At 36.6% G+C, this 272113-nt stretch overlaps 2 protein-coding genes and 1 long non-coding RNA gene across 9 annotated transcripts; 1 reads left to right on the top strand and 2 right to left on the bottom strand.

Moving 5' to 3' along the window:
• Window positions 1-3110: 3110 nt before the first annotated feature.
• Fabp2 (fatty acid binding protein 2) lies at window positions 3111-6232 on the bottom strand. Its single transcript, XM_074041069.1, has 4 exons — window positions 6166-6232; window positions 4533-4705; window positions 3559-3666; window positions 3111-3161 (listed from the first exon to the last, which is right to left on the bottom strand). Exons 1-4 carry the CDS (start codon window positions 6230-6232, stop codon window positions 3111-3113), a joined length of 399 nt encoding a protein of 132 aa, XP_073897170.1.
• A 31553-nt stretch (window positions 6233-37785) lies between these two features.
• Pde5a (phosphodiesterase 5A) lies at window positions 37786-161372 on the bottom strand. Of its 4 annotated transcripts, XM_074041618.1 has the most exons (22): window positions 161093-161223; window positions 151803-151912; window positions 147105-147693; window positions 137671-137760; window positions 120845-120916; window positions 118495-118584; window positions 116049-116186; window positions 113833-113900; window positions 105770-105878; window positions 104785-104872; window positions 93902-94077; window positions 92512-92571; window positions 79447-79593; window positions 74220-74345; window positions 72679-72773; window positions 58666-58753; window positions 54559-54659; window positions 52528-52605; window positions 50761-50824; window positions 44700-44774; window positions 43714-43797; window positions 37786-41903 (listed from the first exon to the last, which is right to left on the bottom strand). In XM_074041618.1, the coding sequence occupies exons 2-22, from the start codon at window positions 151835-151837 to the stop codon at window positions 41766-41768; spliced, it is 2511 nt and encodes an 836-aa protein (XP_073897719.1). In that variant the 5' UTR covers window positions 151838-151912; window positions 161093-161223; the 3' UTR covers window positions 37786-41765. The 4 variants fall into 4 exon arrangements, with proteins under 4 accessions (XP_073897719.1, XP_073897718.1, XP_073897721.1 ...); XM_074041617.1 differs by lacking the exon at window positions 151803-151912 and having other exon boundaries at window positions 161093-161372; XM_074041620.1 differs by lacking the exons at window positions 151803-151912; window positions 161093-161223 and adding an exon at window positions 160572-160708.
• Window positions 143964-204566, top strand: LOC141410882 (uncharacterized). Of its 4 annotated transcripts, XR_012435688.1 has the most exons (5): window positions 143981-144217; window positions 149546-149729; window positions 168231-168420; window positions 169195-169271; window positions 204336-204560. It is a non-coding gene; the product is annotated as an uncharacterized lncRNA (long non-coding RNA). The 4 variants fall into 4 exon arrangements; XR_012435686.1 differs by having other exon boundaries at window positions 143964-144217; window positions 168231-169271; window positions 204336-204566; XR_012435685.1 differs by lacking the exon at window positions 204336-204560 and having other exon boundaries at window positions 144028-144217; window positions 169195-169537.
• Window positions 204567-272113: the final 67547 nt, after the last annotated feature.

Genomic DNA, 272113 nt, shown 5'->3' with positions numbered 1-272113 from the left:
AAAAAAGAAAGCCTGCAGTGAGTTTAGACATAGAAAATTGTCTCACCACTGAATTGCCATTATTTTACAGTTTGACCTGACTCACTTGGAGTGCTATTCTTGGGTGCCACTAAGGAATTAAAGGAATTTTTTCTTAAGATATTTTTGTTTATAATAGGCTGAGTAATAGCATAGATCATAATGAACAACACTAAAAGTTAAGACCTACATTTAATTCTTGCATTCATCATGGACCCTGGACAACATTAGACAAGCTAATAGACAGCTTTGTGGAGTCTCTTCACTTACAAATGAGAATAAAACCTATACTTTTCCTATGTCACATAAGTAGACAAGTGAGATTAGAGAAGTAAAAGTACATTGAACCTTCGTGGAAAAAAAACGTGAAAACCTAGTAATTCATATTTGCTATCTGAAGATTTTTATGAAGTTATAAAATGAACAATGGATTTAAGTTTTTGTAAAAGATCACATACTTTGTCAAATTTACTCATTTCCACCACATGCTCAAACATTTTTCAGTGTATGGCACATAGTGGGAAGTATATAAATGTTATCTGTTGTTTACATCAGTATGAAAAACAATTTGTCATAATAAACATCCATAGATTTGCAAATGCTTAAAAAAATTGACCTCCCTCCACATCCAATATACACCATGCTAAAATATAGCTGCTTGATGCAAATAAAATAGTACATTATGTAGGAATATGAGTAAAAAGAATCTTTTGAGGCCATGGCAAATTGGCAGTGTAATGTGTTTATGAACAACATTACCAAAAAGTGGATGGGTAGCTCTTAAAAGTCTTTGGTTTCCAAAGACTGGCTAGTGGGCAGCTTGCATCAGAATCATCAGGAAGTTTTCTAAAATTCCTGATTTTATTTTCTGAGATTCTGACCTAATGGATTGACAGGGGAGATTAAAAATGCAAACTCTTTTGTTTTTCATTTGATTATGATTTCCAGCCAGATTTGAGAATCACTAACAGTGTAGAAAAATACAACACAAATTTTTTTTTTTAATTATCCTGACATTTTTAGATTCTTTGTGTTTCTGTATACATATTGGAATCAAATTTTCATTCATCTAAAATATTCCTACTAGGGGACAAATTCAGAAATTTTTGAATGTAGAGTTCAATTTCATGAAAATGAGCACTTGGCAAAATTCAGGTTCTCTAACATCTGAACAAAATATACATCTTTGATTATTTAAGAATTTACCACTTTCTATTAACGACATTATATGGTTTTCAGGATTGAGGAATTGCATATATTTTTATTAAATTTATCTCTAAATATTGTAAGATTTTATGCTATGATACGTATAATTCCTTTCGAACTATTTTCTAGTATTCGTAATTATATACTTATACTACTTTGTATGCTGAGAACATAGTGAACACATATGTCACTTAAAATCACTTTCCCAGATTCCTTAGGATCTTCTATTTTTTATTTTTTTTTTCATTTTTCTTTTATTATTCATATGTGCATACAAGGCTTGGTTTATTTCTCCCCCCTGCCACCACCCCCTCCCTTACCACCCACTCCACCCCCTCCCGCTCCCCCCCCCCAATACCCAGCAGAAACTATTTTGCCCTTATCTCTAATTTTGTTGTAGAGAGAGTATAAGCAATAATAGGAAGGAACAAGGGGTTTTGCTGGTTGAGATAAGGATAGCTATACAGGGCATTGACTCACACAAATGTTTGACTTAGTCCATCCTTTGATTCCCATCCTATTATTCAAAGTAGTATATACTGGTAAATAAACACATCCAGAAAAGCATCTCTTCTTTCCTACTCTAGGAACAGAATGTCAGTGTTTGACATCTCATATGTTACCTCATAATAAATCCATACATCACTGTCTTCTAGGGTACAGGGTTCTGAGTTTACCCAGTGTAATATTTTGACTCCTTGCCTACTTTGTTGCTTAACTGAGGCGCCCTCATTTGCAGGTGCACCAAAAGAAAGTTAACTGCAGGTAACTGACTCCAAAACTATCTAGTTGGCAAGATACTACAAGAGACTTGGTTCTTTGATGAAATGAAGCAAATTTCCATCTTAGAATGAAATATAGATGTTGCCAAAGTGCTGCTTTCTAGGGATGGCAGAAGCAATTTCATGGAAACCAAAACATATTACTAGTTTTAGAGAAAGCACCAACTGGTTTTGCTGTATGCTTTATATTCTTGCCACAGGGAATCATACTTAGCAGAGTCTCCACCATGAATACACATATTCAGTATAGAAAAAAAACTTTGAAAAGATAGCTGAAGCACAAAGAAAATGAAAATCATTTAAGACTTCACTATCCAAAGTAGCCTGTGTTAACATTTATGTATATGTGTGTGTACTCACAATATCTATGTATAAATGCATCACATATGCGTTTATGTACCTCCCAGCATATATGTACAAATACATGGTACATACACACAAATAAATGCTATCATGTGCGTATATTATTTTGTAAACACTTTAAAAATCGACAACTGTATCAACATTTTCTCATTCATTAGATATTTCTCTATGTTTTAAGAAACAAGGAAATTATAAGTTAGTGAGAAGTCAATACATGTAACCTAGAGAATATAAGAAGTCATAAAGAAAAAAATTTAACCGAGTAACTTTTAACCCCACCAACTTGACATATTTACTATGATTTTTATGCATGATTATTTCATTTTTAAGATATGTTTATATTTTCATATATACTCATGTGTATTTACATATGTATATTTACATAAACATATAAAATATGTGTGTATGTATAGATATCCTCACACATATATTCATTTGATCAGATTTGTGTTTTAGAAGGCTTCATTACAAAGCAATGTGAAAACAACATTTATTTTTTAGCTTTAAAAATTTTGCCAATTCTTTTAAAACACACATATATGTGTATCTTAAGAGCAGAAAACAAATTAAGTCCTAATTAACTTTTATACTTTTGCTTTGACAAGACTGGAAATATACCAATGTTTCTAAAAGGACTAGTCAGTCAATAACCTTATACTCGATGGGGAGAGAAAAGCAGTTTTGGTGCAGTACAGATCTTCCATTCAGTTTGTATTCTGGGCTGTGCTCCAAGAACCAGGCTTATTCCTTTTTCAAGATCCTCTTGGCTTCTACTCCTTCATACTTGTAAGTCTGAAAGGTGTTAATAAGCATAAAAGAATTTACTGTTAAAATAAAATCCTAAATTAAGAAAAATATTAAAATTAGAGCTTAGAATGAGCTTATGGTATGTTTTTCTTATACCTATCAAGAACATTTTATGCAGCTATGGGTACTCCCATTAAAAACACATTTGGGTTGTTATCATTTACATTTGCAGTTAGATTAAAATAGGTATTGATGTATATAACATATAAATAATTTTTTTAATTAATACACATCAAAAGTTTATATTTTTTAAATAAGTGAGCTTTATAAGAAAAGAAGTATGTCTATTTAATAAAACCATAACTCAATAATAACAGAAAATTCTTGTTATGCAATCATTTTTATCTTTGGAAAATAGGTATAAATCTTTTTTACAACTCACCTGGATTAGTTCACCACCCACAACTTCTCGGATAGCAATCAGTTCCTTTCCATTGTCTACGCGTTTGAAATTTCCAATAAGTTTACTTCCCTCAAGGTGCCAGTTCCCCTAGACAATAACAATGACAAGGTGGCCTTTGTTAGGGTCTTACATGTGTCAGGCACTGTTCTGATTTCTATACATTCACTTTTTCATTTGATTTTCACACCCACCCTAGGAACTAATACTATTACCTCCATTTACAACTAAAGAAACTAAGATGGCGTAGTAATCCCCTCAGAGTAACAGAGCCAGGCTTGGACACAGGCTACTGGGCTCTACACTTTATGTTGGTAACGATCATGCACACCTTCTTTAATAATTATCATGTGCTGAATTTTAAGGCAGATGAGTGGCATCACTGATAAAATATTGAACAGTTAAAATTGTTTTGCAAGCATATATAGTTTAACCAGAAAAACTCTGAGACCAAAAATGTTTTTAAAAACTGGTTGAAAATAATTACTTCCTAAAATTTTTATCTTAAACATGAAAAGATACATTCCCAATAATCTAAAATGTAGCATTAGACCTTTGCATTTGATTACTCACTCACCCATTTATTATTTTATTAACGAATTATTACTTCAATACATTTATTACGTGGTTATTATGTTTAAGTTACATAACTCTAAAAGCTTTTGTTGCTGCTAGTGTATAAACTTGAAAAAACTGACTTCTATATTAAATCACTCAAAGGATACATTTCTGATTCTTATTGTTCGGTCCAGATCCTTCACAGATGTGTATGAAAATAAAAACACTATATACTTAAAAATCCTGCCAAGTTATACAATATAAAATGTAAACAGACTGTTGACTTCTTCAGTAAACAAAGAGGAATTGTATTAATTAGACCATCCAATGAGATAAAAGCAGATTGCTCAGTATTGGGTAGAAAAATCAAGAATGCATTGCTTAAAAAAATTTCTTACATTGACTTCAGTTCCATCTGCTAGGCTGTAATTAAAGGTGACACCAAGTTCGAAAACAATTTCAATGTTTCGAAAAGTACTTGCTTCTTTGACAGTGAATTTATTTCCTTCTTGTGTAATTGTCAGTTTCAAATTATCTTGAGCTGCAATCTTCCTTTTCACCACATTAACACCTTCAAAAGAAAAGAGATCAGAAAAATCAAAATCAAAATACCAGAAAGTGTTTATTTTTCTAAGTTCCATTTTTTTATTGTTAATTTTTATTTTGAGGATAGAAAGAAAACCCAGTAGTATTGCCTTTGCACATCAGTATTCAGATTTCTTCTAGAGAAAAAGTTCAGGCTCAGTCAGACCAAGACAACTGACAAGTTGTTTTTCCAAACTTAAGAAAAATTAAGTAGTAGAATAATTAATAATCATAATGTTAAAAATTTAATACGGGGGATAAGGGATAAGAAAGAATAATGGGGTGAATTTGATCAAAGTATGTTATATGCATGTATGGAAATATCGCCGCAATGAACCCTTTTGTGTAATTAGTATACGTTAATAGAGAAAAAGAGAGCAAAATGAAAAAGAAAAATTAACTGAAGTACAGAATTATAGCCTCTTAGAGCTGACTGATTTTAGTAAGACTGACAAACTTTTTGTCTCAGTGTGAAGTAAATCAAATTCCTGAAATTTCAAATGAATTATTAAAAGGTATATTTAAAAAGAAACAGATACAATTATTCATATTCACTATTTTTAACACCACTTTGCTTTCTATAATTGCATTTATTTATTTATTTACTTATTTATTTTGACCTAGGGTCTGGCTATGTAATCCAGGCTGGCCTCCAACTCATAATTGTCTTGTCTCAGCCCTTTATGTTCTGGGATTACAGACATGAACCACCACACCTAGTTTACTTTTAAAATTTGAATTTCATAATTACTGCTTTTTGTGGAATTTCTGACTGATCCAAGACAGAAAAATTATCAAAGTGTATGGCCAAATTCATTATTATACAATGTCCAAATTCCATAAACGTGGCCTCTTTAAACTGTAGGATATAATAGATGCAGCTTTTTATTTTGGGGAATGACACAAATTTGTTTGCCTAACTTGCACGGTGGCTAGTCTTCCAGAATATTAGACAGTATTATAAAACAAATTAAACCTCCTCAAAAAAAATACAGTTTCTTGAAGCTGTTCCTAAAGTTGTAAGTCAGAGAAGAGAATTAAATCTAATTTATTCAAAGTGGGTTTCGATAAAGCTGTTTTCTACCTTATATGATCTTTGCTTTTCCATTCATGTTCTGTAATTCAATGTTTTAAAATGTGGAAATTATTACTATCATTGTCTTTCCCTAAACAAAAGGTGTCAAGTTTTAGTTATGTAGGTAAGCCAAGAGTTAAAGAGTGAAGGAAACATATTTGGATCTTTCCCTGTGTGTTTTAGAGGTGCTCAGAATCTTTCCTTTCCCTAGTAAGACAGTGTATTCTTTCTAAAGCAGGAAGTGACAATACGGTTTTCCCTACTCCGAACCATTACAGGCCTGGATCCTCACCACACTAGGAGCCACTCTGAAGCTGGAGAAGTATCTGTGAGAAAAGAAAGAAACAGCCAGCAAGAAATGAAGTTCTTACCCATTTTTTCCATGAACTTGTCATAGTTTTCACTTCGGTCTACTTTCCAGGTTCCATCAAATGCCATGATCTCAGTTGAGTTGGCCTCTCAGCAAACAGAGATTCAGTCCTATCATTAGGAGAGCATTTATTCTATTTCTTATCATAGAACCAACTTCATGCTGTGATGTGGAGTTTAAAGTTCAAGAGATCACCTTACTAATTCAATGCCAAGCCAATTTGTTTCTCTTTGCATATTTTTTTATCTTCTTCTGAGATTCAACTGAATTAAAACTTGATAAGAATACTTTATACTTATCAAGTATACTGAATACTTTATATTAAGTATATACTAAATATAAAACTACAATTTGTAGGCATATACATTTCAAGATTAAGAATGCATAGTGTCTGAAGATAGTTTTCTACTTACAACTTCAAAGTACACGCTATATTGGAGCTAACGTAATTTTCAGGATACATAAGCTAACACCTGGAAAGTGAAAATATTAATGGCCTATCTCTTTTTTACAGTAGCAATTGCCTAGTAAAATCAGACGTCATGCAAAAAGCAGTTGAAAAAAAGTTAGTATGACTCTTGGTACTGAAAATTTATTTTTTTTGATTTCTTTTTTAAATTATTTTTATTGAAATAAAATTAACACAAAATTCAATTGATTAACTATTTAAAAGTGTAAAGCTAATTTCAGCTATGTCCACAATATTATCGAGTCATCACCATTATCGTATTCCAGAACAGTTTTATCGTCCCTAAGAAACCCCACACATATTAAGCAGGACTTCTCATTTCCTCACTTTCAGCTCCCATCAATTTCTTATCCACTTTCTGTCTCTATGGATTTGTTATTTCTGGACATTTCATACAAATAGAATTGTACCATAGGTACCCTTATATGTTTGAATTTTTGTCATTAAACACAATGATTTTAATGTTTGCATATCAATACTACATTCTTTTTTACTACTTTATTTTTGATTAACATGTTTAAATTGTACATATTAATGGAGTGCAGTGTGATATTACAACACATGCATACAAATGTGCATAATCAAATCCCAGACTCTCTTTATCCAGCCCCCACCCCTCACACTTCCCAATCTCTAGCATCCACTATTCTACATTCAGGTCAACATTTTTTAGCTTAAATTTGTGAGAGAGAACATATGGTACTTTTCTGAAATATTATTTTCTACTATGTCTTTTTGCATTGTGTTTAACATTGCCAGAAGTTTGTATAAATACTATGATAACTGGTACAGTGTGTGACACACAGTAGGTACTCATTAGGTCTTTGTTTTGGTCTTGAAGGACAATAGACAGCTGAACAAAATTCTAAGAGGTAGAAATGTGGATGAATAATACAAAAGCTCTTGTAAAAGAAAGAATACTCATTGAACATTTGTCATGTGAACAGAGAACAAAAACCAGATGTTAGCTGTACCATTAATTAAAACCAGTCCTTCATTTTACTCTCCCCCAACCTAGGAGAACAGAAACCAGGGCTCAGTGTTTGCGAGGTGGAGATGTAGAGGGTAACTGGAAAACTCTCCTCCCTCTAGTCTTGTTGCCTGGAGCGGCCTCAGCTGGGAGAAGAAATATTTTAATTGAGGGTGAAGTACAGATTATTAACTAGTCTTAAGATGTTAATTACTTAAAAGAGACTTATTATTGTGAACGAATATGTCCAGAGAATATCTTTTGAATTAAGGGTCAGGAAAGAGGCTATATATTCTGACCGGGATTTCACTCAGGGCTAGAGGAAGATGTATTTAACAATTTTGAGCGGGACATTGGGGAATAGAATCACATATTAAAATTTTGATTGTGTCCATTGGGCACCACTCTTTCAGTGGAGTTGTGCCCTTTCTATCTTATCTAGTAAGCACATTAAAAAGGAAAATGCATTCTACTACCTCATTAAAATTGGCTGCCTTGTTTTTACTTTTCTCCCTTTTTCACGAGATAATGAAACCTCATCCTTGGGGGAGTCATCAACCTAGCATACTTTCAATTTGGAGGGAAGTGGAAAGTTTATGATTGCTCTAATATCTATGACTAAATAGTCTCAGGTAATCCACTAATTATAATGATTCATGAGTTTAGAAACCGGTGGGTGCTGGGGCCAGTGTTTCTGTTTTTGTTGTTTTGGTGGGGGCGGGGCCTGGGGTTTGAATTCAAGGCTTCTGGAACCTGCAGGCATTCTACCATTTGAGCCGCACCTCCAATCCACTCTCTTCTGGTTATTTTGGAGATGGGGGTCTCGCAACCTATTTGCCCAAACTGTGATCGTCCTGATCTCAGTCCCCAAGTAACCAGGATTACAAGCATGAGCCCCTGAAGATGGCTTCCAGTCTTTCTTTTTACTTAGAAAAAATAGGGGTATTTGGTCACTGAAATAGAAATGCGGTGTAGTGAAAGGAACGTGTGTTTTAGATATAAACTGACTTCAGTTTCACTACTGTAGCTGTAACACCCATTGCTATGCACAAACTTGGTCATGTTACTCAACCTCTCTGCGCCTCAGTTTCCTCACCTATACAATGAAGATAGTAATAATAATATCTGATATATTGAAGTTTTTTCAGTCAGTATAAACGACCTACTTGAGCAACTGGTAAACATCAGATACTCCATAAACCTTAGTTTCTCTTCTCATTGAGAAGGGAAATTCAACACCACCACCAATTATTAGAAGCATCCTAGGTCTCAAACCACTTTGCTATTTTGTGATTAAAATTCGTATCTTTTTTTTGCTGTGTGCCAGTGGCTCCAGCCTGTAATCCCAGCTACTCAGGAGGCAGAGATCAGCAGGATCACGGGTCAAAGCCAGCTAGGGCAAATAGTTTGCAAGACCCTATCTTGAAAATATCTAACACAGAAAGGGCTGGTGGAGTGGCTCAAGGTGTAGGCCCTGAGTGCAAGCCCTGGTAACACAAAAAAAAGAAAAAGTAAAATTCATATGTTTCTGATGTTTTTAGAAAGTCACCTATAAATTACTTAGGTATTTTATGTCTGGCACTAAGTGGTCACTTTGGACCTGGGAATGCTTTGTATTTGCCTGTGAAGGACAGTGTTCTGCTATAGTGCCCACTGGGAATATTTCTTTCCACTCTTATCTCACAACCATTGAAAGAAAAGTGACTACCTCAAGGAGGATGATGGGCGTTAAGAAACTAGAATGAATTGTTACCATTGTTTACCAAATAGTGCATTGGAAGTACCCCTTTATCCTTTGCTAATGCCCATTTGCAATTTCTCAGAAGGAGGGCTGGAGGTATGGCTCAAGCTTTAGAGCCCTTGCCTAGCAAGTACAAACCCCAGCACCACCAAAAAGTTTAAAGGAAAGGATGGCTGGGGGGCTGGTGGGTTGGGGAGTGGGGGATGTAGCTCATTAGTAGAATACTTGCCCATGTGTCAGGCCCCAGGTTTGATACCCAGCACGATTAAAAATTTGTTTCACAGAATAGTTGGGATCAACTAGCTCTTGGATTCACACAAACCTGTTAACAGAATGGGAATGTCAAGCTTTTGGTCTTCTGTTTGTCAGTGGCCATTACCTAACTGAAAGTTAATCAGGGAACCCTATTATCTCTGTAGAGTGGCATTATTAAATTTTTTAAACGTCTAGATTAGGGTTAGTAGAATGACTCAAGTGGTAGAATGCATGCCTAACAAGCACAGGGCCCTGAATCCATATCCCAGTACCACCAAAAAAAATGTCCAGATTCCATTTTTAACATTCTTTTTCCTTCTTCAGCTCCCCAATTCTTATCACTTATCTTTACTCTATCTAGAAAAGATTGTACAAAACCTGTGTGCCAGTATAACCTTTTCTCTACAGATCTTTTCTACTAATGATAAATTGAGACAATCAGCTCACACACATAACACCAAGAGACATAGTGTTCCTACAGTTTGGGGAAGTTGGAAAGTGTATGTGCATGTCACTGAAAATGCTATGGAAATACAGCTATGCTCTCTCTGGGCTCTGCAGTCCACATTGCCACTGAGTGGTCTGGAAGAAGAGAAAATGAACAGAAACTGCTGGATGCTATCCCATTTCTCTAAGGGAAAGTACAAAGCACATTTCTTAACATGGGTTACCAAATCACTACTTCAATCACCAGTCTCTTTCCATTCCTTAAAGGTATACTCCAATGTCTAGACTTATTAAACTGCTTGCATTCCCAGTTCCTGAATGTCCACTCTTCTTGGGACTTGTTGTTTCGAGTCCCACTATGGTCACTGATAACTCTTATAAGCCTGCATTGAACTGCCAAGAATAAGTCAGAGAACCTCCTCCTCCTGGGTGTAAAGGTCTCAGTGTAGCTCAAAAGACAAAGTTGATTCATGACAGCCAGGGGAATGTTATCATCATGAAGTTCAGATACAAGGGCAAAAGGATGTTTGAATTTTATCTCAAAGGAATAGCTTTCTAGAGATCACAGAAATTCTTTTGCCCCATTGTATGGCCAGGAAGGAATGTTTTTCTACAGTAATTTTTTAATGTAGCATATAAATGATATATCATATTAAATGATCAAATAAATGGGAAGTAACATTTCATGCATTTTGTAAGCCCTTTAGAAATTATGGATCCTGTTTTTTGACCCCAAGTGTTTAGCTTTTATATGTCAAAAAAAGCAAACATCTCTACTAGAAGGATTGTAGTGACCGATAGAAGAGTAACAGGAGAGTCTCAAGGTTACCTGGCCATGAGTAGGGAGTGAAGAGCATTCTAAAGTTTGCCAACAAAGTTTATTTTGTGTTTTTAATGGTCAGCCTTTAAGTTTTAGGAATGTTAACACTCTCATGTTTCAAGCTCTGCACCTGAGCTGACTGGTTGGTTTTCTCTCAAAAGGACTGTAGAGGTTCAGAGGTGTACAGAAGAGGTATCTACCATATAATGGTAAGTATGACTTGATGATTCACATTAATAACAGAGTAGCCATTTTAGAGGATTGAGATGTGTCAGTTGAATGATTTTTTAAAAATTTTTGAGATAGAGTCTCACTGTGTAGCCTAGGGTGGCCCCAAAATCATGATCCTTCTGCCCCAGCCTCCAAAATGCTGAGATTATAGGTGTGCACCAGTTTCCTGACTAAGTTCAATGATCTTGCATGCAGGATTTATATCACCTTCTGTATAATCTCCAGATCCATGGGTCCTGTATAAGCAATGTAGTTAGGAGTTAACTCAGCTCCTAAGTGCCTCATTCCACAAGTAGAAAAACATAGGTTTGCATTACCTCAGCTCCCCTTTACATCTAAATCACTATGTTTCTGTCTGTCTTTTATTTATTTATTTATTTGTGTTTATTCATATGTGCATAGATAGTTTGGGCCATTTCTCCCCCTCTGTCTTTCTTTTAAAGAAAAGAAAAGAAAGAAAACCTTTTCCTTTGAGTCCATTTCCACTAGGCTGTATCACTTGCCAGTCTATCTCATCAATTGCATCTAGCCCCATCTAGCAATACCTACCATCTATCACTGAAAACCATGGTTCACTATCATCCTTTGTATTGAGCCATCATCCTGGGTGACCTCAAAGTCCATGTAGATATGCCACCTGTCACTCTGGCCTCACAGATCTTTAACTCCCCATATGTCTAGTTACCTTCACTTCTGTGCTTTACCTAATCACACTCAGTCCATGTCCTGTGATTTGTCATCATTTGAGCACTCCTTCTTTATAGGCTCTTTCATTTTCTCCCACAGCATCAGTCTTGGTCTGGAGAGAACTGCAGTCTGTTGATGCCTCCATTTTTCATCAAATTGGAGCCTCTTTTGGTTTATGTATGTTTTCTATCCAATCAATATCCTCTTGAATAAACACCTCCTTTAGTCTTTTTCCTGCTGACTGAGGGGCTATTCATGCTTTCTTGGCCCAGCCTAATCATCTGCCCTGCCTGGGAAGACTTCCTTTTATTTTTATTTATTTATTTATTTAAATTATTGTTTTTTTTTAATTCATTTGTGCATACAATATTTGGGTCATTTCTCCCCCCTGACCCCATCCCTTCCCTTACCACCCACTCTACCCCCACTCTTTCCCCCCCAACCCTTCGCTATCCTGCAGAAACTATTTTGCCCTTATCTCTAATTTTTTTGAAGAGAGAGTATAAGCAATAACAGGAAGGAACAAGGGTCTTTGCTGGTTGGGATAAGGATAGCTATACAGGGAGTTGACTCACATTGATTTCCTGTGCATGTGTGTTACCTTCTAGGTTAATTCTTCTTGATCTAACCTTTTCTCTAGTTCCTGATCCCCTTCTCCTCTTGGCCTCAGTTGCTTTAAGGTATCTTCTTTAGATTCTCTGCATTGAGGGCAACAAAGGCTATCTAGTGTTTTAGGTATCTTACCTATCCTCATACCTCCCTTGTGTGCTCTTGCTTTATCTTGTGATCAAAGTCCAATCCCCTTGTTGTGTTTGCCCTTGATCTAATGTCCACATATGAGAGAGAGCATACGATTTTTGGTCTTTTGGGCCAGGCTAACCTCACTCAGAATGATGTTCTCCAATTCCATCCATTTACCAGCGAATGATAACATTTTGTTCTTCTTCATGGCTGCATAAAATTCCATTGTGTACAAATACCACATTTTCTTGATCCATTTGTCAGTAGTGGGGCATCTTGGCTGTTTCCATAACTTGGCTATTGTGAATAGTGCTGCAATAAACATGGGTGTGCAGGTGCCTCTGGAGTAACCTGAGTCACATTCTTTTGGGTATATCCCCAAGAGTGGTATTGCTGGATCATATGGTAGATCAATGTTTTGCTTTTTAAGTAGCCTCCAAATTTTTTTCCAGAGTGGTTCTCTAGTTTACATTCCCACCAGCAGTGTAACAGGGTTCCTTTTTCCCCACATCCTCGCCAACACCTGTTGTTAGTGGTGTTGCTAATGATGGCTATTCTAAAAGGGGTGAGGTGGAATCTTAGTGTGGTTTTAATTTGCATTTCCTTTATTGCTAGAGATGGTGAGCAGTTTTTCATGTGCTTTTTGGCCATTTGAATTTCCTCTTTTGAAAAATTTCTGTTTAGTTCACTTGCCCATTTCTTTATTGGTTCATTAATTTTGGGAGAATTTAATTTTTTAAGTTCCCTATATATTCTGGTTCTCAGTCCTTTGTTTGATGTGTAGCTGGCAAATATTTTCTCCCACTCTGTAGGTGTTCTCTTCAGTTTACAGACCATTTCTTTTGTTGAGCAGAAGCTTTTTAGTTTTATGAATTCCCATTTATCTATGCTATCTCTTAGTTGCTGTGCTGCTGGGGTTCCATTGAGAAAGTTCTTGCCTATACCTATTAATTCCAGAGTGTTCCCTACTCATTCCTGTATCAACTTTAGGGTTTGGGGTCTGATATTAAGATCCTTGATCCATTTTGACTTAATATTGGTATAGGGTGATATACATGGATTTAATTTAAGTTTTTTTGCAGACTGCTAACCAGTTTTCCTAGCAGTTTTTATTGAACAGGCTGTCTTTTCTATATCATGTATTTTCAGCACCTTTGTCAAAGACAAGTTGCCTAGAGTTGTATGGCTTCATCTGGGTCCTCTATTCTTTTCCACTGGTCATCATGTCTGTTTTTGTGACAGTACCATGCTGTTTTTATTGTTATTCTTTTGTAATATAGTTTGAAGTCGGGTATTGTGATACCTCCAGCATTGTTCTTTTGACTGAGTATTGCCTTGGCTCTTTGTGGCCTCTTGTGTTTCCATATAAATTTAATGGTAGATTTTTCAATCTTTTTAATGAATGTCATTGGAATTTTGATGGGAATTGCATTAAACATGTAGATTACTTTTGGGAGTATAGACACTTTTACTATGTTGATTCTACCAATCCATGAGCATGGGAGATCTCTCCACTTTCTATAGTCTTCCTCAATCTCTTTCTTCAGAAGTTTATAGTTTTCCTTGTAGAGGTCATTCACATCTTTTGTTAGGTTTACACCTAGGTATTTGATTTTTTTTGAGGCTATTGTAAATGGAATTATTTTCATATATTCTTTCTCAGTTTGTTCATTATTAGTGTGTAGAAATGCTAATGATTTTTCTACGTTCATTTTGTATCCTGCTACCTTGCTATAGCTATTGATGGTGTCTAGGAGCTTTTGAGTAGAGTTTTTTGGGTCTTTAAGATATAGGATTATGTCATCTGCAAATAGGGATATTTTGACAGTTTCTTTACCTATTTGTATTCCTTTTATTCCTTCTTCTTGCCTAATTGCTCTGGCTAGGAATTCCAGTACTATGTTGAATAAGAGTGGAGATAGTGAGCATCCTTGTCTAGTTCCTGATTTTAGAGGGAATGGTTTCAGTTTTTCTCAGTTAAGTATAATGCTGCCTGTAGCTTTGTCATATATAGCTTTTATAATATTGAGGTACATTCCTCTAATCCCAGTTTTTTTAGAGTTTTTATCATGAAATTGTGTTGGATCTTATCAAAGGCTTTTTCTGCATCTATTGAGATGATCAAGTGGTTTTTGTCTTTGCTTCTGTTAATGTGGTTTATTACATTTATTGATTTTCATATGTTGAACCACCCCTGCATCCCTGGGATGAAGCCTACTTGGTCGTGGTGAATGATCTTTTTGATGTGTTGTTGAATTCGGTTTGCCATTATTTTATTGAGGATTTTTGCATCAATGTTCATTAAGGAGATTGGCCTCTAGTTCTCCTTTTTGGAGGTGTCTTTGCCTGGTTTTGGTATATGTGTAATATTGGCTTCATAAAATGTGTTAGGCAGTTTTCCTTCCCTCTCTATTTCGTGGAACAGTTTTAGGAGGTTAGGTGTCAGTTCTTCCTTAAAGGCCTGATAGAATTCAGCAGAGAATCCATCAGGTCTTGGACTTTTCTTTTTGGGGAGACTCTTGATTGCTGCTTCAATTTCATTTTGTGTTATAGATCTATTTAGTTTATTAATAACCTCTTGGTTCAGTTTTGGATGATCATATGTATCTAGAAATCTGTCCATTTCTTTAAGACTTTTGAATTTATTTGAATATAGTTTCTCAAAGTAGTCTCTGATGATTTCCTGGACTTTGATGGTGTTTGTTGTTATCTCCCCTTTTGCATTCCTGATTCTACTAATTTGGGTTTTTTTTCTGTCCTCATTTTAGTCAGGTTTGCCAGGGGTCTGTTGATTTTGTTTATTTTTTCAAAGAACCAACTTTTTGTTTCATTATTTCTTTGTATGGTTTTTTTGTTTCTATTTCATTGATTTCAGCTCTTATTTTTATTATTTCTCTTCTTCTCTTTGTTTTGGGTTTTGCTTGTTCTTGTTTTTCTAGGAGTTTGAGATGTATCATTAGGTCATTGATTTGGGATCTTTCAGTCTTTTTAATATATGCACTCATGGCTATAAACTTTCCTCTCAGGACTGCCTTTGCTGTGTCCCATAGGTAGGTTGTGTTTTCATTTTCATTGACTTCCAGGAACTTTTAAATTTCCTCTTTTATTTCATCAATGACCCATTGTTCATTAAGCAATGAGTTATTCAGTTTCCAGCTGTTTGCATGTTTTTTTCTTTGCTTTTGTTTTTGAGTTCTAGTTTTATTGCATTGTGATCAGATAGAAGGCATGGTATAATATCTTTTTTCTTATATTTGCTGAGGCTTGCTTTGTGCCCTAGGATATGATCTATCTTGGAGAAGGTCCATGGGCTGCTGAGAAGAATGTATGTTGTGTAGAAATTGGATGAAATATTCTGTAGACATCAAGTAGTTCCATTTGATCTATTGTATGTTTTAGAACTAGGATTTCTTCATTGATTTTTTTATTTGGATGACCTATCTATTGACAATAATGGGGTGTTTAAGTCTCCCACAACCACTGCGTTGGAGTTAATATATGGTTTTATGTCCTTCATGGTATGTTTGATGAAATTGGGTCCATTGACATTGGATGCATATAGGTTGATAATTGTTATTTCCTTGGTCTATTTCCCCTTTGGTGTTTATACAGTGCTTCTATGGTTTCTTTTATTTTTTCTTGTGCTTTTTCAAATTCTCTATTTTTGTTATCTTGGAATTTCTTGAGTGTCTCCTGTACATTTTGGTTGACCATATCCAGTATCATCTCTATAAAATTGTCATTGATTACCTGTAGTATTTCTTCTTTTAGATTGTTCTTGTGGGCTACATTGGGTTCTTTGGCATAGTTTATCTTCATTTTGTTGCAGTCCGGATCTGAGTATCTGTTTTCTTCATTTCCCTCTGGTTCCAGTACTATGTTTTTGCTGTGGGAAAACTGGTTTCCCTGTTTTTTCTGTCTTCCCGTCATTGCCACTGGTGTTGTTATTGTCCCTGTACTGTGTGCAATTAAGTATTTTCTAGTTTGTAATAATAACAATGGTGATATTTAGAATGGAAGGGTGAGAGGAGATGGAAAGCAAAGAAGTTAAAGAAAAAGAGAAAAACAAATAAACAAACAAGTAGAAAAAAACAAAACAAACAAACAAAAGTTTCAAAGATATAAACAGGGAGAGATAGTACACTAATCAACAGTAAACTGAACAGGCATTACAGAGACAGAGAGAGGATTGAAAATAAGAAATGAAAATAAAATAAAAATAAAAATAAAAAATAAATAAAAATTAAAAATCTCCAAGTTCAAATGCTATAAAGTTTCAGTCTTAATAATTTTGGTGTTAGTTTTTCAGCCTCCAATCCTGGAGATGGTGTCTTAGAAGTAGTTCTGTCATTGTCTCATCAAAAGGGAGAAAAACTAAAGCCAAACAAAACAAGACAACACAAAACAAAAAAAAAAACCCACAAATTGTCCCAAGTTCAAATGCAATACAGTTTCAGTAAGTTTTTCAGCATGCAGATGTAGTTCAGTTGTTGTCTCATCAAAAGTAGGGAGAGAAAAAAAAGTCTGGAGACAGTTCTGTGAATGGCTATCTGAGGCTGTGACTCACCTGCCTGCTGCTGTCAGCCTGCTGTTGCTGGAGGCTTTATTTATGCAGATCTCAGGAGTGAGCTTAACACTCACCTAGTCCCTCAGGCTTTGTTTACTTAGAGTTCTCCTGTGCATGACGGCCACTGCTATAAGCTTTCCCCTTTCCAAGCACACTGCGGGAGGTGACACTGCACCAGCTTTCTCAGGCCTTCATGTTTATTCACAGTTCATGTGGGAAATGGGTCTTCCCCACTCTCCTGTGGAGTTTTCCTCCCACCGCCACTTTTACAAGCTTTCCTGCTCCTGATTGCTGGGTGTGTGCTGCCACTCCTGCCTTCTCCAGCCAGCTTGTTGTGAGGAATTTCCCCTCCCCACCTCTTTGGTGCTCAGGGTGCCCTGCCCTCTTTGCTATGTGTCTTTTTTGTTGTTATTGCTTATTATTCAGTTTTTTTCCCCTTTTTTCCCTAGGTGGGGGTCGATCTGTCCAGGGGGCTTTGCTGATCTGGCCCAGGATTGTCTGTGGGAGTTGTTGAAGTGGAGATGCTATGCGCAGGTTGGAGGTGTGGAGGAGTCAAAGTTTTGCCTCTTCTCTGTGGTTTTTCCTGTAAGGTGTATCTCCAGCATCTCTCTACGATTTTACTTTAGGAGGCACACTTTCTGCTTCCTCCCTCTAGCCACCATCTTGGAATCCTCAAGACTTCCTTTTAGATCAGTTATTTCCTTCTGTATTCATGACAAGGAGTATACATTCATGAAGGCTATCATTTTGTAGCCTCCTACTGCTGTGTTCAGCAAATGGTCTGCATTGTTACTTCATGGGAGAAATAAACCATCAAGCTACAATGTACCCAATTTATGACTTCTCAGTCTCAAAGTTACTTGTTATTATTTTCTTTACTCCTATGAATTCTTTCACACACTTATTTGTTTAGCATCTCTTCTTTCCTACTCTAGGAACAGAATGTCAGTGTTTGACATCTCATATGTTACCTAATAATAAACCCAGACATCACTGTCTTCTAGGGTACAGGGTCCAGAGTTTACCCAGTGTAATATTTTGACTCCTTGCCCACTTTGTTGCTTAACTGAGGCGCCCTCATTTGCAGGTGCACCAAAAGAAAGTTAACTGCAGGTAACTGACTCCAAAACTATCTAGTTGGCAAGATACTACAAGAGACTTGGTTCTTTGATGAAATGAAGCAAATTTCCATCTTAGAATGAAATATTGATGTTGCCAAAGTGCTGTTTTCTAGGGATGGCAGAAGCAATTTCATGGAAACCAAAACATATTACTAGTTTTAGAGAAAGCACCAACTGGTTTTGCTGTATGCTTTATATTCTTGCCACAGGGAATCATACTTAGCAGAGTCTCCACCATGAATACACATATTCAGTATAGAAAAAAAACTTTGAAAAGATAGCTGAAGCACAAAGAAAATGAAAATCATTCAAGACTTCACTATCCAAAGTAGCCTGTGTTAACATTTATGTATATGTGTGTGTACACACATATGTGTACCTCACAATATCTATGTATAAATGCATCACATATACATTTATGTACCTCCCAGCATATATGTACAAATACATGGTACATACACACAAATAAATGCTATCATGTGTATATGTTATTTTGTAAACACTTTAAAAATTGACAACTGTATCAACATTTTCTCATTCATTAGATATTTCCCTATGTTTTTAAGTAACAAGGAAATTATAAGTTAGTAAGAAGTCAATACAGGTAACCTAGAAAATATAAAAAGTCATAAAGAAAAGAATTTAACTGAGTAACTTTTAACCCCACCAACTTGACATAGTTACTATGATGTTTATGCATGATTATTTCATTTTTAAGGTATGTTTATATTTTCATATATACTCGTGTGTATTTACTTATATTTATTTACATAAACATATAAAATATGTGTGTATGTATAGATATCCTCACACATATATTCATTTGATCAGATTTGTGTTTTAGAAGGCTTCATTTGTCACCCAATGTAGGCAAGACATTGAAAGAGATGTCTAATAAGGTATTACTTTAATCTTACTGAGAAATGAGCGCTAGAACTAAGACAATTTAAATGAGATTGCAGAAAAGAGAACTACAGAGGACAAGGCCAAAGGTGATTGTTATAGATGACATAAATGTTATCTGTGCAGATGAGTATGTAATCTCCAGGACATCAGGGCATAGTATTCACTTTGCAGTCAGCTCATCTATATGGGAGAGCAACCTTTGAAATACAGATTAAGTGTCTACCCAGCATTAGTCAATCAAACACTGGAATCTGCTTTCATTGACCGTTTCTACCATTTTCAGTAGGAATTTGCCTCTTAAGTCATTGTTCTGTTAAGGAAACAGATTAAAAGAAACACTATCTTTAATGATGTAAATTGAACATTCACTGTCTGTTTATTCATTGATCAATTTCTTCCTTAATCCTTTCCTAACCATAAGTTAAACAAACACAATTTATAGAGTTTAATTGAAATGAAAATTTATTTTTGTCTTTTATCATTTGCTAGCAGAAAATTTTTCAGTCAAACTTTCCAATTTAAATTACAGTTGTCCATCCATCCATCATCTCTCCATCCATTGGGTTTGTTTATGAAGGAGAAAAAAGACAATCTTCAAGTGGTAATGATTAGTCTACTTTAACAATTAAACTAATTACTGTGAAATAGAAATGTTTACATTTATAAAGGTAATATTAAGTAGGTCTACATCATGAATTAGACCCTAGACACAAATTGCTATGTAAAATTAAAGGGAGTCATGGTACATTTTAATTTTTTTTAATCACTGTTGGAAATGTCCCTCTAAACATGTTATGTTACCGACTCCTTTATTCTCACATCTCTACCTCTATGTATTTAACCCTTGTGAGATATCCTGAAACAGCTTATTCCACAGTTTCCAGTGAATTCGTTGTTAGTATAAATGGAGACCTACCTTCAGATGTAAGCTAGCGAGACTGGTTTTGTTCAAAGAAAAAAAAATAACAATCTTAGAGCTAATGAACTGTTAGTTTCTTTGCAAAGACTCTTTTAATAACCTTTCAGCTATCTGGCAGGTAGTTGTTAACAGAAGATTAAATTAGATTTTATATGAAAGAATTTATGTACATTATTGTAAGCTTTGGGTTTTTCCAAAGAGTTTAAAAAACTTTTTTTCCCAGTGCTGAGGGTTGAATACAGGACCTAGGTAGGCAAAGTGCTCTACCATTAAGGTATACCCCTAGCTCTGAAAAAACATTAAAAAAAATTTAAAGGCATTATACTAATGGTATAGTATAGTTAGTAAATATTTGATATCTATTTAGCTAACTTTATGTAGAGCTATTCATTGATGTTGAATGGTCAAGAATAATTCTCTCTAAAGTAAATTTTAGGTACCTTTGTCCTATTTGTGTAACCAGGTATAAATTGGCAAGTTTCTCCTTTAAGTCTTACTGCAGTGTATTATTCTGTATAGTCCAGATGTCAACTGTGGTTGTCTCAGTCAACTGAATGACCCTGCTCCCTAAGCATGGCCTAGAATGCATTTGGCTTAATTACTAACTATAACATTATAGTCACATGTTGGATGGCTTTACAGAACTGTTCCTTCTTGGAATAGCATAATTGGAATTTGAATTAATTATAATCCAAGAAGTTGTCTTAGTCCATTGCATATGAACTCTTGAGTTCTCAAATACCAAAATCTTACTATGTAAAAATGATCCACATACTACAAAAACAGACATATGAATTGATTTTCATACCATGCTGTTTTCTTAATTATACTGTTTAAAGAGTTCTTATAAATTAGTTCCTGATGCTGTATAAAAGATCACATTTAAACTGAAGTACAATAGCCCTCTAGCAGTGGAAGACCAACTTGTTCAAAGAATGACTTAGGGTCCAGTGACACCATCTGAACTTTTGCTGCAAGTGAGTAGAAAGTCAATGGAGGAGACAAGACCAGAATATACTCTTCAAAGGCATGCTATACTTCCTCCAACTAGGCCCCACCTCTAAAGTTTCTGCCACCTTCCAATGCCACCATGGCCTTTGCACATGGCCTTTGGGGGAACATTTGAGATCCAAATCATAGCAGTCTCCTTTGGATATTTCAAAGAGGGGAGTCACTAGAGAAGCTTGAAGAGTGGGAGTCCATGCTGTTGGACCCATGCATGGCCCCCATTTCTGCCATTGTGGTGATTTATTCATGTGTCTATTCTACTTACATTGGGATATTCCCAGTGACAAAGCTATGTTAACTGGCCAAGTCCTTCTATGTACTTGGTTGTTTACTACCTTTTCCATGGTTGATGGACTTTCAAAATATTAAGATAAGAGTTAAAGATCTAATATGTTACACCCACAAACATAGGTCCATTCCTATGTTCCTTTATCAAGACCTGCTTATTCTCAATCTTCCAATATTTTCTCCTTCCAGATTAAACAATTAAGCCCTTTATCACTTCATATGAGTCTATGCGTATTTTCACATTGTGTCACTTCTTTTCTGAAACCAAGGGGATGTCCAGGTATATTAGCTGAAGTTCTTTCCATTGGGATTTTCCCTCACTATTGTCTTTTAAGTCCGTCCCTATACTCTTGGCTTATATATACTCTTTTGTTAAGCTTACCTCTCCATTAGGGAAGCATGAACTTTTTCCTCCCCCTTCATAAACACACCCTCTCCCCCCAATACAGCTATAGGTGTGAACTGGGAGAGGTGCCATTGTAACAAAGTGGATGATGTGGGGTTCTGAGTCACTTGTTTGAGAGGTTTGCTTGTGCTTTCCAGCCCTATTACATCTAATCATGGAGTACAACTTTCAACTTACAATGGATTCCTTCTGGACTTATCCAAATTTATGACTTATTGCTTTTACATAGGACTTTTCAACTTGATACTTCAACATTTTGGAGCAGATAATTCTTTGTTGTAGGGGGCTGTCCCATACATTGTAAGATATTTACACTAGATATGAAATGGCAGTCCCCTCTTTTAGACATTACCAGATGTCCCCAATGGGGTAAAAATTTCCTCTGGTTAAGAGTCTGGTCTAACAGAACCCAGCTCATGATGAGTAACTTTGGCTGCATTGCCCCATGATGTCCCATGATCAGGCTTTCTATTTGTTGGACCCAGAAGCATGCCAAGAGCTGTTTTTAAAATGGCATATAACTACCCATTGTAAATTAAGGGACTTTATTTCAGAATGCTATGGATATACATTGTGATTCTTACCTTGGAGTTTTAATCTACTTTAGCAAAGACAGAATACATGTTTTGTTGAGTTTGCATTAGTCCACCGTCATCCTCCAGGTCTGTCTATTTTTATAAGGGCCAGACTAATGAATTAAATGGGGATATAATAGGGACCACCACTTCTATATCTTAAGATCGATAAATGTGGCATTAATGCCTATCATTTTCCACAAGATGTGATATTATTTTTAATTTACTTTTTTTTACGTTCTTGGGATTGAACTCAGGGCTTTGATCTACCACTTGAGTTATGCCCCAGTCATTTTGTTTTTATTTTGTATTCTGTCTTTGCTAAAGTAGAGTAATGTTGCCTTAATGCATAACATGCAGCCATTGATCTAGCAAATCCATTCTTCTCCATTATTATCAGGAAAGAGTACCAAAACAATTGATACCCACAAAATACATGAAATAATAAACATAAATAGCATATATTTACAGTCTTTCTTGAGGGCTTTGTTAACTCTCGCAGCCAAAGGATCTAGACATTATATGATCTAGATATTATGCAGAACATCACATTGGTCAGCTAGATTGATAATATCATATCAATGGACCAGATGAACAAGAAGTATCAATGTGTTGGAGGTTTTGTTAAGACACATGTGCTCCCTCACCCCTGTTAGAATAGCCATCATCAGCAACACCACCAACAACAGGTGTTGGCGAGGATGCGGGGAAAAAGGAACCCTCTTACACTGTTGGTGGGAATGTAAACTAGTACAACCACTCTGGAAAAAAATTTGGAGGCTACTTAAAAAGCTGGACATCGATCTACCATTTGATCCAGCAATACCACTCTTGGGGATATACCCAAAAGACTGTTACTCCAGAGGCACCTGCACATCCATGTTTATTGCGGCACTATTCACAATAGCCAAGTTATGGAAACAGCCAAGATGCCCCAGCACAGACGAATGGATTAAGAAAATGTGGTATCTATACACAATGGAATTCTATGCAGCCATGAAGAAGAACGAAATGTTATCATTCGCTGGTAAATGGATGGAACTGGAGAACATCATTCTGAGTGAGGTTAGCCTGGCCCAAAAGACCAAAAATCGTATGTTCTCCCTCATATGTGGACATTAGATCAAGGGCAAACACAACAAGGGGATTGGACTATGAGCACATGATAAACGCGAGAGCACACAAGGGAGGGGTGAGGATAGGTAAGACACCTAAAAAACTAGCTAGCATTTGTTGCCCTTAATGCAGAGAAACTAAAGCAGATACCTTAAAAGCAACTGAGGCCAATAGGAAAAGGGGAACAGGTACTAGAGAAAAGGTTAGATCAAAAAGAATTAACCTAGAAGGTAACACCCATGCACAGGAAATCAATGTGAGTCAATGCCCTGTATAGCTATCCTTATCTCAACCAGCAAAACCCCTTGTTCCTTCCTATTAATGCTTATACTGTCTCTACAACAAAATTAGAGATAAGGGGAAAATAGTTTCTGCTGGGTATTGAGGGGGGGGAGCGGGAGGAGGTGGAGTGGGTGGTAAGGGAGGGGGTGGGGGCAGGGGGGAGAAATGAACCAAGCCTTGTATGCACATATGAATAATAAAAGAAAAAAAAAAAAGACACGTGCTCTAGAGGATAGGTGCAAACTGTACAATCCACAATATCAGTAAACTTTTAAGGGGCTAGTGTTATGAGGCATGTTGGGACACCCTTTCAAAATAAAAGGGCATTTCAACTCATACTTACCACCCTTAACAAGGAGCCACAACTCCTCACCAATTTCTTTTGGTTTTAGAAACAATGTCATCTATACTTGGGGTCTCCATCTAATTTTACTTCGACTGGCCTTGAGCAGTGATGTTTCTACTTCTGCCTCCTGAGTATCTGGGAACACAGGTGTGCACCACCATTGCATGGCTTGTTTTTGAGACAGAGTCTTGTTAGTTTTTTCCCTGACTGGACTTGAGTCATGATCCTTCTGCCTCTCCTGAGTACCTGGGATTAAATGTGTGTACCACCACACCTGACACTATTTAAAATTTATCTTTAATGGGAATGGTGTTTAATCTTAGGGACTTCTCTGCTATAGCAGTTCTTATTCCATTGAACATTTTTTATTGTTTATTCACTTATTCATATGTGTATACATTGTTTGGGTCATTTTCCCCCTGCCCCCTGTCCCCCCTCCTTCCCCAACCCCCTTGCTTCCAGGCAGATCCTGTTCTGCCTTCTTCTTCAATTTTGTTGAAGAGAAGCATTTTTTTATGCCACTTTCTAAGTAGATCCATTCCAGTTACACATCAGGGGACTAGGGACAACTGGCTGTGTACATGGAACTAGTAGACATTTTGTGAGCTTGACCTGGGCTCAAAGTCCATTTACAATCTGACTATCACAAGCACCACTCTAACACTGTCCTTGAGTATGAATGTTGTCTGAGCACTGTTTCTAGCATCTCTTGGAAAGTCTGGTTATTTTCCTTTTCTCTCTGTATGGTTACTCAAGTTAATACTTGTAGGGGCTTTTGAAGAAAGAACTGGTGAAATAATTATTGCATATAATTGTCATGATGTTGCAGGATACTTTCTCTTTAGACACTGACCTCTCTTTTAGGCAGTGGGTTCCGGGCATGGAAACTACCTCAAGTCTGGAAACTGCACATAGGATTGTGAATTTTCATAAGGTTTTTGACTCTAGCTTGATCGCTCATTCTTAATTTATTTTGGAGATTGGGCAAGCCATTGTTAGCTTCCTATATATCTTATCTCTGGGAATATCATATTTTATTAAATATTTTCATGACCTATTGTTGATTAGGCTGTCCTGGCTGCCACTTCAACCTTGTTGCTCATTATGGTAATTATACACACCTTGCTTGTAAATGTTAAGCATTGCCACCAGGCTTCTAAATTACTTCAGGGTCATCCCTCATATCCATTTATATTAAGGAGATCAATAATCTTGTACTGTCTCCAGAACCTTGGCTTTTAGATCATCTCAACAACACTAGTACCTTTCTTCCCAGTGCTTTCCTCATCATGTTGGTAAACATAATGTCCCAAGGACCATAGTATCTTGGTGGATTTCAAAGTTTTTGACTGAATAGATCCAGCTGTCCCCAACCCAAGCTTCAGGTACCCATGATGCTAGTATCCTTCCCAACCAGGGTTCTGGCCATGGATGACATAGTAAACTTGTCAAGATAGGGGATTCAACATTCTCTGGAGCTCTGCTATTCTTATAATTAAATTGCAGGCCCCATCTTTGGGATTCTCTGTCCTTGGCTACAAGGAAATGAAAGTTTCTTTATATGCTGCCAAGGAACCCTCTGATAGCTACGTTTTGTCTTATACTGGTGATCAATTACCTTCAACCTTTCATTGTCTTCTTTTAACATATTGATAACATACAGCAACAGATTATGGATTTTGTTGTCCTTTTAGTTAATCAGACTTCATAAATGATTGAGATATAGCACCCATGAGTTCATTTCCATCTACTGGTATTCTATCTCAGTCTACCACAAGTGATAACTTTAACATTTGCACTTCTGTTTAATGCTAGCAGTTTACCTATCATAATAATGAGCTTTTTATTGTCAGCAAGCTAGCTAGTGCTACATATTCCAATTCCTAGTTTTGAGTCTGTATTCTCAGACTACTTCTAATTCTATTTGCAATTGGATTCTCTGGATAGAGAACTATGTGCAGGAGTGTATTTGGGAGTTGCTATTTGTCTTCTCCAAAACTTCCTTGAAATTTAATTGCCAATATAATGTTATTGGAAGGTGGGGGCTTTAAGAGGTGATGAGGTCATGAGGGCTCCACCCTCAGGAATGGACTTAATGACTTTGAAATAGTCTTGTGGGAGTGGGCTTTCTCTCTCTTGGCCTTTCTACCTTCTGCCATGTAAAGATTGAGGCAGTATGCAAGGTACCATCTTGAAAGAAGAGAATGGCCTCCCCAGATAGCAGACCTGCTGGTGCCTTGACCTTTGATTTATTAGCCTCCAGAGTTGTGAGATAATACATTTCTGCTTATAAATTATCCAGTCTCAGGAATTCTGTTGTAGAAGCCCCAAAAGGACTAAGACAAGAGAAGAGTGTTGTAGACTTGGAGGAAAATAAGAGTGAGTGAACGAAAAAAGGTTGAGCAGAAATGCACAATAATGCAGCAATAACAATGTGGCCATTAACAAAGGATAAAATGGTACTTGGCTTGCACTATTTAGTAAACAATGGTAAGAAGCCATCCTAGTTTCTTACACCCCATGCTCCTCCTTGAAGTAGGCACTTTTCTTTCAATGGTTGTGAGATAAGAGTGGAAAGAAATATTCCCAATGGGCGCTATAGCAGAACACTGTCCTTCACAGGCAAATACAAAGCATTCCTAGATCCAAAGTGACCACTTAGTGCCAGACGTCCTCTTGTTAGAGTTTCCCTCAGTTGGAAGAAGGGTGTCTATACAATCCTCAAAACCCATCCATCCTGGATGTGGGCTGCCCCTGGTGAGGAAACAGAGCCTGGAGCAAAGCAGTTCTCTTAGGCTTTCCTACCATATTCCTCTATTTGATGCATGTTTTTCTTTTCCCATAAAAATAGGACAATACTCTAGATATGTTTAACTTTCCCTTCTCTTTCCCACACTTAATACATTGTGAACATTTTCCTGTGTAGTAAATACAATTGAATTGTGGCTTCTTGTACCAAAGTAGTAAGACTTAGTTTTCAAGCAACCTATCCTGGCTGTTGTAAATCATTTCCTTTTTGATACAAAACAAATCTATCATCTTTATTTGTTGAAGAACATGAACAGTTCCCCCTCTATAAGTATATCCTCCTATATTTGTATAATTGAGTCTCTTCTCTTCCTCAAGACCCCTCAGATCACTTGAAATAAATTGTGGATTTAGGTTTGGGTTTTTGTACGTTAAGGATTATATTTATCTATAACCACAAAAAGGTTGATTGTGTAAAAGGACATTCAGGGATATTAAGGAGAGACCATGGAGGGTGTTATATACTCTAAGCTTTGCTCCAGACTGAAATCCCAACAGTCTAGAAAAGGCCTATCTTCCTGATACCACTGGTTGTATCCCTGCTTCACACTATATCAGTCTTGTCACGATACATGTCCATTCCAAAAATTTATTTACTGTTTCTTTAAATTTTATCAGTGTCTACAGTTGTAAAATACATATGCATCCTTGACAAAATTATATTAACCTTCTTTGAATATTTCTTCTTCCTTCCCTAACAAGATGAACAATACAATAAGTACTAATTTGTAGCTTTTCCTACAAATTTTATTCTTCCTATTCTTTGCAATAAGTCTACCATGATTAATCTTTGCTTTTGATGTGAAAAGATTTTTCCCCTTTTTATATTTGTTATTGTAATTAAATTGTATCTTGTTATAATATGTAGTGGTTAAATGGCTCAAATTCTTGTACATTTTTTTGACTAAGTGCCTTAGCTTCTTTAGGCTCCAGTTTTATCCTGTTTAAAGAAACTATGATAATGTGCAATATATTAGAGGGTTATTATGAAAATTGAAAGATGTATAAAACCCCTGACTTACTAGTATACACTTGATTATTTCTGGTTTTAAAACCAAGCCTCATGGTATGGAATCAAATAAGAATTGTATTCTCAGAACACACCACTCTAAGAGCCTTGGTAAGGTTGGGGGGAGACAGGAAAGTCTAATTCTGAGGTTTTCTTTCACCAAGGACTCCCATAGGCATGGTTACATGTCATAGAAATACATGTTTCCAAACTAAAGGTGGGGAGACAAGTTATTTAAAATGAATATTTCTTTATCTGTGTTGAATTAATGCTTTAGAAGGTCATGGACAAGTGAATCTCTTTTAGGAAGGAGGAAGAAGGAGGAGGTAGTGACCAAAATATACACGAAGTAAGACATTCTCTGTTGGATAGTACAACTCAAGGACCAACTGACAATCCTCTCCTAGGAACTCATCCAGAGGGACACAGACCATAAAGTAGGGGGCACAGAAATTGAGGTGCAAGACTACTTTGGCAGTTTATAGTCAAGCGCTGCCTTGCATCTTGGTTCAGATAGGAAGCATGGGAATGGAAAGCTTCTAGTGTTCTGTGGAATCTTTTCAGAATACTTTTCTTGTGTTCTCTGCATCTTCTCATTACAAATCCAACATGGGCCTTTATCAGAAAAATTATATATAAGAGTAAAAACAAAATTACAAAAACTTTCTTCATTAGAGATAGTCATTATTAGTAGCTTAATGTTTATTTGATCACATCCTTTCAAAAACTTTTAAACCTATATGTGTATAAGATCTTAAGATCTATTTTTCCCTTAGCAGTACATGCATTTAAAAAAAACTATTTCTAAATGATTTTTAATGTGCATATGGTATTATTTTATAGGATAGAAATGTATCATAATTTAGTCCTCCAAAGAATGGATATTTATATTGCTTGAAATGTCCATTATTATGACATACAGAGTTTTATTTTTGTGAGAAATTCTTAAAATATATTTGTAAGAGAAATAGCACTAGTAAATCAGTTTTCAAACAGAGTGTGAGTATTTCTACCTCTAGGTCATGTCAGAACACCCTGGACTGCCTGCAAATGCTTTCCTTCTACTTTATTCCAACTCTTTGCTCTGCCTTGCAAGCAGTGTCCTGGGTTAGTGCTTCCCAGGAGCTGTGCCCTTAGGACTGGACTCTGTCATGAAATTGTCCTGACCAACAGCTTATATAAAGGATGGAATCATAGTTGACAAATACAAAGTCAAGTAAATCCCTAGTGAGGAATACTATACATCTATATATTTCTGTATGTGTATTTGTGTATCTATGTATGTATGAATATATGCAAGAAGTTTGTTTCTATAAGGATTAGTTAGGACAACTTGAGAATGATAAAACAAACCTCAAAGAAAACTTCTGTTGACTTAGGCCATCACAAATGAATCATTAACTGTCTGAAGTGTCACAGATGGTTGTAAGTATGTTACATATCAAGCTTGTTCAGGGCACATAAAAGAACACTTACAGGACTATGCTGAAATAAGCAGACTGAAGCAAGTTCTCTTTGATTATCTTATCAATAAAAGGCTTCCTCAGCTGCTTTTTCCCCTCATGGAAGCAATAACAAAAAACATTGATGGTGAATTTCTGTTTAGCTGACACGTATGAGAGTATTATGGAGGAAAGAGATTTGAATGGAGAAAGATGAATAGACAGCATAAATAAGGCTCATTCATTAGAAAAACAACACATGTGGCTGGGTTTGATTTCTAACCCCTTCTGTAGTAGGTAGATGTGTATAACAATTCTCTCTTGGGATAGCAGAATTAGGGTGTATGTTTGCAGGCCAAGAAAGCTGGTACAGGTAGTGTCTAAACTATAATCTCCATTGTCCTGTGGATGGCAACTCACAGAAGAGGGCTTACAGGGACTTTTCTCTCAGAGGCATGTAATCAACTTTTCTGCTGTGACAGCACAGAGGTAAGGAGAACATTGACTTTGCAGCCAGACTTCAGTTCATGTCCTTCCCTACTACTTACAAGTGATATGACTTAGTGTAAGTTACCTAACCTTCTCTGCCTTGCTGTTTTTATTTGAAACATGGAATAACACCATCTACCTAATGAAGCTGTTGTAAGGATAAAATGAGTTCAGGTATGGAAAGGGCTTGGGCAATAGTTAATGTTCAATAAAGTTTTCTCCCTTACCCTGTTCTATTGGAATGCCTTTTTGTAAGGCAGAATGTTACTCTCTGGTAGGACTATGGAAAATACCTCACTAGGCATGAAGTCGCCTGTCAATTGTGTCAAGTGCCAAGTGCAGCTGTGGAGACTAAAGTGCAGCCTGCTCAGGTCAGAAAGATGCTTCACTGCTCTGTTTGTGCAGCAGGAGGCCACTAGGGCCACCCTCGTTTGGAATTTCCCTAGCTGTTTTGCTCTTTTAGTTTGAACTCAGGTCTTTGTGGCTTTGTGTGCTTGCTTTGCTTTGCTTTGCTTTGCTAGGCAGGCACTGTGCCACTTGAGCCATACCTTCAGCCACTTTTGCTCTGGTTATTTTTGAGATAAAGTCTTGATTTTTGCCTAGGCTGGCCTGGACCCTGAGCCTCCTATTTATGTTTCCCACAATAGCTGGGATGTTAGGTGCATGTTATCATACCCTGCCTGTTCTGTTGAAATGGGGTCTCATGAACTTTTTTTTCCCAAGCTGGTCTGGACCTCTGGTTCTCCTGATTTGAACCTCCCCAAGTAGCTGGGATGTCGGGCCATGCCAGCATGCCCAGTCATTGGTTGAGATGGGGCCTCTCAGTCCTCACTATCTCAACCTTTCAAGTTGCTGGGGTTACAGGTTTGAACCACCTTGCCTGGTTTATCCCACATTTTGAGGAAGCTCCAAACCTGAGCAACCATGAAAGCCTAGGACCAAGTGGAGAAGCAGCCCTACTCAGTTTTGCCTCTGATGAAAGCATGATTGATCTCCTTTTCACTTTTAAGTCTCTTTGGAAATACTTACTCTCCGACAGACTTGGAATAGACTACTTTTTCTCAAGTTTTTCCTCCGTAATCTTCCTTGGGACTACTTTCAATGCTGAACTAACCATTTGGTTCTGGTAAGGAGTGGCGAATATCAGATGGTAACTGGTAGGCATTCTTGCCCTCCCAAATTGCTTCTAGATGTTGTTCCAGCACATCAGGACATATTTAGACAATAAATCAGAAAGGGCACCTTAGATCTACCCTCAGATCCTCAGAAGAATTTAGTGAATTACCAGTAAACAATATCAATAGTAGATAAAATATCAGCTCTCCCTTTGCCCTTCTGAGCCCATGACATGCCACATCTCATTTGTCATTTTCTGACTGTAAAGGGCTTAATCTTATCATTCTGGTACTCAGGGATATGGCCTGTGAGGAGGAGGACAGATAACAGAACTAATCTATCAAGGTCCTGCTTAAGTGATTGCAGATAACACAGAAGAACAACCTCTTAAAGGGGTCATAGTTATTCTAGTTCTTTTCCTGCTGAAACTCAGTCCAGAACACCTTATGTTTTTAATTCTCTTTTCCCTATGTAAATGGACGTTATATTACTTTTATTGTGATAATCCAAATAATTAGCAAGCAAAGTTTTCAATGAGTTTGCTCTTTGAAACTTCTAGGAGTCTTTCTAATTAAAGTTTTATTTTAGTCATTGAATCATATCTACCTGCTTTGTGGACTATGTCTTCTCTGACTGTAGTCTGGTGGTTGTAAGTAATTAGAAGAAAAATATCATGTCTTAAATCAGTGGTTCTCAATTTTGGAGTGCATCAGAAGAACCTGAAGGGTTTATCAAAACACAGATTGCTCAGCCTCACCATCAATAGATTGGCATGGGGCGCAGAACTTGAATTACAAGGGATAATGCTGATGTTCCCCACCAGAACTACACTTTGGAAATTACTGATCTATATAGTATAAGCCTGACCATTTGGAATCCCTAGAGAGGGAAACTATTTTGTAATGCAAAGTGTACCAGATTTAATGCAGGAAGACATGGGTTCAAATGGCAACTCTGCCAGGAATTAATATGATAAATCTAATGCCTGTATCTCAGAATTGCTGTAAGATCAAATAAGGTCTCCTATGGAAAAGAGTTTGACAGATGGCAAAGGACAATCTAGTCTTAACTTATTCTAGATGTTCTTTCAACAGCCAAGTTTTAACTACCTAGAATAAGTTTTCACTTGAATCCCTAGGATTGAAATCTTTCATCATCATCATTATCACCATCACAGTAATAATAATAACATCACCATCATTGTAATAATAATAATGATAATGATAATAGTAGATGTCTACTAACCTAACATGAATTGTACTTTCTGCACTGATCATATAACATATTTTATTTATGTTCTTCAAAACCCTCATAAAATCTATTGTATCATATATATTCTTTGTTTATTTAAAAAGGAGGATACAAGACAGAATTTAAATTTTTCTTTCTAAGTCCCAGTGCAGGGGAGTCCCTAGAGTATGAAAGGACTCTGTCTTTACACACAATTTGCTATAAAAATATATCACATATGGTACATCTATGCCATGGAATATTATTCGGTGCTAGAAAGAAATGAGCTACCAGGCCATAAAAAGACATGGGGGAAAACAGATGCACAGCTATTTAGATTTTGCTAAGTGAAAGATGCCCATCTGAAAAGGGTGTAATACTATATTATCCGACTATCTGATATTCTGGAAAGGCAAAGGTGTGGAAACAATAAAGGATCAGTAGTTACCAGAGCTTACAGGGAAGAGAGGAAGAATAGGTAGAGCATAGAAGATTTTTAGGGCAATGAACTTGCTAGATACATATCATTGTACATTCGTCAAAACCCACAGAAGGTACAACACCAAGAGTGAACCCTAATGTAAACACTGGGCTCTGGGTGACCCTGATGTGTCAGTGTAGGTTTACCAGCTATAGTGAATGTACCACTGTGGCACACATTGTTGATAGTAGGGGGAGACAGTGTACATAGAGGGGTTAAAAGGTATATGGGAACTTTATGAACTTTCCACTCAGTTTTGCTGTGAACCCAAAATTGCTCCAAAAGATAAAGGCTATTAAAAAAAAAGAACACAAAAATGTTTATTACAAAATTCATGAGGGATGACATACATAGTAATGAGCTCCAATAATCCCTGGAACCTGTGAATATGTTCCCTGAGATGGCAAGAGGTAGATGTGACTAAGGTGATAATTTCAAGGTGAGAAGATCAGGTGGGGTGTCTGGATGTGTGCAATGTGATCACAAGGGTCTTGTGAAGGAGACAGGAATGTCAGTCTGAGAAGAAATGCTAAAAGCAGAAGTACGAAATAACCCAGAGAGAGAAAGAAAGAGAGGGAAAGATGACTGCTAACATTGAAAATAGCCATCTTAGACTTCATCTCCTGAACTGTAAGATAATAAAGGTGTTGATTTTTTTTGAATAATTTTAAGACAATAAATTTGTGGTTGTTTTTTATACTCTGTGTGTGTATTTAATCAGAATCCAAATTAAGACACATGTGCTTCCTTCATGTTTCTATGTGAATCTGAGTGGATTTTCTTCCCATCCCATACATTGATTACCTTTTCAGAGTGTTTAGCTTGACTTAGGGCTCATTCCCCAAAGGTATCACAGGGTCTCAAAACTATGTTTCCTGATGGGGTGGGCATGAAACTTATCTATCATCTATCTATCTATCTATCTATCTATCTATCTATCTATCTATCTATCTATCTATCTATCATCTATCATCATCATCTATCTATCTATTTATCTATTAATTACTGGCACTGGGGATTGAGTCCAGAGCTTCATGCGTGCTAGGCAAGAGCTCTACCACTGAGCTATACCTCCAGCCCTAAAAACTTCTTTTTGATAAAAATCTGCAAATATTTCCTAGTCTGACATAGCATCATCTTAGTACTTACTGCTTAGATTTTTAATTACCTTTATTTTGGGCTCTGGGGATTTCTCTTACTGTTTTAGGAACTCAAACATGCCTAAAAAGGAAATTTGTTTTATTTTATATGTTTATAAAATGTAAGTTTAACTTTTATGACTTATAGACATTTTCAGTACTTATTCATAATGATAATTCAGAAGTATTTAAATAAGTAGCAGGAAGGCCTTTCAAGTTTTCTCTCTCTCTTTTTGAGAAAGGGTATTGCTATTGTAGCCCAATCTGGCCTCAAACTTGACATCTTCCCACCTCAGCCTCCCAAGAGTAGGGATTCCAGATTTGTACCACACATCACACCTGGCTTTTCAAGTTTTTTTTTTTTTTTCAGTTTTGGGGTTTGAACTCAGGGAGGGTCTTATGCCTGCTAGGTAGGCACTCTACCACTTGCCCTTTTTTGTGTTGGTTATTTTTGAGGTAAGATTCTGCCTTTATGTCTATTTCTTTTGATCCAAATACTTTTAATTCCATTTATAAGTCTTGTGGATTTTTTATTCTGAACAAATTCTTCCCTGAGCTTTAGGCTGAATATAGCCTAAAATCATAGAGCATATTCTCTGTACATTCAAAGTATTTCTGTCAATTTAATATTAAGTGCTTTACGAAAATCAAATCCAGGTATTTTCATGTATCAAATACATGAAATTGGAATCCTTGTTTCTGATAAGGCGGCACAGCTAATCACAGCAAGATTGAGGGCTCAAAAAGAAATCAGGGAAACAATCCTATTTACAACAGCCTCAAAAACAATAAAGTAGCTAGGAACAAATTTAACAAAAAAACCCCAAAGACCTTTTTAATGAAAACTATAAACCACTGAGGAGAGAAATCGAAGAAAACATCAAAAGATGGAAAGACCTTCCGTGCACGTGAATTGGTAAATCAACATTGTAAAAATAGCCATACTACCAAAAGCAATCTACATGTTCAATGCAATCCCTATCAAAGTTCCAATGACATTTTGCACAGAAATAAAAAAAAAACAGTCATGTAATACATATGGAAATACAAAAGACCTCAAATAGCCAAAGCAATTTTGAGCAAAAAGTCCAATGCAGGAGGCATCACAATACCCCACTTCAAACTATACTACTGAGCCATGACAATAAAAACAGCATGGTATTGACACAAAAACAGACAGGAAGACCAATGAATCAGAATAGAAGATCCAGAAATAAACCCACACATCTATAGACAACTGATCTCCAACAAACACATGTTGGAGAAAAGACAGCCTTTTCAACAAATGCTGCTGGGAAAACTGGATATCCACATGCTGGAGACTGAAACTAGATCTCTGTCTTTCACCCTGTACCCAAATCAACTCAAAGTGGATCAAAGACAACTTTGAGTCTTTGATCAAGGTCTTTGAAACAACTCCAAGAAGCAGTAGGAAATACACTGAAACAGATAGTTATAGGGAATGACTTCCTAAACAGAACTCAAAAGGCTCAGCATTTAAGAGAAACAATGAACAAATGGGACTACATCAAACTAAAGAGCTTCTGCACAGCAAAGGAAACAGTCACCAGACCAAGACACAGTCCACAGAATGGGAGAACAATCTTTGCCACCTACTCATCTGATAAAGGACTTACATCCATAATCAACAGGGAACTCAAAAAACTCAACCCCCAAAGAATCAACATCCCAGTGAAGAAATGGGCACATGAATTAAGCAAGAAATTCTTAAAGCAAGATTTACAAATGATCAGTAAAGATATAAAGAAGTGTTCATCTCCCCTACTTATTAAAGAGATGCAAATCAAAACAACACTGAGATTTCATCTGACACCAGTTAGAATGGCCATAATCAAGGGTAATAACAACAAATGCTGGCAAGGATGTGAAACAGGAACCCTAATACACTGCTGTTGGGAATGCAAATTAGTACAACCATTGTGGAAAGCAGTATGGAGATTCCTCAAAAACAAAACAAAAACAAAACAAAACAAAAACTAGAGAAAGAACTGCCATATGATCTAGTGATACCACTCCTGGGCATCTACCCAAAAGAACGTAAAACAGAATACAGTAGAGACACTTGTACAACAATGTTCGTTGCAGCACTATTCACAATAGCTAAACTCTGGAAACAACCCAGATGCCCTACAACTGAAGAATGGATCATGAAATTGCAGTATATATACACAGTAGAGTATTACTCAGCTACAAGGGACAATGACCTGGAGTTTGAAGGTAAATGGATGCAATTGGAGAACATCATGTTAAGTGAAGTTAGCTAGGATCAGAAACACAAAAGACGTATGTTTTCTCTCACACATGGGAGACAGATCCAAAGATAAACATGTACACAAAAACAAGCATGATCATATACAAACTCAGTTGTAGAACATGTTTGTAACAATGGAACTACTCTATGGAACTTGGGGAAAGAAAGGAAGAGAGAATGATAGAGCATCAGTAATATCACATACCATAAGATGTGAAGGTAGAGGATATAAGGATGTGCAGTGAAAGCTGTTGAAAATGGGGGAGGGGAGAGTAAAAGGGATAAGGGAGCATATTGGAAGGGATTGAACAGACTATAGTAAAGCACACCCACAGTGGGCATATATTGAGACACCTATTTGAATATCAACTCAAATATTAATTATGAAAACCAGGGCTGTAAAATAGACACAGTGTATGCACGCCGGGGGGTAACTAATGGAAGGGGGAGGGTGAAGGAAGGAGATTAAGGTGATGGCATATGGTTGATTGACTTCACGCACCTATATGAAATTAAGAAACCTATTGCAATTGCTTTAAGTGGGGTGGAGAGGGGGCTGAGAGGGAGAGACGATGGGGGCCATGTAAATAATGTACAATATAAGACTAATCAGAATCATCACTATGAACCCCACCTCCCACAATGAATATATCCTAATAAGAAAAATTTACATAAAAAAATGAGGGCTCAAGGTGTTTGTCAAATGCTTTGCATTTCTATAGGAAGGGTTGTTTCCATGAATGGAGTATTTGTACGAGACTTCAAAGGATTACTTTATTTGCTGGAGAAAATCTTGACAGCATGATCACTGGACAAAGGGCAATACAAGTAAGTCTTAAAAATTTTGTTGAGAAGTTCATTTTTCCTACTTTTAATTCAACTCTAAATTTCGTTGATTGCTTTCTCTTCTTCATTCTTTATGGTCAGTATAGTACTTCTTTAAATATAATGAAACTCACACGCCCTCTAGTGACAAAAAAATTTAAAACAGTCTGCTCCCTGGCTACATTGTACTTTGCCTTGTGAACCAGGCATAACCTACATGCTATTCTACCCCACACGAAGGGGGCTTGTCTTGAGGCAAGATAAGAGGATCAGAAATTATGCCTTTAGTCATGCCTCCATGCGTCTATATCAGCAACACTGGCACTCAGTAGTGTCTGGGATCCCTCGAAGGCACTACCATAAATATTGCCAGGTGAACTAAATTAAAGGAATGTTACCTGTAAAACCCAAACAAAACCAAACCTTCTGGATAAGGGAAATATTGTCTCTAATGCTCCCGGGAAGCCCATTTGAGCCAGTTAAAAATGAATGTGGGACCTTTAACTATTAAACTTCAAAAAGAGAAGTGAAATAAACACCTGTTTGAAACTAGACAGATCTGGGCTTGACTCCAGCTCATGTCATTTGGCAAATATTAAACTACTAAGCCTTAGCTCCTCATGTAGCACAGAGCTGGTAATAATCACCCTCCACAGAGTTGTTACGGACTTGAATCATGAAGGCAGATGAAAAACATTGTCCTCAAATTGGTAGCAAAATGTATTAATAAAAGGAATACAATTGTTGAGGAATTTAGGGAACAATTTTATCCTTCCCTATGTTTTTCTTCATTAGTAGCACCACAGGATAGCTGATTAAAGTCTCTGAAACTATTTGTCCCAACCTCCCCACCTAAAATCCAAAGTCTCCTGTCAATTCCTCACCCTTAAAATTCAATTGTCCCTTAATAAAAACACAATGCACAGACTTTGTTCATTCTTTTTTTTTTATTTTTACAAAGCATGTCAAAATAAAGAAACTGACAAGTGAGGAGTTTGCACAATGGAAAACCACCCTGTGGTCTTGTGAATTTACAAGGACCAGAGGTGGAAAGTATTCCTGTAAAGTGATTTTGTCATATAAGTCATATAAAATAATTCTCAGGGTAGACAGAGGAAAGAAAAGAAGCCAACATCACAATTATTTAAAATTAGTCCAAAGCGAAACATAATATACACAGTAACTCCTTTATCCTAGTATAAAAATAGTGCCAGAAACTATATATTTGTTCAAATATATTGAAAAGGTATAAGAATACAAATAGATATTAACAGTGGCCAGTGATGATTCATAAGTATCCTTAAACTGTAATAGAAATTTATATTTTCAACTATTTACAGTGGTTTCAACAACATTCAAGACATGTTTACACAGGCTTTTGATAGGTATATAGAAGGGCAAAATGAACTTTAATACTTTTTTCTTCACTCGCTGTGGTAGAGCAGAAGGGGTCTAAAATCACACAATTTAACAGTCCTTGAGATCTCTAAGTAATCTCTACCTGGACAGCAAATGGAAAAATAATAATCTATGTAGTAGAATCTGTGACTCCTTACATAAGGTGCTTGTAAAACTGTCAATAGGTTAAGTTACTCATATTGATGAGAGACAGGATGTTCACTATAGAGTCTTAATGAATTTCAGACAAAGAAGGTGCATAGTGCACATGTTACAAATGAAAATCAAAGTGATGTAATGTACCTTATGTTTTCACGTTAAGTTGGATCAGGAAATGCTGTCTCTTATCCAGCATCTCCTGCACAGACCACGAGCTGTCTCCATAGCTAAGCCCAGTACCAGTCATGTAGCAGGAACTCAATAAAAGTGGACTGATGCTTGATACTCAGTAAAGAAATTGTGCCCCCTTATTTTAACTACTGTTGTTTATAGGAGAGGATGGCAATTTATATTTCCCTTCGATCTTAAATCAGTCTTTTAAAAAAATTTTTAATGCCACATTACTTGTGATAAGTTTTAGGGATACAATCTGGTGAAAAACACAGGAAAACTGAAAATCAAATTGGAGCAGGCCTATTATTTGTGTATATGCTGAAAATAAAGGCACTTCATTGCTAGGCAAGAAGTATCTGTGACTAAAGAGTTTTCTCCAAGAAACCAATATTCCCAGTATATTTTCATCAAAGGAAAACTATTCTTCATTGTTAAGAGGTCAGTGGTGAACATCACCCAACTGGATTTGGACTTTGAAGCAAGATACTCAAAGAGCTGGACATACCACGCGTCACAATCTGCATGTAGAGCGGAATAAATGTTTTTGTTTTTCAGTCGTAGAAACTCAACAGAAGACATGACCACCTCTTTCTAGCCCAATATCCCATTTCTGACAGTAGTCTCCAAGGCTCATAGGGCTCACAAAGTAGCTGCCTTCTGTGATGTTCCCCATGGAGGCAGAGGCTTTGGCCAAACCTATCTGCTTCAGAAAAAACTTCCTCAGGCACACAGGTAAAGTGATTTACATAAATTCACAGGATCGTGACTAGCAAAGTCCAAGCCACTGAAAAATATAAGGCCAGGCAATTTTATACACATATTTTAACAAGTCAGTAAAATAGCGGGGACTTTTCGGGCTGAAAATTGAAATTTAATGATATCATATTACTCTGTTGTAACCAACCAACCAAACACATAATCTCGAACAAGAACAACTTCTTGCTAATTATGAAGATATTGGAAAGGAAATACATAAGAACAAAAACTTTGATTTAGCTAGGTACAATGGCTCACACCTGTAATCTCAACTACTCGGGAAGAAGAGATCTGGAGGATCACAGTTTGAGGACAGCCTGGGCAAATGTTAGCAAGACCCGATCTGAAGCAATAAGCTGGGTGTGGTGCTGTGACCCCATGATCCCAGCTATGAAGGAGGTTGTAGGTAGAAGGATCACAGTCTGAAGTTGGCCCCAGACAAACATGTGAGACCCTATCCGAAAAATAATGAAAGCAAGTGGTAGAGTGCCTGCCTAGCAAGCATGAGGCCCTGAGTTCAAACCCCAATACTGCCCAGAAAAAGAAATAAACAACACTTTGATTTGTGCCCATGTACCACAGATAGTAATCAATGTATGGAATGATTTTCCTACAAATTATTTGAACCAATTAGCCAGTCCTAAAAAAGTACTCTCTTCTATATCAACTAAAATATCCAACAATAAAATAATATAGGCCTAGCTCTGTCTAACTTCTTTTAATATCTAAACTAATGATGTGAACGATTATCTAAAGGCAAACCAAACAATTTCTAATCTAAATAAAACTTTTTGTTAAAATGACACACATACAAATCCTCCACAAACAATCTACCAGGTCTTTAAAAAAAAATTCTCAGTGATGTACAGCAGAGGGGCCTCAATAAGCTACTAAGTATAATCTACTTCTATGTAGTTTAGCATAATTGCTAAATCACAATGTGCGTGATAAAAAGATAGGTTTATTAAAGATTGCTATTCTTTAAACAATTGGTCTATACTAAGGAATTATGTATGCATGCATAGGTGTATACTAATATATAGATAGAACTACTATTTTAGTGACAATCTGTGTAATTTACATACAAGTACCACCTTACAGATTTCATCTGTATGACATGAAATAAAAATAAAATAACATTCTGAAAATACAAGTAATACAATGAAAATACATATAGAATTAGAGGATAGCTTCCTAGATATGTCTTTACCAATACAAAGTAATGGGAATACAAATTGTTTTTGCTTTTCCTGAATGGTAAGAATAAAGCCATATTACTTCAAAAACAGATATACACAAAATTGTAACATTGAATTTTAGCCAAGATTAAAGGAAAAAGGACATAAATGGAAACCATGTTTATCATACTGCTCCTTTGAATTCATTTTTGACTCCAGTATTGGAAATAGCCCTCTTCTGTTCATGTAATTAAAAATTTTCTTTAACCTTTGTTTGACAGAAGAAAAAACAAGTTAATTTTATGCTCTTGCATCTATAGTCGTGTCTCATTTCAGGTCAATGCTCTAATAATCACTTTTTTATTGAAATTTAAGTTGTTGACTTACAAACTTTGGTTTGTAAGGAGATGAAAGATGAGAAAATTATTTTTAAAACATTTAATCTTCAAAATATAGATTCTCAGAAGGCCCTTCTAAAATAATTTTCTCTTGGCTGATACCAGGGCCACTTCACTTCTGGATAACATCCTTCCTTCATTGTCCTCAGTGGCTGGATCTTATCCTCATCCTTTGTTTTACACAGGGAGGTGAGGCTGGAGGGCTTTTATGGATTCCTCTGGTGGATAGACTGCACTGAGACAAGAAAGTTCTCTCCTGCTTCCACCAGTCAATAAAATAATATGCTTTCTTTATAATACTGTTGCATAGTGCTTTCCGCTTCTCAGTACCTTAACTTTGTCAAGACATTTTTCACAAATATACTCTTTTCTCCTTAAAATCCACTCAGCCAATGTTTACTCTATCCTATAATGTCTTTAAATGTCCCAGAATGTATTCAATTTTCTCCTAACCTACTTTTGAGAAAGATTCCAAACATTCTTGAAAGACTGGTGATTGAGGAAACCAAAAACCATTTCTTTATAATCTCCAAGAAAAAAAAACAATCTCAGTGCAAGAATGCCATTCATACTTTGCAGTACACAAAATATCACAGATATCACATAACACAATGTGGGTGTTATTAATCATTTCAGTTCAGTGACATAAAACAAATGTACAGAAAATATGTAATAGTCCCCTAAAAACATTTCATGCTATGCTCTCAAATGTGCGAAAATAAAAATACAGCAGTGGCAAAGTATATACCAAACTGTACAGCATGTAGTGTAACTAGCCATACTGTAGAAGCCACCATTTCTGGAAACTTCAGTTCTGCATGAAATCAGCCACTCAGTTCCGCTTCGTCTGGCTGCTCTCCCCGTTAATTAGTGTCTTCTCTTGCTGTTCTGCAAGGGCCTGCCATTTCTGCCTGTTCTTTCTGCAGCCATCCAGTAAAGGAAAACAGTCCTCTGATACGTGGGTCAGAGCCTAAAGGCAGAAAAGGAAAGGAAAAAACTAGAAGGAAGCCCGGAATTAAGCCTTCACCCACAAGCCTGAGACTAAGGGTCACATTCCACACTCACTTCACTCACAACCCCAACACTCACTGTTGGGGTTCTCACGGATCATTTACATTTACAGGCCCTCCAAAGCGACAAGCTCTGGAGGCAGGGCTGTGTGGAATCTGCTTTTCTAGAAACAATACATTTTGTTTCTATGTAGGATAGGTGGCTATCCCTAGTATGAATACTTGGGTTTTATACAATGTACTTTTTAATCCAAGATTATAATAAAGGCTAATTCATAATTCTATATGGCATTATTATTTACCAACTATAGTGTCATGAATATTTAGCTATAAGAATATTCATTGTAGATTTCTTTGTAACAGAGAACATTGAAAGTGACAAATACCTGATGATAGGGTTAGGTCTAGTTTGTAACTATTTTATACTCATTAAAAATGTTATAGAAACACATTTGGCATAGAAATAGGTATATTATGCTATATTATGGATTGCAAAAAGCAATTTTTATTAAATAAAAAGAATATGAAAATATCATAAAGTATATGCACTAATATGTTATCAGTAGTTACCTCTGAATAGTGGGATTATAAGTGATTTCATCTTTCATTTTGCTTTTCAGTACTCTAGGTTTTATACAATGAAAACATACTACTTCTGCAATAATGGTAAGAGTATTTATCAGTATGACAGAATTTTCAACAGCAGATTCAATCAGAATGAATCCTTATGCATATACAGAACAGGTAGAGGATAGAATCTCAAGGGGTATATGGTTGTTATTTTGACTGCATTTACAGGGGTGAGAAAAATCAAAGGAGCCATTGGTATTTCCAACTGAGAAACTCTTTATTCAAACAACAGGGATAACACCTGTCATATAAAAAATGAGATTTTCAAGGGGGCTTGAAACACTGCTCGGAACAACTTCTGAGGAAGAACATGTAAAAAAAGGAGTATACAAGTTGAACAAATCCTAGAAAAACATGTGGACTTGGTGCAGAGGAGTGATTCCTTTTTTTCTGTTTCCTTTATCTCTGTCTCCTCCTCTTCTTTTCCCTCACCACAGCTTCGTTATGAATTCTTTTGATGGCTAGAACCCTGGACTAGAAGTGAGAACTGGACTTTAGTGCAGTTCTCCCACTACCCACCTACCTGTTCAGAACAGACATTCTATATCTCTGGAAGATGAACTTCACACATTCAGTTACTGAACTGTATATTAGAATATGCAATGTGCATATTAGAAAATTTCTAGGTTTGTTCTGGTCTTGATAGTCTATGAAAACTCCATGACAAATGTTCTTTCTCCAAATAAAAAGAACTTAAAACCACTTCCTAATTGAACTTTTAAAGACAAAGATGGTATTCCTTTCTGTACTGCAGTCATAAATATCTAAACCAGTTAACTGGATATTTTAGGAGAATCATTTTACCTGGAAAATAAAACAACGAAGCCAAGCCAGCAGAACTATGGAAATGGGAGCCTGCAATATCTTCTAGCCACCTTCTTTTAGTACTCAGAAAATTTTTCTTAACAATAATATTTATGCATTAAATGAATTAGTCTATGTAAAACAGGAAACATAAAAAGTGTTCCTGTCCAATGCAAACATATGTTCATTAGTTAAAAAACTACTAATGATTTTATTTCTTGTTTCTTGACTTGGAAGCAAAAAAATATATGCCTAGAATTAATCTCTTAAATTTACTGCAGGTTTTAACTCATAACAGTCTAAATTTAGCAAGTCTAATAGCTTTCACATAAATACCTCATACAGTTGCAAGCAGATGGCATCTATGAAACCAACTTGCATGCTTGGGATTTTGTTTTTCTTCTCCCTGTTCATTAGATCCTGAAAATACACACAAAGACAGATCTACATTTATTTCAAGAACACAGTGAAGGTTGACCATAAAAAGATGAAATCAGTGGATTGACTTAGGAAGGTCAGATAGTAATTATATGGACACCCACCCTAAAAAGAAAGAAACTGATGTTTCATTTTCTAAAAGACAGAGGTTTGAGAGAAACCTTTTCATTTAAGATCCATATTTCTATGTAAAAAGGCAGTATATATCAAATACCTTTAAATTCTATGTTCTCTTCTTGGAATTATCCTAAGGATAATGAAAAATGGCATACAGAAGTTTAGCAACATAGAGGTTTATCACTGTGCTCTTTATAACAGTGAACACTGCAAACATTATAATAAAGGAGGTAGATAAATTATGACTACATTTATGTCATGTAATTATGACAAATAATACATAGGAGAGCATCTTTCAGAATAAAAGTGGCTTATCAGATTTAAACGGAAAAAGCAAATTACAAAAAAAAAGTGGAACAATATGATGGCCGCAAGAATTTGGGTTTTTTTTTTTTTTTTTTTTTTTTTTGCTAGGCAGGTGCTCTACCACTTGAATCAATCTGTAGCTTCCTGCAAGAGCTTTTTTGTCCTCTTACTTGGTTTTGTTTTCTGTAATGAAAAATGTATAAGTCTTCTAATAAGAAACACTTTTAAAAATAAAGTGAGAAATTGCATTCCTAAGAAAAGATTCCATAGAAGCAAAAGAGGTGCACAAATTTAGCCTGGCATGGTACAGGCCTGTAATCCCAGTGCTTGGATGGGGGTAAGGCAGGCGGATCTATAGTTCAAGTCCAGCCTGGGCAACATGCCAAGATCCTACCTCAAAGAAAGCATACAATTTAAAAAGTACATTCAAGTAATGCCTACCAAGAAGACGTCATACTTACAGTGGGCTCTATGTTGAGTTCTTTTCTCTCTCTGTCTCCTTGGTCAAAAAATTCAGTTGCTATAAGTTCTGCTATCTGAAATAAACACCAGACTGAGTTTTGGTAAGAAAAAGTGTGTCATTCTTTAAAACAGAGACTGAATGAAGATAAAAAAACAAATAAAATCTGTAGTTTTCAACCACATCAGTAAAAATAGAGTTAAGTAGTAATGAGTAGTAGAAATTATATTTCATTTGTTTTAAATGTAAAAGGAATCACAAAACAAGCATTTGTAATCTTCTGTAATTAAGCATGAAAAAGCAACATGTTATTTCAGCTTCACCAATTAGTAGGAAAACTGTGCCCAGCTATATGCATAACCAGTGAGATATTTATTAAGAGTCTGTTTATAAAAGGTGGTGTGAAAAACACAGTATCAAACAGGTCCTATAGTATAACTCTTGATATGCCTTTAAGTTTCTTTTAATCTACAGATTCCTCTGTTTTCTCTCTGTTAAATTTCTCTTACAATTTTTTTTGTTGATGAATAAACTAGGATTTTTATCTTGCAGCATTTCCCACAGTCTGGATTTTGCAGGGTGCCACTTACTATGCTTCTTGGTACCACATACTTCCATATGCTGGTAATGAGATCTAGAGGCTCGATTAGATTGAAATTTACTTTTTTTCAGTCACAGCTCCTTATAAGCAGTGCTGTACAATTCCTTCAGTGGCTGTGTAATGCCTGGCTGCATCCCTTTTTGTGATATTGGCAATCACTAATGATCTTTACCCAGATTTGTTAATTTAGGAGCTTAAAAGGGGTGATATTCAAAGTCAAATTTTTTTTTTTTGTGGTGCTGGGGATTGAACTCAGGGCCTACACCATAAGCCACTCCACCAGCCCTTTATTTGTGATAGTTTTTTTCGAGATAGAGTCTCGTGAACTATTTGCTGGCTTCGAACTGCAATCCTCCTGAGTAGCTAGGATTATAGGTGTAAGCCACCAGCACCCAGCCAAAGTCAACATTCTTTTTTCCTTGATTATCTGAAATATAGTAAAGAGAAACTTCTCCACATCAATTGTACTTTATCCTAAAGTACAATTCATATAAAAAAGTATAGGAGAAATGCTTGATTTTCCTCATTTTACCCTTTTAAAAAATAACTTGGCTCTTAAGCATCTACCAATCATGACCATGGAATGTTTTGTTTTTATTAGTTTCTTTTGTGTGTTTGTTTTACTATTTTAAATTCTTGGATTTAAAAATTTATGCATTTTAAGCCTTAAATTCTCAAATTTAAGGCTCAAATTCTTCCATTTTGGCTTATTAGGTTGGGTCCTCCTCCATCCCTCCCACCTCTTGCCTGGACTGGCTTCAAACCATGATCCTTCTGATCTCAGCCTCCCAAGCAGCTAGAATTACAGGAGTGAGCCACAAGTGCCTGGTATGTCCTCCTTTTTTTAGACACAGTCTTTGCTAGCTTCCTTTCTTTCTGGGATAACAAGATGTTTTAGTTCTGTCTTCCTGTTCAAAACTAGAACCAGACATTTCTTCATGAAGTCCTTGATCCTTTAGATGGGGGTATTTAAAACCTCAGGATGGTACTACTGGATTTTATTGCTGAGTTGATCATTTTTAAAAAAATGCTTTCAGGAGATGGAGCTAGGACACAACATAAACTCATGGAATATTTCCAATTCAGATTCAGGACAATACAATTTTGGCACAACCCATCTGTCTTAGATCTTTATCTTTCCACTCATCCTGAAAATTGTAGTTCTCAACAATACTGTTACAATTTTTATTTTCTTCTATCCCACATCATCCACAATACTGACTGAATATCAACATCAAATTACTACTAATAACATGGTTATTAAAAGTTTTTAAATAATTCTTTTTTATTTTAGGGTAGATCCCATGAGAGACACATGTTTGTTTCAAGGGCTAGGGCTCAGAGGTAGCAGGGTTGCCTAGCATGCTCAAGGCCTTGAACTGACCCAGCAGCACTGCAAATAAATAAGTAAAATTCTGCTTCCATGTCATTTGGAGAGAATTAGTCCTTCCAGAGTGGTTCTGCAGCCAATGTCAAGTTTATTTCATTTCTATTTCCAAAGTCTAGTGATTTAAAAAAATGTACTCAATTTTATTTTGTAATCGTGAAAACCATTTTGTTATTAGGAAAACTTATGTTTCCAAAGTTAAATCTTCAAAACAAGTATTTTCAAGGAACCTCAATCCTATTCTGTCCTTCCTCTATAGGAAATCATTAACATTTTTCGGTTAAGCTTTTTTTTTAATGTAAGCAAACATATACATATATTCATATTTTGCTCCCTTCTTAGATAAATGATAGCATACAATACATTTTTCTCTCCTTTTCTTTTTTTTTACTTAAAATATATTTTTGTACTCTCCATAGACATAATCCTCATTCTTATTTTCAGTTGCTCAGAACTCATTGTGTGAAATGTACTGTGATTTATTCAGTTATTACTCCGCTGTTGATGTTTGGATTATTTCTACTCTTGGGTACTACAAATAACACTAAAATGAATATCCTTAAATAATTATCTTTTTTATGTTCTTGCCAGCATATCTTTGGGATAAGATTTCTAGAAGCAATGGCAAATGAATATATATATGCATGCTTTCAAAGGATTTTGCATTCTGTATTTTTTCCACAGCTTCTTCAACTAAGTATGTTGTAAAACTTTTGGATTTTTGTCAATCTGACTTAAAAAATTATATCTCAGTGAATTTTTTAATGAAGGAGAATTTATATAGATTAAGTATATTGTTCAGTGTATCAGTAAATGCATAAACTATGTAATGAGCACTCTAAGATGCAGAATATTTCTGTTACCCCAGAAGGTGCCCTCATGCTCTTTCCTAGTCGTTCTTTATCCCTTTTTTTCTCCCTCCTTCTAAAACTACTATTATAATTTCTCTTATCATTGACTAGTTTTTGTGTATTCTAGAACTTCATATAAATAAAATCAGAGCACGTACTCTTTTGTGTCTGGCTTATTTTTTGGTGTTTATGAGAGTCAAAGATGATATTGCATCCACCAACCATTAGTTTATTTTTATTGCTGAGCAATATCCCATCCATTCTCCTGTTGGTAGATGTTTGAGCTGTTTCCAGTTACCAATTACTAGGAATAACACTATTAGGGGATTCTGTATAAGTCTTATGGTGTCCATGAAGTTTTGATTTACATTTTCTCTTATGATTATCAAATGGGTTAAAGGCCATTCACACTATTTTTTCAATCAATTTTTTCTGTTCAAATCTTTGGTCCAGCTTTTCAATAAAAAAGCTGGTCTTTTTTCTTCTCTACTCTTAGTTCTTTATAAATTGAGAATACTAACTATCAGAATAAGTTGCAAATACTTCCACAAATTCTTCATTGTCTTTTATTTTGCCTATGATGTCTACAGCTGTGCAAAATGTCCTTTTATACAATCAATTTTGTCAATCTTTCCTGTAGTCTTTCTGCATGTTGAGCTATAGTTAGGAAAATTTTCTAACTTCCAGTTTACAGAAGAATCCACTCACGTTTTCATTTCGAACTTGTATGACTGAATTTTCTACACTGAATTCTATACTTAATTTGGAATTTAACTATGTAGAGTAGATCCAATTCTGTCTTTTCTACCTGGTTATCACTCATACCAAAACTATTTAGTAAAAGTCTATCTTTTCCACAGTTATTTGAAATGCTATCTTTTATTATATACTGTTATATGCAATTCTAGATTTGCTATGTTCTACTGGCCCACTACCGAAACCAAACTTTTAATTAGAGATTTTGCAGTATTGTTTCCATGTTTGAACTCCAACCTTATTGTTCTACTTTTTCAGGATTTTCTTGGATAATTTCGCCTTTTTTTTTTTTGTCTTCCCAAATGAATTTTGAAATCAATTCACCTAGCTTCAGCACAAAAAGTAAGCAGTTTTTTCAATTGTAAATGCATTAAATCTATACATTAACCTAAAGAGAGAGAAGTAACACCTTTACACTGATGATTTTTCTGTATGTAAGAACATGGAATACTTTTTCATTTATCTCAGTCATTTTGTGCTTTAGTAACATAAAATGTTTTCTAATATTCTTCATATAATTTTTTCATCTGCTTCAGCTTATACTTAGGTTATTAATTTTACTTACTCTTCTCTATTATATGAAAGGTCTTTTCTTCCATTATATCTTTTTTTCTTTTTCTTTAGACAAAGAATTGATATACAGCCTAGGCTAGGCTGAAACTTGTGATCCTCTTGCCTCACCCTCCCGAGTGCTGGGATCATAGGTGTATGCTACCACCCCCAGCCTCTATTGTATCTTGTAATTAATTTATTTGTTTGGTTTTTTCCATTGCTTAGTTTAGGTTTTCCAGTTATATAACAATTTTATTTACCTCTTTATTTAAAATTCTTATGACTCTTAATTGCTTTCACCTATTTTATTCCATTGGCTAGTATTGTGAACACGAAATTTTAATTTTTAACCTACTTTTTAGAATTATTATTTTATTCTTTTAAGGGAGTATCTTTTTTTTTTATATATTTGTGGTACTGGAGATTGAATCCAGAGCCTTGTGCATGCTAAGCTATGTCCCTCGCCCAAGGGAGTATCATTTTTAAACACGAATGGATATTATATTTTGACAAATGTCATTGTTGTATTTGCTGATATGACTGTATGATTTTAATATTTTTTCTTTTTGCTTCTACTAACATAATGAAAATGACTGTTTATAATGTCACATCCTTCTGAAATCAGCTGTAGAAACCAATGTTTTAGAAATAATAAAAATACAAAGGGAGAATGGTGCTGCTGGCAAGGAGAGACATCAGTGCCCTTGAGATGTCACGGTCATCCCAGGGGTGGTGGGAGTAGTGGTGAGCATTTATGTACTATGTGCCAAGTTTTGCCATCTAATCCTCCAGTCTTATGAGGTACATATCTCATTTTACAGATGAAGAATTGAGGTCCAGGGATAAGGTAACTTTCACAAGGATAACAGCTAATAAGTAGCAGCACTATACTTGCACACAAGTTGTCCAAGTCTAGCAAGTACTTTCTCCATTATTAAATTTGCCCCTCTGTTTCTGTAACTCTGTCCTTGGTAGCTTCCAATATTTTTCCATTGGGTTTTATTTTTTAAAAACTTTCCTTTTATTTTCCTCCAATAAAACAACAGGTTTAAGGGCTTCAGTCGGAAGAAAGAATAAACAGAATGACAGATTCTCCCTTCTTCACGTTTTTCCCTATTTAGAAATGGGTATACAAGTCTATCTACATTTAATAGTGCCCAGGAAGCTATGTAACAATCACCTTTCCAGAGTGCTTATGGCATGTCAGTTTTAGCACAGAGGGTGAGTTTTTAACCCTGTTTTCTCAGTACATGTGTTTCATGAGATGAACCCATAGATGCTGTGCTCTAGGACTATGTAATCTGGAGCCTTGACCAACAGCAGACTGTCAGCAATCTTTAATAGTACATTAAGATTCAAAATACACTCTCAAAAACCAAAACTACAAATACACATCACTGCATACCCAACCACTTTTCTGAGCCTTTTTTGCCTCTGTAAATTGTGACTTCTCATTTAGAAAAAAGGATTTATTTCTAGCTTCCTGATCAGATTCTTCCCAACATCTTATATCAACATTTCCTACATCTACTTGTTAATGCCTTCTTGAAGCTGATAAATAGCCTAATTAGGCTAGCCATAAGAAAATTAAATGGAAATAAAAGAAAAATGAAAAAAAAAAAAGAAAATTAAATGGATATAACCAAAAAAAATACCAAAGTTAGCCAGAAGTAGTACTGAAATTAAAACATCACTAGCTAGGTTTTGTGTTCTTCTCTTTCCTAACACAATGTACAAATATCAGGTGCAAATGAATCTTCTAAAAACCAAGGAAAGCCTTTTATGTCGAATTATTTGCTTTCAATATGGTTTAAATAAATAAATGTTTACTTTAGGAGCTACATTTAAGTGTAGTTTTTTTTTTTTCTTATTTTGACTTTTTAGTTATGACTTGTATCATCACTAAGCAACATACCCGTTGTTGAACAGGCCAGGGTTTTGTAATTGCAGAAACATCACAAGCTGTCATCAGCATTGCCCTGTTAAGGGAAAAAGAAACCCAAAACTCCTGTTATTTTTATGTGAAGATACACCCTCAGTAAATCATAACTAATAAAAATGTTAGTTTAAATCCTTCTCAACAACAGGAATGACCGTTTAAGAAGACCACAAAACAGAATTTATACAGAAGCCTGACCAACGTGATGATGACAGAGCATCATTGTTTTGGTCACCCTCTGAGAGGGAGTTTGTCCTCAGTCTGACAACTCCAGCTTCAGATTGGCACAAGGAAATGATTAAACCTTTGGGTAAAAACTTGCCTGCTATTAGTATTTCTTTCACCTTGGTTGCCATTCTCAGTGGAAGGATGATGAAGACCCACCGATGACTAATACACAACCATTAAAGGATAACATCAGGTTATCCTTATGAAAGTCTCATGTCAGAAATTAAAGTCACCCTAATTCCCTCACTATCTGTAGTGCATTCTATGTGAAAAGCCTTGCAATGATTGAACAGCATCTGCTGACTCTCCTTTTCTCTAGCAGAGGAAGGGAGAAGTGAGAAGATGGCATTCTCAGTCCTTCCCTGATAATAGAGGTCCTTGGAGTTGTAACAGGATGCTCTGGAGCTGAATATTGTAGGTAGTGCCTAAAAATGGTTCTGTCTTTAGCACAGTGCTTTTCTACCTTAGATCTAAGTGTCTGCCATATAATCCTTTCAATTTGTCTGAATAGGCAAAAGCTGTTGAGTGTTGAGAAACACTTAAGGCAAAGCATCACTTGTCCCTGTGGTGAAACCCATCCTAAAGTATATTTAGGCCCTAACCACATAAGGTCACAAATAAAATGTTGTCCTACTGCTGCTACTATCTCTTATGATGACTCTCTCACAGGAAATAAGTGCATTGGATTGGAGATCTTTTAAATTACTGTATGAACCACTATCATGAAGGATTTCAAGAATACTTGCCAGAACAAATGCCTCTACCAATGATTATGCGAGGCACCTATATAAGCTTAACTACAGTCCAAACAATGAAGGGGACAGGCAGTGATGCTGAGGTGAAACTGCACGCTTCTCTGTGAGAGGTCATAGGCCAGTAGAGTGTGACAGCCAGAACTGGTTCATATTTGGAGTTCACCTTTTGTTACTGAGAAAAACTATTCACTAACTCCCGCAGCATGTCTGTACTTTGGTAAAGCACTGTTCTGAAAAACATGTTGAGGCTATTAAGTGAGGCATGAGTACACAGAACAGACAGCTGTGCATTGTTTCCTTGGAATTTGCATTTTTCTCTGCATGCCAAGTAATCTCAGATTATTAAAGAAATGTTGATTTTAGTGGGGATGGGTGGGGGAAAGGAGAAAGTACTTGGGAGTGAAGAGGATTGAACTATGTTACAAATATGTACACACACACACATATATATATATATATGAAGATAGCACAATGAAACCCATCAAATATTGTTTGAAAAGGGGGGGGGGTTGGAGGAGGGAATAAGGTTAAGGGAATATAATAGAGGTGGTGAACTTATTCAAAGTATACTGTACACATCTATGGAATTATCACAATGAAACCTGCTTGTACTACTAATGTATGGTAATAAAAATAGTTTTAAGAAAAAGAAGGAACAAGTGAAGCCTCAGAGATCATCATGCTGTAACTAGTAATTGCAATAAAGACTGATAGAGAATTAGATGGGCAGCAAACCTTTACACATAGTAAACTGACTTACAGAAATAGCTCCTTTTGATGAGGATCTTCTAAATTGAATTGATTTTTTCTTATAAGTTCAAAAAATTCTCCTCGCCTCCTTGAAAATAAAGAAAAACATTTGGTAATTATGTCAAGTCCTCAGGTTCATCCTTTTGGTCTATAGGGAATAAAAATTAATTTTTTTCCATGTTAGAAGCCAATATAAAAAAATTATCCTTAAAAATATTTAAATACCTCACTTCATTCTCCTCATTTGCTTTGGGTGGAATAGTAAACCTCACTTACTTTTTCTTTTGATTGTATTGGGCTTAACTCAGGAGACCTGCACTTGCCAGGCAGGTACTCTACCACTTCCGCTATGCCCCCAGACCTTTTGCTTTAGTTTATTTTTTTCAGGTAGGGTTTCCATTTTTGTGGGTGCTGGCCTTGGACTGAGATCCTCCTACTTAAGCCTCTCACATAGTTTGTATTACAGACACAAACCACCGTACCAGGCTTATTTGTTGAGATGGGGTCTTTGCCACCTCTTAAACTGTGATACTCCCAATCTCCACCTTTAAGTAGCTAGAATTACAGGGGTGAGCCACCATGCTGGCCCATAACTTTGCCTCATTTTTTAATGTATAGATCACAAATAAAGGTAATTTCAAATTTGGAAATTTTTAATTAAAAAATAAAATAGTATGTGCTACAAATGTGATGTCAAGAATGACTTAAGATGTTTGAAGAGCATGGCATAGAATCCATAGGTTTCATTGTAATGTCATATATGGTTTCCATCTATATCCTGGTGTAGGATAATTAAAGGGCAATAAGGTTGTGAAGCACTTAGGAAGCATAGAAACACTAAGTGAAGTCTAAAGCAGCATTTATTATTATTCAATGAATGCAGTATTTGGGTATAAGAAATAGCTCCTATGCCCAACATTAGTAAGCATCTTGAGAAATCACTAGACAAGAGTTGGTCTTTTCACAGTGTTAAAATCTAGCTAGAGACACAGACTCAAGGGAAGAAAAATATATATAATAAAATTGTCTATGACTGCATATCCAAAATGAAAAGTAGGTTTCATATGAGCTCAGAGTAGACATCCCAGTGGCATGGAAAGACTGGGAAGGCTTTATGCTTCAAGGTATTTTTCAAATTCTTGGTAATTTGATAATCTGCATTCTGTAATTATTTTGAATAAAATGAAGTTTACTGCATTTTCTTTTGTTCTGGTTGACCTTAAAGTGCTCAACAATTCAATGAAGCAGACATCTGCAGTTAGTTTTGGTATATAACAGTGGATATCTGGCATAAATTTGTGTTTGCCCTACATGTTATGCTTCTGCTAGAGTGCCTAACACCATGACTGTGGAGAAGACCTGTGTTACAGGGAAACTCTGTGAGTGTGATTTCTTGTCTCTTTGTGTTCCCACACACCCAAAGACCCCACTCTGTAACTTGGGAATTAATGACTGTCCAAATACAGGAAAGTTTTTTCTAGTTTATAGAGAAGCACATCAATCATACACATGCACAGTCACAAACAGCACTTTAATGCATAGTTTTAATTTAGAATCAGTAACTTTAAAGTTCTACATTAATACTCTTCTACAAAAATCAAGTAAGAAGAAAGGATAATTACTAGTTTGACTTTTGGCTTCTTTTCTTACCCACCTAAGCTTGGAGGACAGGATAAGCAATTGTGAAATGGACAGAAGTGGGGGAGAAAGGGAAAAAAAGAGAGTAAGGGAAAGGAAATGTCCTGTATAGTCCTCAGATTGGACAGACTGGCTTGGGATGACCTTGTGAGGGCTATCCAATATGAACAAAGCTTCAGAGACACAGCTGTAGAGGAACACAACAACGAATGTGCTCTACCATTTTTAACAGTAAGGAAGTGAAGGCAGACTTCTCTGGCTGCCTTTAAGAAACTGCTCTGCGGTCTAACCGATAACTTTGTCAGGACTTTGGCTTTATAAAGTTTCCCAATGTGGATATTAAACAGTTGAAATATTATAATACTTGTGAGACCTATTTCAGAAGATATTTCTTAAAACTTACTTAATGTATAGTGCTAGGTCTGTAGCTAAAATAGCTTGCTTGATTATTTTCAATGTGGTCTTGTATTCTTCAATGGAGAGGCCACTAAGAATCTGGTTGCCCTTTATAAAAAAGAAAACATTGTTAGCAGTATACCTGGGGAAAGAGTCATCAGGAACAAACTCTGAGTTAGTCATACATCTTAAATACATGCCTAGGATTCGGAACTCATTAACATGGAGGACAACTGCTTACTTCAGTACCATGAAAAATTTCCCCTCTACATTCTCACTTTCCCCACCCTGTCCTAAAAGAAAAAAGCAGCTATATAATGTTATACCTACCTATGTATCAACATGTGTTCCTAACTCTCACACTTCTTGGGTCTTAGTCTAGACCTAAAATCTAAATAGCTATATATCTTTTCCTTCAGGAAGATTAATTGCTATAATCCAACAAGTGAATATTTGAAAAACCAAAGGTATATTAATGGACGGAAAGAATGAAGTTGTGAAATTTTTATAGCCCAATCATGGAATCAGTCTAGATGTCCATCAACAAATGAATGGATAAAGGCAGTGTGTTACGTACACACAATGAAGTTTCACTCAGCCATTAAAAAGAATGAAATTATGTTGTTTGCTAGAAAAATGGATGGAACTGGAAATCATCATGGTAAGTGAACTAAGCCAATCCCACAAAGACAAGTTTCTCATGTTTTCCCTCATGAAACAAACAAAACAATCAACCAAGGTCATGAAAGTAAAAGAGGGACTACTAGTCAGGTGGAAAGGGAAGGGAAAGGTAGAGAGAGAAGGGGGGATAAGAAAGAGTACTACAGAGGGTGAATATGAGCAAAATACATTATATAGGTGTATGGAAATGTGATGAAACCCCTTACTATATATAATTTAATGTACACCAAGAAAAGAATGGAGTTGTAGAATTTAAAAACAACTGATTATTACAAAGTCATTTCTCTATGACTTTTGTAATAAACCCAGTACCATTTGCGGTGTAAATTTATATATCTTAATATCAAGAACTATGTGTTTCTGAGGACAATATAGGTGGGTAGCAGGCCTTGGCCAGAGGTGTGCTTACTATTGGTGGAATGAGAAACATGGGCTGTGACAGCTACAAGGAATAGTGAAAAGGGGGCTAATTCAGGTGCACATCATTGAAAGCTTTTGCTACATAATCATTTTTTATTTCTTGCCTGTAATTTAAAGCAGAGTGGTTCTCTAATCTTGAAATAAAACACACAACTCAGGCACTCAAGAGTATACTCAACACATCTGTAAATTGAATTATATGTGCTTCCTAAATCTTAGTGCCAAGACAATAATCCAGAGGCTTAAGAATGAGATGTGGAAGCAAAGGATTTGTTATGCTAGAACTGTGGGGTGTGCAAGGCTGGGTACAGGCCCATTGGTTAGATGGTAACTACATGCTGAAATTGTGGCATGGATCTAATTAATGACAAATATCTGTAATTACAACCATAAATATAATTTTTAAATACTAAATCATTTTAGCTCTTGGGCCAAATGAAGTCATTCAAAAGCTTCTATACTTTTATTTACTTTATGATAAAATTATTTCAAGCAGGAAATGAAATGTCTTTTGGTGTTATATTTTTATTTTTGTTTCCAAGAGCAGAGGCTATAATTTTTTGTGTGTAATTATGGTTATAAAGATAGCATATATAGACAGATCTTATGATTTGAGCCAGCCATATATACAACCAGATCCATGCATGTGAAGTAATAACATATTGCATAATAATTTACATTATCTAGTAAAAGAAGTAACTGTGACAGGAAAACTATTAAATATGCTTTCTAAAACTGTTTGCTTTTTGTTTTTTTGCTTTGGAACCAAATTGTAGTATGATAGTAAAGTGAAAGTTTCAGCTAAAGCACATTGACAACAAATTTCAAGGAAAGTACAGATGTTTTTACTATAACACATCATATACATTTCTGCAAAGTCTCAGTTCTGGAAAACTGCACACCAGAAATAACATGGTTTATAGAAAAAATAGTGTTGGGGGCAGACCACTGAAAATCAATACAACTTCAAAACCAGAGTCCAAACTGAACTGAGAACTGGTTCTTCCAGAGGAGACGTGGACTGCTCAGTCCTGCGGGTCTGGAGGCTACATCAAGGATGTGAGAGATGCAAAAATCACCCAGGTGGAAATGCTGCATTGTGAGGTCCTGAGGCAAGAGAACATGCCAAGAGCCTGAAGCAGTTCAAAGCAAGGGAGAGAGCCGAGGGTCCCAGGGCCCATTTTTAATATTTTTAAAATAGAATAAAAAGGGCTTCATGTGTAGGAGCTGAGTGAGCTTTCTTGCTGAAGGTCAAAATTCGACTCCCATAATTCTGGCACCTTTCACCCCAGACAACTTGTGTATGAAATGATACAACTGCTGCAGTACACTGACAACATTCCTCTACTTATCCGTCACACATAATCTAATTCATATAAGCAATTCCAGTTCATAGCAAAACAGTCTGTATTAGACCATATGCAAACTTCCTAAGGAGGTTATCAAAACAGAATATGCAACTTTTTTGGGCAGTGCTAGGAATCGAACTCAGGGCCTTACACATGTAAAACCTTTACTCTACAACTGAGCTATATCTCCAACCCAGGCTGCATGACTTTTAACCTTTCATCCACACTGAGGTGATTCTAGGAGGGTTAAGAGTGTGTTCCCTTTATCTCAAGTAAGAGAGAGGCATGGAAATTATTTCCTGCTGTCTGTTGGGTGGAGGTGGGATTGGAGTGGACTTGTGTACATTTCCTGTCTGGGATGTCTGAAAGGCAAGGTTCAGACTGGCTAGCCACTCTCTTACTCTGTGGCTATTCAGGGATATCCCCACAAGGGCACTCTGCAGGGATCATGAAATTTCCCATAAGAAAAAACTCAGTTTCAACATCTATCAGGCACAAAGAGTTAGCACTTGGAGCAGTACCAGTCTGTTTAGAATGTTCAGGACCCTCTTCTTGGCTATTATTTTTTTGCCATTCTCCAGCTGGAAGGGTAGGAAACTACATGGTGATCTAGGAGTGAGGAAGGAATTGGAAGAAACACAGGTAATGAATGGGAGAAGCCAACAAAGGCAGTAAGGAGTGAACCAGAAACTTTAAATCAAGTTCAAAATTTGGACTATTATCCAGACTGGACATGTTGGCTTGTGAACTGAGAACTGTATGTTATGTAGTAGGACCCAGAGTAAATAGAGGGCTTTTACTTATAAAACTGTGACCAGAGTGGGACTCCCTGAGTTTTCTTCCAGGGATCAGGGAAGAACTGGCCCCAGTGGGGAAACATACAGACATGGTGTTAAATCACTTCAAGATTATACACTAAGCCTGGTGCTCATTCAGGGTCATAGTTACAACTCTCATTTTTTTTCCTTATCATAAAGGTATCACATGCAGACAAGAGATAATGTGAATAATGAACAAACCAAAAAGAGAAATTATAAATTTCACTAGACAAACACTACTATTAATGTTCTGATATATATATTAATCTTTTCTTTAACATAAGTATGTTTATTTAGCACATTGTATGTTTTCTTACATTGATAAATATTTAACAAAATTGTTGAACAGCTTTATTCCTTAACAAAAAAGTTTGTTAGTGATTAGAAGTTTTGATAAAAACGGGGGGCTGGGGGTTTGGCTCAGTGGTAAAGCACTTAACTAGCAATGCATGAGGCCTTGAGTTAAATCCCCAGCACTGAAAAAAAAAAAAGTATAGTATTGCCTTTTGAAAACAAACCCCAAGCTGTATAAACCACTTCATTTGATTTAAAAAAATCAGAATTAACCAAGAGCCACAAAATACCTGTTCTCTTTCTAATTTGGAGTAACCAAACACAGCTGAGTAGCCAAATTTCCCTTATCAGGCAACATTAGACAGTTCTGGTTGTCTAGAGAAGCAAGGCTGTGGAGATCTCAAATGTTTCAGCTTTGCCTTTCTTACCCAAAAAGGAATAGAGTCTGTGTTCAAGAATTTATGATGCTGGGAATAAGTCCAAAACCTAAAAATAAGACTGAATTTATAATGCTCTCTTTTAAAATTCCACACTAATAAATTAGGTACTTACGGGACTATTGAGAATCATCAAGCATTGGTCAAAGTGATGATGCTCCATGATTGAGTGGCAGTAGAGCTGAGCAAGTGGGTGCTCGCTTCTGAAAAACACATTGTTAAGAAAGAAAGCAACTTCCCAAACACGTCAGTTTAGCTGTTCATTCTTGTTAATGTTACTTAACTAAAAGAGAAGCTACTTCACAAAATTAAACCAACAATTTTCTCTCCTGCTGAGAAAAAGGGTGAGGTTGACTCTGGGAAAGAAAAAGTCGAACTTTTCGAATATCAATGTAATTGCAGACAGTGTGAACAGTATCATTGGTTTTAATATTGAATGAAACAGTAGACGAAGGATAATGACAAAGGACTAATTCCCCCAACCATGAAACAAAGTATTTCTGTGTTGTATTTCAAATATTGTTATACCAACAATATTTTTCAATTTCAAAACTGCAGTTGACTTAAAATCTGAAACAAATTCATATGTTAGCTTTTCCTCTGAAATAAAGATCAAGCCAAAGGTCAATCTTAGCCACATATAAGGAGAAGAACTGATTGAGATGGAGTTAACTGGGTGAGTGACAGAATCCCAGAATCCGAAGGGGGACAGTCAGTGGAAGGAAGGGAGGGAAAGATGAAGAGAGAGAGGGAAGGAGGGAGGGATGAAAAAAAGGAACGAAATGAGGGAGAGGGAGATAGAAAGGTTATTTCAGTGTGGGATATCCTGTTAGCTCTTAATTGAATTTGGGGAAGCAGCAGACACTGGCTGAGAAAGGGGGGGGGATATTATACTATTTATTAGATGTGTGGAACAGTCACAAATAAAGTTCTGAAGCATGATAGGCACAGTTCTCTACCTCATTTTTCTCATGGCCCTTCACACTTGAAAATCGAGCACAGTTTTCACTATTTCTTCTTCAAAAGAAGTACTGAAAACATCTGCTACTAAAATTTACAGGAGAGGGGTTTATTAATTGCAAAGCTTCACACAAGCATTAGGTAATATCATTGGTTTGTTATTTCTCCATACTACTATTTGAACCATTATTTTGCTTTGCATGTGATTTGTTGGGGATAGAGAAGTTGTCCAAGGCTGAAGAAATGCAATGTAGGAAAAAAATGTAGGATAGTGAGAGAAGCTTCAGGGAAAACACAAATAATAAAATGAAAATAAAGAGAATGAATAATCTCAACCTATTCTTATTGCTTAAACTACCTGTCTGCTTGTCTTCTTTGCTCGCATATTTAATGAGTTGTAATATGGAGCAAGTACCATGCTCACCATTGGAAAATGGAAAGTAACATGAGCAGATTCGTGAAAAAGTATTTGCTGGAAACAAGACAAGGGAGAATTCCAAGATGGCGGCTAGAGGTAGGAAGCAGAAAGCGACCCTCCTATAGTGAAATCTTGGAGAGACGCTGGAGACACACTTTGCAGGCATAATCACCGAGAAAAGGCATAACTTTGACTCCTCCACATCTCCAGCCGGCGCAGAGAATCTCCACTTCACGTTAAACTGAGAACCGAGGAGGGCCCCCAGGGCCGCCAGTGGCCGGCGCCCATACGGCTTGGGAAGACGCGGACCAGGTGAGCTTCGCGGTACCGCGGTTCCCCCACAGACAAGCCTGGGCCAGAGCAGCATAGCCCCCTGGACAGACTGACCTCCACCCGGGAAAAAAAGAGAAACTGAGTACTAAGCAATAGGAACAGTTAAGACACGCTGCAAAGAGGGTGGGGCACCCTGAGCGCTGAAGATTGGGGGAAGGGAACCCTTCCCGGGACTGTAAATAAACGAGCCGAGCCGGGCAGGCCGGAGAGGCTCTGGCGGGAGCGGGGCATGCCCAGCAACCAGGAGCGAGAAGCTTGTGAGAGAAGGGAAGACCCACTTCCCACGTGAACTGCAAATAAACACGCAGGCCTGATAACGCGGGGCAGTGTCACCTTTCCCAGTGCTTGGAAAGGGGAAAGCCTGTAGCAGAGAACCCCCTCCCCCGCACAGGAGAACTCTGAGCAAACAAAGCCTGTGGGACCAGGTGAGTGCTAGCTCACCCCAGAGATCTGCATAAATAACGCCGCCAGCTACAGGCTGAGAGCAGCAGGCAGGCAAGCCACAGTTGCAGATACCACTCTCAGAACTGCCTCCAGATGCTTTTTCTTCTTTTTCTCCCTACCTTTGATGAGAGAATAACCGAATTACACCTGCAAGCCGAAAAACTTACTGAAACTGTATTGCATTTGAACTGGGGATACATGGTGGGGCTTTTTTTTTTTTTTTCCTTCTGTGTGTGTGTGAGTGTAGTTTTGTTCTACTTTATGCATCCCCTTTGATGAGACAACTACAGAACAACATCTGAGGCACCAACTCCAGGACTGGAGATTGAGACGGACATCCAAATTATTAAGACTGAAATTGCATTGCATATAAACTTGGAAGTTTTTTGGTTTTTTTTTTTTAATTTTCTATTTTCCATTTTATTTTAATTCATTTTTATAAATAGATATTACTTTCATATACTTATTTTTTATTTTTTTTATCTTTCATTTTCAATTCTCTCTGTCTCTATTGTCTGTTCAGCTTACTGTCAATTAGTACACTAACACTCCATGTTTATACCTTTGAAACTCTCTTGTCTGATACCTTGTTCTGCTTTCTCCCTCTTGTCTGTATATTTGTTTTCTCCTTTTCTATAACTTCTTGCTTTCCATCTCAGCTCACTCTTCCATTCTCAATATTACCATTGTTATTATTACAAGCTAGAAAATACTTAATTACACACAGTACAGGGACAGTAACAACACCAAGGACAATGACAGGAAGACAGAAAAAACAAGGAAACCAGTTTCCCCACAGCAAAAAATTAGTACAGGAACCAGAGGGGAATGAAGAGAACAGAAACTCAGATCCAGACTCCAACAAAATGAAGATAAACTATGCCAAAGGACCCAATGAAGCCCACAAGAATAATTTAAAAGAAGACATACTACAAGTACTCAATGAGAATTTTATAGAGATGATACTGGATAGGGTCAACCAAAATGTACAGGAGACACTCAAGAAATTCCAAGACAATAAAAATAGAGAATTTGAAAAAGCAAAAGAAGAAATAAAGGAAACCATAGAAGCACTGTATAAACACCAAAGTGAAAGAGAGAACACAATGAATAAATGGATAAATGAACTCAGGACAAAAATAGACAACAATAAAGAAGAAAACAGCCAGGATATGGAAAACCTTAGAAAAAAGAACGAAACAAACCTGCAAAACAAAACGGAAGGCCAATCCAGCAGAATAGAACAAACAGAAGACAGAATCTCAGAACTTGAAGATGAAATGGTAATTAAAGGAAAAACTGAAGAACTATTAATTAAACAACTCAAGACCTGTGAAAAGAAAATGCAAGAACTCACTGACTCCATCAAAAGACCAAACTTGAGAATCATGGGCATCGAAGAAGGAGAAGAGGTGCAAGCGAAGGGAATGCGTAATATATTCAACAAAATAATAACGGAAAATTTCCCAAATCTAGAGAAAGATATTCCCATACAAATGCAAGAGGCCTCCAGGACACCAAACAGACCAGATCAAAATAGAACTACTCCACGACATATCATCATTAAAACAACAAGTTCAGAAACTAAGGAAAGAATACTGAAGGCTGTAAGAGAGAAAAAACAAGTAACATACAAAGGTAAACCCATCAAAATCACAGCAGACTTCTCAACAGAAACATTAAAAGCAAGAAGAGCGTGGGGTGAGATCTTCTGGGCACTGAATGAAAATAACTTCAACCCCAGGATACTCTACCCAGCAAAGCTATCATTCAAAATAGATGGAGCAATAAAAGTCTTCCATGATAAGCAGAAACTAAAACAATATGTGACCACAAAGCCACCATTACAAAAGATTCTGCAAGGGATCCTGCACACAGAAAGTGACACCCAACTTAACCATGAAAAGGCAGGTAGCACCAAACCACAGGATAAGAAAAAGCAAGACAGTAGAGAGTAACATCAAGTTAGGTACACACAACCAAACCTTCAAACAACTAAGATAACTAAATGGCAGGAATCACCACATACCTATCAGTACTAACACTTAATGTTAATGGACTTAATTCACCCATCAAAAGACACCGTTTGACAAAATGGATTAAAAAAGAAGATCCAACAATTTGTTGCTTACAGGAGACTCATCTCACCGACAGAAATAAGCATATGCTTAGGATGAAAGGCTGGAAGAAGATTTACCAAGCCAATGGCCCCCGAAAACAAGCAGGAGTAGCAATACTTATCTCTGACAAAGTAGACTTCAAACCTACATTGATCAAATGAGATAAAGAAGGACATTCCATACTAATAAAAGGGGAAATAGACCAAAAGGAAATAATAATCATCAATCTGTACGCGCCCAATGTCAACGCACCCAATTTCATCAAACATACCCTGAAAGACCTAAAAGCATATATAAACGCCAACACAGTGGTTGTGGGAGACTTTAACACTCCATTATCATCAATAGATAGGTCATCCAAACAAAAACTCAATAAAGAAATCCAAGATCTAAAATATGCAATAGATCAAGTGGACCTAGTAGATGTCTACAGAACATTTCATCCAACCTCTACACAATATACATTCTTCTCAGCAGCCCATGGAACCTTCTCCAAAATAGATCATATCCTAGGGCACAAAGCAAGCCTCAGCAAATATAAGAAAATAGAAATAATACCATGCATACTATCTGATCACAATGCAGTAAAAGTAGAACTCAACAACAAAAGTAAAGACAAAAAACATGCAAACAGCTGGAAACTAAATAACTCATTACTTAATGAAGAATGGATCATCGATGCAATAAAAGAGGAAATTAAAAAGTTCCTAGAAGTCAATGAAAATGAAAACACAACCTACCGGAACCTATGGGACACAGCTAAGGCAGTCTTGAGAGGAAAGTTTATAGCCATGAGTGCATATATTAAAAAGATTGAAAGATCCCAAATCAATGACCTAATGATACATCTCAAACTCCTAGAAAAACAAGAACAAGCAAATCCCAAAACAAATAGAAGGAGAGAAATAATAAAAATAAGAGCTGAAATCAACGAAATAGAAACCAAAAAAACCATACAAAGAATTAATGAAACAAAAAGTTGGTTCTTTGAAAAAATAAACAAGATCGATAGACCCCTGGCAAACCTGACTAAAATGAGGAGAGAAAAAACCCAAATTAGTAGAATTAGGAATGCAAAAGGGGAGATAACAACAAACACCATGGAAGTCCAGGAAATCATCAGAGACTACTTTGAGAACCTATATTCAAATAAATTTGAAAATCTTAAAGAAATGGACAGATTTCTAGATACATATGATCATCCAAAACTGAACCAAGAGGAAATTAATCACCTGAATAGACCTATAACACAAAATGAAATTGAAGCAGCAATCAAGAGTCTCCCCAAAAAGAAAAGTCCAGGACCTGATGGATTCTCTGCTGAATTCTATCAGACCTTTAAAGAAGAACTGATACCAACCCTCCTTAAACTGTTCCATGAAATAGAAAGGGAAGGAAAACTGCCAAACACATTTTATGAAGCCAGTATTACACTTATCCCAAAACCAGGCAAAGACACCTCCAAAAAGGAGAACTATAGGCCAATCTCCTTAATGAACATTGATGCAAAAATCCTCAACAAAATAATGGCAAATCGAATTCAGCAACACATCAAAAAGATTATTCACCACGACCAGGTAGGCTTCATCCCAGGGATGCAGGGGTGGTTCAACATACGAAAATCAATAAACGTAATAAACCACATTAACAGAAGCAAAGACAAAAACCACTTGATCATCTCAATAGATGCAGAAAAAGCCTTTGATAAGATCCAACATCATTTCATGATAAAAGCTCTAAGAAAACTAGGAATAGAAGGAAAGTTCCTCAACATTATAAAAGCTATATATGACAAACCTACAGCCAGCATTATACTTAACAGAGAAAAACTAAAACCATTCCCTCTAAAATCAGGAACCAGACAAGGATGCCCACTATCTCCACTCCTATTCGACATAGTACTGGAATTCCTAGCCAGAGCAATTAGGCAAGAAGAAGGAATAAAAGGAATACAAATAGGTAAAGAAACTGTCAAAATAACCCTATTTGCAGACGACATGATCCTATACCTTAAAGACCCAAAAAACTCTACTCAGAAGCTTCTAGACATCATCAATAGCTATAGCAAGGTAGCAGGATATAAAATCAACATAGAAAAATCATTAGCATTTCTATACACTAACAATGAGCAAACGGAAAAAGAATGTATGAAAACAATTCCATTTACAATAGCCTCAAAAAAAAATCAAATACCTAGGTGTAAACCTAACAAAAGATGTGAAAGACCTCTACAAGGAAAACTATACACTTCTGAAGAAAGAGATTGAGGAAGACTATAGAAAGTGGAGAGATCTCCCATGCTCATGGATTGGTAGAATCAACATAGTAAAAATGTCGATACTCCCCAAAGTAATCTACATGTTTAATGCAATTCCCATCAAAATTCCAATGACATTCATTAAAGAGATTGAAAAATCTACTGTGAAATTTATATGGAAACACAAGAGGCCACGAATAGCCAAGGCAATACTCAGTCAAAAGAACAATGCAGGAGGTATCACAATACCTGACTTCAAACTATATTACAAAGCAATAACAATAAAAACAGCATGGTACTGGCACAAAAACAGACATGAAGACCAGTGGAACAGAATAGAGGATCCAGATATGAAGCCACACAACTATGAGCAACTTATCTTTGACAAAGGAGCTAAAAATATACGATGGAGAAATAGCAGCCTCTTCAACAAAAACTGCTGGGAAAACTGGTTAGCAGTCTGCAAAAAACTGAAACTAGATCCATGTATATCACCCTATACCAAGATTAACTCAAAATGGATCAAGGATCTTAATATCAGACCCCAAACTCTTAAGTTGATACAAGAAAGAATAGGAAATACTCTGGAGTTAGTAGGTATAGGTAAGAACTTTCTCAATGAAACCCCAGCAGCACAGCAACTAAGAGATAGCATAGATAAATGGGACCTCATAAAACTAAAAAGCTTCTGTTCATCAAAAGAAATGGTCTCTAAACTGAAGAGAACACCCACAGAGTGGGAGAAAATATTTGCCAATTATACCTCAGACAAAGGACTGATAACCAGAATATACAGGGAACTTAAAAAACTAAATTCTCCCAAAACTAATGAACCAATGAAGAAATGGGCATGTGAACTAAACAGAACTTTCTCAAAAGAAGAAATTCAAATGGCCAGAAAACACATGAAAAAATGCTCACCATCTCTAGCAATAAAGGAAATGCAAGTTAAAACCACACTAAGATTCCACCTCACCCCTGTTAGAATAGCCATCATCAGCAACACCACCAACAACAGGTGTTGGCGAGGATGCGGGGAAAAAGGAACCCTCTTACACTGTTGGTGGGAATGTAGACTAGTACAACCACTCTGGAAAAAAATTTGGAGGCTACTTAAAAAGCTGGACATCGATCTACCATTTGATCCAGCAATACCACTCTTGGGGATATACCCAAAAGACTGTTACTCCAGAGGCACCTGCACATCCATGTTTATTGCGGCACTATTCACAATAGCCAAGTTATGGAAACAGCCAAGATGCCCCAGCACTGATGAATGGATTAAGAAAATGTGGTATCTATACACAATGGAATTTTATGCAGCCATGAAGAAGAACGAAATGTTATCATTCGCTGGTAAATGGATGGAATTGGAGAACATCATTCTGAGTGAGGTTAGCCTGGCTCAAAAGACCAAAAATCGTATGTTCTCCCTCATATGTGGACATTAGATCAAGGGCAAACACAACAAGGGGATTGGACTATGAACACATGATAAAAGCGAGAGCACACAAGGGAGGGGTGAGGATAGGTAAGACACCTAAAAAACTAGCTAGCATTTGTTGCCCTTAATGCAGAGAAACTAAAGCAGATACCTTAAAGCAACTGAGGCCAATAGGAAAAGGGGACCAGGAACTAGAGAAAAGGTTAGATCAAAAAGAATTAACCTAGAAGGTAACACACACTCACAGGAAATCAATGTGAGTCAATGCCCTGTATAGCTATCCTTATCTCAACCAGCAAAACCCCTTGTTCCTTCCTATTATTGCTTATACTCTCTCTACAACAAAATTAGAGATAAGGGCAAAATAGTTTCTGCTGGGTATCGATGGGGGGGAGCGGGAGGGGGTGGAGTGGGTGGTAAGGGAGGGGGTGGGGGCAGGGGGGAGAAATGACCCAAGCCTTGTATGCACATATGAATAATAAAAGAAAAATCAAAAAAAAAAAAATAAAATTAGCAAAAAAAAAAAAAAAAAAAAACAAGACAAGGAATGTACATATTAGGGGAGCTGGGAGACAAAGCAAGAGAAAACCTGGATTAGAGTGGTGGCGGCTAGAGGAACAGAAGGGGAGTTATCCGAGAGCTGCTTGGGGGTAGGTTAGATAGGAGTTGGCAATGGATCCAGATTGGAAATGTGAGAGGGAAGATAGAGGGCAAAAAAGGAAAAATGCTAAATTTCCTTGCATAGCCACAAGGATGACGATCTAATCTACTGATGTAAGAAAAAAGGGAAAGATTAGAGGTAGGGGGTGAAGAAGGAAGATAGTGAGGGGAGTGTTGGATCTGTTGGTTTTAAGTTGCCTGAGGTATTATCTTATTGCCTACTAATGCAAAAACTTGGGTCTGGGTCGGAGATACAGATTTTGCATGCATCAACCTGCAGATGGCAATCCCAGCCAGAGGGACAGATGAGATGATCAGAGAGATATCCTGTAATGAGGATAAAGGCCTGCAACAACAAAAAAAGAGATCTCCCTTTTGAGTCTTTTCCTGCATTCCGTATTCTCCCTGATTTTCTATTCTGGCAACATAATTTTCTTATCATTTAGATTAGATGAGTTAAAGTCAACTTGAATACAGCAATTGTCACTTTCCTCATTCTCTTCTCTTAAAATGAAATGAAAAACCTTTGAGTATCTGTTTTTCTCATTTACATAAAAAAATCAAGATCTGGGTATGGCGGTGTATGTCTATAATCCCAGCACTCAGCTGTACTACACAGTGAGACTGTCTCAAACAGTCAACATAAAACAAAAAAAGAAATTCAAGGACACGGTATTAGTTTATGATCAACTTTACTCTGCTAAGTGTTAGCTGCTTACAAATCTATCACCCATTAGATTGTAAACTTGAATTTGGTGACATTTGTTTTGCATAACAGTAACAATTTCGATTTACTGAGAGCCTACTGCATGTCAGGAACTGTGCTACATAGTTACTGTAGTCCATGCTAAATAGCACTTCTATTCACACATCACAATCCTTACTCCCACCTCTTACTTCAGCCGCTGATGCAGTACCAGGTTTCACACATGCCGTAACAGACTTCATGCAGAGACCAGTTAGAAGGTACCATATACGTCTCGAATCTGCCCTGAAGCTCTCTGACCCCACAGCTGGTACCCACATGTATGAAGTCTACACTCACCTATCCAATCTGGAAGTGTGGAGGAGTTATGGCCTGCTCACTTCTTGTGGGTGAACACTTCTGAGTCTCATTTCAGTACGCATCAAAAGCACTTAGTAGAATTGAGTATTAGTTTCTTGTGTGGGCAGACATCTGGATAACTTATCCTTCTGTTGGCTTTTCCTCCTTCCCTGCTTCATTCCCAGTTCTCCATTCCTGCTCCTCTGATCATAGTCACTATCGGCACACCAATTTTTGTCTCAAGCTGTGCCTTCTGTGTCACCTAACCTGACACCTCTCTAAAATTGGCACTTTCGTATTTGCTTTTGAGATGACCAAAGGTTCAGAGAGATTATCTTCCTTCTCACAGTTGTATAAATGGTAAGAAGAGTGTTCAAATGTATCCTCTTCACTGTGTCACACTGTCTCACGATACCATGACCTAGTTAGGAGCTGGACTAGGAAATGCAATTATGTGGCTATGACACAAACAAGTCAGAACTTCAAATACACATTACATTTTTAGATGATGCAGAAAGGACTGTTTCGCATTAGAGAAAATTTTTAGCTGTGAGACAGACAAATGCAAATCTTGTTTGTCTTTACTTACATTCTAAAAATACAGATTTATGAACCAATAAAAGGGTGACAAATGCCTCAAATTTCCTGTTTACAGAAATATTTGTGGAAACCAATGTATCCTACATCCTGTTGCTTTTCACTGTTTAAAGACAAAGCTATGGTGCCTCTTTATTTGAGGCTCCGTCAGAGGATCTACTTAAACCACTACTGCTGCACAATTTTATTCTCACACTGATGTTTGTGTTAATGAATTGGCATGCTTTCCCTCTCTTTTCCTCTGTCCTGCACAGTTGTTGGTCACAGCTATGAACTGTTACTAGGCCTACTATTTTATCCACCATAACACAAAGCAAGGTCTTCAATGCCTATCATTAAGAACATCCCCTGCAAAAAGAGATAAAACCACACAGCATTTTCTCTGTGCTACTTCTAAGCACTTTATGCTTATTTATAGTCCTTTATCCTTATAAAACCCTATAAATAGGTACTGTCATCATTCCATTTTATAGAGAAACCGGGGTAGAGAGGCTAAATGACTTGTCCAAGGTCACGTGATGAGAGGAATCAGCACTTGAACTCAAGCGTCTGACTCGAATTGGCCTTTCATCACCATAGTCATCATGGCTACTGCATGGTCATGTAAGGACTAAATGAACAGTAAGAGAGAGAGAGAGAGAGAGAGAGAGAGAGAGAGTGTGTGTGTGTGTGAAGTACTAGACTTCCAAGTGCCACATGATAAAGGCTATCTTTAATGTTAGCTTCTATCGTTACTTGCTTCTGACATTAGGATTAATTGAACTTGCACTTTATTCTTATTCAGATCTCCAGTCTCGAGATCTCCATCATCAGCAGGTATTTCCTCATTCTGAGATAAAATGGATTCTATACAGTTAGAACTTTGCAAATTGTGAATTTAAGCTCTCTCAGATCCTGCCCACCCTCTACTATCACCATGGCATCCAGGACTTCAGCCCCTCCCTGTTCCTCTATTAAGAACAGAGCAAACTATGGCACAGATCACAGCCACCAGGAAAAATTTTTCTGCTTATTTTATTATATCCCAGAGCATACATGTTAACTTCCCAGCTCTTTTTGTTTTTATCAATGGCACCATCATTGCTCTAATTTCTTGGACTAGAAGTCACGATTTTTCTCCTTCCTTCCTGCATATAAGTAGCTGTCTGACATTAAATTAACATTTTTTCTCCTTTGCCTCTGCCTCTCTAGCCAATATGTGATTTGCAGTTTATATCTTGCTTGCTGCAACAGCTTTCAAATAGAACTTTGTCGTTTTAATTTCTACCCATTTTTCTTGTAGCTTACTTTCTGACTTTTTCTCTAAACAATGTCTTTATTGCATAAAGCAATAGCTTTTATGTTTTTTTTTTACTATATCAAGTCAGAACACACTAGTTTTATAGCCCTTAAAAGATCAGATGGATCTTGTAACTTCTACTTGTCCATCCTCTATAGTAATTCACTATCTACCTGAGACCACTCTTTTTTTCCCCCACATATGTGGGAAAAGTAGGCATGAGCAGTGAGTTCTTTCCCCAAATCTTTTTACTGGCACAATTGTAGTCCTCCACAGTGGAAGTATTCCTAATCAAGGAAGGAGTTGAAGAATGGAGCAATGGATCAAGGCACAGCTTCTATTCAGGGACTACCTTATTTTGAGTAATTTTCTAAAAAGTTGCTTAAGAATAAATGAGGAAAATTTCAATTGCTATCTTTGCTACATCACAATCACTTTTTTCTTGATGTACTGCTCTTATTTTTGAGGCTTCTTTTTATTGTTTTGATTTTTTTTCCATATCAGTTTGAGTATCTAAGGTCTAGACACAACATACCTTTTTAAAAGAGAGTACTTTATGTGGGAATGTTTATGGTACTTTTATTATCGTAAGTGTCCTTTCGCTAAGAAAATCCTACTTTAAGTCTTACTTGGTTACCAGTAAAGAAAGGAAGAAAAAAAAAAATCCCTGGAAGAAATAAAAGTTTCAGAAATGGCTTTAACGTTTTTAAAAGAGTTATTATTACTTGGTCAAAATCTGCTTTGTGTGAAAGAAAGATTCTGCAATCTATGATTTTTCCCAGAACTTTTTTTTTTTTAAAGAGAGAAGATGACATTTCTCCAGATGTTTCTTCTGGGTAATTATTTTTAAATAAACAAAGGAAAATCTAGCTGAGGTTTTTTTTTTTTTGTTTTTTCACTTAAGCAGAGTAACATAGCATATGAGAACAATCTATACAATAACAGTCCATATACTAATAATGTGACATTAAGTTGTGAGCTAGGGAGGGAGTGTAGCAAATGCTGACTATCCAATGCCATACTACACAGTTTGACTACATAGTATATATTAATTGTGTGAAGGGGTTTCATTGTGATATTTCCATACATGCATATTATGTACTTTGATCATACTTACCCCCTTATTACTCTTTCTTCTTTCTTATTCTTCTCCCTCTTTTTTTTTTTTTTACAATTTTAATGGGTTTCATTATGCTATTTTCATATATGTGCATATAATGTATTTTGGTTATATTCAGTCCCCATCACACTCTTATTCCACTTCCTCACCCAACAGTTTCCCTTTTACATTCATGTCCTCTATTTTTTTTAGGTCAATGTGCCCTTTCATAATTACTCTCCATGTCTGTGTGAGGCTCAGGATTGTAATTACTTGATAAAGCTCAGGGGACAAAGGACATGTCACCCAGTCAGTTCTGCAAAACATGTAGGTTTCTAAGAAGAAACACCCAAACTATGATAGGCAAGAACTTTCTATCTTTTTCCCAAAGGCTAGCACAAGACATGGTTGCCACATCATTACAGTTCTTTTTATATGAAGTTCTCTGCTTATTTAGATAAAGGGACTGTGATTAGAGAGCATTCTCAAACACCCTCAAGATATCAGACATCTGGAATTTCCTTAAGTGATATCTCGATTAGTTGAATCACTTGCATACTTAATGCTCATTAGTAAGAAATTATGCCAGTAAAATGTTGACTTTTCAGTCAAATTGCTGAGAGAAAAATGTCACAATAGTTCAAAAATCTGATGAAAAATGGTAACACTTTTATCATCTCATTTGTCATCACAAATGACACTTAAAGTATGGCCCTAGAAAGAGTCTGAAGTTCGTGTTGCGAGGGTTAGCGTCTAACTCTCAAAATGTGCCAATGAGTAGACTTCAGATCATGCATGGTACAACCATCTCTAGCTGTAACACAATACATACACACTGGCCTTTTACTTGGTATGTGTGTGGTCCCTGAAAATTTATAAAAATCACTAAGGTGGGTGGACTACTATCTGTATTTTATACATCAGGAAATTAAGGTATAGAGACATTAGTTCCATGCCCAAGGTCACACAGGGACTCTGTGTCAGAGCTATGATTTGAATCCAAGCCTGACCACAAAGCTTAAGTGCCCCAACATTGCAGTACATCCACTAGGGACTAATTCTCTCCCTACTCAGCACTCGCTAAGTGAGCAGGGCCAAGCTAAGCCCTGCTATTATCTTTTCTATTTCAGGGTGAAATTCTATACTTTCTGAACTAGTCTTCATAGTTTTCTAAAGAAGCTCTTCAGCTGAGTGTACATAATTGGAGGCAAAACTGCTGGTAATTATCTAATGAAATAAGATTCTCAACATCAATTTTTTTTTTGAACTTCAGGCTTGGAAATGTGAGTAACACAGAATTGGTCTTGTATTTTTTCTCCAACTTCGCTTAAGTATAACCTGAGTACATTATGAGTTTGGCCAACTGAAATTGTTTACCATTCATTTTTTTCCTCCCATGGCTCTATTTTAAAAGCTACAGGCATAAAGTTTAAAGGCAACATTTTCTTGTTTTCCTGGGAAAACCATCTTACCTCTGTATGTATGAGTTGTTCACACCACGGTGATCCAAATCATGGCTGAGTGCAGCGATTAGCAATGCAAGTATCTCTAGGTCGGACAGCTTGTTCTACGTGACCAATGGCATTGGAGGAAAAGAAAAGGAAGGTACAACTTGGTCAAAGACATTCTGCTACCTTTCTTCAGCACTCTTGCTTTCGTCTTCCTTGGTGCTTTATATACGCACTTGTGTATAGTCAGAGAGGATTCACCTCAGCCTTCTGTTTTGCAGGGAATAGGTTGTACTTTGTTGTTCACAATGGATTATTACAAATGTCACTTATCAACAGAAAAAGTTGAAATGCCTCAAAAATTAATAATCTGCCCACCTAGAATAAATACCACTGAAGTTTAATTACTTACGTGTATGTGGAATGATCACAATAAACTTTAAAGGATTATTTTTTTCTTAATACCTGCAGATTCTGCTTTATTCTCTGCTATCGACCTCTATATCCTTAAGGAGTGTAGACAGTGGGAATATTAAGCAAAACAACAGAAATAATATTGTCAGGAATAAACATTTGCACAGTATGTCCCCAATGCAAATATAGGTTATTGTTGAGTATCACAACAGTATTATTTATACTCCTGTTTCTCTTTATTACTGAGAAAACCCAAGTTAAATTATCATGTCAGTTCTATTCTGTGAGAACTCTCAGCACTATAAATAGGTTTAAAAGCATATATGAAAATCATCATTTTATTATTCATCATAAGAAGCCAGAATAGCTTTCAGTGATGATAATCCTGATGACACTTGCATACCCTCAAATAAGTTTATCCTACTTCTTATAAATGTTTGTTAAGCAGGAAAATATAGCTTTTAGTATAATAGTCATTTCTTCTATTTATTTTTTTTACCTTACTTAAATTTTTCTTTTTTTTATTTTTGCTGTGCTAGGGATCAAACCCAGGGCCTTGTACATTCCAGGCAAGAGCTTTACCACTGAGCTACATTTCCCACTCAGTTGTTTTTTTAGATCTAACTAATTAAAATGTGCACCCTATGAAAACAGAGACAAGATAACATTTTTAGGATTTTTTTTTTTTAAAAGCAGGGAAGTTCTGAATTAAAACAGCTATATAATGGTTGCTTGGGATGACTTACTTAGAATAACTAGATGATTCCCATTTAAGTTAAAATCTAAGGACAGAGAAATGGATAACATTTGGTCTGGAAAGGAATGAATTACTTGAACATTTTCTGCGTTGATCTTCCTTTTACATAGTTTCAGGTCAATGTATACAAAACCAAAACCCTTTTGATTAAGTAGTACTTAGAAATATTAACTGAGTGTTCCAGAGAAAATAAAAGAGAGAACCCTGACCTTATCTAGGAAGCTAAGTTTAGGACATGGGTGGTTTTTGAGGAATCCTACTAGGAAATACAAGAAATGTGATACTTCTTCTGAATCCTGTAGCATCATTCTCTGAAGAAGGTGTTTATTTGCTACTACTAAGCAATAAAATATGTTAAAAGTGTGTTAAATATACAAATGATTTTAATACCTACCTGAATTTTGCCTGCTTTTAGAGCAGCAAACATGCACTGAGCTGTGTTAAAGGCATGTCTCCAATTATGATAGGCAACGTTCTTCCGATAATTCTTCTTAACACTCAAAATCCATCTGCAAAGAACCTTTAGGAAATAAAGAAGTAAAAATAGTAAAAAGTAATTGGCAACATTTATCACACATTAACTATGTTCCAAGCACTGTATAAAGCATTTCCATTCTATCCTTACAACTGTGGGAGGCACTACTGTTTTTATCATTTTGCAATGAGGAAACAGGCAACTTGCCAGTTGCTAATAAAGGGAGGACCAGAATTCAAACTTTAGCAGTTTGACTATAGAACCACCGTGTTAACTACTACCTAGCTAAATTAGATGAAAAATGTACAACATCTCCAAGAAAGGTCAAGTAAATCTGCCTTATTCACAGATTTGTTTCATGTGGTTTTGACCAAGCAGTCAAAAACATAAATAAAATCAAAAGAAATTTAAGCCAGGTGCCGGTGGTTCACGCCTGGAATCCTAACTACTCAAAAGGTAGAGATCAGGAGGATCGTGGTTCAAAGCCAGACCAGGTAAATAGTTCATGAGACCCTATCTCGAAAACATCTGTCACAAAAAAGGGCTGCTGGAGTGGCTCAAGATGTAGGCCCTGAGTTCATGCCCCAGTACCACCAAAAAAAAAAGAGAGAGAAAAGAAATTTAAAAAGTAAAAATTTTAAATTCCTGCTTGTGCCTTACATAGCTCAGTTGACGTGGAGTTCTGTCTGTCCCACGTTATGGTTGGTAGTATTTAAATCCTGTGATCTGTTAAGTATTTTTCTTTCCCTTAATTTTGTGAAAATTTGCTTTCCCAAAAGCAAATGTGCCCCCAAAGCAAGGTAAAAGTGAATGTGCTTAACTGTAGTGATAAAGTGAAAATACAAGATTTATTGAAAAGCTATGTCTTTGGTGGAAGTTGGGTGGTGTTATGGGAAAAATGAATCAAGTATTGCAGCTCAGCACTGAACTCTATGCATCTGGAGCATGAACAAGTTTTCCTCAATGGTAGTGTCCTCAGACACATATACCCTTAGATATCAAAGGTCTCCTGTATTTTGGCATGGGTAGAGTACTGACTAACTTTTTAAGAGGTTACGTCTCTGTGGCATCAATTAGGAGAGTCCAAGGAGCCAAATGTGCATGAATTCACCTTAAGAGAGCAAATTCTTCCCATGCTCCCAAGCTATATATCTGTGAAAGTATTTAGTGGAAAGCTCTGCAAGTGGACTGAGGGCAAGTTATCTAGCACATGTCCAAGGGAAAACTGGAACTGCAAATTCTAATACCATCATTAATTAGATCTTTGTCCTTTTAAGTTATGTTTAAACATCAGGCAGAGTTACTGTTTAGCTATAAAAGAAACAAAATTTTGAAGATAATATATGCTAAGCTCATGTTTCCATATGGAGAAAAAAAGTACTTTATAAGACTGGAGGTGAAAAGGCTAGACTGTTCAAGGAAGTCTCACAAGTTGGGTTTAATTCAACTTCTAAGTGGTGTATTAAATAAAATCCCCAGGGACTCATGGGCCCTAAGCAAGGTTGTTCTGTTTGTCTTAGCCTCAGAGTCTGCCTCTCTTCAAATCTGAATGATTTACTACACTTTGGGGGATTTGTGAAAATAAATACATGCTTCTCCTTGCATATTACTGGTGATGCTGCAAACACAAAGAGCATTGCCTTGAGGAATGGAAAAAATACCAGGGAAAAGAATTTTGCTTTGACAATGTTCAACACAGCATGCTTGGTTACAGAGGGAGGCCAAAAACAACGAGGTTTCTTCACTGTTGATAGACACTGGTTATACGTGACTCGGTGGGAAATCAGTGCTTTCAGTCTTCCCTTTTCAGTTCTGTTCTAAGGCTAGTTCACAGGGGATTCTAGCAACAAAGAACCTCGATGTCTCCAACCTTTGGCCCTTGGAATTACTGTTTTGTTTTTTTTTTCCAAGCAGAGGATTTCTGTGTGCCTAAGATCGACGTGTTCTCTGGGAATACAATTTCTGAATAAAGTCTGTTAGGAAGATGATGAATTGATCTTACTAGGAGAATTTTATGTAAAAAGTTGTAAGTTATCTTTGATATGTTCAGAAACTATACAATAGTATATTGTAGAAAATTACCAGGGATTAATTAAAGCAGCAAGGAAGACAAGCAGGAAAATCAGAAGCTCAATACATGTTATTTATCTTTTTATCAATCCTAAGTTTATAGATACAATTAAATATGCACATATTCCCTATAATCTGAAACAATAATTAAAATGATTGTGTATGAAACAAAAATTACAGGTAGACTATTCCATTATATGTAGTTAAATGGATCTAATTAAAATATACCAAACAGAATTGGGTAAGTTAATGTTTACAGTAGTTATAAACTAGATTTAAGTAATTTTAGATTCTGTTACCAGATGTTCTCAACAACATATGGAAAATTAGGGTCCTGTCTAGTAAATTCTTGGTGGATATACCTGGCAACATCCACATCTGTAATTGTTTTTTTTGCAATACTAGGAATTGAATGCAGGGCCTTGCTCTACCACTTGAGCCATGATTCAAGTCCTGCAACACAGTATTTTGAGCAGGACTACTGAGTAGTTATTTGTAGTTCAGATAAATCTGGACAGCAGGTTCAATTCACTGAATGAATCTCCAATAATTCTGGGGGCATCCAAAGGCCTGAGTGGTAGACTTAAGATGCCACCAGAGAAAGAGTAAAAGAAAACAGCTCAGTTCCTGTGTTCAAGAAACTCAGTCAAAAGTGAAAACTATAAATATGTAAATATGAATACATAAATATAAATAAATTTAAATAATGTAATAAATTTATATATGTGAATATAAATACATAAATAAACAAGCAGAAAATTGAAAGCATGATGCCAATCCTAAAGCTTTCTTAGTCTTTTGAGTCGGGCTCTGAGAAAAAGAAAAATATGTGGCAGCATAAAGTGTAACAGACATAATTCTAGGGAGAAAAGCACGTAAAAGAGAAAGTGAAAATAAGCACAGCACATGCAGATTTGTTTGAGTAGAGTCAAAGACCAGAAAGATGCAATGATTGCAACCCTTATAAATTAACTCGATATTTGGAAGCCAAGTGGAGACTTGAAGATCTATCTTTCAATATGAAGTACTCTTTGTCAGGGCCATTTCATGATAGCATCATCCTGTCTAGCAAGAACATTTTAATTTTATCATTCTAAAATTATACTGACAATAATATTTGAAATAAACAAATAGATGAGGCACTAAGCAGGAAGTCCAACCAGAATAATCACAGTTGTCAGGTTGACATTGCCCAGGATTAGAATAAGAGTTATCCACACAGAAAAGGAAAGTAGATATTAGACATCAAAGTAAAATATTTTTCTATGGATAAAAATCCAAGAAAAGGTAAGAATAAAGATTGTTACAGATACTTTGAGTGACTGTCTTTATTACCTAACCCTCAAATGGTACCTAAAAGCCAAATAAATGAATTGATTTATAAAAGTTTCATTAAATAGTACAAGAATCACCTTCCTGTGTTCTGGCCAAAAACTTCCAGCAGAATCATTACTAGTTTCAAGTATGGGAGTTCCCAGGAACAGAAGGGTTTGAGATACTGTCAAGGTTTCTATGTTCCTGCATCTAGCAATAAAAAATGAGACTCAAGCTTAGAAGTTCTGGCTCTAAATGAGACCTTCACCCCTTTAATAGACAAGGCTTTTGAAAATGAGCCCTATATTCTATGACACAGAAAGGGTTTTATAGGTGATATAATCACCACCAACTTTGGCCTAAGAATGGGATTACTGACGTGCACTCTACATCTGTGGGTTAAACAGAATATTCGACAGAGGAATACATATGCACACATATAAATATCACATGGATGCATGTGTAACTCTCACAGACTTCCATGGGGCAGGAAAAACATTTATGCTAAATTAACAGATGAGGAAATTGAAAGGTAAGAGAGTAATTGCCCAAGGGAACACAAGCTAATCACTAGGAGAGCTGACTCAAAACCTATCATCTTTCTACTCCACCATGCATCTCTATTTCTTCATTTGTAAAATGGCAGTAATAATCACAACCAGAGGAACTTTCTTGAGAGCCTGTTAATAATTAAAAGACACAATATTTGTTAATCAACACAATCTAACACACTTGGTTTTCATCCAAGAAAGAGTCATATAAACTTCGGTTAAATTGAAGAAAGATTAGATTTGGGCCTTCCGTAATACAATAAATGACTATATTAACTTTAGCTGTATTCACCATTAGTTTTCTTTCCTAACTGTGAGGCCCTTCTGAGTGAGGACAATTCATCATTGAAATGTGTTACTCGACAGTGCTGAGTACACAGAATATGTGAGTAAACTTTCATTATCTGAATTAACGGAGGCCTAAGTACATGGACTTTCAACTGATCAGAAGTATCATCAAAAGCAAGACTGCTGAATGTTCTCTTCAGATAGTCCCTTCTGTTCTCCCTATTCTTTGATGCTGTATACATAGTCATTAAGAAATAAAAAGAGACCTCTGTGTATCTCCAAACTGATCTTAGAAGGTACTGATTTAAGTCTTGCTATTTTCTGAGAGGTGAGTAAGGGAGGTACCAGGGGTTAAGTCAGTTTTCATCCTCACCCCACATAGGTGACCCTGTTCCAACTTAGAGTTTGGCCCTACATCAAGTGCCTGTACTTCCTCATTGCCAAAGGAGCACACTCTGCTATGGTTCCTTTCTGCACATTGTTGTTGTAACCTCTGCAATCAGATCTTGTTACCACCCTGATAAAACTTCCTCAGGGACTCAACACTATTTTCAGGAAGAAATTCAAATTCCTCTGAATGGCTTTCAAGGTTCACAGGATTTGCTTCTTACCTTCCTTTCCACTCACCCCTCCACCAGGGCTCTCCCCCAATCTCTCCTGCCATCTTGCTTTTGTATATCCTGCTCTCACTTTTAGTAACCTTCTCCCATCTTCTTCAGCTTGGTCCTTGATACATGGCAGGAATTGAAGATATGCTTTTTTAATGGCTGATGGCCTTAAAAATCTTCAGGTATACATTAGGCAACAGAATATTAACTACTAAAACTTAAAAATCCCTATTCCATACTAGAATTGAAAACCAATTCTCTCTCTTACACACACAGACACAAACACATTTCCAAAGAACACTGCTGCCTTCCTACCTCATGTTTCATCTGGAAGTTCTGTACAAGGTGGAGGTCAGTGAACATCCGAATTGTGCATAATGCTGTTTCCAAATCTGACAGCTCAAAGTCACTGAAGCTGAAGTCAGTAATTTTAAGGGTCTGGGCAGATGGCACCACGGCAGCCTTAGGAAAGGGGAAAAAGGAAAATGAAATAAGTTCTTAATTAAAGCAGCAGTTAGTCATGAAATTTTCTCACTTTGCTATAGGAAACTAGCATATTGTGTTTCTTTTTAATGTTGCTACAGTTTGGATCTGAAATGGCCCCAAAGGTCAATGTGTTAACAGCTTGGTCTCCAGAGTGGCACTCTTGGGAGGTGGTGGAGCCTTTCCCAGGTAGAGCCTAGCGGGGAAAGTTAGATCACTGGGAGTGTGCCCTTGAATAGGATATCAGTCCTTCCTCTTCCTGTCCTTCACTTCCTGGCCACCATGAGGTGAGCAAGTGTTCCCCACCACATGCTTCCCACCATGATGTGCTCCCTCATCCCAAGCCCAAAAGCAAGCAAGATAACCAATTATGGACTGAAACCTCAGAAATCATGAGGCAAAATAAACGTTTCCCCCCTTTTTTTTTTTGTTGGTTGGTACTGAGGTTTGAACTCAGGGTCTTGCATTTGTTAGGCAGGTGCTCTATCACCTAAGCCACCTCCAGCCCTTTTTTGCTTTGGTTACCTTTTTGGGTAGGCTAGACTCAGACTGCAATCTTCCTAGTATGCCTCCAATGCAACTGGAATTACAGATATACACCATCATGTCTGGCTAACTTTTTACTTTGACTGTCATTAAACATTGATCATCCCAATCTCTGCCTCCTATAATGGCTGGGATTACAGATCTAAACCACTGCACCTGACACTAGTTCTATTCTTAATTTGAGTCTATTATAAATTCTATTCTTAAGGTCCCAAAGCCTCCTAGGAAGGTGAAGCCCATTAACCAATGTTGGAAAACTAGCAGACCTGGCAAGTACACACCAATTTGTTTTTTGTTTATTATTGAATTAAAAAAAATTATCAAATTTACTATACTGTTTAAAAATTGGGAGAACTGAAAAAAAGCTGTGTGTAGTGTTGTACACCACTAATCCCAACACTCAGGAGGACAAAGAAGGAGGACTGAGATACTGTCCCCCCAAAATATCAGGAAATGCAAATCAAAGCAAAGTCAAAAACGGCTATCATCAATAACACAAACAACAACAAATGCTGGTAAGGATGTGGGGAAAAGGAACACTTCTACACTATTGGTGGGAATGTAAATTAGTGTGCCTGCTATGGAAAGCAGTATGGATGGCGATTCCTCAAAAAACTAAAAATAGAACTACCATATGATTCAGTGATACCACTCCTGGGCATATATCCAAAGCAATGTGCTCCAAAATACGATAGAGCGACCTGCACACCTACATTCACTGTAGCTCTATTCACAACAGCCAAGCTTTGGAAACTTTCCAGATGCTCCACAATTGATGACTGGATTAAGAAAATGTAGTATACATACACAATGGAGTTTTATTCAGCCATAAAGAAGAATGAAATTATGTTGTATGCAGATAGACGCATGAACCTGGAGAACACCATGTTAAGCCAAGTGAGCCATACTTGAAAAGTCAAAGATCACATTTTCTCTCATATGTGGAAGCTAGACCTACCAGTTAAATGCATATATAAATACATATGTGATAAATACATAAATGCATACATAGACATATATGATCATATATATATACATACATATATATACACAGAGAGAGAACAGATTGTATTAGTGGGTCTGTCTGAGGGGACAATGGGAAGTGGGAGAGGGAAAGAAAATGTTAGAGAATAAAAAATGTTGAAACAGCCCATTTATATATGTATGTAATATAACATACTGCACCATAAGCTGTTGAATATTAGGAGAGCATGACAATAGAGAAAGAGTAAGTAATGATGGGGGGGTTAATTTGATTAAAGCATGATGCACACAGGCCTGAAGTACCAAGGTGAAACCCCCTTGAGTCCAGGTATCAAAAGATACTTTAAAAAAAAAAAAAAAAAGGACAGGAAGGTAAAGCAGGTCTTTTCCAAGAGTAGGCACTAGTGGGAGGGGAGTGGGAACAAAGAAAGGGGGAATGGGTGTGAATGTGGTAGATGTATCATATTAATATATGAAAATAGAAGAATGAAACCTGTTGAAATTGTTCCAAAAAGGGAGTGAGTGAGGATGAGGGAGAATGATGGAGAGGGTAAATCTAACCAAGATATATTGTAAGAAAAAAATATAAATATCACAATGTATCCCCCAGTACAACTATTATATGCTAATAAACAATTTTTTAAAATTGAGCTGGTGGAATGGCTCAAGTGGCAAGAGTGCCTGCTTAGCAAGCGTGAGGCCCTGAGTTCAAACCCCAGTGCCACCAAAAAACAAACAAACAAACAAAAAAACCCAAATTTATTATATTGTTTAAAAATTGGGAGAAAAAAGAAAAAGCTGGGTATAGTGGTGTATACCTCCAATACCAGCACTCAGAAGGATCAGGCAGGAGGATTGAGAACCTGTCTCAAAAAAATTTCCAATTTCTGAAGTATCAGGTCATACTAAGGTCTGATCCAATAAAGCAACAACTGACTGAGGCCAAGGAATCCTCACTTTCTCAGACCAAACAGAGCTCTTGGGCTTCTCTCCTAGATTTCCTCCTGGGCTTTGTGGGCAATGGAATTTGCAAGAAGCCCCACTTCTCTACCCCTGGACCATTTGCCCTGTCAGTTTTAGCTGAAGGTTTAGCTCCATCAGGATGAGATTAACCTGATGAAAAGAGGCTTTTATTCATTTGGGGGCAGAGAGAAGAAAAATTAAGAAATTGGAACCAGGTTCCAAACCCTTTAGGTTTGTTTCTTGTATCTAAGTTTCACCACTTGTTTCGCCTTCATCTTTTGTAAGATTAAAAAGATCAAAATAATGAAATCTTAGTGAGCAATCCAAAGCTGTGGATTTCCCTATGTACTTGAGGGTACTTGCAATGTTCTGCTCTCCCTGGCCTTTGGATTTTACTTATATAGTACCAGATTTGTTTTCACTTCCACTGAATGTTCATACCCTAGGAATCTTTCTCCAAGATCAAATTCACAAGAAAGTGTGTGTTCTGTAAATTCAGCTCTACAGGTTGATGCGTGGGCTGAAATAGGGGAAGAGAGGAGGATTGAAAATGTTTAGACAAAGGCCGAAATTGTTTACAGCAGCCTCTAACATTGGAGATGTAGCAGCAATGCCAGTGGGGAAGTGTGGAGGTAGGAACAAGCCCATCTTCTAACTCAAAGCAGATAACAGCTGCTTTCCTTAAACAGTCACTAGACAAGAGAACAGATGTTTTTTTTTTCCTTAGGACATCATTATTCTTATGGCAGGAAGTTTTCTTTCGTTCCTTCCACAAAGCATGTCCTGCAAGCTGCAGCATGGAAACAGCCAACAGCCTGGGCCTCTCTCCCTTATGCACTCATTTGTTCTGCTTCTCTGAACTTCCTTTGCTCTTTCAGTTACGCTACACCACAATTCAACTTCCTGAGTACACCCAATGGGGACGTACAAACATTCTCCTTAAGAGCCTCATGATCAGTGATACAGGGGTTCAGAATTCTGGGATCACTCACTAGTAAGGCATGAGAAAGCCAGGAATCCTTTAAAGCTCTCCTAATCTGTTTCTTTACCATCACACAAAGATTTAACTTTCTATTTGTTTTGGAGAGGCTTGGAATAAGGGTGATTTTTAGTAAAATATGTTATTACCCACAATACTTCCTTACCATTTCATAAAACAAAATATTCTTCAGGTTACTAATACTACCACTAATAGCAGGGAATATTTCTGGGATAGAATATATATATTTACTTTCGGATTTTCAGTTCTCCTTTTAATGATGGTTGTATTCTTTTGAATTTGCAAAATGAGATTTCTGTTTGATTTTTTCAAAGAACATAATTTATAATATTATGATTTCAAATACTAGCCAAATAGTACTTTTTTAAAGACTCCATAACGATAAGGTACTATACATCTAAGTGCATATATGTATTTTTTAGTTAAAAATTCCAATTCAAACCCTTGGGGAGTCTTTACTTCCTTCCACTTCTTGCTTGGGGAGCAGAAAATGGAAAATTGAGTTTCCTGAAACTGCCATCTGTTTTATTTTTGCCATATGTTTTTAGGGTTAATTAATAATTTCTCTCTTCCTTCCAAGTCTCTTTTAACTATTTGTTGTCTGCCTGTAATGCACATCCTCAAGCTTTCACAGAGCTGACACTCAGTTTTTATGTCTTAGCTATACCACTGGTCTCTGTGATAAGAGACCATACAAGCAATGATTCCAACATTTTTCTAAAAGTGAGCAGTCAGTTTCTGACGGCAATAGGAAGCTACAAAATACACTTCCCTGACTCCCTAGCAGGTAGGGCTCCAGATGGATTTGTTTCCGCCATGAGGCAGACTTGGGGGAGGATTGAATTTCAAACTAATACTGCCACAGAGGAAAGCCATTTTTTGGGGGTGGGGGAAGAGTATGGCTCTAGAGAGCATAATGTGGTTTCAGCAGCAGCTTTTCAGCCCCAAATTATCTAACATGGTTGATTCTGGAGGGAGCAGATGGCCAGTGACTTTCTCTGATTCTGGCCTATTTGGAAAATCCCACCAAGAGCCAGATCTGCAGTTTTGTTCTAGAAATCATTCCTGGGATCACTTATCTACTCCTAATAATTTGAGAGAAATTATTTTGTCTAAAGTAGCTAATTTCTAATATCCAAAATTTAACCTTGATGATACTATACTTGGCAACAAAAGTGTTTGCAGGCAACAATACACACTGAAGGTTAGGAATTTGGGATTGGATAGCTGATCTAGATGAGTGTGAAGACAGAAGGGAATCAGGATTCCATTAGAGCAGAGGCGTTCAAAATGTGGTCGCTGGAAAACCAGCAGCAGTAGCAGCAGCATCTGGGAACTTGTTAAAAATGCAAATTCTTGGGCCCCAACACAGAGCCACTGAATCAGAAGCGCTGGGTGCCCAGTCTGGCAAGCTGCTTGTCACAGGCGATTCTAATGAATGCTGGAATTTGAGAACCACTCCATTACGGAGAGGTTATTAATGGCTGATGGTACTAAAGTCATTTAAACGATCATTTGTGGTTACCTAGAGTGAAATGCCTTTTGTGACACATGTCATAGGCAGATACTACAAGGTGAGTTGACCACTTTTTGCAGTATTGGAGGGATTAAAAAAAAATAAAGGGTTTTGGGCTCAAATCATGGCCAGAAAAAAGAATTTTTATGGCTTTCCTAAGACATTCTTGTAGCCCTAATGTGGTTGAAACCCAGATGCAGCCTTGTCATGCATAGGTTGCTGAATTACAGTGCAGGTTGAAATCAGACCTGCCACATCAATGTGAAAGTTAGAGCACTGAGAAAGAAGTACAGTACCAAGAAATGGAGAAGGGACAGTGGGTAGAGCTGCATAGCTGCCTGTCTCTCAGACCACTCGCTCAGGAGTGTCTCTCCAACTTCACAATGCTCTAAGGCTCACTCACAGTCACAGTTCCTTTCTCTCTGTGATTCTACACCACTGTATAACTGTGTCACATATGAAACTGTTTATTCATTGTCACATTTGGAGCACCTAATATAATGCCCATGGAGAGTAGGAGGTAAATATTTAGTCAGTAGATTTCCCTTTTTTTTTTTTTTACCATCATCACCTTTTTCCTGTATTATGCAGAAATGTTCCATACAAATTTAATTTTGACAAACAGCTATAACACAAATGTTTATATATATATATATAAAATGAACCACACAACAGCAGAAACAACATGCATGGTATATAACTTATCCTCTTGTAGCTCAATTATTCCTTCTACTTACTTTTGAAAATTTTAAATTATAGTTGGATTTCTGTATTTGCATAATGAACACTTCATTACTGTAATTTAAAAAATCAGTTTCATTTTGTCTTAGTGTCATTGAAACTTGATTCTTTCACTCTCCAAAGGATTGGAAAACCAGGAAGAAAAAGCAGCAGCCCAAAAGTTTTAAAATGCTCAGTTCTACATTATGCCCAGAAAGTAGTGGCTATGTTTCATACACACAGGCTCCTATTTATTCTTATAACACATGATGCATTTTCCTTCAGTTTCTATCTACTCATTCTACTCTACTCTAATTTAAAAATGAGTACATAATTTCTTGAGTGCTCATTATTAGAATAGTTTGTGCAAAAAGTCTTGGAACATTGTAGGAACAGCAAGACCTCAATCCTGTCACTACCAGATACTGAGAAGTGCCCCGCCCCCACTACCACTACTAACAATCACTGCTACTTAATTAGATGCAAGTGCACAAGCTCTGGTCACTACAACTCTGCAAGATAAGTTCTTTCATTATCACCTTTTACAAATAAAGAAACTGTGGCATAGATTTTCACCTGTTTGCCTGAGACCACAATGCCCCTGGCATGTCTGGCTCTATCACCAGTTAGCAGATTGTTTTCGTATTGAAACAACTATTAAATTATTTCTACCTTCATAACCATTTTAAGGAAAAAGAAGCAAAATCTTATTGAATGGTCTTAAGAAGTCTGAGCTGTATTTTTTTTTCCTTATGCTAGAGTATAGACTTTCTAGAAGTCTGGGTTTTCTAGAGTATACAGATTGATTTGTTGATGCAATCACTCAGCAAAACATACAAACCAGACTCTTGTTAGGCAAGCACTAAATGGTGGCTATTATTATGGTTCAAGAAGTAATAGTTTTATGGAGAAGACAGACACATATATAACTGACCTACATTATTTTTCAGTGCATTTAACAGAAGTGTGCTGGTAGCTGGCATATGTGATCCCTAGCATTACACTGACAGAAAACCTAAGTCCACATTTACTACCTTGTAAGTCCAAGAGACTCTTTCCTGAACTGTGCAACACCTTACTTAGGACAAATGGTAGTCTTTCTCTTCCTGAACTATTTCTTATTATGAAGGCCCTTTTCACAACAGAAAGGAAACACTGTGTCCTTTTACATGATTAGGGAGGGTGCTTTTTTGTATTATGAACAGAGAAATGAAACTTCTAAGTGTATGGTCTCCTTGAAATTCATAAAGCATGTGCTCATGGAAAATAATACACTGATCATTTAAAAATTATTGAGCTTCTTATTTTTGGTGGATGCCTCATGAAAAAGATTTATATTTAGCCTGTGGTAAAGTCTCTGGTAACCTCAGCAGAAAATAAAGACATGTGGCCACACGGCTACACAATTTGCTCAATTGTATATTTTTTAAACCAAAAAAGGTCATTCTGCTATCAGAGGCATTCTGTCTGCCCCAGGTCAGAAGTCTCAGATCTCAAGAACCAAAATAAAAATCATGGAAACTGGGAACAACTCCTCATAGCTAAAAGCTAAGAAAAGACTACTTATTCACAAAATTATTTATTGAAATAAGTCTGAGAAGAAGGGCAGTTACTGAACTTACTAAAATGTCAGTGTTTTATAAAAGCATTTTTTTCATTACTCCTTGATATTTATTCAATGCAAATTTCAAGAAGAAAAGAGATTTCAATCTCAATTGCCCTTTACTTAAGTAAATTATTTTCAGGAACAAAATTAATACAAGATATTTGATAGACTGTACTATTGGCTACAAGGCAAGATCTCTTGCCAGATATCTGAAGCTCTGCTCATCAGCCTTGACCCCTGGGGTAGGAACTCTTCCACGGAGAGCAGTGTAGTTCCAGTCCTCACATAAAGCCTCTGTGACAGCCATCATATCACATGTGATAGAAGGTATTGTCTCTTCCCCACTTTTTTTGCCCCAGGAGGGGGAGGAGGGGATGTACTGGGTTTTGAACTCAGGACCTTGCTCTTGCTAAGTAGGCACTGTACCCCTTGGGCAACACCTCCAGCTACTTTTGCTTTAGTTATTTTTTAGGTAACGTCTTATAAGTTTGGCTTGATTCAGCCTTAGACTGAAATCTTTCTACTTATGCCTCCCTCATAGCTGGGATGAAAGGCACAAGCCACTGCACCCCACTTACTGATTGAGATGGAGTCTTGTAAACTTTTGGTCCAGGCTGGCCTCAAACCCTGGTCCTTCCAATCTCTGCCTGGTGAGTAGCTGGAATTTCAGGGATGAGCCACTATGCCATAGCCAATCTCTCTCCAACTTTTAACATGCTCAAAAATGAATTTTTAAAGACATCACACAATTTTTTAAGGCTATTAGACTATATCTTTCTCTAGGGAAGTGATTCAAGTACAGATGAGAAAGAAATCTACTTATATAAAGGGACATGAACATGAAACTCAGTATATGGAACCAAGTATTACAATGAAATAAATGAATAAGGTAGAGATAGACTAAATTTGTGTATTTTCTTTAATAACTAAATCAATAATAACTGGATCAATATGTTATATGATTTTTCTTTTTAACATTATAGAAATGGATCCCACTAAGCCTCAATAGGGAAGAGGTATAGACTATAAAAAATTTGAATAATGAGCTTACAATTTTTCAATATCATATAAAGAAGGCATGTAATAATGACAAGGTTCAGAGAAAATAAGCATATGTTTATTGTGGAGAGTGGAGTAGGAGAAGCCTATGAGGACATAAGCACAGTTGTTCTGAATATTCTGCAGGCTGAGACTGGCACAGCCCCAGCCACAGAAGAAGGCTAGAGTTAAGATGCAGAGCAGCTGCTTTTCCTAAGATGTTTATGTCAAATAATCTGGAGGCTGAGATTTGGCACAGCCCCAGCCACAGAAGAGAGCAAGAAGGCGAGCTGCAGCTCAGCTGCTTTTCCTAAGTTGTTAGAAGCAGGAATGCAGGTTCCTCCTGTTACAATGTCATGCCCCTCCCCAAGAGCTGTTGCTCCACCTCCTCGTTTACCACTGGGTATGAAAGACTTGCTGATGGAGGATGAGAGGCTTTTGGATGAAGGGAGGCTTTTTGATGGGTAGGTGTTTTGATGGGGGGTTTTTGGGTGAAGGGAAATTGCTGGAGGGAGATTGCTGAAGGGAAATGAATTGCTAAAGAGGAATTGCTAAAGAGGGGTTGATAGAAAGTCTGCACTGAGACCATTATACATCAGCTTTAGAAAAGCTAAGCTAAAGAAAAGCTAAAGAGAACATGGGACAGTGCAAGTCTGAGCACTGAGACTTTAAGAGTTATGCTAATGTAGTTTTTAGCTGCAAGTCTGAGGGCAAAGACTTTAAGAGAGATTATGCTAAAGAAAAGCTAAGAGAAAACATGGGACTGAGTGAGTCTAGGGAAAGGTTTTAAAGAAGACTTTAGAAGCAAGGTTTCAAAGAACTGTAAAGGAGTAAGGCCTTAAAGGATAGAATAGAGAATAGAGAAAAGAAGCAATGAGGCTGTTGTGCGTTTCCTTCCGAGCACCCAACACACCTGACCCCAACTTTCTGTCTGTCTATCCTGTTTCCTTTCTGCATCTTCCGTTGCCCCCAGTTAGGCCCAGTTAGGTTCAGTAGTAACAGGAGTGAAAGAAAGTTCACTCCAGTTTATAAGTAAAAATTCAGAGTAAATTTATGGCTATAATTTACAGGTTAACTCTTGGTTACCTAGTTCCACATATGAAACTTCTACAAAGACTATGACATTTAGGACTATACATAGTAGTGTGTGTAAGAAATGCAAAGATGCCCCCACACTTTGGAGACAAGATTGAGCTGGAGGTCTTGCACTAGTTAAACAGGTAAATTCGCTTATCAAATGAAAGCAGGAAATCAAACAGAAAACAGTAAGTCTTGCCAATGTGAAAAAGATGTAGCCTGGTTAATGTTATAGATGTCCTTAAAAATGGATGTATCCATTGATGGCATACAGGAGTGTAAAGACTGTTTCAGTCTTTTGGCCCCATCTGAGTAAGACAGGGCCTTATGGACACTGCAGGTTACTACAGTTCAGTGACACCCGCTATCAAGATCACAGGGCCACCCCTTCTTGGTGAAAACATCTGATCAAAAATTTTCAGTTTGTGACTTGACTGTCCTTAATGGGTTTCCAAAGAGGGTATGTGATGATTACCTAGCTACAAGGAATTTGATCAAAACTCTAACAGTGCCAGCAGACACAGGTGGCTCATGTCTGTAATCCTAGCTACTCAGGAGTCAGAGATCAGGAGGATCATGGTTTGAAGCCAGCCTGGGCAAATAGTTCATGAGACCCTATCTTGAAAAAACCCTTCACAAAGGAAAAAAAAAGGACTGGTGGAGTGGCTCAAGGTGTAGACCCTGAGTTAAAGCCCCAGTACTGCCAAAAAAAAAAAAAAAACTCAAACAGTGATTTGGGCATCAGAGAAGGGGCTCCTTCTCTGCCCCTTACCACTGTCACCTGAAGCAGACACATGTGCCTGATCAAGATGGGGTCCAAGTGACATTTCTGATTCACAGGTTCTGGTCAAGATGAGGTGAATTCTCTCCTAGGAACTTCTGCCAAAGACCTTTCAGGCTCACAACAGAATCTGTTGGCTTCTAGATATGGAGTTTGTGACTAAATAAAATGCAGTAAAGCTACAAGGCCCGAACAGCATCAGCACTGACAAAATGATAAAACTGGGATGCTTATTTACTTCAATATATACTTATTTGTTGCTCTTCTTACCAGAGCAGAAGGTGAAAAAGGCAGTCAGTCAGTCCATCAAGCACATATTCACTTCTGTTTGGGCAATAAACTTTACAAACTGATATCTTAACTAATTAACTTTTAAGTAGTCATAAACAGGCCAGGTGGTGCTCTTTTGTTGTTATATCAACTTGTCACTAAGGACCATTAATAAATACATGGTAAAATGCTCAGACTTATTTCTGCCATATCAAGAGACGGTTAGATTAAAAATAGGATTAAGAATTCAAGTAAAGATGGGGGGAAAAAGAATTCTGAATTTCCTATCAATTACTTTGCTATAACTAGATAATTTTTCTGAAAATTAGGTATAAATATTTAGTGCATGTCAGTAAGTTATTTAATTCTGTTAAGAATAAATTTAAAATAAATTTAAGAATACATTTTTAAAAGTAAAACTTAGGAAAACATTTGATGGCTTCTTGATTTATTTTAGGTTTTAAATTGAGATAAGCCATCAGACACAGGCCAAAGGCAGCAATTTTGGTAATTGCTGGCTGACGGAGACACCTGTGTAGTTGAGGCAGTAAAGGAATTTTTATTCAGTTGATAGAAAACTAGAATTGAAATCAGTTGCTAAATTTCAACCAATTTAAATTAATTACTTGACCTACAAGCGATGTAACCCTGCATTCTCAATGCAGCTGCCAGAAATCTATTTTCCAAATGGAACAACAGATGGTTTTGGACAATATGCAATATAGCAATTCTTAGTTATTACAGAGTGTTTTTCTCTTGGTAAGATTATAAACACAATTGAGAGAATAATTTTCAGATTTTTGTGAAAGACTATACTATTTTCAAAGTAAAAAACAGAGTTTAATACCCTAGTGATGTTTTAAGCATTATCTTTAGAAATTATTCCATTTGCTACTTCGTATTTATCTAAAATAGCACATGGTATTTTAGATACCATACCTTGCTTTCATTTTAGCACAAATTAAAAAACCCTGTAGTGCCTACAAGCACTTCAGTATGTATCCTTCCATGTAATCATTTCCAGCTTACAGTGAAAATTTAGTTGAAAACTAAACCTAAACCTAGCAGGAATAGACATGGGCCAATTAAGCCTGAGGCAAATGATACTTTAAACCTATACACCTTTGTAAACAACTAAAAAACTGCTTGTTATTTCAAATACTGTCCTGAACATACACAATAAATATAGCCAATTTTATATGAAACCAAATCCAAAAGATGCTTTACCTTTTGAATGAAATCACCTAAAGTTTTGCACTGTTCTTGGAAAATGACTCATTTTTGCAACTCACTGATTTAGCTGAGAATGTCCCCAAAGTCCTCTTTCTAGTTTCTTCCCTCCAACTGTCTGTGCAGTGGAGCATGAGCATCTGTCCTGACCCCACAGTACATGGCAGTATGACCTGGAAAAAGTCATTTGTCTTCTCTAGGCATCCGTGTGGCCTTCACGACACCACTGTGCAGTTTACATGAGAAAATGGGTGTGAGTATAAAAGGTTTAGCACATGACAAGCTGCAAGGATGATATCAATGAGAAAGAATTTCAATGATCTGTTCAAATTTCCTGTTCCTTCCATGAGTCTTATCAAATCTCACATAGACCTTATCTATGTCACCTCAAATATGTTATAGTCAAAGGGCTGCAAAAATGTAAGTGCCTCAGATTTTCATATATTGCAACTGAGCCAATCCCAATGAAGACCTAAAACAAACAGCACATCTATTACACATTGATGTACCTTTTTCTCACCATGTGCTAAGTGACATCTTAATGAGAATTCAGCACCTGATTTTATCTGAACCCCATTTCAAACAGCACACCACAAACCACATGGTCAGAAATTAAAAATCACTTTCAGTTCTGACAATGCTGAGTAGTTTATTAGTAACACACTATAAAATATTTCTTGCCATTATTCTAGCTAAACAACCATCTATAGTTACCTGTCCCTATCTCCCCAGAAACCAAAAACTCAATTTAACTTTGGCCCAAGAAAGATGTAAAGATTATAACAATTACTGGAAAAAAAAAAACAGTAAGATAATATATAACATATTATAGATTGTTTCTTGCTGCCTTGTATTATCAGTGGCTTTGCGTCCTTATAGAAAAGTACAGTTGATTAAGTATTTTTTATGAATGTCTAGGTGTTCAACTCATTTAATAAAATATCTAGGTGACCACTATTAGGAAAAGCAAGTATCCTGGGGACTCCTTGTGAAAAAGAAGGGGACCAGGGAGAGGGTAATGGTGGATGGATAAGATCAAAGTATGAAAATGTCAGAATGAAACCTATTATTTTGTACAATAAAAAAGCAGATATCCTGACAGAAGCAAAAATATGTATTTATATAGCTGTAGTTTAGTAGTTTTTAAAAGGAAAGAAGAGAATTACCGCTAAAGCCTGGAGTTCTCTTGTTTCTTCCTCTGCTGCCGAAGCATGATATGACAGAACCTACAGGGTGAAAACAGGAGTCCAGGTTACTCAGGTGGGGTTAACTGGATGTACAGGAGGACTTCAAGCTTGGAATTCTGTTAAAACTTCTTGGAGAGATCAAAAAGCTCCTCCAAATGTCAAGTCTCATTTTCTGTGTTCAACACACTGACACCCCAGATTTGAGATTCTGTTATGTGCTTCCAAAAAGAAGTTAAACTCCCTACTTTCAAGAACACCTTAGTAACTTTCATTCTGACATTGTTGATATAAGAAACACATTATTTACAAGCCATCCTAGCAATAACCATTGGCTTAAACTTGGCAGAAATTTGTTTTGAACTGTTTTTTTTTTTATATACTGATTTTAGTTATTTTTGCTCACATGTAGAATTAGAGGAAGGAATGCATGCATGAACTGACATATATTAATACTGAGATCTGGAAAGAAAGCAGTTAAGAAGGGGTTCTCAGATGAGGCCTATAACCACTATAGAATTCATTCAGAAAAACTGTGTGGCTAGGACACAAAGGCATACAGATTTAGGTACCCCTTACATTCACACACTCAAGGGTGGAGAAGAAAGTTGTTCTCGTTTGCTTATAAAGCCATCTAGTAGCAGCTGAGGACACTGAGGCTCAGGACTGCTCAGGTCTTGGCTGCAAACTCACACCTTTCAACAGGTACATGTAGTGCAACCCTTACAGAATTGTAAGGTCAGGCTTATTATCTTCTTTCAACAACATGAGAATCAAAGTATGGTATAATATTTTAGACATCTTTATTCAACCAAAGTAGTGATTGTATTTAAAATGTTTACCAATAAATATTTTAAAGGTGTATTTTCACAGAGACAGCATTCCCAGCCTCAAGACTGAATCAGAATTTTCAGAACTGAGGGTCCATAACTCTGTAGTTTAAAAGAGAAACTATTCCTGTTTTCTATTGACTTTTATTTCTTCACTTTTAATTCTCAAAGACTGTACAGTTGGGTTTTCTTTTTGTAGTTATTTTATTTTATTTTTTTCAGGAGTGTCCTCAGAGAGACACGGAAGCTCAGACAATGGGGAAGAGACAGGCCGCAGTGGTAGAAGACATCTGTATGAATGGAACATTATTTTCTGCAGAAAAAGAAGAGGACTATCAGAACAAGCAAGTCTTGGCTTGATTATATAACCCTGGACAGGTTTCTAAAATACTCTGTTAACAGTTTCCTTTGAATAAGGGCAGGGACCTCATTATGTATATCACATGATTTTTGTGAGGATGCAATGCTAGAATGAACATACACCATGACAGGGGAAGGAAAGATGGAGTGGGGGATGAGAAGTCTTGTAAGCTTTAGCTCACCTCTAATGTTACCATTTGCTTGGCCATGGCTCTCTCCACTGCTTCATACATCTGTGTGTTCTGGATCCCCAAGCCACAAAAGATGACAAAAGCTTCCAGAAACTGTTCATCATTTCGGTTGAAAGGTTTCACCTTGCCAGTATTCTCCTCCATCTTATTAACAAGTTGGCAAACCCCTGTAGCAATCCAAGAAACAAAGCAAATGTTATTGTTCACTATTATAACTTTTATTTACTTTAACACTCATACCCAAAAAGTATTAAAATACTCTTTTCTCTTAAAAATGCATTGCTTCTCTAAGTGAGCAAATGGACCTCCAAAAACATAAGGGAGAGAGAAACTGAATTAATTTACAGGAGAACTAGTTTCACACAGTCCTAAATGTACATTGCCTATGTTCAAAAAAACCTAGAGTACTATTTTCCCTCAGACTGTTGAATTTTACATCAGTTAAGTCCCCAAAGACAATTTGTCCTTTGGAAACTAATTGGATTTTTGTACACTTGCCAAGAGAACAATTTTGATACACATCAAAATTTTGGGTCACACAGACTGCCTTGCTGAGAAACTAGAAGTTAAAAAAAAAAAAACCACAATTACTTACAAAATAGAATGCAGAAAATGGGCAATTCACATGGTTAGTCTATAATTTCACATACACACTTGAGCATCCAAATTATCACATTTACAGACAACCTTTGATACTGCAAATAAAAGAAATATAAAGGACTATTTGTTTTAGAAGTAAAAGCAGATATAGTCTCCCAAGTCCTCATCCTCTTAGATAGTCAAGCATATAATTGAGGAATAATGGAGGGTGCCATCAATTTTATGATAAATCTTGAACTGGTGGTTCTACAGGATTCTGAGCCTAATGGTCTCTCCATGAGAAGTTTGGACACACATTCTATCTTTGGGCAAAATGTATTGTTAAAGTCTGTATCACTCTGCAAGGTATCCACTGTGGGGTAGGAACTGTGCTAAGCATTTTAGCAGACACATGATCTCTAGTCCTCACAATTTATTTGCAAGATATGTGTGACCATCTTCACAAATGAGAAAACTGGGTTCTCCTTTGCTAAAGTCATGCAGCCAGCATGTGTGGGTCTAAAATTCAACCCCAGCTTGGCATGGCCACAAGGCCCACTCTCTTTTCACCACACACTTGTCTGCAGTGTTCTGATTGCATCTTCCTTGCCCACACACTGGCCTTTATTGCTGACAACTGCCTTTCTGCCTGTTTTCTAGGTGACCTCTCCACCTCCTTTGTAATGAGCTCATGGGACCTCCTACGTCCCAGGAGAAGCAGATGCTTGGTGGAGCATGGTGGATTTTACTTCTGTCTCTCTTTCCATACTGTAAATATCTTGGGCTTAGAGATATTTATTTATTTGTTTATTTGTTTATTCAGCTCCACTTCCTCAGCTAGCAAAATGCCTGGCAGATAGCAGGATCTCAAAAAAACATTGAGCTAGTGAAAAAAGCAGAACTGCAGCTCTGTCCCAAACTACTTTCCCATGAAGATTACAGTCTATTAGCTCTTGTTTCTCCTGGAGCACAAAAGGATTTCATAGAGTCTGTGAAGACACATGATTACATATTAATTCCCTTTATCACTATGGGCATGCACTTCCTTCATTTTTAACACTATAAATGATCAGGACTCTCCTTTTTGCTATCATTATTATTTGTCTACATTACACTATAAAGACATCTACATGCTTTTGACCCTGCATTAATGCTGCAGGGACTATTTCTTTGTCACTATCAACAAAAACTTCAAAGCAAGCATAATGAATTTGGACACTGCAAGAAAAAACCATGTACAAAACAGCAGCAACCTTTATTATCTTAAGAACACATATCCCATGTATGGTAACAAACTCAAGGTTACGTCCTTCAACCTTTGTAATCCCCAAATTATAACCATGGAACTATTTATTAGGCGTCTGGCCGTCTCCCAAATCACATTTTCCCAAGTCATGTGTTTCATGCCCTTGTCCTCACATCACAGTGGAATTGCCTTCCAATTTTTATTAAAGTCATCTTCTACATGATGGCCATTTTTACAAACAAGGTTCTTAAAATTACTTTGCAAGAATCCCTGCATTTATAGCAAGGAAAGTATAACAAAGATGGTTGGGATGGGAATATCAGGCAGTCTGCCTGGCTTCTGTACACCAGCCTAGTTAACTAAGTTAAGTAAGTAAGCCTCCTGTACATCAGCTCAAATCTGCCTTAGCCAAAATTCATTAAATGAATACTTTAAGAGATACCAAGGCCAAGTGTGGTGGTGCACACTTGTAATCCCAGCTACTTGGGAAGTGGAGATTGGAGGATCGAAGTTCCAGGTCAACCTGGGCCAAAAAATAAACAAACAAAAAATAAGTCAGATTTGGGGGCTGACCCCTGTAATCCCTGCTATTCAGGTGGTAGAGGTAGAAGGAGCGTAGTCCAAACCCAGCCCTGGGCAAAAAGTGTGAGACCCTATCTGAGAAATAACTAAAGCAAGAAAGGGCTGGGAGTGTGGCTCAAGAGGTACAACACTTCCTAACAACCATGAGGCCCTTCATTCAAACTGTAGTATCACAAAAAGTGTGTGTGTTGGGGGTGGTATTAAATCACCTGGGCATGGTGGTGCACATCTGCTATTCCAGTTACCTGGGAGACAGAGAGGTGGGAGGATCACGAGTATAAGGCCAGGATGAGCAGTGTTAGCAAGACCCTCTCAAACACAAAATTTAAAAACAGGGGAGAGGGGAGAGCTGAACATCCCTAGTACCAAAACAAAACAAAAAAAAAGAAAAAGAAAGGAAAAAAGAGGTTATAGATTATACTTCTGGAATTGCTCCCAAATTATTGAAATGGAATGTTAACTGTACAAATATCTAGGGCCTGCTGTAACAACCACAGCTCAGCACAGAATGGCTGAAGTGTGTCTGTGTTTCAACCCACCACTATTTATACAGAAACATAGACATAGACTTAGGCTGAGAGCAAGAAAAAGGTACTGAAGACAAAGCACCCATTTAAACATAGAATCAAATTTTCTTATGAAAGTGGAATGGAAAGCCATATTTATATAACATTCATGAAAATCCCAATAATCTCTTTAAATCTTTCAGAAAATTAAATTACATCAAGCAAAAACGTACAAGTTAAAAAGTCACAAAGAAGGTTTTAAATAAACAAATGGGGTACCTTATTGGTGAAAAATTTAAAATTTGGGCACATTTATATGGTTTTTACAATTTCTTCACTAATGATCTGAGACACTGAATAAACAGCACAATAATGAAATTTAACACTGGTAATGTGAGATGCCACAAAATCTGAATCATTTACATGTAAAAACAAACTGGTCAATGTAGAGCCTTTCAGCAAAATAAATGAATAAATTCAATCATAAAATAAAATAATATTCAAAAACATATGGAGAAAACCAAGATATAGCAAAATTTAACACTAAATTATCCATGCTACCTATTATTTTTAAGGTTCATAAAGACTTTGTACAGACAATGTCTCACGAGGTCATCAGAGCAGCCCTGATAGACAGCATTGACAGCACATCTGGAAATTACCTGAAGGGACTCAAAGATGGCTTCTAAATCATACAGGCATATCCTTGGCCATAATTACAGGGATCAGACAACCACCTGACTTTTTTGCAGAGCCCAATGCTTACATCTTCCTGGAGTCTTGGTTCTCTCTACCATACATGTTCCAAAATCAGCAACCTGTCCTGCATATGTAAAACCCGCCCTTATTCCCTATCTTGCAAGTATTTTTGAACTTCTCATTTCAATAATCTTAATTTATGGAGGTTTTTCTATAAAAAAGATTTATAGTTTTCAACTATAATCCTTGCTTTTAAAAGAGGCTCCTTGCACATGATAAAAGCGAGAGCACACAAGGGAGGGGTGAGGATAAGTAAGACACCTAAAAAATTAGCTAGCATTTGTTGCCCTTATCACAGAGAAACTAAAGCAGGTGCCTTAAAAGCAACTGAGGCCAATAGGAAAAGGGGACCAGGAACTAGAGAAAAGGTTAGATCAAAAAGAATTAACCTAGAAGGTAACACACACGCACAGGAAATTAATGAGTCAACTCCCTGTATAGCTATCCTTATCTCAACCAGCAAAAACACTTGTTCCTTCCTATTATTGCTTATACTCTCTCTTCAACAAAATTACAGATAAGTGCAAAATAGTTTCTGCCGGGTATTGAGGGGGTGAGGGGGAGAGGGAGGGGGTGCAGTGGGTGGTAAGGGAGGGGGTGGGGGCAGGGGGGAGAAATGACCCAAGCCTTGTATGCACATATGAATAATAAAACAATAAAACAATAAATAAATAAAAAAAGAGGCTCATTTAAAAATTATATATAAACCTGTTTTTTCTACTTTTTTGTAGATTCATTGAACCACATTAAATCTTTTTTTTTTCCTTTTTCTGAGACAGGGTATGCCTATATGTAGCCCAGGCTGCCTTGAACTTGCGATCCTCCTATATCAGCTTCCAGAGTGCTGAGGTTATAGGCATGTGCTACTGAATTCTTACAACACCTGAATAGTTATCCATTCTCTGATGATGTAAATTGTCACTTTATCATATACTAAGTTAATATTTATTTCAAACATTATATACTTTTTCATATTTTAATACTTTTGAAATCATCTTATAACTGATAATTTGTGAAAGTTAATTGAATTTTTTTTCCTTTCTTGGAGTGTATTAGATGGTGTTTTCAACCAGTTACATCTTACCTATAAGCAATGAAATATACTCTATGTATTCAACAACACAATCGTATATTTCAGACCTTGGTCTGTATTTAGATTTTCTGTCATCAATGTTGCCATGCCTTCTTGAACTTTAATTATGTTGCTTTGAGAACATCATTTTAAATTCGGACAGGACAATTCTATATCCTCTAACTCTGATTCTTTTTACATCTTCTAGAGGTAGATGTTGTAGATCTTTATAAGTGTTGACCAATCCTCCCATCTTACAAAGATATGATTAAAATTGGTATAAATCTAATCAGAGGAGCGTTGATATCTTAGAAAATAGATTCTAATCATTTAGGAACTTGGTGCAGTTTTATAGTTTTTCAGATAGATGGTACATATTTCTGGCCATTTATATCTTGTTACTATGTTAAATGAGGTTTTGGGCATTATTTTTAACAAATTTGTTCTGACATACATTAAAGTTGTTTCTTTTTAAAAATTTGGTAACCAGGCATTTTAAGGGAAAAAAAATCTCTTAATAGGTAGTTTCAGCTGCATTTCTTGGGGTTTCCCATTTAACAATTATATATTTTATGTGACCTTCTCCTTTTCTATGCTTCATTTTATTTCACCATTTCTTATCTGGTTTGGTTAGGATTTCCTTTGGGCAAAAGTTCAAATTTATGGCTTCTAAGAAAAAATTTAAACTCCCCCAGTTAGTATTGGTTATCATATATATATATATATATTTTTTTTTTTTAGTGTAGGGGATTGAACCCAGGACCTTGCACATGTGAGGAAAGCATTATACCACTGAGCTACCTCCTCAGTCTTCATCTTGTTTTAATTTTTTAGCTAGATAGGGACTTGCTAAGTTGCCCAGGCTGGCCTTGAACTTTCAATCCTGCCTCACACCAAGATAGTTATCATCAATTTCATAAAACTTCTCCATTTCACCAAAATGCATTGCTTATTTGGTATACTATATGACCTAACTTCTTTTATAATTTCTTCTCTGTGGCTACACTCCCTCTCATTGCTTCCTGTTGGTCTTCTCTTATCCTATTCATCTGTGTTAGAAGATGTCTAGTACTATTGTGTTTGCCCCTTATCTCCTGATTTCTCTTCCCACGTCAGAAATTTATTTTTCAGTTTCATTCCCCTGCTTTTGTTCTTTCTATTTATTTGTTCTGGAGGGGCAGCATAAAGGGAGGGAAGGAGAAAGGTGCTGATTTGGGGACTTCTTCAGTTGACTGCTTCATTAAAATAAATTTCATCATTTCCTGATTAGTAATAAAATATTTAAAGACATTATTTCTAAATATAGTTTTGACCACATATCTTGAGTTTTTATGTATATCTTTACAACTATTAATTTTCTCAAGTGTTATATTTGACTTTGGATTTTTGATTTCTTTTTTATCATTTAGGAGGTTTTTTTCAGCTTCTATGTGAGTTTCTTCCACTTAATTAATCTTTTTATTACATATTTCCAGTTGTAATACATTGTGATGCATAAGAGTGGCAGAAATTATTTTTTAGAAATGACTGACTTTATGTTGTATGTGTGTATGTCATCAGTGCTTGTTAATTTCTGATGCACATTTGGCAAGAATTTGCATTTTTTAATTATAAAATCTTAATGTATATCTATATATGCCAGTTAAATTTGTTTAGTTTGTTTATTAATTATGATGTTTCCTTAGTTTTTTTCACATATTTTAACACTGTGAGAAGTGTACTAAAGGACCAAGTATGGCTAACATTTTTTCCATTTCTCCTCATATTTTTAATAGCTTTGGTTTTTATGTCTATGATGTCACAGCTTATTAGGGGTCATTCATGACAATTACATTCGTGATAATTACATTTTCCTCTATGTTTTAACTTTAGTCAAGGCAAAGTTACCTTTTATGCTTTGTTTTTACCTTAAATTCTACTTTGATATAAATATTGTCATCGCTATTCACTTTTTATCCATTTTATATAAAGAGTGTTCTTAGAAACTTATCTTTTAGAAATTCCTCAGTGTTTCTGGTCCAATACAGGTAATATTTCTTTGTTTTTCAGTGTTACTATGAAGATTTCCTTATTTTGCTATTTCTTTAATCAGTTCTTGAATCCTATAATTCTTATGCCTATCTTTACAATGTGAATCATCACTTTTACAAGTTTAACCTATAATTTCTTAATTTTATTTTCTTCCAATTATTACTGGCCCAACAGTCTAATTTCCTGGTGTATATTGTAACTAAGCATAATTTACATTCCTTTAATTGGGGAAAAGTCTAGATACTTTTAAGTAATATAGTGATGTGTACTGTGGGAAAAGAACGTATCATTTAATTATACTTGCATTAGGAACATCTTAGCAACTATTTTATTTATATCTATATACACACACACACATACACACCATGTATATATATAAAACAAACAGCTGGGCCAGGAGCATGGCTTAAGTGGTAGAATGCCTACCCAGCAAGCACAAAGCCCTGAGTTCAAACCTCAGTACTACCAAATACAAAAACAAAAAACAGTGATAATGCCAGTAATGAAACTTTATATAAGAAGTAAAAGAAGTCAAATTTAAATTCATATTACATCAGAATACTTATTTATGCCTTGGAATTATATTGTAACCAATAGACAAGCAGACAACCTCTCCCAACATTCACCTATGTAAAGGTCCACATCTGAGTAATTTACTAAACCAAGCTAAAGTGAATTAACAGAGTATGATAAGATGAGATAGAAGGATGACTGCTGATTCTGTGGGCACACAGGTCACCAGAGTGATGCAGGTGGCTGAAGCTGAAATGGCTAACAGAGCCAGTTTGAAAACACAGTTGCACACCACTTCCTGACCAGGACGCATCTTGAGACGTGCATCACAGGTGATTCCATCGGGTTTTAATATCATAGAGTGTATTCACACAATCTGAGATGCTATGATGTCACCAACTGATAGAATCTTATAATCTTACAGGACCTCTTATGTGGTTCAATGTTAGCTGAAACATCACTATGCGGTACATGACTCTATAAGAGATTATAAAATTCATCATGGAAATATAAAGCAGAACCTTCTTATAGTGTAGATGAGAGAGAATTAGGATAGAAACCAGTTTAGAACATATATTTGGGAACAAATACATATTTCTTACACTTTTCTGTCAAAGTACATGTTCTATGGCACTATCATTTTTACTTTTATTATATCTTTTTACTAACAACAGGATTAAACTGTAAACTATTTAGTAGGATTAAACTGTAAACTATTTAAGTGGAGATATGTAAACATACTTTTTGGGTTTTCTTTGGGTGGGAATGAGACTAATTTCTTCAAAATGTATCCTGAAACTGGTATGGAAAGTAGGCATCAACATTTCTGATAAACATGAAATAGGAAAAAAGGCATATTCCCCTAATGGGGGAAAGAACTGGTTAAACTAAATGGATGCTGCATGAGGAACGTTTTTCCTTGATAGTGTTGGAAGCAAAGTGGTGGAAACAGTGTATTAGCCAGAGTACTAAGAAAACATGTGTTGATGCGAAACAATACTGCAGGGAACAAATCTGATGAAGTAACAGGCCCCGTACTGGTCTAATGTCTGTAATTTCATCAAAATGTCAGTAATGAAAAAAAATGAGGGGGGAAGAAAGATTACAAAAAGCACATGGGCTCATCTGTCTTTCTGCATTAACTCTATGGGGATTTTCTATTAGAATTACACATTACTCATGCAAGACAAATTGTCCACAACCATGATATTTTCCATGCTGCATCTGTGAGTATGTAAGTAGAAGCCACATTCAAAATCTTAATTTTGTCACACTGATAAAATATTAGGGAACAATGGAGATTCTCTCTCATATTTGCAATCAACCTAAGAGCCTCTCATGTCCCCTAAGCCCATAATGGAAATAATTTCTTTCTTTTTATTTACAGGGAATTTTTTCTTTTCCAAAAAACATTTGTTTACTTTTGACTTTGTTATCAAATAGGGTGACAAAAAATGTATTCCAAGAGAAGTCTCATTATTCCAAATGTTAATTTTTTTATGTAGTTTTCCCTTGATACCCTAGGAAATAAAATTTTATAACATAACATTTACTTGGTATCATACTGGAAGCAACCCTCAGCAGTTTTCTCTCTTATTGCTTACGTTAGACCGGATCAGTGGTCATCTTTACAAAAGAACTTACATATTCATTAGCCTATACTTTTTTCTCTGAGCACCACAGAAGAGTGCAGTTGAGCAAACAGTACAGCAGGATTTGGCATGCTTGCTTCTCAGGGGCTCATAATATGCAGTGCATCAGGAATAGAATCTGACCTTGAGCCTGGTAGGCTGAGAAAGTAGATTGGCATGCTGAGGACATATCTACCTCTCTGGAGAACTACAGTAACTAAGTTGACAAGGCTGATTCATGAAACCACAAAAATATTAATGTACAACAAGAAACAGATCTTTCCCAGGAATAAGAATATGTGCACCTGCACCTCCAGACCATTGCCTCAAGTTTGGTTCACTGATTTACAAGAGGAAGCAACTGTCAAAGCAACCAAGATATTTGAGAGGACATGAATAATGTGTTCTTTTCCTGCAAGCAATCCTGCTTTGGAAAGAAAAATAATTAGAACAAAGGAAGTCAGATTGGTGGGCCTGGAATCAGAACAAGGGAAAGCAGACTCATGGAAATTTTAATGGCATTAAGTTGATGTATCCATCTCTCAATAAAGATACATTGTAGCAAAGGGACTGAAGTTGTTGAGAAATTATTGGCTACAACCTACTGCATCCTGTTTCCACCTAAGAAATGGCCATTTATGGTCAGAATATGCAAGGCACACTGAGAGACTTTCTATATCTATCTCCACATTAGAGACAAAGTTTCTCTTATCCCTGAACAGAACTTGGAAGATAGTTTAAATAATTGTATTTGTTTTGTTTTGCTTGTTTAATAATACTGCTTGTCCTTTTTTTTTTTTTTTTTTTTTTTTTTTTGCCTGATACTCTTCTTTAGTAAAACCAGTCAAATATTGCAACCCAAAAACTAGTCAGTGTTTCAAGGTACATTTATATCTCTAAGCTTTGCTCCATTAGAGTTTTAATTTTAAAGCTTAACCTTTAGAAGGAACTTCTCTTCCTTTCTAGGTTCTTAGGAGAATATTTACAGTTGAGACTATTTTTACTATGTCAATCACTGATAATTGGCACATAAAACAAAATTATCTTCTGCTCTACTCTTTTTTTTTTTGGTGCTACTGGATTGGAATTCAGAGCTTCACACTTCATGCTTGCTAGGCAAGTGCTCCACCACTTGAGTCATGCCTCCAGCTCTGTTACCTTTGGTAATTTTTCAGCTAAGGTCTCAACTTTTTACACAGGCCAGGCTGGACTGCAATCTTCCTGTTTATGCTCCCACCATAGCTGGGATGACAAGGGGACGCTACCAGCAGCTATTTGTTGAGATGGGGATCTCAAGAACTTCTTGCATAGGCTGGCCTCAATCTATAAGCCTCTGAATCTCAACCACCCAAGTAGCTAGGATTACAGGTGTGATCTCACTGTTAATATAAACTACCTTACTATTAATATGGCTGACAAGTCCCAAGAAATAAACGTTGTAATAAAAACATAATTCCATTTTTTTGAGAATGTATCCTTCCACCATTTCTGAAGTAGAGGTTTTTCTATAACCTTTAAAGAAGAATGTAACAGCCTGAGAGCAAGGATTTTGGCTTTGCTCACTGATTTATTCCAAGTGCCTAGAATAGTGTAGTGTTCAATAAACATTTATTGAATGAATACATGAATAAAAACTGCAATCTACCTATTTAAAAATTAAGAAACCAGTAAATAAGACTCTAAGACAATATATATTATCAACTTGATGTCTCTTCCTCAGTCTACTAGCTTTCAGCACATGTCTCATAAAAAATTCTGGTGAAATTGGGTTGTAATGATTAAAAAATACAGGACAGTTAATAAAATATCTGACAAATGTCTGTGGGCATTTATCAACATAAAACAATTTCAAAATTCTTTTATCATTCCAATTTTTCTTTTCTCAGACATTTTATTCTCAAAAGAAAGAAGTAGCCAGGAAGAGGATTTTTAAAAGGTCAATGTTAAGACTTTACCTATGACTTTATTCTTCTTTCCATTTTTTATAGGTGTACAAAGCAAACTTCTCATACACTGCTGGTTCACATTTCCTGTGCTTTCATTCTAAACAAAAACAAAACCAAGCCAGCTAAAGATTGATTTTCCCATGAGATGTCATATTAACTATAAGCACATTTGAATCCACTAATGTATTCATCTTTCATTAGCAAGAGATAAAATTGGAAAACAGATAATGTTAAAATTATAATGAAGTTCACAGAGGAATCAAAAGCAATCCATCTTTACTAAACATAATATGCCAGATTTCTGTTTTTCGCCTTAAACTTTCCTAAAAATTTATAGTAATATGAAGTAAAATTATTTGGTGTCTACTCAAATGGTGGAAAAGATACCTCAATTTAGCAAACCAGGCAGATCCCCAAAGCATTCTATCAATGCCAACATTGCTAAGTTTAACAAAAAGTATCCTAGGTGTATAAGTAACAGAATCAAGGCAGCTGCCTCAAAGTTCAATGCTTTTCTGAAATAAGACAAGGTAAAATAATAGAATTCAGAGTTTTCAAGGTCTGAAGAACAGAGCTTCCTAGTTTTCTGACAAGGAAAACATATCCATCTTCCCACAGAGCAACTCACTATGGCAGATTACTAATTACATAAACTCAAAGCATATGGAACTTAATTCTGCAGATAAAAATCAAGAACTTCAGGAAAATTATCATCAATGTTATATAGATAATAGTTACATTACTTCAAAATTAATACTAAGAGTTCTTTAATAAACATTAAAAAAAAAACTGAAAAAGTACAGACAAAATCCCTAAGCATAGTTCCTAAGAGTATGGTATGAGCTATTTTATTCTGATTCATCAAAGAGGGAAAGCAGAGATCATCCCTAAACAGCTAGATCTGCAACCAGCCTTTCAGTTGAAGAACAGCTGTAAGAACAGGTCTGGTGGGAAAATAGCCTTCTAGCCTCAAGTCTCAAATTGGGTTACTTACTGTCCAGGGAAATCTTCTGTCCTTACTGACATCTGGGATATTAAGAGGCTCCATAGTGTTTTTGACGTACTGAGCATACATATAATTGATTTTGCTTGCATCACGCTCCCTGTGGAAATAAGATATGAGTTCCTTCTGGGCAGTGAGAAAACATGAGGAAACAGAGTTAAATAAATGATTAAAGAAGAAATATACCAGTCTTAAATTATAGGGCAAGATCTATATACCTCAATTGGAAAATGCAGCTTTAAATATATTTGATGATTTACAACTTTACTAGTTACTGTAATTTAAATGTTTTGAAAAGACAAAACCCCACAAATTTTTGACTGTCTAAAACAAGTTTTAAAAATGTCAGTAGTAACCATATATATTATAGGTAAAGCATCTGGAACTTTTAATGTGTAATCTGAAAAATCCCCAAATTCATTCTCTCTCTCTCTCTCTCTCTCTCTCTCTCTCCCCCCTCCTTCTTCTCTCCCTTTCTCCCTCCCTCTCTCTTTCTTTGACAGGGTCTTGCTGTAAATCCCAGGGTAGCCTAGAACCTGCAATCCTCCCACCTTAACCTCCTGAGTACTGGAATTACAGGTGTGCACCACCACACCTAGAAAAAAAAAGATTTTTTGAGCATACATCATTTTCCAGGTTGTCTACTAGGTTGAACATAAAGAATTAATTCTGGGGAGGGAGAACAGAATAGACGTTTTTCTTTGGAAAACTCCATATGTCCGCTGGTGATGGTGATGAGTGTGGCAGCTGAGTTATAGAAACTGACTCCAACTTTACAGATCTGCCCATTTTAATTGCACAATTACTAACTGAGAAATGGGAAAGCCTAGGATTAGCAGATGCTTAGAAATGAAATATAATCCTAGCTACACAAGAGGCAGAGGTAGGGAGAATAGTGGCTTGAAGCTAGCCCAGGCAAAAAAGAGACCCCCATATCAACCAATAAAAGCTGAGTGTGGTGTGGTGTGCGCCTGCTCATCCCAGGTATGACTGAAACATAAATGGTCCAGACTGGCCCAGGAATAAATGAGAGAGCCTATCAGAAAAAATTAGTAAAGCAAAGAGGGCTGTGAGTGTGGCTTAGAGCACCTGCCTGGCAAGCACCAAGGCCCTGAGTTCAAACCCCAGTACCACCAAAAAAAATTAAAAAAAAAAATCAAAACAGAAATATATGCTTTCAGTAAAAACATCCACTTGTTCTGAGGTGTCCAAGTTCCAATATTTACCTGTTTTTTGTCCTTTGCAACTAATATTCCCAAGATACTTCTTGGGATAATGGTTTCCTGAAATGCTCTTGTACACAAGTGACCCCACAGAGATTCCTGAAAGCTGAACCTCATTCCTAGCCAAGATATATTAGTTTTCCCTTTCTTTGCTATGCATGTTAGCTTATATGTAATTTGGTCAAACTGAGTACTAGTCCCTGCCACTGTTAGGTATAGTGGGAAAGTGAAGAAGAAATGACAGAATAGTAACATGGGAGTAAATGGACATCAGAATATTTCTAAAGACTAGACTGATGATCTGTGAAGGCATGTCAATGATTTTGCATACCAGACCTAATAATTCAGTACAGGGGTCCCATTTCATATTTGAGAAGGTTATGGGATAAGTGAAGGTTATAGACCAAGAAAAACAATATTTATAGCTATAAATATTTGGGCAGGCAGAGTGGCTCAAGTGGTAGAGTGCCTGCCTAGCAAGCATGAGGCTGAGAGTTCAAACCCTAGTACACCAAAAAAAAAAAAAAAGCAAATCTAAAAATATTTTATGAATAGCAGGCTAGGAAAAAGAAAATAAGAATCTAGAGTAAAGATAAGAAAAATGAAGAACTGGCTACCCAGAAAAAGAGTTTCTTGTAAAAATCTCTTATAAAGTGATAATAACAACAGTGATAACTCTTACTATTCTTGTCACCATCATTATGTTAACATCAGGACCCAGAAGGAACCTAAAATGCTTAAACAACTTGCAAGAGACCTAAACTCAGAAGAGTGGATAGTGAAGCAGTAGACAAGTCAAAGTACTAAAATTACTTACAAATCAATGGATCCCTATTCCCTTTCTTAATTTCCTGAAAATTTTTAACTTTTCCTGAAAATGAATATTAGGTTTATTAAAGTTACATAATACCATGGTTATTTCTTAATTTATAAGAAATGTTGATAATTTCTTACTTCCTGAACTCAATAAATACAGCCTGAACACCTGCTTCCTGAGAGGCCCTCTTGGCACTGTGTCTGAGAAAGAAATTTATATAGCTCAGTAACAGTCACTAAGAGCTTGCAGTCTAGTAGGAAGCTATGACAGAGTGAATAACATAAAATTTTAGTTTTCCTGTTGTCTAGGAGAGTCTAGTGCAGAAGTGATAGCAGTTCTTTAATAATCCTTCTCCCTTTCTCTTTGTCTGGACATGGGGCTACCCAGAATAAAGACTGTATTTCTCTGTTGCCTTAGTGCTGAGTGTCACCAGGAGACAAGGTCCCAGTTAATAGGATGTAAGAAGCAATATGTGTGACAATTTCTAGAAACCTTACCTAGGAGAGTGCTGATGGATGCTCTCTGCCCCTTCTTTCTCTGTCCTTTATCTTACTGTTTAAAACATGGTTATGATGGCTGGGGCTCCATCCTTGATACTGAAGGGATGCAAGGTAGGAAGGCAGAAGATACCTGCATCTCTGAAGTCTTTGTAGAGCTTCAGACCAACTCTGAGCTGCCTATCTCTGGGCTTTCAAGGGTGAATAATAATACTGCATTCTTATTTAAGTTATTTGCATTTTGGCTTTTATGATTCACAGTTAAACCTAATTCTAGCTAATTTAGCTGGTAACAATGCAAATGCCACACATGTGGAGAAGATGAATAGACAGCACGCAAGTGGAAAGGATTAGAGGAGAAATGACATTACAGAAATGCTTATAAGTGGCTGCTTAAGATTCAAAAAGGGAAAAAAAAGGAAGAAAGACATGAAGAATGAAAGGGAGGGTGGAAAAAAACAGGCAGAGAAAACAATATAAAACACATGGTTGAATTGGAAGAATTCTATGTGTATTTAGGAAACACTAAATGGTTACAGATTGTCAGGAATAAAGTGATGGCTTCAGAATGAAAATGTTAGGAAGGATAGATAGTAGAGGACTATGAAAATATAATACAATGACTAGAGATTCCATCCTTTAAATAACAGGAATATTATGGTGACCCTGTGAATGTGCCTTGATGCTCCAGCTGCAGGAAGGGGAACTAACCAGTCTGCTGTGCTCTGGACCATCATCACGTTTGCATTGAGGCTATGCCTTCAGGGTTGCTATGACAAAGACTGAGCCCATCAGGGGTTAAGGTATGACTATTCCTGGGAGATCCAGGATTCCATCCACAAAGAAATTTGGCCAGAACACTCCTCAATGACCTTGCCAAACTTTCCTTGGAACACTCAGCCTCTGAGACATTTTCACAGAACTTTCTTCCTTCTTTTCCCCTCCCCCTCAGTCATGTGGTCTTTGTGGCTCTCCTAGCCTCTCTTGGATCCTTCCTTCTTTAATTTCACATGATGCTCCCTCTAACAAATTTCTACACATTTAAACTCATTTGGCATCAGCTTCTTGGAAGACCTGGGTTAGGTCAGACATCTAAGGCTTTTACACACAGTGGATATCAAAGGGGTTATCTAAGGGAATTCTTAGGATGATAGAGTTAGGAACAGAGAGCTTGGAAAGACAAGTATTTCTGTGCTGTAGAATTACAGAAGAGTCACTGCAGGGTGATGTAAACCAAAGACTGAAAAACACATCAGAGACACAGAAATAGTAGCTAACACTTACTGAGTAGTTTTCTGCAGCATTTTTGTATAAGTTTAGGCTCATTACTGCTTACTACATTTCTATCATTACAGATAAAGAAAATGAAGTTTTGAGATGTTAAGTAATTTACACAATAACCCATCAAAAATGGTGGTACTTAAGTTTAAATACAATTTGATTTTTAAAAGTGTCCAGCTTTTTTAAAGTAGTAAAACGTTTTTACTATTTTAAAAGTAGTTTTTTTACTTATTTAACTATAATTATATTTTCTACTAGAATAATCAATTACAAGGGTATTAACTAGAATACATATAGTCTAAAACCATGAACTTAAAGGATTAATTGTTTTTTATCATTTTATAATTAAAAAGTGCATTTATAAAGAACATAAAATTAACTAGCATGGAATGAAAATGGTTAAGTATCTTTTTCTCATAATAAAGAGCTAACACGAGTTATACACTATCAGATGCACTTCTTCCTTCTCACTGGGTGACTCCCTGAATGTCAGCACAGAAACTTAAACCTCTTGCCCTCTGGAAAGGCATCTCCCTTTGGAATTCCTGGGCAGCAACCCAACTAATAAGAGTTTACTACCTCCATCCCAATTAAGGCATGATTCTAATAAAGATATGTAATGTTCATCTGAGTATTTTTAGTTTTACACTTCACATTTTAAAGTTGTGGTCAATATACTTAAGTTAAAAAAGACAATTAGTGTCTGGGTTAGAAAAATCTGAAAAGACCCATGTTTTCAAACTGTAATTATGTATAAAAATGCTTTATTTACTGCTAAACATCATAAAAAGAGTTTTGGACAGGTAAAAAGTACTGAATTCTATCAATAATCAATTTCAGAAACAAAATAAGAATCCATTATTAAACAATAAGTTTAGCCCTTTCGCCAAATGTTGAAGTTACTATTTTTAATTCAGGTTTTATAAAATTAATTTTAAAAAATTTTTATTTGCATCAGTAAGGTCTTTTATTATATCATTAGAGGGCTAATTTAAAAATAGTTATCACTGTAAAATCAGTTAAAATTAGTCTCTTTTAAAGTAGTCACAAGTAATCTATTCATACTTTATAAAAGTATATTTATAATAGGACTGACTTGAAATGATTCAAAAAAAAGGGGAAGATATCTTCCATTTGGCCTACAGAGAGAAGACGTGGTATTCATCAGAAAGAAACCAAATAGATGACAAGTCTTTGCTTTTATTGTTTTAAAAATGTAAATTCACCAATAGAGGTCACTGTCACACCAAGTCACTGGGTTTGTTAGGCTGTCACTAGATAATGGAAGACCTGGCTCAATTTACAATAAAAATCAAAATGTCAATACATAAAATATAATTATACAGATGTATGCTGCTGCATAAATATTCTAAGGTAAATATAGATGATTCATCATTTTATACTTTTAGTATTACTAAGTTTTTCTGTTATCCTATAAAGGTAAATATAAAAATACAGATAGGTATATTTTATATATGTGTGTGTGTGTGTGTGTGTGTGTGTGTGTATAGTAACAAAAAGCAAAGATGTTATGACACCATACAAGATAATCTGTATTAATGCTGCTCCTAAGAGTAAGAACTTCATAACAGACATAGCAGTGTAGCCTAATACCAGCATTTAAGAGAAATACACACAGCAAGCATGCATATATTATCCCACATTCAAAAAATATTCAGTATTAAATGAACCAATATCATATGCAATGCCAGAAAACACAGTGAAACAGCAGTTTGGGAAAGAAGAGGCATGGAGTTACCTTCAGCTCATTGCCAGCAAGGCCAAGAGTGAAATAAAGGTCAACTATTCAGTTATAACTATGTGAGTCCCAAACTCAAAGGTAGCAGAAAGATTTCTGTGTAGAGAAAGCATGGTTTACCCACCTTATAATTCACCCAGCACCAAGTTAGCAGTTAAGACTTAGGTTAAGTATATTTTCTGAGTCCAATGAATTCCCTGTCTGCCCAAAATTATATCCCTGTCCCTAAAATGCTTTTAATAAGAGAAAAAGTCATTTATTATAGCATATTAGTCTAATAATAATGAGTTATTTTTTAAATACACACTTAACTAACAATAACAAGTTATTGGTTAATAGTTTCTCCATCTTGATAGAGGAAGACTTCAAAGGACAGTAAATTTGAAAAAGGTAAGAGGGGAAGAACAAAGGAAAGACTACATACAAAGGACTACAGCAGATGACTGCTTTGGCAGACCTCTCATTGATCTGTGAGGCCAATCTAGTTTAAAAGAGCCAGAACAAAAGCAGGTGGTAGACTGAAGTATTCTGTTCTTGTAGCTGCAAACTCAGGCAGTTCTGCTTTGGATGAGCTACAGAGGTGATCTGTGTTTTGTTTCCCACGTTTTATAACAATGTTTTTCTGATGAACTTTTTTGAAATGTATAGAAAAAGTAAAAAACCTGAAGTAAAATGAAAATCCAACTCATAGAGCCAAAACTTTTTAATAGTTTTTCCACATTTGCTTTTCCTACAAGATATTTTAAATATATTCACTTATTTATCTTTTATGAATCAACTAAAGAGCATTCTCCTAACAATTACACTATTTTCTTTATTCCAAAGAAAAGTAATAATAATTATTTATTGCTGTTTAGTATCCAGTTCATATTCAAATTTCCAATTATTCCACAAAATATCTTTGTAACTGTTTTGTTTTGAGCTGGGATCTCATCAAAATTAAGTATTGCATTTGTCTTTCATGTCTCCAAGAATTTTATTCAATGATACTGACTTTTTAAAGATACCAGGCCATTTATCTGAGAGAATATGCTGTAGTCCAGAAGGCTGTTTCTGAAATGATACTATCAAGGAATTAGTTACTGAGAGCTGTACCACTCACTACATGAAATAATTCTTTGGCAAGTTCACTGTGCTGAAAAAACCTTGTAACTTTATATCAAAAGTAAAGTTGAATAATGTTCTATTTCTATATGAGGCTTTTGGCTATAATTTCAATAATGAGTTTTTAACAAATGAAAAATGAGTAATATGATAAACAGCATTTTACCCAAGAATTCTCAACAACTTATCTTGGCAGATTTATATTCTTGATAAATCTTATCACTTAATCCAATAATACTAAGTTTTTCTAAGGGTAAAAAAAAAAAGTACTAGTAAGAAGAGAAAAGGTTAGTTTGAGAAGAATTAATTTAGAATGTAACACATATGTACAGAAAAGCAATGCAAGTGAACTTCCTGTATAGCTATCCTTATCTCAAATAGCAAACCCTGGTCCTTCCTATTATTGCTTATACTCTCTCTTCAACAAAATTAGAGATAAGGGCAAAATAGTTTTTGCCTGGCAAAATAGTTTCTGCTGGGTATTGGGGGGGGGAGAGGGAGGGGGCGGAGTGGGTGGTAAGGGAGGGGGTGGGGGCAGGGGGGAGAAATGAACCAAGCCTTGTATGCACATATGAATAATAAAAGAAAAAGGAAAAAAAAAAGTTATTGCCTGGTAGCGAGGGGGTGGGGGGAAGAGGGAGGGGGTTGGGGAAAGGGGGAGAAATGACCCAAACATTGTATGCACATATGAATAAAAGAAATAAAAAAAAAGTACTAGTAAGAATACTTGGTACTTTACCCAAATCTATTTCAAAATTCTTCAAAAAGTGCACATAAAAATTGGGAAAACATCATTTGTATTCTTCCATCATGTAAGTACATTATACTTTTCAAGGGAACAGTTATCAACAAAGAAATGAACACAGATTCAAAGACAATGAAACCATGGAAGAGAACTGAATGGCAATAGAGATCTGATTTGGTTCTAGCCACTGGGGATACAGATACTGGTCATGATCAAGACCTTAGGTTTTCTTCTGTTATGAGTTATATCTTCATGGTTGATTCCTAATTAGAATTCACTTACAGAAAAGTTTGCTTAGAAATCTATGAAGTTTCCAGTAATAGTCAAATATGCAAATGAAAAAATAGAATCAAAGTATAGTATTTGTGGCTCTTAAATTAACTCATTCACACTAATCCTATACCAAGGCCTACTCTAATTGTAATACTATTTACTATATGAAATAATTCACAGATAGGTCAATGTAGTAGAAAAAACTCTGGAACTTCGACATTGAATAAAGTATTTTGACAAATAAAATTATTTGTTGTAGAAAAGTACAGCCTGCTGTAAATCAAACTGGAAATGAAAAAGCTATTTAGCAGGGTAATGTATCAGTGGTAATGACAAGACAGAGAAGTATTTTTACCTTGTTAAACTGTCAGATGATTTTTCTAATTCCTCACATTCCATGTGAAACACACTAGAGAAAGACTCCTGAAAATAGAGGGACAACAACACTGAGAAGTAAATTTGGCAAGATAATGGAAATTATATGCTATACACATTGTGAAACTGACAAAGACACCAAGACTTGAAATACATGTTTACTTAGTATCTAATTAATATGACTTATGTACTCATTCCATAACATACTCAAAGCTACCTCCTATTTTTAGACTTTGTTCACATTACTTGTGATTTTACTTGAAGAAAAATATTATCTGAGTACTACTGGCTTATTATTTTTTAACCAGGTATAATGTATATATATTGGCTTCAAATTTTCTGAATGCTTATGGAAAACTCTTAAGTTTGGACTTTTAAGCATACCTTATGTGCTGTTATTAAATCCTAGGCAAAGGATGCCTTCTTAAAGAGATATATCACTCAGCAATATTTTATGAGATAATTAAAGTGGTTGCAAAGACTTTAGTGACATAAATACTTTTGAAATTACACTAAAAAGCAAAATACATATTTGTATTAATGCTATACTTACACCTAAATAAAGAAGAAAAGAAATAAGAATGAAAGTATGTGGGAATGGAAGAACTGGTTACATTTTGGGGGGGCTTCTATTTTATTTTTCTCAGGTTGAAATATATATATATGATTTTTTTGGTTTTGATAATGGGGTTTGAACTTGGGGCCTCACACATGCCAGGCAGGTGCTACACCACTTGAAGCCATGCCCATAGCCCATCAGGTTGAAATATTTTTAATCAACAAATAATTATAATACAAATGAACATCAAGTCACCTAACTTCTTTTCTAAACCCAACAACTTAATTTGTCAAAAAGTGAGCAAAATACATTCATGGACATAACAGTAAGCTATATTTCAAAGCCCCACTGGTCCAAATCAGTTTGCAACCATGATAGGTATTATAAGTGGTAGAAGCTTGCACTGAATATTAATTAAAGTGACATTTAAGTTGTTTTGTAAAGGACTGTTTCAGGTATAGTTTTCAAAAATTAAATGCTAAAGAGCAGGTCACAGAGCAAAAATGATACCGCAAAAAAACACCGCATTAATGAATTCTGCCCTGAACTTTAAAAAGGCTAGCAACTATCTTGTAATCATCTCTGTATTAAGCATTTTATAACTGATTGAAAATATAAAACAGTATCTATGAAAGTCCTGATTATCTTTTTAGCACAGTGAATTCTCATTTGCTATCCTACTAATGAGAACTTTGCATTAATCAACACATTCATTCTGACATATACATACACACAAAAAATGATTCAGAGGGTATTTGGTCATACAGTCTTAACATTTAAACCAATTAAAATTTATTGAATATTTTTTTGTTTCTACTGCCACCCAAAACATCAATTCCAGTATCATATATAGATTATAATTATTGTATATAAGGGGAAGTGGCACTCTTTTCCTTAGTAACTTTTAATGAATGGCCTAGTCTTTGAATAAATGAAAAAGAAAATAAATAACTACATCAAAAAGGAATATTCCAGAAGCAATAGTTATATATTGAGGATGGAAAGAGACTGCACAAAGGAAAAGTGCCTTGGGCCAGTGGCCTGACTCTAAGGGTAAACTCCAGGCAGCTGGCCTGTATGTAAATGACCAGCGCAGGGTGGGAGAACCCCACCTTTCCCCATGCACCTGAAAATGTTCCTTCACACTACAAATCAATGGACTGGAATCTATCAATTAGAACAGTTAATGGTCTCCATTTTTGGTAAAGGATACAGGACTCCAAAAACCTTTAGTAACAACCTCCACTTGGCTATGCATTCTGGTTTCTAAATCAATTCTGGTACAAAGAAATTTTTATACCCTCCCATTCAGAATGGAGGTCCACCTGTTCATAGCTTCCAGCGCACTATTACTCCTGACAGTGAAAAGTCAGCACACTGCATAGACAATGTGTTTCTCCATCAAGACAGGGTAGCCACTGACAGAGCAGCACATAGACATTTCCATGGTCACTCTTGAGCACTGGGATACAGAAGTAATGAGGGCATTGAGGCACAGTCTAAGTAGTTTTACATAAACTGCATATATAGTTGGCTTTGGGAGTGGGTTCTGAGGCTACAAAAATGTTTAATAGTGGTGCTTTCAGAATGCCAGTTTCTGTCTTTCTAAAAATAAAAAAGTCATACTCTGTACTCACAGAGCAATCTTCATCCACTATGAAAATGGTGCACTTTTGCACCTGCATGAAAGAGATAATGGTGGCAGCTATTTTCTTCAGAATTACTTCTAATGATTGCTGCTCTTCAAAAATTAGGCTAGCAAGGTCAAGCAGCACCTAGACAAGAAAGAGCAACAATTTATTATCAAATAATTTTTGGTAGTTATTAAAGCAATATACCAATCTGCAAGGGTTATGATCAAGTTTGCATGGAAGTATTAAATTTGTTTCTGCTTGCTAACCATTTTCCTACTGATTGTTAATGTAGTTAGTCCAGTAGATAAGATCACAGGATTTTAGGCCAGAGTAATCTGCTTTTAATCCTGACTTCCCTTCCTGCTAGCTTAGTGACTTGGGGCATGTTTCATGAAAATGGGGACATTAAGAGAAACAAAATCATAGGGCTGTTGTGAGGATTAAATAATTTAGTATTTATAAAACATTTATTGTGTATCAGTATTTAACAGTATGTATTACATGATACACAGTTATTGTTATTCCAAACTTCTGACATCAATATTTATCAACATTATCAATATTTCAGAGGACTATCCAAAGTAAACAAAATTTTAAGCATTCCTTTTGTGTTTTTCTGGATATGTCTCTTTCCTCTGAATGCCACAGAGTGTCTCTATGTGATGAGGAGAGAGAAAGAATTTTCCTCCAAAAGGTTTACTGCAGGTGATACTGTCCTAGCTGAAGTCTGAAAGTTAAGCAGAAATTACTTAGAAAAGTGGGGAAGGGAAATATTTCAGGCAAAAAGAACTCAATTGAGAGAAAGTAGAATACTGAAAGTTTTGATCACATTTGAGGGGAGCACAGAGTGTAAAGACAAGAAGGGGAGGTGAGAATGCAGTGTCAGTAAAGAAGGAATCCATGAAGCCTGGTATGTTTTCAAAGCCATTTGGACTGTGATAGACTGTAAGAAGGAAGGGTTCTGATTACATCTACACTTGTAAAAGTGAGGACTGGAGTAAAGGTAGCAAGAATGGAGCAGCACAGTCAGGAAGATTGCAGGTTAAGGCCACAGAAGACCCAATATCTCATTAGCATGAGTTCTAAAGAAAGAAAACAGAAGGAGAAAAGTTCAAAGAAATAATGAAAAAAGAACTACATAGAATTTTCAGGGCTTATTTAAGCCTCAAGACTCAAATGGATGACCTGACAGACACCAGAATGATGAGTGAAAGAGTCATCTTGTGAAATTAAGTTACAGAAGCAAAGGTACATACTCCAAAATGCCTACCAATAGACAAAAATATTGACATTATAAAACATGTACTATGTATAATATGCAAAGTACACTCTATGTTATAGATTTACAGCAATAAATAACATACATAAAAAGTTTACAAAGAGCCAAGAATCACAACACATGGATGGAAGACGAAGCACTTCTTTAAAATCTGAGAACCTGATTTTTCAGTTTACAACATCATACCCAGCCAACATAGTAGGATGGTAAAATAGATATTTTCATACATGCAAGGATTCAGAAAGCTGGCCTCACCAATGCTGTCTTTTAAACATTTAATTGAGAATGGGATAGAGTAAATGCAACAAGCAATAATTATGGGATCCAGAAAATAGTGGAATCTTTCTAAGAAAGCAGTGAAGGAAAATTCTATGATAACGTGCATACAGTAGGCATGGGGAGAATGTTTCACTTGGAAAAGGAAAGTGGACAGTTCCGAGAAAAAGAAGAACTCAACAAAAATGCCTAATATAACAGGGCCAGGTGTATAGGGGAAGGGAGGCAACTTGGCAAAGACACAGGTTACATTAGAGCAAAAGTTCCAGGAAAAATAGGAAGGAAATAAGAAAGATCAGAAAAAATTGAAAGCTACAGAATAAAGGAAATATGAACATTTACATAGGCACAGTAACTACAAGGACTTTATTTTAAATGGCAAGTTCAGAATTAACCTAGACAAAGCTTGAAAAAGTCCATCATGGTTACAGAACAATATGTATGTATATGATCAAGGTGTCAATAAACAATAAGTCCAAAAAAGAAAAGCAAGACTAAGGAGTGGTAGTTGGGAAGGACAGGAATGCTAAGATGTTTATGTGTGGAGTGATCGATGTTTACAGTTGATAAAGTAGGAACTAAATGCAGCATTTAGTACCACAAATGCACCCTTCCAGTAACTTAAAATAAGGATGATACTTATAGGATAAGGGTAATGGCAAGTAAGGGATAAGCCAAATACCCCTCAAGTCAAAGAATTTTGTCTAACAGTGATAAAGCAACCAAGGACAGAAAATAGGAAATGGAAATGACTACTAGAAGAAACAACTAAAATATTAAGAAACTGAACTTAAATTATTTGAATTCTTATGATATGCAGTCACGACTTGGATAAAATGGTAACTTTTTTTTGAAAAGGAATACCTATGTTTTCTCTCTCGTAATCAGACTTACCTGATTTCTCTTGTTCTCCAGCAGTGATGTTTCATAGAGTTGAGCATTATGAAGAACAATACCACAAAATGCCAAATAAGCAGCAAAGTCCTAGAAAAAAGAGCACAGTCAGATAAAGAATTGCCTGTAAAAGTCTGTAATCACAGCACTTGGGAGGTGGAGGCGGGATCCCAGTTGGAGACCAAGCTGGAGAGGTAGCTCAGTTCTCAAGCACTTCCCTAGCATGCATAAGGACCTGGGCTTGATCAAAAAAAAAAAAAAAAAATCCATTAAAACTGTCTAGTAATATTGTTTGAAACATTAAAGGTATCCAAAAATATTTACAGTTAAAATAAATAGTACAAGCCAAAAATGTAGATGTTTGTTCTGCACAAAATTAGGAACTGAACCAGGTGTCATGGAATGCACTCTAATCCCAGGAATTTGGGACTAAGGGGCAAGAGGATTGCAAGTTCAAGACCAGCCTGGGAGTTCTAAGCCAGCCTAGGCTACATACTGAGACCCTGTCTCAAAAAAAAAATTAAGAACTGATGCTAAACAAGTGTTAGATAAATGGTACAACTGGCAGATGACAAGTATAACACAGTCTCCTTATGTTACATGTTAGGTATAAATTTCTAAGAAGAAGGAGGCAAGGGACTAACATAAAGTTCTCCTTATAAAACAGGAAATTGCAATTTGCTCTATGCAAAATCTAGTTGAGCCTGCACATGAGGCTAAGACTCAGGGATGCACAGGCTATATAAGTAGCCTGTAACTTACTACTGCAGCGAAGAAAGTTCTTATCAGTATAAGGTTAAATATTATATAAAGTTACAAACATTAGTTTAAATATGTTTTTAACATGGATAAATCATCATTATTATACCATACTAGGGTGATTTGCTCAAAATCATGTTAATTATTGATTAAAACAAATTTTTTTTTTTTTTTTTTGCAGTACTGGGGTTTGAACTCAGAGCCTGATGCTTGCTAAGCAGACACTGTACCACTGAGCCACTCTATCAGCCCTGTTCTGTGTTGGGTTTTTTTTCAAGAGAGGGTCTCAGGAACTATTTTCCTCCATCTGGCCTCTAACCTCAATCCTCCTGATCTCTGTCTCCTGTTTAGCTAGGATTACAGGCATGAGCACAAATGCCTAGCTTGATTAAAACAAATCTTTAGATGGCATTCTTTATCCGTAAACTATGGATATATTTTACCAAAATGTAATACAGCCTATAAAGGGCAAAATGATTCAAGAGGGGTTTACTTTATTGGAGTATACTATAAATATGTATTAAAAATATAATAATGGGTTAAATCGCCAATCTAAGAATTATGTTTTTGTACCAAATATTCACAGGTGCTATTAAATGTTCATTACTCTGATTTTAAAAGGTACTTGTGGCTGAGTGGGGTGGTGCACACCTATAATGTCAGCACTTGGGAGCTGAGGAAGGAGGACTGAAAGTTGGAGGCCAGTCTGTGATATATAGGGAGTTCTAGGCCAGTCTGGGCTGCATAGTGAGACCCTATTTCAACCTCTTCCCCACCCCCACAAAAAATACTTGCTATCCTCTGAATCAGTTGAAACATAAGAATTAATACAGGTGCTAATACAGCGTACAGCACAAAAACAAAAGTAACTCTGTCTTAGTTGAATATTTTCCAAATTCAAAATCTCCTACTAATTTACAGAGTAGCAACACTTGCACTTAGAATAGAAAGAATGCAGTGAGTTATGATATGCACATAATTACATATTTCATTGGAGAAATATTGATGCTACTGACAGAAGGAAGTTATAAATAGGTCTAAGGGTGTCTTATAGGGAGAGCATATCAATGTGGTAGGTGAATGGGAACAGTGATAAAATAATGCCCTTTCTGGGTATAAATCCACATCATCCATCCAGAATTCACACCTTGGTGAACCACTGTCTGTGTGCAAAGCTTATAAAACACTGGGAAACTTGGTTCACAAGAGGAAATTTCAATTTTTAGCCAGCCTGGAGTGTTGAATTTGGATCAGCACTCTGGGGTTTTACTCAAAGTTGAAACTCTATAGCAGTGACGAAAGGTAAATGAGTTAAAATCCTGTAAGGTACCCTCTATGTGGCCCTAACATGCACACAGCTCAGGGGAGGCCTGCAGCACAGGGAGGAAGGAATTTTGGGGATTTTCCTGACTGAACAACCCAATCACATCAATAGGTCAAACCAACACTGTATTTAGCCAAACATACACTTTTGAACTTTGTTTTTATCTATCATATTTTCAGTGATCAAAAATTATTTCTAAGGATATCTGTGTACTGTAAAGACAAAGCTTCTGTCTAAGCAGGCATAATGCCAGTCAGGTTTTCGTACCTTTTCATCTTTTTCAGTGAATGTCCCACCATTTCCTGATTTCTTGTTGATGGCCTGGGCTACACCAACAACCTGGAATAAAGAAAGGAAAGTGACACATATTTTCATTGACTAGAATTACTATATGAATTCCTCAAAGTGAATGTGTTACCAGAGGATATTCTATATGTGCTATAAAATAACACAATACTACAAAACAATAACATCTGTAAAAAAAAAGATGTAAAAAATGTTAAACTCAGCATTTAAGCGAATTCTGCATCACTGTCTAGAGTCCTTTTTCCTAGTAAGAGTATTAGTGTTTTTTAACCTCTTGGGACTCAAACCATATTACATTGTGTGATTTCACAATGCATTTTGAGTGAAGTAAGGTAATCACATTGTAAGTAAATATTTTACACCCTTTTTGAATATAATGAACAATAAATTTATGTTTCAAATAAAATTCATAGTAAAATAAGCATTTTATATTGGCTTATATTTTTTATCAAAAATGAAACAGGATTCAATGGCCAGTCACAAAAGTAATACAGGAGGATCCTTAGGACACAAAGGATTCCTAATATAGGGATGTAATCCAACTTCTTTTAAAACTTCTACCCTAGAAAATTACTTGACCCTCAACAGATTTCACTTTGAGGAAAGAGGTTACTAAAAATTCAAACAGGATTGAACAGGCCAAGCCTTATATCAAATAGATCAAAAGTCTTCTGAACAATACACAGTACCTTAAGTTGACTGAGCAGAGCTCGACTTGTGAGTATGTGTAAAGTTCCACAAAAGATTCGTCATTCTTCTTGGAAGTGTATTTGCTTACCCGTTTCTTTCCAACTTCAGTGTGAGTTATTACTTTAGTCTTATAAAGACCTTCATCTTACTTCAGTCTCCTTTTTATTATAAATTCAACTTCTTCCTTCTTTCAGCAATTTAGTATCATCAGGATAAACTGTTATCCTCTAAATGGTTACACTTTAGGAATATGCAGTCCTTAGTTCTGTGTGGAAGTTTCTTCTTTTGTTTTTTTTTTTTTTTTTTTCCCAGTTCTCTAGTCCCTTAGCTATAATAAAATGTTACAAAATTCCCCTCTAGGAGGGCAGATCAGGGAGGGGAAAGTACATTTTTGTCTGATGTATTTTCTGGTCTTCTCGACAACTTTTTTCTCTCTCTCTTCCTTCTGACAAAGGGATAATATTTTAGAGAGAATTGTTCATTTATCCCAAGCCTTTCTATTGCCCTTCCTTCTATTCTCCCTCATTTTTGTGTACTCTTTAGCTCTTGAAAATAGCTGACAGATTTCTAGATGCTCTAGCCTCATGACAAAAGCCTAGTAAAGATTTTGTCCAAGGTCAAACATGTCTGGTTTATAGTTGGGCATGTTCACTTGAAATGTAGCCCAGAAGCATTTGAGATCACTGGGGTCTAATACACAGCAACACTAGTCTGGTTGTCTGAAGTTTTCCTTCATTTATTTATCAAATGTTCAAGTGCCTATGAGGTTAAAAAGAGTGATGAAAACTGGGGAAAAGGCTACCCAGCAGTAGGGCAGGCTAAAGAGTGGGTGAAACACAACACAAATAGCACAGTAGAGTGATGTTTTATGATTTAGATGTCCACTCATGGCTAGGAAATCTGAAGGGGCACCCAGTGTGGGCAAAGGAGATGGTTTCTTAGAAATGATGACATGTTCACTCAAAAATACACAGGTGCCAAAGCCAGCTGCTTTGTACATAAACAATAATCTAACCATATCAACATTTAGTCCATCAGTATGTTACCACAAGTTGACAATAAAATAAGTTTATTTCAGTCTTAAAAAAAAAGTAAAATCAGTTATGCAACATATTTACTGAAATTAAGACTAGTAAAAATGCTACTGTTAAGAGTCCCCTGAAACTGAGTTCCAAGTCAGGGTGGGCTAACTGGTTCCCTGTGGTTCACAGCTGCTTGCTACAGATACCCTTGATCTGGCCAGGGATCTCTACACTGGGTGCCTGGACATTTGGCATAAATAGGAGAGGTGGAAGAGGACAGAATATATGATGTTTTTTGGGGATCTCAGGGAGTATCAATTCTACTAGACAAGCAGAACCAAAATACCACCTGTTCCCAGGGGGCTCTAGCACCTTCCATTTCAGTGCAAGAGCACTTGGAACAAGGCTCCTTTAGCAGACATGTGATGATCCCCAGGGCACTCCCTTTATTAAAACCTATGTCCCAATTTCAATTTACAGCTTAATTGAAGGTTTTACACTCAGGAATAAGCAATATTTCTAACTGTGAGCTGAACAGTTTCCCATCTGGTCAAAAGAACAATGTCCTAGATAGATAGATAGATAGATAGATAGATAGATAGATAGATAGATAGACAGACAGACGACTATATATAGATCAAGGTGATACATGTCATTACCCACAACTTTTGCTCATAGTCCATGCAGTTTAATAACTGAATTTTTCTTTGCTAGAATTTTTAATTCTTTTTCCAAACCTGTCTATTGTTTCTCCTACTCTTTCCTTTAAGTCTTAGTGCCTATTCTCTTTCATCTCTGAATGGACTAATTTTCACTTTAAAAAGCATCCTAAAACTATGTTTCATGGAGTTATACAGTGTCCATTCGCAGTGACTCCCTATTTTTTGCTGCACTGAGTCAGGGGTGGGAATTTGAACTCCCTGTATATGTGTAGCATAGGCTCATGTCTCCTGGCTCCCAGGGTCTTTCTCTCGCAGCATTAAGCAGAACATATACTTCCTGCCACTTTTCTTGGCTGGTGATGAAAATTTGTTAGGCTCAGTTTCATGGATAGAATTTCACACTTGTAGACTTTTCAAGCAGTTTACTCTCAGCTCCCCTGCCTCCCAGTCTGTGGACTCATCTATGGTCCACTAATGCTACTCCAAGACATTATTCTCATCATACTGAATCTAACATCTTCTGAGCCCATTTGGCTTTGGTCACTCACTTTTCTTTCCTTGGATCCCCCTCTTGGCTGCTGGTGCTTACGATTTTCCTCGTTTTGAACTCATTTTTATATACTAAAATTTGCTTTTTAAAATTTTCTCTTCTGCTTGTTTTCGCAATGGGGGAGTATATTCCATCCACTATGTCTTCTGAAGTCTTGCTCATGCGTGGGCTTCTAAATCTACTTTGTACCCCCCAACACCAGATATTTATTATGTAGTTGCCCTCAGTATCCATAGGGAATTAGTTCCAGATACTCCATAGATACCAAAATCTGAGAATGTTTGAGTCACTTTTATGAAATGATGCAGTATTTGCATATAACCTATGCCCATTCACCCATGTGCTTTAAATCATCTCGTAGATTATTTACAATATCTAATATATTGTACATGCTATGCTAATAGTTACTATACTATATTACTTAGAGGGTTCTAATATTGAACCAATATTAGAAAATAATTTTTTCCCAAATATTTTGATACACATCTGTTGAAGCAACAGATGCATGACTCACAGGACACAAGGCTGAATGTATTTACTTTGTTTCATCCAGCATTAAAGAAAATATTTATTAGAGTCAACTTTAGAGGACGAGGGCTTCAAGCAATGAATTTTCATCCTTTCTAGTAACCAATGGTTTCTCCACTATTAATTTCATAGACTTAGATAAAAGAGGCCAATTTCTTTAATGGATGACTAATTGAATATAATTTTTACATAAAAACAGGCAAGTTCTCTGAGGAGACCAGTAGACCAGGGAAATATATCTGATATGTATATGTGCCTCTATCCCCAGACAGAAAACAATTGAAAAAATACATGGATAAAAACAAATTAAAAATAGAGGGCTATGGCTGTGGTTCAATATTAGTGTGCTTGCCTAGCATGCACAAGGACTGAGTTCCACCCTCAGTACAGAAAAAAAAAAGAAAAAAAGTCAAGGTCAGACAGTCAAATACAAAGGACAGTAAGTGTGAATTTCAGTTTAATTCTCTGGATAGAAAGACTGTCACTGATCCTTTAAACAAGTTAGTATATTTTCTTCAAGTCAAGTAACTGCTATCTAGGTACTTTATTTTGTTTATTTATTTTGTTTTCTTTTGTTTTTTCAGACAGGGTCTTGTGATGTAGCCCAGTCTGGACTGAAACTGGCAATCCTCCTGCCACTAATTCCTGAGTACTGGAATTACAGGGGTGAACTATATGCTTTTAAGTGCCAGTCTTCAGAGACAGCTTTGATTGAAAGTATACATTTAGACATTGCATGTGAGGGATAAAGTCCCTTAAAACGTTAGCTACCCTATCAGAAGGTCCATTCCCTGCTGGGTACCTGTGTCCTCAGATTCAGCTATCCTGTGGTGCTTTTCTTTTTTAAGCACAAAGAAGCCTTCCTGATTTCTATCTCACTGGCACTCCCCACTGCATAAATAGATGCTATGTCCCTACAGGGCCTAGTGTTCTCTTAGGAATGCAAAGGGCAAGCCATGACTCTCCTGGGTGAGCAGTGTGGAATGTGACAGCTGGTTGTTCTGGGAGCAACTGATCATTGTCACAGTGAGTAATTTCTTCTTCAATAAGCAGCTGCCCCAGACATTTACTGAGGCCACACATCAATCTCAATACATTTCCCTATCCCTGGTTCCAGGGGATGCTTCACACGGGGACTGAAAGCAAGGGAGAAAAAGAAAGATTCCACAAATCTCAGCTATCTCTCACTCCTAGCTGTATAATGCCACATTACAATGACAGGATTTGAGATAGTCTAAACTAAACATGCTTCCTCAACAACACTAGAATATACACTACATGGAAATATAACAATTACAATACGAAGTATTAAAAATATTTGGGGGAATTCTCCCCAGTGCTCTTTTCAAAATTTCCTTGACTCATTCATTTAGTCTGCAATAAATGTTATTCAACTAATAATTACCGAGTGCCTACATGTGCCATTCATTGTTCTAGGCAAGGAAAATGTAGGAGTAAACAAGACAGATAAAGATCTCTGTCGGTGGAGCTGAATTCTAGTTTGGAAACATTGTGCTTAGAAGGGAATCCCATCTGCATATCCTTCCCCACCCATTTTACAGATGAGAAAACCAAAAGGAACAGTTTAGATACAATCAATCTAGGCTTCTTTACATCTTTTCTAAATGTGAGGCAATTTGTGGTAGGCAAAATAATGGCCCCCAAGCTGTTCTTGTTTTAATACCTGGACCCTCTGAATATGTCATCTGAAATGGCAAAAGAGTCTTTGTAGATGGATTAAGTTAAGGATATAGAGTTGGGCGATTACCCTGAGTCATATGAATGAACCCATGTCCATCTGTCCATCACAAGGTCCTTGTAAGGACAAAAGACAGAAGGAAAGTCAAAAGCAAAGAGAGCCCTCAGGATGCAATGCTGCAGGGCTTGGAGATGGAGAAAGGATCCTGTGCTGAGCAGTACATGCAGCCTGTGGAAGCTGGAAAAGGCAAGAGAACAGATTCTTCCCTCAAGACTGCACACAGGAGCACAGCCCTGCTGACACCTTGACTTTAACAAATGAGAACTGTTTTGGACTCTGACATCCTAAGCTGTAAGATAATACATTTGTGTTGTTTTAAGGCATAAATTCCCAGCAGCTTTGTACAGCAGTGGTAGGAAACGAGTATGTTCCATCACGTTACTATTCTCAAATTCTTTTCACTTTCCCTCACCTGTGTGGCATTTTCTATTTCACCATGTGAACATTCACTTTCTTTGTAGAGCATGAAATCTCATTTCTAATTGCATCTTTGACATTAGAGCCAAATTTATCTTCTGTTCTGCATACACAAATCACCTCATTTCTCCAAAGTTTTTCATGGTTTCCTCCAGCTCTAGCATAATGAAGATTCCTGCTTAACATCCACACCCTCAAACTAAACTAAGATCACTTGCATGGGCCTGTTAGTTAGGATGCTACATACAATGTCCTTTGTTTGTATCAGTCGTTGAAATACTTTCTATTTCTCTGCTGAAGCTGAATTTCCAAAAAGCCTTCCCTTTAAACCCACCCCTCTGAAATTCTCTGTGGCAGCTGTGCAGGCTATCCCTCCGACAATTAGGAATTCTCTTTTTTAATCTCATTTTCTCTACTCACATCCTGACTCTTCAATTAGATTTCCTAAGGACATGATTTATATCTGGTGTTTTACTGGATCCTCAATACTTTGCATTGTTCTGAATGCGCTCAATGCTTGAGAGATATTTGTTGTTTAATAATGGGAGAAATGTCAGAGCAGATCAAAAAAATTTTTAGGGTGATGCACTTACTAGACAATTCACATTCAAATAAGAGTTAATTACATCTGTCCATTTTTATTCTCTTTCCCATGTCTTTGTCATTTCGAGCAGGGACAGTGTCGGGCTTGTTAGAGCAGTTTCCTGGGCCCTACTTCCAGAGTTTCAGACTCTGTACATCTGAGTTCAGAACTGATAAAATTTGTATTTCTACAAATTCTCAAGTAAGATCAAGTTCTGCGGGTCCAGGGACAAAACACACTTTGAGAACCAATAATGCACAATTACTAAATGTTAATGGAGATATTTAGTAATATCTCACTGTTGTTATTAAATTAAGACAAAATTAAACTGGACTTTCTCTTTCCAGTCAATTATTTCCTCTTCTGTCCCTCCTACCCACAGTCAACTTCCTTCATTATACTCTGGACACATACATAAATCTATTAAAAAGAAATAATACTTTTATCTTCCCAAGAGGTTAAATAAAATTATATAATATGAATCAATTTGCAACTTGTATATTCCATGCTGCTTTTTAGATTACTTGATATAGAACTAGCTTACTCATTTTATATACAATATTTCATTCTATACCAAATTTTATTTATACCGTCCTCAAGAGATAGATGTTTGCAAATTTTTGCTATCATAATCTATACCTAGGGAAACTGGATGGATCACTGTGCCAATTTTGACCTTTTTAGTTGTTGTTTCGAATTGTTGGACTTTCATTACTGAGTTTTAAAATCAAGGATTTGTATTTCTTTAAATGACCAGTAAGAACTGTCTTTTTGTTTCTTTCAATCCCTTTCATTCACTACATGCACAGGCCCTCCTACATCTACTCTTTATATCTTAAGAAATATAAAGTCCTGCAGGACAAGAATGAATATAGGAGAATGATGTGTTTAGTTTACCCTAACAGACTGCATGACTAGGAATAGGAAGCCAAGTTGAAGACAGCCTCAAGAATATTTAAAGATGTAGAAATAGGTGTGCAGAAGACACCTGGCATCAGAAATAGACAATCAGTGGCAGTGTTGTTAATATAGTCACTACATCTCTTCCCAGCCAGAGGCAGAAACATTCATATGCCAAAACACTGGCCATTAAAAAAGAGGAAAGTGGGGCTGCCATGACAGGCACTTTCTGTCTTTTAATTCATTAATTCTTACCACAATCTATTTTTTGACACAGTAAGCTGATGTTCAGAAACATTACAAAACTAGCCAAAAGTGTGCAGACTATGCTTCAGGTCTGATCCCAAAGCCTATATTCTGTCTACTGATAATTCAGGGAAAAGTGAATCCAACACTAGTATAAAATACAGGTTTTTTAAGGACTGTACTTATAAACTAAAGGAATCACAAGGACAAGGTTTTCTAGAACATATCAAGGCTTTGTCTTTGGATTGCATAAGTATACTTATTAATGAATAGTTTTTGTAAAGGAAACAGAATTCTTCCAAATTATAACTTTAAAAAACAAAGACAAATAACAAGTGACTATAAAAAGTTGGTTTTTTTGACTTGGATTATAAATCTTGTGACAAGTTTTTATAGCCAAGAACCAATTCTGCAACATGACAAATATCCTATGTATCAGGAAAAGCAAATGAATTGATGGTGACAGGTATAAGACACTGTTCCCCACAGGTGGTAGGATCAATGGTACTATTAAGTTATATGGAAACATACACACTTGTCACAACTCATTAAATTGTATATTAGGATCTATGTACTACACCATATGTGAAAAATTTAAAGTATTAAAAGAACAAGTGAATTTGTAATCACTCATGGTAAGTGTACTTAGAGGCTGTGATCCTGACCACTTGCTCTGTGCTGAGGGGCAGGATGGATGCTCCCCAAATGGGGCCAGGACATATCCAGTCTTCGGGAGTCAGCAGCTGTCCTGTCCCAGGAACATCCTGTGGTGAGAACAGAGTTAACCTGAAACTTGATTCTTTCCACACTGAGGCTGCTTGGTGTAATTCTTGATTTTAGTGTTTATTCCCATCCTTTCACATAAAACATAACTCCCCCTCCCTGACAAATACTAAACTCCCTATCATACTAGCTTTTAAGCAATGAGGTGAATATCTTAAACCTAGAACCACAGGGACCTTTTGCCTTCTTGTTAGACCTTTCTGTCTCTTGGGATAGAGAGATTGGTCCTGAGAGAAAACATCCCATGGTCATTATGAGCAGCTTCCTTATATGCCCTTTAAAAACTGCCCAGACACAAAGGATACACAGCAGAAAAGAGCCTGCTGTCTTTCCTGTGGCACAGTGTTTACTGCTGTTGCTTAACTTTCCATTCTTCCACTTGCCTAGCCCTGCAACATCCTCAAAAGGAGGAAATGGACATTTTCTAAACCCCTACTAGGTGAAGAGCTCTGTAGTGCCCACTGTCACATTCTCTGTTTCACAAGAACTTCAAAACTACCTGTGTGTCTACTTCATTTGAAACTATATAGGTTGGTCACCCAAAGAACAGATAGGGAAGAAGTGTGCTCTTAAGCCAACATTCAAGTGCAGTTCATGTCACACTCTGCCCTACTGCTTAATTGGGAATAAGTCCAAAATTATGATAAAATTTGTATATCAATGTATATCTTACAAACTGTACTTTGTATCTAAATAATTCCACTACTGTTTATACCCACCTCTACACACTGCATTGCCAACAATGACTTCAGAGCCTTGGGTCTATTTAATAACTAAGATTTAATTTAAGGGAGGTCTCCTACATGCCTTCAGGTGCTGGCCAGAGAGCACGGTTTTACTTTGGACAGTGTTGTTGAGTTTCGACCCTATTAAACCAGGGATCAAGTTTGTGCCAGCATTGTCTGCACTTATTATAGGGTCATGTCTCTACAGTCTGATAAAATGCTGTAGTAGAAAATGTTCTGATAATTACAGGGTAAAGGAGTGTGCCCATGACATATACCTCATACAAACAGAAGAGAAATAACACAGCAAAAGTGAGTGACAAAGATAAAGTTTTGTGCATCAAAACACTGAAGACTGGAATATCTTTTTTTAAAAGTTGGTAGCAAAAGGTTTGAGAGAACCGTTCTTATTAGAATTTAACTGAGTGTTTAGATCACTGCTAACCACATCTATAACCATGACAGGCAGGACATTCATGTTGTTTGGCTCAAGAGACCCAGGGAGAAAAGGTGTGTGTGTATGTGTAAGTGTATGTACTTTCATACTCAACAAATCCTTCACATAGAGAATATTATTTCATCCCAGCTCAAACATAATTTTATTTGTAAGTGTTTTTCTTCCAAATGGAGAATGAGTCCACAAGGCTAATCATGTATGAAAAGCTCAGATGCAGCATCTGTCTCACTGGCAAGGTAGGTATCACCAGCAAAAAAGGCCCATCTTCTTTCATATAGCTTCATACAGCTGAGAACCTAACTGAAAAATAACTACAGCAAAAATGACTCAAGTTGTAGAGCACCCGCCTAGCAATCATGAAGCCCTGAGTTCAAAGCCAGACCCAAAAAAGTAAAAAAAGAATACATGAAAACATGGAAATTATTTAATAGTCAAAATCCATTCAAGGGCTCAACTAGTTGGATCAGATGCAGATATTATACAAAGAAATTATTTATGCTTATCCAGATCTCTAATATTAACTATTTAAGGACTATGTAAAACTTCTCAAAGTTAAATTTATAAATGATCCACTGAATTAAAATGTAATGCATTTGAACAAGCATTAGAATAGTCATCCTGAATATAACAATGAAGATAAATCTGCTGATTAAAACATAACATTCATTATTAATCAAATTTTTGAGCATTAAAAATAAGATATTATTAGGGTGACAGAGTCTATCTCTACTTTAATTAAATCCCAAGCTTTATTCACTCTTTATTCTTCTGGAGTCACAGTAAAGACTCAAGGCTTCACCTATTAGTATGATGTTTTCCATATGCTGTTCTTTGGACATCTTTTTTTCTTGGGAAAGTGGTTAACATCTTTAAAAATACACTTGTTTATTATTTAAAGGGTAATGTGGAAAAGGAAAAAGAAAGAATCACTACCAGCATGACATCCAGTCTAGAACAAGGAGATTGTGTGGAGCACTTCTGTTTTGTTCCTAAAACAAAGCTACAAGGAAGAGAAAAGGTTAGATCAAAAAGAATTAACCTAGAAGGTAACACACACGCACAGGAAATCAATGTGAGTCAATGCCCTGTATAGCTATCCTTATCTCAACCAGCAAAAAACCTTGTTCCTTCCTATTATTGCTTATACTCTCTCTACAACAAAATTAGAAATAAGGGCAAAATAGTTTCTGCTGGGTATTGAGGGGGTGGGGGGGAGAGGGAGGGGGCGGAGTGGGTGGTAAGGGAGGGGGTGGGGGCAGGGGGGAGAAATGACCCAAGCCTTGTATGCACATATGAATAAAAAAAAAAAGAGTTTTTCTGGGGAATATAGACAATGAACAGTTTATAAAAACACACAGCTAGCCAGTTCTTTGTGACTAAAATGATCAACTGACAGAATAAACTCGGCTTATTTTATACTCACAGTTCCAGCTATTCTGATTTAGCATTAAAGGGTTATGTATAAAGCTCTAAAACTCATTTGCACTAAGTTTACTTGTCAAATTTAATGAAAGCTCACAGGCCAGTTATCTCCTCTACCTCCACCATTATGGAGAGCAAGCACCTATGGCAGGCAGCAGGAACATAGATGTTTCCTCTCATATTTGGGCATAACACATGAGTAAACCCTGGAGCGCACTTTGTCCCTTGTTCAGTGGGTTCTCTAGCTCCCCATTCAGTCTTTGTTTTTAACTTGGGTGTTAATTAGTAGGCTCATTTCACATTCATCTTATTCTCTTGTGTAAATGTTTAATTTCTGGTATATAAGATCTACCTCTCTGAATGGAAAGATTTAAAAGCAAGTATCTTCCTAGCTTCATAAAAAAAAAAATAACCTTTGCTTTATATATTTCAATGATTCAACAATTACTTGTCAAAATTAAGACTTTTTTGGAAAATAAACAATAGTGTTTTTAAATGAGCAGATACAGTTATAGCCAGTGGCTCACGCTTGAATTCCAAGCCACTTGGGAGTTGAGATTGGGAGGATCACAGTTTAAGGCCAGCCCAAGCAAATAGTTCGAGACTCCATCTCCAAAATAAGTAGAAAATAAATGGGCTGGAGGTGTGGCTCAAACTGTAGAGAACCTGTTTTTGCAAGTGTGAAGCCCTGAGTTCAAACCCCAGTTGCAGAAATATATATATATATATATATATATATATATATATATATATATATATATATAATATTGTATATTTACACATCTTATTACATTCATGCCTTATTTTGTGATTTTTCAGCATACAATCTCTTTGATTCATCAAAATATTTATTACCCAAGTAAAACTTAGCTGATACTCTTTTGAATCTTTCCAATTTTTTAGAAGGAAGATATTAAAAACTAGATATTTAGCTAATATGCTCCTTTATCCTACTGTGGAGAATTTATCATAAATCTTCCATTGTAACTCATATTTGCATCAAAGAATAATAAGTACATCAGCGAGTATGGCAAAACACAATCAAGATGATAAGATAAAAATGAGAAGAGAAGATAGCTTTGATTCCAAATTGGATTTCTACTTAATAATTGGAGCTAATGTTCAGCCATGATGTTTCAGCCTGGCCTGAAAGATATTACTAAATATAATCTGCAATTTAGATCAGTAAGAAATTTTCAGAGCTTGCATGATAATGTCCTGCCTTCTGCCCCTACTCACTCCTCCCTAAATATCTAGACAGAAAAACATCACTTGGCCCTTAGTAACAAATAGGGCTCTTAGTAAGAGTTAATATCTTAGGTCAATCCCTGTAAATAAAGAACATGTATCTCCACCGTATCATAAAAAGCAGTATGTCAGGGGAGGGCTGTCTTCCATCTGAGCTAGAGGGTAAGAATTGAGTTTTGCTATACTTCTTTACCAAACAAAGAAAGACTCCTGCCTGGTTATAGAAGTAACTAATGCATGTGACTGAAATAAAAACTGGTCCAAGTGCCTAGGCCTGAAAAAAATCTAGAATTAAATCTGAAAGAAACTTCACTGCAGCCCTAAAATCCATATACTTGCTGTTAATTTGTTTTACACTGTGCTTCATGCACATATCATGGTTCTTCTCTGGAGCACACTGTCTTAGGTTACTAAGAAACATGGTCCTGTCACTTTTTTGTCCCTGGTAAAAATTTCCTTATGGATTCCTCTTAAGGCATTAGATAGAGAATGTGACTGTGCTCCCTTCTCTCTCTCTCTCACTAACATTGAAGAACCATCAGAAAACAGCTCAGTTGTGGCCACATTAACACATCAATGTACCTCCCACCCCTCTTTCTCCAAGAAAAACAATAGTAATTTAAATGGGAGGCAAGTGGACTATAGTCATAACCCTCAGCAGAATTCTAAGAAGTTGTCTTCCATATATATGACCTTATAGTTCAATGGCCTGGGTCTGAATGTCAGCTTTGTCAGTTTTTAGCTATGTGACTTTGGGCACGTTCCCTAAGTGTTGCATGTCTCAATTTCCTCATCTGTTAAGTAGGAACAAGAGAATGACTACCTCTTATGGTTGTTACGAAGATTAAATAAATTAGTATCTGCTAGATACTTACAAAATTTGCTCAATAAATATCACACATGTTAACTGTTTCCTATACATAAGGCAATTATTTCCAAAGCCCTACTCCATACTCTCAAACCACTCTCTAATACAGCCTGGAAAGCTCTCTACTCTCCCTTGATTGATTTTTCTTTTCGTCTTTATTCATTTCCTCTAGCCAGTAGCTCTTTGACATTTCCAAAATACATTATTTTAGCCTCTTCAAGCTTCCCTTGTTTTGTTTTCATTTTCATTTTGCCCAGTCTCTTAGAAAGGAGTAAGGAGAGTGGAAAATTACAAAAACCTACCCTGTTTTATTTTTTTCAGAGTATACTATCAGAGAAGTTCAAAAATAGCGATGGCCACTGCTTCTAAAATAGCATCACCCTCTCTATTACACTTAAGAGTATCAAATTAACGAAAAAGAACTCCTAAAATTTTTTAATTAGTTAACATATTTCATAAGAAGAGGGAAAAAAAAGAGCTTAGCATTTTAGTGAACCTTAAAAAAATCTTCCTGATTTTTCTGACCTATTCTGTAGTCCAGACTTTAGCATTTAATATGCATCTAGTCCAGTCACAGTTTTCTAGAGTTCATCCCTATGCCTTGAAAAACTGTTGTCACTAAAAGGTACCAGGGAATTTAATAAACTATTAATAAACAGTAATTCGATTACCACAGTGATTCTTAGGTTCTTTGGTAAATAGTTGGAATGGGTAATCTTCCAAAATCCCTTGATATGAGTCCTTTTTTTCACCCTATTCTGCACAGGAGCAAAATGGACTGAAAGATATTAATCAATTCCATCCTTGTTGGTCATCAGGGAAATGGTAAGTCGGGATTCAAACCCAGAGCAAACAATCTTTAGGATTACTCCCCAAAGCTTCATTGGGACTCTAAATTTCTATTTCAAAAATTTCATGAGAGCAGGAGGAGTGGTGTGTGCACACAAAGGCAAACAAAACCAGGACTTTGTTTATGTAACTATAAATTTAAAGATAATTCTGGAAGTCATATATTGTATTTTGTGAGTGGCCTTGGATCTTGGTCAGCCAAGTTACTTTTTTATGCTACAACAGCCATGTGGAGAATATGTCTATTCTTCTCTTTCTCTTCATTCCTTTCCTCTAGAGAAATAATTCTCACAGGAAACAATTATGAACTGTGTCATACAAATCTGGGAAAAAAAACAGGAATAGAGAATGGGAAGGAGTGTCAACAAGATGTCGAAAAAGTTGTGTTTTGGAAAAGCTCTCTCTTTTTAAAATTATTGTTGTACTGATACATTGTGACATTTACAAAAGTTTTTACAATATATCACAATTGAATTCACCCCCTCTATCATTCTCCTTTATTCCACCTCCCCCATTCCTGGAAGAGTTTCAACAGGTTTCATTTTTCCATTCACATACACAGTATTTGCAGGTATGCTTAATAACTAGGTTGCCAGATAAAATTTTAGTAAACTTCAGTTTAGATAAACAACAAATTATTTTTTAGTATAATGACATCCCAAACATTACAAGGGACACATTTTTTTTCTTTGTTATCTCTCAAACTGATTAATATAACGTCACTGTCATCATCTCCATGCATGGCCTGAATTTCATATATTCATCACACACTCAGTTAGTTAATCTCATATTCATGTCATAGATACAAGTAATTTTAGTAATGACCATTGGAGTTAACCTCCTAAGAAGCTACATGGCAACACCAGGTACTAAGAACTTATTTCAGGTCACTGAGAAGTAACTGTCTTAGGACCTGTGATCAAACTGTCGTCCATAAACCCATCAACTTGGGATTCCATAAAAAAGGATCTCAGGTTCCACCTAGACCTGCTGAAATCAGAGTTTCCATTTGGCCAAGATCTCTGGTAATTCCTATGCATGTGAAACCTTTAGCAGTACTGACTTAGAAAGCAGTGTTTTAGGAAAATTCCCAGGGAGGGAAATGCAGGCTGGATTGAAGGGAAATTAAACACTTACTTGAAACTCCTTACAAGAATATTAAAAAAGCTCAAGCACTGCTCCAAGATCAGAATTATGCTGCAGGGAGCAGGAATGAAAAGAAAGGAATTGATATGAGAAACACTGTAGTGAAAAAAAAAAAAAAATCAATGGAATTGATGGAAGAACAACAAAAGATGTGAGGATTTGAATATAAATTAAGGATGCTCCTTTCTGTACAATGGGGTCATGTCCCCATAAACCCATCATAAATTGACAACATTCTAGGATGAAAGTGCATTTGAATACACAAATCTACCAAACATCTTAGTTCAGCACACAGTGCACTGTAACTGAAGCTGGCTGCTACCTTCCAGCATCATAAGAGCATCCTGCTGTGTATCACTAGCCCAGCAAAAAATCAAACTTCAAAATTCACAGTACAGTTCCTATTGAATGTGTATTGCTGTCACACCTACATCAAGTTAAGAAAATGTTAAGTGGAACCATTGAAAACTAGGGGCCGTCTGCATTTCTAATATAATTAGAAATGGTTTTCAGCCGTGGTCATGTACTATAATTACTTGAGAGGTTTAAGAAATACTGATACCTGGGTTCCAATACCAGAGACTCTAAGGTAATGTGAAAACCAGGTGTTAGAATTTTTAAATGCTCCCAGGGTGACTCTGGCATGCAATTACAGTTAAGAACTACAAATTTGGGGCTCTTTCAGTCAATTTGCTTTCACCAAAGTAGTGATTCTCAGCCCTGGCTATACTTTACAATTACTTGGGGAGCTTTATAAATATATCAGCATCTAGAATCTATAAGGACATTCTGATCGAATTGTTGTTAATAGTTCTTTTCAGGTGTCAACTTGCCTGGGTCCAGGGACACCAAAAGAGCTGGTGAAATCTTACTTCTGGGTGTGTCTGTGAGTGTGTTTCAGGAAGAAATAACATTTGAATCCATAGACCAGTGAAGAAGATCCTCCTTCACCAATGTGGGTAAACATTATTCAATCCATATAGGACCCCACAGAACAAGAAAGCTGAAGAATAAATTTGCCCTTTCTTCTGGAGCTGGGATGTCCATCTTCCCCTGCTTCCAAACATCAGATTTCAAGGTTCTTAAGTATTTGGACCCTGGGGCTTATACCAGCAGCTCCCCCAGGTTCTCAGGCCTAAGGACTCAGAGTGAATTACACTAGCCACTTTCTGGTTCTTCAGCTTAAAAACAGAAAATCACAGGGCCTCTTGGCTGCTAATTATGTGAGCCAATTTCTCACAAAAAAATCCCTTCTGATATATCTATACACACTCTATAGACTCTGTTTACCTGTAAAACCTAATACAATTGGTAATCTTTTAGAATTTGCAGTCAGTTGTGCATTCACAGTAGAGAATGTGTGATTCAAACATTCAGTTTAATTGATAATTTATTAACCTCTTTTTTTAAATAAGCATAAAATGAAGAGGAAATTTCATCCTAACAGAACCCAAAGCTTCTAGTTTGGTAAAACACAGACAAAAGTATTTTCACTTGCTTGTTATAATTTCACATCTAAATGAATATAATTGGAAGTGGCCACAATTTCTACCCTTTCTAAATGTTATTGTGAATCCAAAGAAATCTACTGATGACTACTGCAGCTGGATGCTGGATGACCATTTAGGAAATAAATTTAGTCTAATAGCAACCATACTTACATATCTAAGGTAAGACACTCAGGAGAAGGAGGGAGGTGGGTGATGACATGTATAAAATTAGTTCCTAAGTCATAGTAAAGCCTCTATCAGGATTCAACTCTGTAACTACAGTCTAAATTAAATATATCAAGCAGAAGTTAAGAACTTCATATACTAACTTAAATGCTAACTCATTACTATAGTTCTATTTCATATATGTAGAAAACAAAAAAAAAATTTCAAAAAGAAAATATTTCCAAATGACCTTTTATAAAATGACAAATTGGCTTACCTCTTCTCTGTGATTCTTAATTGGCATACAAAGAATACTTTGTGTCTTGTAGCCTGTAATTTGGTCAACTTCTGCATTGAACCGAGGATCCTAGTAAGGAAAAAGAAATTCAAGTTAATGACTCACCTGTACAAAGACTGATTTGATTTTTCTAATTTATTAGAGAATTCTAACCTTAGACTAACCTTATTATATTAAGTAGCAATTTTATCAATGTGAAAGGCATCAAATGATGTAAGTACAATTTAAGTTTTTCTTAGCAGCTGGTTTATGAGAAACAAAGAAACACACACACACACTCCCAACCAGACTTGAACAAACGTTTGAAAATAAAGCACATTCAAACTACTCACCACTTTAGATAGTCTCACAATTCAGGAAAATGTGGCAGCTGTCATTTTTATGACACAATAACCTGCTCCTGTCTATTTCACTGCCTGATTTTACTGTGCCATTCACAAAACAAACATCTCTGCTCTAAGCTCTTTTCTAAAAACCTACACCTCAAAAACCACCTTTTTTCAAACAAGCATAGGACCTGACTTCCTTTGTAATGGTTGCTCTGTATTCCCTCAGCATTCTGCCCTTCGATGTCAGCTATTCCTAGGAAATTCATTTTATATGCATAAAAAAGATTCATAGACTCATTTTGAATACAATTCCTTAATCTTTTGAATCTTTCCCCTCTCTACAAAGCACATTATTCACATTGAAGAATTACAAAGGATTTTTGAAAGGTACAACACAGTTCTAAATGTGGATTACAGAAAGGAAAGTTCTGGAACAGGCGTGATGGGTTATGCCTGTAATCTCAGATACTACGTAAGCAGAGAAGTAGGACGATCTCCATCCAAAGCTTCCCAGGCAAAAGTGCTAGACCTTATCTGAAAAAAAAGCATACTAAAGCAAAAAGGGTTGGTGTCATGGCTCAAATGGTAGAGCACTTGACACAAGGATGTGAATTCAAATTCCAGTTCTGCCAAGGAAAGAAAGGAGGAAGTGAAAAAGAGAGGGAAGGAGAGAGGGAGGGAGGGAGGGAAGGAAGGAAGGAAGGGACTCTTCGATTAAACTTTAGGAAGATCTATAATTATGCTAAAAATTTTGTGAATTTTTTCTTGTTGTTGCTGTATTCCCAATACTGAGTGTTTTTAATAAATGAGGGAATTAATTAGCAAATAATACCATCATTATCAGATGAGATTATTCCTATCTTACTGGAATGTACAGCAAATTTTGTTCTAGGGGTGAAACCATAGCAAAAAAATAAAATAAAATACAAATAACAAGAGGTAAGGTTAGAATGGAAACAAACATGCAAAACACAAACATTAGGAACGTTATTCCCTTCAAATCAATAGCCTTGGAAACTTACATGCTCAACCTAATAATAGGATTGCTGCTCCAAAAACTCTGCATTTGGAATTCCCTTCACAGAATATGGAATAGCCACACTGGAAAATCCTCATGTTTTGAAGGTCATTTCTATGTTTTCTTTAAATTAGTCTAAAGTCATGGAAAGCCGAAGTTGTGAATGAAGCAGGTGATTATACCACATTTCATCAAATGGGGTCAGAAATGAGGTCACCTTTCCCCTGAGAGGCCCATACTTGGCTTTAATGATAATTTCAAAACAAAAGTTACAAATTTGGTATAAATATTTTCTATTATAAACACTATTGCATTTTTGCTTTTCTGTAAACATGCTCAAGGTCATGTTAATTGAACCACACAGAAGGCCTTAGGTCAAAGTTTCTAGTAAACACTCCTTATTTTATCTTTAGATATTTACATATTTTCTCTTTAGACTGCAAGTTATCTAAGGAAAGTAGAAAGGGTACAGACATTGATAAATTAAAAAGGTGAAAAATGATTCATAAATAGTGAGTTATTTTATAAACTACTAATCAAAATATGACTGAAATGTACCTTCTGAAATTATTTTGTTAATGAATATTATAGTTACAAAACCATTTATATAGAGGATTTAACACAACTATTAATCAAAACAGCATAGTTTAACAGATGGAAATTAGTACAACTTTTTGGTGTCAATTGTTTTATTTAAACCAACAGCAGTTCTGACACTTCACTCATCTTTGAAGTGGGTGGGACTATATGCCACTCAGATTCACTTTAAGTGTAGTTCCAAATTCCTGGCATTTCAACGTTAACACTTAACAGTACAAAGGCAACATGTACAGAGGACTTCTCATCCCTCTAGACACAGGAAAAAACAAAGCAATGATGGGACACTTGTTATTGTGATTATTCCTTTTACTGTATATGAGAACACAACAGCATGAAAAAACACAAGCTCTGGATATCCACTTGCCATAACAAAGTAACTGGTACTGGACTTGCCCTTCTACTGAAGACAGTCACAACTCTAGAGAAAGCCACAGACAGTGCAGAGGAAAGGACATAGGGCTACCTTTCAACACTCTGGCTTTCCACCTGAAAAGTCAAGTGCTACGCAAAGGGAGCAACCAAAAAGATTGCAAGGATTCCAAACTTCTGAAGTGGCTAGAATTTGAAAAGCAAAGTAGAGTGGCTATGGGTGTGTGTGTGTGTGTGTGTGTGTGTGTGTGTGTGTGTATAATAGTAAGCAAGGGCTGCAGAAGACTGAGTGGCTGTATACTTTGGTTCCTAGAGGACTAGCCAAAATTATCTGCACAAGACTGAAAGCTGTCTGGTAACACAATTAGGGAAGTGCATGCAGACAATGGAATTCCAGCTGAGCCAAGAAGAGTCCACTAAGTACCTGAGACATTCAGTAGACCCAGGGAAAGGCCACTCTCAAGAGTTAGGACTATATCATATAGTCAGGATACTTCCTAAAACTAAATTCGGAACTAGAATCCATTCACTCTATCAAATAGTAAACCTAAGCTTGACAGGGTCAAAAGATCTAACAGTAATTTTACTGCCTACACAACAAATCTCATTCCTATTTTAAAGTAGAAGAATACAATCCAAGTGCTGGGTAGCAAACAGTCAAAAATTAGTGCACATGCAAAAAAAACCAGGAATACACAACCCATAGTGAAAAGAAAGAGCAGTCAGCAGAATGTGACCCAAACTGTTGTAATTAATAGAAAAGAACTTTCAAACAGCTATTATAAATGTATACAAGGACTTAAAGGAAAATGTAGTAATAACAAACAGATGAGAATCTCTGTAAAGAAAGGAAAAACTATTAAAATAGTGAAATGGCAAATGAAGAGTCCACTGATGGGTATACCAACAGGCTAGAAACTGCAGATAAAAGGATCAGTGAGTATAAAGACAGAAATTTCCTATTCAGAATGACCAAGAGTGAAAAACAGAGAAAGTGAACAGTGTTGGTGTTTTCTTAGACAATATCAAGTTGTTAAAGAAAGTTACATACATTACATAATGTATATAAAGTTATATACATTACATAACTGAAGTCCTAAAAAGAATGAAGCCAAAGAAAATTTAAAGATATATAATCAATATTTCCCAAAGCTGATGAAAACGCTAAACTTATTCCCCTAGTATAAAAACAACACACATGGTAAAACCTGCATGCTGAAAAAGATAGCTGAACTCTGGTGAAAACAAACAACAACAACAAAATAATAAACTTTTTTTTTTCTTTTTTTTTGGTGGTACTGGGGTTTGTACTTGTAAAATAGGCACTCTGGTACTGGAGCCCACCTCCAGTTCATTTTGCTGTGGTTTTTTGGAGATTGGGCCTCATGAACTATTTACCCAGGCTGGCCTCAAACCACCATCCTCCTAATTGCAGTCTCTCAAGCAGCTAGCATTACAGCTGTAAGCCACTGGCACTCACAATCTCTTTTTAAAGCGTTGAAAGAAAACTACTATCAACTGAGAAATGTATATGCAATGAAAAGAAATACAGGCAAAATAAAAGGCATTTTGGATAAACTAAAACTGAAGGAATTTATCACCACATGAGATAGATGTGCTAAGAGAAGTTTTACAGAATTCAGGGAACGATACCAGAACCTACAGAATAAAGAGCTAGGAATTTGGTTGGAGAACAAGAGTACTAAATGTACATCACATAAGGAATGCTGGTTTTTCATTTGTGGAGAAGAAAATACCAAATAGAGAAAAGAAGAAGAAAAATATGAGTCCTGAGATATTGGACTGAAATTAGAGGTATAAGTATGAATCCATTATTTTTAATATAGTAAACATTGAAATAAATAAAATACAGGTGTGAATGTATATTTATACATTTTTTCCTAGTTCAGTCTGCTGCAACCAGCACAAACTAGAAGCCATAAGCACATCTAGTGCTGCCACCTTGGTTTCTAACTCCCATTCACTTCACTAAAAGAACCAGAGCTCCTTGGACACAAGAATGAGCCTAGGGTCAAGACAGGGAAAGTAGAAGACAAGCCTCATAAACACTGTGATAAGCCAGAAAAAGAGAAACACACACAAAAAAATAGTAAGTTTGTATCAGAATGACACAGGAGTGAGCAAATCTGACATAATTTGAGCACTAGAATAAGTGAAGATAATAATAGATCCCAAACATTAAATAAAAATCAATCACTCAATCAATTAGGCAAAACTTCCGTACACTAGAATGCCAGCTAACAAATGCACCGAATATGCTGGAGTACAAAATCAGTGGATGTTAAAACTGACACCATTGTAATCAACTTATCAAATTTTGTATCATCAGTACTGGGGTAAACTTTCATCATTTGCCTCCTGGTAAGATACACTAAGGTCTATGAATATTAAAAATGTTTTTGGTCACTGTCCCAATTCCTGGCACAAACCTCATAAAACTGATAGTATTTCCTGAGCATCAAGAGTACATTTTGATATTTCCAAGCATAGCTGAGTTTATGCTGAGGAAAGGACTTATTAGGAGGTGGGGCAGGTGGAGAGACTCACAATGATTCAAGATGGCGGTTGGCACTAGAAAACCCAACCATGTTATTAGAGGGTTAGAACTTTCAAATCCAGCTCCAACCTCTGCGGAGAGAGAGAGGTTGGAGACTGAATTCAGTCACCAATGGTCAATGATTTAAGCAATCACTCCTATATTAGGAAACCTCAATAAAAGTCAGAAAATAAGCTTAGTGGAACTTTTGAGTTGATGAATACACCAGTGTGCTGGGATGGTGGTGTGCAGAAGGCAGCCAGAAGCTCTTTGCCCTGTCCTGTTTTCCGTTTGTTTGTCTCTAAGTTGAAACTGGAAGTATAGTTGTTTCCTGAGTTGTGAGTCATTCTACCAAATTACCGAAACTGAGGGGGTCTCGGGAATCACTATGTTTTAGTCAGCATGGAGGAAATGCCAGTTGCCTGGAATCCCACATGGGGCTGGAAGGTGAAGATATGGCAGTCTTGCTTGACTGAGCACTTAAAATATAGGGTTTGCTGTGACTTTAGGTAATTAGTGTCAGAACCAACTTCCTCCCCCAATCTGGTATTGGAGAACTGAGAATAGATAATCAGTTTTGTTTGGAAAATCGAACAAGGTCTCAACATGAACATCTATGGTATTCTTGTCAAAAGGGCCTGTTTAGAATCAATTCGGGAAGGGCATTCTACAAAATAACTGGCCTGTACTCTTCAAAAATATCTAAATCAAGAAAGATAATGAACCATTTAGTAAAAATGTCTCCAACCTATTAAACCGTTAAAAAAATAGTAAACATTTATTACTTATATACATGAGATAGACAGGAAAAGAAAGGGAGACAGTGGTGGGGAGAGGAAGGGGGAGAGAAAGAGGCAGAGGAGGAGGGAGAGGAGAGACAGGTAGGAAATAATAAAAAGATGGGGCACAAGATAAACAAGCAGAGAATACAGAGAAGGGGTATATGGAAGTTCCTTATACTCATCTTGCAAGTTTTCTGTGGACTTTAAATTATATCAAAATAACAATGACAGAAAACTAAAAACGAAAGAGCACAGAGGCCTTGTCGAGTAAGGCTCATTTTCTCCCACAGAATGGCATTTTTAAGATAAGGCCTAAAAGAAGGAGGGGGTATGGCTAAAGTGGTTCAGTGCCTGCCAAGAAAACAGGAGGCCATGAGTTCAAATCCAAGTACTGGCCCCTCCCCAGAAAGAGGTAACACCCCAAAGTAATGAGAAAGCTTAACCAGCACAAATACAGATGTTCACAAACTGTTCCCTAGGGCATAATTACCACATGAGAGATTAGTAGATTTATCTAAAACAAAGCGATTGCTAGTGTTGTTTTATTAAAATTTAATTTGCAAAAAATTTTATTCATCAAAATTCAGAAGTTCATTTGAGAGAGTTCATATTCCTTTAGGAAAGTGTCTTGACAAATATTTGAGGTAGAAAGTGAGACCTGCAGGTGAGAGGAGGTGTGGATTTGTTTCTCTGGAAAGAGAATGAGAGGGAAGAAGTGGAGCAGAAGGAATAGTAACCACACGGTGATGGAAGCTGTGGTGTGACTTCCCTAACACCATCTATGTTCTCTCTCTAGAAATCATGTACACAGGAAGTGACTACCCTGCAGAAACAGGAATCCGAGTTTCACATTCCAGTTAATTTGGGCAAGGTGGGTGTGTTTTAATAAATTAAGTCCTTACAACATAGAAAATCTTGGAGAGGTTTAAAACTTTGTTAGCATATGGAACAAAAGTTCAAGTCCATCTCATGTAGGTATTGACTGATATATAGTTTTTCATTTAGACGAGAGACACCAAAACACATGATGTGTCTTACTATTATGACAATATATCTTCTTATTAAGTTAAAGTCGTCTCATGCATGTTAATATTTTATCTTCTTATTAATTCATGTTCTGATATCTTATTATTAATAAGTGCCCTGCACATTCAAGAAGTTGCATGAAGGCCAGGCCTAGTGGTGCACATCTGTAATCCTAGCTACTATGCAGGAGGTGTAAGTAGGAGAATCACAGTCCAAGGTCAGCCCTGGGCAAAAACATCAAGACCCTATCTGAAGAGCAGCAAAGGTAAAAAGGCTTCAGAGGTGGGGTGGCTCAAGTGGTAGAGTTCCTATCTTGCAAGCACAAGGCCCTGAGTTCAAACCCTAGTACCACCAAAGGAAGAAGGGAGGAACAGAGGAAAGAGAGACCGAGAGTAAAGTCAAAACTTGAGAGAGAGAGAGAGAGAGAGAGAGAGAGAGAGAGAGAGAGAGAGAGAGAGAAGGGAAAGGAAGAAAGAGACAGAAAGAAGAAAGAAGGACTGATTGGCTGATTCAGGAGATGAAAAGAAGAAACATCAATCAGTGTACCCATAGCACTTACTAACTAAGCATATGGATGGATAGTGTTCGTGATCTTTAGAATCACTGATCGAAGCTGAGGTTCTTATCTTACACTTTAAATAGGCAAATGTGATATTTTATCAGTAATAAGATAACTGTATTTTCAAATGTGTCATTATATATCATTTTGTTATAAAGTTTTAAAAACTGAATCAAATACTGATAATGTCTTACAACTAATTTATCCGTGAAGCTATGTTTTTAATTCTCAGCTTTAATTTGAATGTTATATTTCATGGCCACCTCTTGGTTTTTTACCATTATAACCTTTAACAGTGTGCTGTGGCCAAATACTGATATAGAATGTCACTTTTCCAGATGTATTGTTAAAGAGGCAGGGCTTAGAAAACATTAGGATGTATTTCACATTCTGAAGACTTTCACCAAAGGCTATGTATGAGACACTATTTAGATTATTCAAATGATGTGTAAGGCTGAGTGATGAATAATCCATTAGCCAACTGACTTCCACTGCTAATACCAATGTAAATTAGATCACAACATAAATTAGAACTAAGATCAACCCCACAATTCAGGATGAAATTCTTGGATGTGAAAATAACTTCTGTGTGGCCACTATAAACACAGAGCAAGAGTGCAAGGGTGAAGCAGCCATAAGCGGAATCGACAGGCAAAGAGGCTTCACCCTGGGAGCAGTGCAAATCAAGGACACTAACTGCTCTAGACAGCAGTACAAGAATGAAACCATTGTCAACTGCAAAACAAAAAAATACACTGTCAAAACTTTAAAGACAGTAAGAAGGTTTAATAAAATGCATGTGCATGAAGACTGGTCAGGGCTGGAGGCACGTAGGACCACGCAGATAAATGAAGGCTTTCTCAGCAAAGATGAAGAATATTTATAGTCCTACTGCAATTGGGACTATGGTGCCATTGAAAAGTGGAAACCCAGCTGTCACCTAAGACAGGAAGGGAATTCTGCAAACTTGGCAGCAATCCTTCAGCTGTGTCCTTAATCCCCCTCTTGAGTCTGCTACAGTGCAACATCACTACAGCACTCAAAGGGGTCAGGAGATCGCTCCATGAAGACCTGTGAATTTTTCAGAGAATCAGAATCAAAAAACTACTTACACAGAGTGCATTCATAAAATGTGTCTCAGGAGTTAACCTACCTAAGCTATTCTAGCTCACATCCCTGCCTCTCAGTGTTCCTCACCAGGATCATTCTTCATTCACCCACTTCACACCTGAGTCATCCTCCTCTTTTCACCTTACTTCCATCTCCTATTACCTGTCATGATCTGTGGATTTGACTTCTTCATCTGAAATCCACTCCTTCTTTTTGATCTTTCAGGCCAGTCCAGGTCAGGCCCTCGCTTCTCATACTTGGACTATTAAAATAACATTTTATCCTCCCAGCATCTAGTGTTTTTCCTTATAATTCATTTTATCACTGAGAAAGATGAAAATGTACCTTTCTAAAGCACAGTTTAAATCATACTAGTAACTCTTCAAAACTTCTTCAGTTACTCCTCCTGGCTCTCAATCAAATATATATTTCCTGGCTTGGCACTCAAGACCCGAGTAATTTGCTAGCTGGGCACCCACAGCCCTTCAGTGTCTATTCTGATTCTGATGTACACATTTCCACAGTTCAACCTTCTCGACTCTTCTTCAAACTTCCCTTTATATGTGGATCTCGCCAGGCACACGTCTTTTTCATTCAAATTTTACATATTCTTCAAAAACTACCTTCTCAACAAACATTGCTTCCTCAACAAAACCTTTCTCCATCACCCTGACGTGATGTCACATCCCGTTTCTCTAATCCTTGGCTGTGAGGACAGCTCCATAAAATTTGCAGAAGGTCATGTAGAAATAGCACAGATATGGAAATGTATAGTCATCAGATAAAAAGATGACAGAATACTCTACGAGATGAATTATCTTCACATTGCCATTAAGGAAAGAACAAGGTACGATTTCCCATAGGTTTATATCCTCGACCAAACCACCAGGGAAGGAGCACGGCATTTGAAAGGTAGGAATTCTAACTGTACATTTAAATAAGTATGAATTATTACACCTCAGTTTTAAAATCCAAAATCCACGTTATCCACAATTGCCGTCCAATGCCCTAGCCATATCACCCTCAACTCTGCCTGCCTCTGCTACCTTTGTCCCCTACTTACCTCATACGCATCTTTGATGTTCAGGGGCTCACCCAGTGCTGCCACATGCCCCACAATGCCTTTGTTCCACTCTAGGCGTATACAGTTGTTGGAAGCTTCTTCTAGTGTTGAACCTTCAGCAACATCAAAGAGGCGGCTGATCAGAAACTTGTCATTAGAGCTGTCCTCACAGACAAGGAACAGGGAATAGCGGTCAGCAGAGATAAGTCCGTGGATATGCAAGAAAATTTTGTGACACAAGGCTGTGACATCCAAATGACTAGAAATGTCTTTCACTAATTCCAAGAGTCTTGAGCACTGGTCCCCTTCATTACTATCAAACCTTGTGGGGGTTAGAGGCATCTGCTCCTTCTTTTCTGAGTCCAAAAGGAAGCTCACAGTTCCCTCAGAATCCTTGACCACAATGGGTCTGAGGGGCCGGTCAAACTCTGAGGCAGAAATTTTCCTGGTTGGTGTGCCAGGGGCACTGCTCTCTGCACGAGGACTCTGGGGCAAAGGGCAAGGACAAGACTCGGTGTGGCTTCGAACGCCTTCCTTGCACACAGGGATGGAGTGAACTCTCTCAGCAAACCATGCATTGACCATTTCTCTGCAGAACAGAACATGCAGACACATAAGTTACTTGAGGAGGAAGAGTCTACCCTGAAAGCTGCCCAAAATCCTTCTAGTGCAGGGGTATAGTCACTCTCCATACTTAGGAGCTGTAGAAAAATAACATTATCATCTCGGTAGATGGCAATTTGTTTATCCAACAAATTTTAAAATGCATCTAGCCTTTGTTTAAAGTTCCTTTTCCATGTGGCAAAGGAAACACAAGAGCACTCACCACAGTACTGTTTCTACAGCAAAGCTAAGCAGCAATATAATACCACTAAAAGATGCTGACAGATACATCATGGTGCATTTATACAGTGAGAAAAACAATGGTTATAGGTACCAAGTGGTATAGGGTGTGCTGACCATGTGCAAGGCCCTGGGTTCATGTGAACATGTCTGATGTAAGGGTATAAAGGAACAGATGGGAGTCAAGAAACCTGGATGGAATTTTTGCTTGACGGTTTTAGTTTTTTTCAGATAGAGTCTCAGTATGTATACCAGGCTGGCTTAGAACTTTCAACCCTCCTGCCTTGATCTCCTGAGTGCTGAGATTATAGGCGATAGTGGCCTGCTGGTAGCTCTGGCCAAACAAATCACTTCTATGGCTTAAGGATTGGATTTGTATTTTCCCTTCTCTTCCTTGAAGCTAGGTGATTTTGTAACTTTACCCAGTTACTGATATTAGAGGGAGAACATTTTACTTAATCCTGGTGAGGCAGTCATTAACAAACCGACTTCTAAATTATGACGCTAACTTAAATGTCTGAAGCAAACCCATTTTATTCGTCCATGACAAAACCAGGAATCAAACTCAGCTCTCCCATTCCCATAACTATGGCTTACAAGAAAATCAACTATCTCAGAATATTAATTCCTGTCACAAAGAAAGCAGTGCATCAGTCTCTCTGATTTTGAAAGTCAAAATCAAAATCAAGTAGAGAAGGCATAGAGAGAATAACATCTTTCCCAATAACACATTCCCTAATTTAAACCTTTACAAAGGATCACAAACAACAGCACACCACAACAGTGAGGTAAAAAATAGTATGTCAAAGGATTCAGAAAGCAAAGATTCTTGAGAATACATCCTTTAAAAACATCTAACTGAATCCCAACATATATGGGTCATGTTTTATAAATCAAAAGCAATGCACTAAAAAGAATGGATAATGAATGTGTCTGACAGAAGAGTCACTCTAAGTGTTGCTAGATTTAGCAAACAAAAAAGAACATCCAGCGAAAACTGAGTTTCAGGTAAACAATGAATAACTTTTTAATGTAAGTGGTATGCAAAAGTCAAATTTAACTGGGAATATTCTATTTTTTTCTGGCCATCCCAGTCATTCCACATTGTTTTTTCTAACTAAAATTACTGGTGAAAAGACAATGAAGGAAAGATAAAATCTATGCAGCACACTAATGGGTTGTAGGCTATCAAATTACTAATTTTAATACTGAAACAGCACAGAGGATGACTGCCCTATAGTCTTGCACATAATTGGACCTTTTTGAAAGTTCTTAGATTAATAATCTGTTGAAAAACTAGAAGCAAAACTAGAGCATAAAATCCTCTCTAGAATCAAGCTCTTTTATTTTGCTCTCAAAACTATGCACATAATATGTTTCACAAGAGAGAAGAAATCAACTGTGATCTTCTTATAAAAGGCTAAGTTATTACTTGCTAAAATTTGGGATTACAATGGTCCAAGAGGCTGTTTTCAGCAGTGAGTCCTGGATTCTTTGCATTTGCTTCTTCCTTTGAGTTTCAATTTCATCCTAGATAAAAAGAGGAAATGCCAAAAGTTCCAATCTCTTTGTGAAGTGTAATGTAGTATCTTTAGCAGGTTATAAAGTCAAGAATCCCAAATCAGCAAGCAGAGGATAATCTAGTTCCAGGAGATGAAATGCTGAACCATCACAACTTCTCTGAGGTCAAGTCCATCCATGGCAACAGTGGCTTTGGTATCAACATCCCATGAAGACCTCACAGCAGCTCACATTATCAACAGTCCACGAGGTGGTTCTTGGGTAAGACCATTCAAATTCTTTTTGCCTCTCAACTTCCTCATTTTAAAACAGGGTGAAAATCTCCTGATTCCTTTACTCACAACAAACACAAATTAAAAAAAAAATGAATATGGAAGCACTTCAAATCTCCCCTCCCTAAAAGTCAAAATCAAATATTAGCAGAGAAGGCAAAAGAAAGTAAGCTCACTACAATGAGATTTTGCTATTTCCCACACCCTTTGTGCCTGTTCCCATGGAGATGAATGCCTGGGGTACAGAGCAGTGGCTGTATAGCTCCTCTTAAAGTTCAACTACAGGGATCAGAAAAAGGATGACAGTATTGGGTGTGGTGATCCATATCTATAATTCTAGCTACTAGGGAGGCAGGAGGATCACAAGACCCCATCTCAAAAACAATACAAACAAATGGACTGAGGGTATGGCTCAAGTAATAAAGCACTTGTGTTGCATGTGTGAGGCCCTATGTTTAATCCCAGTACAGGGAAAAAAGAAAAGTGAAAAGGCTGTGTCTGGTACATGCCCACATGCAGGGGAACCAACTGGGTGGCCCAGGCTAGCTGCATGCACCAAGAGCATTCAATGTCCTCTGCCAGAGCAGATACCTCAGAATGCCATCCTTTGCAGACTTCCTCTAAATTTTCTTCTAAAAAAGGAGTATAAATTGCATCATTGCCATCTGAGTAAAAACAATGAAAAAGAAACAAGTTCCTCTGAGGTAATTTTTATTCTTTGCCACAAGCACTAATAATTTAGGGTACAACTTTCACATACAGGCATCCTCGCTAACTGCCTTGCAAACCTGGAACCCCTCAGAAAGCATAGGGCATTGACACTGTCAGCTGATTTAACTTTCACAAGCTGCTAATGAAAGACAAGCCAGAAAGCCTTGGCCAAGTGAATGCAATGAAAACTGAAGCCAAGAATTTATAATCAATGACAAGACCCTGACGTTTAACATCCCATCCCAATGGCTCCCTCTTCTCATCCAAATCTGTTTCATTATCCTCCACTCACTTACTTCCTACCTTACTTTATTACACCAAAACATTCTTACCACATAAATGAGCTGTATTATGTATCCGTTTTCAGTGAGTAAATTCAGTTTTGTATTTCAACTTTTACAATACGACTTAAAACATCTGGAGATACCATAAAGGGCACCAGAATTAATGTCAGTAATGATTTCTCTCAGGCCACACTAATGTGAATACCACCTGTGGCTTCAAACTTGTATATACTACAGGTGATGCTCCGGCTTAGTAAGGAACATGTCCTACACTGAGCTCACAAAGCACCTGCAGGACAAGATCTAATCAGATGGGAGGGAAAAACCAAACAAAAGTTGTCACAAACAGACCATGACTTCTTAACATAAAGGTTTCTGAATCTTAAATCTCAAAATCTTTTGAAATATGACTCCAATAAGAAATGTGTTATCCTAGTATTTCTACTCTAGGGAAGACATGTGCAGCTTAAATTGCACATTGGGATGTTTAACACATTTTGGTTTCAGGAGACTTCTTCACAGCTCTAACAACACTGCCCTTCAAGATGCTGTGACAATGTGGGTTGAGAACCCGGAAAACATCCACCACTAGCCTGGCTCCCCAGCAGCTGTGTGTACCAGCATTGGCCACTTTTGGCCTTTAGTAGACAGAGGATGGATCAATTCACCTGTGACATTCCCCAAAGGAATTCTGGGGAGGGGGATCAGCAGTTTATTTTATCAAAATGTCACATGTGGCAGAAATGAAATCCTGTATGTTTCATTCTACACAACACATGTGTTCCCACTTTTAAAAGGGGAAAGTGTTATATTCTCATAAAAAGTGTTGTATTCTTAAAATGATAGACTCAACTAATTATTAAATCCAATTGTGCCAAGCTAGTAATACATTTTTTGGCTATTTAAATAGGTTTGAGTTTTGCAAGTTGAATATGCTTATCTTGTAATCTCTAAACATTTTTTGAATTAATGAATAAGATTCTTTGAAAAGAGTAAAATGTTACTATGCAGTTCCATGTAGCAGTAACTTTACTTTCTACCAAAGTCAAACTGCTCTCTCATCTTACAAAAGGAGTTTTGAGAAACGCAGAAATGTCTTCATATTCAATGTTCCTGATGTCTTGACAGGGAAAATAATTAAAATATTTTGTCTAGGTTTTGTAGAATATTTCTTGGCCTATAAGAAAGTAAAGAAAAACTTATAAGGCTCAGTAAAATTGGGATATAAACCTAATAACCCTCATGAGTTAAATAATTAGATGAAACCTACTTATGACACAACTGGTTTAATGCATCTTGCATATTTGCCTAAAATAATGTATCAAAGGATAAAAATTCAGGGGGAAGAGATGGCCCAAACAATGTATACACATATGAATAAATGAATAAACAATTAAAAAATAATAGAAAGCTAAATAGAAAAAACATTGAATGTAGTATATGTTTTAAATTGATTAAATGTTTTTAAATAAAGAGAATTTAGGGCTGGGGGCATGGATCAAGTGGTAGAGTGTGCTGAGTCCAAAAAACTAAAAAATAAAGAGAATTTATTAAATGCACCTAAATAGAATAACTAGATATTAGCATTAGGTGCGCGGGGAGGGCGGGAGGTTGGTTTTTTAAGACAGGCTTTTACTATGTAGCCCAGTCTGGCCTTACACTCTTCCCAAGTGCTAGGATTGCAGGCATGTACCACTATATCCTGGCTCTGCCATTGCCTTTAATTTAAAAGCATCGTTCATCTCAAAGATGGGAGAGGTGGGGGAGAGAGAAAACTATTGCAATGTGTTTTTTCAAAATGAAATAACACCACTTGACTTTCCACACCAATAATTATACCTGAATATAACAGAATTTTCTGAATCCTACATAGAGATTAAGAGTTAAAAATTGAGAAAAATAAATGAAAGAATGTAACTTGTTTTTCCATTACTACTTAGAAAGTAATTCTTTTCAAGATATAGATTTGGGGACTATCATCTCTAAATAATATTGGCAATAAATGTGAGGAAATAAACATTCACTACCTATGATGGAAACCACAGTGATATTTATAATGATGATAATTCTAAACAAAGTATGTTTTTAATACTTGATAAAATAATGCTTGGACAATCTGCTAAAGGTCATTTGGGGACTGAAGTTGGCCATTTTAGTTTTCATCCAAGGGGGGGCTGAAGAGGTCAATGCTGTCCTTGGGCCACAAGGTGGGCCACAGACAAAGTCCCTGGAGCAGAACTTTCAGAACAGGTTTCTAGGTTGCCTCAAGCAAAACAGAAGAAAACATTACAGGCCCTGAGTAATCCATAAACACACTGCATTTTCATGTTTATAAGTATACTATTAAAATGTCAACCTTTCTTTCTTTTAAATGTTTTTATCATCAGTCATGTGAATTAATCACTAGTACCGGAATCACAAAGAGTGTCCTAAATTTTCTGAACAGACAGAATTGTTATATGAAATTCTGCTAAAATTATCTGCAGGAAAAAACATCAAAACAACTCAAATAAAAATTATATTGGGAATTTTTCTGCTCTTGGATTTTATAGTTTAAGTTAGGTTGTTTGTGTAATTGACCTGGTTCCACTACTCAAATTTGGAAAAATACTTACAGCAATGAAACTTCAATTTGAGGAGCTGATATGCTTCTCTTTTAGTGAGAAGCAAGAACTGTTAAGAGTTGAAGCAGGCTTTAAATCTCATTTATGAATCTGTGTCTTGATTCCTCAGCCCTTCTCACTGCCCACCTTACAGATGATGTTTGTTAACTTGGGCTAGTCACAAAGATCTTTAGTAGCAAAACTGGAAACAAAATCTTGGGGTCTGAATTCCTATTTCACTTCCCTTTCTAGTACCGTACAGAATCCCACAAGAGGTGTGTTCAAACCAGTAATAAAAATTCATCTAGAATGAGAAAGGCACTTAAGGTCTCTACAATCACTATTTATAGGTAAATGCCTATTTACCAGAAAAAAAGGGAACGGATATCAAAGTTTTGATTAAGTTTTAGGTGCTAATGATTCTCAAGGTAAAAACAGTAAACTACTAAAAATGCCAAGAACTATACATTAGGGTTTTAATGTCTTAAGAACTCCACTAGATGAAAAACACCATCATCTCCACTTCACAGAGTGAATAATGTGCTTACAGTCATTCTAGAAAGGTGGCTCTGCAGTTGAGGCCTAAGACTGTCTGATCTAGGGCTTCTAGTCACCATAAAAAGAAAGAAATTTTAAAGGTTTCAGAACAGTGGCTCCCAACCAAGTTATGGGGCCAACCTTGAGGAACAGTTGAAATGTTGGGAACAGATTTACTTTCACAAACCTGGGGGTGCCCCTGGCATTTATTGTCTAGGGCCTGGGAATGTTAAATGTCCTGCAATGCACCAGAAAGCCTCTCACACAAAAGTGTCACCTTCCAATGCCAACATCATCTTTGAGAAGCACTGCTGTAGATGATGAAAATTTTAACAGATTATAACAGGGTATTAAACAAAAGGGGATATTTGGGGCACTTCTATCTCATAACTTCCTATAATCTCTACTCTGGTCACAGTAAATAGTTCACTTCAGTGTAGTAAAGAAATGAACAATCTGCCTGAAGTTATTTAGTGTTTTAAGTTTTCTCCTGCATGAAAACATCTCAGAAAATTACTGGGATCAAATATAGACAAATCACAGAATTGCTTCCTATGGCTTTACTGTCCATACCATGATGGAGAGTTGTAAAGGACATACTATTTTGTAATTTTCCTTGCATTCAAAATCACATGGTATGAAAGATGTTTAAAGGGACACCTAATACATCTGAAAGAAAATATAGTAGCAGCAATCTATGCTGTAAATAAGAAAATTTATTTGCTTGTCGATTTAGATGAAGAAGCTGAACTACATTGGCATTTCTCAATCTCAGACCCCAAGAGCTCAACACAAGTATGTTTTGAAGATCTGTATTTTTCTATGAAAATGTTTTAAATTTTTATTTTCAAACTGATCATAATTAATACAAAAAAAAAGGTTTAGGAAGTATGCCTTAAATTATAGCATGACCATGTTATAGGCAAGTGTTACCCTGTAATTTCAGTGCACAGATTGATATTTATGTTCATGAGCGAATAAGAGCAAATGCAATATGCAAGTATGCTTCCTCTATGTAAAAAATGAAAACTGGTTTGCTATGCTATTGGAATAAAAGTTCCATGACTGCTCAAAGACCCAGCAGGAGAAGCGAGTCATCATGGGCAACTGTGGCCAAGGCCAGCTGACCTCACTAGACTGCTCATCAGGCAGTTAGGGCCACATTGACTTTGCAAGGGTGATTTAATGAATGCTGCCAATTTGCATTTGGCTATGGTTTTATCATTTTTTTCATAATTACATTTAAATTTATTTTGGTAGTACAGTTGCATAAAAGCTATACCAAGATTAAATTATATCTACTTTTATTTATTCTACTTCTAAGAATTCCACATTCAACCAACATTAAAACAAAAGGAAGTCAACACGAGGCGTGGTAGATATCTGGAACTTCTGAATCTGCCCACATTGCTTTGTTTTACCCTCCCTGCTCCCAACCCCAAAGGACAGCTCACCCTATAGGCTATCTACCCCCCAAAAACAACAACAGCAACAACAAAATTAGACAACCCCACTCTCCTGGATACAGTGACTAGTCCAGATAAAGCAGATGACTCAAGTAAATCCAGAGTAATGTGGAGAGGGTTGAAAGGTCCTGTGCAGACACTTGTGTGTATGTCTGTGTGAGTTTTAATTATTTCCACAGCTTAGATTCTGATCTTTTCTTATATCCTTACCATAGCTATTTAACAGAGTAGAGATGATGATTCTTGCTTTTTTATAATTATCATTAGGGATATAAAATCAAAGTAGGATCATTTCTCTCCCAAATTAAGGCATAATAAATCTATTCATACAACATGATTTGTAAAATGTCACTTTATAATTCAGAATCAAGGGAAAAGAAGAAAACAATGGTACATAGCCTTCAAAAAGTGTGTTCACTACAAACTGAAAACCAGAGAAATATACTTCTTTTAAAGGTTTTTAAAAACTTTTTAGAATATTCATCAAATGATTCTTATGCACTTAGCACTCAGTTTGTTTCACCTGCCTTAAATACTGCTTGACAATAAATACTAGTTCTTATGATTCAGGGCAATGAATAAAGCACTTACATTGTAAAAAATTACAATAATATAATTTAAAATAAAATGAGAATAACAAGTCAATCAGTAAGATTATAGAGCTAAATATCAAACAAGTGACTCATGTGTAGAGACCTTCTTCCATCTGTATTCCTAGGTTTGTAGCTCACAGGCACTTTTTCCTGACAACCTGACATGACAGATCTTTCCAAGCTACATCCATCACCTGTCTACTGGCCAATGGAATCCACGTCTGTACAGCTAAACTAATGCCACCGGATGTCCTGCAAAGTCAGGAGCAAGTCTGCTTTTAAATTCAGAAATAAATCATTTTCAACATCATTGCCAATCAACTCATTGACTTCATGAATTGTCCTCTCTCTTACTAAAGGCTTTGAAACTCCAGAAAGGTTTTTATCCTACAATAGGGGATGAGAAAAAAAACAAACATAACTTGCATACCAGTTGTAAGAAATGAAGAGGGGCAAAAGTTTTGGAGGCATGAACTAATCAATGCCATGTAGTTCTCTTTAGCTTTTATAATTATGAAAGAAATCATTCCTGAGCATTATTAAAACACACCATGCAGCAGCAGCAAAGCTCTAGCCTAATTTGTGTTCTCAAATGTAAAGGAATGACGCATTCTCAAATCTAAAGGAATGACACATTCTCTGTGATCAGGTAAGGGATGAAGGTACACACTTCATACAATTTTTTAAGCTGCAATTTTTTAAAAAGAAGTGATACCAGAGACCAGAGTCAAATAATCTAAAGTAGAATTATTTTAAAAGGAAACTTGGGGGCTGAGGTGTAGCTCAGTTGGCAGAACACTTCAGAAGCATGTCAGAGGTTGGGTTCCAAACTAGTACCCCTCTCCCTAAAAAAAGAGAAAGAAAGAAAAAAATGTTGTTGCCTCACATAATCAAAATGCTAGCAAGCTTCCTAATTTTGAAGTGCTATGGACATGATCACATGAAATATTGGCAATTTTTACAGATCACAAACTGAAAATTTTCCAACAAGCCTATTTAAGTTTTTATGATACTAAGATAATAGATTTATTTCAAGATATCTATTTAGGACTAATGGTTATTGCAATAAATTTATATTTTTATGAACCATGATCATTTAGTTAGGCTCACAAAAGTTTCTAAATTTCAAACTTTAAAAATACTGGAGACAGAAAGGCATAAGAAATATCTATTTTTTTCCAGGTTCTATGGGTTCCTTCAGGCAGAAGAATTCAATTCATAGCATGCTTCCAGGATACTATAAGGTAGCTTAAAGCTGGCCATATGGACCCTAGTTATGAGCAATACAAGGAGAAAAGACAATTATTGCACCAGAATTGCCATCATGAGGTATTATAAATAATATCAAAGTCAGATTGGGTCAGTGCTCTGAGGGTTTAATTGTCTTCAACATCAGCGATTGCCTAAAAAATTATGCTTAACAAATCATTTGTCTCAACATAGAAAAAAAGTTTATGCTTCTCTGTAATTAAAGAAATGATAAGTTTTTTAAATGGAGAGCAATATTTATTTTACATCCACCATCTGCTTTTAAGGTATATATCTTACAAATAAAAATACTATACCTTTTACAAACAAGAAAAGAATGACAAAGAAAAAAGAAAGAACCTCAAACAGGAGTTGGAAACTCAACTGATTCAGCACAGCTTTGCAGTGTCACATAAAAAGTCTATGTAGAAAGCTGCATGAGACTGTAAAACTTCTGTTTATGGACTTTGATCCAACCTGCCATAAAACTATTCCTCACTTAGTATCTTCTATTTCCATTATATGCCAAATATTCTCAGGCTTTTGCCTGGTACAAAACAAAGCAATAAAATTTAACCATCTCACTATTATAATACTAAATGACCTAAAACATTACCCACAATCACTGAGCTGGTTAGTAACCAATGAAAGATAGCTTTATTCTAACGTGCCATCAAGAATAACTGTTAAGAGGCGTTAGCATCAAGAAGGCGACATTTGTAAATGCATGCACAGTAAAGTCCCCAATTAACACAGCATCTCAGGCCTGTAAGACTGCAAGTAATCTAGAATAATTTGATTCACTAGAATCAAATTAATTTCTACATCAATACATTATGCTATGAATTATTCATGTGACACCCTTAAATTCGCATAAGCAGGTTTTGACTACTGGAAGGAACTGCTTCTATACTAGAAGCTATAGCTTTTAATGAGGTACTTAGCTCTGCACTTGAAGATAAAATATAGAAAATAATGAAGTATAGCAGCCTAACTGCTTTCCAGGTCCACCAAAATTCACAGGTGTTTTTGAGAATTTAGGAATGCCAGAACTTTCATCACTGAGTGCAGATCACTCAGGTCTGGGGATAGGATAGAAAAGCATGCCTGAATGGCAAATGACAAGAAACAATGTAGAAATAGTTCCACCAGCAAGCTCTATTACTGGTGCAAATGCACAATCTAAGTGAATTCAAAAGTCACTGTAAATTTTAAAATATGCCACATGCCTCTACAGAACTATTCTGTGTCTTGCCTTTTCTAAATCACATACAGTATTCGTCTTACACTTACAACGCCTAACAAAGTGATACGAACTTTTAATTTTTAAAAAACAGGGCTATAAAGTTAAGATGTATACAATAAATTTTTATCACTATAATGCGACCACACTGGGCTTAGTAGTCTGACATTTTTATAACCAACTGATGTCCACCTTCTTACTCTTATTTAAAAATCTCCAGTTAATGCCACCAGTATAAAGCCAAACTGGAATGTTATTTCATGAAGGCCCTCTGGATGCACAAAAATTCTGAGATTATATTCTTTACACTGACATCTCCAGCACTTTATAACTCCTAAACTTGAGGGCCTGCACCACACTCACTACTCAAACATTTTACACTTTCGTTTTCCAAGTTGTACTCAACATAGTCTTCTCTTAACACGACCCCCCCAAAGTGTTCAACCTACTGCCATCATCAACCATAACTAAAAACTGTAATTGAAAAACAAATCTCTTGGAGTTTTGGATCATCTAAATTTTATAGTTAGCACTGTCATTTTAAGAACTGGGGATTTAATCCTATGCTACATGGGAGAAGAATAGGAAAAGAAATGTAACTTAACTCTGTTTTCCATAAAATGTTGCTACATTTTCAAAGTTTTGGTAGGTTCTGACAGTATTCTTACTAGTGAGCACTATCACTGCATTGTCCCAAGTTTTTGACTTTAAAGGGAAGTTTATGCAGATTTATTGGACAAGACCCCTCCAGCACATGTTAAAGCTCAGCCTAGTTCTCTGCCTCCTCCGTTCTCTGTGCCCCAATTCAATGACTGCAGAAGGGTGGGAGTGTAGAGGATTGAAAAGACACTGGTGACAGATGGCCTCAGTAGCAGGTGACCCCTGAAAACTGTTGGCTCACAGCAATGGATTCTAGACCCAGATGGCCTTAGTGCCTCACCTCAGACCCGCAGAAAAGTGCTGTTCAAAAAGATCACTTTCAGAAAGAGCACTTTCCTTCCAGAGCTATCCTCTGACCCCTCTGGATTTTGAAGGAGGAAGGCTAAAGCAGGAAAGATGACTTATAAAGGTGGGGTGAGTACTTAAAGAGAGGAGTATTAGATTTGTCCCTGAGCCCTCTTCTGTCAAAAGACCTCCCAAATCGCCACCAAGTCTGAACGTTTCCTAGGAAAAACAAGATTAAAAGGGCCCAAGTAATAGATGTGCAAGAAAGTAGAGAGAGACAAGTGACCGTCGGTTTTCAATGAGGCATCTCCCGCAGGTGTGAGGGGCACTATGGGACTCAGGCTGGGGAATCGCGCCCCAGGGAAAGTGGAGGGAGGGATGCTGAAAGAAATACCTCGTTTTCTTTCCAAAGGGCAACATTGCAAACGTGGGCGGGGGGTCCTTTCCGAACCCGGCTGAGGCTGGAATCAGGAGGCTCCAGCAGTGAAGTCGCTCCCGGGTTAGGTCAGCGCAGGACCCGCTGCCCAAGGCCCTAGCCCCGCGCTCCAGCGGGTCGCAGCCTGCTGGCCCCGCGCTGCGTCGCCCCCTGGCGGGAAGCGCCCGACAAAGCCGCGGCCACGCGCGGGAGAGTGGGAGCCAGGCGCCCAGTCTCGGCCTCCTCCACCTTCACCGTCCTGGACACCGCAGCCCTCCAAGCCAAGGCGGCCGGCACAGCTGTGCAACGGCCACCGCCGGCGGGGCTCGGGCCCCTTCTCCAAAGGCAGCCTTAGTGTGCGGCAGACCCTGGCCGCGACCGACCCCGCACCGACTCCGACGCCTCTCAGGAATCCACGCGCCAGGCACTTCTCCCCGCTCTTGTCCCGAGCTCCGGTCCCAGTTCGTCCCCAACCGTAAGGCAAGCTGTTCCCACGCGGGTCCAGACTGCCCGCCCCGCAGCCGCCTCCTAAAGCACAGGCTCCTGCCCCCGCCCCCGCAACGGCCGCCCGGGGCTTGGCTCAGGACCAGGAAGCGCTGGCCTCGGGGTCTAGCGGGACCCGCCAGCCCCTGGGGTCGCTCACCATGGCGCCTCCCTTGCGCTCTTTGTGTGCGCCCCGCAACCCGGGCAGAACTTTCCTTTCCGCACTGCCATGGGCGAAAAAGCAAGTGAAAGGAAGCGCGGGACAATCGAGGGACTGGAAGGGACAGAAGAGGACACACTCACTCTGCAAAGACTCCGGCATGTTGCTGCCCTAGGGCTTCCTCGCCGCCCAGCCCTGCCCGGCTTCCCCGCCCGCCAGGGTCAGCGCGAGGGGGGCCAGGGGAGGAGCGGAGTCACCCGGACCCCGCTGGCCACGGCGCTTCCGGAGCTGCAGGGAAGGGGCTCGGACGCTGTTTTGGTTTTCCTAAGCGGGCTTAGGGACCCGGGAGGTAAAGGGGCCGGAGGAAGGCCGGGAGCGCGGGTGTGCGAAAGGAATTTTGCTTCTGGGGAATGCGGAGACCGGAGTCGCACGCACATTTTTGTATTTGAACTTTGTAAGCTGGCTTGGACCCGACGCTAGAGTTTTGCGACTGCGCTGGCTTCAAGTGGAGGACTCTGCCCCACACAACCCCGAGACCTACTTCAAAGCCAAGGGGCCTGGAGACAGGGTTTGTTTTATGGTAAACGGAAGGGAATTCAACAGAGGCAGAGATTAGCCCTGAGTTGCGCTCCAGCCCCCGTGTTGTCAGTGGTCCTCTTCTTACCTGGTGGCTTTCCTAACAAAGTAAGAGAAGGTGAAGTCCCAGTGATCATCCAACCAGGCTTCCACCGAGTCCGGGTCCTGCTGCTGCCACGGCCGCCTGACGCTGGGGCCGGCCGGGTCCATGGTCTGCGCCGCGCGCCTCTGCGGCTGGCGGGTGCGGATTTCCACCCCGCCAGGGTCTCTTGCTCGCTGGAAGCGCGGGACAGAGACCGAGACCCTCCCCTTTCCCTGCTGCAGTCCCGCAGGCTTTCAGCCAAGGGCCTGGCTCGGTCCGGCCTCCAGCCCCGCCTCGCCCCGCCCACCCCGCCCGGCCTCCTAGCTCCAGGCTCCCGGGTTCCAGGTGTGGCAGTCAGGGTGGCGCTGCAGCGCCAGCCCTGCTTGGTGTCTGGAGGAGTCCAGTTCTCAAAGTCTTCCAAGTTCCGGAGTTCCGAAGCAGCCTCGGGGGCGATAGACGAACTCAATGCAAACCAAGTGGGCACCTCCAGAAGGAAGCCAGGCGGCCGCTGGGATGCGCTGTGTGTGGAGCCCCCTGAGGAGCTTACTCAAAGGTGACTGGGTGTGATCAGAAGATCCCATTATAGGAAAGGGAAGGTTACAATGAATGGAACCCAACTCAAGCCTAGAAGGCAGAAGATAAGGAAGTTTCACCTGAAAGTGAGAGATGATGCTAACCTAATGCTTGTCCTTGCTCCTGGGAGTGCAATGACTTCCGCCTCCTTCTCTCCATACAAGTGTTTGGTCCAGGAGAACCAGGACCAACTTCCCTTGGAACCTAGTCTACGCCCTGGCCAAAAACCTCAGTCATCCGCCATGTCTGGGCTGGAGAATTGAAGCTTTTGCCCTCAAGAGAGGATTGTGGGCGTAGATGTGTAATTTCCAGCAGGACGACCCGTGCTTCATGTTAACAATAGTCAAGAATTAAATGTCTTTAACCATTGCACCCCACACCTTTCTTAACTGGAAAAAAAAGGATTTTCTGGAAAAAGAAAAAGGCAAACAATCACGATGCTTTGCCATATGAAGGTAGAAAACAAGGGCACCTCTGAACAATTAGGTTAATTTGATAGCACCAGCATTAGCTACCCAGGTTCAGTCCAGAGCAACCAGTTAGCCCAATTTTAAATTAATTCATCATTTTTATGTACTGGAATTAACAACCCCCTAGAAGTATCCACTAAAAAGGGCTCAGTCTTCCAACCCTATTTTGTCCACACCCTTATAAGTTGCAAAAATAGAAAGAAAAAAAAAAGAGTTGATTCCATCCTTCGCTTTGTCCTCATCCCAGTCTCCCTGTCCCACAATTGCAATTTTAATATGGCATTTGCAGTGACCTAATTTTTCTTGGCAGACTTAAATCTGGAGTTGTATGTTGCACAATGTGTGAATGACACCGTTAGCAGTGATATACCAGAAGTGATTTAGCTGACATACTTTTAACAAAGTACACTTGGCAAGAATGTAAGACATTACTCACTACATAGAAACACATAATTAAACTGATAATATGGGAGCCTTAAGCAATGTCTTCCAGTCCCCCATGCAATGGCTTATTTTCCTGCATTGAGTAATTGTCCTTTTGTAATTTCAGTTCCTCTGAAACTTTACCTTTGTGCCCAAGTAGCCACAACCAATATAACAGAAGCAAATCAGTAGAGCCGAAGTAAAGCAGGGTAAATTAGATTTTAAAGCAAGAGTTCTCTCCAGATATGCTACTATAATGGTGATCAGAATGCTGGGAGAATGGACTTTCTCTACAGTGATCTTCTACCTCCCCAAATCCATGCACTCCTCCTAACAGGAGGTCAAATAATTTAAGACCAGACTTAACAGACTAAAGATACAGAGTGAATTTTTTGGCTTCAATGTTTGTGTCCCCTTCCAAAGTTCATGTTGAAACTTAATGCCCAATGCAACAGTATTAAAAGGTGGGATCTTTAGGAAGTAATTAGACCACTGAGTTCTACTCTCATGAATGGGTTAGGCCACAGAAATGGGCTGGAGGGGACCAAGTTTGCCCCTTCTAACCTCTCTACCATGGGAGGACAAGGTGTTAGTCCTATGGAGGATGTAGCAACAAGGAGGAAAACGTCACATGTATTGTGCCTTGATCTTGGATTTACCAGCCTCTAAATCTGCAAGAAATTAATTTCTGTTGTTGATATATACCTACTCTTCCATATTTTGTTAGAGCAGCACTACAGACCAAGATAATGGGCAATATTAAATGGCCATTTTCTCTAACTTAAAAGAGTTAAAATATCAGAAACCAGTAAGGTTTTTGGATAATTGCTGCAAGAAAAACAATCCATGGATTCTCTCATCACTGAATCCCAATTTTGAATGGTGTAAGCAGTCGAATGAATTTACTGTGAAGGCCTATTACCCAAAAAACATGTCGCAAGGTGCTCAAAAGCAGGAGTGTTTTGAACTGTTCTAGTTTCTAGGAAACTCAGATAAAATCTGTAGCAATATCTCTTGTCAGCTTAAGTATATAGCTTTAAGGGAGAAGGGGGGAGAAATGACCCAAACATTGTATGCACATATGAATAAAAAAAATTAAAAAAGGAAAAAAAAGTATGTAGCTTTAAGTCTTTACTTAAAGAGAAGCATATTTTGAACTGGCCTTACCTTGGCCTCTCCTAGTCCTACTTCACTCTTTTTCCCAAAATGCACAAATATCTTATGTGTTAACTTGTTGGAATCCATTGCTGTAAACATCTCAAATCATCTTTTGAAATGAGTTGAAGAATAAGTAAACATCATTGGAAAATAACTTTTAAAATGTTGGTAATGCTATTTCTAACAAACAAATGTGGAACAACAGAAAGACCTCCAATGTACTATATTCCCATTGTATTGGACTGAAACTCAAACTCTCTAATAAGGGGGATCAGTAAGCATTCCATTAGTGTAATATCTGAAATAACCACCTCAAAAAGAGAAGGCGTTTATTTTTGGCTCACAGTTTTGGAAGTTTTAGTTTATGAACAATTGACTCCATTGTTTTGTGCCTGTGGCTGCACAGTACACAATGGTGGAATTGCATGGCAGAGGGAATCCAATTCAACTCATGCCAGGAACAAAAATGAGAAGAAATCAGCATCCATACTCCCCTGCAGGAGACTAAAACCTCTCACTAGATCCCATGTCTTCAAGGGTTCTACCACCAGCCAAAAACAAGAAGTTGGGGACCAAGCATTTAACGCATAGACAGACTCTTCCTATATAGCCCAGGCTGGCCTGGGACTCAGGGCCCTTCCACCTCTGCCTGCTAAGCATATATGACATTTTAACAGAATGCACAGAGAAGCACACAACACCACTTCTGTGTTATCTCTACCAAAAACATAAAATCTAATCATGAGGAAATAGCAAACATGTCCAGACTGACGGGCTTTTTTACAAAATAATGGGCCAATGTGCTTCAAAACTTTCAAGAACAAGAGAGATAAAGGGAGGCCGAGAGAGGCTTGTGTATTCAGTATTTATTGCTATGCAACAATCTGACCACTAGCTTAGTGACTTAAAGCCACACTCATTGATTATCTCCCAGTTTCTGTGAATGAGGAGTCCAGGATAGCTTAACTGGAGCCCCTGCTCATGGGCATCTATGATGCTGCAGTCAAGATGTCAACCAGGACTGTGGTCTCAGCTAAGGCTCACTGGCAAAGGAGCCACTTCCAAGCTCTCTGAGGCTGTTGGCAAAATTCAGTTCTTTGTGACTGCAGAACTGAGGCATTCTTTTTATTACTGGGTCCTGGAAGGAGAACTTTGCAGGCTGTTACCTGCAGGCTGCTCTCAGTTTCTGAAACCACCTGTATTCTTTACTACATGGAATTCCCCAACATGGCCACTAGCTTCCTCATAGCCAGCAAGGAAGAGGAGTCCAGAAAGGTGAACCCTATAATTTCATGTAACACAATCACACAATCATGTACAAGTCGTCACACACATCCCATCACTTTTACCATATTCCATTTTTTAGAAGCAAGTCAAGTCCTGCCTTCACACAAGAAGAGAGGATCATATGAGGGTGGGAATCACAGTGGCCACATCAAAAGTGTGAATAACACTGTGTCATAAGGCACAGGACTGAGACAAAGCACGTGTTAGTTGATGTTTGTTGGGCCGATGTAAAAGGAAATGTGCGTCTTCTCTCACCTCGTCAGATCTGTGTGTTGTATATAAATAAGTCCATCATTAATCTTTGAGGAGTGGTTGTTTCTTCTCATGGTCTTAGTGAGTCTTACCCACTTAGTAAGACAACATCTTACACTTAGCAGGACTAGGCTTAAGTAAAAGATCATTTTTCTGTTGATAGTTCTAGAGTACATATTCCAAGTTGTTACACATGAGATCAGTTATCAGCCCAACATTTTACCTGTGGTCTAATATTTTAGATGTGTGTGAATTTAAGTCAGATCCTGCTTCTCAATTTAAGGGACAAAGCTAACTGATGAGTAATAGTACTGCTATAATGTAGCGATTTGATGGTGTGCACAAAATTCTCTTTCCCAAATCAAATATAGGATTTTATACCCAAATCTCTTGTAGCAGCCAAGAATTCAGTTTGATATAAAAAGGCTGATCCAGTGAAAGTTCTTACTCAGAGGATGGTGAGCAGCTGCTCTTCATATTAACAGGGGTCACACGTAGAGGAAATAAACTTACATTAAACACTGGTGGGATTTGGACAGATACTAGGCACACTTTTCTGATAAACGGATGCAACACAGATGGACTTATGATAAAAAACAACTGTGGAATTTTCCCCTAGAAACTAACAAACAGGTGGACAGTCATCTGTTGATAATGCTTTGAAGTCCTGTCTAAGAAGCCTGGCTGCCCTTTCATCTGCAAATGGAGAGTATGTTAAACAGAGGAATTGTGATGTTTGTATTAGTAAATAATATTAGCCACTTAGAGAAGCATAAAATAACATGAAACACTCATAGCCAGAGCAAATCTATTCCTCTCATCCACTTTTCTGTTAAAGAGATTCCACACTCTAAATTGAATGTCGCATACTAGTCAGAATGATGAAACATAAAATTATTACAAGGAAAAAGCAAAGACTGAGACACTTTTAAGACAACTGCATCAAGGTGTGATATATTTAACAGAAAACCAGATTAAAAGTAAGTAATTTAGAACACTTCTTAAAAATTGAAGGAACAAAGATGTGTGCTTTTCAAAGAAAATCTGGAGAAACATGTTTAATGATCTTAAATTTAGTCTAGAGAATAACTTGCCTTTCCTTTAAAAATTATAGGTAAAAAAATTTTTAGTTGATGCTTAGAATCTCATTTTAAAAATCTCAAATGGACACTATTCATAGGCATGATTATGGGGCCTGCTCCTTCCCATATTTATAAGGAAAGGTCTGATGTAATTATCACACCAGAAAAAATGAAGGATCTCATGACTACAAGATAATTTTTGCCTTTTAGAAATAGCGTTTGCGAGTTGGGGATGCAGTTCAGTGGTAGGGCTCTTTCCTAGCATGTACAAGGTCCTGGGTTCAAAACCTAGCAATACAAAATAAAAAGCTTTTGGATATACTTCTCTGAATCAACTTTTTTTAAAATATCAAGATTTAAAAATTTAATAAACTCAATTAAAAGTCAAGTAAGACCTCAGAAATCAGGTTTACTACAAATTATCTAAAATTTTTCCTTCACCTCTGATAAATGCATTGAAAATATGACATTTTTAAAATAAATGAAACCAAATGTTGCATGGAGATCTGGACTAAGCCAAAAGTGTGTTCTGTATAGATACAGTCACAATTACTCAATTTCTCATCCTTTTCTTACAGGAAACTTAACAATGTATGGAAAGGGAATAACTTGCAACCATTCCAATCTGGAAGTTCCAAATAATAATTTCAATTATACTTAACAGAAAATATTGTCTTTACATGATAGCACTTCCAGGAAGAGTAATCAATAAATCAATAGAATGAAGGCACTGTATCCATAGAACAGGCCCAATTTCTTCAACTTCATTTATTTTCATTCTCTTCTGGCTGTGAAATCACTGAGATGTATGAATTCTCTCTTTCCATAAGCTCTTACAGCATGGTAGTAGGGCCTGCATAATCACTTGGATATTAAGATTAAATGTTCCTTGAGAATTTGAAAAAAATTTCAAAAATGTTTTAAAACTGGAATTGATTAATGCAAGTGACACTCTGAAAGAACCACCCCAGAAGGCCACATACATTTTACAAACTGTGTCCCCATTGCTAAAAACACTCTGGGGAACTCGTCTTGAATGCTTCCAGAATGTACATTAATCTTGCATCTTTTCAGTGTGAGAATAGTTTGGTTTATTTATTTTACGCTGACAGTAAATTTGTTTCTTTATATATCTTAAGTGCTAAACATCATTCCACCTATGATTTAGTGGGGAATAAAAGAATTATTGTGGTAAAATAAGAAATGGTAATAAAGTAATGAGGCTGATATTTGTTCTTTAGAATGGAAGTTGATATTGTCCTTCCATTTCCTAGCTGTGTGACCAGAGACACTGACCAAAGGCTCAGTGCTTTGGTTTGCTCATCTGTTGTAGGAGTAACAATAGTCCACATAGACTTGTTGTGATGATTAACTGATGTAATAAATGCACAATAGTAGATAGAGTGCCCAGTACATACAGATTAGTAATTCTCAGGGAATAACTATATGTAGGCACTTCTAAATCTCTACTTCTTACCAAACTCCTTTTTCCATCTATTCAAGTTCAGCACATCATTCAAAAGTCACTCCAAATCCAACCTTTGAAGTAGGTTCTCCTTTTTGGAGCAACTAATTAATTTTGTAATTCTCTCTCTAACTAATCATGGAGTCCTGATATTAAAATCTATCCCTTTTTCTTCATCCCACCTCCAACACTTGACATCAGTCCATGAATCCATGCATTCCTCATGCTGCAAGAAGAGTGAACTTCTGATGTGCCAGTCCTCTGGAGTCATTTCCCTTCTAAAACACTTCAGTGACTCCCTCCAGATTGGCCCCTGGGTTTAGGACCTGCTGCTGAGTAGAATATACAAGACCATTCAGGTCAGACCCAGCTTGCTTACTACAGAAGCCACATTGTCACATTTCTTGAAATGTATCATGCTCTATCTGTTCTAGGACTTTGCACATGGCTGAAATTTTCTCTTTACCTGAGTCTGAGCTGCCATGTAAGAAGACTGAGTATCTCGAGAACATCTTACTGGCGGGAACCACAGGAAGCTAGATATAAGCAGAGATCGCATGGAAAGAGAGCGATGGTGGCCATCCTGGGCATGGCCAAGTTCTTCCTGCCTTCCCAGGTAGCCATGTGAGTGAAGACAGCTACTTGGAGGACATTCTACACCAGGAAATGTATTGCGGAAAAGAACTAAGGACCCAGCCAAGAGCAGAGCTGAAGTCCAAAATATGTGACCCCATCCAGCTATCCTGTTCACAGCAACCCAGCTGAGGACCCAGGCATTATGAAACAGACCTTCCATTCCTACTGTGCCTGCCAGAACTTCTGACCCACACAATCATAAGCATAGTACATAATTATTGCTTTACATTAGAAAGTTTGGTGATAGTTTATACACAGTAATAAATAACCAGATACTTGGCAAAGTTTCTGGGCTGGGTCTTCCCTAACTGGATGTGTCTTTCTGCCAAAGATTCTCTAAGAAGATCCTGCTTCAGAGAGCTACTCTTGTCTTTTATGCTGTGGAAGGAAATGGCTCTCTGCCATTGCCAGCTATATTACCTTATGTTATTGGTTCTCAATCTTTTCAAGATTTTAAAAATAGTCCCTGTTCTGATTTGGATATGGTTGGTCCCTCAAAGTTTCATGTGCCAGAAGCTTCTTGTACTCATCCCCAATATGATGGTGTTGAAGTACGGAACCTTAAAAAGATGGGGCCTAGTAAAAGAGAATTAGGTCATACGGCCTACACCCTCATGAATGGCTTAATATTGCCTCAAGGGACTGTGTCATGTCTTGTGGGATTGGATTAGTTCCTAGAGGATTGGGTTGTTTTGAAAGAGCTAGCCTGGCTCCTCCCTGCTCTCCTGCTTCCTGTCTCACCATGTGTGTATTCTGCCATAGGGGGATACACCAGAAGGCCCTCACCAGAGGCAGAACAGATGAGGCTGCCCAATCATGGACTTTCAACCTCCAAAACTGTGAGCTAAATGAACCTCTTTTCCTTGTAAAGTACTCAGCTTTAGTTATTGTGTTATAGTAGCACAAAATAGACTAGTATAGTGCCCTACATAAACTTTCCTTAATTACCCAGATCGAGAGTACCATGGTTCCTGCTGGGATCCTGGCTGACAGAGCCACTCTCACATACATTTCTCAAGATGTATTAGGAAGTTGGTAAGAAAGATACAGGTCAAGATATAGAAAGGTCAAGTTATGCTTCAGAAAGCAACAGAAAAATAGTTTCTGCTGGGTATTGAGGGGGTGGAGGGAGAGGGAGGGGGTGGAGTGGGTGGTAAGGGAGGGGGTGGGGGCAGGGGGGAGAAATGAACCAAGCCTTGTGTGCAATATGAATAATAAAAGAAAAAAAAAAAAAAACAAAAAACAAAATTCAGCCGACAGATCAGTGGGCTAGGTCGTATGTGGATTTGGGGAACTTTACTCGTCTCTTCATCTTTCTATACGTGGGAGCTCACAAGGCTTAGGGATGCACACTGAGGTCACAGCCAGCCTGTGAGTAAGGTCATCTGCTTATTCATCTGCATTGCTGTATCAAGTATGCTGTCAAATTTAAACAAGACAATCTACTAAAATATCTGTCCCAAGAAAACAAGTAATGACAGCCAAATGATGGTGTGTGATTGGTTGACTCTACCAAGTATAGGGGTAGTTACCTTAGTCGTTTTATTAAATATGAAGCAAAAGATTTATGTTATGGTGATAGAAGAATGCTGTAAAAGTGAGAAAATATAGCAACAGTATGCTGTACATCACCAATAGGATAATTATTTATCTAAAAAGTTGGCATTCTTAGACTTCCAATATGCAGTGTATGAAATTCATTTATTCAAAGGAGACATCATAATAACCTGCTGGCTGGTAGTGATGGATAGGTTTTTAATCCCAATGACCACAATCTTCAGTCTGCCTGTCATGGAAAGCCAGGAAAAAAATGAAATTTTCCTTTCATAACTCTTGATATTGAGAGAGGAAAAACCTGGAAGAATAAGTGGCTCATTCCAGTGGACAAATGGACATGGGGCTGGGAGAATGACTGTGAATAAAAGTCATTGTTCCTTAACTAATGCTATTTTCACTTGTTACATTGAAAAAAAAATGGAGGTAAGGATGATTTCTGTCCCCCTTTGTGTCTAGAAAGTCCAAGTTCAAACTGTCACAAAAGCTGGAAAATTGTCAACACCATGTGAGTTAATTTACAAATCACCTCTTGCTGAAAAACTCAGGGAAAGTCTGGTGCAATCTTTGTCAATGAACTAAAACTTATCATACAAACACAGCAAGAAGAGAGATGCTGTACTGCTTTATTGATGAGAAAGACTTGCCTATGGATTTCCTCCTTTGAGGTTTAAAGGAATTCCTATTTCTCATTTACAGTCTATCAGAAAAAGTATATGACCTGTATTTTTTAATTTATACAAATCCACTCAGTCAATCAGCCTGGGTTGAAATTTAATGGATGTATCAGTCATCGTTGGTCCAGGGAGAGAGAAAAATGCACCATCTACTATTCCATCTGCTTCTTCTATTACACTCCTTCCTGGTTATTGGTGTGGATTTTTCTGCCCAATCACTAGCTCAGGTGCTTCATTTCACTATTAAGCTGGGAGTCTTTGTGAAGTTGTTGCTTTAAAAGAAGAAATCTAAATAAAAATAAACTGAGGAATGATCTCTGAAAAAAAAAACTTGTTTATACACTTATGGCAAGTACTTATTTCTAGTTATTAATTGTTATCATAAATTAAATAGTTTAGAATAGACTAGGTGTTTAGTGCCATCAATTGATTTTTCTGGATTCAGTAAGTCTAACCAATTCTTTTTCTTTGCTTCTTAAGAAAATGGTCATTTTCTGGCATGCACCCGACGTTATTTTATTTAAAAATTATATCACATTTTCTGTATTTTAGTCACTCTTCTATGATAACAACTTGTTTAATCCTCCTAATAACTCTACTAGTCAGGTGCTATTATCACCATTTTACAGATGGGGAATTGGACATGCAGGGAGAAGTTACATAATAAGCCCAGGGTCTCACTGTTAGTAGCAGAGCAAGTAGTGAAAGCCATGCAGCTGAGCTACAGAGCCTAAACTCTGTATCACCTTTTATGCTGTTACATCTTGTCGGGAAAGATTTAGAGAACAGGAGAATTGAGTCACCTTGGTCTATGTGAGGTTCAACTTAGTGAATGCTGATGCCTCCTTTTCTCATAGTTATCAGAGATGATGGAGAAAAAGAGACTGAGAGGTCTTCAGATGATATACACTAGAAAGGGCAAGTGTAGTACATCCACAGCTGTGTAACAAGTTACCCAAAATTTAGAGGTCAAATGCAACAATCATAGTTTTTGTTTTTCATGGTTGATGTGGATCAGGAATTCAGAGAGGGTACAGTAAGGTCTCTAACCTGCTGCATCTGGGATCTCAGGTGGAGAACTTGAAGGCTGGAGCTGAGTCTTATAAAGGCTTGTGCTCTCCTATGTGGGTCTGGCTGGTTCAGTATCTAGGAACACCTTTCACACTCCCACCACCACCCCGTATCAAGTCCTAGGGATGTTTGGAGAATGCTACACACAAAATGAAATGCAGTTGCAGTGGGAGTTACTGTTTTGGAGAACCTGGTTTGATGGTTATTTAAATGATTCAGGTAGGATTTCTGAAGAAAATGTAGGATAAGCACAAGCTATGTAAGAATTGTTTATAAAAGTGAGTGGGGGGAGTTGAAAGAATTCAGAAATAAGAGATTACATAGAACCCCAGGAATAGCAACAGCAATCTATCTATCCTAGAACTGTAGGAGTGAGAGAAGAGAAAGGTTAGCTGAACTCTGAAAGTAACTATTTTTAGAGAGTATCTGAGAAGAGCTGTGACCTTAAAGAAAGGATGCAGATAACCAGTGATGACCCAGTGGGAAAGGAGGAGGATGAATAAATAACCCTATCTCACTGTTCTCTTGCCCTCTGGTCCTCTGACTTTCCGGTTCAACTGAATGTAATGTATCCAGACCAATCCATGCAGATCAGCTTCCCAGGATCCCTAAGTAGGGCAGATGAGGAGTCTGTGTAGGTAAACAGACAATGTCTAACACATCAACTTGTTACCTGGGGTTTGGTGGAGGGTAAGCAACAAATGTGCTCTAAAAAGTCATAAATTGTCCCTTGTAGAGCTTTAGGTAAATGTTGCTGGAGTTTGTAATGCTACCATTAACAGACACTATATTATTCTTAATAATATGGAATTACTATTTTATAGTAATCTGTTATATGAACACTTTCATCTAGTTCAACCTACTAGTTTGACTATTTTTCCAATAAAGTTATTAATAGGTAGACTGCTCATACTTGATGACTAAAAATGTCACTGCCCCTTGTTTTATTGTTGAACAATTTCAAAAGTAGGATTGCTTAAAATATTTACATGTAATGAATATTCTAACTGGAGCACATTAAATGTTTTTATTGTTGTTGTTCAGGGATGAACCAAGCTATTATAAGTCACATATCCTAATTAACTGAATTTAAAATCATTCCAGTGTATACATATTTCAAAGCATATTTCATATCATGTTGAACATAATAAATATATAAATTTTGTCACTCAAAATAATAAATACAAGCGAAGAAAATAGTAGGAATGTTGCTTTGATGGCTCATGGCAATCCATCCTTTGGTGCTTAATTGTAATTATTCAACCCACTTAGCCATTCATTCTTGAAAGGTGCACAGGCTTGAAAAGAAACAGAGAACTGTAACTGACTCTTGGATATCATGGAGGCCCAGAAATAAGTGAGGTTTAGTCTGTATAGATTATGGGAAGGGCAAGTTTTGAATTTTATATTTATATCATGCCTTTTACCACATTTTCCTTATTATTTAGTGACCTATTCGATGAAGGCTGCTAGACATATATTACCTAGTAACCTATTAGATAAGGAACACTGAGGTTTTGATGTGTTTTCTTACTCTACTATGCAACCACCAGGGTGCAATTAAGGACATGGTCAATGTGGATCTTAAAGGGAATTCTCATTGAGATCTAGATTTAAATTTTCTGTCTTCTTCCACCATGCAGAGGGTGGAAACCGAAGTAGATCGGTGTTTAAAAACTTAATTAATACAGTAGACAGAATAGTGGGCCCCCAAAGATGTCCAAATTCCACTACCCAGGATGTATGGTAAAAAGAATTTTTCAGAATGTGATTGAGTTAGGCAGTTTGAGATGGGCAGATTATCAGGTGCTGTCTGGGTGGTCTCAATATATCACAAATTTCCTTATAAGAAGGAGGCAGGATGAGGTACCAAGGGGAAACCCCATTGGACTATCAATATACACTTAAAAGAATGAATGGCAGGAGAGAAAAATAGGTCTTTTCTGGAGATGGGTACCAGTGGGAGATGGGTGAGTAGAGGAAAGGGGGAATGTAGGTGAATATGGTGAATGTATTTTGTATTCATATTATAAAAATAGAAAAATGAAACCTGTTGAAATTGTTCTAAGAATGTTGTGGGAGGTTAAATCTAACTTAAGATATGTTGTAAGCACATATGTAACTATCACAATGTATCTTCCTGTACAACTATTATATACTAATAAAATAATTTAAAATAAATAAATAAATCTAAATTTCTAAATGATAAAAAGCAGGGGGATTTCTGGTAAGCAGAAGGTGATGTACTAATGGAAATATCAGTGCCATATAGATGTAAATAGATGTAGATTAGAAGGTAATGTAATTACAGATGTAGCCATTAGCCAAGGAATGTCAGCAACCCTGAAAGTTGGAAGAGTCTACACATCGAACTTCCTCCAAAAGCAACAAGTCCTGCTGACTGTTTGATTTTAGCCCTGTAGGAGTCAACTGCAACCTCTGACCTCCAAAATGGTAAAAGAGCAAATTTATGTTTCTTTATGCCATTAAATAGGTGGTAATTTCTTACGGTAGTCACATGAAACCACACAAAGTACCTTCGCTAGTTATGTGAATATGGTATGAGGAGGAACTGTGGTCCTGGATAGGGTACCTGTGACACTCCATACCATTGTTCTTTCAAAACCTGATATGCAGTTTACATTAAGAGTCCAGGGGCTTCATGGACATTGGGACCAAGGCATACACCCAGAAATATGGAGTTAAAGGATACATTAGGGAAGACTGTGGTGATTCTGACCAGGATGCACAACAGAAAAGAGTGAGAGGATGCCTGGGAGCAAAGTGTTCCTATTCTTTGTGTATTTTTGGAAATCTGAAAATACACTAATACTAGTGTCTATATTCTTTACTCTTGCCCTTAATAAAAATATTAATACACACACAATCTTGTCATAACAAGAAATTAAAACATTTTGCATTTATATGTCAGATTTCCTTGTAATGTTAACCATCAACAGGCATATCCCCTGAAGTTGCTTGGTCTTAATTGAGCAACTACTTTAGGGTCAGACATTGTTCTCAGACTTTACGTAGTTCATCTCATTTAAATCTTCCCTTAATTCACCGAGGTAGATTTTCTTTCCATTTTATATATGAAGAAATAGGTCCATAGAGTTGAAGAATTTCTTCTAAGTGGTTGTGAGATGCATAACTAATCATATTATTGATTTTAAAAGAAACAGCTAGGATCACCCTTTAGTAGCAAGTGAAGCATGGATGTTAGAATGCTTGAACATAGCCAGTCTAAGGTCAAAGTCAAGATACAAATGTAAGATGGAATATAACAGTTTGCCTACCTTTTACTTCTATTAGCAAGTGACCCAGTTTATTCTTCTTAAACTCTACTTCCTCCACTAATTACCTGAAATGCACATGTCAAGAATGTATGATACATATATAAAAAGCGTCTAGCATTGGTATTAAATATAGGAAGTGCTTCTGTAAATTTGATGGAATAAAGTTTAGCAAATACGTAGTCTGAAACACACAGTAACAAATAGGGGAGGTAAAAACAATGTTTGATATCATTTCCAAAGTTATAGATTGACCTAAAAAATAGCCCCTATAGCATGAATGACCATGTATATAACCTCTTCCAACAAAAAAGATTGAAAGCACATCATAAATTTGAAAGACAGGATTGCAAAAATCTCCCACCTCTGAAAAATTCTGAGAAACAAAATAAAAATCCATTATAGAAGGAAGAAGCTTGCCCTGTACATTTTTCTATTTGCTTTTGATTCTGAAAGTACTATAATTTATACATGACCACCTTTCACCATGTACAACATACATCTCTACCACCTAATAGCATTCCTCTCTCATTTTCCTTCTTTTAACAATACCCAGACAGACCTTAAGCAGTTATCTTCCACCATCTCACACCTCCCACGGGCCTCAAGAGGAACTGATCTCCAGAGGGATGTCTCTGGTGTGTCTAAGGCTAAACAGTGATTGGTACAAAAGTGGCTCAATTAATGTGAGAAGGAGTTTTTAAGGAGGATCTGAGGAAGGCTGATCATTATAATGAAAGAGATTCTCAAAGTAACCTTTTTCCTTGAATGTTTTCAGGATTCTTCTGCAGCTGTTTCACTTCTACCCTGGTGATGATATTTCTATTAGGAGCAGGAAAATGAGCTAGAGTCACGGGAAAAAGTCACCCCAAGGCCAGCCCTCTTCTGGTTAATTGAGCCAAAAAATATATGATGGTTTAAACTAGTTTGAGTTAGGTTTTCTGCCATTTGCAGCCGAAGATAGTCTGATATATCATCCCCATTTTGTCCCAGTCAAAAGTTCTGCCATAAATTTAATTCTGGTGTTGAGCCAATAAAATGTGTTTAAAAAACAGTCCTAATTCATGGTATCAAAATGACAGGGCTACCATGCAAACCCAGAGCTGTACATATATGGGCCTGCCAAGCCAAATACACACCCTCTAAAGACTACATCAGTTAAAAATTTGCCAATTCAAATATATCTGCTCATCTGAAGTCATCATTCTCAATTTCCTAACATTGGGCATTCTATGTTTCTTAAAGTTATATGTTGCCTGTGATAGCAAGAAACCCAAGTAATAATTTCCCTGGCAAAAGGCGGAAAAGAGCAAGTATGGGTATATAACTTGTGTATGAGATCCTGTATTTCAACACCAGGTGAAATGATTACATAATAAAAGAGCATTCTGAATTTAAATGAATGACCAATGTGAGCTTTCAAACTATTATTGAAGTATCAATGTGGGATTTTAAATTGACATTATCTTTAGCATTGAACTGAAAGTAACATGTGCATTTTGTTTAAAGACCTAGTGGGGAAGAATAAATAACAGTTTATGAATTATCATTTTACTTTTACTCAAATACCAAAAGCAAGCTCATGACACGAATAAATGTGCTCTGGAGCATAAAATAGGACCTATATTAACTTTGAAAATTTTTTAAAGTGTTTTTTAGAAATTATTTATGGCTATAATCAAATTACTACTTGATTAAGAAAAAGCAGTTACTTTTAAATCTGAGGTTTGCTTGTTTTCCATCTTAGCTAGCATTTATGGCATATTTATCTGGAGAAAAAGGAAAAAAATTGATCCAGCTCTTATGGAAAGTAGAAGATTGGTTTTTGGAATCCAATAGAAACTTCTCCTTAATACTTTTTGTGTTTAGTAGAATAAATGATAAACCTATTTTTAAAAATGAAAATAAGTGGTAGGGTATCTGATCTGCTGGGCAGAATTTGTTCACTTTTAATCACCATGTCCCCAACTGATCCTTATAGTGTCTGTACTTTCAAAAAAAATAAAATTTTATTATGTTGAATATTTATGACTTCATAGTAGGGAAATAACTACAATATTTAAACAAAATTGACAATTATCTAATGAGTATCACCATTTACAAAGTGCTGTATTTAAATGTAATTATTTTCCCTGGTGGACAAATACCCAGATTGTTCAAGCTGAATCATTTCCTTTTAAGGTACAAACATTTTTATTTAAAGAAAACCTAATCACTAACTCCAAAGTAAAATTAATTTTAAAAGTGAAAAGATGAATAGTAATAATGATAATCGTATACAACACTCATTCATGTTGATTTTGGAAATAAAATATCTTCTTGATATTTTTGTTTAACCATTTTTCAGTATCTAGTAACAAAATGACTCTTCAGATGAATTTATTCCTTATTATTGTTCTATAAAAGCTAAATTATATAGAGTTTATAAGATTGTTTCTGCTGCTTTAGGATACAAATAGGCAATATTCTCAGGTGTAGGAGAAGAACTCAACTATTCCTAGGACTCAGAGAGGTCCATAATGTTTTTTCAAGTTTAATTTATCCATTTGTGTATTTATTGACACAGAATTTCAAAACAATGTTAAACAAATTGTAAAAATTTAAAGATGATTTGGGAAACATACTACGACTGTGGAAACAGCTATGGGACCCATTTGTTTTCCACTGATTTTGAAAGGAAATGTATCTCCCTGAGCTTGTTTGGTTTGAAAATGTATTCCTAAAATAAATATTGCTGTGATGGCTTCCTGTTAATGTCAGGCTAGTCAACTGATGTAGAAATCTTCCAGTTATGTTAAAAGTTCCTTCACATAGATTCCAATGTACATGTTTTCATATTATTTGTTACATAGAGACCAACTTCCTTCTGTATTTAAACTTTTATAGCATTTTGTCTTTCCACTTACTAAAAGAATGAAACTACTTTATAAAAATAATATTGTTTTTAAGTGGAGTTACTCCATCCCATTTAGATCAGCATTTCACACGTCATGTTAATTTTTAGATAGAAATTAAATTAGCCATACTATTTTCCTGGTGTTGGAAAGTTATTTATTACTTTTTTTCTTATCTGCACAATTCAGTTCCACCAAATCTATCACTCTTCCTACATCTGGACCCACAGGCTCTGCCTTTCCTGCTGTTTCCGGGGATAAGTGAGGCTGCTACCCCTCTGCTTGTTTACCAGGTCCTGTTTCTCCTAAACTGCTGGGAGGCATCGTTTGATGACCACTTTTTTCCTGCATCATCATTCTTTATTTATGCAGCAGATCACATCCAAAGCTTTACAACATGCTGCAATATCTCTGATCATTTATATGTCCATCCCTCCTTTGACTCTCACTCCCACTCCTGCTCTACCCATTTCTCTGCTCACCTTCCCAGCACAGCCCCATACCTGTTCTGTTTTCTTCACTTCCTTTCTTGGTCTGGCTCTTTTACTTGAGACCCCCCACTGCTTTGCTCTCTCACAGAACTCTGCCTGAACTCATTTCAGTTATGCTTTCCCCTCTTTGCATTCCACAGAAAAACACACAGTAAGATCACAAATGACCTATGCTCTGCTGCATCAAACACAAAATCCTGGTCCTCATCAAACTTAATGCAGTGGTGGCATTTGGCATAGCTAATCATCCCTTTGCCATTTTATTCATGTGGGTTTCCAAACACTCCATTCATCTGCTCTTAGCCCTACTTCCTGGGCTGCCTTTTCTCTCTTATTGCTGGGTATGCCTCCTTTCCTGACTGGGACTCAGTCTTCAGCTACCTTCTTTATTCTTACTCATTTCCTCAGCAATCTTCTCTCTGAGCTGAAAATTCTCCAAATTGAACAAGATTGTTTAGTTGTCTTTGTGATACATGAACAGCTAGAAGAGAAGTCTGGAGCATCTCCTTTTCTTGATTCCATTTTCCATAGACTTTGGAAACAAATAGGATGTTTATTTCTTGTCCATTTGCCAAATACATATTGAGCAATAGGTGCAAGCTCTATGCTGTCCATTCCAGAATCTGGGCTTCTGGTCATTCCTGGTTTTTGCCCTTTTGTTTCCCATTTCTTGGCAAGCTCATTCATTACCATTATTTCAGGTATCTTCCAGTGACCTCTCTAGTTCATATCTCCTATGTTGCAGAATTAAAGCTCTACCTTTGAGATTTATGTAACAGACACTTCAAATTCAACATTACCCTTTGAATGCTATTTTGCTAAAATGTGAACAACACACACAGACCTTGATGTTGTTCTTGCCTAAGTCAGGGATTAGTCATTCTTAATCCTCTTCTTCCCTTAGCTCACAATGCCTTTCTATGTGCCTCTGTATTCCTACTAATGGTGCTTCATCATTTATTTGCCTTAACCACCGATTCTCTAGAGATCGTCAACCTCCATGTTTGGATTCCTCCCCCTTCCCCAACGTTTCAGTCAGCATGATCAACATTAATTCAGACCTGAATTCTTCGTTTATTAGAGCAATACCTTTGATGGATCGCTGCTTCCCATGGAATAGAGCTTATGCTTTCTTTCCTTGTAAAACAAAACCTATCATGTCCCATCAGCTTTCTGAAAAAGCTAAGTTTGGGCTGGGCACAGTAACTTGCAGATCTAGAAAGCTGCAGCACTTCCTTGGATCTCTTAGTATTTGCAGATTCCATTGCTTGAAATTCTGGCCTTCTCCTTGGAATCAGGTATGATTATGTGCTCGTTGAGGCTCCTATAGCTCTAACGGCTCCAGAAATGGGTCTTCTCTTCTCTGTATTAGAATACCTTGTTTCCATCTCTTTATTCATTTCCATGTATTTCAGGTGGTGTCATTGTTTGTCTGTATGTCAGCCTACTCAGCTGGACATTTCTATGCCATGTCCATGTATTAGTAAAAGTTTTACTTTTATTTCATCTTTTCTAAGAACAGGAACATCTGATGTGCACTATCATTTTGATGAATATTTTATAAACTGAAGAAATTTAGATGAAAAGACAAAACTTTTTCTAAAATGTACTCTTATTTTTGTAATGTTACTCACTTCTCACTTATTGAGGTTCTTTTCCTTTAACTGAAGTATAATTCACATACCATAAAATTCACCCTTTTAAAGTATACAATTTAGTAGTTTTTAGTATATTTACAAAGTTGAACAACCATCATCACTAATCTCAGAATATTTTCATCACCCCAGAAAGATTCTGACCCCATTAGCAGATACTCTTCATCTCCATCATTAGGGCAGAATAACTTCTTTTCTGTCACTACAGTTTTGCCTATGCTAGACATCTGATATAAATGGAGTGATACAACATGTGGCCTTTGGTGTCTGGTTTCTTTCATGTAACAGTTTTTTCAAGGTTCATGCACACTGTGTCATGCATCATTGCCTTCTGTGGTTAAATAATCTATCTTAAGGATATACTACATTTTGTTTACCGTTTCTTTAGTTGAAGGGTATGGACTACTGTGTCTTATAAGAACTCTATGTTTAACTTTGAGGCATTGTGAAATTATTTTCAAAAGCATCTGCACTATTTTGTGTCCCCATGAGCAATGCTGAAAACTTTGAATTTTCCATTCTCATCAACATATATTGTTGCCCATCTTGTGTGTGTGTGTGTGTGTGACAGAGAGAGAGACAGAAAAGAGAGAGAGAGAGAGAGAGAGAGGGAGAGAGAGAAGGAGAATCTCAATACATAGCTATGCTGGCTGGAATTTTCTGTATAGACCAGACTTATCTAGAAGTCATGATCCTCTTACTTTCACTGCCCAAGAGCTGGGATTTACAGGCATGCTTCACCGTGCTCATTTTCATCATAGTGATCTTAGTGAATGTGAAGTGGAATCTTACATTTATATAGGATTTGATATCATGTTCCCATAAAAGATTTCATATAAAGAAATCTAAAATCAGTAAACAAATCTATCATTTTTAGTGAAAGAAAAGGGACATAGGCATTTCAGAAGACAGAAGTACCCTTTTTCTTATCAAAACATCTTTAATCTTTCCTTGCCATGTCTTAAATTATTTCTTACTCGTAAGAATCTCTCTTATGTCTCAATTTTCTTTTGTAATATAAGGCTCCCAAATTTAAAATTCTTAATTATGATTTGACACATGTTAATTTTGAGGGGAAAATACTTTCTAGCCCCTAGCTTCCCACCTGTTCTCTTTGTTAAGGGTTATATGGCATTATAAGGTTAAGGATCGGGATAATGCATTTAATTGGTAAGAACCTGTGACTCTATGAACCATTTTTTTTTCTTATGCTCTTGACCTGTCTTCCCTGGTAACTAGCTCTTACCTTGGTTTGATTATACTTATCCCATCTAACTATTATTTGAAAACTCAATACACACACTACAAATTCTTTTCTGATACCCAACATGGTGTCCAGTATTTGCAGGAGGTTTTATTGGATGGATTTATCTGAACATGTGGCAGGGTGAAGTGACATTTGTTGTAGCAGCTGTTTGTGACTCTGCACACATTCTCTTGGTTGAGTCTTATAAATGAGGTGACTGTGATTGAGACCAGCACTCCAGTCTCTAGATGAGAGAAGACTATTCCAGTTTACCCACAAAAAATGACAAGCATTATTTGGCCAGATACATTCACCAAGCTGATAAGATATGGCCAGATGCTGCAAGCCATTTTCTGCAGGGTTAGTGCTTTTGAGACACTTCTGTTGACATATCCAGATGCTTGTGTTTTCCACACTTACGTAAATATTCATCCAATGATTTTGTGATCATATACTTAAGTATTTAATTTTTTGGAGGGCCTCAGTTTAAACATTGATTGAATGTTCCTTTCATCATCCATTCATTGTTTATGCATCTTGGAGCCATAATGGTGTGTCTGTGATTTTTATTATCACTAATACTAAATTTTTATCTGCTCAAAGACCTCTTTGAATTTTTCTTCAAACTATCATGTTTATATAGTTGCATATAATCTAATCTATTTTGTATAACTTTACATTAGACATGGTAGTTTAAATATAGTAACTTCACCCTAAGAGTATGCATAGCTCAATATTCAGCTTAGTGTACCATTACTCTCATGTGTATGTAAAACTGAACTTTAATCACTATATAACTAATTATTCCAAACATACACAATTATTTGCATTCCAGAATTCAAAACTAAGCATTCATATTTTTGCCTTTTAACATATGTGATAAAAGAGAATACAAGAAATTATGTATGTGGAAGAGTAATTAATACAGTAGGGTGAATGCTTGGGAATTATTAGCTTGAATATGCCTCATCCATGATGAACAGTAAGACTTCATTCTCAACCACTGATCCTGACAAATCCATTTTGATTCTCAATCATTTTGATTTTGTGTCCTGCAATTTCTTATATTCACTTTTTCCTGAGAAGGTTGACATTCTTAGTTGATTATAGATTGTTATTAACAAGCAACTGACTTACAAAAGTTCAAGTCTATCTTTCTCACCAGTAACATTTCTTGTTTTGTTGCTTGTATTTATAACAAAAATACATTGAATTTGTGCCACTGTTGTTGTGATACTGGACCATATGAAATAAATTTGGCTCTGCCTCTTCCCCTCCAGTGATGTTATGCTTAATAAAAATTCAAGCAAGACTATCTTCTCTCAAGCATATGAAGAGGAGGAATGGACAAAGCTGTGAGTTTTAGAAACTGGAATAAAAAGAAATGACACTCAGTACACATTCCATTCATCCTGTGGTTTGTAGCATGAAGGACCTTGTCCCTGCTGTAATTAGCACACACACCTCTACAGCCTAGGCCTTGCAGGCATGTCTATAGAAGGAAAGTTGGTCCCAGAGTTCCTACTGGCACTACATCATTTGTTTCACTTTCCTGTGTAATCAGTTACATACTCAGTCTGTGAACTAGCAGAGTGTAGTATTGGTCTTGAATGGCATGGTCTTCTGGTTCCAGATGTTCTCTAATCTTTCAAACTTTCTTTGTATTCAATGATCTATTGAATGTCCTACTTTTAGAAGACTTGTTCTTTTAGTGTCAGTTGAATTAAATTTCTCTGTGGACTAAGAACTACCCCGGCCCCCCATTAATAAATCCAGTATGTGCCACAGGTTTTGTTCACTATTTTGTATCATCATATTACTTTCACCAACTTTAGAAGTCAGGGATTTAAACTGCTCATCTTGTTGACTTTGACTGACGTTTTTGTCTTTTGTTAGTGTTTTAGTAGTAATTCTTATTATTAGAATGCTTTTGGAACCCTACTTCTGGAAGCAATACTTTCTAGGAACGATACTAGGTTTGTCAGACTGAATCCCTGGCTATGATCTTGCTCAAATTGTGGAGCCTCGTGAAGCCTCAGTTTACCTATACACAAAATGGGTAATAATGATATAGAAAAGGCTCCTTACCTGAGTAAGTTTGATATTGGAAGAAAAGACAGCTTTATGAATCCACTTCAAGAAGCTTAAAAATTGTATAACAAGTTGTAAAAAGTTTAGAAATTCATCCTTAAATATTCAAGCTAAACAATGTGAAAATGAATTCATCTTAATTTTTACCTAACACTAAAAGATAGCCTATTTCTTAGCATAAATAATGAATCAGGTATTAATTTTGTCCTACTTTTCTTGGAACAAAACTGAATGATGGCATGATACACAATCCTTAATTGAGACTCTGCTTTTACAGCAAAATTATAATCGTTTGAAATTTAAATCATTCTTTTTGAAGAACTTAGCTTGTTGATGGTTTACTGATTTTCTCTTCATTTGTTACTCTGATCTCTACCAGATCCTTGCTTGTTTGTCAGTGCCTTTGCCTGTGATTTGAACAGTGTTTCAATATATTTTATTAACTTCATGAAATCTGCATGGATTAGAGATCTTTACTAAGAGATAGAAATTTTATACTGTTAGTTTTCACTGTGTTATGGTGCCTGACATAATTAACAAGAAGCTGAGGGATGAACACTTTGGCAGGCTGGGTGTGGGATGTACACCTGTAGTCTTAGCATGTGGGAACCTGAGGCAGGTGCATAATGAATTTGAGGCCAGCTTGGGCTACCCAGACTCAAAATACAAAAGTGAAAATGAAAATAAAGACAAACAAATGAACAAAAAGCTTAACTTTGGCCTTTTCACTGGGATGGATGATAGCATTAAGGGAAAGGATGCTTGTTTGAGTGGGAGTCCATGCTATGTGGTTAAACTATTAGTGATTATTTCATGTTGCTGTGATCTTTCCTTTCATCTTAGCCACTGGAACATAGTAAATAAATACTGATATAAGGCCTCCCTAAATTGCCGAATTATCTAGAAAACTAATTCTAGAGATGTGTCTAAGAGAATTAGCACATTTCTTGCCATATATTCTTCAAACACACATATTAGTGATGGTTATCATGATCATTATTTTATGAACTTTCTCTAACAAAGGCCATCAACATAAGCAAGTGTTTGGGTGTCCATTTAACATAATGGACCTGACCATCCAGCAAATCACAGACCTTTATGTTCACAGATAACTACAGTGACCAAAGTCACCCATGTTATTTATTTAAATCACTGGTGTGTACTTTCACAAACCAGCTGACCCCCAAAACCTCTTAGAAGGTCTGTAGTCCAATTATTCATAAAAGGTACAGGTAGTGATTTTAGGGTACTAAGTCAGAGAATGAGGAGAATGATTTGGTGCTAAATCAATGATTTAAATGAAGAATCAAGGCAATATGGCAGGTTTCATTTCTTTTAGAGACCTGTTTTTTCCCTTTCCTATATTTTCTACTTCCTTTGACTATTTGCAGTCCTCTTTGACCTAAGACAGAATCATAAACTAAAAGTAAAAGTAAAATCTAACTGTGATTTTTAAAAAATTGATTGGACTTATAACCAGGCTGTCAGCAGGCAGTACTCAGACCCTGAGTGTGTAGCTCAATGTCCTACGTAACCAATACATTGAGTCTCCCATGGAATGATCCTTGTTTCTTTAGTTTGACCCTTATTTCTACCCTCATTCCTACTCAACTCTATTTTAAAGATGTGAGTTATCAGATCTGTAGATATTTTTATATGTACTGGTGATAACAATTGATAACCATCTTCCATTGTCTGGTCCAGTGCTTTTCAACATTAATAGGCATAAGTTATTCCTGGGGATTTTGCTAAAAGTGGGTTCTGACTTGCATTTCTGAACTCATTGCCTATGGTTCTGAAATCATTCTTAACAAGAAATTGCCTTATCTCCTTCCCACAAGGAACAACTGCAGGTTTTGTATTGCTTATTGTTTTAAAAATGCTGCTCCATTTCTCTTTCTTATCCTTGAAGAATAAAGCTGTTGATACTGTAATAATAGCTCCCAACATAGTTTATAAGGCATATTGTCTCCAAACCCAAGGAATCCAGACCTAAGTAATATGCTCGGACTACTTTATATTACATTTCTTTTCTCATTTTAATGTGATTTCCTAATTTTGTAGCTTTTGTCTGGGTAATTGTCTAGAACTGATATTTTTCAAAACAGAAAAAAGAAAATCCTACCATATGCAGAAATCACTTTGAAGTGGTGTTGACATCTAAGTGTGACAGTTAAAGCAGTAACATTTACAGAGGTAACTTAGGAGAATATCTTTACTAACCTTGAGAAGGAGAAAGCCTTCTCAAGCAGGGTACAGAAGACACTATTCATAAAGGAAAATATTGGTAAATTTTACTTATTAAAACTTCTGGTGATAAAAACATCATATTAAGAAAGTAAGAAGACAAGCTAGAAAAAGACAGAAGATATTTGCAAAACATGAACTGAAAGAGGATTCATAGCACACCAGAAAAAGAAGATTGAAAAAATTCTAATAAACAAGGAAAGGATAAAAAGGAAAACATAACAGAAAATGTTGCAAAAGACTTGGGCACTTCACAAAAAAAGCATATCCATAGTACTCGAAAATTTATGAAAATTTTCTCTGCCTTTTCTGTCATCAGGGAAAAATAAAGTTAAAACCATAGTAACATACTAGAAAAAAAAAAGCCAGACATCAGTGTGGAGCCTCTGGAACTCTCATACCTTGCTCTGATCATCTTGGTTTTACTTTAAGGAGCATCTCTTCAGATCTAAGCCTCTTATCCTCAGGAACTGGGAAAGTAAATGGGTACAGAAATGTTGGAAAGCCTTGTGTCAGTAAATATGAAAACTGCACAAATGCACAGCCAATAACTCAACAATTCCATTCCTGGTATATATGTAATGTATTAGACATGGGAACAACAGAAAGCCCTGTATGTGAATATGTTTCAACTGTGAAAAAAGTCAAAACTAACAACAATCCAAATGTCATAAACAAAATGAATAAATAAGTTGTGTCTTATTTACTCAATGACCTACTGCTCAGAAATGAACATAAACAACTGCTACATGCAGCAACATTGGTGAATTTGATTATTTGTTGAACATAATATTTATCAAAAGAAGTCAAATATAAAGAGACATATTGTATGATTCCATTTTATATGAAGGTTAAAAACAGGCAAAGCTGATCTAAGTGTTAGAAGTTGAAAGAGATGCTTTTAGAAAGGAGGGTTAGTGACAGTGCAAGAGTAACCCTCATGGGGTACTGCAAATGTGCTTTTTAGAAAAATCTAGATAGAGGTTTATTCTATCTAGATTTTTATGCTTAGATAGTTGTAAGAATAATGCTTATACTTTCTTATATGTATAGTATTTTTTCAATAAAAATAAAATCTATGAATGAGTCAAATTATGTAGTCACTACATAATAATGCTATCTGTTACTAGTTTTTCCTAGTAGTAAGGAAAAATTTTCTTGATCTCACTTCTTTGTCTTGCTTAACTGAAATCTGCTTTTTAGCACATTATATGACACCTGTAAAATACATTTCTATTGCTGTTCTATTGTTCCCAGCATTTACCTTATCAACATAAAGTTGATTCTGTATCCTTTTCAATGTTCTCACCCAATGCTGCTTTTTGTCCCTTTTCTATTTTCATTTTATGTTTCAATAGAGTTCTGACAATAATCCCATTTGACCTTAAGACAAATACACTATCAAACATTAAACAAAGACCAGTTACCCTGGGTCTGAAATGAGAACTCATTCTATTTAACATTTAAGGAAATGGAGGTTCCCTGTGATTGATGGGACACTCGTTTTCTGGATGTGAGGCTGAGATCTGATTGATGGCTCTTTGAAAAAGAGCCTAGATGAACAGAGTATATAAGAATCTTATCCTGTTAGAAGTCAAAAATCACCCTGTCTTTACTCTGGAGAGCTTCACACACCTTCCTTCACCACCACATAAGGCAATCCATGGCAGTATGGTGGGAATAACCTTGGTGAGGTCACCAGAGAGGGAGTCAATCTCTAGATCATCCTAACAGAATGTTCTTGACAAGGGAGTCAATCTCTCTGAACTCCAATTGATTTTCCTATAAACATGGGAATAAAAATAACTACACACAATACCATTGCCAGGATTTAAATTACATAGATATATAAATGTCTCTAACATAAGATTCAGCACATCTAGATGTTCAAAAGATGAACTCTCTTCTCTTTTCTACACTTTTTTTTTTTTAGGCAAAACTATGCCATTGTGTAATTTTGCAGTCTAGGTATTTGACACAGCCATTTGGCTTTGGAGATGACAGGCCATGGAACATTTCATGAGTACATGTTGGGTATCTTTTCATAACATTCTTTTTCTTTTTTGAAGTTTTCAGGTAAAACATGTATTCTGAATGTTTATAAAACATAATGAAGATAATTGTAAAGTTCTTTGATGGAAATAAAGATACATGATCTATGATCTCAAAGGAGATCTTATTTTGTATTTACTCCTACTTGTAATGTGAAATAAATCTTTGGCTACTTTTGGTTATAATAAGTTGAATCTGTTTAAAAAAAGATAGTACCTTGTAAATGAAATAGCAGAATAAGTGTTTAGTCGTGATCAGTTTCCTGATTTTATATCAGAAAAATTTAGTGAAGTGAAAGAAGTGCCTGAGATGGCCATGGAAAGATAGGAGACAATGAATCCTCCTTCTTTTCTCTGAGTTCTAAGTGGCACAAAGTAGAAAAGTTCTAAAAACAAAGATACAAATGACTTGTGGGTAAATATATCAATGGCTAGTAAAGCTGATCTGGCAGATGCAGCTGAGCCCAAGTTTGAGGAGTCAGTGTTCTGAAACTGGGCCTCCAAATCCAGACTTTAGTGCCCTGTGTGAGGAGAGGTGGCTCTGTAGATGACTGCATGTCTGTTTGCCCTGCCTGCCCATTGAAGACACCAGGCCTGCTTGTCAAACTCAGAACAACAAGGTGTAACTCAGGAAAAAGGAAGTCTCACTTTTGTACAATTTCTTCCCTGACCAACCCCAAGAGTAAACTGTAGGTTAACAGATGCTTTTAAATGCCAGAGAGGGATCCAAGATGGCTACTAGAGTGCAGAAGCAGACAGTGTGAACTCTGTACATAAAAAATCTTGCTGAGATGCTGGAGCCACATTTGGCAGAAAAAAAGAACCAAGAAGAATCTAAACTTCAACACCCTGAACCCCCAGCCCATACAAAGCTTCTCTATGCCACGTTACACTGAAAAAACAGGAGGGCTCCAGCATCTCCATATGCCAGCTCCAAACCTGCTTGGGAGACATCTGGCAGACCAACAGGTGAGCAAATAAGCATCACATGGTATTCCCACAGCCACCACTGGGATAAACCAGCATAGTCCCATGGACAGACTCACCCCCAACCCCACCCCCCAAAAAAACTGAATAATAAACAAGGAACTGAAAAGGAACATGCAGCAGAGGAGGCAGGGTGCTGTAAGTGCACTGGAGAAGGGGGGGGAAGCAAGGAGCTGATCTCCACCAGAACTTTCAGTAAACAAAGACTGGAAAGGCAGAAGGGCTAACAGTGGGCGGGCAATAGGCTGCTGCCTGAAATAGGGCAGGTAGCGGTCCACAAAGCTCATCTCCTAGCCAGTGAGCAACATCCTCACAATGCTGAAAAATTGAAAAACAATCAGCAAACCATCATAATAAGCTGACAGCAGGGAGTCAGCTGACGGAACTCTGACCTTGCCCCAGAGAAAGAGGCAAGGCAAAGAAACAATCCCCCAATAAACAAACACAGCAAAAACCCAACTACAAAGCAGAACAGTAGATGGGCCACAGAGCTGTTCTGCGGAATCTGAGGACAAGCCACCCCTCACTGAGTGAGGAGCTGAAAAGCAGCTGCAGCTGAAAGACAGGAAAAAAAACTGGCAAGTCTCTCCAACCACCTGGTGAGACTAAGACAGAGCTTCTGCTTAAATACCAACCCCAGGACAAGATGCTGAAGGAGTAACACCAGAACTACTAAGACTGAAATTCTATTGTTCCTGAACCTGAAATTTTTTAAAGTGTTTGTTTGTTTTGTTCCCTGTTTGTTTGTCCACCACTTCTTCCTGTTGATTTCTTTGGTTTTCTTTTTTTCTTTCTTTCTTTGTATTGTTAGTTTTACTATTGTGAGTTAGCTAATACTAAATTACACACAGACCAGGGACAAAAACACACACATACACTAACCTAAAACCCAACACACTCACAAAACAAAATTAAACCAAGGGAAAGAAAACAGGTGACTGAAACCTCCAATAGCTTATCAAGAGCACAGTTACACAGTACCAGGTGGAGTGATGAGAAGACAAAAAAGGGATGGAAACCATTCTCCCTCAAAAATAAATTAATACAGGATTCAGAGGGAAATGAAGTAAACTAATACCCAGTTCCAGACTCAAACAAAACAAAGATAAACTAAGCCTAGGAACACAATGAAGCCCACAAGAATAAACTGAAAGAAGAAATCCAGCAAGTAATCACTGAGAATTTTGTGGAGATGTTACTAGACATACAACAGGCACTCAAGAAATTCCAAGACAACAAAAATAAAGAATATGAGAAGACACAAAAACAAATAAAGGAACTCATAGGAACCCTAAATAAACACCAAAGTGAAACAGAGAACACTATAATAGAGAGATAAATGAATTAAAGGCAAACATTGACAATATTAAAGAGGAAGTGATCCATGATATGGAGAACCTCAGAAAAAAAGAATGAAACAAAAGTAGAAAACAAAATGGAAGGCAACTCCAGAAGACTAGAACAAGCAGAAGACAGAATCTCAGAACTTGAAGATGAATGGAAATTAAAGGAAAAATTGAAGAACTCAAACAACTCAAGACCCATGAAAGGAATATGTAAAAACTCACTGACTCCATCAAAAGACCAAACCTGAGAATCATGGGTATTGAAGAAGGAGAAGAGGTGCAAGCAAAAGGAATTCGTAATATATTCAACAAAATAATAATAGAAAATGTCCCAAATCTAGAGGAAACAATGCAAGTTCAGGTACAGGAAACCTCCAGGACACCAAACAGACTTGACCAAAATAGAACTACCCCACGACATATTATCATTAAAACGACAAGCACACAGAACAGAGAAAGAATATTGAAGGCTGTAAAAGAGAAAAAATAAATAATGTACAAAGGTAAATCCATCAATATCACAGCAGATTTCTCAATGGAAACCTTAAAAACAAGAGGGCATGGAGTGAGGCATTCCGAGAACTGAATGAAAATAACATCAACCCTAGGATACTCTACCCAGAAAAACTAGCATTCAAAATAGATGGAGTAATAAAAGTCTTCCATGATAAGCATAAACGAAAACAATATATGACCACCAAGCCATCACTACAAAAGATTCTTCAAGGAATTCTGCAAACAGAAAAAGAAAGCAAACAAAACCATGAAAGGACAGGCAGTACCAAACCACAGGAGAAAAAAAAGACAAGAATGTAGAGAGTAACATTGATTCAGCTTCACACAATCAAACCCTTAAATAACAAAAACAACTAAATGACAGGAATCACTGCATACCTATCAATTCTAACATTGAATGTTAATGGACTTAATCCCCTCATCAAAAGACACCATTTGGCAAACTGGTTAAAAATGAAGATGCAACAATCTGTTGCTTACAGGAGACCCATCTCATCCACAGAAACAAGCACTGGCTGAGAGTGAAAGGCTGGAAGATGATTTGCCAAACCAATGGCCCACAAAAACAGGCAGGAGTAGAAATACTTATCTCGAACAAAGTAGACTTCAAAGTTACATTGATCAAACAAGATAAAGAAGAACACTCCATACTAATAAAAGGTGAAATACACTAAAAGGAAATAACAATTATCAACCTATCTCCATCCAGCATCAGTGCACACAATTTCATCAAACATACTGTGAAAGAAGTAAAAACATATATAGACTCCAACACAGTGGTAGTGGGAGACTTTAAAACCCCCTTATCACCAATAGATAGGTCATCCAAACAAAAAATCAGTAAAGAAATCCTTGATCTAAATCATACCATAGATCAAATGGAGCTAGCCAATGTCTACAGAATATTTCATCCAACTTCTGCACAATATAAATTATTCTCAGCAGCCCATAGAACCTTCTCCAAAATTGATCATAACTTAGGGCACAAAGTAAGCCTCAGCAAATATAAGAAAACAGAAACAATCCCATGCATTCTATCAGATCACAATGCATTAAAACTAGAATTCAATAACAAAAACAACAGTAGAAAAGATGCAAATAATTGGAAGCTGAACAACACATTGCTCAATGATCAATGGGTCATTGATGAAATAAAAGAGGAAATTAAAAGGTTCCTGGAAGTTAATGAAAATGAGAACATGACCTACCAGAACCTGTGGGACACAGCAAAGGCAGTCTGAAAAGGAAATTTTATAGCCATGAGTGCATATATTAAAAGGACAGAAAGATTTCAAATCAGTGATTTAATGCTACATCTCAAACTCCTAGAAAAAGAAAAACAAATAAATCCCAAAACAAGAGGAGAGAAATAATAAAAATAAGGGCCATAATTAATAAAAACAAACAAAAACCATACAATGAATCAATGAAACAAAAATCTGGTTCTTTGAAAAAATAAATAAGATTGAAAAATGAGGAGAGAAAAAAACCCAAAATCAGTAAAGTCAGAAATGCAAAAGGAGAGATAACAACAAATACCACAGAAATCCAGAAGTCATCAAAGACTACTTTGAGAACCTGTATTCTAATAAATTTGAAAATCTTGAAGAAATGGACAGATTTCTAGATACTTATGACCATCCAAAATTGAGCCAAGAGTATATGAATCACCTGAATAGATCTATAACACAAAATGAAATTGAAGCAGCAAAAAAGAGTCTCCCAAAAAAGAAAACTGCAGGACCTGATGGATTCTGTGCTGAATTTTATCAGACCTTTTAAGAACTAACACCAACCCTTTTTAAACTGTTCCACAAAATAGAAAGGGAACGAACACTGCCTAACTCATTTTATGAAGCCAGTTTTACACTCATCCCAAAACCAGACAAAGACACCAACAAAAAGGAGACCTATATGCCAATCTCCTTAATGAACATCAATGCAAAAATCCTCAATAAAATAATGGCAAACCGAATCCAACAACACATCAGAAAGATTTTTTACCCCAACCAAGTTGGCTTCATCCCAGGGATGCAGGGGTGGTTCAACATATGCAAATCTATAAATGTAATATAGCACATCAATAGAAGCAAAGATAAAAACCACTTGATCATCTCAATAGATGCAGAAAAAGTCTTTGATAAGATCCAAGACCACTTCATAATAAAAGCTCTAAGAAAACTAGGAATAGAAGGAATGTACCTCAACATTGAAAAGGCTATATACAACAAACCTACAGCCAACATCATACTTAATGGAGAAAAACTGAAACCATTTCTCCTAAAATCAAGAATGAGACAAGGGTGCCCACTATCCCCACTCCTATTCAACATAGTACTGGAATTCCTAGCCAGAGCAATTAGACAAGAAGAAGAAATAAAAAGAATACAAATAGGTAAAGAAACTGTCAAAATATTCCTATTTGCAGATGACATGATCTTATAACTTAAAGACCCAAAAAACTCTACCCAAACCATAGACACCATAAACAGCTACAGTAACGTGGGAGGATACAAAATCAGCTTACAAAAATCATTAGCTTTTCTATTCACCAACAACGAACAAACTGAGAAGGAACTTATGAAAACAATTCCATTTACAATAGCCCCCAAAAACCCAAATACCTAGGAGCAAACATAACAAAGGATGTGAATGACCTCTACAAGGACAACTACAAACCCATGAAGAAAGAGATCGAGGAAGACTCAGAAGGAGGAAAGATCTCCTGTGCTCATGGATTGGTAGAATCAACATAGTAAAATGGCTATACTACCAAAAGCAATCTACATGTTTAATGCAATTCCCATCAAAATCCCAATAACATTCATCACAGAGATTGAAAAATCTACTCTAAAGTTCATTTGGAAACACAATAGACCATGAATAGCCAAGGCAATACTCAGCAAAGAGAGCAATGCTGGAGGTATCACAATGTCCAACTTCAAACTATATTACAAAGCAACAGCAATAAAATCAGCATGGTACTAGCACAGAAATAGACATGAAGACCAGTGGACCCGGATATGGATCCACACAGCTATGCACACCTTATTTTTGACAAAGGCACCAAAAACATATGATGGACAAAAGACAGCCTCTTCAACAAATGTTGCTGGGAAAAGTGGTTATCTGGCTGCAAAAAACTGAAACTAGATCCATGTTTATCATCCTATGCTAGTAACAACTCAAAATAGATCAAGGACCTTAATATCAGACCCGAAACTCTGAAGTTAGTACAACAAAGAGCAGGGGATACTATGGAAGTAATAGATGTACAAGGACTTAGACCTCCAGCAGCTCAGCAGCTAAGAGAAATGATGGACAAATGGGACTTCATAAAATTCAAAATCTTCTGCACAACAAAAGAAATGGTCTTTAAACTGAAGAGACCACTCACAGAGTGGGAGAAAATATTTGCCAGGTATACATTAGACAAAGGACTCATAACCAGAATATATAGGGAACTCAAAAAACTGAAGTCTCCCCAAATTAATGACCCAATAAAGAAATGGGGAACTGAACTAAACAGAACTTTCTCAAAAGAAGAAATTTAAATGGCCAAAAACCACATGAAAAAATGCTCACCATCTCTAGCCATAAGGGAAATGCACATCAAAACTACACTAAGATTCCACCTCACCCCTGTTAAAATAGCTATCATCAAAAACACCACCAAAACCAACTGTGGGTGAGGATGTGGGGAAAAGGAACTCTCATACACTGCTGGTGGGAATGCAAGCTAGTACAACCACTCTGGAAAAAAATATGGAGGCTTCTTAAAAATCTAAATATAGATCTGCCACATGATCCAGCAATCCCAATCCTAGGGATATACCCAAAGGAATGTGACACAAGTTACTCCAGAGGCACCTGCACACCCATGTTTATTGAAGTGCTATTCACAACAGCCAAGTTATGGAAACAGCCAAGATGTCCCACTACTGATGAACGGATGAAGAAAATGTGGTATTTATACACAATGGAGTCTTACTCAGCCTTGAAGAAGAATGAAATCTTATCATTCTTAACTAAATGGATGGAACTGGAGAACAAAATTCTGAGCAGTTAGCCAGGTTCAGAAGATCAAAAATCGTTATGCTCTCCCTCATATGCGGACTTTAGATCTAGGGCAAATACAGCAATGTTGTTGGACTTGGGTCACATGCTAAGGGGACAACACATATGGCAGGAATGGAAAAACCCAAAACATGAAAGTGTTTGATGTCCCCACTGTGGAGGAGCTAATACAGAAACCTTAAAGCGACAGAGGTCAATATGGGAAGGCGACTGGGAAGTAGTGAAGAGGTCAGGTAGAGATGAATCAATTTGGGTTGTAACACACCCAAATTGCGTGGAAGCAATGCTAGGAATCTCTCTGTATAGCTATCCTTACCTCAACTGGCAAAAACACTATGTCTTTCTTATTATTGCTTATTTCTACACTTCAACAAAATTGGAGAAAAGGGCAGAGAGGTTTTGCTTGGAAGTAAGGGGGGCCGGGGGTGAGGGGAGAGGCAGGGGTCATGGGGCAGGGGGGAGAAGTGGCCCATGGCCTAATGTATGCACAGATGAATAAATTAATAATAAATAAATAAATAAATAAATAAATATATAAAAATGCCAGAAAGTACATTTTAAACACTATTTACTCTGTAATCTTGCCTCCAGTATTTGTTTAGCCTGTGTCTACCAATATTTATGTCCTATCAGGGAAAGTGATAACTTACTTCTTTCCCAAATTATCATAATTCCTTATTTATTTTGGCTATCATTTTTCCTCTTGTTTGTTATATTTCTCCTTAGCTTCAAATTACTTAGTTCAGCATCTCACAAATGAAAGTCCTTGTTGGATTCCACAGTGTTGTCACTTTTTCTTATTGAAATGTATATGGCGTTAGTTCCCTGAAGTTTTGAGAGGCTATAGATCTAAATTATAAAACTGCTGTGTAACACAGTACAGCCCAAAGAGAAAGAACAAAAAAGACACATAAGGACTAAGGATGGCTTATCAAATGGCAGTCAAGATAAAATTAGGTGAAAGGAGAGTTTCTGGATCGAAATATCAGGTTACCTCCTAAAGCTATAAACCTAGTAATGAAATAAAAGGAACTACCCCTTTATTAAATCACCCCATTAAGCAAATCACTTTGATGTTTGGGCATAGGCAGGTCTAAGGACAGATGTTTTTGATGTAGTTCCTTATACCCTCATCAGGTCACAAAGGATTAGAAACATCTAAACCCTTACTGAAGAAAGAATAATTATTTTTTAGGAATTTGACACCTAATAATTTGCATCCTGAAGTGTGGATAGGAGTGAAAAGCACAACTATGAGTCCATTGAATAATTCACATATGTGTTCCCTGTAAACTGTGGGATCCTTTGTGTATTTGGAAAACTCTAGGAACTGAAGTAGTTGAAAAGGAGCAGAGGGCTGACATTAAAGGCACTGCTTTATAGGCCTTTTGCAGAAGCAATAATACTCAGGAGAAATAGAAGACTAGTTTTGGTTTATTACTTGGTAATACTTTTTCCAGCCACTTTCACTTCATCCTTTTCTTGCTTCTTTACTCTCCTGTTCTCTCATTTCTCAATGAAGTCTTTTTTGAGCATAAATTGAGTACCTTCAACCTCTGTGACCTCATATTACAAATTAAACTCATTAAAGATATTTAGCAAAGTTTTCATCTTAAAAGGACTTTCTTTGTCCATAGTAAAAACACAAGCTTTGCAGCTGCACCTTGGCTGACAAGGTGGCTGACTTACAATGACTCTTCTTCCATTTCTACTTTTGGAAGAACAAACTACAGATTCTAGAAGACAGTCATTGCTCAGTCTGTCTGTGTTTACCTATGGATTATGTCTACAGTCCCTTGAGAAAGGTGATAACTCCCACTTGTGGCAAATGGAGTGTCATGTATTGTCAGGGAGTGGCCTCTCTGGGCCCATAGATGGCTTGATTTTTGTGAATTGTGGTTTATTATTCTCTTCACCATTTTATCTCTGACTCTGTCTTCATATTAATTATTTTTGTGTTCGTAGGGTTTTTAAAAGGTTGCTGAAAATATAGACTCTCTCTTCATAGTCTTTGTTACTCTAGTTTATGCTTGGAAGTCAATGCTTAACCTGCTTGCTAGTGGTTCCAAACAGTTTGCAATGTGTTAAGAGAGCCCATCACCAGAAGCTTGGCTTCATAACCTGTCTACCACTTTCCCATCAACTCTCTCATCCTCAATCTTCTCATTTGTAAATTAGAGATGGTGGTGATGATAGACACATGTCAGAAAATTGCTTAAAGGATGACATGAATTGATGTATTTAAAGCAGCTAGGACAGTGTTCAGTACATGGCATTTACAAATACTTTATCACTTCCAGTATTTCAAAGTTTTCCATCTCTCCCAGTAGTTGAGTTGAGCCTTATTATTTATTATTTCTGCATTTTAAAGTTAACAAGTTGGTGCTCCTCAACAACGTATGAGGCTGTGCTACTCTTAACAGGGAAGAGTCACCCAGCATGTAATCAAGAAAACTCAACTATTGGTTCACTAAAGTTTGATTATGCATAGCTTCATTTTATTCCAAAAGGACTTAGGGCAGGTTTTATATATATATGTATATATATATACAACTGTAAATACTTTTAAAAATCATAAAATTGGAGCAAGGAGAGACAAGAGTAGGAAGACTGATTAGCTTTCTTTTTTTATGGTGATACTGGAGGTTGAACTCAGGGCCTCATGCATAGTAGGCAGATGTTCTACCACTTGAGCCACTCTGCCGACCCTTTTTCTGTTGGTTACTTTTGTGATAGGGTCTTGATTTATGCCCAGGAGGGCTTAGTCTGTGATCTTCCTATTTGTGCTTTCCAGTGTACCTAGGATGACACATGTGTACCACGACATCCAGCCATTGGTTGAGATAGAGTCTTGGGAACTTTTTGCTTGGGCTGGCCTCAAACCATGATTCTCTAGATCTCCCCCTTCCATGTAGGTAGGATTGTAGGCTTGAACCATGCCACCCATCCAGATTTGCCTTTAAGTTGCCCAGTATACACTGTACTTTTGTTTTTAGCCCGGGCTGACATTATTAATGCCTACATTCATTACAAAAGCAATAGTCTACATTACATGCACAATAGCTCTCTTCTTAGCACAAAAAGTGAAAAATTACTTTATTATTGCTGTTTCTATAAATAGAAAAATTTAGGTTTTAGAAAATGAAGCACGTTTTTCCAGCTTAGTTTATAGATCAGTGATAATATCAACTTTCACATGCTGTTTTCTTTACCTGAAAATGACATAATGTATGTCATTTATTAGCTAAAATATAATTTTTTTAAAATGCCTGCTAGCCATTACTACCCTACAAAATACAACTATTTACATTCAATGTCCATAGAATGAACTTTAAATATGTGCCAGATATTGCATTTAGTTCCATTTCTGTGCTTCAGTTTTATCAAAGCATGCAACTGCTGGTGGTAAAGCACTTAAGGCTATAAAAGGAGACTAATGAGAAGTTGAGAAGTTTGGCCTAGCACTTACCCACAATCTTCTTTGGACACCCTTCCCCTGTCTTGTCAAACAACTGTCATGGGTAGAACACAACTGGATAAGAAACTCCCTCTCTGGATAGCTGCCTAGGAGGCAGATAGGTTGGCTTGTGTTCCCTAAGCAGCCAGAGAAATGCAGTGTTCTTGTGGGCTAATCTATTAAAACAAGAGAAACACAAAATAACAGTCAAGTCTAAATTTGTTAGAAAGCCATTTAATGTTCCAGCACTGTTACCTTCAGGGTTGTTTGTAGAAACATTTCATTTTCTGTGTCAAAGGGGACAGATTTGTAATGTTGCATACAAGTCACTGATAACTTTGAACTCTTTTGGATTGTCTTGTATGTGAATCTCTTTCAAGACTAAAAATTATCAAGGACCTTCAAAGTTATATTACCCTTTAAGACATTTTGAGGAAATTCTTGTGCATGAGTCTGTATATATGTAAAAATTTCCTTCCCTTATAGTTGACTCTTGTCTTAATCTCACTGAGAGTGATATGTTGTCAGGGAAAGTGAAGCATAAAGTTTCATAGTCCATTCTCTTCTTCTATAGGGTAATTCATAAAGGACAGAAGTTTATTTGGCTCACAGTTCTGGAGGCTGGGAAGTCTGAGAATGTGGCATATAATCTGGTGAGGGCTTTTTTACTGCAACCTAACATGATGGCAGATCAAGTAAGCATGTGCAAAACAGAAGAAAATGAGCCCAAACGCTGCCTTTTTGTTAGTAACCCTTTGTATGAATTCTGTGAAAACAGCATTAATCCATTCATGGAGCCAAAATATTGTTTAAAAGTCTTATCTGTTAATATTGTTACAATGGCAACTAAATTTTAACTTGAGTTTTAAAGGGGAGATTCAAACTCCTGGCTAGTGTAATTTTGGTTTGTCCTTTTTTTTTTTTTTTGGTGGGATTGGAATTTGAACTCAGGTCTTCATGCTTGCAAAACAGGTGTTCACAAAGCTGGTGCTCCACTGCTTGAGCTACAGCTATAGTTCATTTTGCTGTCATTATTTTGAAGAAGGGGTCTCATAAAATATTTGCCTGAGCTAGCCTCCAACCATGATTCTTCTGATCTTAGCCTCCAAAGTAGCTAGGATTATAGGTATGAGCTACTAGTGCCTGGTCTAATTTTTAGTTTTGAACCTTAATTTTGAAGTGTCTGTATTTCTGTCTAATAGTTTTCAACTCTCATATTCTTACTAGTCTATTCGCAAGGGTGAATGATACAGAAATTCCATTTGTCTTTTTTATTCAGCAAGTAGGTACTTACAGCTCTTAATTCCTTCCTTTGTCTTCAGGGTGTCTGATAGGTTGTACTTAAAAATAAAATGTTCCTACTTTTCATATTGCTTATTCCCTTACAGGATATCTGTTATTACCAGAGCATTGTTCACGCTTTGATTAGTACATGGATGTAGACTAGGAGCTGTGCAGAGTGAAGAGAACTACCACAGCCAAGAAAGATTTACATGGTAGTTGGACCTCCACTCTGTTATTAATTTGCTGTGAAAATTCTAAAATTATCTTTCTTTATATGTATGACTACCTTGTGCTAGTTCTACAGTATCTTGATTTCTGTGGTTTTGTAGCAAATTTTGAAGTCAGAAATTATGAGTTATCTCTGTTGTTTTCCAAGATTGTTTTTGCTGTATTGTATCCCATGAATAACCACACAAATCATACGACCATCTTACCAAGTTGTATAAAATAATGTCAGCATGTATTTTAGTAGTGATTGTATTGAATCTGTAGAATTATTTAGGGAATATTATTATCAAAACATCAAGTCTTTCAAGCCATGAACATGGGATATCTTTCCACTCACATAATTCTTCATTGACTTGATGATGTTTTGTAGTTTTCAGTAACTATTGCAGTTGTTTTGTTAGATTTATTCCTAAATATTTTGTTCTCTTTGGTACTGTGATCAATTGTATTGTTTTCTCAACTTCTCTGCTAGGGGATAGCAATGCAACTGACTTTTATATGTTGACCCTATATTCTGCAATCATGCTGAACTCATTTATTAACTGTAATAGGTAAGATGTGTGTGTGTGTGTGTGTGTGTGTGTGTGTGTGTGTGTGTGTTCCTGAATGTTTCCTAAACATTTCTTTAATGTTACACAAAAATAATGAACCCTGGAAATAGAGGTGTTTTTGGTTTTCCCCTTACAATCTGATACTTTTGAATAGAAGAGATGAGATGGACATTCTTTTTTGTTACTGATCATAGAGGACAAGTTTTCAGTCTCTTATACTGGGTATGATGCAAGCATGTAAGCTCTGTATGTGTATGTGTGTTTGTAGATGTCCTTTACTCAAATACAAGAGGATTATTTTAGAGTTTATGAAACAGTGTGTCAATACTTATTGAGATGATCATGTTGATTTAAATTCTTTTTACAGTTACTAAAGTTTATTTTCATATGTTGAACCAACCTTGCATTCCAAGGCTAAATCTCACTTGGAGTATAATTATTCCCAAACCACTGACCTAGAGAAGTGATTTCCAAGTGCAAGCTTCCGATCAATAATTCCATGTGATGTTAATATTTTCTCTATAAATAAAAGTCTGGGGAATGATGGGTTATATTCAAGCAGGTCTCTCAACAGCAGAATAACTCAGCAAATATAGCATGCTCATATGTTTGGACTCCCTAAGAGTAAGGTATAGTATCCTATGTATCAAAAACCTTTCTGGTAAGGACATTTTGTGAGATTAACTTTCTAACAAGCATACATGAAGATATTTTGATCCCAAGAATTTGAATTAAGTTTCTGTAGCAGGTAAGGGTGGTTTAGGAAAAGCTTAGAAGTGATAGGGTCATCAATTTAAAACTACATACTGTTATATTGAAAACTTCATTCAATTTTCAACAAATATTTATAGTGTGTCTGTTATGTGCTAGGTCCTTTTCTACGCACTGGAAAACCAGCAGTGCAAAAAAAATGACAAAAGTAATCTCTGTTCTTGTGGAGCTTACATTTTGGAAGGGAGGCAAATAATAAACATAAAAATAATGTAGATTATAAAGTATTTTAAAAGTATTATACATTATATAAAAAGGAAAACAAGCTTAAGAAGTTTTAGAAACTGGGTAAAAGGAAGGATAGCCCAATATAATATTTAATAAGACACTCAGCATAAGCCTTGTTGAGACAATGTCATGGTGAGGGAGAAAAGGGGAAGAGGGAGAAAGGGAGGGACAGAGAGAGAGAGAGAGAGAGAGAGAGAGAGAGAGACAGACAGACAGACAGAAAGAGAAAGATTGAGAGAGAATCTAATTTGTTCAAAGCTAGCGAAGGGTAAATGTGCCTGAAGCAGACTGTGGGATGGGGAGAATGGTAGAAGTGTTCGTGAGTTCATTCTTGGGTTAGTGCAATAATCCCTGGACTAATTTCCCTGCTTCTACTTTTGGTCCTAGATTGAGAGTTGACTGTGTGCATATGTGTATGTGTGGCAGGTATTGGAGTGAGGAGTATGTAAAAGTAGTCAAGAAGCTATTTTAGCAATCCAGGTAAGAGAGGACAGGAGCCCAAAATACACATTGCAGAAAAGACAGCCTCTTTAACAAATGTTTGTGGGAAAACTGAATTTCTACCTGCAGGACTTTGAAATTAGGTCCCAGTCTCTCATCTTGTACTAGCATCAGTTCAAAATGGATTAATAATCTTAATGTAAGATCTGAAATAGTGAAATTAATCCAGGAAAATATAAGGAACACATTGAACCACATAGGCATAGAGATAACTTTATGAATGTAACTCCAATATCACACCAATTAAGAGAAAGTGTTGACAAATGGGATTAATGAAACTAAAAAGCTCCTGCACAACAAATGAAATAGTAACCAGACTAAAGAGACAGCCTACAAAATAGGAGAAAATCTTTGCCAGCTATATATATGACAAGAGATTAATAACCAGAATATACAAGGAGCTCAAAAACTAACTTCTTAAAGAATCAACAACCCACTGAGTAAATAGGCAAATGAACTGAACATGCAATTCTTGAAAGAAGACATACATATTGCTGATAAACATATGAAGAAATGCTCAATATCCTTGAACATAAAGGAAAAGGAAATGCAAATCAAAAGTACATTGAGATTCCACCTCACCCCAGTCAAAATGGCTGTCATCAGTAATACAAACAACAACAAATGCTGGTGAGGATGTGGGGAAATAGGAACACTTCTGCACTGTTGGTGGGAATGTAAATTAGTGCAACCCCCATGGAAAGCAATATGGAGGCCTCTCAACAACCTGAAAATAGGACACCAGTGATACCACTGCTAGGTTTATATCCAAAAGAATGTACCCCAGAATATGATAGAGCCACTTGCACACTCATATTTATTGCAGCCCTATTTGGAAACAGCCCAGATGGCCCCTGACCAATGAATGGTTTAGTAAAATATATATACACACAGTGGAGTTTTATTCAGCCATAAAGAAAAATGAAATTATGTTGTTTGCAGGTAAATGGATGGAACTAGAGAACTTCATGTTAAGCAAAGTAAGTCAGGCTCAGAAAATCAAAGGTCACATGCTTTCTCTCATATGCGGAAACTAGATCTATAAGTTAAATGTATATAAACATATATGATCATACACACATACATATCTGGTGAGAGAGAGAACAAAATTATATTAATGAGTTCATCTGAGGGGGATATGGGAGGTGTAAGAGATAAAGAAAATGTTTGAGAATGAAAAATATTGAAACAACCTATATCAATTTTTGATTATAATGCACTGTACAGTAAGCTGTTAAATATTAGGGGAGCATGGTGATAAAGGTAAGTAATGGGGGGAGAGGGTTACTTTGATTAAAGCATGATATATATAAACCTGAGGTACCAAGGTGAAACCTCTGTGAACTAGCAATACATACTTAATTTAAAAAAATAAAAAGCAGGAGGGAAAAATAAATCTTTTCCATGGATGGTTATCTCTGGGAGGGGGTTGGGCACAAGGAAAGGGGGAATGAGGGTGTATATGGCAGGTGTATTTTGTATCCATATATGAAAATAGAAAAATGAATCCTACTGAAATTGTTCTAAAAAGGGATAAGGGGAAAGAGGGAGAACAATGGAGGGAGCAAATCCAACTAAGATATATTTTAAACACATATGCAAATATCACAATATATCCCCCTATACAACTACTATGCACTTATAAAATCATAAAAAAGAGGACAGGAACTAGAAGCAGCAGTTGAGTTGGGGAGAAGTGCTCACATTTTGGGTATTTTGAGTGTGAGGTCAATAGGATTTCCTGAAAGCTTGGATAAGAACTGTGAGAGAAGAAAGAATGACTCTAAAGTTTTCGTCTTCTGCAACTGTTAGGATAAACAGAGAATGGAAAAGATGTTGAAATTTGTGAAGGAGATGAAATACTCTAATATTGGAGCATGGTACATTTTATATCTATTAAATATTTTGTATATAATAACTCAGCACAGGAATTAAAACACAGAAGACCTGTTATTGGCTGGATAAAGTACATCATTCAATCTGTACCAATAGAGACACCAACCTGCTATTCCTCTACATTATGCATATATAAAAAGATCAGGGAAAATCAGAATTGAATAGACAAATGCTAGTTATAATATGTATTATTTAATTTTTAAGTACATTCTTTAATTCTAAAAATTGATTGTTATTTATTTCTTTTTTGTTTTTGAGACAGGGTCTCACTATGTAGCTTAGGCTGGCCTCAAACATGAGATCCTCCTGCCTCAACCTCCTGAGTGCTGGAATTACAGGTGTAGGTCACCACTCTTTGCTTAACCAATTTTTAGAACACTTTTTACTCCTACTGGAGACAACAAAACATAAAAAAACCCCAAAAGCCCAAACCCTTCCATTGGTTGAGTGAGTGAGTAATCTGCTTTCAGAATGCATGTTCATTACTGGCACATAACTGTGAATCAATTAAGAAGACTGCTTTCTGCCAGCAAAAGAGGAGATGGGGCAGCTGGGAGACCACTAGTGACTGAAGAGAGGAAATGGTACTTTAGATGTTAGACTATTAAGAAAGGTGCAGCACCCTTGCCATCATTCTAGGCAGATCTCAAGCTACATTTCTCAGCTTCCCTTGCAGTGAGATGTGACTGAAATCCAGGCAATGGAATGGGAAGGGAGGTAGCTTGTGTCTCTCCCAAGTCTGGTCCAGGAAATTTTACACTTGTTGTTTCCTCTTTTGATTTGTTGAGGACTGGCATGGCCATACTGTAAGTGATATGTTGAAGATTCTGGAGGCAATGCTAGAAGAAGCCTGGATTTCTGAATTTCTGCTCAGAGGGGATCATCTATTTGTTAGTTGGTGTCTCCTATCTGGGGTCTTCCATGAATGAGAAGTAAGTTTTACTGTATTTGAGCTTTCATATATTTATTTATATTTATTTGTAGTTTATGTCTTGTAGCAGCATCTCCTGGGTCACTGGGACTACAGACATGAGCCACCATGGCTGGTACTATCTTAGACTACCATGTCCAGTCACCTCTGATCCTTACCTGGCATAAGGCATATGTGAGCCATTATGAGCACAATGTAAGGAGGTTTGAGCTTTCCTAGAATTATTTAATTTGTGGCACAGAAATAGGAGAGGCAAAATATTTTCTACAGGCAAAACATTTCCTATAATGTAAAGGTTGGGAGCATGATACTTTTTTCTAGAAAGTCTATAAATTATAGACTTTAACATATCCAGGAAAGGAGGAGGAATAGTTAAGGAATAAAAGAATGAATAAAGTGTAGTGAAAATCTGTACTTGAGGCTAAGCTATGTCTAGTGCTAGAGCTCAGAAATTTCCTGGACATGTCTACAGACTTTATGAAGTCTGTTTGAATAAAGAATTTAGTATCCTCCCTGGAGAATCATCATCTTAAAGGCAAGAGAGATTTAGGTGCAGCAAATTTATCCTTGAAACATAAGAGTTGAGATTCAGTTTTGAGTACAGTCACCTCAAATTTGATTCCTGTGGGGAAGAGAAATTTGTTCTACACCTTTGGTTTGCTGGCTTTTCATTATAATAATAAAGTTTTTGTTAAAAAACTTTAAGATCTAGGTTAAGATGCTTTCCTGCTCCTGCAGTTTAGGCCAGTGGGTCAGTGATGTATGTGTTCAGTGGAGCAGACAGTCTGATGTTTACAAGTAGCCAATCTTCGGATCTCTTTTTGTTTTTAAATGACATCTTTCAATGAATTGAGACAACATTAGAAGCCCTAGATCTGTGCCAAGCTTTAGGGACATAGTGAAGAGCAGGAAAGATAGTCTCTTTCTTGAGAGCAGTTATAGTTCAGTGGCAGAAGGCAGACCTCAAAAATAAGTGCTACACAAATGATAAAATGACAAGAGTGTTTATAAGAGCATATGGCAGAGAATATCTAATCTAATAGGTGTTCCATTAAGGAACACCTCTTAGAGTGTGATTTAAATTGACGGGGAGGGGGGAGGAATCTGTCAAGATACTCAGGTAAATGACATGTAGTGAAACCATTGCAGGAACAAAGAGTGTTGCTAAGACACAAGGGGGTGAACATGAACCTACTATGTTTGAAGAGCAGAAAGAAGCTAGTGTGGTGGTTGCAAATACATCAAAGAAGAGAACCAAGTGAGGGGAGGTGGCAGTGGCTGGCATAGCCAAAGTGAGGGTTTTAATTTTGTCCTAAGAATAATGAGAAGTCATAAAACAGTTTTGCATAAGAAGAAAAATGATTAGAATTGCCTTACTAACAATTCCTGTTGGCTGTTTGCTGATGTGTGGGTTACAGTGTGGCCAGAATGAAAGAGGCAAGGCTATTACCTTAACCAGATAAAGAGACATTTGTGACTTTGAACTGGGAAGGTTGTTCTCCAAGTCTTTTCTGTTAACTCCTTGAGGTCCTGGAGATCCTTTCATGAGGTCTGGAGGTAAAAATTATTTTCACAATAACACTGAGATATTATTTGCCCTAAAAATTGTTCTCGTATTTGCACTGATGGCACAAAACTTACAGTTCTGGAGATTAGCTTTAATCAAGACAATAAATTGGGCTTCTAGTCATTTAATTCTTTATCCCAACATATTCTCTGTGAAAACCTGCAAGCTTTCCTTAAAGATAATTCTTGATAAAACAGAAACTCATTAATTTTGTTAAATCTCATCACTGAGCACACATCTTTTTAATATTCTGGGTGCCAAAATGGGGAAACCTTTTGCTGAAGTAGCTAAAAGTTACTGCCAACCTCCTGAAGCAGATGGTAATTTTCTCTTTGTGATGCAGAGGTCAGGTGCTTAATGCAGCAGAGAGCTAAAGAAAGAAATGTCTGAGAGAGATGCTGTCAAATCCAGAGAAGCAAGGAGATAGAGAAATTGGGAGTATGCATCAATTTATCTATAGGCAACTGTAAATCACCCTTCAAAGACATTTAGCTTCCTACTTCTGCTTGTTATAAAGTTATAAATGGGCTGTTAAGGTGGCCCTGGGAAGGCATTGTCTGGTGGGTAGTAAAAGTGATGTGCTACAGCACAGTGGATAGGAGAATGGGTGTGTGCATCGCTTTCCAACTCAGAATCTGACAATGTCAAATTGCTAGCTTGAAATCACACATCCTACTCATATTTACACCATGGTAATTGTCAAACACCATGCATTAGGCCTTTTAAAAAATAATAGCTGTCAGCATTAAAATGTAAATATCTGGTATAAAATATGTGCTCAATAAATATTTTTTGAACATGGAATATTAATGGAATAAAATATAGGTCAAAAGAAAGCTAAAATGTATTTTTAGTTGTCACTGGTAGAATTAGTTATCTGTCTTCTCATTAGGCATATTTTGAATATAGCACATAGCACTTATTATAGTTATTTATGCTTAAGTGACAAAATTAAGGCACTGAGACAAGCAATAAAGTCACTGAGCCCTTCATTTTCTACTTACTTTCATGAAAATATACTTAGAGAAGAAAATAAGCTTGTACTAATTTTTTCTATGTTATTTAAACAGTTGCCTATTGATATCCACTTAGGGAAAAACACAAAGGGGGCTGGAGAATATTGAGATAGCCTCCATTCCATCATGCCTTATAATACTTTGTACCTCCTCTACCTAATAATTGGAACAAAAATGTGTTCACTAATAATCAATTTTCAGTCATTCATGGATTAATGAGAGTTTGTGGAGTTGTTTGTTATCTCATCTTTGATTTTCATTATTCTCTTTTTGGCTTCCAACCATGGAATTCTCATGTTATTCGTTAGAATCCACATTACTGAAGACCTGGGAAATAATGGGCTCTGAAACACAAGCCTGTCTTTTACTATTTCTTAGCAGTTCTCCAAAAAGTGATGTTGCATCAGGAAGAGGTCAAAACAATTAACTTAATGAAATTTATTAATATTTATAGGTTTCAATGGTCCATTACCATTCTTAATGGATCTGTTAAACTTTATAAAGAATGGGTAAGAAACTATTTCAATAATGTAGTTCACTTAAGAACCTCTAAGAATCTTATATTTTGTCCACTTCTCTGAAGGATCACATTTTGACTATTCAATAACTCCTCTTTCCCCCTAAAGTCTTTAGATCTTACAATACTAAAACATATTTTCATAGCAGGTACTTTGTCATGATGAGTGAATTTGAATGTGTTTCTTGGAAGACGAACAGTGGAAATAAACAGAGTGTTGGACTTCAGTTGTAGCCAAGCCTTCCAAAAGAAATAAGTGACTAGTTAATCCTTAGAGTACTGGAATTTGCTGGATTGTTAGCCAAATGAATATTTGGGAGATTGCCTGGGGTCTCTTGTGTGTGAACTCAAAATCTTGACTCTTTACTCTGAGGTAAGAGCAGAAGGAAGACGAAGGTAGGAACACTGATCCCAACTAAGAAGGAGTTAAAGACTGGAGAGACATTGTTCCTATTCACAAGTTTGTGTGTGTGTGTGTGTTGAGAAATGGGCATGAAGTAAAGATGACAGCTGACTGTTAGTGAGTGTCTTTTTTTTTTTAATTTTATTATTCATATGTGCATACAAGGGTGAGTGTCTTTTTTGGCACTTAGAGCTAAGCAGGCAGTCTCTGTGAGACTGTTCCTGATCATTTCTGAGACTGCCTTAATGAAAGTCAACTTGGACATCTCTAGCCTGAGTAAATTTCATGCAGCTTGATTTGGAAGATGTTTTTGTTGTTGATGATGGTAATGTCAGTTTTCTAGTTTAAAGATTCAACTAGGTTTTATTTTAACCTAGTTGGTCTTTTTGTCTCATCATTAACTGTGTGTGAGTGCATGTGTGTGGGTGTTTGTATTTTTCAGCAGTCTCTCGGGGATATTAGAAAACACCTAACCACACACTAAAAAGCAAACAACATCACCTATCCATTACATTTACAATGCAGCAATCCAAGAAGGTACTGAAAATACTATTTAAGACACAGAAGAGAAATCTAGTTCCTTAAACCCATTATTGATTGACTTTAATCAAATCATGAATCTCCCAATATCATGAAGTCTTCCAAGCTCTCATGTCCATAGTACCACTTTTCAGGCTGCACTAGAATTAGGGGGAAAGCCCCCTCTGCACTGGTTTACATAAAAAAAATAGAAAGAAGGAGTCCCAGAAACTGTAGGTGCAATTTTTAAGGAACCCACCAATACTTTATGGTCACAGAAAATCTTTTTCTTGTTCTGTCTAGGTCAACCATTGGAACAGTTTCAGACCACATGAATTCCCAGGACTTTCTCTGTGTTCTACTCCATCCATTTGTACCTATTTGCCTGTGGATCAGCCCCTCATTGTCAGCTTGGCTCCAGGCTAGGGTTCTGCTATCCATACGTGGTTTCTCCAACTATGGCTCTGCATACCTTTTAAGACCAATGGTTTGGATCCTTCCTTTCCTTTCTGGAGTTTGGCTCCTTTTGAAATTCCTAACCTAGTTTTAAGGCTTCAGGCCCTTGTCCCCAGACTTTTTGATATCTGGCCAGTGCTCTGGCTGACCCCATTCATTCAGTCATATATTTAAAAGTATAAAACTGAGTAAGATTAAAAATAGCTTTGGTACATATGTTTTTTGAAGCTTTAGCAAGGATATATTTTAGTATAATAGGATAAAGTAGAAAGAAATTTAAAGAGAAGGGGGAAAAGACACCTCTTGCTAGAAGTGCAGAGACAAGCTTGGTTACATATGTTTTTATCTTCAAATGAAAACCAATTTTCTGATGTATGTTTTTCTAAACCTACATTTCTCTGGTGAAATGTCCTATTTTCTTATCAGCAAAATGTTATATGAAAGCTAATTGAGAAGAAAACACAGGGTTTTTTTCTGCATTTTGAGCAACTGTAAGGAATTTACTTGTTTGCAATTATTTGTGATTAAATGATTAAATGCATTTTAAAGAGTGTAAGTGTTCTACACACTTTTGTGACTATTATTTTTAAGCAAAGCTGAAAGTCTCAAGGTAAACCAATGTCTTGACTTTTTTCTAAATTTATTGTTGATTCAGATTTCTACAGGAAGTAGCTATTTCCTTTTACAAAGTTTCATTTATTAATGGCTCAATTTAGGGAAATAATTTTATATGTGTGCTACAAATAATAGTATTAAGAAAAATCATTTGAATGAAAGTTACTTCCAAATATGCTTATGTCATTTTTCAATTTTGCTAATTTAGTGAAAATATTTGATAATACTGAGGATTTGGATGATGAATCCTCTTCCCTACACTTCATATAAAAACAATTTCCTCTCAACTAGTAATATCCATTGATGAGAATGCCAGGTTAGATAGTCATCTACACCAGTTACATGGCAATTAGCTTGGAGAATGGCGTGTTAATTTACTTAGCAAAAAGAACTTGAAATTTTCTACATTTTTAAAAATAGGAAAGTTAGGTAAATGTGTACATGTGAGTTTGTGTGTGACTCATGTTATTCCATAGGGACAAATTTGAACGTTCTTTAAACCTGGGTCATTTGAGCTCAGTAATCATCTTGAAACCCATATGATATTCTGACTTGTGTAGGATGTAGGAATCATGTCATTGATGTCATTCAATTTATAATCATGTCATTCAATTTATCATACAAATGGGAATGTAGTCAATACATAGTTTTAGTTCTTAATAGTGTACTCTTAAATGAAAATAGCTGTCACTATTAAAGGAGACTAAGGGAGGAGGAAAAGAAGAATGATAGAGAGTGAAAAGTACTGAAATACATCACATCTGTGTAGGAACAAGACAGTGAAATACATTGAAACTGTTGAACAATAACAAGGTAGGAGAAAAAGTGTAAGGAAAATAAAAAATATATTTACAGGTAAAATATCAAGGTAAAATTCCAGTGAACAATGAGCAGACACAAAAACAATGAAGGGCAGGAATAGAAAACAGGTCCTGTTAAGGAGAGAGTAATAGTGGGAGAGGGAGTGTAAATGAAGAGAGCAAAGGAGGGCGAATATACATCTATGGATATGGAACATTGAACTTGTTAAAGTCATTTTAAGAAGGTACATGAGAGAAGAGGGATAATAATGGAGAGGCTCAACCAAACCTGGGTACAAAATATATATGAAATGTCACAATGAAACCCCCTAGGTATTTACCAATCAAATGTTTATAAAAAGGAAATAATTGCCACTGGAAAAAATTGCTTGCAACTATGCATTTTCTAAACATAAGTAGACAAGCATGCTGAAATCAAAGTTACATCAGAAAAACTGACCCAAAACAGTTTCCTGTAGGGAAGTTCATGAATACTCAGAAGTCATGGAACTCTAGCTTTGGCTGAAGACTTTGTAAATAAATCTTGTACAGCATAGTGAACTGGAGGTTGGAGGCTATTTAGTATAAGTAAGCAAAACCAGAGCTTGTGCTTGACATACTAAATTACAGAAGACTGTCCCCCAAGGTTTTCAAGAATTGGAATTCCTAATAAAGCCAAATATATCCTGGAAGTCTAACGAGCAGATAATGTTAATTATATGACATTTTTAGACAAGCACATTGAACCATGAGCTACTGACTATTTGAAATATCTTTGTGATACTAGTCTGGGGTTATGCTTGCAATTTTAATTGCTAAATTTGGGATACCATTGAACTTTATTAAGGGAAAAAGATAATTGTAAACTATGTGACAAGCACAACATAAGTTTTTTTTTCAGTTATATCGCTCAGTTTCTTGTAACAAACAACAAGATTTGCATTCTGTTCTCAATTTAGGGATGAAGACCTAGATTCAAGCTGCAGTATAAAACTTGTGGGGAGTTCTCAAATATCACTCATTCCTTTATTTGTTTATTTATTTATCTTAAAGAAGCAAGTAAACATAAGTTTCATTCATTGAGAGAGATATGTTTATCTATTGCAGATCAAAGAGGAAATGGTGTGATTCCCACAACTGTGGAAACTCCAGGGATGACTAAATAATGAGTCACTGAACCATGAGCTCACTTTCAAGAGGGGGATGATGGAGCAAGAGTTTATAGGCTGGAACAGGAGATCAAAGAAAGGGCAGAACTTAGACATATGCATTTGGAAGAGGGTACTGTACATAAACATATATATTTCACAGCTTCAGTTTAAATCTCAAGGTCATTAGGGATACCATTTTCCTTCAATTTTCTGCATTCTTTTTCTTTTCCTTGATTCCAATAATTACCCCGCACTCAGGAGCCAACCCACTCACTGGCTATCAAACACACACACACACACACACACACACACACACACCTCAAGAGATATAAAATAATTTTAGGAACCAGAGGAAATACTATAAACCTCTCACCCTTTAGGGTCTTGACCCTCAGATTCCTGTGGAGGAGAACCCTGGAGGCTCCTTAAATTCAGTTCATTCTCTAATTGTTCTCGCCCTTCTTCAAGGTCATCTTGGAAAACTTGACCCATTGAGTCCACCTTTAGAAAACCTCTTCCCCATTAAAAAAAAAAAGGAAGACCAAGATGAGATAAGATATATTTCAGTTTCTTTTAAGGATGACTTACATGAAGCTCTGATTCTCTTCCTTTCAAAACCCAATCTGAGCAATCCATCAGCAACCCATGACCCAGCAAAAAAAAGATGACTGAGCTGGGCTGGCAAAGTGCGTTGTGAAGATAAGGGTGATTTTATCACCTTTGATGTACCTCATAAGAGTCCATCTGGTTCAGTATTTTATTATCAATAAAAAATCAAAAGAATATAGCATTAAGTCTAAAATTCAGGGTCATCCTGGGCTCTCTTAGTAACACTCAGTCATAGGAATTTGGAATTGGAATTCAATTCTCCATTGAATGCAAAGCCCTTGCATTCAACTGCCTTAGAAAGACAAAATAATAAGAATAGTGCTTATGAAGCATGCCAAGTAAAATATTAGATTTAATTTATTGTACATGTTTTCTCTTATATATTTTATATTCTCTCAAATTCTTACAGTAATCATCATTGCTGGATTGTTATGCTCGATTTATAGTTTAGAAGTCTGACATTCATAAGCTTTAGGAAGACTTTGAAGAGCAGAGGAAATAGTTGTAAAAAAATTACTCTGTACCATAGAAAAATTTTGCAGGCTACAAAAAGTAGATTGAGAAAGTCATAGCTAGATATTAGGCAACTTGAGAGAAAGAGGGTTTTCTTAAAAGAATTTCTAGTGTTTTAGGGATAACACTTCAATCTAAACTAGTGTTTAGAATTTTGCTTTGTGTTTGATAAAAAAAAGGGGTTACTATAAGCTCAGAGAAGCTATGTGGGTGAAGTAATAGACACAGTAGCAAAGTGACTTCAAAGATAGAGGTGTCTGAGTTCAGAGATAGACAGGGAAATGAGCAGATGAGAGGCTGTCTCTTTTACTAATGAGTCCTGTGGACTTAGTTTGAACCTAATGGAGATAGGGAATGCAAGAAGTATCTGAGGGATCTGCCTTTGCTGGTACAGAGCTATCTATCAAGTGGCCTAGGAACAACAAGATACAATAGCACTCTGGGCCAGAAGCCAGTGTTAAGCACCACTCCTAAGAGCCTTTGCTAGCCAGGACCTCAACAACAAGTGGCAGGCAAGTGAGGAGTGCTTGCCAACTTTGTTCTACCCATGTGGAGACCACAGAAATAGATGGATGAGACTCTGCTATTACACAGGGAGGGCCTGAGATTTGCGCTATTGCTGTTATTGTAAGGACAGGATAGTAAGGTAAGGCTTGGGGAAAATGGGAATTGCAATAAAAAAGTAGTTCTTAAACTGAGGGTACCTAATAGAGGGAAGTTTTTCTAAAAGAGCCATGCCTATGTCCTACTTCCAGAGGTTCTGATTTAGAAAGCCTAAGGGGACGTTTGGTGGCAGGGTGATGAAAAGGCTCATGAGTAATTCTCATGCTTATGCTTGGTTGAAAGCCAGTGCCTTAAATTTATCAGCTTGTGTCAGAGGTGGAAATAGCTATTAAAAACAAAATTGAGGTTTTGGAAATTATTTCCCTTTTTGACTTTATTGCTTTATATCCTCAACCCTTTCTCCCACCTTCCCACATTCTCATGAAAATAACTTCCTTTCCCTAGTATTGGTTTTGTTAATTCCTCACTGAAGGCTTCTCTGATGGGGAATTACTGCAAGATTCAGCCAGCCTTTACCCCCCGGATTCTTCAGACTTGGACTCAGATGAAAAGAAAAGTGAAGAATGTAAACATCCTTTTTTCTTCCTTAAAAGAAAATGGCTGCAATCTTATTTCATTTGATCAGATCTGGTCAGTGTTAAACAACTGAGTGAATATTTTGCTTGAAACATCCTCTCTCTTCCACTACTATTTCTACAGGTTGTTCCACTGTTATTTTTTCTTAAGAGTTATTAATGGAATTTAGACATCAAAGCACTTTCAGCTCCATTTCCCAAGACCTGTTCCATATGTGACATATACAACCCTGTAGAGTTGTAAGCCACACAGAATCCTTCACCATCCATACCTTCATAAAATCCCATGTGAACCAAGGGAGTAAGTCTTCATTATGTAGAAGCTACAGTATTAAAAATAAACTGGGTTAGTGACCTAATTCTAGTTCAAGGACTACTTTATTCCTCAATGTTATTTGAGATTTTCAAGTTTTTGTCTTCTGGAAATAAAGCTAAACTACAATAACAGCAGCAATTTTTTTTAGAGTAAAAATTTCAAATGCTTGTTTTAGTAATTGAGCAAACAGAGGTCAAAATAACATCAGGAATTAAGCATATCTCTCCATTACTCTCCAGAAATTAAAGAAGAGAGAATAGATGAGTTTCCAGTTTGAAAGTCAAGTTCAACAGTCTTTTTATATTATGACTTAGTGGAAGGGCCCTGAGCTTGTAAAGAGAGGCGATGCTTTCAGTACTGGGGGAAAAGCAGTCTTCAGTCCTGGGAATGTGGTAACCTGGTGGTCAGTTGAGTACCCTTAGGAGGACTGACCCAGTCAACAGCTGGGAAACACAGCATAGTTGCTCTATTTGAGGTAGAGACACATTCTCATCAGATATGGTCCAACTACGAGGGTGTGTTTGTATCATGAGAAAAAGAAATGCTGTTTGTTTCAACTGAGAACTGTAGAATGTCTCAATCTCATTTTTTTTAATGCTCCATCTTCTCTTTTTTATTAGCCTGTGAGAAAGTTTTAACTTAAAGACAATTGTGCAAATCAGAAATGCATAATAATCATGTGACTATTTAACATTGATATTTACCATTTATCTCTTTAAAATTTTATGGGAATATATTACAATTGAAATTTAATGTTTGCCACACATAAGATAAAAGAGAACTAAGCTCCTTTTCATTTTTTAAGATAGGATTTTGCTATATAGCCAGGCTGGCTTGGAACTCACAATCATCCTGCTTCAGCCTCCCAAGAGCTGGGATTTCAGGTGTGCACTACCAGGACTTTAAGCTCTTCATTACACTTGTTATACTTCAACATAGTCAGTTAGTTTGGGTCTATTATTTATAAGGTGAAAAGAAATTTTATTTCTCAAAATCTTTTGTCCTTTACTGGTTGAATTTATATAACTGATTTACCCTCCCCAAATCTTAGTTTTTTTTTTTTTCAATATTTATGGAAAGTCAGTACCTCCATAATATTATTATATAATGGGTTTGAGATTTAAAAAAATCTTACAATTTTCTCTAACACATTCTTTGGGACTATTTCATTATAAAATCTAAACTGTGTATTGTTACATTAATATTTCCATTTCAAAGGACTCATTTTACAGCAGTTACAAGGTTCAATTTGTCAGGGCTAGGCATATATTTTTGTATTACCCACAATATATAGTGGAGTAAATGGACAGGACCTTTACTAAAAGTGGAAAAAAGAATGAATGCTTATTAACTAAAAATGAAACTTTTACTCACATTTTTCAGTGAAGAGACCATGTGGTTTGACACATAAAGTTGCATATAAACAACACCAGGGGAGTTTGGGGGATCAATTTTAATGCCTTGCTTCTTCTTCCAGCTGCCTCTTAGTAATACCTCAAGATCTAATAATACATTTTTCCATTTAGACAATTACCATGTTCTCAATTATATAAACATTTGAATTGTTTCTCTTTTTATTGATTTATAGATTCTATTGATCTACATAAAACAAGTCCTTGAGGTTTTCTAACCCACCTTTCTTCTGTCCCTAAATTCTTCCATGTGATCATGCTGATCCCAGCAGTTATTGGAGTGAACAGAGAAACACAAAATTACTTGAGTGTTCATTTCTGTAGAAGGAAATGAACAGAATACCACCAGTATCCCATAAAGACCCAAACTGCATGTAAACATACTCCATTCAAATGAAAAGAGACAAAGGTCAATATGTAGAGAGCTCAAAGACTCAGATTAAATGGCCATACAGGACATGTTCCATGGGTCATTGGAATGAAGTTATATCACTAAAACTAAACTTTTATTCTATAACTTTTTAATATGTGTGTTTTACAGGAATACTGTCCTGGAAAATAAGGAAATGAGAGGAATTATCTTTAGTTTTAAAAATTATTATTCATTAACTGATTTAAACTTTAAATCAAGAGTTTTTAACAACTACCTAATTTTCACATCTAAATCTCACACAAATAGGCACTGGAGGAAAAGCAGAACATATTTTCTAATTTCAGAGACTGGAGGAGAGGAGTAATTAAGCAGATATTTGCTTGGAGAAATATTTGTTATAATGTTTCCAATGTTCTTTTACAGCTATTTTACAAGAAATCCAAGATTCCTCTGTTTCTGGCAACTTGAGTGAAGGTAAGGGCTGTGGCTGATTTTTAGTCTGGCTTATATGTAAAAGAAGGGCACAACTGAGGTTGAAAAGCCAGTCCGACACAGCCCTTGAGATACAGCTTTAGTTTCTGTCTCATTTGAAGCATATTAAAAAATCATGATGTATAGAACATTGTAGTTTGGAGACGGATAGAAAGAGAAATAAGACATGGCTTTTGCTTCAAAAATAGATTGTAATTCAGTGAGTGTGGCACAAGTTGTGTAATAGACAAGTCATATTTAGGGAGTAAACCAAGCAAAGGTTGTGGGGAACATGCTAGAGGTGAGCCCTGTTGGAAATGTTATACCCTCATCACTCTGGTAATTGAAGTGCTACTGTTGGGAATCTTTAATCCCTGACCTTGCAGAGTGATCAGTGTCACACGTCCTAGTTTGTGTGTGTGTGTTTTGGGTGGGGGTAGCACTTGAACATAAATCCTACCTGTATTGGAAATCTGATTGCACTCTTTATTCCACCCAAATATCTAGTTTTTTCATGATATCTATACTCTCAGTGATTCTTAAGCCTTTGAACAATATATATTCTTTAGAAAATGTGAATAAACCATATGTTCCTTCCTACACTGTGGGGGAGGGGAGCACATGAACATTTCGGGGACTTCTTTCCAATGATTCTGGGAAAATCATCAACTTCTCTGTTTTTCAGTTTCTCAACCTATAAAACGTAAATAACAATACCTTCTACCACAAGATTTGGAGAATAAACTGAGATAATTAAATAAAATATCTAACACAGATTCTAGGGCAAATATAGGGAAAGTGGCAACCATGATCTCATTCTTTCTTTCTTTTTCACTATGACACTGTTCTTTCTTTTACTGTGATAGGTCCCATCACAGAAGCAAGACTGGGGGACAAAATAAGGGACTGTTCACAAAGGAAGGTGACAGAGGGAAGCGACAAAAGGAGACAAAGGGATAAATGAGTTTCATGCCCAGGCATAAAATATAGTAGAATAAGGAAGTCTGGGGACTTCAAAGAAGTTATCCGTGGGGATATATAGGAGAATCTGACTCTTCTCTGACAGTGGATAATTTATTGATTTAATATAATAGTAATGCTAATTGTGCCTGTAGCACTTTCACACTTATGATACTAATAGTATCATCTGAATCTGGGAAGTTTTTGTTTAGTTACTACACCTACTTCTTCTCTACATTATTATAATTGTTATTCTTTGTAGCTAAAAACATGGAGAATTAAAGATTAAATAATTTATACAAAATAAAGTGTCTTTGTCACCTTGGGGATATTACCTAATATTTTTGAACCTGAGATTTTCTTTCCATAAAATGGGATGATGGTTATTATAATATGTACTACATAGGATTGTTGTAGGGAATAAGTGAGTTTAAAACTCTGAGCAGTTCCTGACATACCTTAGACAGTCCATACACTTCAGATCTCACTATTTATTACAACTGAGCAAGGTGGATGCTAGAAGGAGGGAAAAGGATATGATGAAAGTCAATTCTCATGCAAAGATTTACCATACAAAAGCGTATGTTTTAGGACTTAAATCAGTGTTTTCTATATTTTAGTCCTTATTTCCTAGGTTTCCAGTGGCTACTCCATTTGTTGAACCAATGGCATTTATTGTTTTAGGGTGAGGATATGTATGTAGAACAAAGAGGTCTTTTGTTCTTTGAATCCTCAGGCTCACATTTTTAAATCAATTGCAGGTTTAATCATGAAGCCACATTTTGTTTAAACAAAAAGTGTATTTTATAAATTCTGAAATCTTCCCTTTGCTTTCAAAAGGCTGGTCTTGCTTTACAAAAGTATTAGAGTATAGTATTCACAAACATTCATGGCTTAAAAAAAAAACCACTAGAACAGCAAAATTTAGAAGGTAGAGTAGGAAAAGAGAGAACTATAGATAGGAATGCCATGACTCACCTACTTGGTTATTCGTGCCCTTGGGAAAGGGATAGAGGAATGTTGTGAGCTCCTTAGTAAAGTCAGGCATGTGGACCAGCATGGCACTATAAAGTCTCTAGGCAGAAGAGCCATGTCTGAAGACTGCTTCAAAGAATTTTACATACTGTGGCATGGTGAAGAAAACTGACTGATAGTCCTTGAGTCTCCCACCAGGGTCTCATTCTTGCTGTCTGGAGGTCATTTCAATTTCCACTGTAGGACAGGAAGGTGAATCCAAAACAAAGCTTGGCTCTATCAGCAAGTTGAGGAGCCAGAAATCAGTTTTAAGGGAAACCAAGACTACTAGAATTGTAGAGCAGACTACTGAGAAGGAAGTGTTCCAGTTAGCCAAGGAGTTCCATTGCATCTTTGGTTCACTGTCCACATCCAAGTATACTGCTGGACAAAAGAGTCTCAGAATGTAAGAAAAATGACCTTTTCTGTCACAGTATTTGTTACCCTCTTACGCCATCTTAGGTGACTTGTTTAAAGGGCCCTTCCTTCTTCTTCCAGTTTCCTGTACAACTCCATTGCTCACCAACATGCGTGCCCTAACCCATCCCCCAAGCCTTTTAGCTAATCAGGAAAGATTGTGAACCTTTGATCTGGACAAATGCCAGGTGAGGGGCAGGTACAACTGCATCAGGGATATAAGGAGGAGCCACTGTCAGCCATTTTGTGCCTGTGTGCTTGCTTAGCAGGAGTGAGTACATGCTTGAACCCTCTTGATCAAGAGAAAATTGACTTGTCAAGATTTTCTGCCTCTCGTGTGTCTGTTTTAGACACCAGAGGGTTATCAATTCCAACAAGAGGAAAGGACAATTATGAAAGAACTCTGAGTTGAAAATGTCCTGGAGCTTACAAAGTTCTGGGAATTATTTGAAATCCTCAAAATCAAAATTAAAAGATCATGATGAATATATGGTACATTTTTAGAGACTTCCCCTTTAAAGTTGGGCTAAATGACCACTAAGTACAATTGGATCACCCTAAAAAAATCTGGAAAAATGTAGCATCACAGAGCTCAGAGCCACGAAAAACATCCAATCAAAGATTACTGCCAAGTGAGGAAACAGGAAAATGTGATCCATAACTTGGAGAAAAGTCAGTCAATAGAATAGACTAAAAATAAAATAGATGTCAAAATTAATTAAGATATGTGAAATTCAAAATAGTAAAAGACAAATATATGCACAAATATGTATGTGTATATACACATGAACATAGATACATGCATACATGTAAAATAAAGCCACATAAAGTGATGACATAAATGGAAAACATAAACAGACTCAAGTGGAACTTTATAAAATAAAATATCCCAAATAAAAGCTGTGGATGACATAATCAGCAGGCACAGATACCACAGAAGACAGTATCATTGAATATGAAGACATATGATAGGAAATATCCAAAATGAAGCACAGAAAATAAAAGGCTGAAAATTTTTTCTTCAGTAACCTATGAGACAAGTAAAATTATTTAACATATGTGCAATTGGAATTTCATAAGGCAAAGAGGAGCATGATATTCCAAGAAGTAATTGCAAAATTGTCCAAATTTGATTTTTTAAAAAACTGTAAACCCACAAACACAAAAAGCAAAAAGAAATCCAAGTAAAATAAATGTAAATAAAACCTTGCTAACAGCTAAAACAGTGTTTTAAAAGGTACTCTTAAAAATAACCAAAACTCCAAGACATATCAATTTCACAAAAGCAAGGATAAAAAGCACATGAGAAATTAAGAGATTTAGCTGGGGATGTAATTCAGTGGTAGAGCGCTTGCCTGGCATGTGCAAAGCCTTAGGTCAATCACCAGCACTGAAAAAGCAATTTTAAAGGAAGTTATGTAAATCCAAGGAAAATGATTTAGTTCTCTAAAATGTTGGTAGGAAAAAAAAGTATTAAAATTCCATGTCTAACAAAACATCCTTAAAATAAAGTGAGGCAAAAATTGAAAAGCTTATTGTATTATTTATGTGGAAAATCAGAAGATCTTAAATCTCCAGATAACATTTAAAAATAAAAAAATTAGAGGATTTGCACAATCTGATTTCCAGATTTATAAACTTACACTATTCAAGGATGCATAGTATTGAAAAGTAGATATATAGATTAATGAAATGGAAATAACAGCCCAGAAATAAACCAATACTTACATAACTGATAGATTTTCAACATAGGTGTCAAAAATTCATGGTGGGGGTGGGGGAAGAGTTTTTTCATCAAATTGTGCTGGAATAATTATGTACCTGTATGAGAAAAACTGAATCCCAACCCTTTCATTATACCATACATTAAAAACAAAACAATCAAAATATATAATTAAACATAGGAACTAAAACCATAAAACTTTTAGAAGAAAACATGGGAGAAAATCTTGATGACCTCTAGCTAGCCTAGGCAAAGAATTTTTAGATGAGAGATAATCATAAGACATAGATGAAAATGTAATGAATTGGACTTTCAAAAGATGGTAAGAAGATGAAACATGGGAGAAAACATTTGTAAAACATATCTGACATAAGATGTGTTTTTGAGTGTTTATACATATGTGAGTATATTATAAAGAACTTTCACAACTCAATAAAAAAACTAAAAATAAAGGATTTGGGCATTTCATAAAAGAGGATATGCAAATGGCTAACCAGCTCAAACAAATTTTCAACATTATTTATATATGAAAATATCAACAAAAACCAACATTAAAATATCCATTAAAATGACTTAAATTGATTTAGATTTTTGTTTTTTGGCAGTGCTGGGGTTTGAATCATGAGCTTCACACTTGCTAGGTAGGTGCTTTATCACTTGAGCCATACATCCAGCCTAAAATGACTTAAATTGAAAAGTTTGATAATTCCCAGTGCTAGAAAAACTGGAATTCTAATATATTACTGGTAGGAAGATATATTGTCACATCCACTTTGAATAAGTTTGTCAGTTTCTTAAAAAGTTAAGTATATGCTTAACATATTATTCACTATGTCTGAAAAACCATATATTGTGGTTGTTTTTTGTTTGCTTGCATTGCAGGGCTGATGATCCAACCCAAGTCCTTGTGGATGCAATTGACTACTGACCTACACCCCCAACCCTATAACATGAGTATTGTATGTGTTTGTGTGTGTGTGTGTGTGTGTGTGTGTGTGTATGTGTGTGTGTGTGTGTGTGATAGGATCTTGCTATGAACCTTAGGTTGGCTTGCACTTGCAATTCTCTTGCCTCTGTCTCTTGAGTACTTTTATACTCATGTGCCACTGTACTGGGCTTTGTCATGTGAATTTTTGTAATATATATGCAATGTATATTGTGAAAATGTTAGCACAAAGTTATTTTATCAAAAAGAATCTATACAAGGTAAGTAAACATCTAGAAGTTATTTATTAACATTAGACAGCTGGAAAATTAAAACTTAAACTGCAATAAGATGTCATTGAAGAGGATCCAAGATGGCAACAAGGGTACAGAAGCAGACAGGGTAAGCTCCATGAATCAAAAACCTTTCTGAGATGCTGGAGCCACACTTGGTGGAAATAAAACACCAAGGAGCATCAAAATTTTGACATCCTGAATCACTAGCCTGTGGAAAGCTTCTCCATGCCACGTTACACTGAGAAAACAGGTGGGCTGCCACCATTGCCAGACACCAGCTCCAAACCTTCTTGGGAGACATTTGGCAGAACAAACAGGTGAGCACCAAGCATCACATGGTATTCCCCCAGCTACCTCTGGGATAAACCAGCATAGCCCCCTGAGCAGACTGACATCCCCACCAAAAAAAAAAAAAGCCCTGTACAATAAACAACGAACTGAATAGTAGCACAAAACTGAAGGGGCAGGAACTCTGAAAGTGCACTGGAGAAGGGGGAAAGAGCAAGGAGCTGATCTCTGCATGAACTTTTAGTAAACAAATGACTGGAATGGCAGGCGGGCTGACAGTGGGTGGTAATAAGCCACTGCCTGAAATAGGGCAGGTAGCAGTCCAAAAAGCTCATCTCCTGAGCCAGTAAGCAACACTCAAAGCCAAATGGCTCTGCAAAATTGAAAAACAGACACCAAACCATCACAACAGGCTGACAGAAGGGGGCCTGCTGACAGATCACTGATCTTGCCCCAGAGAAAAGGAGTGAGGCAAAGAAACAAGCCCCCAGTAAAAAAGCACGGCAAAAACCCAACTCCAGGCAGGACAGTTGGTGGGCTACAGAGCTGATTCCAGAACCTGAGGACAACATACAAACTTAAGCTGCCACACCTCATTGAGGGAGGAGGTCAGCTGCCACTGAAAGACAGAAGAAAAAAAGAAAATAAAAACACTACTGAACCATCTGGCAAGACTACAACAGAGCTTTGTCTTAAATACCAACACCAGGACTGGATGCTGGAGGAGTAATAGTAGAACTTAAACTAAGACTGAAATTCTTTTGTTCCTGAACCTGGAGTTTTTTTTTTGTTGTTGTTTTGTTTCTTGTTTGTTTGTTCATCTGTCCCCATTGATTTCTTTTTCTTCTTTTTTTTTTTTTTTAGTGTTGTTAGTTTTATTATTGTGAATTATTTAACACTAAATTATACCCAGTCCAGGGACATAAATAGCACACACACACTTAGCTAAAAACCCAATACAGCCACAAAACAAAATTAAAACAAGGTAAAGAAAACAGGTGACTGAAACCACAAACTAGCCTATCAAGAACATAGTTGCACAGTACCAAGTGGAGCAATGGGAAGAAGAAAAAAGGATGGAAACCATTCTCACCTTCAAAATAATTTAATACAGGATTCAGAGGGAAAAGAAGAAAACAGATACCCAGTTCCAGACTCCAACAAAACAAAGCTAAATGATGCCAAGGAACCCAATGATACCCACAAGAACAACCTCAAAGAAGAAATCCTTCAAGTAAGCACTGAGAATTTCATGGAGATGTTATGAGACATGGTTAACCAAAATGTACAAGAGGCATTCAAGAAATTTTAAGACACCAAAAAGAAAGAATTTGAGAAGACACAAAACAAATAAATAAACTCATGGAAGCCCTAAATAAAAACCAAAGTGAAACAGAGAACACTATGAATAGAGAGATAAATGAATTAAAGATGAAACTAGACAATATTAAAGAGGAAGTAACCCATATGGAAAACCTCCAAAAAAAGAATGAAACAGAATCACAAAATACAATAGAAGGCCACTCCAGCAGATGAGAACAAGTGGAAGACAGAATCTCAGAACTTGAAGATAAAATGGAAATTAAAGGAAAAACTGAACAGTTATTAGTCAAACAACTCAAGACCTGCGAAAGGAATATGCAAGAACTCACCAACTCCATCAAAACACAAAACCTGAGAATGATGAGGATTGAAGAAGGAGAAGAGGTGCAAGCAAAAGGAATGCAGAATACATTCAACAAAATAATAACAGAAAATTTCCCAGATCTAGAGGAAACAATGCAAATTCAGGTACAGGAAACCTCCAGGACACCAAACAGACTTGACCAAAATAGAACTACCCCACAACATATTATCATTAAAACAACAAGCACACAGAACAGAGAAAGAATATTGAAAGCTGTGAAAGAGAAAAAACAAATAACACAGAAAGGTAAATCCATCAATATCACAGCAGATTTCTCAATGGAAACCTTAAAAACAAGAGGGCATGGAGTGAGGTACTCCAAGCACTGAATGAAAATAACATCAACCCTAGGATACTCTACCCAGCAAAACTAGCATTCAAAATAGATGGAGCAATAAAAGTATTTCATAATAAGCAGAAACTAAAACAATATATGACCACCAAGCCACCACTACAAAAGATTCTTCAAGGAATTCTGCACACAGAAAGTGAAAGCAAGCAAAACCATGAGAGGACAGGCAGTACCAAACCACAGGAGAAGAAAAGACAAGAAAGTAGAGAGTAACATTGATTCAGCTGCACACAATAAAATCCTTAAACAACTAAATGACAGGAATCACCACATACCTATCAATATTAACACTGAATGTTAATGGACTGAACTCCCCATCAAAATACACTGTTTGGCAAACTGGATTACAAGGGAAGATCCAACAGTCTGTTATTTACAGAAGACCCATCTCATTGACAGAAACAAGCACTGGCTGAGGGTGAAAGGCTGGAAGAAGTTTTACCAAGCCAATGGTCCCTGAAAACAGAAAACAGTAGCAATACTTATCTCAGATAAAGTAGACTTCAAACTTACATTGATCAAATGAGATAAAGAAAGACACTTTATACTAATAAAATGAGAAATACACCAAACAGAAATTTCAATTATCAACCTATATGCACCGAGTGTCAGAGCACCTAATTTCATCAAACATACTCTGAAAGACCTAAAAGCATATATAGACTCCAACACAGTGGTAGTGGGAGACTTTAATACCCCCCTCATCACCAAAAGATAGGTCATCCAAACAAAAAATCACTAAAGAAATCCTAGAACTAAATCATACCACAGATTAAATGGACCTAGCCAATGTCTATAGAATATTGCATCCAACTTCCGTACAATATACATTCTTCTCAGCAGCCCATGGAACTTTCTCCAAAATTCATCATATCTTAGGGCACACAGGAAGCCTCAGCAAATATAAGAAAATAGAAATAATCCCATGCATTCTGTCTGATCACAATGCATTAAAACTATAACTCAACAACAAAAACAACAGGAGAAAATACGTAAACAATTGGAAACTGAACAACACATTGCTCAATGATCAGTGGGTCATTGATGAAATAAAAAAGGAAATTAAAAGGTTCCTGGAAGTTAATGAAAATGACAACATGACCTATCAGAACCTATGGGACACAGCAAAGGCATTCCTAAGAGGAAAGTTTATGGCCATGAATGCATTTATTAAAAGGACAGAGAGATCTCAAATCAATGACCTAATGCTACATCTCAAACTCCTAGGAAAACAAGAACAAGCAAATCCCAAAACAAGCAGAAGGAGAGAAATAATTTTAAAAAGGGCTAAAATTAATGAAATAGAAACAACAACAACAAAAAAACCATACAAAGAATCAAGGAAACAAAAAAGCTGATTCTTTGAAAAAATAAACAAGATTAACAGACTCCTGGCAAATCTGACTAAAATGAGGAGAGAAAAAACCCAAATCAGTAAAATCAGAAATGCAAAAAGGGAGATAACAACAAACAACATAGAAATCCAGGGAATCATCAGAGACTACTTTGAGAACCTATGTTCCAATAAATTTGAAAATATTGAAGAAATGAACAACTTTCTAGATAATTATGACCAATCAAAATTGAATGAAGAGGATATTAATCACCTGAATAAATGTATAACATGAAATGAAATTAAAGCAGCATAAAGAGTCTCCCAAAAAAGAAAAATCCTGATGAAGTCTCTGCCTAATTCTACCAGACCTTTAAAGAAGAACTAATACCAACTCTCTTTAAACTCTTCCATGAAATAGAAAAGGAAGGAACACAGCCTCACTCATTTTATGAAGCCAGTATTACACTCATCCAAAACCAGGCAAAGACACTTCCAAAAGGAGAACTATACGCCAATCTCCTTAATGAACATCAATGCAAAAGTTCTCAATAAAATAATGGCAAACTGAATTCAACAACACATCAGAAAGATCATTCACCATGACCAAGTCGGCTTCATCTCAGAGATGCAGGGGTGGTTCAACATACGCAAACCTATAAAAGTAATACAGCACATTAATAGAATCAAAGACCAAAACCACTTGATCATCTCAGTAGATGCAGAAAAAGCTTTTGAAAAGATTCAACACCACTTCATGATAAAAGCTTGAAGAAAACTAGGAATAGAAGGAATGTTCCCCAAAACTGTAAAGACTCCATATGAAAAACCTATAGCCAACATCATACTTAACAGAGAAAACCTGAAACCATTTCCCCTAAAATAAGGAATGAGACAGGGTGCCCACTATCCCCACTCCTATTCAACATAGTACTGGAATTCCTAGCCAGAGCAATTAGGCAAGAAGAAGAAATAAAAGGAATACAAATAGGTAAAGAAACTGTCAAAATATCCCTATTTGCAGATGATATAATCCTATAATTTAAAGACCCACAAACCTCTACCCAAAAACTCCTAAATGCCATAAATAACTACAGCAAGGTGGCAGGATACAAAATCAACTTACAAAAATCATTAGCTTTTCTATACACCAACAATGAACAAACTCAGAGGGAATATGTGGAAACTATTCCATTTACAATAGCCTTAAAAAAATCAAATATCTAGGAATAAACTTAACAAAGGATGTGAATGATCTCTACAAGGAGAAGTACAAATGCATGAAGAAAGAGATCGAGGAAGACTACAGAAGGTGGCCCGTGCTCATGGATTGGTAGAATCAACACAGTAAAAATGACTATACTACCAAAAGCAATCTACATGTTGAATGCAATTCCCATCAAAATCCCAACGACATCACAGGGATTGAAAAATCTACCCTAAAGTTCATTTGGAAACACAAGAGCCTGGGAATAGCCAAGGTAATACTCAGCAAAAAGAGCAATGCTGAAGGTATCATGATACCCAACTTCAAACTATATTGCAAAGCAATAGCAATAAAAACAGCATGGTACTGGCACAAAAACAGACATGAAGACCAGTGGAACAGAATTGAGGACCTGGATATGAACCCACACAGCTATACCCACCTTAGTTTTGACAAAGGCACCAAAAACATTTGATGGAGAAAAGATAGCCTCTTCAACAATGTTGTGGGGAAAAGTGGCTTTTTGCCTGCAAAAACTGAAACTAGATCCATGTTTATCACCCTGTACTAGTATCAACTCAAAATGGATCAAGGACCTTAATATCAGACCCAAAACTCTGAAGTTAGTACAGGAAAGAGCAGGGAATGCTCTGGAATTAATAGGCATAGGAAGGACATCCTCAATAGAACTCCAGCAGCTCAGCAACTAAGAGAAAGAGTGGACAAATGGGACAAATTAAAAAGCTTCTGCACAACAAAAGAAATGGTCTCCAAACTGAAGAGACCACCCACAGAGTGGGAGAAAATATTTGCTAGGTATACATCAAATGAAGGACTGATAACCAGAATATATAGGGAGCTCAAAAGACTAAACTCTCCCAAAATCAATGAACCAATAAAGAAATGGGTAAATGAACAAAACAGAACTTTTTCAAAAGAAGAAATTCGAATGGCTAAACAACATATGAAAAACTGCTCACCATCTCTGGCCATAAAGGAAATGCAAATCAAAACCACACTGATTCCACCTCACCCCTTTTAGAATAGCTATCATCAAAAATACCACCAACAACAGGTGTTGGCAAGGATGTGGGGAAAAAGGAACCCCATACACTGCTGGTAGGAATGCAAGCTAGTCCAACCACTCTGGAAAACAATATGGAAACTTCTTAAAAAACTAAACAGAGATCTGCCATATGATCCAGCAATCCCACTTCTAGGGCTATACTCAAAGGAATGCGACACAGGTTACTTCAGAGGCATCTGCACACCTGTGTTTATTGCAGTGGTATTCACAATAGCCAAGTTATAAACAGCCGAGATGTCCCATTACTGACGAATGGATTAAGAAAATGTCATATTTTTATACAATATTTTACTCAGCCATGAAGAAGAATGCAATCTTATCATTTGCCAGTAAATGGGTGGAACTGGAGAACATCATCTTGAGCAAGGTTAGCCAGGCTCAAAAAACCAAAAATAGTTATGTTCTCCCTCATATGTGGACTTTAGATCTAGGGCAAATGCAGCAATGTTGTTGAACTTGGTGCTAAGAGAAGAGCACATATGGGAGGAATGGGGATGGGTAGGAAACCCAAAACTTAAAAATATTTGATGTCCCCACTGCAGAGGAGCTAGTATAGCAACCTTAAAACAATAGAGGTCAATATGGGAAGGTGGCTTTGAAGTAGTGAAGAGGTCAGGTAGAGAGGAATCAATTCGCGTTGTAATACATTTGTGCATGGAAGCAATGCTAGGAATCTCTCTATATAGCTATCCTTATCTCAACTTGCAAAAACACTATGTCTTTCTTATTATTGCTTATGTCTTCTCTTGAACAAAATTGGAGAAAAGGGCAGAACAGCCTCTGCCTGGAAGCGAGGGAGGGGGGGAGATGAAGGGGGTGGGGGGGCAGGGGGGTGAAATGGCCCAAACAATATATGCACATATGAATAAATGAATAAAGATGAAAAAATATTTAATATTCAAATAAATATATGTGACTTATACAAAAAAAGATGTCATTATTTACCTACCAGAGTATCTAAAATAAAAAAATTGTGAAGCCCTCAGATTATAATATGATTTGAGACAAAGATTTGGGGAATGGAATCATATTTTGTTGAGGGCTGTGTAGAATGGCATAGTCACTCTAAAAAAGCATTTTTGCAATTTCTTATAAGGTTACATATGCAATTACCATAGGACACATTGATTTTACTCTTGGGCATTTATTTTGGAAAAGTGAAAACTTTATATTCACACAAAAACCCCTACATGAATGGACATAACAGCTTTATTCATAATAAGGAAAACCTGGAAAAAGCCCAGTTTTTCTTCAACAGGTGAATGGCAGAATGAGCTGTGGTGCACACCTCCTCAGTAATGCTTTTAATCAATTTAAAAGGAAATGTACTATTAATACTTACAGCATCCTGGGTCAATTTCCAGGGAATTACACTGAGTGAAAAAGTCAAGCCCCACAGGTTATACACTATATGATTCCAAATTTAAAATTTTTGAAATTTAAAAATTTTAGAAAAAAAGAACAGAGTAGTGATTGGCAGGGGCTAGTGACAATGAGGAGTGGGCAAAAAGAGAAAGAATGTGCAAAATGAGGAGTACTTGTGGTGATGAAATAGCTTAGTTTCTTCACTGTGCTGGTTAATATATGAACTACAAGTATGACAAAATAGTACTGAAATAAATCCACAAACATACACTCAAATTAGTACAAATGAAACTGGGAAATCTGAATTAAGATGGGTGTGTTGTATCAATATCAAAATTTTGGTTATAATGTTGTACTCTAACTTTCAAAATATTACTATTATGGTCCTGATATTATTAGAATACTCAAGTATGCCATGCAACAGAATGCTATTCAGCTACAGGGAGAATTGAATCCTGTCACTTGTGACAACATGGAACTGGAAGACATGTGAAATGAAATAAGCCAGGCAGAGCCAGGCATGATAAATAAGTCTCTGAAACATATCAAGTCCCAATATGTATTAGCAAATATCGGTCCATTTCTAACTTAGAAACTTAAATAACACAAAGGAAATGCTTTGAGATGATGGCTGTTATATTCAGAAAATTTAGAATAGTTTTATAATGGGTATATGTAGAACAGGTTTTGTTTCCTACCTTGAGGGAATAGTTAAGAAAGGAAGTAATAGTCTGGATCCACCAGAGTCAGATCCCAGAACTATTTTGACCTTGTCAAGTTTCTGTACTTTCTGTTGTTTGGTACTTGGGGTAGACAGTAAGGGTTGGAGAGAACCAAAATGCAAACTTCTTGTTTGGTTCTCTTTTGCCAACAGCCTCTGATCACACACATGCATTTCCTCCCTTCTTCAGCACACTGCAGTCAACCTGTAAGAATCAGCACCACTAATAGTCACAAACTGAGAAATCTGGGTCATGTTGGAGTTGATTTTTAAACTTAACCTTGTTGTATTTTAGTTTTTTCTTATTTGAAGTAAACTTTGTATTGGAGTATGTGTTATTCTTTGATGCAGAACAGTACACGAATTTCAGGTACAGTTTTGAGTTTTCAAATATAAACACATTTGTTTAATCAATGCCCAGGATATGCCAACACTGACAAATTGAGAGTTTACTACATAAGTATCCAGAGTTCTGGTTCCTTCTGAAAACCTGGAAATGTCACCACATTGCTTATATTTTAGATTTACATGCAATGTATTTCTGATCAAGGAGCCACAGAGGGGAATCTACTGGGAGTGTTCATAATTAGTGAGAGACACAGATACAGAGCATTTTTATTGGGTATGACTACATCATGAAGAATGCACTATGGTAAAACAAAAATAGCCTTTGGTCTTGATGAAGTTGTTAAGGCACTGAATTAAACAATCCTGGAGCTGCCTAGTCTCAGAATTTCTTCTATAAAATGATAAATGCTAAATGTTTCAGCAAGTTAATCCAGGATTTTCTGTTTCTTCTAGCTAAAAACTTCATAATTGACCTTTGGGGGAAATACTTCATTTGTGAATGATATATAGTTTAAAGATTTATCAGATTAAGTAGGAAGGTCTTTATCTTAGGATCATATCCCACAGAACAAATTATACTGGTCAGGGAGAGAGAAAATTGGATGATGGTAGAAAGATAAAATAGTCATTAACGTAAAAATTATTTATCTATATATTATATCCATATCTATACCTCTTCCTATATCTCTATCTCTATCATCTCTCTTTCTCTCACTCATCTATCTGCATCTATTTCTATATCTACAGAAGTGTGGCAGTAGCCCAGAACAGGAGTCAGAACCTGTTCTAACAAGTTCATTCACCATAAAAATTTTAAAGATGGACATTGTAAAAACAAGAATTAAGTGTTTCCTCTTTAATTGTTCTTATACTTCTGATCATTTTGAATAGTTTCACATTTCTTAAATTGCTTAACCTAAATTGCTAATGTTGTGTTTATTCAACAAGTCTTCTCAACAGCCCATCTTTAGTATAAGTCTTTCTTTTGTCCCTCTAAGCTCAACTCTGATAAAGTTTGAGCATAAATGGAAGGTTATCTGTGAAATGAACTTCCTTTATGAAACTGATTGGGTCCTAAGTCCTCTATATCACAAGGCTTGTGTATCAGTTGAAGAGACTTGATCCCTGTTATATATTTAGAGGCACTCAATATGTCTGCTTTGAATTTGGGTCCAAAAAATTCTTTGGTATAATTAATTTCCTATTCCTTTAGGAACAAATATTTATGTACATGTGTATACCTATGTATGCTGACCCCAGGCCTACACACACACACACACACACACACACACACATACACACACACGCACAACTACACACACATAACCTCCTAGTTCAGTCTGTCGTGCTGTGCTCTATTATGCCAATGAAAAAAGATGAAGTACACTATCATATCACTTGACAGAAATGTTATTTACAAGTTAGAAATTTATAGGAGGAATTGCAATGCATTCTAGGATAAGCTAGGTAAGTAACTAGTAACCCCTCTAAAGTCACAAGAACTAGAAAACATGAACAAAGTGCTTAGAGCCTTGGTGGGGGAGGCTGAATGGCAGGAAAATATTGGCTGAGTGGCTCACTAGGACTCTAAACTTACGACATGTTAGTCACATCTAGCTACTGCCAATTTTTATAGGATCCATGAGCTAAGAAAGGCATTTACATTTTTAAATAGTTGAAAAATTATACAAACATAATAATGTATTTTGAGATGTGAGAATTCTATGAAATTTGAATTTCAGGTATCATAAATAGTTTCATTGAGACAGAACCATGCCCATTATTTACATATTCTTCATTCCCATTTTTGAGTTCTGAAGACCAAGTTGAATAGTTGTACTAAGAGACTTAATCACCACAAGGTGAAGTATTACTCTCTGGCCATTTCCAGGAAAGACTTTCTGACCTCTGGCCTAGGCAGTCTGAACCAATTAAATGTTTAATTTGCAAGTGAATCACTTGGGAATCTTGTGAAAATGCAGATTTTGATTCAGAAGGCCTGAGAGGGGCCTGTGTGTCCACATTTCTAATGAGAGCCTAGCTTGCACAATCCTGCTAGACCGAGGACTAGATATTAATTAACTAAGATCCAATACAGTTCTGCAAACTTATTCTTTAAAGGACCAAATAATAATTACTTCAGGATCTGTGGGCTATGCAGTCTTTTTAAAAATTAACATGTATTAACTATACAAAATAATGGGTTTTATTATGACTTCTGGTCTTCTTTACAACCACTCAAATCATCAGGGGAAAGTAGCCACAGACAACATGGAAAAGAACAGGAACGGGTATTCCAATAAAACTTTATTAGCAGAAGCAAGTGTATTGGATTTGTCCCCTGAGCAGCAGTTCACCAGTTGGTGGACTAGAGTGTTAGTGTGGAATATCATTAAGGAACAGACATTCCCTCACCTTCAACTGGCTAACTACTTTTATTACCAGTGACAATGAACATAACAATCAGCTTTTATTTGTTGATTATTATGTGCAGACACTTTGTCTTCTCTTATTTAATGCCCAGAATAATTGTAGGAAGAGGAACTGCCATTATCCTCACTGAGGACATTAGGAAACTGAGCTTTAGAGAGAACGCACATATCCAAAGCTTCCACAGGAAATCAGTGGTGGACCTGAGGTAAGCATCACCCATAATTATGATGGTTGCCTGTAGAACATGGACACACACACAGGAAGTCTACAATCTGGAGAGCTGAACTGTGACCACCCCAGTCTCCTTCAGTGTGGGCCTGCTGCTTACAGACTTAAACTATAAGAAAACATATCTCTTTGAATCCAGGATTAGATGAAGTGTCATAAAACTAGGAATTTGTCTCAGGGATGGCAGAGTTTTCTGTTACAACACATTTTAAACCTTCATTGCAACTTCTGGATGTTGAACTTTTGAAAGACTTCAGAAAGTACACTTTGTAGTCTCAGATTTCTCATCATCTGTAATGAATTTGTTTTATTGTATAATAATATGTTATTTTAGGCACCAAATAGTAAGGAATTTGGCTTTCTCAGTATACTTTGGAATTTTTAATTATACAATGTATGTCTCTTCTAACCACAATGTCTGAAATTACATGTCTCCTTTAACATTCTTCTAGGATATTTTTCTTCTTTCATAGTTACAATCACTGAAGTAGAAAGCAAACCTTGATTTTGGTCTAGAATGTAAGATTAATTTTATCCTTCTTTGCATTTTCATTTCTGTGTAAATTAATGTGCATGTGTAAGGCATGCATCAGTGTAAATATATTAAGAGAACAGTAAGAACAAATGTGTAAGTAAAAAAGCTTAGGAAGGAATTTTCAGACAATATCCTCAGATTAAAGATAACATATAGAGATTAGTAATTTGTGTCATTTTAATGAATCATCTGATTCTGACAGAGAGTCAGATGTCCTTGTAACTTTTGGCTTCATAGAAACCAATTGGGCTTCCCAGAAAGTCATGAATATCTAGCAGAATATTTTTGGAATTTAATAAGAAAATGCTAATCACCAGAGGGAAATATTAAAGTAAGTTTTACTCCTGTTAAGCGAATTTCTTTTATTTTGGGACATTATTTCATGCAGGTATCTGGTACCACAATACACCATGCACAGTAACTTGTTTGCTTATCTTTAGTGATGTTTGACCTGTCTGTGAACTTGGAGGCTCCCAAAGCGTTGGCCAGGATCATGTTATACAACTGCCTTAGTCAGGCAAAAGCAAACATAAACTATATTGATAAATCCTTTCCCTACTTTTAACCTGTAACTTAAAAGTACAATACCATAAATTTGGGTAAATGAGACAAAAACTGACATATTCATAAGTATTCTGTATTTCACTAAGTGAGAACCTACTGGGTAATGAAAAGAATGCTAAAAATTCTGTTTAAATGCTTATGTATTGTATAATAGAAACTGAAATCACCTAAAAATTGGTAAAACCTTCTTAATGTTCTCCAGGTCCTAAACCCAAAATGGAACAAACATTAAATTGTGTCAAGATAATGTTATGCCTTCTTGAGATTGACTTTCAACTTGATATTTGATTAAGGGCACCACATGCCTTCTCCCAGAAATCCAAGCCCCAATCCCAAACCCAGGGCCTGAGTGTAATTGGATATAAGGTCCATCTTGCCTCTGAGAGTCTCATCCTGAATGTGTGTGGCTTCCATGCTTGGACACATAATAAACGTATTAGTCCATTGTCACTTTCTTTCATAGGTTAATGAAAGAGTAAATTTTCCCTTCACCATCACTGCCAGATGAAAGAATGTTTGGAATGTTAATTTGTAATCTTGACCACTAAATTATAATCGGTGTTGTCAAATTTGAAAAAAAATAGCAACTAAGGGTTTTTTAATTTGTGTATTTCATCAGTTATGAGGGACCATTCCTTTATAAATTGGAGTGTTCTATAAAATAACAGCCCAAAGGACAGGGATATGGAGAAGAAACATGGAAAAACAGAATTATTTTTCTTCATTTGTTTCAAAGGCACATCCAAAGACAAAGGATAACTGTGATTTGAAATGCTGACTGTGCAAACTTATTGGCATTGACCAAGCAGTACAGAGACATGGATATTGTGTTTTTACTTTGCTGGTAAAATATGAAATACAACAGGAGGATAAAAAAACCCTCAACTTTGTTGTTCATATTCAAACTGTCACTATCAGAGTGAAGGGTGCTCTGCATCTTCAATTGACTTTCTATAGCTCAGATCTATTGGAATTTGGAGAACTAATGTGCCTTCAACAGCTGAGATGCAAAGTGAGGGGCTCTTCATCTGTTTTCCTCAGATGCCTGGAACCTAACCAGGAGCCCCTCTGGATGCAGGTGACCAAGTGAACCTGTGATTGCTTTTTCACAATGAAGAATCCGAGCACCCAGAGTGTGATCATGTAGATATGCAGTCCTTATAGATGTGCTGCTTGCCCAAAGATTCCTAGTGGTTTAAAAATGGGTCTGGAGATGGTAAAAACAGAGATAAAGTTTCCCACGACTCTAAGGTATCAGATCTCTGGAAAAGAGAAGGAAAGGGTGAGTTGAACTTGCTCAGATAGATTTGCTTAGATAGGATTCAATCTGAATTAAACTACTTCATACCTGGACATTCTGAGGCTTTAGTGTAATAAAGCATGTCTTCAAAGTATTTAGAATCAGTGTCATGTGTGCAGGGACCCCTGGCATTTCAGTTCCCTTCTGGGTAATGGTCATTTGCTGTGGGGAGAATTCAGCAGTGGTGCTGGACCCTTGACCACTGTCCTCACAGTGATAAAAAGGAATGGATATAGCCATCTCACAGTGAATGGCTTGCAGCCCATCATGGATTCTTCATTGAATACATTCATTAAATTCATGAACATTACTGGCTCACAGAAAGCAGCAAGGTTCCTATTATCTTGTATATTCTGAGAAAGAGTCATAGGCATTTGTAACTTTTCAGAGTTCAAGTCAGTGAAGTAGGATTTTAACAAATCAAATAAAATGACTAGTGTTATAATGCTCATAACTTTAAAAAGATACATGATCAATATTTTTAAAAAACCATTTAGAGAAAAATTTCAAATAATGGTGATGATGCAAATCAGAGAAGATTCACCCACTGGGGCCTGGCCTTGCCTGACCTAGAAAGCTCTGTTCTTTCACATTCTTGAAGTATATAGGGCTGTGCTCACAGGGCTTGATCCCAATCTGGGGCTGGAAATTTGGTTCCGAGCTTAGATTATTTGTTTCATGTTGCTATAAAAAATGAGAGAACATTTACAAGTTGATACTAGACTGCTGTTTACAATTTATGAAAAGCCAAAGAACAATACAATTTATGGAACAGAATACACAGTATGGATTTGGAATTATCATTTTGAATCTATAACAAGTGGCAGGGAAAAAGGAATTAACAATTTTTCAGTTGTTTGGAATGAAACAATACTTTGTGGGATTCACATTTCATATTGCAGTTGTTTAAACAGCAAAATGCTGGAGCGGTTAAATATGAAACCACAAAGTTGAACCCGGAGAAAGCTGTTTGGTCAGAAATGTTTCTGGAATGAGCCTTCAGCCTTGGTTATTTATGTTCCATTGGTCAGTGATGAACTATGCTATACTCAGCCTGAGAAATTATCCACAGAGGAAGCTTTGCTTTAGGGGTTTGTCTCTTCTTTCAGAAGTTTGAAGTGGCAGCACATCCCTTAACAGCTCATTTCCTGAGGGATACCAAACAAGAGACAAAACCAGGAAAAAAGAAGTTTATGATCTCTCACCTCCCTGTGAACCCTTTCTATGTTTAACATAGAGACATTCTCATAACCTGGCTTAAACTGAAATCTGCCACAAAGGCCCTAAATATTTATTATGCAGAGGCCCACGGCATATTTTTCAACAGGAAAACAAGACAAGATGCCTTTACTACCTTTGTGCTTTGCCTAAACATAAAACTGAAGTAAAATTGAATTAAAAAAAAAGACCTTGTTTTCCCTGTAACAATTTAGTTGGAGAAATTTTTAATAGGTTCACTCACAAACAGAATTAACAACTTTGGGTTGTCCACTGTAAACATATCAATCTACTAATTTCTATCAATTTATTAAATAACTGAAAAGAAGGAGACAGTCATTGAGAAGCCAAAATTAAATAAATACTTTGTAGCCATTGTCCCATTAGAAACTCAGTCTTGAAGAGGGGCATCAATATTTTAGTTATGCACAAACTTAGAAGTAAGGGGACCTGGCAAATATAGTTTCCAGGGTGAGATTGAAGACAGAGCATGACTGACCAAGGTGTGGGTTGGGGCTGAGTGACATTTTGTGATACCTGTTGTGGCTCTGAACACTGAGTTTTTTTTTTTCATTTTTCTTTTATTATTCATATGTGCATACAAGGCTTTGTTCATTTCTCCCCCCTGCCCCCGCCCCCTCCCTTACCACCCACTCCACCCCCTCCCGCTCCCCCCCTCAATACCCAGCAGAAACTATTTTGCCCTTATTTCTAATTTTGTTGTAGAGAGAGTATAAGCAATAATAGGAAGGAACAAGTGTTTTTGCTGGTTGAGATAAGGATAGCTATACAGGGCATTGACTCACATTGATTTCCTGTGCATGGGTATTACCTTCTAGGTTAATTCTTTTTGATCTAACCTTTTCTCTAGTACCTGTTCCCCTTTTCCTATTGGCCTCAGTTGCTTTAAGGTATCTGCTTTAGTTTAACACTGAGATTTTTTTTTTTTTTTTTGAGCTGTATAACTTTATTTTTTTATTTTTTTTTTTCATTTTTCTTTTATTATTCATATGTGCATACAAGGCTTGGTTTATTTCTCCCCCCTGCCCCCACCCCCTCCCTTACCACCCACTCCACCCCCTCCCACTCCCCCCCTCAATACCCAGCAGAAACTATTTTGCCCTTATCTCTAATTTTGTTGTAGAGAGAGTATAAGCAATAATAGGAAGGAACAAGGGGTTTTGCTGGTTGAGATAAGGATAGCTATACAGGGCATTGACTCACATTGATTTCCTGTGCGTGGGTGTTACCTTCTAGGTTAATTCTTTTTAATCTAACCTTTTCTCTAGTTCCTGGTCCCCTTTTCCTATTGGCCTTAGTTGCTTTAAGGTATCTGCTTTAGTTTCTCTGCATTAAGGGCAACAAATGCTAGCTAGTTTTTTAGGTGTCTTACCTATCCTCACCACTGAGATTTTTGAATGGCATTAGAGATGCAGTCATCATGTGTGTTTAGAGTTAGTGCTCAGTGGTATGTCATGAATGTAATATTGACACCTGATATTTTTATTTGAGTTCAATGGTAGAATGCCAAATGACTAACAGCTTTTTCACATGTAAAATCACTTAGAAAATGAATGTATCCTCATAATGTCAAATGCTGAATCAATAGATGGAAATCTTTACAACAGAGGGGAATAGCAGGATGAGACCAGAGGTGGGGACCTAGGTAATGTGTCTGAATAAAGTGAGTAATTCTTGTAGTTCATCATTTCTAACTTTAAATTAAATGGGATCACTTGCAGCTAGTTCTAATCACATTTCATTTGAATGGCATATGGTCTTTAATAGCACTAATTCTTGAAATTCTTAAATTATTGATATAAAAATAAATATGTGATTTTTTAAAGTGTTTTGGTCAAAGCTAAATTATATAGTAGATTTTATTTTCCTTGGCATTTTATGAAAAAGGTAAAGAGTAGCTGTGACCAATGGTGCTAGTAAATGGTAGAATGCCAAATGTTTCTAACTAGCTCAAAAGTTGGGTTTGGGGGGAGTCCTGAGTCATAGCATTTGACAGTTATCATGCTATAAATACTGTCACTTTAGCCAATTTCAAATTATCAATGAGATGTCAACTTTACAGTCTCCTGGACATTCACCCATTACCGGAATGCACACTCTATTGTTATTTCTGTACAGATCATAAGACCAATCCTCCAAACTTAAGAGTTTTTCAACTTAGTTGCTTAATGAAAGTGGACATGGAATGCTAAACCCTCTACCCTGTGATCCTCCTATAGAAGGAAAGGAAACAGAATAGGGATAACAGAGAGAAAATTGTGCTATATTTGCTGTATCAGAATCTGACACAAACATTTAAAGAGCACATTTAATTCAGGGGAAAGTTCCTGAAGACTGAACTAAATATTAAAGGAGCTTCTAAAATACAGAGATTTTAGTATTACTTATAGCATGCTGTTGCTGGAAGTATATGACAATAAATAAACTAGTCTCTGCTAGTTGCTAAACCTCTTCCTTGTACTACTTTTTAATTTATATTTCTCTGTTGTTTTCTCTTTGGCATCTTTTTTCCTCAAATCAGTTCCTCACTATCAATGCCAACTTATTTCACCAAAATAAATATCCCATGAAGCTTTTTGTCAATGAGAATGCTTATAATTTGTAAGTGAAACAATTTTATTTTTCTTCTCCTACAGCAGTCTTTAAATGAAAAGAAAATTATATGAATATTTCCAATCCTGTGCTACCTTTTAAAGAAAGTACTTATATTTTTTAACTTGCTGGGTCAACTTTTATTTTCCATTTTGTTTGCAGGATAGGAGTAACAGTGATACTCTAGAATAAAACAAAGAGAAAGGCAGCTCTTAAAAACTATTTAGGTCAGAGAAACCTTAGAAAAGTATAACTCCTTTCTTGGGCTTCAAAAGGTACTCAGAGGTAAGGGAAGTTGAGCACTTAGATTATTTTAAATTTTATTTTGTAAAGCCAGGAACTCTCCCTTCCCCAAGGACTTAAGACAACTGGCAGAAGAGTTCTGTCTAACACATCATAGTTAACCATTTTTCTTTATACCTACAAGGAAATTATTATTTCTGTTCTTCCTAATCCTTCTGCATTAGTTATTTGTTGGAAATACTGATAGCTCTCATTTGTGAGTAGGTGTTAAAATAGCACTATTGTGAAAAAAGAAAACCAAATCATGTTAAAGAGATCAGCCAGAGCAAAGCACCATTGGGAAACTTCAGTTTATTTATGTTTTAGTTACTTTGTGCATTGAGATTAGATTTTGATTCTTCAGAGAATTGTCTTTCAAATTACCCTATTAAATGAAATAAAAATTTCTATCTGTAGCTACTTAGGCAAGAATGAAGAAAAATAAAGCTTACATTTCTTGTTTTCAAAGAAAGAATTGTGGTGAACTGAGGCACTCAATCAGTGAGTACTGCTCTGAACCTATGACCTGAGCTACAAACTTTGAGGGTTTCTCGTCCTTGAAGGCCCTGCCACATACGCATGTGGCATTGCCCTTTAAGGGCAAAGGGAATGAGCTTCTTTCCTTGAATTGAGTGTCTTGACTACATAGAGCTGTACCTTCTCTACTAAAACAAACAAACAAACAAACAAGCAAGCAAGCAAGCAAATCAGCAAAACTAACCGTGGAGATTAGTAAACTGGTAGTTAGCAGATTATGCTGTGCATGTGATTTTGTTCCCTTGAATTTTCCTAACTAGATTTCTTTCCACAGTGTCTCTCAGTATTCAGTAATGTCTTAAGAGTTTCCCCCTCTCTTTGTAATGTCATCAGTTAAAAATTATTGTGTCATTGATCACAATTTGATCATTCCTACATTGTGCATCAGGACTCATGAAGATGGCAAGGGATCCTTCCTCCACCCCTTAAGTTTTCCTACAGCCAACACCTCTTGTCTTCTACTGCCTAATGACTATTTCACTATGAATGAGAGAAATCTCCATTTTCTAAGAGAATCTTAGTTCCAAATCTAACCTTTTGTAGGCTTAAAAAAATACTACACTTCAGATTTTGAGACTACTCTCTTTAAGGGAAAGAATCTATTTACCAGGTTTATTTATAATGGAGATTAAATAATAGAGAGGAAAGTAGTTCTAATGAGAATAACAGGATTTTAGAAAATTCAGGGAAAAAAGGAAGGTGAACAGATAGTACCCTTGTTTCTTGCACATTAACTTAAACATTTTACAGCTCTGCACCTACATTCATCTCTGTGGCTCTTACTACACAGTTGCTTCAGATTCTCCTGAAGGCAAAGCTCTAAGGAGATCAGCAGATAAAATGTATTGAAAAACCACAGAAAGGAACATGCAAAATAAGATGAAACTAAAATTACTCAAAAAACTATTCATTCAAGTGAAATTTTCTTAATTCCTGCTTTTCTGAGTAAGTATGCCATTACTTACACAGCATGCTCCTTTTTTCATTAGCATGTGTTCCATTGCATCTTTCTATCAACCTTAATCTTCAAATATGGTGTTTCCTTTAACTTAAAAGGATTTTAATGTTCCCATCCCTTAATTTTCTAGCAGACTTGCTGCTGAGAGAGATGAACTTTGGCCTACAAACACTGAAAACACCAATTTCCCTGGAGCAGTACCTCTTTAATCTCAGCGCTAAGCCCCCAAGTTTAGTTACAGCTTGATCATGAGCGCTTTAAGGTTAATTAAATGACCATTAAATGTCCCAGAGCAACCTATGAGAAAAGCTCAGAGGTAGAAAAACAGTCATGTTGAGTCTAACCTCGTTCCTTTTAGAGACCAGCATGGTTGAGTCCCTCTAGGAGAAACACAATTACTACTGACAATAATGCAGGGTTTTCATTACCTGCAGTAAACCCATGCTCAATAGGTGCATAGCATACATAAACTTTCCTTAAATTTCCCAATTGGGCATTTGGTTACAGATAAGTATGTGTGTGTGAATGTGCACCTGTGTGCTCGGTGGGCAACACAACTCTTACTTGCTCACCCTCTCCGTCTTTGAGGTGCCTTCCACCTGTTCACCATTTATCAGCTCTCAAGGAGGAGGTCTGGAGATCCACTTTATGTTTCTTGAATGAATGCAGGGAGGAAAAAGAATCTCTGGACTGATTGATATCATTGAGATAGTAACAGGATTCAGTTTTGTTTTGTTTTGTTTTTTAGATTACAATTTGGGTCAGGGTTTAGATAACCTTCTTTTAGAAAGTGATGACAAAGATGCAATTTCAAAATATGCTTAAAAAATGAATACATTTGCACAAAGAGCTGGGAGAGGGAAAACCAAAACAAAAATAAAACAAGTAAAATAACAATACCAACAGCAGCAACCCCCACAACTTGATTCATAAACCGGGAGTCTGCCTTGGAGGAAGCCAGTAAAATTGGCATGAGTTGTCAAGGGACTTGCCCTTCAGATTTTGTAGTGACTTTCTTTGAGTTGCTAGATCACTGACAATCACCTACTGTTTCTGCTTCCACTCACCTGGGTAGAGTATACTGTTTTTCTGAGAAGTCTTAGGGAAATGTGGTGCCTTTGTGTTTTCATTCCAGATGTGATAAACCCAAGGGCACGTGAATTTCCCTGGATATTCACAGCTCTCTAAACAAGAGGGTCCAGCTTTGTCAGAGAAGTAATTTTATCGAACCCTACTTAGAAAATGTATAAAACTTTGCAATTCACTAAGCTTATTTGCAATAATTCACATAGAGAATTATTATATTATATAGATATATACAGTCTCAGAGAGTTTGACTATTATGAATTAATATCTAATGGGAGATAGAAAATGAGAGCTAAGAATACAAAATGGAGCCAGTGAAGAGATTAGCAACCCCAGGACACCACTCCATGTAGGGGGATGAAGGAAGAAAATGATCATATAGAAGCCTGGAACTAGAATGACTGTACTGAGTGGGATCTGGGAAGGGTCAGCTGTCTCCACAGACATTGCTTGACTCAGAGGAGAGAGGAGGAATGGCTTGGCTCCTACTTTTCTCCTGCTCTTTAATCTACCAGTGACTACTGTTAAGTGAACTGGGCTGGAAGCAGTCGATGAGGGATCTGGATAGGAGAAAGGCAGGAGATGGGCATCAGCCCCTGTGCCTAGCATCTGCCAGATTCAGATAAGATATGAAATGCTGTTGAGGGCAAACAATCTCATAAACATCAGAGGCCTAGAGATGGGTGGCAAGCACCTGTCTTCATTTCAGAAGAGAGAAGAAGATGTGACAACAGATAACCACTTATTGGGGAAATCAACACTTTCTCAAAGAATAATTGCTGATGCTGGCAGCCTGTGTGTCATGAAAATTGAAAAACAGCAATAAAAACCAAAATCAGCCATGTAACACTGGCTTACTTCAGTAACCCTAGCTACTTGGGAGGCTGAAATCAGAGAATTGCAGTTTGATGCCACCCCAGGCAAATAGTTCAAGAGACCCCATCTTCATAATTACCAGAGCAAGATGGACTGGAGTACCTGTTATGCAAGTAAACACCTTGAGTTTACACCCCAGACCCATAAAACAAACAAACAAACAACCCCCCCATGTTTTTAAATATGAAAAATGAAGTTGGTACATACGTATGATTAAATCAGATATCAAATAGATCTGTATTTCACTCTTCAATTAGCAAAATTGCATAGCAAGTTTTAGAAGAAACTTTGTATTATATGTATGATTTAGGGGAGATGATTTAAAGAAAGGCAGGAATCCCAGAGACTATAACATAAATAGATATAATTGATTATGCAAGATATCTTAAATGTATGACAAAAGATAAAGTCATAAATAAAATCAGAATGTGCATAATAAATTGGGAAAGAACATTTATAATACATGACACAAAAATAATTAATATCTATAATGTGATTGCAAAGTAAGAAAAAGACAACCAAATAGAAAAGGTAGCAAAAATATTGACAATTTATACAGCTGAAAAAGAGATTATGATTCAGCTATTATAGAAAAAGCATTTTTTAAAAAAAGCACTCCATGAGTGATTTACGAAGATGGAGAGAAATGTGAAACTTGACCCCCTTGACAGGCTTTTTATATCAGTTATGGAAGGAATGAGTCATGGGATGGAGGACCAGGAGTCCATGAAGAGTTTGGATAGAACGTAAGGCATGTGTGTGGTCCCCTTGTGAACTATGGAAGTACAGACTAAACATGAATGTGCATCCTTGCTCTCATCCAAGCTCCATCAGCTCTCACCTGCACTCCTGCAGGAACCTTCTCTCTGATTTCCCTCTTCCATCCTTGCCTCTGCACTCCATGCTCCACATAGTGGCCAGAGAAATTCTTTGAGAAGTTCAGTCAGATCATGAGCCTCCCTGATCGGCTTGTCTGCAGCTTTCCAACTCACACAGAGCAAGAGCTCTGTCCCCTGTAACTTCTCTGCCTTCACATCCTAAGACCCTCCCTTTTCCCTCAGGAACTCCAGCCTCACTGCTCTCCTTGCTATTTTCTAAACATCCTGAACAAGCTTTAGGTCTTGCTGCCCTCTTTGCCCAGACAGCCCCATCTTCCCACACTCACTTCCCCACCATTGCACAAATGACACCTCATCAGAGAGATTTCCCTGATGGACTTATTTAAAGTAACATCTTTATTCTCTAACACGTACACACTTTATTTTTCTGCATAGCATCTACTAACACTTGCCATATAACTAGACTTGAAGACTAGCGTTGAGAACATAGACTGTCACATATAGGCACTCAAAAATTATTTGCTGAGTGATTAATGAACTAATGAATGAATGAATGGAATGTGTGGACAAGAATCATCACCAAAAAATTACCAGTGAGTTGTTTTGGATACTTTTCATTTCTTCCTTATAATCTGCTCTATTGTTTGAAGAAGCTACAGACTTCTTAAATGTTTTATTCTTATTCAGAAATCAGAGGATATGGCTTGTGTTTATATGAGTCTGTAGTAAATTTATAGGAAGAAGGACTCTTAAAAAATGCACAGACTGCTTTTCCTTTTCATCTCACAGATGTAGGATATTTATACTCTCTGAAACTTTTGATGATGAAGGAAAGAATTTAGGTATTCTTATTAGGACTGGGGACGTAGCTCAGAAGTAGAGCACATGCTTAGCATATAGTAGGTTCTGGGTTTAATCCCTACTATTCAAGAATGCTTGTAGATATTCTGATGAAAGCATTAACAATGTTCTTAGATATAGTAAATTATTTAGCCCACTTACAATGTTATTTAGGATTTATAGCTATATAAACTACATTTATTTGGTTGGAAAAATCCATTTCAACCATTTGATAGTTTTATCAAGCATCTTTCAGCATTTGTATAAGGAGCAATGAGAGCTTGCTCTTTCCCATTAATCAGAACTTTAAAAGCTTATTGAAAAATGCACTTCTACACATGATAAGCCATTCAAAGCTAGCGTGCAGAACTACAATTAATGCTGTTAATAATGGCTTTCCAGGAAAAGAATTTAATGACTGTGCAGAATCAAGACATCCAAATAAGGTGTCATTGTGTTTATTATTTCTTTGTGTTCTTTGTCAGCATGTGAAAACAAGCAGAAAAACTGGTCTTAATGTTAAGTACTATTACCTTTAAAAGCACAACTACAAAAATATATTCATTCATTCCAATGTGCCACAATGTTCATTAAACAGAGTCCACAGGGAGACAAGGACTGTATTTCAATTCAAGGTTTCTCTCTCTCTCTTACTCCCTTCCTTCTTCTTCATATTCTTCTTGTTTTTTCATCTCTCTCTCTCTCTCTCTCTCTCTCTCTCTCACACACACACACACACACACTTTCTCTTCCTTGTTTTCCCTCCCCTGCCCACCTTTTTCTCTTTTCCTCCCTCCCTTCCTTCTACCTGAGGCTACCAGAGAGAGGTATCAGGCCTTTCTTACACACTTATGTGTATCATTAATAAGACTGTATGGATGTAGAGTATAGATAGACAGACATGGTTTGAGGCAGTGACAGTGGACAAGGACTTACAATGTTCTAGGTGCAGAGCTAAGCCCATTATAAGTTCAATCTTGATGACTCTATGCAACAATCCAAAGAAATAAGTACATTTTCTGGGAAAGGGAACTAAGATCCAAAACTGCCACTCAGGCAGAGCCAGAACCCTACATGGTAGAAAAATCTCTGAGCCATGAATCCTTAGCTTGAGATCTTGCTCTTTCAGTGGCCAGCAGTATGGTTCTGGGTAGTCATCCCACCTCTTCTAATCTCACTGCCCCCTTGATAAAATTTGGAGTTCAGATTAGTCACCTGTGAAAACATTTTCTAGTTCTGATGTCATGTGATTATATGATTCCAATTTTAGCACCATTAAATCCTCATAATCTTACTACTCAAAGGTATGCTATCTTCTTGGATTTATAAGGTTTTTTTAACAGTGAATCCTGAATAATTCCTCATATATCTTGAAATAGGCAAAGTACACTATGTGTAGTCATTAATAAATGACATGATTCATCACCAAGTGTTACCTTAGCTGGAGAGACAGGATGGAGTCTAGGTGTTTGTGGATCAGGTTGTCTTTCAGGACATTCTGAGTTTCCAATGGGTCAGGCTACTCATTAACAATAGATTAAAAAGTCTCTTGGAACATTAATAGCCTATGGAGTATGGTTTGGAAAACATATCAATATTTGGCAATTTGATTTTAAATTATTTTTATAGGCATATATCTAAATAGTCATTACAGAAAATAAATTGCATTTACCTAATTCTTCATTTCACTGAAATGTGTTGTTAATGAACAAAGGATAAAATGACCTTTTTGGGAATATGCTGTAATAATAGCATGACATTTTCCTTTATTTCTAAACCAATAGATGAACAGGAAGAAAAGAACAGAGAACACTCAAAGCAATCAACAAAAACTTAAATGACTGAATATGTCCATACTTATCAATTACCAATCTGAAAGTAACTGGGTTAAGTTCTCCAAATAAAAAATACAGGCTGATTATGTTAAAGAAAAAATTAGGCTTAGAAATATGCTGTCTATAGGAGTTCACTTCAGTGTAAATACACATAGAATGAAAGTAAAGGAGGGAAAAAGGTATTCCATTCAAATGGAATCCAAAAGCAGTCAAGAGAAGCTATAAAAGTATTAGATAAAGTAGACTTTAAATGAAAATTTGTAAATGGAGACAAGAGAGTCACTGTATAATGATAAAAGCATCAATGAAATAAGAGAAAATAACAATTATAAGTGTGTATGCACACAATGCTGAAGCAACCAAATTATATAAAACAAACATTATTGGATATAAAAGGGGAAATGGACTCCAATAATAATAGTTGAGGACTTCAACATTCCACTTTCAACAAAGAAAGATCAAGTATCCAGATCAAAAAGTCAACAAAGAAATATCAGAGTTAATCAATATCAGGCTAAATTGACCTAACGGACATTTACAAAATATTTTAACTAAAGACTTAAAATATACATTCATTCTTCTCATCGGCACATAGGACATTCTCCAGAATATTTTAGGCCACAAAACAAGTGTCAAATAACTCAAAGAAACTGAAATCATACTGAGCTAAAACTAGAATCAACAAGGAAAATCAGAAATGGTATGGCAAGTTAACAGTGTACTCTTGAACCCCAATGGGTCAATAAAGAAATCAAAAGATAAAATTTAAAATTTCTTGAAAACAAAAAGAAAATGGAAACACAGCCTATGCATGGAATATAGCAATATCAGTATAAAGGGGGAAGTTTTTACCAAGCAGTGCCTACATCCAAAATATTTTCAATAAACAGTGCTGCAATAAACATCAGAGTGCAAGTGTCTCTCTTGTAATCCTGACTTACATTCCTTTCATTGTATCCCTAGGAGCAGCATTGTTGGATCATATGGTAGTTCTATTTTTAGTTTTTTGAGGATCATCTACACTGTTTTTGTTTATTGCAGCCCTGTTCACAATAACCAAGCTATGGAAACAACACAGATACCCTACAATGGATAAATGCATTAAGAAAATGTGCTATATCCCTCTATATATGTCTATATCTTCATATCGCTATCTATCTGTCTATCTACTTATCTATCTAATATATCTAAGGTAGTTTTATTCAGCCTTAAGGAAAAATGATACCATATGTTTTGAAGGTAAATGGATGCAACTGTAGGATATCATGTTAAGTGAAGTAAGACAGGCTCAGAAAGACAAGGGCAGCATGTTTTCTCTCATATGTCTCACAAAGAGCAATAAGATAAGAAAAAGAAATAAAGGGCATCCAGGTAGGAAAATAAGAAGTCAAATCATCCCTCTTCATAGAAAACATAATTTTACATATAGAAAACCCTAAAGACTCTATAAAAACCTTTAGAACTATTAAAGAATTCAATAAAGTCCTAGGATACAAAACTCAACATACAGCATTCAGGAATATTTTCATACATCTAGAATAAAATTTCTGGGAAAGAAAACAAGAAGACAAGCCCACTTACAATAGGTTCAAAAATTATGATGCCTAGGGATAAGTTTATCCCAAGAAGTGTGAATAATTTCTACAATGAAAAACTGGAAGAGTTACTATCATTAAAATATTCATACTAACCAGGTGATCTGCAGATTCAATTTCAGTCAAAATGGCAATGGTGTGCCTCACATAAAATAGACCTGTTGAAGCTATTCCAGGAATGGGGAGGAGGAAATAAAGGAGACTGATGGAAGGGGTAAATTCAACATTTATATATTGTAAGAACTTTTGTAAATGTCACAATGTACCTCCAGTACAACAATAACAAAAAAACTAAAATTCATATATAACTATAAAAAAAATCCTAAAGAACAAAAGCAATCCTGAAGAAAAGAAACAAAGCTGGAGGCATCATAATACCTGACACCAAAACTCACTATTTACTATAGCAATTAAAACAGGATGGTACTGCATAAAAACAGACTCACAGATGAATGAATCAGAATACAGAACCCAGAAGTCACACTTCTACAGTCAAATGATCCTAACAAGGCAGCAAAAAGTTCATTTGAGAAATGACCATTGTGTTAAATAAATGGAGCTGGGCAAATTAGATATGCATGTGTACAAGAAAGGAGCAAGGCCTCTATCTCTAACCATATAAAAAATCAACTAAAATGGGTGAATTTAACTATGATATATTGTAAGGACTTTTGCAAATGTCACAATGTACCCCCAGTAAAATAATGATATAATAAAAAAATTTAAAAAATCAACTCCAAATGCATCAAAGACCTAAACTTAATCTCTGATAATAACATAAAAGAAAAAAAAATAGAGGAAATACTTCCTGTCATTGATTCATTGGATGAGACTCCAAAACACAGGAAAGAAAATAAATGCAAAACAGACAAATGGGTGGTTATCAAACTGAGACATGCTATGCAGCAAAGGCAACAATAACAAAGTAAAGAAAAAGACAACTGTGGAATCTGAGAAAATGTTTACAGATGATTGTTCTAATAAGATTAATATTCAAAAAATGGAAGAAATTAAAAAAATTCAACAATAGAAACAAATGATCTGAAAAGTCTATATATTTTCAAGGAAATATGCAAACTGCCAACCAGTACATGAAAAAAATGGTCAATGTCACTAGTCATCAGGGAAATGAAAGTCAAAATCATCAACTCATCCCGTTTAAAAAGGCCATAATAAAAGACAAAAATCACTAAATGTCTCTGAGGTTCTCTTATACATTATTGATGGCAATGTAAATTAGTAAAGCCATTATAGAAAACAATATGGTTGTTCTTCAAAAAATTTAAATTAGAATTACTATATGATCCACTTACCCCCTTACTGAGTATATCTCCAGAGGAAATGAAATCAGTATATTAAACATATATCAGCACGCTCATGTATATTGTAGCAGTATTCACAATTGCTTTGATATAGAGTCAATAAGGTGTCCACTTTTGAATGAATGAATGAATTGAAAAAATGTGTTGTAGATACACAATAGAATATATTCACCTATAGCAAAGAATGAAATTCTGTCATTTCCTGGATATAACTGGAGGACATGATATTAAATAAAGTAAGTCAGGTATAGAAAGACATGTCCTGCATGAGCTCACTTGTGTGTACAAGCTGAAAATGTTCTCATAGAAGCAGTAAGTAAAATAGTGGCAACAAGAGAAAGGGTAAGAGGAGGTTGGGTAAAATGCAGTTATATTGTGTGAATAAGTTTTGCTGTTCTATAGTGCAGTAGGGTGACTACAGTTCAAAATAATTCATCATATATTTTACAAAGAACCGGAAGAGAGGAGTCTGAAGGCTCTCAACAGAAAGAAATGGTAAATGCTTTAGGAGAAGGACATGCTAACTGCCCTTTTTTGAATATTACACTTTGCATACATGTATCAAATTGTCAATTGTATCCCATAAATACATACAAATATTATGTGTCAATTAAAAATAATATAAATTCCTCCAAGGAACTTGGAACAATGTTAAGTAAATATCTTTAAAATGTTTAAATAAACTTCCATAGTATATATTGAAATATCTGGGAATATACATCTTTTGGAACTTTTTTCTTATGGGTTATATTCTCAGGATAGAATTGCAGGTCAAAATTATATGTACTTTTAATTAAACAAACACTAGCAGATTGTTTTCTAAAAGTGTTACACTAAGGAATAGTTCCTCAAAGAATATACAAAAGTGATTGTGTGGACCTATTCTCACCAGTAGTAGGGTATGGTTTAATTTTTATTAGGCTAAATGTAATAAAGTACCTTCTTCCTAATTCATTCTATTTCTATTTTATTAGTGCTTTTCTTAGAAATGGCAGCTAAATTTTGTTATATGCTTTTGAGTTTCTATTGTTAATATTTTTTCTGTATTTAATTGTTATGTGATGTATTATGTTGCTGTACTTTCATTTCTGTAATAGAATTACACTTATAGTCTAAACTCAAATTTGTTGAAACTGTTTAACACAGCTTGATAGGTGAGATTTGTTTTTTGGTGTTATTTTATTTTGTTTTGATGCTTATGCATCTGTCAATTTCATAATACTAATTTGAAAGTATTTACTCTTTTGCTGAGGTCTAGACTAGCTTAAATCACATTGCAATTACCTGTTCATAAATGTTTAGGTAAAACTTAGCTGGGAACGTATCTGCTACTGGTGATTTATTCAATAACAAATTTTCCTTCTTTTTTTGGTGGTATTGGAGTTTGAAGTCAGAGCTTTGTGCTTGCTAGGCAAGTGCTTCACCCTGTGAGTCACCCTTTTCTCGCTGGCTGTTTTGGAGATAAAAATCTTGCTTTTTTTTGCCTCGACCAGACTGGACTGTAAGTATCCTATTTACACTTCCTGTTTTAGATGGGATGAGAGGTGCATACCAACATGCTTATCTTTTGTCATTGAGTTGGCGGGGGAGCATCTCATGACCTTTTATGCTCCGACTGGCCTGGAACCTTGATCCTCCCAATCTCAGCCTCCCAAATAGGATTACAGGTATGAGTCATGCACCAGGCTCCAATAACAAGTTTTAAGCAAATTCCTAGTCTTGTCTTTAGTAATAAATATATTGCTGTTTTCTATTACTTAAATTAATTGTGAACATTTATGCATTTCAAGGAAACCACACAGTTACTATAGATTTTCAAATTTACTGCAATGAAACTTAATGTATTATTTTCTTATAATTCTTTTACTGTCTTACATTTATCATTGTTTCCTTTTTTCATTCCTCATTCCAAGTTTTGGACATTTTGATGTGTCTCTTTTTTCTTTCTTTAATAAGACAAAAGATTTTCTTATTAAGTTGATTTTTTAAATAATAAATATGTCATTCCTTCTACAGTTTTTGGTTTTATTTCCTTGCTTCCAACTTCTACTTTCATAAATTATTTTCTTTTTTAATGATTTATTGTATTTTAAGGTGATTATTAAAGTCTCTTTAACATTTATTTTCTCTTTTAATAATGATTTAAGGCTATAAGTTTTCCTTTGAGTGCAGCTTTGTATCCTCTAGTGTTTATTTATCTTGACTTTTTAAATACAAATATATATATATATATATATTTTTGGTGGAACTGGGGTTTGAACTCAGGGCCTCATAGTTGCTAGGCAGGTGCTTTACCACTCAAACCACTCCACCAGTCCTTTCATGTGTTAGGTATTCTTGAGATAGGGTCTCACAAACTATTTTCATGGCTTTGAACCATGATCCTACTGATCTCTGCCTCTGGAGTAACGAGGATTACAGTTGTTAGCAGCTGCTCCCGGCTGATGTCCATTTTCATCTGCTGGTAAACAGAAGTTTTTTTTAAACTTACAAGTAGTATAATATTTTATCTACCTTTTAATTATTTATTAGCATATTACTGTATTATAATGGGAAATAAAATGACTTGTAAACTCTCTTCTTTGAAAATATTTAAAAACACTTTTGTAACCAAATGCATATTAAATTTTAGAAAAGTTGCATGGATTTAAATATATAAATAAATACCAATACTTGCATTCATACTTAACAACTATAAGGATAAAATCTCCTGTATATTTTAAATTGAATTTATTGATAATACTTTTCAGGTTTTTTTATCTTTACCAGGTCTTTGTGTCTGATTTGAAAAAAGATGTATTTAAATCTCCCCCATACATGTATTTTTCATCAGATTTTCCTCTCCTTCCCATAGTTTTTACCTTGCATGTTTATCACCTTGTGGATCAGGACATTCATTCAATGCATTTTCTTCATGTGTTGTGACATTTATCATGGCACCAGTCTTCTTATCTAGGTTAGTGCTTTTAACCTTAAGTTTTGTGTCATTTGATATTAATATTGTCCTTCCACCATTATTTTTGCTTGCATTAATTTGGTGTTTTCGTCTGCTTCATTGTTTTCAGTTCTTCAATTATTTTAAGTAAATTTTTCTTTTTCTTTCTGTGCCTATTGAGATGATTAAATGGTTTTTGTCTTTGCTTCTATTAATGTGCTGTATTACATTTATAGTTTTGCATATGTTGAACTACCCACGCCTGCATCCCTGGGATGAAACCGACTTTGTCATGGTGAATGATCTTTCTGATGTTGGATTCTGTTTGCCATTAATTTATTAAGGATTTTTGCATCAGTTTTCATTATGGAGATTGGTCTGTAGTGGATGTGTCCTTGTCTGGTTTTGGGATGACTGTAAGCCCCTTCTTCTGATGCTTAGAGTCATGCACAGATTTCTCTTGCTCATCTTTATAAATAAGTTACCAATTTATTCCACCATGGCATTCCACTTTTAACGGTCGCCACTCTTACTGCAATAAGATGAGTCCTTTAGCATACCTCAACTTGCTTATCTTCTCTGCTTCATCCCATCATATGAGACATTTGGAATGGTCTTAATGGCAAATCTTCTCTTATCCCAATTCTATATTGTCACTGGACCCTTCAAGTTTTGTTGAGATAGTGAAATACTTTTAATTGTAAACTCATTAGGCTTTTATTTTTCTGTATTTTTTATCTCAAGAATTCTTATTTAACACTATAAAAGATTCATTCTCAATCAGAGAACTATGTGTGTCTTATCTATTTTATTAATGTGTGCATACAGGCACATACTTTGCGTGGGAGTGTGATGTACTAAACTATTCATGTTTCGTGGCTCAACTTGTCATAAATTTGCCAGAAGCTCTATTTCATTGAATACTTTTACCTTATTCTTTCAGGTGATAATTCTAATAGTTTGCTTTTTTTGTAGACTCCTGAAGATCTGGTTACCAATTTAGGAGTGTAGGTAGCCCTACAAGTGATAAAAATCAAAGCATCTCCTGTCTACCTCCCTGGGGAACTGTGAAAAATGCAACAGACAGACTCTCTGTAAGCAGCAGAGAGAAACTTCCTACTCCTCTTTCTGTTTCCATATCTTCAGAAATAGGGAAGATTCAGCCTACCACATACCACTCCTTGGGCTTCATGGTGGTCAGTCAGACTGACCACATGAATGATACTGATTTTAGATGCTTAGGGTAAACACAACTCTGAGGCTTTGCCCAGCACTCATGAAGAGCAACCTCTACCTCGAGGGTCTCTGAGTTTGATTTTCAGACCCAAGCATAGCCCATTTTGGAAAGGGCCCTACACTATCTCTTCTGCCAAGACTTTTTCAGAACTCAATAGCATTCAACAATTTACCAAAACCAACTGTAGCTTGGTTCAAGATAGATAAACAGATTAAGATAGAAATTGTTAGGAAATAAGTATTTCAAATTCTATCATCTTCCCAGAATCTTCTTAGGAAATAATTATAGTTTTTCAATTTAAACAATCTATAGCTTTTCAATTGAGTTTTAATTTTATAAATGAAAGAACATATTTAAACTAAGGAAATAAACAGAAGGTCAATATCCAGTTATGTGTAATATAGGGAATATGGGGAGTTATTTTTCTTGACTGTCCATAGTCCTTCCAGTAACCCCTAATCAAGCTCATGTGATTTTAGCCTTGATAAATTGCAATGTCAGAAATAATTCTGTCGAAAGTAACAGAAAAATCTACAATATATGGAATATATATATACGTAGATGTATGTATATAAGTATATAAAATGTGTTTATACATATAGCTATCTGGAGCCAAGCAAACTATAGGGAGGATAAGTATTAAGTATGTTGGAGTTTGGATAATCAGTAGGTCAATTACATTATTGATAACTATATTTTGCCTCACTTCTATTCTTTTTTTGGTAAGATTGTTCCTTTTCAAGACTGCAAGATATCTTCCAACAGCCTCCAGGGATCCTGGGTTTCTTAGTCCAGGCAATGGCATCTTTCCCATTAGCTTTCTGAGGGAAGTGTACAATCTTCTCACAGTCTCCTTGAAAATATCAGCCATTTCTCATTGGCCCAATTCAAATCATATATACTGTCACAGACAAACACCTGCCCATTCACCTGCTCACACACAATTGTTTAAGGTATCATAAGGACATACACAGTGTCTATGAAACCATTGTTGCCACCATTATGAAATATTTTCACTTTGCTAAATCCATTGATCAATTTCAAGTCCTTATTTTCCTTAGTATCATTTTACTCAATTGATTATCCACTCTTGAAAGACTATCTTCCCTTTGCCTTTGTGAAGGTGCTTTCCTGGTTTTCCTTCTACCTCCCCAGCTGCTTCAGTTTTGTCTCCTTTGCTAGTTCTCAAGATTGTGTTGTCTTCTAAAAGGAGCAGATACAGAATAGTACTTAGAGCACTTCTCTTTTCTATCTATACTCACTGTCTTTAGGGTCTTACCAGTTTCACGGCTCTAAATACAATCTGTACAAACTATGTGTTATCAACATGATCATCATCTAGCAAATCAGCATGTTATCACTAAATGCCAGAGAAATATTATCTGATCTGCTCTTGGGAGGATATTGTCACACAGACTCAGTTATTGTCCACAATTTACAAGGGAGAAAATAGAGACAGAAGACACTGCACATAGCTGAGGCAAGATCAGAGAGAGAAGGTGGAACATGCAGACCTTGAACCCTGCCATGTGGACCCCAGAGTCGTTCTTAGCCACACATGTTCTTCCATCCATTGGGTGATCACAGTCTTTCTGTGGCCCTCTGTTTTGTGGAGGAGAAGTATTGGGGTTTGAACTCAGGGCCTCACATTTGCTAGGCAGGCACTGTAGAATGCACTTGAGCCATTCTGCCAGCGCTTTTCTTGTGTTGGATATCTTGAGATGGGGTCTTGAGAACTATTTGCCCAGTCTGGCTTCAAACTGCAACCCCCCGATCTCTGCTCCCGGGGTAGCTAAGATTACCAGCATGAGCCACTGCTCCTGGCTATGGGGCCCCTCTTCAACACTGTGTCTGCTGTCTGTGCAGGGGATCTAATTACTGTGGTGGCAAATCTTACAAATAAAATACCTTTCCTCCTTCCTTTCCATTTGCAATTTGAACTCAACTTCATCACACTGAAATTAATATTATGTCACTTTTCATCTCTTAATTGCCAAGTCCAACAGATATTTTTCAGTCTTGTTCTGCATTTAACAGTGGTGAGCCTTCCCTCCTTGACACTATTTCCATGAAACTGCATTCCCTGACATTGTGCTTTTCTGGATTTTCTCCTATCTCTGTGACATTTTCATTAGAGCACATCTTACTCAAAGTATGCTTTAAGTTTGATGTTCCTCAGGGTTTTTACCTCTCTTCTCATTCTGTTCTCTCTGGAGATGATATCATCCATTTTAGGGACTTACATTGGGACCTAAGAACTAATATCCCTAAATATGTGTGTGCTTGTCCTCACTTAGAGGTCCTGTATGTCCCTCAGTCCAAATATGCAGAGCAGAGCAGTCTGGCTCCCTTCTTACCTCTCTGCAACTATTCCACTGCCTCTTTTCCCTGTTTGTGTAACAAAATGCCACAGACTCTATCCAATGTCCAGAGAACTCGGAGGGTGTCTGATACTTTCTCTGTTCTTTCACCTTCAATACCCAGGTGGTCACATGTGTTATATCCCAAGTCTGTGTTCTCTTAACATCACCAATGGACTTGTGTTGAAGTACTGCTTATCTTTAAATTGAATTATTAAAATAGGTTGCTATTTGATCTTTCAGATTCCAGACTTGCCCTTACAATCTCTTGTCCATGGTGTTACCAGAATAAACTTTCCACATTGAAAATTTCACCATGTCATTCCCCATATGTTTTTCTTCATTGACTCTCTGTGCTTAGAGGATGAATTTCAAACTCAGCAAAGTCCCTTGTTATTCAGTCCCAGCCTGCTTCTCCAGACTCTTTCTTTGATATTTCTTGAATTATTCCTCTTCTCTTCCTTCTGTTTTACCCCTTTCTTCCTTATTTTTTGGGTGGCTACTTCTCTAGCTCTTTGCTTGCCACTTCTCAAGCTCTTTTTCTTTTTCTTCCCCATCTTCTTCTGTTAAAACCTTTTTCTTCCTACTTTCTCCTCTTCTTCCTCTTCCTCTAGTACTAAATTGCTTGTACTTTGAAGCCCAAGAGACTGTTTTACAGACCCAGACACCATCTTACACATCTTTCCTCATCTGTGAAACCCTGCTCATCCTTACAAGGCCAGTTCACATATTGTACCTTCTAAATTCTCCAAACTGAGTCAATTACTTTTTCACTTTGCTACTTTTGGAACTTCACCACACTTTATGATGCATAAAGTTAGTTACAACTTGTTTGAACTCTGTGACTCTTTTTAGATTTTAAGTTCCTTGAAAGTACTAATTTTGTTCTTATTATCATTTTATCTCTTTTCAAAATGATCAGCACACAATAGAGTCAGTATTTGCTAAGCTGTGCTTAACTGAAGCATAAGTTAGTTTCCCCTGGGATATCAACTGTACTTTTAGAGATGATATCATACATTTTACTGTCACATTAATGTGCACTTCATGTGTACCATCTAATGTCTAAGTAATTTTTTCAAGTTAAATATATATAAGGAGTCAAATTTATTATTACATATCTTTAAAACAGCATTTAGTATTATTAACAAAGTACACATGTTATTTTGTGCTAAAATCCTTAAAATTTCCATGTGGAAAAATTGTTTCCATTTTCTCATGGAAATAAGAACAAAGGCAGTGACTTCTGGGATTACATTACTAGCCAAATTCAGATTAATTTCATTACCACGTTTCCAAGGAGTCTACATTTCATACTCTTGAGTCATCTATTTTTATAGCTTCATATTTATAGCACATATAGAAATTTAATAAAGTCACTTAGTAATGACAAAAATTAATTCTGATTGTCATCAGAAAGAACTCAGATAAGTTTATCCTTTAAAATGAATTTAACATCAGTAGAAAAATGAGACTTGCAAGTCATTGAATCTGTTTTTATAGTTAAGGAACCAAAAATTAATTACTATCAACCTTGTCTCTCCATAGATCTGATTTTTGTCTCTGACATCACCCTCAGAGCTTTAAAACTTGAGAGAAATAAAATATGGGTATGAAATTTAGCTTTCCGTAAATGAATAAGATTTTATTATTTGTTAATGTTGATTCCTTTAAAGCTGGGTTTTTTGTGGAAAGACTCACAAAATTCAACTTTGTGTAATTATGTATGTCTTCCTTCTAAATCTTAAGAAGTTGGTGTATTTTTTCAAACTGAGGGACAATTTATACAAAATTAAGTTATTAGAAGTGAACAGCTCTGTGGCATTTAATACATTCACAATGTTATGAGTCCATCATCTCTATTTTATTCCAAAATATTTCTTTTCTGACAAATGGAAACCTGAACTCTTTGAGCAGTTACTCTCTATTCCCTTCCCTAGGCCTTGACAATTCTTTCTGTTTCTATGGGTTTTATCTATTCTGGATATTTCATATAAGTGGAATCATACCACATGTTGCCTTTTGTGCTGGCTCCTTTCACTTAGAACAATGTTTTTGAGGTCTATTCACTTTGCAGCATGTAAAGAAATACTACTTCATTCATTTTTATGGCTGGATAATATTCCTTTCTGTATATATATATATATATATATATATATATATATATATATATATATATATATACACACACACACACACACACATATATATATCACAATTGTTTATCCATTCAACTGTTTGTTTATGGGCATTAATGTTGTGTTGCTGTGTTCAGTTTTTAATAATGAATAGTGCTGCTATGAACAGTCACATACAAGTGCTTGAGTACCTATTTTCAATTACTTAGTGTATATATATATAAATATAATATGTGTATATGTATATATATATATGTGTATATATTTTTGTTTTGTTTTGTTGCTGATGCTGGAGTTGGAACTCAGGGCCTCATGATTGCTAGGCAAGTGCTCAACTACTTGAGCCATGCTTCCAGCTCTTTTTGCCTTAGTTTTTTTTTTCATACAGGATCTTGCACTTTACAACAACCTTGGATTGTATTCCTCTTACCTATTCCTCCTGCATAGCTAGGGTTGTGATGTGAACTACCATTTCCAACTTGTTCCTTGAGATACAGTCTTGTTATCTTTTTTGCATAGGCTGACCTCGAGTCATGATCCTCCTATTGCTACCTCCCAACTAACTGGAATTATAGACATGAGACACTGTACCCAGCTAGTTGGTACATTTTTGAGAAGGACAGAAGAGTCAGTATCCTGAAGTTTAGAACACTGCTTGGAAATTTGACTGAATATAGACAATTTTCTCATCTTAGGATGCACAGAAAGAGCCAAACTTCAAGGCTTTGAGCACTTTTTCCCATTGGAACTGATCACTCATTTTCTTGACAAAAGTGCTTGGACTGACAGTGATGGGGAATTTGATTCAATTGTTCCATTTTGCTGAATGGATCCTTATGAAAATCAATTCTTATCATTTATCAGATATGTGTTCAAATGCGGATGTAAAAATAAGTTTCACTTCCAAGAAACTTATAGATAGTGGGAGGGATATTCAAATCACCTGCAATGAAAACTCACTGGGTTGTGGGCATGACTGCATGGAGGCTGTGTCTCAAAAAGGAGGAGCTAACACAACAAATCATAGCAGTTCAAGCAGATTTCCCAGAAGTGAAATTTGAGCTCTTCTCAAACATGATGAACTTCAGTTCAAGTTTGCTGAGCCAATCCTTCCATATCAATCTCCTGATATAATGTACCTTTTTTTGAATGTTTTTGTATATAAAAAGGCATATGTTGGGTTGAATATACACACAGACAACTATATCAATAGGTGTGTAAAACATCAGATGGAATTAAACTACAGTAGACCATTGGTATCTCTGAGTCTCTGGTTCTAAGGGGACCACCTTGGGGAAAATGCTCAGGATGCACAGAGTTCAGTGATATGCTGAGGATACTCCATTAATTTTTCCCATAATGCTGCCCAACTTCTGCTAAAGACCTGGCCACCTTTCAACAAATCTCAAACGGTCATGTTATCACCTAGATTGAACAAATTATGTGCCCTTTTTGGCTTAGAAGGATTCCCATAACTTTGACTTGGCCTTTTGGGGGCACATTTGCTTTTTGTGGGGCAGACTTTCACACAACTAAGGGCAGGGAAACACTCACAGTAGGTCAACAATGATTTAGATACAACTAATGACAATGCAGGACTGACTGAGAGCTGCTCCACATCCCCACGTGTAAAGTGCATGGGGATTTAAAATTTTGTTTTAGAAATTTTTATGTATTTGTATATTTATGACCATGCCTGGTCAAAATGGCATGTAATAAATCCACAAATAAGGCAGGTTTACTAGATACACACTGTTTTCTTAAACTGCTTTTGCACTTGATGTTATTGTGATATCTTTCCTAAGATGTATGCATCAGCCTGACTAAGAAAGGTGTGAAAGTTATCTTATGCAAAGAACAGCAGAGTGGGTAAAGTCAAGAACATGGGAAAGAACATGGCATATCCCAAACCTTAGAGAATTCAGTCTTTCTGTAGAGGAATACAGGAGTTAGCATCCAAACTTGATAAGAGGTGAAAGTAGAAACACCTGACGAGTCTATACAGCATGGTGCTGGATTTGAATGGCTTTATGATTGTCAATCTGCTTTGTAAGAATTTGCATTCTCCTTCTTGCCTTCTTATGCTTACCTTTTAGGTTCTGAGTGAATCTTCATGTAAAACAGATTTTAAGTTCTTCCCAAAGAAATTGTTTCATCTTGTTTGTTTCTTTTCTTGTGGACGTGCCCAGATACAGCCCTGAATTGAGCACAAGTGCCCACACTTGTCTAGTTCAGCACTGCTGTGCAGTGACTTTGTCATAAGCACTGTGGTGCAGTGTTGGCTGTAAACAGACATAGAAGACAGTATCTGTGTCCTAATGGGATCCAAATTCAAAGGAAGATACATAGATATGGAAATACAGATTTAAATATCATACAGTTAATTTAGAACTGTGTATTATAACCCTCAGTCCCCAAGACTGTTGAGGTCAGGTAAGGCTTCTTGAAATAAATGAGTTCAACTTATTAATGATAAAAAAACAGAACATTTTACACAAAGTATCAAGCAAAATAAAGATGGCCAGGTTTAGAAAAAGAAGAGCTGTATTATCTTTTTGGCACACATCGTGCTGGAGGATGCAGGGGGAGGAATTGGAGATCCTAATCTGCAGTGCTAAACAGTTTGCGTGTATTTCTTTGCTGGTTACGAAGCCACCAAATAATGTTTAAGGAAGATGGAAATGATTAGACAGTATGTATTTGAGTACAGAAAGATTCTGGTAGAGAAGACTAGTTAATAGGCCTTTATAATACTCTATAAAGTAGAGAAGATAGGGCATGAGCAAGAGCAGTGACTGTGATCAAGATGGAAAGGAGAAGACTGAATTCATAATGAGTGTTTATAATTAAAACCAGAAGAACTTAATGATAAGAGGAAGTCATTTGAGAGAAGAAAAGAAACAATTGTATATTTTTACTATGGGTAATAGGAAAATGCCTATGCTACAAGCTAATGAAATTGAGAGAGGACTAAGAGAATCCAAGGGAAAATGATGAGTGCATTTTGTTCATTAGAAACTTCCAAATCAATAGCAAACATGTACTTCAGAAACAGAGGGAAAGTTGATACTGGAGAAACAGACTTGGGAATGATCCAGTTGGATGATTGCAATCAGCATTCTAAAGGGATAAGAAGGATATGAAACATGGTGAGTTGATAATTGTATGGGACAACAATAATGGAAAAGGTTGCCAAGCAATAACCAGACCATTAAATGTAGAGACAAGAATGAATCAAGAAGGACCGTCAAGTACCATACAGATGTCCACTTAAAGACTGGAGACAGTTTTCCTATGAAATTCCCCAGTGCTGCGAATTCTTAGGTGATTCAAATAGGCTGAGGCCACTGATAATGACAATGATATAATAGAAATAAATAGGAATAATTAATATGACAGTTTATTTTGTGTGTAAATGTGACTGTGCCTTGAAGCACCCAGAAACAATTACACATTATTCTAGGTGTGACTGTGAGGGTGTTTCTGGATATGATAAACTTTTAATTCAGTAGACTGACTAAAATGGATTACCACCCTCAATATGATTGTGTGTAATCCAATTTATTGAAGGTTTGAATAGACAATATTAGTGTGCCTATTGCTCCTATTTCTCTGTAGAGTCCAGACTAATACAGACTTTAGTACCAGAAGGGGGTATTACTGTAACAAATACCTAAAAATGTAGAACTGGCTCCACAAATGAGCAATGGGTAGAGGCTAAAAGAATTTTGAGATGCCGACAACAACATACTCAAATTGCTGAGAAGGGATGTTTAAGGTGGTTGTGGTATGAGCCCAGAGAGAAGAGAAAGGAGCTATGGAGAAAGCCTCCCTCTACTCAGAGAACACATAAATAACCATGAACAGAGTACTGGTAGAAATACATAGATAGTAAAGAGGTCTCGGGTGAAAATAGCAGCATGTATTGGAAATGGAGGAAGAGTAATCCTTGTTATTGAGTAGCAAAGGTCTTGGCAGAATCGTGTTCATGTTCCAGTGCTTTGCGCATGGTAGAACTCGCATACAATGAAATTAGTTTATTGTTTGAGCAGATTTCTAAGCAAAGTGTTAAAGTGGTTTGTTTCCTCCTGATTGTTTATGATAAAATGCAAGAAAAAGAAATGAATTGAAGACAGAATTACAAGGCAAAAAGAAATCAGAACTTAATGACTTAGAATATTCTCAGCCTATCCATATCCATATTGGAAAAATTGATAAAGTGTCTTGGAGAGAGAGCTCTAAATAATGTGTGGCTAAAAAAATCACTTGATAAGGTAGAGTAAACTAAAGACCTAGTAGCTACTCCTACAGAAACTCTGCCAATGTCAACTGAGGAACAGAGATAGATCAGAATGAAGCATGGCCACTGGACTTACTATATATTATAGCACTGGCCCACAGGACTACTCGGCTATGAACATACACTGTTCAAGGAAAGGGAAAGTGATTCAGAGATAATCAGTACAGCTCCTCTGTTTCAAACGGTGTATGGGGGACTTCTTAATTTCAACAGGACAAATGACAGCTATGTGCAGGCTTGTGATATGACCCCTGCCTGGCAGAACTGACAAGGTGGCCCATCACCTCGATAGGTCCAGAAGACAGAACCACTTCCCCAATTGGTCCAGAGGACAGAGGAAGAAGCCTAACAAATATTCAATGATATTTGCCTTGCTAGGTTTTCAACTTGCTTGGGTGGGACCTCTTACCTCTTTCTGCCTTCTGTTTCCTCCCTTTGGAGACAGGAATGTCTATTCAATGCCTATTCCACCACTGATTTGTTGCATTTGACAAATTTACAGCTGAGGCGCAATTTTGCCTAGGATAAAACAACCTCAAGCTTTATCCATTTTTGGCTTAGAAGGTATTTCAATGAGACTTGGGAGTTTAAACTTTGATATTGGTGATGGAATGAGTTAAGACTTTTGAGGCCATTGGGACTGAATGAATGTATTCTGGATATGACGACACGCATTACGGGTGACAAGGATGGAATGCATGGATAGTACATTACATTCTCCCAATATTCATATGTTGAAATCCTACTCTTCAATGGGATGTTGTTAGGAGGTAGACCTTTGACAGATAATCAGGTTTAGATGAGGTCATGAAGGTGAGGCACCCATGATGGAGTTAGTGTTCTGATAAGAAGGGGAAGTGACCAGAACTCTCTCTCTCTCTCTCTCTCAATCTCTCTGTGTGTGTGTGTGTGTGTGTGTGTGTGTGTGTGTGTGTGTGTGTGTGTGTTATGCGAAGACAGGGCAAGGACACACAGCCACCTGCAAGGCAGGAAAAAGGTTTTGCTGAACCAGATTGACCTGGCACCTATCCTCAGACTTCTGGCTTCTGGAACTGTGAGAAAATGAAAGTCTGTTGTTTAAGTCACCCAGTCTATGTTATTTTGCTATAGAAGCACAAACTGACTAAATCAGCTAATATTTATGTGAATTTGTCATATGCCAGCCACAGTCCTAAACATTTAACAAGATTTATCTTTAAGTTTCTTCATTTGGATTTGAGTTAATTTTAGACTGTTAGTCAGCCTTGTGTTATTACAATAAAATAACTGAGATAATTAATTCACAAAGTACCTTTCATTTGTTTCAGCTCCTGTTAGATTGAAGGTCTACATTTTAAAAAAAGTCATTCACACTGATGACCAAAGATAGGGTAGATATTGTAATAAAAAGGCATTAGGAAATTATGGAAAAATGTCCTAGTATTATGAAAATTCAGTTTAACAAAATACTTTTCATTTTTCTGGGTTTTCTTTTATTTTAATCATATTATTCTTTTAAATATCAGAATTCAGTGGTGTGTTTTAAGAAATCCAACTCTGTACAAATCTATCAAATGTATCATTTATAAAAGCTGATTTATTTAAAAGGGAGTATTTGCTTCATAAAATTTTCTTAGCTTAGCTGGATTGGTGCACTAAAACAGTTTTGGGGAGGTCCTTAATTATTTCTTAGAGAGAGATGGGTTTTAAGAGTTATCAAAGGGCAAAAATTACAATGATTTAGTTTAGAAATCTTAATTGGCTTTATCTGTGATTCTGTAATTGGCCACTACCTCTTTCCATAAGATAGAATAAGAGTTCCCATTAGCTAAGCAGAAGAGGTTGGCTTTAAAGGCAGGAAAGGACTGAAGAAAGCAGAAACAGAACAGAAGCAGGCTGGTCATTTCAAAGTTACTTTCTTTATAAGACAGGACAGGGAGACAGAAGAATAGAAAACAATGGTTAACATTGGGTTACTTGAGGTTACCCTCTATGTAAGGAATCAAATCAGAGGGAACATCATTACCATGCAGATTGAATCTGGCCTGCTGGGGAAATTTGTGTTTTCTTTCTTTTTTGATTTCAGGTCAGATAACAATTTAGCTTCAGTTTCAGTGACATGGAAGTTTAGTATGTGCGGCTCCATTTTGAGTTTTCGTTGGATCTGTTGGGGTCCAATGCTAAAGCCTAGTCCAAAGCAGCAGCTCTTGTGGTTATTTCAGAGAATAAAAATTGCAACTGTTCCAGGAATCAGGGAAGGGAGGATAGGGGAGAGCATTGTAGGGGTGAATTCAAGTATGATATATTTGATGCAATGTAAGAACCTTTGGAAATGCTACAATGTACTCTCATCCAGCATAACAACAACAAAAATAGCAACAACACAGTGATGCTTCAATGGAAGCTATTCTGGTCTGGTGGCAGCTGCCCTCTGTTTCTCAAACCTTCCTGACTAGGTCACAACTGTGTTCCTGACCATTGTCTATGCTCCAATCTCCTCCCACCTTTGGCCTTTGCTTGGCTTGTCTACTAGTTTCCTTTCACCCTTTCCTTTTGCTTCCAGAGTGATTGATCCTCATTCTCAAAAGCTGTTATTGAAGTTTGCTCCTTGCTGTTGGAATCTCGGTTCTCTTTTTATTTAACACATGCAAAGGCCAGCTTTATTTTTATTCGTTGTTTTGGGCAGTACTGGGACTTAAACTCAGGACTTTATGCTTGCTAGCTTGCTAGGCAGGCAATCTACTTCTAAGCCCTGCCTCCAGCTCAATGTCTTCAACAGTATGCATTAAATGGCTCACAAGGAGTCCAGCTGATCTTTTTTGCTAATGAAAAGATTTTGAAATTATCTATCACTAAGCATGGTTAACATTTTAATTTCATTGAACTGAAAATTTGATTTAAAATTCAGTCTGCTTGTGTTTGCATGTGGGTTGTACACTCACAATTTGTACCCATAATGTTTCTCTAATTTTCCTGAGATCTTGATCATTGTATCTTTCCAGAGTATCTTAATACCAACTAAGTATGATCATTCTGTGTTCACTGAAGCTAAGTGCAGCAGCATTAGTGTAGCCTGTTATTGGACATTTAATACTACCTAATATTTAATATTGCAGCCATATTTTTTATTTGTGCCTTAAATTTGCAAGTTGTGTTTTAAGGAAAGTATTTGTAGAAATTGTACTTTTTTGTTTGCTTTGTTGAAAAGATACTCTTATTAAAAAGATTCTACAGATCTCTGTGGATATACTTATAAAAAAGTAGTCCAGTTGGGAAGTGTGGCACCAGCCCGTGAGAATATATAGTTTCATTTAGAGAGGATTTTTGGTTAAATAAGAGGATGTCAAGGGATCTTAATTTATTTCTAATAGAATTTGGAGAGGGAGATGATTTTTTATACTAAACTATTTGGAAGATAATCTCAATAAAATATTAATTTATCTTTATGATACCTCTCATTTTATGGACAAATGAAAAGATGGTGTTCAAATATGAACACACACACACATACACACACCACACACACATGCACACACACGTGCATACATACACACATACACCACACACACATGCATACATACACACACACACCACACACACACACACACATACATACACACACCACACACACATGCACACACACGTGCATACACACACACACCACACACACATGCACACACACGTGCATACATACACACACACCACACACACACGCATACATACACACACCACCCCCACACACGCATACATACACACACCACACACACATGCACACACAAACGCATACACACACTAGGCCTTGCAGAGAAACCCAGAAAGAATGCAGGCGGAACAGAAAGAGAAATTGAAAGCTGCACTTTATGTAAATAGCAGTGCCATTTCCCACGTGAATGAGGAGCAGCTTTATAAAGAGTTTATAGCACACATTGGATAGGAGGAGTTCATTAAATTCTCTACAACTAGAACAAATTTTAAGAGCCATAGCAATTGTTTAGGAGAATCTTAAAATGAAGCACAAACAGAACAATTGCCCTTGGAGAGCCAAGAACACTTCACTTCCTGAGAGCAGATAGCAAAAATTCTAGCAAATCTCACATCAAATATGACAGGTGTGGAATACAAAAAAAGTCAATTTGCTATAAAACTCCTAGATGATAAAAACAATGAAAGAAAAAGAACTCGACATAAAACATTTTCATAGCCTCTACATGAGATTAAGAATATAACCTGACCCTTAGTTTGAAACAGTTGAAGGAAATAGCAGGAGTACACATTTCTTATAAGGTTTTAGACATACACATAATCATTCTCAACAAAACATTTCTCCCCTCATTCCATAGCTTGGACTTAGTTGATATTTGTGTTCTAACACAGGATTTCACAAAGAAAAGGCAACATCCTCATAAGTGTTTTAGGTTTAGAGAGGGACAGCAACTGACAAATTGAAGCAAGGTTCTGCCCAGAGTGATCACAAGTGACAAGTCCTCCTCCAACCCTTTCTTTAAATTAGGGGTCCTGAATGGTGACTCGTCTGTGTGTTTGCTCCTCTTTAGCCTTGCTTCTCAAAGTAAGTTGAATTTGCCTGTGTTTGCAATGCTGTTCTCAGTATGCGGATTCTTTTTATCTCATATAATTATGTCAATTTCCAATTCCTATGCTGCTACATTGTATCATTACATCATTGCATTACACATAATTTAAATACGTGTCCTCAATGCATAATTCAGCTTTCATGGTTTCTAATGTGTTTTTCTTAGAATTTAGAGTTACTACAATAAATCTAGTCAGTTTTTTTGTAAAAGCCTTTATGATTTTTATAATAAAAAGATATTCAGAATGTGATTGTGTTACAAACATGCTCACAGAGAAAACAAAAGTTGGCATCACAGTTAAAAATTTGTAGAACATCGAGGTCATACTCATTAGCAAAGTGCTATTACACATTAATTTATAGAAAGTGACAGTATGTAGATTACATGCTGAGAAACTGATATCTAAATAAGAGGTTTATGGTTTGAGGGGGCTTTTATTACAGCTGGTTAGAAGAAACTGAGAGGCATTTCTGGACCAACAATTGACATTTTAAAAGGATGTAGAAAAAAAGATAAATTCTAACATGTGCTAAAAGTGCCTTTTTATAATTTGGATAAACAAATACATTCATTAAGACAATGCAAAGTTGTGAAAGAGGGACCAAACACACTTGGATTTTTTAGCTGGAGACTTGTATATATTTGAATTAAATATTTCATTACATAATTTTCATGAGTAAACTTAAAGAAAGTGTTATCTCTATTAATACCTGTTTCCTTCTAATAAAATCTCTCAGTTAGTGAGACTTTGTTTTTCAATCAAAGTTGTCTTGAGTGATTATTATGCATGGTTAATGCTAGGTTTGCGATGGGATGGGATCCAAATATAAATGCAGTAGCCCTGTCCTGGGTAGAAAGAGAAAAACACATGCATATTTACTTAGAGCTAATTAACATTTGAGCACTTCTCAAATTATTTTGGTCTTAGGACTTATCAAAAATTATTGAAAATCCTAAAGAACTTTTATTTGTATAGCCCAGATCCATCAATATTTACCACATTAGAATTAAAACAGTGGAAGGTAAACAAAAGCACACAATAGTAACACATTCCTTTTACTAGATGGGAGTCTTATTCCAAGTCATATGGCCTCTAGAAAAAGATAATGTATGTACACTTCTGAGAAAACAAGAGTAAAGCAGGCAAACAATGTCTTTGTATTATCAAGAAAAATGTTCTTGAATTCAGGAAGTCTGTAAAAGGCTCTGGAGGATTTCCACACTTTTGCAACCAATAATCTAGAGAACAAAGTTTTAGAGGCTCTGGTGGAGATGCATTCAAAGTTCCATAGGGACATAGAAGAAGGAGGCAATTCATATTAATTAATGTTAAATTTATTTATTATACCATATTGTTAAAATTGGTTTCCAGCTGAGTCTAGATTGTGAAAAGCAAACAAAATAAATAGCGATATTAGTTTTACTAGTGGTTCACTTCTAAAGTAAAGGCATTCCCCTGCCACCTGGTGGCAATGTATCCTAGTTAAAGATGTAGTTTTTTTTGTTTTTTGAATTTTTTATTTTATTCATATGTGCATGCAATGTTTGGGTCATTTCTTCCCCCTTCCACCACCCCCTCCCTTACCCCCCCACCCCTTCCCTCTCCCCCTGCCCCCTCGCTAGCTGGCAGAAACTATTTTGCCCTTATCCCTAATTTTGTTGAAGAGAGAGTATAAGTAATAATAGGAAGGACCAAGGGTTTTTGCTAGTTGAGATAAAAGATAACTATACAGGGAGTTGACTCGCATTGATTTCCTGTGCATGTGTGTTATTATTCATTTGTTCACATGTGCATACATTGTTTGGGTCATTTCTCACTCCTGCCCCCACCCCCACCCTCTCCCCCTCCCCCCTCGCTTCTGCCTGGAACCTTCTGCCTGGAACTCCAATTCCGTTAAGAGTAGAAATAAGCAATAATAAGAAAGACATAGCATTTTTGCTAGTTGAAATAAGGACAGCTATACAGAAAGATTTCTAGCATTGCTTTCATGTACAAATGTGTTACAACCAAGGTTGATTCATCTCTAACTGATCTTTACAGTGGTTCCTGATCCCCTACTCGTGTTGACCTCTGTCACTTTAAGGTTTCTGTATTAATTTCTCTGGAGTGGGGACATCAAATGCTTTCATGTTTTGGGTTTTCTATATAACCCCGTACCTCCCGTATATTTTCTCCCCTTGTCTTGTAAGCCAAGTCCTACAACATTACTGTATTTGCCCTAGATCTAGAGACAACATATGAGGGAGATCATGTGATTTTTGGTCTTCTGAGTCTGGCTAACCTCGCTCAGAATGATGTTTAAGGTGGAGTGTTTTTGAGGGAGGTACAATTATATGATATCTAAATCCAGATTTAAAGATTTTGAATGTTTAGTCTACCATTAAACACTATAAAATTATACTTGGAGCCTCTGAAACAAGTCAACTTAATGAAAAATCATTCCCTAATGCAATAAAAACAAATATGTTGAAGCTCAATTATGTTTTAGAGAACCAATAATTATGGAAATTTTCACAGTGCTTTGAATGTGAAGCTCAGTATTTCAGAGTGGCAAAAAGAAGAGCTTGCTTTGTTTTCTTGTAATATATTTCCCTATTGTATAGTCAAAAAAGTTAAGGGGAGTCCACAGAGGCTACTGGATTCAGGTTTTATAACCTGTTGAGAGGGGCAAGGAATGTATGTTTGGCTCAGTCAGTACCCAGGCTCTGATTCTTTCTCCATTCAGGCAAGACCTAAGGGACACGAGGATGCTGCAAGCTAAGCATCTGCACACCAGCACCTGGATACCTGGAGACTGAAGCAGGAGTGTGATGGATGCTGAGAGGAACTTTGGTCCTAAGAAACACGAGGGAGGATGTAGATTTTCCTCATGATAGTCCCCATTTTTGACTTAAAACACAACTATGCTCCTTAGGTTCTGTTTTCCCACAGAACAATAGGAGGGAATCTTTATTCTTTCTTGAGGTAATTTTGAGCTTTTATGAATCAGTGGAGTAATAATTGATGATTTGCCATCACTTCTAGCACTCCTCACAATGTTGAGGGGACAACATAGCATAGTGCATTGTTTGTCAAAGTATGTGGGGACCTCACAAAATACAGGAGCTTGGATAGTTTTAAGGCAATCAATTTCCTGATACTTTACTTCGTGTGCTTTTTCCCTTGCCAGAAAGCAAGACTAAGTTCACAAAAGCTCAAGAGTTACTTTATAAAGGACATGCAAATACCTTCATCTTTTACCTTACCAAGGTGGATTTAAAAGGGTAAATATATCTGACAAGGTGGGGATCTCTATCAATGTTTAATCACAGAAACATGAACCTTACCGTGTTTAGTTTTCAGTCTCTCAGCTCAACACCCATTGTTGTTAAGTGATAAAAACTGGTATTCTTTTGCCCCTTAAGAAGTGGTGTATCTGCATATGTGGTATAGAGGTGCAGGGAATAAACTCACTTTTGAAAACAAGTTTGATTCTTTCATTTTCTGACTGTTTTCAAAAAGGTCATGCCTTCAGAGGGATAACCCATTGAGGAAAAGCTGAAGGAACATCAGTGGCCAATATTAAATGCTTAAAATAACCTTTCAATATACTTAAATATGGAATTCCTTCCCACTCTCCTCTATATTATGTCTACTATCTCAAACCAGCCAAAGAATAGAGAGTAGGAAATCTTTGTTTCAGTAAATACTAAAATTTTCAAAATATATTGAAAAAAATCCTTGGATAAGATCTTAATGTAATTTATTTCCAACTTCATATATTTCACTGAATTAAGTAATAAAAATGATTTTCCAAGCTATGTCATATGTGATTTATTCTAGTTATCATAAATTCTTCTTTTACATGAAACATAAGAAGCTAAATGTTTTCTATTTCCTCTTAAGAAAAGTTAATATAAACTGATACAGATTTCAGATTATTTCTGTTATCTATGACAGATTTTGTTTCAGATTGTGCATGGTATTGTTTTTAATGAGTTGGGTCTCATTATGTTGTGGTGTCCCTGCTGGTCTTGAACCTTAGGCTGAACTGTGTCTCCCACCTCAGCTTCTGCAGATGCTGGGATTATAGGCATGTGCTATCATGCTCAGCTTCAGGTTATTTGTCGAAGGATGTTTTAACCAAAAAATTTGCCATGTAAGATAGTAATAGTGCCACCTCAGAGGGCAGATTTATTTCTGACCAAGATACAAAGATAATGTCCCTCTGTGGGGAAAAGGTTGGGCAGGTCCTCCTTAAAAGATTGGGGATTTCCCAGGTTTGGGACTTCTCAGCTGTAACAAAAATTTACTGTTTGCATCTTTTCTGGGTATGACTTAGTGGGCAAGGGGGTCATCATGAACACTGCTTACTGTCTGCTATGCCTAAGAAAGGACTTTTTCTGTGACCCAGGTGTCTTGTGTCTTCTGCCAGCATCCATGAAACTGAGGCAGACTCACTTATCAGCTTGAAAGCCTCAGACCTCTCTGGTTCTTGTCAGGATAAACAATTCATGGGGGAGGTGCAATCCCAAGGAGTGATGGGAAAGGAAGAACAAGATAAGGAAATACTTGTTGTAGCACTGGTCACCATAACTAACCACAAAGAGGCAGAGCAGGTTGCTTAGCAGTCACAACCACTCTGCATTTTAGACTTTTCTGGAAAGGTGAAAAGGAGGAACTTCAGTTCATAGGAGTTCATAGACAAGAGAGAAAAGAGGGAATTTTCTATGTCTCCTTCCTTACCCTTCTCTCCTTGTTAAGAATTACCTTGGTGTACTTCCTGCAGAATTTTTGGGTGCATTTAGGTGGCTGCTCAGAAAACCAGGTCCTATGCTTTGAAGCACAGTGTTACATGTAAATGTGAAGGATGGACTTTGTACAAATAAAGTGCTGACCAAGACAGTGAAAGGAGAAAGTAGAAAAGAGAATTTGAGAAGGTATATGGGCTTGACATTTCAGGATAATGGGTAAAATATCCATTTGGTGTATGTCAAATGGTTCTTAATTCTTGCTTTCAATAAAGTTGAATGTATGAGCTAAGCAACTAGGAAACCAGACCCACAAGAAATAAAATTGATGATTCTGCTCATGAGAAATGTTTATAAAGGCTTGTCTGTAGGAATAGAAAAGAGACAGATGAATGTCTACAGCTGGAATGTGAAGGGAAGTGAGTTCAGATGGGACAAGGGATGGACACATCCTAAGGTTTGACTCTGGTTATGGTTACGCAATTCTGCAAATATATTGGAGTTGAAACATGAACCAAGTATGTTATAGAAATTGTAAACAAAGACTTTCAAAAATGAACATTAGAAAAATAGTTCTATTGTTTCTGAAAGTCAGAAGCCTGTTGCAAACTCTCACAAGAAAACATATAACCTGCTGTGTGTGGTGGTGGCTGCCTGTAATCCCACCACTAAGGAGGCAGGGGCAGGAGGATGTCAAATTTG

Source organism: Castor canadensis, chromosome 9 (genome assembly GCF_047511655.1).
Source record: "Castor canadensis chromosome 9, mCasCan1.hap1v2, whole genome shotgun sequence".
Lineage (NCBI taxonomy): Eukaryota > Metazoa > Chordata > Mammalia > Rodentia > Castoridae > Castor > Castor canadensis.
The sequence above is the reverse complement of the archived record's forward strand: the minus strand, read 5'-3'. Positions and strand labels throughout refer to the sequence as shown.

Bases quoted from the DNA above. Each gene is read 5' to 3' on its own strand.
- Fabp2 (XM_074041069.1), bottom strand. From the start codon at position 6,232: ATGGCATTTGATGGAACCTGGAAAGTAGACCGAAGTGAAAACTATGAC. The intron at 4,706-6,165 runs GTAAGAACTTCA...TTTCTTTTGAAG, and splicing joins CAAGTTCATGGAAAAAATGG to GTGTTAATGTGGTGAAAAGG. The intron at 3,667-4,532 runs GTAAGAAATTTT...GTTATTGTCTAG, and splicing joins CAGATGGAACTGAAGTCAAT to GGGAACTGGCACCTTGAGGG.
- Pde5a (XM_074041617.1), bottom strand. From the start codon at position 161,214: ATGGACCCGGCCGGCCCCAGCGTCAGGCGGCCGTGGCAGCAGCAGGAC. The intron at 118,585-120,844 runs GTACGAAAACCT...TCTTTTTTCTAG, and splicing joins TCACTGAAAAAGATGAAAAG to GACTTTGCTGCTTATTTGGC. The intron at 41,904-43,713 runs GTATTTATGTGA...TTCTGCCTTTAG, and splicing joins TCTGCTTGCAACTGTATGAG to GCTCTGACCCACGTATCAGA.